General features: G+C 41.2%; 2 protein-coding genes across 5 annotated transcripts; both read right to left on the reverse strand.

Moving 5' to 3' along the window:
* Positions 1–4,496: 4,496 nt before the first annotated feature.
* CDCA7L (cell division cycle associated 7 like) lies at positions 4,497–22,785 on the reverse strand. Its single transcript, XM_030444625.1, has 10 exons — positions 22,702–22,785; positions 15,848–15,994; positions 11,956–12,072; positions 11,120–11,473; positions 10,104–10,178; positions 8,578–8,763; positions 6,997–7,131; positions 6,037–6,186; positions 5,790–5,926; positions 4,497–5,449 (listed from the first exon to the last, which is right to left on the reverse strand). Exons 1-10 carry the CDS (start codon positions 22,783–22,785, stop codon positions 5,419–5,421), a joined length of 1,416 nt encoding a protein of 471 aa, XP_030300485.1. The 3' UTR covers positions 4,497–5,418.
* Positions 22,786–79,324: 56,539 nt separating this feature from the next.
* RAPGEF5 (Rap guanine nucleotide exchange factor 5) lies at positions 79,325–237,309 on the reverse strand. Of its 4 annotated transcripts, none has more exons than XM_030444187.1 (26): positions 236,693–237,309; positions 209,282–209,332; positions 208,084–208,190; positions 206,940–207,061; positions 205,633–205,801; positions 200,072–200,138; positions 192,268–192,316; positions 176,321–176,397; positions 170,286–170,411; positions 143,255–143,358; positions 142,832–142,920; positions 115,682–115,760; positions 113,471–113,615; positions 111,546–111,643; positions 110,780–110,810; positions 109,781–109,838; positions 106,642–106,791; positions 104,094–104,191; positions 102,571–102,693; positions 101,213–101,391; positions 98,621–98,711; positions 95,365–95,415; positions 94,197–94,284; positions 90,969–91,033; positions 86,368–86,422; positions 79,325–83,041 (listed from the first exon to the last, which is right to left on the reverse strand). In XM_030444187.1, exons 1-26 carry the CDS (start codon positions 236,876–236,878, stop codon positions 82,923–82,925), a joined length of 2,577 nt encoding a protein of 858 aa, XP_030300047.1. In that variant the 5' UTR covers positions 236,879–237,309; the 3' UTR covers positions 79,325–82,922. The 4 variants fall into 4 exon arrangements, with proteins under 4 accessions (XP_030300047.1, XP_030300046.1, XP_030300048.1 ...); XM_030444186.1 differs by having other exon boundaries at positions 109,781–109,859; positions 236,693–237,129; XM_030444188.1 differs by lacking the exons at positions 143,255–143,358; positions 192,268–192,316; positions 200,072–200,138; ... (3 more) ...; positions 209,282–209,332; positions 236,693–237,309 and having other exon boundaries at positions 109,781–109,859; positions 176,321–176,396.
* Between the last annotated feature and the right edge of the window lie 51,049 nt (positions 237,310–288,358).

Consider the following 288,358-nt stretch of genomic DNA (forward strand, 5'->3'; position numbering starts at 1 on the left):
CATATCCATCCATGTGCAGCCTTGCCACTGGTAAGTACACCAAATTTTAGCAACTATGCATAGCATGATCTAAACCCAGCAGCTTTGGTCATTTATTTTGTTGTCCAAAATTTGTCTTAATGCAAGTCAGTTTTAATTTTAAGTTAGTTTTGCAGATATGCTAAGCACTTTGCTAAAGCAAAGCTTTGTCACCTCCCTTGTCAGAAGTGCTAGCAGTGTTCAGCATCTTTCAGGATTCCCTTTCCCCTACCCTGCCACCAGCAATATCCACTTGCAGGCAGCTAGATCTGGTTTGGGAAATTCCTCTGATACCTCATGGCCATGTGTGCTACAGAATGTGGTATTCAGAGCCTCTGTCAGACTCTCTTGTGCTGTGTGAGATGGGTACTTTGCTCTGGCTTATTGGAAGTTTACATGCACCACTGAAGCTGGTATCAGACAGTCTGCATTTAAGAAGCCATCAACTGTTGGTACCAATTTTTGGCAGTTTCTGGAAGTGTGTTAATGTGAGTAATGGTGATGTTCAGGTTTCTCCCCAAGACAAGTTTTACAGGATTGAGCATACTCACTTTCTCTGTTGCTAGCAGAGAAAGTGTTACCAGCACAGACACGTTACCTGTCTCATGCTATCACCTTCTGCAATTTATTTCTGACTTACCCACAACAGGGAAAAAACAAATTCCAGTAAACTCATGACCTTATGCTTATGTATGCATATACTTCCTAGTTACTACATCCATGTACCTTCTCTGCAGACAAAAGGATTTTTACACTTAAAGTCTGCAACTTATTTTGACTAAAAATAAATAAAAATTGTGCAAATAAATTAAGGCAGAAGCTACTGCTGGTTATCTCTTAAGTTTACTGATCTTCCCATATGATACAGGGAACTTGAGATCTGAACACAGGACTTTGTGCTGCCTGTGGTAGAGTGGCTTTCTGGTTTGCTCAATTCTCAGTCCTTTCTGACAGGTAAAGCAGTGATGGTTGTAAGGAACCAGGTGTATTTTTTCACTGACAGTCATTTATTTTTCACCTCTAGTTAAATCTAGGGCAACTGTGTGATTTTCTCTGATGAGTTCAGCACAATTTAAATAAAGAGAAAAATCAGCCAAATATCAGAATAACCACCTCGTGAAAGCAGTGGAAACAATCCAACCTTATCTCCAGCCTCCTCAGAATCATGAAGACAAAGCAGCCAAGGAAACAAATGCTGAATTTCATAGTTTAAAAACACTATGAGAGCAAGTTTTCCTGCTGTTATTTTTTAACCAATTCAGTGCATAAGTCATGGTACCACTCTGGCTTATTCCTTAGAATTAACACAACTACCAGGCTAAGCAGAAAAAGGAAATCAGGCTGCCAGTCTTCTTTGAGTAGTTGTTGCCACAGCAGGGGTTGAAAAATCTTCAGCAGTGTATTGATGTCTCACATCTTGCTGTGATCACACTGAAGCTACCTATAACAGGGTGTCTCAAATTATGCATGGTCCTTCTCTAGCCTAGCAGAAGGCTGCCCAGGATATCTTCACAGGACACTTTGGCCAGGCTGCCATCACTCCCTGGAGAAGAGGAGCAGTGGGGGTTCAGAGAGTGTTTTCAGCCCAAAGCATTAATCACATCTTTCTGTGCTGGGAAGCAGAGGGGGGTGGCAGTGTGTGTACCAGCATGCAGCTCCTCCTCTCTGCTGCTCATATTGAGGTTCTCAAATGCTGCTCATTTGGTGCCACAGACATAGAGAACACACCCCAACCCCTCCCTCCGTTTTTCATTCCTCTTACTGCCTCTTTCCAAGATTTCTCTTCTGGGCACTTGTTCTCTGTGAAGAGCTGGGTGGATGAAGGACCATGCAGGCTTGAACAGATGTTCAGGCTTGTTCTGAACATGGACTTGGCTGTTGAGAAACAGTCTCACTCCCTTGCTGGGGAAGGAACTGATTTTTTCTGTACTATGCAGTGCTTTGTTTCTAAAAACTGTGCTCCTGTAGGGTTTTTAACTAATGGCCAAAGTTAATGGCCACTTTTAACTAATGGCCAAAGGAAAAACAAAACAAACCCCAGTCAATCTCAGAGTGTGCTTGACTGTAGATGTTACTAAAAAGACCAAAGAAGATTACAGCCACCTACCAAAGGAAGGAGCCTATACCTGTGAGCTGCTCATGGAAAGTAATAAACTTAAACTGCTTGATCCCAGTAACATCAGGGACCCTAGTTTCCTTTGTTAGGTAGGGTTCCATCAGGAGTTGGACTAGAGTTGTAATCCTATGAACAGCACTTAGGAAGACAAGGAATGGTGGTGGATTGTTGTTGGTCTACTGTGACTTTACATTTCATACAGCTTGGTGTTTTAATCGTTGAGTATACTTCATTTATTTAAATAACTGAGTGCAAATAAGGTCTGTATTGTAGGAAAGCAGCAGGTCTAACCTAGTTGAGGTTCAGAAGCTTAAAGACTGTTCTAGAGACTTTAAATTTCACCTTGATACTGATCACTAAATTTTATGCAGCACTCAGTGGTGTAGAACAGGCACCAGATGCTGGTAACCAGGATCTACACAGATAAAGTAAAACAAACTAATAAAGACCACAAAAAATGTTGTTTTCAAAATAATCTTTCTCCTCTTTTTTGCTTCCACCTTGGCAGAAAGTGTAACTTCTAAATATAAGCAGGTCTAGATAGAGAATGCTGAATTTCTTAGGCTGGTGGGGAGATGTACTAAGAAATGAAGAAATACTTGAGAACCCCTGTATTAGCATGAGGTGAAGTAACCACCTACGTGGGTGACGTGTAACTATGAACATGAGTAGATTTTTCATCTGGGTTTCTAAGCAGTCCACTATTTCAATAACCATAATATGGTTGTAGGCTGTCCCTGAATAGAAATCATGTTCATCTGTGGAGCTGCAAACCCCTCTTTTAACAATTTTCAGAGAATAAACACTGTACCTTGCTCTTTTGGGTTTGTATTTTCCTGAGACTGAAGCATCTATTTTGGCCTGCAGCCAACATGAGATTCTAGTTTTAACTTAGGAAGTCTGTCAAGTAAGGTACACCTAAGTAGAGGAAAGGTGAATGATTCCAACAGGCATTTAGAGAAACATCATTGTTACTCATACTCTTCACCAGAGGTAAATGTAATAAAAGGAAAATAACTCTTTTGGAAGGGAGTTGCCAGTAAGCCCCAAGGGGAAGTTAGGGCAAGGGAGCAATGATGAGAGGATGTCATTTCACTGTTGCTTTTTGAAAAGCTACCCTGAATTTTTCAGAGGACTTTTTAAAAAGCATCTGTCCCCCAAGGGGCAATTCTGTTCATTCCTTTTCTGGGTATAAGGAAGCTATGGAGACACACTGTGAGCTGCAGCTGCTGTGTTTCTCTGTTTGTATTTGCAAATATAAACTTTCCTGTTGCTACATAAACACTTCTAAAATCCACAGGCACCTGCAACATCTTATATACTGGTTTGTGTTAGAACACTCAACAAACAAAAAATCCAGCAGCTTTGGAAAGTGTGTGGTGCTTGGGTAGTACAGAACTCATCTGTCTTAACTACACTGAAGTATCTGCTTGGAATCTCACTACACAAACATATGCTAAATGTTCCAATGTAGTTTTCCACCTTTTTGCATGCTTGACCATTAAATAATGTAGAATTAGGAGAAAATCTGAGCACATAACAGGCACACTCAGTCACAGGCACATTCAAAGCCCCAGCTGTATGTAAATTCCAGACTCTGCTTTTAATAAAAGGACATGCTGATGAAACGACAGGTCCAGTCCAAGTAGATGCTTCATATTGATCTCCACATTTCTGATAAAGCACAACAAGCCAACAGCAGTCTACACTTAAATCTGTATGTTCAAATGTAGTTTTAAGTATTTAGTAATAAACAAGCATTTAAACCCAAATTATTTCAGTCTTGCACTACTGAACACCTTGTGGACCATGTGCTTGGGTTTATTACAGGTGCCAGGTGGGACATCCAGCTGGGGACCACAGCTGAAGCCCAGCTCAAGGAATTGAGTCCATCAATGCCAGCCATTTTTGTAAAGGCCATTCTAGTGAATCAAAGGAAAACTAAGAATGTTTATGAATGTCCAGTTTATAAAACCAAAAGCAGAAGGGCAACTTACATTTGGACTTTCAATCTGAAAAACACGGAGAAGCCAGATAAATGGGTTCCAGAAGGAGAAGCCTTACTCTTGGCAGTTTAGTACTAAGCTTTCAATACTATGTGCTGCTTTCTCAGCCAGCTTTGTACTTAAAGCAAAAGGAGAAAAATAGTTTTTACAGAAAGACTGAAGATTTGCCTCAAAAAACCTCATTCCTTAGTCTAACACTTATTTGCTCTAATGTGTTATTTCCTCATCTGTCAGCACTGCATTCATGTGTTTCCCCACATAATGATTATTGATCTTCAAGCATTCCTTCGTTAGACCAGCTACAGGAAAGTAAATGGGAAATATCAGCATATGAGTGTAGTATGACTCACAAAATGCTCCTCTGGATTATTCTTTATTCTCTCTACATAAAATGAAACATGTATCTTACAACAATTTTAACATAAGCATACTGCAATACAAACAATGTTGCATTTAAACAAGGTTGTTTGAAAGCATTATTGTATATATGAAAAAACATCTAAACATGAACTCTATTTAAAAAAATAATCCTAAACCTTGTGATCTAAACCAGTTTTGATTGCTGTAAGGTAGCTGGTTCAGGCAGCACGTGCACCACAAAAAACTGTTAGTGAGCAATTCTTTTTCTTTACTGGGACAATGTTTAAATATTTTTTTATTATTATTTTTTTTTACAAAACACTTTTCCACTTTCATGTTTAGTGATTAATTGCACTTTGGAATTTAAAAAAAATATAGCATTCTCCCAGTGTTAGGTTGCATCAGCTTTGGCTGGAATACAATGGCATTCACTTTGCAGGGACAAGTTCCATAAACTACAGGTGGAAGAAAAGGTTCAGAAAGCAAGGGTTAGAAATCTGAATCTTTATGGTCAAGTTGGAACACAACAGGGGTTTTGTTTCTTCAAAGACAAGGTATGCTTTACAGGTAGTTGTTAAACATCCTTTCTGCAAACTTGAACAATCATATAAATAAAAATATTGTACCAACTGACCAAGTTCTCCATCATGTGATTGTGAAGCTCTATTAAACATTAACCAAAGTTCAAGAGTGCCATTTCACTTAACGTATAGGTCTGTGCATGTAGATTTCTCTACAAAAACATTTTCCTGAGAGATCTTTTGCATAAGACCACATCAATTAAAAAAAATTCCCAACACAGAAATGCATATACTATACCCTACAGTTCTATCTCATATAAAACAGAGTAATAACCTTTTGAAGTCAAAATTTCTCAATATATGAACCAGTTGCAGGCACAGCGTGAATGCAATGTTCTCAGTTTCCATCCGCTAGCTGCTTCTGTAAACTGTAAGACATAAGAAAACAGTATTAGTGCTTTTTAGGAAATTTAGGTTCCCTATAATCAGACAACTTCCATGGCTGAAGGTAGTAACTTCTGAAACACCACTTCTATATGCTTACAGCGATCAATACCAATTTCAAACCAGGAAAAACCATTTCAATGTCTTCAGCAACTAAGCTGTTTACACAGATGTAACTCACATCAGTGAAGCTGATTTCAGCCTAGGAGAAATCTGAAGCCCAAGAGATTCCTCTTGCACGGATTCAGTATCTGCCCCAGGCCACAGAAGTCAGATATTATTACAACAGTTTGAAAAGGAAAGACTGCAGGGCGCAGCCCTCACCTTTCCAGGTACTCCTTGACGTTGTTGTAGCCGTAGAACTTTGCCAAGTGGATGAGCATGCCCGTGGCACAGCGCCCGTCCCGCCGCCGGCAGTAGCTGCAGTTGCACACCCCACGACAAGGAGGACAGATCCAGGCCTGCAAGGGGGTGAAAGTGGGAAGGAAGAAAAAGGCAAGCTGTTAAGTAAGGTTACTGAGGAAACCATATTCATCACACTTTCTTTCCAAGCCCAACGAGCTACACTTACTGGATCAAGCAGTGCTGATTTCACATCTTCCCCGTATCGATTTCGGAGACAGGGTCCACAGAACTGCCCCCTTACTCCTCCACAGCCCTGGTTGCGACAGATTGTCTTTGTATCAATTGTCTTTTGTCGACATTGGTGGCAAGTGCTGCCCTAGAGTTGGAAAGGAGAAGAAAGACTTATGGATGAAGGACACCTTAAATACTTGTTGCTGAACTTTTTGAATATATCTGCCAATAGCAAAGAACAAACTTCAAACCAAAGTCCAATTCAGCAATGAAAATCTTAGTAAGAACCACAAGTCCTGTTACTAGGACTTACTGAAGTATTATTAAAGTAATAATAGGTGCAGTGCCCACCCTAAGCTGCAGTGGGAGTCTCAGACTACATGAGCCTGATGTTGCAGTTCTGATCCCTTTCCTCTACTTAGGAAAAAAGCTAAAACTATTCAGAAAATGACCTGACTTATATCTGAAAACACAATGAAGCATGAAGTAAGTAAGCTGATCATCTAGATCTTTATGACAATTCACAATAGTCAAATTCAGTGAAGGAAAGGAGGAGTTCCATCAAGAGCTTTGAAATTACACAACCCATATAGAAATGTAAATTCCTGGGGGTACAAGGAGCAGCAGGGATCACTATTACTTAATGGTACAACCACCACCACAACATTTATATTAAGTAAGAATGAAAGATGAAAGGGATGTCAACTCTTATCAGCGGTGAGTCACAGCTATACCAAATTCCACTTAATAGTTCTATGGCAAGAAATCACTTCTTTGCAGAAGCAAAAAGTTGGTGGGGCATATCAACCAGCATGGGCTTCCAAGTTGTGCTTGTGTAATGTAATAATGCAGAGCTGCACTCTCCAAAGCCTCAGAGAAGGGGCTCACATGAACAGTTAGGAGAGTTTTGATTTTAAACAGATGGACACACTGAAGAAAATAAGCAGTCACTTACCAGAACTTTGTCATAGATTTTGTCTTTAACTGTGACTGCAATGTTGTCCAAGTCCTCCTCAGTAATATCTTCTACTGGGCGGTGAGATGAATACTTTGATGATCTCCTCCTTTTCCGCACTGCACAATCCCCCTGCTAAATAAACTCATCTCAGCACATTTTGTCTGGTGTCATGAAGATCGTGTTACCACATTCAGTGACAGATTCTGTCATTTATAATGCATATGAGGTCTAGACAGGGCATACTACAGGCTTACAGACCACTGAAAGGACAGAGAGCAGCATTTCCAAACCATCACCATCTCTTCCTCTCCTTTTCCTCCCTAATCTTTTCTCTATCTGTTACCTATTACCTATTCTACTGGTATGTTCTTCCTTCCTATCATTGCTACTTTTGTTTCCACAAAGTCCTTATGTGTTTTTCTGCTACCTCCTTTTCTTTGTATTTCCCGCACAGCTTAACTGTATGTAACTCTTCATACTCAAGTTTCTCCCCCCTCAAAATATGGAACAAAATATGGAACACACACCTTCCTATGCTTTGCTCCTTCAGTCACCTAGCATGCTTGCTGATCGCTTTCTTTAATTACAACCTCTAATTGCAAATAAACCTATACTGAAGTTTTAGGTTAGTCCTGCCATACCCAGCCCTTTGTTACTATCCTATTGATTATCTGGAAGAGTCCTCTACTCACTATTAAGTGCTCTTACCATCCAAATATCAGTCCCTTTGACCCCAATCCATGGATCATCATTATGCCCCTCAGGAGATCTTAATGTTCATGTACAAGTTTCAACTGATCCTTAGCCTTTTGCTTACCCCACCTAATTTGTCCTTCATCCTAGATCAGCTTTGTTCTCTCCAAAATAGTCCCCAGTTCTCATTTAGTGTTACTCCACCTTGTTTAATAGGCAAGTTCCCTCTATAATGCTCCAAATATGCCCAGCACTCATTCCTATAAGCAGAGCTGGAATACAACCTCTACCACATACAAATGCAACTTAAGCATCTTCCTAATAAAGGCTATACAGTAAATATAACTACGACAAATGACCACCATCAGCTAAAGAAAGGGAAACTAGATTTAAAAAAAAAAAAAGAATAAAATCTGCAACTTGAGTGGCTAGCCAGTACTTCAGCAGCTTGCTGGTGCAGAATTCCTTTATTTATTCTCAGTTACACTCTATACCTCCTCTCTCTCTCCTCTCTGCTATTACCAGAGAGGGAGTTTTGCTAACTTTTTCTGATCCTGAAGATAGAGATCACCTCCAGCAGCCCTATCACCTTGTCACTCAAACACCTTCTGCACTGTGGACTCTTAATATTTTTTAGATAATAACAGGCCATAAGTAAACTGTCTTGTTATGTTTCCAAGAATACAGATCACAAATAGAGCCTAGTTAACAGGTGAAAAGATGAGGCAGGAAGGCCTGCTGACAATTTCTTCTGTAGGTAATCCCAAACCAAATGTTCTCATTGACTTTCTGTGGAATGGGATGTCTGCTCTAAGTGTTTGCCAACAATTTAAATAAATGTTTCCTAATCTCTGACTACTGGAGATACCAAAGGCTGGCAAATACCACACTGAGTCTCTTCTTCAAGAGGTTTTGTTGTCTATAGTTACGGAATTGTTCTGCAAATTTAACAGCTGACATAGTAAATTTTTCCAAGGCAAAATTCTCTGGTGGACGAGCATTTCTGGTTGGGTTCATACGCCGTGCTATCTGGCCTTCAGAAAATGTCCTCCTTGGGATTTTCTTCTGTTTCTAGAAAGAGAAGACAATTCAGGAAAATGTCCTTTTATGTTTGTAGTGTTAAACACCAGAAATTAATTCAACATGTCTGTACCACATTTGCACTATCATGCATTAATCTGTTTTCCTACTTCTTGTTAAGCCAAACCTCACCAACTTCTGTCATACTGAAGTGTTTTTCCTACATACTACAACTTTTTGATCCTTTTAAAACACCACAGTTTCACAGTCAAATTCTTTTTCAATTAACATCACAGAACTATACCAGAAGTTTCTGCATGGCGTATTAAGGCAGAAGCTAGTTCTGACTGCTCTTAAGCAGCTAAAGTTTCAAGCTTTTCTACAAATTGAATACCTCTTCAAGGAATTCTCTAAAGTCTATTTTATTTTATATTTTTTAAATTAATAGGGTGTTAATAAGTTTCTCCTCTTACTTCCAGATTCCTAGATCTAGAAATTTCTAGGAGGTACAAGATACCCTTTTCATATTGTCATACCTGCCAATTACTGCATGACGAATTCATGCAACAAGTCCTGCATAGACTTCTTCCATAAATTAATCTACTGTATCTGACAAGAAAAACAAGATGTAGGAATCAAGTTTGCTTGCCACTGTACTCTTTATATTCACTTCCAAAGAAGTGAAAAGCACATCATAAGACAACAGGCTAGAAGTCAAAAACCAAGCAGAAGAGATAACTGATGCGCTCCATATCCTCAAGTAAAGATACTAAATATAAGTAGTAGACCAATGTATGTATTCAAAGGATGTTTAAGTTTCTATAGCATTTAAGTAGAGCTAGCAAGTTTGTAGCTTTTTGAAGACTCTATAATCTGGCTTCACATTTTCACCTGACAACCAACACACCACTATTCTACATGGGCTTCCCTTCAATTTTTATTCATATTTCTTCAGTTTATACTTATCTATGTGGAAAAATATTACTCTATAAAGAACCTAAAGGGATTGATGCTTCTCTGATTCTAGCCAAGGAAAGTCAGCTTGAAATAACTCCAGCCTTACTGCAGCTTCAGGTTAAAGTGGTTGAAGAGGATCTAAACCCAGAAGAAAGCAACTGTTCTTCCTTATTCCCACATGCTCAGATATCTGTCTAGAATCTTAACAGTATTTCTGGGGCAAAAATTATAAAGTCTCTGTATTTCTTCATTATCTTATAACATCCCATTTCCTCACATAACCTCTAGTACTTAAATACTGACCAACAGTAAATCTGTACAAATAGCCACCAAAACTGAGGAAAACCAGAACAAATTCAGTCGAAGTGTTTCATCAGGAAACACATTAAGCCCTCAGGCCATCAATTCTAGCCAGAACTGGAGGAGATACTTACTGAAGGAGTCACAGTGGGTGTTTTCACTGGGAACAGGTCAGGTATGGAATTCAATTCTGCCAGCAACTGGGCAAGCTGAAATCAACAGAGATGAGCATTGAAAACTCACTGCAAACTTGCAAATAAGCAACACCTTTCATCCACTCACCACAGACACTTGAATTGTAACCAAACACATGAAGTGTCACAAAGAAGAGTGGATGGTGAGAAAGGTGGAAGAGCAGCAAGACCAACACAATGGCAACAAGGACACAAGACAGATTAGAAACATACATACAATAACTAAAGCAAGTTTTTATGTGGGAGCTGCAAGTCCTCACAGCTACGAGGTGTACTTCAGCCCCAAGAATGCTTGAAGATGCAACTTTTCCTGGAACACAGTAAAATTGAAGGGCCCAGCATCAACTTGGATTTGCATGGCACCATGATAATTAAAGAGTTCTGGTGGCATTCTGGACAATAGAGGACAAAGCATGAGGAAATAACCAGTGTCTCCCTTTTCCACACCTACACACACACACACACACACACACTTTTAGTTACATAGCAATGCGTAACTGTAAACATCACACCCCACAAAACTGACAAACTGTATCATCCTTATCAGCTTTTAGCTGCCTTTGCAATCAGGAACTGCAGCAGACCTGTCAGACACAAATGAAAAGTAGAAACCCTGTTTACAAATGACACCACAAACCACCTGAAGGGATCTGCTGAAGGGATTTTCTGACATACTCCAAAATTAAGACTGCTGTGTAGCTTTGTTCACATCCACATATGAACAATGATTGGTTCAACTCTGGACTAGTCTTACTTGAGACTATTTTAGGAGTAAATGTCTGAGTGCTGATGGCTCTCTAGGGTTTTCCCAGGTAGAAAAATTCAAACACAATTCAAACACAAATTCTCCCACAGTCCCAGGACTGCACCATCGAGGTCCCTGAAATTCGAGTGTGTTGAAGCCAAGTACTTGGATGCAAATGTCAGAAAACAAAACACTGCTTGGCAAGTCTTACCATGGCCTTGTTTTCTTTAATATTCATGGCTCTCTTAAGCAGAGCACTGGAATTTTCCTCCTGTGTTTCTTTAATGTCTTCCTCAGACTCTGAAGCAGAGCCCTCTCGTTTGTCCCACCGCTTACAGCTTATTTCTTTTGAAAGAGGTGTGAGGGATTCACTGTCCTTTAGAGGTAAGTTAGAAAAAGACTGTTCAGGCACTTTTTTTTCAGATGACTTTCTGGTGGGAAACTGCAAGGCAACACGAAGTCCAAAGCTTTTTCTCTTGGGGGAAACCTTCTTCATCTCTTCCTCTTCTTCCTCATTACCCAGGAAATTATCATGTTCTTGATCACTCAAGTTTGACTCCAATGCCTGAGGGAAGGAAGACTCCCACATTACATTACTGACTATGACACAAGAAAGGTAATTTCTAAATAACTAATTTTAGGTAGCAGTCTTACCAACCAAAGGAACAGTTATAAATTCACTTAATTTTCAGAAGTTCACAACATGACTTGTCCCAGAGCCCAACACAAAATGTACATATTAATGTATGGGATACAGACATGCCTATCTTCAGAGGAAAAACCTTTCCCAGCACAGTCAGTCTACAAGCAGGGGAAGAAGTTTTCATTACTAATGATAATTTCTAATTCTAATTAGATTCGAATATAACTTCTATTATGTGATGTTACATTAAATAAAGCATTTTTTCTTATTTAAGTTAACACATGTTTTTCTTCAGCACGAAAAAAGAAGACCACTGTGCAGCAGAAACACTAGAACAAGAGGTTTACACAAGAGGCAGAATAAAAGAAGTCAACATAAATCCATGCATAGGTGACTGCCTTTACCAGAACTCTTTTCTTGTTCACGTCCACCTCACTTGAAGCAAAGCCTTCAAATGCTTCTGTTTCAGAGTCAGTGTCTTCAGTGAAAATCCTCCGCAGTTCTTCAGTGAGGTACCTGGACTGAAATCAAATGTCCAGTTGTGAAAGACAGTCAGATACAGAGTAGCCACAACAAACAGTTTTTGAGTTTCAAGCAGGGACCAACTGGCATATAGAGTGAAAGCACTTTTCAAGAAAAGCCTGTAAAAATTCAGAGTTTCAGCATGTATATGAAGTCATAGAATCATAGAATCATAGAATTAGCCGGGTTGGAAGGGACCTCAGAGATCATCTAGTCCAACCCTTGACCCACCGGAGCAGTTGCTAGACCATGGCACTGAGTGCCACATCCAGTCTTTTTTTAAATATCTCCAGGGATGGAGAATCTACCACCTCACCGGGCAGTCCATTCCATAGCCTAATCACCCTCTCCGTGAAGAAATTCTTTCTAATATCTAACCTAAACCTCCCCTGGCACAACTTAAAACTGTGTCCTCTTGTCTTGTTGAAGGTCGTCTGTGAAAAGAGTCCAGTTCCCACCTCGCTACAGCCTCCTTTCAGGTAGTTGTAGGCAGCAATGAGGTCTCCCCTGAGCCTCCTCTTCTTCAGGCTGAACAGCCCCAGCTCTCTCAGCCTCTCCTCATAGGGCCTGTGCTCGAGTCCCTTCACCAGCCTGGTTGCTCTCCTTTGGACCTGTTCCAGGACCTCTACATCCTTCTTAAACTGAGGGGCCCAGAACTGGACACAGTACTCGTCTTTTTTTATCTCATTTGAAGCACAGAGTTTTATCTGAGCTCCTTCTTGTGGGGGGGAATGTTCTTCGCCTCTTCCTCTTCTTCACTACTACCCAATAAAAACAAACTCAGTTTTCTTAAGACATAACTTACCATTTTGGTTTGTATGCTTTCTTCTGGATGTAAAATAACAGGCCTTGAATGGAAGAAAATACAAACCACAACCACACTAAGAAAGAGCCCTCCTTTTTTTTACTTAGCAATAGAAACACTTCACTTTCTTTCACTTTCTACACTTGCTGCAGCAGTACTCAAGGCTCCTGGAGACAGTCTGCTCATGCTGTTAGGCCATCACTAAAGTAACAGCTACCAACAGGAAACCAGAGCTTTTGAACAGCCTGACGAACATCCCTCCACCTTCCAACTGCAGGTGCAGTTATCTTTCAAACATGTTGTAGGGTAGTCAGATCCCACGTTTCTGCCTACAAACTAGGAAGTAAAAAGTCAGCCCATGAAAAATAAATTACCATTTCTCATCAAAACACTCTTCAGGACGTGCACATTACATCCAATTACAAACAATGCATTTACTAAATCAGAAATGTATTCCATACTTCTGATCATAATTAGTAGAAGACCATCTGTCAGTGTGTTCCTGGTTAGTCTCCTAAGTCATTCACAGTGGGAACAGAACCCATGTTCACAGCTGCCTCTTGAAAGTCAGCAACACTCATCTTCTTAAGTTTGTTTCCCCAATTTTCTTCTGCTGTTTCTTCCTCCCACACAAGATGCAAAAATGACCTTCCATACAATGCACTTGCTAAATAACTTTATTCTTCCTTCCATTTCCCTCCCTTCCCTCTCTTTAATTACATACTTCTTTACGTTAAGATAATTTCTGGTGAAAAACAGATACAATAGATGAGTGGAAAAACTTACAGAGGAATGGGGGGGAGCTACCGCATATGCTGGTCTTTTACACTTAAACATCTACAAATTATTACGGGTAATTGGAATGAGTTTTCTCTAAGCAAAATTACTTTATTCTTTTGTTGATAGCTGCAGTGCAGCTGCTTGAGAAAGGAACAAACACAATAGGGAAGTTACTTTAAAGTGAAATTACATTTCTTGGAGGGAAACTCAAGTTTTTATGCATTCTGCGTTTTCATGAAATTCCACAATAAAGGGGGGGGGAGGAACAAGCTGTTTCTTATAGTGACAAAAAATAACACATCTAGACCTAAGTTGCTACACCTACGAAGAATGGTTTACATAAGGTAAAACATGTATGAAGAAGACCTTTAGGACAAACAACTGGAACTCAAAAGAAACACAGAGATTAAGGGAGAAGGACTGCAGAAAGCCCTGAGGAAAAGCAGACATGCAGAGGTGAATACTTATTTATGCACTTGCACATCAGCATCCAAGGGAACATCTGATGCATTAGCATCCCATTCACCACCCCAGCAGAATGGCTGCCTTGCCTCCTCTCCCAGCTACTGCAGCATTTTTCTGAACTTCCCATTAGTCTACTCTTCACACCAAAATCTTTTTGTTTCCTGCACAACTACCTATGGTCTTTCTCAGCAACAGAGGTGTTTGGCATCATAAATGGATGGAAATTAAGATTTAAAAAATCATGGCATCATTGTACCATTTAGTGGTAAAGGAGTTAAGATCAACAGCAACTGATATGTACATTAATTCTCAGCCCAAAGGAAACAGGAATGGTGAGGAACGATGCAGTGCCAGCTTTAAGTCTGCAGAAAGTCTCAGAGGGATTCGCAGCAGCACGTGCAAAATTACCAGTACTTAGCTCTTCCACAGCATTTTTCAACAGAGGACTTTAAAATGCTTTGTAACGTAGATGGTTAGCGTCATCTCAACCTCACAAGTTGGGAAACCAAGACAGAGAGACAAGAGCCTTTCCTGGGTGCCCACAATCCCCAGGCAGGCAGCAGAAGCTCACTCAGGCTCTTGTGCATGGCTCCCTCTCCTCATTGATGCTTCTTCATGGTCCACACAAAGCCACAGACATGAAAGCAACCCACCTTCTGGGCTTCTAATGTTACCAATACCACTGTCCAGAACCAAAATGACAAAACAATTTAGAGCCAAGTGTATGTTATAACTTTAAAGATGCTGTCTTTATAGTACAAACTTGAGGCCCTGCTCTCAAACAGCTTCTGCACTTTGTACAAGCCTCTCTGGGGCCATTCACCTATGAAGGCTCAGAAAATAGCATATATTCATACGAGGCTCATTCTCTCTGTATCCTGTGCAAACACTACTCAGATTAACTGTCTTTAGAAACTCTGACTCTGACCTGATGGACTCTGACCTGATGGACAGAAAAAAGAGAGAAAGAGACCTATTCAGGTTTTTTTAAGTAATGGAATGGCAGAACCCTTTTGAGAACACAACTGACAAGGTATTTTTTAGTACATTAGCCTACATCTATCAAGTTGTTTACAAGTTCTAAAAGACTAAAAAGTAGCTTTACTGGCAGCCAAAACAATACACCAGTTCTCTTCCTTTCCTATGAAGTTAGCTCATACCTTTAGCTACTAAGTCAGAAAATAAAAAACATCAAGTCATTATGCTGATTCAAGCTACTTCACCATTAAGAGCACAGAGTACCAGCAAATCTCACAACTGAAGAAGGAGATGATGGTTTCTGTGGGTCACCACCACTACAACAGCAATTTTAGTGCAGAAAAAGCACTAATATCCATCAGTGCAGAAGTAGCACTGATCAAAATTTCTGAAATAAGCATCTTAAAGTATGCATACTCACAAAACCCATCTATTACCATGCTTTTGCACTGTCTTATGTTTCTAGAGAACACCAGTCAAGGATGGTAATTATCCCTCTCCTGTAGGCTCCACTTATCTACTTCGCTGAAACTCATCTAATGAAACCCATTTTCCTTATCTTATGAAAGAGTTTTTAAAAAACCTAAGAAGGGCAGCAAGTTTCTTTACATTTATTTTTAATATGAAGACTGCAGATCTTGGCTTTTGCTGTGAGTTGAGGCTCACTACTCTTGAGCCTTGACACAAGCTCAGAATACTACAGCACTGAAAGAGCATAACTGGGCCATGGGAATCTTAATTCCTACCTTTTTTCCTGACTCCAGGGAATCAACACCAGCATAGCTGTCCTGTGACAACAACCTCTGTCTGGAAGCATCATCCTGGAAACCCAAACAATCTTCATTGTCACTGGGGGCATTAAAAATGTCAGCCACTTCCTTGGCTCTCTGTTTCTGATTCAAAACGAGACAGAAGATAAAAATCAGACATGCCAACTTAATAGGAAAACTCATATTGGCAATGGTACAATTATTTTTATTCACAAGTGCAAACTGTGACACCAAATATGCTATGCATAGCAAAACTGTACCTCATCTAGCTAGATTCCTACAAATTCTGTACAGGTAGTTTTATTATGTAAACAGAGATTCTAGATTTGGGGCTAGAGAGAGGATGTAATATGCAGGGGTCTGAAGTCCACACACTGCTGCTTTACAGATATATAAAAATACCTGTGTGCCTCACAGTTGCAAGCACATGGTCAGAGCACCCTTTGTCACAAAACTCATAACCATTCCTCCTCTTACAGAGCAACCATGGCTTAGAGGTGAGGAACAAACACGCCTTCAAATATAATCCAATGCTAAACAAGAACACAGAAACCTTAGCATTAGATCCAGTAACAGTACTAGTAATACTTTATTAGACACTTACCTTACTCCAAGAAAAAAACAATGCAACCTCTTATCTTCCATCAATACTCCCACAGAGCTTTTTATTCAACACACTTGGTAAGAAAGTGAAAACTCATTTTAACCAAGAACCTTTCTCATTTGCCAGAAGCCCACAGCGTAGCTCATCAGGAGGAAGCACTGCCAAGGGATGGCAGCATCACCTTCTGAGATGACCAAGGTCACAACTTCAGTGTTTGAGAAATCCAGTTCCAGCACAGGAGACTGGTATCACATCATGCAACCATTCCCCCTGGACAGGTACTTCCCCAAGCACTTCCCCTTCCATGTAACAACCCAGTGAGGAAGCCTTCAAGCAGCTCCCACCTAGGCTGCTTTAGGATTTGGAGTGCAGAAGGACAGGATGAACAAATCCAGTCTTAAAAATGGAGGCAGAAGGCATTTTTTCAGGTTTCAAAACATGCTTTTACACATTCTGTATCACTACTCTGCTGTTCACCGAAATGCTCAGGAAGGAAAGTGACTGCATGTCTCACCAGCACCCAGACATTTATCTTCTACATCTCCAGGACCACAGGTACATATCATGCACACCATCCTTACTTGAATCAAGCTCCTCTGCTGCTTGCTGTGTGCCAAAGCCACACATAGTTCCTCCTCTCTTTAAAGAACACAAGAACAGCTGCCTGGTGACAGGGGCCAGTTCACTGTCCAGTGGAGGAGGTCTCCAGTCCTGAACATTCAAGATAACACCCCCAAAATGAACTGCATAGCGAAGAGCAGGCTTGTCTGTGTCAGAGGCAACAAAGGTTGCTCATAAAGGACCCTATATAATTTTTTTTTTTGTTATTCTTCTTTTTTTATTTATTTGTGCCAAGGCAAGTGGCCCAAAGAAGGATCATTCTACAAAAATAATATTGCTGAAAACATTCCACTTCCATTAGAAAAGCAAGCAGTATCTTGACCAAACCTTCCCTCACTGAAACAAGCTTCAGTAATGGGCAGTCATGGGCTTAAATTCAGTCTTGCTCTGTTTTTACAAAACTGATGTAAAGTGATGCAAAACTTTTGATTTATTGTTGCTTGAACAACAGGAGAATTCACCTCTGAAAAACTGACCTGGGCACACAGCAGCATAACCCAATGCATTGCTGCTGAAGTCGTGCTGTCTGCCTTTGAACCCCTTGGGATATTCCCTCACTGCCACCTCTTCCAGACAACAGCCTCTTCCATGCCCCTGTCATGGAATTGCTGAAGATGGATTTTAATGGAAGAATATCCAAGGAGCTGTGAAGCTTGCTGCTAAGAATAAATTGCTTCCAGGAACTGCTGCTGCACTACAGTCAAGTTAGCCACTGCTCTGTCTACTGTATGCCTAATTAATATCATCTTCTTCATCCATTACTTCTGCATCTGCACCAGAGGAGCTGTTATGGGGGTGATTACTGATGTTGAAAAGGAAGAAAATAATTCTTTCCCAGTAAAAAGCTTTTTCTATGATCTCTCTGCATTCCCAAACACTAAGGTATTGATTTAAATAACTTACTGTAGAATTTCAAAGATTGTGTTTGGGACTTGCTCCCCACAGTTTGACTACGAAGAATCCCATTCAGTCACTGATGAGTCCCCATTGCACCTAAAGGGCTTAGCAGAGAACACCAAACAAATACAAGGTGGACATACTGCAGGAGCTTAAAAAGATCACCCTCATGACCAAGTTTGATCGCTTCTGGTATTTATATACCTGAAATCCAGTATTTCTACAAGTGAAATCACAAGTCAAGTTTATTCCAAGCAGAAGTCCACTGTCATCAGCAGACAGACATCAAAGATAAGCCTACACCAAACACCTCTGCCACAAGGCTTAGCTCTTTGCTACTTGTTGTGTATGCCTGGAAGTCACAGACCTTCTTATCTTTCAGTTAAAATACACTCAGAAACTCATTTATAATCAGCATCAGAGCCTAGCATTTTAACTTTGTCAACAAAGTAGAATATACCAAGAAAGAAAATACATATTAGCTTAAACACAAATGTAAAAATTTCATCTATTCTAAGCACTTGAAAGATGCAGGCACTTCAAGAGAAGACCTTTTTATCACTAAGCCCCTAGAAAAGAAATGCAGGGAGGTGCTGAACATTTCAAGATTGCTCAGGGAAAATATTGCAACGTGAAAAGACCACAGGTACAGACACAATGGTCTGCTGAAATGCTGCAAAGATGTGAGAAATACTGTCTTTTGAATATACCAGTTACAAGAAGTCAAGTACTGAGAATCTAGCAAAAGTTCAAAATAATTCGTAGCTGCTGAAAAATTCAAAGTCTCATTTCTAGTAGGAAATTTTGTATGTATTGAGCTCAGTTGTTTTTGCACATAGAATACACTTCCTTCTTTAAAACACCCACAGGTTACTTTTCTAAAGCAGCAAAAACATTCCACATACAATTAAACACATCCCAATATCACAACAGCCAACCCTAACTATGTTTTCTCAACAGAAGATCAATGTTCAAGACATCCCCATCTCTCAGTTCCCCCTTCTCTAAAATTGACAAAACTCTTCCAAGTACACTCAGAATCCAAATTTGTCAGATTGTGTGAAGGAGAATTACTGTTTCTGCAGAACTGGAGGCAGGCAGCTCAAGTGTGCCCATGAGGGCTGCAGACCTGTCACCAGGGTCCAAGGGTTACAGTCAGAAAATGAGGTCGGGAGGGGCATCAGACCTGTTCTGGTGATGCCACCACACTCACCACGTGAGTGATGGGAAAACACAGTATTTCTAAGTGCCATCTTCACTAATTCCACCTGCCACTTCAGCAAGGAGAGAAAGAAAAGCCTGAAGCAAGATGTTTTACTTTCCACAGCAACAGGAAGAACTCTTGGGTCTTAGGAGAAAAAAACAGCTTTCCTGATACCAAAGCCAAAACAGATTTAACTTGCCCACCTGCAAGGCACTGCCCTGACAGGCTGTGAGGAGAGACCTGCAGCTTCAGAGGGAAGCATCAAAGTTATTTCTACACCACTGTCAAACATTTTAATTTTTTTTCTAAAAAATTTATCTGTATATATCGTTTTCACTGCCAACTGCCACACCAGTGCATTCTTCTCTGACAATGATGTATCAGGAGAATATAGTATGAGAAATCCAGTCTAGATGTAATTCTTTTTGCTCCTACCATGAAAAAAAAGGATGCTGTTTCCCCTTCATCCAAGTTTTCACAATGTATGGATGTTTCTATTTGAAGCTGAGGACAGACTATTTTGGTAACGTTCAAACTTGCTGCTTTTTCATTTCAGTCCCACTGAAATAACTCCAGTTTAAGCTCCAACCTCTACTCCCACAAACCAAACGAATGAAAAACACATCTGTGACACAAGCTGGAAAACCTCTTGGCTCAGTACACAGGCAAGCCCCAGCTATACCACCCAAGGGTTACAGGCACTGGATTTGACTTACAGCCCCTGAAAAAACAATTGAACGCTCCAAAAGTGCTCCAAAACTGACAATTACAGGCAGCACTACAAGAATTGAGGGCCCCAAGCAGAATGCCAGTAGGTGCCAAACCAAAAAGCCAAAACTATTTAGAAGTTGACAAAGTGGGTCTTTCCACTGGAATCATAAAAGGCAACCAGCATTGTATGAAAGCTTAATTTGAAACATCTTACAAGCATGTAAAAGATGCAGAAGACAGAGGGAGGCACAGGCATAGAGTATGGTGCAGAAGAATCACACAGCCAGATGCATCATCAACTGGACTGTTCATGCCATCCAACCAGTCTGAGACCCAAGGTCAACAATGAAACCTATGAAGGCAAAGAAGACTCCAGATGACCATGGCAATTTCTCAACAGCATCAGAGCACAAAAGCCTGAAGTTTCCTGGACAGTAAAGTCTATTTCTGGCAAAAATGGCACCAGGGTAAAAGGTAAATGAGTGTTCAGAGAAAAAAAGGAACAAGTGATAAACAGTCACTACAGTTTCATGATCTTCACAGGGATACTTTGACTCCACTGAAGGTAAAGATGGATTATGTTTGAGCCTGTAAATCTGTCACAGCCACAACTGGCACTTTCATGGTGGTCTCGTCTGCCCCTGCAAAAAGTTACCTTTTTTCATTCTGAGCCCAGTCAACCTATTGCTAAACCCAAGTAAACCATGAAATTTGTGGTTTCTACATTCACTACATTCTACATTCTACTACATTTCTACATTCACTTTATTTTAAGTGATCGTTAAATAAGTTAAAACCCATCAAGCTACTTTGTCTTAAAATAAAGAATGCCCAACTATCACAATCACATGGTAAGTTATTGAAAATGTTACCTTCTATAGGCAACATCTACCTGGAAACTATCCCCTACTTTTCAAAAACACTGCTAATAAATGTGAATATTAACATGCTGGCATATGAACACAGTTCAAACCCTTGGTCAGCTGCTACTTTCTCTTTTTTTGCACTCTCTAATCTCTCACTGATATAAGCAGTAAAGCAGTGGCAACAGCTTAATTCTGAATAATTCAAGAGCATTTATTTCACCTTTGGAGGTGCCCAACTGATTTCCAAACCCTGACATTCCAAGCAAAACACTCTGGTACAATGCCACAATGCACAGGCCCATTGATGGGCCCCCTCTTCACACCTGGAATGCCAGTATCCATGTTTTTTCAGAGAGAAAGCTCTGCCAGGAGCACCCCTTAACAGGCTCTGTGTACTGAAAGTGCTGTACAAGGACCTGTTAAATTAGACCACAGGATGATAAATGGAACAGCAGGTCTGGTGATTCAAAACAATTTGGTACTGCTGACTTCCATGGCCATTGGGTCCATGCACTTAACAAATTAATTCACCCATCAGATGACACATGACTTCAAAAGTCAAGGAAACATTCACTGATACATTCTTCTAGCTCAACCAGGACTGAACCCACTGTTTGCCAGCATCACACAAGGAGGAGCAAGACCCAGCACAAGGCCTTGCCCAGCCAAAACCAACCTCCCACAAGAAACAGGAAAGCACTGGTAAGACTGCGTCCTTCTCCCCTTTGCTTACACCCTTGTAGCTGTGCAGCAAAAAGTTGAGTAGCAGACAGTGGGAGCCTTATAGCAATAGAGGCAGTGCCATTTACTTCTATTGCACCACATCAAACAGGGTTCTCCCAGACTGTTTTTACAGTGCCTTTATCTCCATTCTACTGTTGGAGAGCCTGGCACCACACGGAGGTGGAAGATTAACAAAATCCCAGAGAGGACAGAGGTCCTAACAGCCGTCTCAGTGTTTCTACAACCCTCCTGTCCCACAAAAACCCATGTAAAGCCTATGAGAAAGAGTTGACTGAGATGCTGACTTTCTCCTCCCTTTCTTCCACCACCTGGGAGACTCACCATACCACCTTCTCAAGAGCTGAACCATGAAAGCAGCCTGGTGCATCCAAGCGCACACAAGGTTTGGACCAGATTGCAGTTGGGTGCACTGATCCAAACACGTTTTTCCCTAAGACTACAGCTTTAAACTGGAAGAGGACAGATTTAGATTAGACATTAGAAAAGCATTCTTTACTGTGAGGGTGGTGAAACACTGGCACAGGCTACCCAGGGAGCTGCCCCCTCCCTGGAAGCATTCCAGGCCAGGCTGGATGGGGCTTGGAGCAACCTGGTCTAGTGGGAGGTGTCCTTTTTCGTGGCAGGGAGGTTGGAAATAGGTGATCTTGAAGGTCCCTTCCAAGCTAAACCATTCAACGATTCCATGCTATTTCAAAAGTGACATCCCCAGGCTTACACAGGGCAATTGATCAACAAAGCCCCTCCCCAGGAAGCCGCTCTCAGTCCATCGGCCTTTATCAGGGGGACCGTCGCAGAACCCGGAACCTCTGGGCTTTCCCCACACCGAAGCCAAACACCCTGGGGCGTCCCCATCACCGCCTTCCACCCGCCCCCCTCCCCGTCCCAGGCGCTTTGCAACCCCGGGGCCCCCGCGCCACGTGGAGGGCGCTCGGCGGGACCACGGGCCGCCGCGATCACCGGGACCGTGTGGAGCAGCGCGGGGTCGGAAACCGGAGGGGATCGGAAATGCCGCCCGCTGCTGTCGGCGGCACCGGGACCCGACAGCGGTGGGCACCTCTTCTGACCACCCCCGCAGCGGCCCCGTCGCGGACAAAGGCCGCCGCTACCCCGGGAAGTCGGAAAACAACCGGATCGGCGCCCTTCCCCCGCGGCCCGGTCCGCGCAGCCGGCGGGCTCGCCTCACCTCGCCGCGGGGCTCCGCCGGGCCTACCGCCACTGCCACTGCCGCCGCCCGCCGCCGGCGCCGCCGCCTCCCGCGCCGCACCATGGCGCACGGAGCCGCCCGCGCTGCCGCGGGAGGAGGAGGAGGAGGGAGGAAGAGGAAGGAGGGAGGAGCAGGGGACGGCGGGAAGGTGGAGCCGGGCGGTGGCGGCGGGAACGGCAATAGGGGGACCGGGCACCCTGTATGGGCCGGCTAAGTGTGGGGAAGAGTTGAGCAGAAGCTCTGCGGAGCTCAGAGCGAGTTCAGAGATGGGCAGGGGTGTTGGTGAAGGGTCGGGAGAGCAAGTCTGAGAAGGAGAGGCTGAGGGAAGTGGGGTAGTTCGGGCTGGGGAAAAGGGGGCTGAGAGGAGACCTTAACAGTCTCTACAGACTACCTGAAAGGAGGTTGTAATGAGGTGGTAATCGGTGTCTTCTCCCAAGTGACAAGTGATAGGGCAAGGGGAAATGGCCTCAAGTTGTGCCAAGGGAGATTTCAATGGGATATTAGAAAATCATTCCAAATCAAAATGGTTCTCAAGCATTGCAACAGGCTGCCCAGGGAAGTGGTTGAGTCCCCATCCGCGGAGGTATTTGTAAAGCATGTACATGTGGTGCTTAGGGGCATGGGTTAGTGCTGGATTGACAGTGCTCGGTTAAGAGTTGGACTTGATGATCTCAAAGGTCTTTTCCAACCAAAATGATTCTATGAACGTTATATATGTCCCTTTATTAATCAAGGGAAGTGGTACCAGATTAGTCCCTTTATTTTAGGATTACTCAATAATTCAGTAAGAAAAGCAGCCCTTTGAGCAGTGACATGCTCCTGGAGATGGCTGATCGCATTGGGTGGAGGTCCACAAATAGCTGCCCTTGGTCCTGCTGGCACTGACCTTTCACTTCACCAGTGCAATGAGAAGGAGGTCCAGCAAGAACCTGTTCAGCTGGTATTTTCCTGCTGCAGCACTGGTAGTGGAAGGGTGCACTTCCCAATATGGTTGTAATGAAGTTAACTCTCATGATCAGAGCATATTTTGCAAAGTTGCCTTCCCTTTTCCTGTTCTTGCACCTGAGCATTTCTCCCTTGATGGGCCCGAGAAACATCCCGCATCTTGGCAATGTTGCAGGTACACACCTCCTCTGATGGGGCTGTTGCCAACTTCTCATCATCCATCTCAGCAGGATGGCCTCCACAGGTGGCTGACGGGTAGAGCACTCTTGCTATCCACAGTGAAGTACCTACAGTGTTTGCAGTGTCCTAAAATAAGTATGTGCTTTTACCATACTCTCACTGGGATTTAAGTGAATAGAATACTCGATGGCTGTGTCTGAACCAGTGGTATCAGGATAAGTCTGGAGGTGTGTTGTACACCCAGATTCCTCTCTAGCAGTATACAAGGGAGCTTCCACTTGCCCTATTCACTTGCCCATGGAATCTGAATGAGCCCATGCTAACTGCATTTCCAGTTTTTGGACTGATAAACGCAAATCAGATTAACCAACTGCATTCCTCTGGAGCTTTCCTTAAAACCCATTTGTGAATTGACAAACTAAAAATAAATTCAGATTGTTTTGACTGTTTCAATAGTTGGATGCCACTGAATGAAGTGTGATATGTATGTTTTAATTTAGGGGAGAGTTCCAAAACGCACTGTGCTGTCTGCCTACTATAGTGAGTTCCCAGGCCTGTCCTGTAAATATGGAGTTAAAATAAAAGTCAGAGAAAAGTATTGTTTTTGTGAAGGGCAGATGAGAAAGGGTCATCTTCTACCCCTCTCTGAACAGCTACCCCAAAATGTGGAGGAAGAGCCTTTCCGTGTACTGTGGTATCTGATCCTCAGTGTAACACGTGTTATGTACTACCCACTAAATACTTCCAAGTCTTTATGTTCCAGCCATATGGAGAGTACTTGTTATAACAGTATGCAGGGAAAGTAGTTCCATGCAAACGAAGAACCATTTAGCCTAAGTAGGCTGTTGAAATGCAGGTTTCCATTGCAATATCTGCTATAGAGGCACCTGCAGTTGTCACTCAGGCTGCAGAAATAAGAAGCTATGGGGATGAGGTAGGAAAGAATTAAGTAGAAGACAAAATGTGGGAATTATACGTGTATAAAATCAGCAAATTTGAAATGCAGACTTCTTAAAATATAAAATCTCTTGTGTGATATATTCCTGAAAGACATGCATTTGATGTGTTCCACTGCTGACTGTAGGTTTGGTTATTTCACTCATCCCCAACAGTCTAGGTTATGAAGTACTTCGTTTTTCAAAAGCTGTCAAGATTTTATCTTGGACTGCAAACAACAGATTGAAATAACTTGACTGTCCTGTGCTAAATTAGAGTGAATATAATTGCATTCCCTTACAATAGAGATGTCCAGCCATTATGCTGTTACAAACACATTATGAACTGCCTGGTATCTTCTGCTATTTTATGCAATTTGTTGCTTAGTTTCTCTTCTTTTTTCCTGTTAACTTCACACTTCATTTTGTGCTTTCACGATCATTCTCTTTCCTAGCGTTTTCAAGCCCTTCATGTCAGCTATTGCTCTTTATGTTGCTCTATTAGAAGTATTTGTAGTAATATTTTTTTTTTAATTTCATTAGTTTAATTTGTCTACAGCTGTACCTCAAATACTTCTCAGTGTGGATTTTCTATCACTCAATTCCTGTGCCTTTTCTTACCATATGTTTCATAGTACTTCAGAGTTTGTTTTTCTAGCCCCCAATACCTTTTGTAATACTGCCTTGTCAGTAGGATCTCATCAGCTGCCCAGATGATGTTAAGCTGGATTCTGGGTACTTTGAACATATTTTGTGAAGACTGGGCTCAGAATAGTTTCTGATCACACTCATCATCCTGTGAGAGCGTTGCTGATAATGGCTCTGTCCAGATCTTCAGACTCAAACTACAAAATGAAACACACAACAGTAAGTTCCATCTTGGGCTCAGTGTGACCATTATAATCAGACTATAAATTTCTGACCAGAACAATGAGCTGCTCAGAATACATATCAGGAACAGTAGATCCATCATTTTATGGGGATCACCTCACTAACATGCTCATGGACAGTTATATTATAGGAAGGGGCCACCAGCCCTCTGAATGACCTTATAAATGTGAAATTTGTTTGCCATTTGCTTCAAATGAAGAAATGTCACTCTAGGTTATAATTTTAGACTTTACTGCTGCAAATTTACTAGATGGATAAACATTAATATCAGTCCTCACTCCTGAGCTCTATTTTCACTGCTCTCTGCAGCAGTCTCTAATTTTGGGGCCATTGTGATCACAACTGGAGGCTTTGCTTCCATCTTCCCACCACCATGTTTCTCTGAGACCTGTCAAGCATTTTAAGGAGCACACATTTTCCCACACTTCTCAATGAATTCTGACATATCTAACTTAAAAGGATTACTTTCTGCTGAGAGGAATTGTAATCCTCTTTTCCTGCTCTGCAAATCCTCTAGTAAATGAAAAAGAAAGGCTAAGTTCTGTTCTGCTGTGCAGGGCAGATCACCATCTCAGAAGGTATAGAAGAAAAAAACAAATCTAAGATTTACTTGTGGTCACGCTTGTCCAGAAGCTGTGTCCTTGACTATTAACTCATTGGCATCTTCCATCAATATTTTTGATGCTTTCATATTTTCTAATAGCTGTATGAAAACATGCACAATTGCTACATGAATGATGCTCAAGACAAAACACTTCTCAAAGGTATGTCCAAAGAGCTACAGATACTGAATTGCCTTAAATTGAACTCAGTTTTCAATGTTATGTATTCTATTAACAGACCACAGAAACATACTTTTAACTAATGTATAAAACCTTGTGGTTTTGCAGACTTCCCGAGGTCAATTTGGAGAGTATTTTTCAAAAGCCAGGGCCACAGATGGTGGTGGTTGTGAGGATTTGCACTCCAAGGGTGGGGTGTCAGTAGTCAGTAGTACCTGAGATGATAACACAGGCTACCTGTTCCTGCTACCACAATTTCCACTCACCCACCTCAAACCCTTTCCTCACACTTGGTGGTTGCAACAAATTGCCTTGTGGGTGGGTGAGGCTGAGGGCAAAGTTTTGGTGGCCTTACACTACCAACTGAAAATGAAGCTTAATGTTATTCTCTTGCAATGGTAGCCTGAAGGCTGTCTAAGAGAGCCTTCCCCATGTTCTCTTATAGTTCCCTTTAAAAGACCTGCAAGATGGGGCTGGGGGAATGGTACCAGTCAAGGTTGCATTCCTGAAAATTTCATTTTTTCTTTCATATTGCAAACCACTTTTTTTGTTTCTTTTTTTTTTTTTTTTTTTTTTTTTTTTTTTTTTTTTTTTTTTTTTTTTTTTTTTTTTTTGTGTCCAGTCATTCATAAAGTAGATGAATCAGGACTAGTGTCCCCTCCCCATTTCCATTACACTTATTAGACATCAAGCTGTATTTACAAGGTGGATGAACACCAGCTTCCTCAAAGGAGGTGTTTTCCTTTCCAGCACACTACTGCTGCAGCAAAAAATCCACACTCCAAATTTATGAGAGGTCCCTTGGCTTTTTATCATGATCAGTTCTCCAAGTCTCGGGTCAAGGTGAACAGCCATGTCTTTTGCTCATTAATCCTAGAATTTTTGGTTGATATTTGGAATCTTCATGTGTTTTTATTAATTCTTTACTTTATTATAGCCAGCTCTGATGGATGCCTGGTCCCAGACTGCTCACAAGGGGCCCATGCTAGTTTTAGCTAATTCCTCCTTGGGTAAATTCTGCAGCACCAGTAGAGCTGGACCATTTCAGCTGAATATGGGAAATGCCCTTCTCTCCCCTACCTTCCCAGCCATTTATTGAGAACAAGTGTGTTTTATTGTTTCAAAGAAATGAGCTATGGATTTCCCTTCAGATGAACTGGGTTTTGTGTCCAATGAACTATGATCACATAACCTTTCTCCTCCTGCTTTCTTTCCATGGGTTAAAAAGAGGCTAGGAATATATGGCAAGGTCCCATTTCATCCACATTCTCTAAGTGGTTCACTTCCCAATTTTTTTTTCCTATATCATTCCTTTAATTGTTTCTGGAACTGATTTGTCAGTCTGTAAATCCTGAAGAAGATCATCATTCTGTGCAAACTCCAAATACACAAAAGTTTTCCTGGCATAAATTTTCTCAATAATTCTGCCACATCCCTACCAATTGTCAGTCTACTTTGACATCTGGCAACGTAGAGCAATCTTCTCTGACTTTTCATACTCAACCAAGTCTTTGCATCCATTTTCCTCTTGTATGAAGAGTCACCATTCATTACTTCTTGGTATGCCTTAAGCTGCTATTTTCATTGTTTTTGGCAAATTCAGTTTCTGTTTCAGTTATTAGTCAAATATAGTCAATCTTTGAGTTTTCTAAGTACTTCTGCCCCCTGACACAAGAATTTCTTCAGTTCAATTACATCTTGACTCAATGGGGTTTTCTTCTGGGATTCTGGATCGGCCTTAGAGATCACCTGCATTATTTTAGCAATGAGTTGAAAGCACAGGGAATCATAGCTTGTTTCACTTATAAGTAGAAAATAAAGGTATGTGCTTGGTGTTTCTTCCATGCATTCCAGTTTACTTACAGTGTGCTTAAAGATCCATTTCTCCGACAAAACAGGAAAAATAAAAATAAAAATGAGATGATTTTGTTCTTTGCAGTTCCAGTCCATTCATCCTATCTAGTTTCCTACTCAAAACTAGAGTTCTCTTTCTATATTTTATCTTGCATTCAGGCCACGTGTCCTCAGTGCTTCCTGCTTCTGAAACCACTTGATGCCTCAGTCCTGTATTCCAGTTCCTGGGAAAGCCTCCCTTCTTCCCCCTGAGATAATTTTTGCACTGGTGTTTCATTTGGCCAACACAATTTGGCAGGTGGCCTCTATTGTGTTAGCTCATTTAGTCCATAAAAGGCTTAATCACTCCTTTTTACATATATGCCCAGAATCCGGCTGGTGGACCCATCAGCTTCGATCCGTATTAGACACACTTATTAGCAGCTAACAGTACATTTCAGCATCACATATGGCATCACTTGCCAGGTGGATTTGCCTGTGAATATCCCATCTCCACACTGGTGCTGAGAATATAGTGAAGGGAGAAAGGAAGAGGTTTTTTTGCTGCCTGTGTAGTTTAAAATTCAGGCGCAGGATGTGGTGTCTCACTTCCACAATCTGTCCCTTTCCTTATCCTCATCCCCTATGGAAGCTCACAAGGGAAAAAATAAATCTAAATTATTCAAACAGTAAGGTAATATTATGAATGACACTGAATATTAAATAGCATATAAGAAACAGGTATAGCATCAACATCCAGAACCACAAAGGTAGAGGAAAGGAAGACAAAATATAATGCACAATGAGGCAGAAGTGTCAAGTTTTGCCTTCCTGTGACCCGAAGTGTTGTGCCACCTGGATTTTCCTAAAAATTCAAATAATAGAATATCTTACTGCTTTCCACAGCTACTAAGCTGAAAGTGGAATTAACTTATTACCAGGAGCTGCAAACAGTGTGCCATTTACCAGATCTTTGCAGCAGGAGGAAAAGGAGCCAAAACAACATGCCAGAGTGGATTGGACAAAGTGCAAGCTGAAAATGGAAATTCAGGCCACAGCAGCACAGATCTGGAGGTGAAGACAACTGGGAGACGGAAACACAGAAGCAGAGAACAAGCTCTTGCAGCTTTGCCTCTCCTCCTCTCTGGCAGCCAAATCAACACATCCCTTGGGATATCTAAAGATGATTTAAGCCTAGTCCTGACCATGCCACCACCTTTCTTCCTTGCGATGGCAGCCAGATGGAAAATCAAGCTAGAGGCTGCACTTACCTGTCTCAGAGGCAATGGTATGAGGAGCTCCCAGCTTCCCATACCAGCAGGAGGGAAGGGTTACCATTATACTGACACTCTGAAATACTACTCCACAGGCCACAGCACACAACCGTCCTACGTCCCACGTGGCTTAGGTAATGCACTGCTTTTGCCCATTCGCCTGTGCTTTATTTTTTGGGAGCTGGGCTATGCCTCAATAAATACATCTGTGTGTGGGAGACAGTCTCTTAGAGCAGTTGTTTAGTAATGGCTCACATTTACTTCTAGCAAGTAGCAGTCAGGTGACTATACTAAACAGGAAGAAACTCTGTCCCTCATCCAACTTTTCTTATACCTCCTAAATCAATTTACAGAGCACAGAAGTGGTACTTATGCTAAGGCACCTTCTCCTCATAGCCCAGTCTTGTGGGAAGAGCCTTGCTTCCCCAATTCTCCTGGATGTAGTCTAAATTCTGGAGGTGCATTCACAGCCTGCCACTGTCTAGAAAAACAGCATCTCTAACACCTTCCCCTTTTCCTCCCATAGTCTGGGCAGGATCATCAAGTGACATTCTGCCAGCACCACGCAGCTGCTCAGTGCACCGTAACACCTTCAGCTGGAAGTCTGCAGTTCCAGCTGATCATCACACCCCAAACAATTAGATGGTAGAAGAGTACCAGCATGCAAAGAAGGTGTGTCTCAGGTATTATTTCCTGGCTCTTCAAAGCTGCTGATGGGTACATGTCCATAGATTTCTCTCAGTCCTCTGCCAATATCTGTACAGTATCTGAGAGCTCTTTCCTGCTGGCATAACAGGCTCCTGTGTGCTCTCAGTGGTCTACTGCAGCTCACAGAAATCCTGTAATTATTTTGGGAGCACTGCCCTTCTTTTGCCACCTGAAAATGAACCGAAGTGCTATCTCCCCACAGCAAGCATCTGCAATTATGGGTTTAGCTGATGACTTTCCACATCTAAACTGCTGAGCCACAGACCTGTAACAATCTGGCCAAACCTCTTTTACTTCTGTCCCTTTCCACCCAAGCTCCTCATGTAGCTCCAGAAGTACCATCTACCAATACAAAATGTCCAGGCTCTTTGCCAGGCATCCTGGATCTTGCTAAGGGTGCAGTTTGTGACTGCTATGTATGGGCTTTTCCATCAGCGAGGACTGTTGCCTAAATCTCCAGCCCAACAAGGAACCATATACCCTCTCTCAGGAAATTAACTGGACCATAACACTGAAAAAGTGTTTGACAGCATCTCTTGTGCCTTACCACTGAAGAGAATGAGAATCATACTAGCACTTTGTGTGTGGTAGACATGACTGCCTGTGCTGGGTCTGTTTATGTTTTGTCACTGGCTAGAGCACTGCTTGCAAACACAGAGCTGGAGAGTGCCAAAATGGAATTAACTTATTTGAATTAACTTTTGTCCTGGGCTTTATCTGCCCTTCAGAAGTAGTACATTTCAGTAGAAATGCAGGGTTGGGGAAGTATGCATGCTGTTATTGCTAACTATGTCACATTCCTTCTTTTAATATGGTCTTTGAGCCCCAACATAACAGAGTTTCTTCTCTTGTCCAGAGAAAATGCAATAAGGGATGCAATCTGCAAGATCTTCATATTCAAGAGGGATCATGGTATCTTTTATGCTCCCAAATAATGACGTTTTCCTCCAAAGGATGGATGGACAGAATGAGGGAAGCCTTTTGATCCCACCCATCTTTTTCTGATATTACTAATGTTCAGTTGTCCCCAGTGACCCCCCTCCTGTATACACACACGTTACACTGAATGTATTGGTGAGCAGTTCATAAGGCATCAGGTAGTAGCAGAAGCTTATACAGAGGGGAACAGACAGGAAGGAAACCAATTTAAGAGAAATTAAAGCACAAGCACAATTCCAAAGAGAACGGTTGGTTGGTTCATATTTTGCCTACATGTTATAGTATTACTTAGGTCATGTTAGATGATCCTCACAGCAGTGACAATATCTTCTACATGTTTAAACAGAGCCTAATAAGATGAGACCGAGGCAGCTGGCAACACAGTTGAAAACCTTATAACCAGGTTGATTGACAGAATGTGGAGGGACGTATCACTCTGCCTACTTCAGAAGGCTTCTGTTACAGAAGTGGCAAATCAGTCTCTAAATCTACTAAATCCCTCAGGACAGAAGATGAGCCCTTTGCTAACATGCCACAGCAAATAGCAACAAGTGTCTGAAATTTTTCCATGGGGAAGCACGCCATGAAAAGGGTGGTAAAGCCTGACTTGGCTGATCTCCAGGGCAGGCTCTGCACCTACTTTGCTCAACTAAAGCGAGGACCTAGGTGATGGCTGAGGAACAAACAATTCTACCATCTGTGTTGAACAGAAACACTTGGCTGACATAAATTATTCATTCTCAAATATTACCTTGCTCAGAAACAGGCAAGAACACAAAAACAAGACAGACTGACTATTTCCCAGTAGTCACAGGGAGACAATGCAAGAGAAGGGCAAGTTTGCATGAGTGCTAGCTCTCTGCTTTTCCCTCCTTTCCTTATGCAGCTTTGGTCCAATTCCAGCTTGGCTTACCCTCCTCTGTGCAGCTGGCAGGGCACTAGTTTTCTCCCTTGGTAAGATGTGAAGGATGTTGGGGGCTGGTTTGCCCTCACTGTTTTTTCCTTCCTTTCTCCACTGATCACCTCCCCACCTGCAGTAATGTATCAGCCCTGTGCCCCTTTTCTCTCATGAGTTCTTGGTGGTAATTTACTTTCCATCATCAGGAGGATAACAGCTGGACTGGGAAAGTGGAACCAAGAAGAAGCTGAATTCTCACATTCCCAGCAAAGAGAAGGTGGTGACAGCCACACCAGAAGTATCACATCTCCCTAGGATGACTTGTCACGAGCAAAACTGTGATTTGAGAAAATTTGAGAAAACTCAGATTTGTCTGCTGGGGTTGTTATTGCTCAAAAGAGAGCCTGTCAGGAAGGAAGATTCCTTCAGAATAACTGGGTGATGGACAACCCTCACTAGTGCATTCATTTTCCCTCTGGGTCTTTGCAAATGCTAAGGTGCATTTTGTAAATCAAATGCTATGGAGCAGTGAGGACACAAGGTGGTTTGCAATGGCAAAGCATGTCATGGCTGCCTAAGACATTTGGCACAGTCCAAAGCAGCATGAGTTTCCGCTCTGGGTTGTGTGTGTGCAATCTGCCAAATGTATGGAAGGAAAAGATTTTTTTAGCAGGATATTGAATAGATTAGAAGGCATGAAGATTTGTATTGGCAGCATCAGCACATTGCTAAAAGTAAAACTTCACTACCATTTTGACAGAGGCCTTCAAGAATTTATCTGGCTGGCCATGTCTTGGGCTCACATACTCAACCACCATCTCCATCCTATGCCTCCTTCCTCTTTCTGGCTAAGTTTGTTGAAGGGTCCCACCTCTTTTCAGGAAGCATCATATTTTATGTGCTTTTTGATACCCAGAAGAAGGGATGGCAACATCTCAATTGCTACCACCAGCTGTTGCATCTCCCAAAGATGGCCATCTGGAGCTAGGTAAAAAGAATCTCTCCAAGGCCCTTATTAGCTTGCTCTCTTTCCAGCGTTATTACCACATAAATCTTTCACTGTTAAAAACCAGACAATCGCCTGGAGCCAGTTCTGTACCTGTACTTTAATGCCTGTAACTTTCCACTGGAACATGGGTTACAGAGAAATGTGAGCAAAATGTATTTGCTTGTTCGGTCTAGCAGGCAACTACTTTGAGCCAAACAAATAAAACACATCTTTTAAAAAGCCTTTTGCTTCCTGTAGAATACTGCTTTGTTTGCCATCATTGTTTGGCAAATAGGAAAGGGCTTATCTTTCCTTCCCAGAACTATTGCAGCTATAGAAGAGCTCCAGAAACTTGTCAGTCTTTGCTGAGAAAAAATTATTGGTTTAACAGCCCTTGCCAGAAAATTATCTGAACCTTCAGAAAGAGAGAAGGTGTAAAAATTAGCTCACTGGGCTATGCCATTCTTTCTGGATTTTCAGTATTCTGTTCCAATTCAAGGATCTTATCAGGTGTATTTTCAAAGGCAAGCTACAATAACCTTTAGCACTAGAGCATTCCCAAATTAGATATTTCTTGGTGAGCTGCAAAATTAACAATGTACAAATGTTCCATATTTTTATTATTTTGTAATTAAAATTTAAGCAAGTACGTCTGGTTTCTAGCAGATGGAGGCAAAGGCATAGCTTTGACCCAAGTTACAGTTTTGTTTAACCCCTCCAGAGAAACATAGTTACTGTGAATTAATGTACAGCCTTTCACCACCAGACCTGTTAGTGTACATTATGGACTAATAATAATAATTATATTGTCAAAACAATTCAACTGTGTAACAATACAAGTTCCTCTGAAATGTGCAGCACTATAGGTAATGAAACCTATTTTTCTTTATACAGGCAGCTCAAACCTCTTTTTGGAGCCATCTGGTGTTAATAAATAATGGGCCTGGTTGCCCCCTTCTCCAGGATAAACCATAGGAGGGAGCAGAGTGGGAGGAAACCTCCAGGAAGGTTTTGCCTTTGTTGAGACTGTGAGTAATAGTTTTTCAGTATGGTGGATTGCTTGTTCCCTGTGATGACCTCTCCTCCCATCATTGTGAAGGGGGGGTATAAAAAGACACCCCACCTGAAGGAGCCAGAAAGAGGATGGCGTTGGACTCTTCTTGGCACAGTCATTGTACCTTGTGGTTCACTTGCCACACAAAGGACACAGAGCATGACTACTACAGCAATGGCTGTACTTCTTTATTGGTACCACAAGGTTTGACAGCAGAGTGTTTCATTCCTCTTGGCTCTGGGTTTTTTGGCCCACCCTCTGTGATAGGACAGGAACCCTGATTTTGACTTGAGTCCTATTACCTTCTAGAGAATAGTGTTGCCTGTTCCCTCTGCCACCAAATCAACACAGTATAGCTACATAGCTTGTTCACACCAGGACTTGCTGTTAATTTGGTCTTCATTGAAAACTAAAGCTGTGAAAGGAGGTGAAGCTCAAGATCTCCTGCAGTTTCGGAACAGTAGCAGCTGAAGAAATCTGGTAGATGTTTTCTCTGACTCTGAGCACATATTCATGCAGCATTAGTGCCAACAAGCAGACACAGGAATGTGAGGCACAGATAAGCTGCAGTGCATGGGGTGACTCTGCATGGACGTGGGCAGGAGCACAGACAGGACTTGTGATGGGGGCTGGCGTAGGACAAACAACCAAAAGCAGCAATGCAAGTAACAAGTAGGCAAAAGACAATATTGTCTTACACTGGCTTCCTGCTGTCTCAGACACTTGCCCACGTGATTAAGGACACTATGGAAAGCAGACACATGCAGACAATGGTGGGCGGTGTTTGGAGGTATCATGAGGCAGGAGATAATCCATTCATCCTCCCAATTCTTGAAGAGGTGAACTATGTCAACATGAAACCTGCTCTACGAGGTCAAAGCCTAGTGGGCTTTGTAGCTAGAAGATGTACACATGTGGGAGGTGTTATACAAAACCACAGGATTCAACTACTTTTTCCACAGAAATTCCTTAGCCTTTTCCCCATTAAGCCTCCTGCTCAGGTACACCCATCTACCACATTTTGATTCACCACCTCAGTCTTCAGGTTTGTCTGAAAAAACTTCCCAGGGAGGAGGAAAAGAATCATAGAATTGTTTTAGTTGGAAAAGACATTTAGAAACATCAAGTCCAACCATTAACCTAACACTGCCAAGTGAACTGCTTAAACTATGACCCCAAGCCCCACATATACATATCTTTAAATACCTGCAGGGACAGTGATAAAACCACTTCCCTGGGCAGCCTGTTCCAGTGCTTGACAACCCTTCAGTAAAGTAACATCTCCTAATATTCAATCTAAACCTCCCCTGGTGCAACTTGAGGCCGTTTCTTCTTGTCCTATCACTTTGTTACTGTAGAAAAGAGACCAACACTCACCTGGCTACAGCCTCCTTTCAGGTAGTTGTAGAGAGCCTCCTCTTCTTCAGATTACACAATCCCAATTCCCTCAGCTGCTCCTCATAAGACATGTTCTCCAGACCCTTCACCAGCTTTGTTGACTTCTGGACTCTCTCCGTCACCTCAATGTCCTTGTAGTGAGGGGCCCAGAGCTTGAACACAGTGCTCGAGGTGCAGCCTCACAGTGCTGAGTACAGGGGACAATCACTGTCCTGGTCCCTCTGGCCATACCATTTCTGATACAAGCCAGGATGCTGTTGGCCTTCTTGGCCACCTGGCACACTGCTGGCTCATATTCATCCTGGTGACCAGCACGCCCAGGCTTTTCCTCTGGCAGCTCCCCAGCCACTCTAACACAAGCCTGTGGCATGGCATTTGAGTATTTTTGTGACCCAATGCGGGACTCGGCACTTGGCCTCTTTGAACCTCACACAATCGGCCTCACTGACCGCAGATCTCCCTCTTTCTGCTTGGCAGCGAGGGGAGCCCCGGACCCCGTGCCCCATCTCCGTCGTCTTTCCTCCCCTCCCGTGGCGGTCGGCAGCGGTTGGGTGCTGCAATGGTGCCATCTCCTGGAACGAAACCGAAGAGCAGGTTCTGGCACGGCTTTCGGGAGGTGAGAATCAGAGGTCGTCCTCGCTGCTGCCGCAGCATTTAGTGCTCAGAGAACCCGCCTGCGAGAGCCCCGAGTGGGTGGGTCAATGGGTGCCGGGCACAAACCGGCCCAGGGTCACATCCTGGGACTTGGGGATGCTGGAAACGGCGCTGTGAAGGACCAGAGAGGCACACAGAAAATGTTGCCAAGGCAGATACCCGGGTGATAAGCAGGGTTCTCCAGCCTGGAACTTACTGAAATTCCAGTGAGGAAGCCTGCGATGTGAGATGCTCTGTTGAAAACCTGACAGCTGAACCACTCTGCCATGCAGTGGTGCCACTCTCTGGGTTAGGGCAGAAAGGATCCTGTGAAAAGCAAGAAAGACCAGACTGCTGGAGTCTAATTTATCACACTGACAATCTGGCTAAGCCATCCCAGCTGAGCCTGGGAGGTTTGGTTACGGAGAGAAGAGGTCGCTAGCACCTGGCCTCTGGTCCCTGAACTACTGCTCACCTCCTCTTTGAGCTACCTGTTGCCATAGCAATGCTGCTTCAGGAAAGGATGGAAAGCCTTCAAGTAACGGTCAAAGTAGGCAAACTTTTATTTGTTCTTCCCAGTATAAAGCAGACAGAACTGTGATTAGTTCTAAGGCAAGAAAATAACAGGGATCTAAAACATTCCTAAGGAAAAAAAATTTTAAAAAAGAATGAAGAGACCTATTAGTTCATTCTGTCTGCCTTCCAGCAGGCAGAGAAACAGTGAGCAACAATTTGTCCTACAGCACACTGTACCCTACTCTATGGGTCCAGATTCTCCTCCTACTTGTACTGATGTAAATCAAGAAGCCAGGTACAAAACTGGCATTATCAGTTCCTGGGTCTCTTTAATTTACTGAACCCTACTGCTGAATTCTTCTTGTTTGGCTGTTAGAAATGATTGTTAAAAAGGCACATGCATTTATCCATAGCCCACTGTATCATGCAAGGAGTTCTTTTATTGGCTTTGATCTTTCTTTTTACTTTTATTATTTCTTTGAAAAAATGCAGGATTATTGCCTCAATCTAGCCAGCTGGCCTGCTGGGGCTCCCTTTGCTACATCAAGGTTTCTCTTTTTTCTAATCCTCTCTTTGTAGATAATCCTTCTCTACCTTTTAATGACTCTTGGCTAAAGAGAGTATTTTGTTTACTACCTGTTGTTTAGAAATTCACTTTATTTGGCGTAGGTGTTGATAATTTTTTGCTAATGAAAACCTTACTACGATCAATGTGGTCAGGATTATGCTGGTCTTTGTGGCAATTAACACTTTCTTCCATCTGTCGTGATTTAGATTTCCTATGTTCTTTTCAGTATTTAAATATCAAGCCTAGTTCTGTTTCGGAGGGCCCAAGGTAGAGGTTTCTCTGCACTTCCAGGTAGCATAGGGAACCTTTACTTCCCACAAGAATTTTTTAAAAAGGAAGAAGTTGGCATTTTGCAATCTGCAAAATGCTTGGATGTGCAAATGCAGTGATGTCTAAGATAAGCCCTGGAGCAAAATGTGCAGGACTAATCTACAGCTAGGACAAGGAATGGAGATCATTCTGTTTGACAGAAATGTGGATAAACTCAAGGCAAGGAGGACTGTATACTCTTTAGAACTCTTTGTATTCCTCTGTGTCACATGCTATTTAGATGCAATATGTATCCCTTACATACAGAGAATGAAGAATAAGCCCTGCTTTGAAGAATTTGTGGTTTAAAAAGACAAAGGCAGATCAACAGCATTAGGAAGACAAAGAGCAACAGCTGCACAATGTAATAAAAATACAAAGCTTGTTTTTACCATTCTCTCCTCCCCCTTCATGCCATTGCCTCAGCCTGACCTTACATCTCACATGTTGCCTACACCCACCTTATCAGGAGGAATAAGGGATTCGGGCAGGTGATGCCCTAGCCCACACACCACCTAAATTACAGGATCTCTAAATATCGAAGTGTGTACCAAGACTGGGGCCTTCAAGAGAAAAGTGCAATGTAGGACCAATCCTCAGGCAAAGATGCCCAAGACAGCACCCACCCATACTTTGGAGAGTGGATTTTTGCCTCCATTTTCAACAGTTTCCAGACTGTTGGAAAAAAGAATGGGCTCCAGTCACAAAGAGAAGCTCACCTCTGCCACCCCTCTCCCTCAGAAGAGGAGGAAAGGAGCCAATAGCTAACATGGCCAAGTGCATGGCAGTGCCATGTGGGGGAAAGCAGTAAGCTGAAGCCTGCCCTCATCCTTGGAAAACCCCAGGGACTCTTGCTGATCAAATAGGACTTCTCAATCTGCATGGCAATCACAGTTCATCTGGGCTACACATCGTTCCACACGAGGAGCTTTATGGCCTTTTTGAATAAATTTTACCTTAGACAATATTTGTTTTTAAAAACCTGAGTCTATGTCTTTGTGGTCTGAAGTACTCTCCAGTTGAATACCATGGCATAACTGTCCTTAATTCATGCTTTGTAGTTATCACTGTGATAGGTATTGGATGTGATGAAGAATCAATATGTAAGTGACCAAAGTAAGGTCCGGGAGTGCCCTGTTATTGCTACAATAATCACTGGCAAGCAAGGAAGAAATCTACATGAAAAAGGAAAGGGTGTGAAGGCTCATATTTTAAAATCTAAATAATTTTTGTTTGTTTGCTTCACTATTCATGCTGGTTGCTGAATACTAGTGTGCTAACCTTTTTCATGAGAGCCAACCTTTCTGAGTTCCCTGAAGCCAAGGCATTATGTACCACAGATGTTACTCAGCTCACTCTCCATAATAAAAAATAAATGTCTTTATTATTTTTCCAGTCCCACTGCAATTGTTGCAGGGTGCAGACAACCCTTCTTGTGTGTGACTGATGGCATCCAGCCATCTTGTTAACTGATTATCATTGCTCATTAGCTCAAAACAAAACAGATTGGCACTAGCTTCAAAGCTGCTTCAGGAAATACTCTTCTCTTTGAGCAACAAAGAGACAGAAGGAGAAAAAAAGAAGGGTAAGAACTGAAGCATAAAGACCAGGAATAAAACTGAGCACCCAGAGAGCATATCTCAGGTTATTTTTCTGCTACCTCACTAGAGATGAGGGATGGAAAAATCAGGTAACCTGAATAATAACAACAACCAGAGGCGCCTTTGAGCTGGGTGAGCCCTCATCCTCTCCATACAGCTCATGTTTTTTGGCTCAAGGTAGGCACAATATCAGCACAGATCACCAAGATTGTGCTCGCAGTGACCTCAGAGCAAAGACCTTCACAGAAGCAGGACTGCAAATGGCAGCAGCCATGTCTCCAGCCCAGACAATCTAGGCTGTGCTAGCTCCTTGCCCATCTCCAGCACGTCAAACCTCCCGGCTCATCCACACAAGCAGGATGCTGGTTAGCAAGTAGACATGGTTTTGCATCCAAGATCTAAAATAATAGCTCGTTAGACCCAGGCGCTCTCCTAGAGTCATCATGACAGCTCTGCACCCATGAATAAGCAAGCCATCCTGACTAAAAGGGTTAAAAGCATGGAATGGGACACACTTGTTAACATGGATTTGGAGTCAAAGGGTTTTAAAAATGGGTGGAAGTTTTCTTTCATCTTTCTCTCCTTTACCCACCATGCTCAAATCATCTTTCTCACTCTTCTGCCTATTCAGCTTTTCAATACTGGGGGCAGAATCTTCTCCTGCCCTCAACCCTGTTTATCTCTGCAGCTTTGAAAACCAGACTGCAATCACTATGCCAGCGTGCCTTGAGACTAGACAAACATCCTGTTTCAGTCTAACTGCTCCTAAGAGCAGAAGGCTTCAAAGGACTTGTGGGGCTTTTTTTTCTTACGGCTTGGGCCTCTTCATTGAGCTCAGCTGCAGCCAGAGCATGGCTGAGAGACACCTGCAGCTGTGAAAGCTCAGTGAAGGGTAACCAGAATCTTTTTTTGATGCAGACTGGTGTTGGAGGACAAGGGAAAGGCAAGTTGTGTAATGGCAGGGAGAAAATAGTAATGCAGACAGCCAGAGGCAAAAGACCTGCCTAACGTTTGGGGTTGGTTTTGTCTTTAGAGATAACTGAAGCAGTGAAATCTGTAAGTAGGAGGTTAGTTCAAGCCTAGCTTGCACACACTTCCTATTATTGAAGCTCTGTTTCCTTGGTAATTTTGGCACATGAAACTTGTCTCCTTACTTGAACCAGAAAAGCTGCAGTTACATTTGTGTACCTTATCTCACCACTTGTACATCTTAGGTACATCCACCACTATTATTGCAGTAGAATTGGGTTGTTCATTTTCACTGAGGCAGATCTTGCTGGCAGGATGCTGGATTTGGTTTGGTTATAGTTTCTTTTTAAAAAAAAAAAAAGCAACTTAACTTAAAGCCATGATATACACTGTGAGGTATAATATACGCTCACATCACATTTTCTTCTAGCTTGAGACAGTCCTGTGGTGTACCTTAGCATAGCAAAAGTTCCTGCTTTAGCAGAAGTTGGTCTGATATGCTTCTATCTTAAAGAAGACCAAAATAATTTTCTTTGAATGCTCTCACAGTGCATTTATCTGGATTTAACTTGAGTTCTTCTTTTTCATGATACATGGAACAGAACATATTGTGTCATACTCTTGCTAAATGTCCAAATTTCTTTGAGTATGAGTTAGACCTAAGACACAAGACCAGTGAAATCTATGAAGCCCATGCACAGTGCCTGAAGTCTATGCTTTAGAGGTTCTTATTAAGATCCCTTACCCAAGCACATTTCTATGAATTCTGAAGACTGAACATGATAGATAATTGTCATATGCATTTACTTGGATATTTTTTCATCCTCACTCAAGATCTTTGCAGTGCAACATTTTGGATAGTCCTTGGGAAGTTCTTTTGTGGTTTTACCCTTAAAGCTGAGAATATTTGTCTCACTCCATACTGCAGACTTCACCCTTACAAAAAAAATGCCATTTGGATCTCAGGAGTGGCATTTGAGCTTGCAGGTGCCTTGGAGATGAAATCCCATGACTTTGCATTTGACTTAGAACACTTCAGAATGGGATGGGGGCATTTATGATGTTGGAAAGGAGGTGGTGGTAGCCTTTTGTGTTAGGTCAGCATATCTTATGGATTAGTTCACTGCTCCAGCAACTTCCAGGTTATCATAAAATTGTCTTCCTTGGTCATCACCAAGTGTCTTGAAGAAGTGAAGAAGAAAAGTGTCTTTTCTTAACTTTTTGCTCACGTCGTAACACTGTGGGCAGAGGGCTGGCTGTGTTTCAAGATCTGTTGCAGTGATCTTGATGTAGATCATGATTTATTGAAAGTCAAGAAACTTCTAAATCATGAAACACTGCATTTTCCCATAAGGTCATCTGGCTTCAATCTTGCAGTGTTGTCTCTATTTATTTGTTCTCATGAAGATCAGGCCTCCCTTGAAATCAAGTGTCAGTGAAAGTCCACTGACTTTCAGTATGCCTCATATTTTTTTTCAATACAAGTTCCTTGAATATAATGGAGCTCAAGATGCACTGAGAAATACAAATTCACCCCAATGTCACCTGTGATTCCTTCTTTTATCACAAATAGGTAAAATGTATAATGAAGTAAGCCCAGACCCTAAAAAGCTAGTACTAGAATAAGTCCTTTTCATCGTGCCATTCCCTAAGCTGTGCTGCTCTCTTGGGTCTCTTTTGATTTGCCTTGAAAACCTCAACCTCACAATAGGGTTGATAAAGTTGATCTTTTATGACCCAAAGTGCTTTTCATCCTGCATTGAGTTTTTTAGAGTTCTAGTCAGCACAAAAATCAGGGCTTGTATATGCATATACCACATAAAGCTGAAATTCAGTGTGGATCTCTATGGGATTTTTACCTGGGGTGCAAAAATCAAGTATTCACAGAATGAAGCTGAAGGCACATTCATGAAATGTGGTTTCCAGCACCCTTGGCTAGACATATGGAGACAGAAAGCCTAATGGCAAAGGTGCAGGAAATTAATATAGCTAATTTTAAATATCTTTTTAATCACATAGCTGGCTTTCCTACATGAACACAAAGGCTTATGAATGGGGAGATGGAGTTTCCCTTAATAGTAATTGGTTTTGATACATATATTTTTGTTGCTGCTGCTCTTCTCCACTTCTGGGCTTAATGAATGATGTGGAGACACATGAGTGGCTTGGTGAAATCAGCCACTTAGCAACACTAGGACCAGATGCCCATGCAATAGAGTGCCAAAGCAGAGTGCTGGCATCTTCCACAGCCTGGACGAATGTCTGGCTGTAATGACTCCGTGGCAGCCCAGTCTGCAGAATCTTCAGGGGCACAATTGCAGCCCAAAGGGAGCTGCACCCAGCAGCAAAGCCTGGGGTGGCAAATTTGGGTGGCTACTGTAAAGCATCAAATTGTTATTCTGGCAAAAGTACTGGGACAATTTTTTGCAAGTATCCTGGCAAAAACCACAGGTTTTGTGTTCTCGCCCCATGTCACTAACTAATCACAGCTGATTGTGAGCAATCAGCTCACAAAAAAAAAAAAAAAAAAATCAAAAAGAAGCCTACAGTCATACCAGTGACAGTGAAGAGGCTGTCTTGTGTTATTTGTGCCTATTCCATTAATTCTTATCTCATCTTTGTGGGAATCTCAGTGTTTACTCCATAACAGAAATCTTCTTCATGTAGCAGCTCAGCAGCTTAATGTGATTGCACTGCAAACCACTAATTTAGACAGAAAAAGTAAGCTTCCAGCCTTCCTTTCTGGGGAGTAAAGATTGAAGCTGTGAGTAAATTAAACTCACATTTTCCATGCAGAAAGGAAATACAAAAACTCAAAAAGATATTTTGTTTCTACATTTATGCCTTTTAAGCCAAGGTTATGATTTTTGTTGGCTGAGAAATGTTTTTGAACATTTGATAGCAAAACATATTCCGAACTACTTTTAGTGTTGAGAAAAAATTGTCATAATGCTCAGAGTAATTCATCCAGTCTAGCAAACTCTGCACAGATGCTCTGGTTGTCTCTTAACATTCACAAGCCCATCTATTCTATATGGACTTATTCAGAGCCCCTTGAGGTTCTGAATAAACAACCATTTGACAACAGATCTTTGCCAGTGATGCCCTGGGCTGATTTTAGTCATAATACACAATGGGCACAGCCCATGTAGTTGGAAATTTTACATCGGTTGAAGTTTCACATACATGTTGGTTAACAGGTCAAAGCAGCAACATGACTTTCATCTTCCATTCCTGCTAGGTGAGAGGAAGAAAATGGGCTGCATGATCTGAGCAGCTGGCTGAAACTAAGGAGATAAGGGTTGAAGCTCCAAAATCTGCTTCAGTTTTCCCTACCTGTCGGTTAACAAATTCCTGAAGGGGTGTCTTTGTAGGAAATTCTTCCCTACATCTCAACAACATGTTCAGTACCTCTGGCACTTTGTCTCCATAAAGATGTAGCGTGGCTAAACTGTAATGTGGTAACACCATGGGGGGCCAAGGACAAGCTTGACAGGGGTGCCAGCAGGGAAGGGATCAGAACTGGAAAAGAGATTTAAGCAACAGCTGTAACCCAGGGCTAACCTACCATCTGGAAAAGACAAAGGTCAGCGCTTGGACATGTGGGAAAGCTGTGAAATGAACATGGTTGCAAACTCCTGTTGCCCAAATGCTCATCTGTCCCTTACTAAACTGTGAAAGAAACTTAAATTGCAGCTGAGTGGAGTTTACAATGGCTGATTATAGTACAGAGCAAAGTATTTCTAGCAACAAAGCCCTAAAGCATATTAATTCATTCAGCTCGTTGCATTGTTGAATTCTTGCTTACACTTGCTGTCATGCAATAAAGTTAAAATTTACAATCTTATTGATGTAAGAAGATATTTTTATATATACTACTTTGTTAGCCATTTTGCTCCTAATAATTAATCAAACCACAAAGAAGTAAATCATGTTGGGCGGTGTGTGGATTATTTGTGTTATTAAGCTATTCTGGTGGTTCATTTCTGTGTGGTAACAGCTCTGTTACAGTATGGCCCACTTGTTTTATGACAAGTTACAATTGTTCTTGTAACGTTAGCTTGCAATTCATCTCAATAATTAGCTAATTAAATACTCATTGCACATTATAGAAATAAACATAAATACATTAAAATAACAGTGAGAAACATAATTTAATCTCTCTTCTCATTAAATAGAGCAAGGGATTGCTTAGAGTCCAGACCTCACCTCATCTGAAGCTGGATAAAGAGCCCCAGGGCTTTCAGGTTTCTGGAACAGTGAGGGCACACCATGGGTCTGGGAAGGACTTAGGGGGTCACTGGTTTCCATCAACTTCTAGCAAACCTATAGCCCTTCCTGCTCTTGGTGGGCTTAAGCCCTGCCCTTATCCAGACCTGGCCTGTGTCACACAAGAGCTGTCCCAATGAGCTTTGCTGCTCACACAGCTGGAGGACTCCTTGACCTTCAAATCCAGAAGCTGAGAGATGTTATGGTCACAACTCTGTCTGGGGAGGCTGCCAGGTCTGGGGGGAGCCCATGCTGCAGCCCAGGGTTGCTGCAACCCCAGTCCTGCTCAGCCAAGCCAGGCTGAGTATTTGGACTGGGACTGGTGAAAACTCATGAGAAAAGCAGTGCTAGGACTGACCTCAGCTTCTCGGTAGACCCCACATCCTCAGCTACAGATTTATACTCAGCTACTGTTCCCATTCAGTAGTACAAGCTCCTGGGGAAAACTACTGGTACTCCATGGGTGGGAGGGAATATTAAGAATATTAAGAAGAATATTATGTGTTTTCCTCAGTAAATGTCCTGGTACAGAAAGACGAGTGCAGAGGAAGACATCTCTCTGCTTACTTTTAGCAATCAGAGTTTTGGATGGAATCCTGTAGCCTTGACTGGCTAGAAAAAAACAAAATATTGCATCCCATCAAAGAGTATGGGTTTGCTCAATCGTGTCTATAGGCTGAAAGCAAAGATGTTTCGTGCTCACTACGCAACAACCTGCACACTCCACAGGAGTGGGGTCTTGCAAGCCATGCAAGCATGAACCTGGCGTGGAGCTTCAACTAGAAATTACTACTATTAGGATGGCACCAAAGACTACTAAGGCCAGTGGCCCACTATGATAAGACTGTCTGCAGAGGCAACAGCATGAAAGAATATCTCATTGAGTCTATCATAACTGGCACGACCTCACAGCTGAGAACATTGGGCATATCCAGGAGCACACTCACAAGCAACAGCTGTGTGTCCAAGTCCTAGGACACTTGTGCATTGAGCACCCCCCACCCTCTTTGTGCCTCCCTTGTGGACACAGCAATAAGAAAGGAACTGGGAAGGAAGCAGAATGGATGAGTGCTATTATATTACTTTGGAAAGTTGCTTTAGCCATCCAAACAGGAAATAATAAAATAACCAAAAACAAACAAACCCCAACTGTTTTTTTTCTGAATCCACTGTCATGATCTTTTTGTCAACTGAGTGTATGGTGCTGTTTTTTCTCTTTTTTCTTTTTCATACTCTGTTGAAAAGACTGTATTCAAAAAAATTTTTTCAAGAGGTTGATTATGTTCAGAATGGCACCTCTTCAAACCTCCATCACAAAGCACACCTCTGCTAACGGGTTAGACCTTTGGAACCATGCACAGCCTTTGAAAAGGCTCCATCAATGCACAAGGAAACTCATCATCCATCCCCCTCTCCCTCTAGACCAGAGAAGGAAGGTGTAAGGGAAATAACAGGAAGACCCTCACCTGAGGCAGGTCTGCTGTGAGCCATTCTAATGAACAGCATGGGTTTTTTGTCTCTCTTTTGAACAGAGAAGAGGTTTCCCTAGAAACCACTTTTTCCTGGTAAATAAAGCTACTGTTTGTAGGGTAGATTTGCCTAATACTGCTGAAAATGCTTTAATAGCTCAAAATCTAATGACCAGTTATGTGCCTTCTGACTGTCTTGTAGAAAGGAAACAGTGACGTGAAGGAAATAAGACAAAGACCACTGGAAAAGCATAATGCTTGGAGATTGAGATTTTCCAAGGTCTCTCAGTCCATGCAGGTTTCCAGTGTCTGTATCACCCAGCTGGCCAACACTACCCCTGTCCTCAGCATTAGTGAGTCACAAAGCCATGTGCAGAGTGGCTACATGGTCACCAGTGACAGCAAAGCTGCATTGTCCTGGGACTACACTGTCATCCCAAGAGCTGCAGAAAGAAGTGGGGAAGTGATGCTCTTTCCATAACATAAGGCTTTCTTCTACCCTTTATTACAGGTTGACACATCATTATTATTTTTCCAAATAAAGTAGGGACTCTGGAAAAAGAAAATATTTTCTAGTCATTCACTTTTCCAGAAAAAAAATCTAGACAAATGTCTCTCTGAAACAACTCTTCCTCATTGTCCCACCCAGCTGGAATGAGTATTAGTTTACTTTATTTGCTTGTTTGGAAGCCAAATCACTCCTCAGATCCCACCAAAAACCCCAAAAACTCTATGCTACACAATGAGTTATACAGACACTATTTGCATGAACACATACTGGGTGTTTTCCTTGGTCGTGTTTATTTTTTCTTCCTTTAAATTAAAAGTCATTGATGTGGCTAAGAAAGTACTATCCTCTTTTTTTTTTTTTTTATCTTTTAAGCAGTTATATGATTTTGATATATTTTGACAACTAAAACAGAAACACCATCACCAAAGTAATATGACTTCAGGGCCATAAATGGAAATAGTGTTTGAGATTGCTCCAGCTGTGAGTCTGAGTCTGGGCTTCTTTAACTGATTTATTCATTGTCATCTACCAGAAAGAGAATAGCAGGGTGTTTCAGCATCTGAGAATTCCCTATTTGCTACCTGATTTTTGCTGTTAATCCATTTTCTACATGATCTAAACCAAAAACCAGCATCTTTAAGAAACAGTCAATTCCTTGGAGCCGAGGCTTGGACATAAAGCTCTAAAACGTCTGCGTGCACACACACCTTTGCCGACCTATGCCCTGTTGCTATGAACATTATTTTAATCAGGTTGAGGGTCAGACTGTTTCAACACCATACCCAGAGAAAATTTTATTAAATTTGATTTTCCTTCCGCCATTCAGAAGTTTTGGATGAGGAGTTTGACTGTAACCAGTTGAGGAAGTGCCTTAATGTACAGTGCTATTTATTTATTCCACCCACCCTTCTCAACTTTTTTGGCTGTTTACCCAAGTAAAGGCATAATCTTAATTAAGATTGAATTAAGGGCAGAATGGATTCCTGCAGGCTATTACAGTGCGTGCAATATAAAGCAGCAAATAAATAACCATGCTTCATGCCGTGGCTGTACTAACTGTGATCAGCTGTATAGTGTAGGTGAGTTGGCTTTGCCTTCCCCACATCTGTTCCCGGAGAATCCCCACTTTCTCTGCTGCACTAAAGGATCTGGAAAATTTTCCCAAGGTGGGTGACTCGTTTCAGGGGATTCAGTGAAGATAGCTCCAGATGAAAAGATCTTTCTGCTTGATAACTGTACTGGGTGGGAGCTGGGTGATGGCTGGTGCAACCCACCAGACAGCTGGGAGGACAACCCAGCCTGGCCAACCTGGATAGAGCAATGTGGCAGGAGAACATATGGCACTTGTCCACCCCATAAAACACATGTCCTCTGCTCAAGGTGTCCCTTAGGAGTGCATTTTCCACCTACAGATACTGCTGGTAGTACTGGGTTTTCCTCCTGACAAATGGCAATTGTTTTGCTCTTGCATTTTATGCATTTATCCAGAGATACTGTAAGACCAACACTCCTCCCTGGCTGACAGTATTTTTCCCATTTCACATTTCTGTGGCAAGCACAATAATCGCCAGTTTATCTTGACTGTTTTCAGCTCAGCATATACCACGCACATTTTAGTTGAAAAAGTTTCTTGTGTCAAACCCACTCTATACTTCCTAAATGCAGGTTGGGTATTGTAAAGTATAGCAGGTCCCAGAAATCCATACAACCTTGAGAAGTTTTTGAATGTGCTTTCAATGCAAATCAAAAGAAAAAAACCACTAAGGTCATGAGCCTTTGCTGAAGAGACAGTTGGGGATTATTCTGGTCTTTGGAGACCACGCACAACCTCTCCTCTCCAAACATAAATGCATATAATGCTGCACACCAGTAGCAAAACCACCATAGACTGTTATGCTTTGCCAACCTGGAATACAATAAATTGATTATTTCCAATGTATTTGGAAAATGGTGATTACACAGTGCACTTAAGATACTGAAGTTTACTATTTCTGTTGCAGTTTCTCATTCTTCAAGTTTGCTCAATTATTGTTCATCCCCAGTGCTTGTTGATGCCCATTGTAATGCTAAAAATGGATGTCCAAATGCCTTTGCAAATACTGTAATTAACCTACATTGACATCAAATACACTTGGTGTGCCCATCTGTTACAACACATATAGTGTTCAGTTTCAGTGCAATGTTTAGATATTTTTCAGCTAGTCAAATGAAAAACAACCTCACTTTAAAATTATTTCATATGTAATTTTTAATTAATCATGTGTCATTCTTTAGATTCCTGCTGCATTACATATTGACACATATCTAATTATACTTTTTTTAATTTTTTTTTTTTTTTTGTAATCAAAGTCTCCATGTAAGGACTTTGCACAAACCACATTCTTTCTTTCTGTAATTGCTATCAGATATCGTTTCCATGGAGAAGCTGTGGAAGTGGTGCCCGTTCATTACATCTCCTGATAACAATAATGTTGCTACTTGCAGACCTCCACCGCTGAGGCATGTCATAGTAGATCTGTAACATGATGCATGTTAACTACATGAGTAGACAGGTACATAGATAGATAGACAGATCTATATGTGGCAATATGTATTTATGTGAATTAAATACATAGGTAAACTAAATTTAGGTTATTGTAAGATTAGTTCTTTGCTCTTCTTCCATTTGGCATTTGAACATGAAGTAAAAACAGTGAAAGCACTACCATTTGCACTGAGTTCTCACTAATAAAATTCAAATTAATCCACCTAACTTCACATACTTTAGCAACACCTGCAAGCAACTATCTTGCTTGTAGACCTCAAAACTTCTCAAAGAAGAGATGAATGTTTGTTGTCATTTCCACAAGTGGTGCCACATTGAGAGCACAGTAACCAGACCCCTTGGGAAGGCCGCTGGCAGAGCTGTGTGCAGAAGTGAAGTTTTTTGAGCCCAGACAAATACTCATTACAAACACTTTGTGCTCCACAACATCTACAGCTCACTCCTTAGGATGTGCAGCAGGGAATAAAAGATCTCTAATTATGGTCCTCTCTAATAAGACCTTACTTCAAACCTAGAGTAGCTTTCACAGATGTAAAAAGCAACTTGAATTTATGTTTCTGCGAGTGCAGGTAGAATCAAACTGTACTGACATTTAGGCTCAAAGCAGGGGAATGAAGACACTGCCATAAAAAACAATATTGACACTGTCAAAGGCAACTCCATTAGAACAGATGAGAACAGGCTTTGTCCTTTGAAATTTGGTGACCTTGGGCCCCTCAGTAATGACACTGAGTTGCTGGAGCAAGTCCCAGAAAGGCCAACAAAGCTGGTGAAGGGTCTGGAGAACAAGCCCTACAAGGAGGAGCTGGGGTCGTTTAGTCTGGATTAAAGGAGACTGAGGTGAGACCTTATTGCTCACAACAACTACCTGAAAGGAGGTTGTAGTGGGGTGGTTGTTTATCTCTTCTCCCAAGTAACAAGTGGGAAGACAAGAGGAAATGGCCGTCATGTTGCCCAGAGGAGGTTTAGATTGGGTGTTAGGAGACATATCTTCACCCAAAAGGATTGTGAGACACTGGAAACAGGCTGCCCAGGGAAGTGGTTTGTGTCACCATCCCTGGAGGGTATTTGGGAGATGTGTAGATGTGGTGCTTAGGGCCATGGTTTAGTGGAGGACGTGGCAGTGTGCTAGGTGAGGCAATTAGACCTCGATGGTATTAAAGGTGTTTCCTAAACCAAAATGATTCTATGACTTTAAATCTCTCTTAAGGAGGAGGTGGAGTTTTGTTTACACACATCTTAAAGTAAGAATTTAGAAAGGTACAGAAAAGGCCTTGTTAAATCAGCATAGCTCTGACTAATGAGTGAGAGTTAAGGAGTTTATGACTGCTTTAGCTCCTTGCAAGGATCACTCTCCTGCTAGGCTGACTTACAACAGCAACCCCACCAGAAGGGTGCTGCTCAGACACCATTAAAATGAAACCACGGGGATTCCTACAAACAATTTACTCTGTGGGGAAAATTCTCTCTGTGGAACAACTAGTCTTTCCCAGGGCCTTTCATTGCCACAGCAGGCGCAACCTTTTTCCTCTCAGTTCCTTCACTGAAACTCTGCTTGTGAACAATGGAGAGAATGTGGTTGCTGAGGAGGCCATGGGACTGTTCTTGCCTTGAAGCACAGAAAGGGTTCCTGTGCTGACTGAGCTTTCTTTTCTGCCCTGCACAAATTTAGTCTTCACCACGGTGGGGTATATAGGCTGACTCCTGGATCATTGAAGAGAGAAGAGCATTAACTACTTCAGCTGAACAAATGCAGGATTGGGACGGTGCAAATAGATTATTTCTGCTTGGAGCAATCTTTCTTATTTCCTCTCACTGAAATAAGCAAACCAAAATTCACGCTGGCTGCAAACATTCCTTTTCAGCACTGAGACTCCTTGGGTTTTTCTGAAAGAAAAGAAGGGTTGAATTCACAAAAGAGGGAGAAACAGTATCTCCTGTTTTCTCACGAGCTGAATCATTGCTGCGCTAACTGCAGAATAAAGGAAATTTTAGTTTAATCTCATGGATTTTCTCTCTCATCCTCATGCATTGACCAGTATGCTGCAAGGTATTTCTGAGAGTGTGCAAACTTCATCACATGTTGCATCCACTTTGTAAAAATACATTTGTAATTTTATTTTTAAAAAACTAATTTTAAAATGTAAGTGTAAATGAATGACAACTTGATTTGTTTTCCATCTCCATTACTTATTTGTAGAAGCAGGGGTTTTGTGGTTTGGGGTTCCTGGTGGTTGCTCCTTGTTACTACCAGGAACACTGATGCCTGTGTAATGTGATCTGCTACAGAAGTTTACTCAGTCTTTCTTGTCACTTACCTGCTGGAGTGCAGGTGCTTAAATACAGTTGTCCCAGGTAAGGATACTGGGGTAGAGCACCACATGCCACTGTTTTTGTGACTGCTTTGTGCAAAGCACAGCAGCTTGAGGAGGGAGAGAGTGTGTGGCTCTTACCCACTGGTAAGGACAAACCTGGGAAATGAATGAGTGGCTTCAGCCTTTACATTGGTGAGGAAAAGGAAGATCAGTAAGGAGTGTCCTAGTGGAAGGTGTCTCTGCCCATGCAGTGGGGCTGGAACCAGATGATCTTTAAGGTCCCTTCCAACCCTAGCCATTCTGTGATTCTGTTTTATCAGACTGAGGAATCTTCTTCAGATATCTAAAAGAGTAAGCCAGTTTTCCAGAGAAATCTAACATTTCTTCTTGCTCTGGTTCCAGTTGAATGGATGGACAATCACACTCTGCTAGACAGTCCCTCATCTTGTAATATGTTCTTTTGTTCATTATGATTTCTAAACTAATAAGAGGCATAACTCATGACCACTACAGCTGGTGCTGACCAACTCAGTCCTCCAGATGGTACTGAATGGACATCTCGGGCTCCAAGAGCAGGATGGCTCAGTTACTTCCTGACATCTTGGGCATAAATAGTTTGTACCTCACAGGCTCTCTTGTGGACTGCTTGCTGACCAGAATGCATGGTTATCAAGGACTCTCCTGTTTACAGAGTAAATAGATTCAGTGATCATGGCATCTGATCCAGTGTCTGCTGGACTCCGTCTTCCCTGAGCTACCCAGGAGGATGGATCCAATGTAGCTATGGAATTGAACTGGGTATAGAAATAATGTGTGTAATGACTTCATATGGGTATAGCACTTGCAGTGTTAAAGAGTTTCATTCAAATACCTAATTTTTTCTTTTTCCTAAACATTTCAATTACAAGGGTACAGAACACAGAATAGATGCAAAATATACTAATGCTGAAGACAAAAGTGGCTTATAATAAACAAAATGTGGCAGGAAGCACTGACAACCATGCAATTTGAGCATTGTACAGGAGTGCCAGCAGCAGCAGTACAATTGTTTTTTCCAGTTTTTGTTTGGTGCCCATGCTGGCTCACAATGCTAATCTCCATGTGAGGTTTTTTTTTTAATTCAAGTAAGTAAAAGAAAAGCAAGGCTTTGGATGTACACACTGGGTTTACTTGTTTCTTTGTCTAAAGGCAAGAGAAAGATGGGTTATGGAGGGATATGTAATATACTGAAAGTTGATCTGAAGCTATTTTGTTTGCTGCTAGAGAAAAAGTATGTAACTCACAGTTCCTTGGTTAGGAAAGTAAAAAGTTAAAAGCCATATTAAATGGAAACATTCTTTCCCAACAGATAGTCCAAATTTTGCTGAATGCTAATATCACTTTCATTTTGATAAACAGAGTGTAGCATTTCACTGGTTTAGTCACAGCAATTGAAATTAAGAGAAATTATGTTTCACTATTTAGTTTGTTACCAGGGTAAGTGTATTTTTTTCTTTACACATCTCTCGCTTTCTGTTTCTTCATCCCACCATCTTTTTTTTCTGAAAGCCCCTTGTTTCTGTCCTTGTTTCCATGAACTGCAAACCCTAATTAGTTAATTTGAATCAGTTTAATGCTCACACTGACAGTTTTTCTTTTCATTATCATTTCTGAGAACTGAACTGAAAACCAATCAAGTAGTTCCAGTGTGGCTGTGTCTACATTATTATGCCTTGATTCCAGAGATCAGGCTCCAGAAATACAGTTTACACAGCCTACCTAAGCAGTAGCAGCCAGATTATTTCTAACAGCCACAATTTCCCACTCTGAACACTAAATTATTGATAAGTCTTAATGACTTCCTTTTAGAAGCAGAAGAATTAAGGATAATTAAAGCAGCAAGCCCCTAGAGAAAAATGGTGACTGCAACATTTCTAGAACATCAGTGTTAAAATCCTGTATGTGGCCACTTTCTTTTGCTTATTGCCCTAGTGTGACAGTCATGAGGATGGAGACAGGGATCAGGGAAAAGATGGATAAACAAGTGCTCTAGCTTATAAGAAACAAAACAGTGGTGGCTATTTGCCTGACTGTCATATGAACAAAACTTGATCAAGAAATGTTCATCATTAGGACTTGACTTCTGCCTTTTTCTGGTGTCCACGTGGCACTGTATGGCATACCAAGTGTTTGATTTTGAGTCTGCTATTCCCAGAAAGCCAGGGCTTGAGCACTGGAAGTAAGAAAATATGTTCTTCACATAGTGGTCAAAACCAATTTTAACTATGATACAGATACAGACTTTGAAGGCTGAGCCAGAGACTAAAACAGAAATATTTAGAGAAAGTTCCTGACTGGAGCAGTGAACAGTTCCAACTAAACAGAGAGAAAACCAGAAATATTTTGTCCTTTGTACCCTTAGACCATGGGGATGGTGCACTGTCTTATTTTGAATTAAATTGAGATTAATTTATGGATAGAGTTTGAAACAGGAATATAAATTCTTTTTTTACTTTAATTTTTTTTTTCTGTCTTTAACTACATATCACTTTTGGTAAGGAGTTTGCAGATAGCTTTGGTTGATTCCTAACCTGAATATTATTGACCATAAAAAGTGGTGGAGGAACTCAGAAAGGCCTCTCATGAGGATATTGAACATGTCCCCAAGTCCTGCAATGTTTCTTTTGTTTAGTCCACTGCTTTTTTAAAAAAATTGGGTTTTTAGAGGGAACTCTGCCACTGGAGATATTCTCAGTTCAGCGAGTAAATAAATCAACTGTAAAAACGTGTCTTAAATGTGAGTCATTATACACAGGCAGCTGTCAGTGTGAATTTGTTGCCGTCAATTAGGATGCAGAGACTGCACCTCTCCATCTGAACACGTGAAATTCTCAAGCTCAACAGGAGAGCCAGCTTCTATTAAATATTTTACAACTTTTACAATTATAACATTCGGGTAAAACAACTGTTCCGTTAGCCAGATTTTGTGGAATTCACCTTGCAGTACCTCTGAATGCCAGTTTCTAAGGTAGACTTTCAAAATTGTTTGAATTTTTCTGTTAAATTTGGATAACTGAACAGTTTTAGGAGCAGTTTCTGAATGCAGCACTACATTTCTTGTCCTGCCTCAACTCCCTGCTGGTGAGAACCTGCTCCATTGCCTGGCAGAGACACAAGCACATGCAAAGGGTTATGTGAAACTTTAAAATGAGAGCCCAAGTTTCACCAAGGTGGCAGTGATTGCACACATTCCACAGGTCTTACAAATAAAAAATGAGCATACAAGAGTGAAGACTCTCCTTCTTCATTAAGAACCCTGCTTTGTCTTCCACAGCAACGACTGGAGAACACCTCTGTGTGCCCGATGAATATGTGCTGCCTTTTATTTGTTTCAAAGGACCTGTCTGAGACTGCTCCTGTATGGTGAGAAAGCCAGAGTAACCCGCTTATGATCATACAGGTCCCTTGTTTTCCACCTTGGAGTCTCCTCTCCCAGATGAGAATCCTGGTCTCAAGACTGAGATTCCTACTGCCCTTCTCTGCACCTTATGTTGCCCTACCTGATGTGAACCAACCAGGGAGCAAAACAATGGTCAAGGTACAAGCACATCTGTAGCGTGCAAGGCAGCAAAATGACGGCTTCTGCCTTGTTCTCTGTTCCTTTCCTCCTGCTCGCTAACTTTTCCTCTGCCTTTTGAGTACCCAGCTGTTGAAAGACATGAGCAAGTCCCTCTAAATACCTTCCACATGCCACCACTTTTCTTAAATGTTGCAGCAACTTCACCCTGGAGAACAAATTGGTAGATTGCCAGAAAACAAAGCAGTTTGGTGTACATAGGCCTGAAGAATTTCCACTGAGCAGAGCAGAGACACCCTGCCTGTCTTTGAGTGAAGATCTATGGTACCTACTGAAAGAAACTGACTCAGAGTTCATTACACTGTTATCAAATGCATGTGAAATTAACTTCCTCAGATATAAAGGTTTCCATCCTGGGCTGAGCAAACAGCAATCCAGAAGCTCAGCGTGGTCTCCTCCTCAGCAGCTCTCACTTGGCACATCCTGGAGGTCTGGCATCTACTGCACTGCAAGGGGCAAAAGGTCTGTGGACTAAGAATCCTGCATTGCTGATAAACCAGGGGACATGTTTAATGAAGTAGAGGCCTCAAGCTGACAGGAGGGTTTGAAACGGGTGGAGAGGAGCCGGCGGATGGCAGGCGGAGTTGGCAGGCGAGGCGGCTGCCCATTAGCTGCAGGAAATAGAGTGGAGCTGAGCCTTGGCTGCAACCAGCTGGTCAGAGCAGAAAGGGAGCACAAGGAGGTAGTAAAATCACAAGCTCGGGCAGAACAGAGTTTGTTGTGGAAACCCAAGTTAGTCTTGAAGCAGTAGACCTTAAAAAAAAAAAAATAAAGAAGAACTAACCCTGCCAAAGTCGTGTGTTATGGTAAAATGGTGAGACACTGAAACTCCCTTGGTCTGCAAGTCCTATAGGTAGGCACAGAGAAGTGAAATCTTGTCTAGGAAAAAAAGATCAGATGGGAAAAAGGCAAGGAAAACCAAAATACTTTTACAGAAGGACTCTGGGCCTGATTTTTCTCTGCTTCGCATTTTATCGATGGTTACAAAAAGCAAATTCTAAGTTCTGCTGAACAAATAACTAATTTTTTCCTAAAGCTTCAATTACAATAGAGGGTACAGAGTAGATGCAAAATATACTTATGCTGAAGACATTGCATGAAGAGCCACACATTTAAGAAATTAGTGTGTTTTCCTTTTTAATGCAAAGTTCCAGTTCCTTCTTCCAACATGTTTTTTCTCAGTAAACTGCTACCAAAATAACTAAAAAATACATAATTAAAAACTTCATAAATTCCAGTATTTTTGCACAATGTGAAGCTCTGCCGAGGTTGGCAGAAGCCTTGCCTGACTGAGAATGAGGATACTTCAGATCTGTGAATTCTTCCAGGTTTTTGGTAGAGAAAACTAACTCTTCTTTGGGAATAATTTTATCTCAATTTGGGAGATTTCATTATTTAACTTTATAAAAAGACACCTCTGGTTGATTCCTGTTATTTGATTGAAGCAATCCTCGTGGCCTAATCTTGATTTTTTATGAGTTTGAAGAGATGGGGTGCCAGGGTGTGTGTGTGTGTGTGTGTGTGAGGATGCATGAAATAAAATGGATTATGAATTTGAAAATTGCCAATTATGTTGCATCACACAGCTCAGAGCACTGGCACAATGATGAACCACAATCCAGATTTTTCAGCTTAAATGGCTTTACATTCAAGCAAGCAAATTAACCATAAAATAAAGGAGGGGGGATTTACAAAATATCCCAAGAAAGAATAAACTGCAGATAATAAGCACCAATCTGGTGTTGAATGCAGCCCAAGATACCAATTGTTTTAAGTCACGACAAAGACAGCTGAATGCTCATCTTGTGGATATAGAGCATGGATGATTGCTTGCCATGAGTATCTTCTCTCACAAATAACAGTTTTTTCGCTCTTAATTTTCTGCTAAATTGGAAGCTAACTGCTTCCCACATTGTCGTCAGAGCACCTGCAGCTGTGCTGGATTTCTGCGCACCATTTCTTTTAGGTAAAACAGCACTCCACTTCCTTGAGCTCATCATTATGTTTATGTCTTCCTTTCATTGCACTGCCGCACTAATGATTCAGGCAGGCTGGTCAGTCATTAAGTGACAAGCAAATGATACCATATGCAACGTGTGACTAATCGGTCTGAACAAATGAAATCACAGACTTGCTTTTCCCATCATTCATTTCCCAAACAGTAGCAATGTGGTGCACAGCAGGTAGCTCGGTTAAAACCAGCCTTGTAAAACAAATTTCCTGCAGCCCTTTCAGTGCGCGGTGAGAGATTCGATGCTTTAGAAGGTGCCCAAGGGAACTGAGGATGGTTTGGGTGAAGGGAAGCACGGAGGAGGAGAAATGCCCAGTACATACATTATGGTAATTAAAGGTTTAGTTACCTTATTGGTTTGGGTATTTGGTTTGTATGGATCCCAGAAGTGACTACGGGATTACCAAGCCCAAAACATACATAACATACATGGTGCTTATCAAGACAGAATACACAGATCTTTAAAGTTCCCCAAAGATGCATATTTTATGCAGATCTGAGCAAAATTATCTCTGATAGCTATAGTGGGAAGACATACATATGCAGAAGTAGAACTTAAATCTTTCTTTTTCACTGATTTATTTAAATTAGATATTTTTCTCAGCAATATTAGCATTAAGATATTTCATGTTTTAAGTATTTCATACTTGCATTTAAAAATAATATAAAAATTAGCTGCTTAACCCCAGTAACGTCAAAGGTACAAAAATAATTTAATCTGCTATCATTAAAATTTTGGTAATATTAAATAAAGGCTCTAAGTAGCTAAAAACCATTTCCTAAGTGGCTGGTTGAACTGTTTTACATTTGTCGTGATTATATATTAGCTCATAGCTACATGCTGTGAGTACCTCATTGGAAAAAAGTAAATAAAAAGACTTCTGAGTTTTTTGTATTAACTTCTTCAGCATGTACAAGAAGGCCTCTCTGTCCTAAAAGAAGGTGATATTTCAGTCCTTTACTCTAAACTCATTGTTGGAACTGGAAAAAATGCAAGAATAAAAAGATCTCAAACCAATCTCTTGTTTTGTTTTTCTGTAAATCAATAAAGAAAATTTTAAGATGTGGCAAAAGGCAGACCACAGATGCATTCACTTAACCCAAACTGAGATTAAGAAGTTACAATCATAGTTAATGAGGAGTTAATGAAGAACTTCTTCAGTTGCACCTGTATCAGTGTTAGGAGCCTAGGTAAGAAAGAGCTGGACTCCTTCATTGCCCAGCATAAATGTCACCCCACAGGTTTTTCTCAAACCTTGTAGAAACATTTGCATAATTAGTACACAAAAAACAATCCTTAAAGTGGATCAAACAGTCTAAGGGGATCCTCTTTTGACCTTCTGTGTAGCTTTATGGGTTTCCAAGTCATTGACAGCTCAGAGGATCATGAACGCTCATGAATCACCTAACATAAAACCACACAGCAGTAGCAGGAGGTACTTTTTGTATCCTAGGGGATTACCACCTTCCACATCGCCCTTCTGTGACAACAGGAGTACAAGGTTGTGTTCAGGGAGACAGCACTTGGAGTGGTTTTTGAAAGAGGCACAAGCATCAGATATGTACTTGCATTTGTAAATCTGGAAGCAAAATATGCAGTATATCTGTACTGAATTGGAATCAGCTCCAGAAAGACGCTTAGGATAAAAGCTTGGAATCCTGGTGGACAGTGAAAACGTACATGTCTTCTCAGCATACTGCCATTGGCAAAATGCTAATGAGACCTGTGTGTATGCCAAGAAAGGGCTGTAACATAGCTTTAGGGAAGTTCTGTTCTGTTTGTCTTACCGAACACTACCTACAGTTCTTGAACAATTCAAGACCTGCATTGCTGCGTTCATATTGGTCAAACAGGTGCCACACAGTGAAAGAACCATCATCATATTCAGAAAGAACCATCTTCATATTCAAAGAACAAGACAGGTAAAAATCTAATGTGTTACTTAAGAAAACTTATCAGTACCTATAGAAGAACTAAAAGAACATCCAGAATCATCAAACCAAGCATCAGTTCAGCTAAATATCACCTGTCCAGCAGCACCAGATGTGAATGCCTGGAAGAGAGGGTGTGAGGACAGAGCAAATGTATGATATTTCTCTTTAAAGTCTCCTACCAGCAAAACCTTTTTCTTTCAGGGACTTTTCTGGGGCTCATGTTGTTTCTATGCATTTCAACGTTATATAGATTTCTCTTTCACAAACATGTTCAATGACCTGTAGACCAGTGGCAATAAACTAGCAATCAAAGATAATAATATAATCTAAAAGCTGGAAATGGAAGCTGAGAACATTTAGAGAAGAGATTCTGAAACTGGGATAACTAAAGATTATATATATGTATATTATATATATATTACATACATTATACATTATATATTATATATATATCATTAGGATTGTGGACCACTAACAAATCTTAATCAAATTTGACTAATTAATTTCTGCAAAAACTTACTCTTGTTCAAAGGACTGTTTAGGCAACCAATACACAATGTACTGATCCATATGTCAGATAAAATCAACACAAAATCCAGAAAATAATCTTTTAAACCATTAATTGTACAGCTGTTTAGGAAGGATATTGAGGTCCTGGAGCAGGTCCAAAGGAGGGCAACCAGGCTGGTGAAGGGACTCAAGCACAGATCCTATGAGGAGAGGCTGAGGGAGCTGGGGCTGTTCAGCCTGGAGAAGAGGAGGCTCAGGGGAGACCTCATCGCTCTCTACAACTCCCTGAAAGGAGGGTGTAGCCAGGTGGGGGTTGGTCTCTTTTCCCAGGCAACTCTCAGCAAGACAAGAGGGCACGGTCTTAAGTTGTGCTGGGGAAAGTTTAGGTTGGAGATTAGAAAGAATTTCTTTACCGAGAGGGTGATCAGGCATTGGAATGGGCTGCCCAGGGAAGTAGTGGATTCTCCATCCCTGGAGATATTTAAAAAGAGACTGGATGTGGCACTCAGTGCCATGGTCTGGTAACTGCAGCAGTAGTGGATCAAGGGTTGGACTTGATGATCTCTGAGGTACCTTCCAACCCAGCCAATTCTATGATTCTATTCTACAGAAATAGAAAGTAGAAATACAGAAGTAGAAATTCTACTGCACCTTCAGTGGTGTAAATTGTTGCATTCCCAAGAGTAGTGTCACGGTTTAACACTGGCCCGGCAATTAAACCGAATAACAGACGCTCTCTATTAATCTGTCTCTCTCCTTGATAGAGAAAGGAGAGAGAATAAGGGAGAGAGACTTATGGGTTGGAAACAAAACTACACAACTTTAATGAAACAGTAGTGATAAATAGGTAAAATTACTAAATATATACAAATATACAGGAAAATGGAAACCACATTCCTCCCTCCTTTCCCCCAATAACTCTCACGTCACCACCGAGGCTGTAGGGCAGCCCTGGGAAAGTCCAGGCTGGACTCCTGGAGTCGGCAGCAGTCGGGAACTGGAGGCAGGAACACACAGATATGGGCTGGCACGGATCAGGACCACAGGCAGATGAACAGACAGGATCCTTCCAGGATGCCGGGTGAAGGAAGGGAAGCAGGAAAAGATCTGGCTCGGCCCACGTGATGCCTCAAATTTATACTGAGTGTGACGTATATGGGATGGAATACTCTGTTTGGTCAATTCTGGCATCTATCTTGTCCGTTCCTCCCTAAAGGAGGGTTCAGGTGGGGCCTCTGTGTCCTTGGCTCTGCATACCAGTCTCTAGCAGTAACTATAAACATCAAGTGTTATCAATCCTAGAAACAGACACTGAGAAGCTTGCTGTTAGTTTCAGCAAGTGCAGCTACTTACAAGGGACTTAGCTAAAAGCAAAAGTACAGAAACAGAAAACCACCTTTATCCTGGCCCAAACCAGGACAAGTAGGCAAGGATTTCTTTGTTTATATCATATATATGTATTTATATCATATTGCAGTTTACTTATCATATTGCATTATTATAACCTCAGTAGTCTCCACTTGAGCTAAAGAAAGACATAGTGATTTACTCCTATTAGTAATGTCATTTATCAGACATTATTATCATAAGGTTATTATTATTATTATTATGAGGTCCTGGAGCAGGTTCAAAGGAGGGCAACCAGGCTGGTGAAGGGACTCGAGCACAGATCCTATGAGGAGAGGCTGAGAGAGCTGGGGTTGTTCAGCCTAAAGAAGCAGCGGCTCAGGGGAGACCTCATCACTCTCTACAACTCCCTGAAAGGAGGGGGTAGCCAGGTGGGGGTTGGGCTCTTTTGCCAAACGACTTTCAACAAGACAAGAGGGCATGGTCTTAAGTTGTGCCAGGGGAAGTTTAGGTTGGAGATTAGAAAGAATTTCTTTACGGAGAGAGTGATCAGGCATTGGAATGGGCTGCCCAGGGAAGTAGTGGATTCTCCATCCCTGGAGATATTTAAAAAGAGACTGGATGTGGCACTCAGTGCCATGGTCTAGCAACCGCAATGGTGGTTCAAGGGTTGGACTCGATGATCTCCAAGGTCCCTTCCAACCCAGCCAATTCTATGATTCTATGATTTTAATATTAACATTTTCCCATGATGTCTAGATAGTGCTACAGTTTGCAAAGATCCCATTCAGGAATCAAACATTTCTGCAGCAAGTTTTTGTTTGGGTTTTGTTAGTTTGTTTTTTCCCCGGGGTTCCTGGTCATTAATGATTTGCAGTGGCAGAGGGGGAAATGTATTGCTTGGTTCTACTGTATTTTTTCTTTACCATGCCATGACCCAGAAGTTTCTGGCTTCAGGCTGTCTCACCCAGGGTCCTTCTCTTCAAGGAAAATAGAGGCATGAATATCCAAACTGCAACAAATATTGGATTTTATTGAGGGCCACATGCTATTCAATATAATTTAGTGCTTATCTGGGTGCATATTTATCCAGGCATTTCTAAATACTTAATAAAGATGTAGAGAGCATGCCAGAAAGTTGCAGGATGCATTAATGATTCTCTTTCTCCATATATTGCAGCACTAAAGAATCTTGTATGGAGTAGAGCTAAAGAAAAGACACTGGTAAAATGGGACAATGTAACATAAAAATTAAAAACAAACAAACAAACCATTTCCTAGCTTTTGCAAACTAAAAATCAATGCTCAAATATTTCCTATTGACTTCTGTTTCTTTCTCTTTCTTCTTTTAAATACTGCCAGTAGAAAAAGAATCACAAAGGAAGATGCCCCCCATGGCTTTCTGTCAGATACTATCTTATTTGTATATACTTTTTGTGGTTTAATTACTCCCTTTGTTGTTTTTCTCCCCTTGGTTAAATAACAAGTCAGCAGATTGCTCTGTGATCTTTGTATCTATGCAGATTAGATTTGGAAATTAAGGAAACTTGCATCAGCCACATAATTAAGCACATAAAGAGGACTGCCACACTTTCTTGGTTAGTTATTTTTTTCATTTTTTTGGTTTTTTAATTACTAACAGACACATATAATGCAAAACCTTTAGGGGTTTTAGGGTTTAAAGAAATATTTTCTGGGAAAGCCCTACTGACATTAAGTTGTGCAAATAATAAATTACCATTTTAGAAGAAAAGCTTTTAGTTTTTACAGTCCCATGGGTCTTGTCCATTTGGAGCTACAAATTCAGCTGTTCCACCTACTTTAATGAAACATATAGCTAATCTTTACTTATGGCCTGTTTTGTACAAGCATCCCTGGAGCGTGCTGTACAAAACTGAGGTTATAAGAGAGCAGCTTGAAAAAGGAACAAAGCAGACTATACATCTGGGATTGGGAATGTCACAGCACTTGTTCAGTCCCTGCAGAGGTTTTTAGGATGGTCTGAATCACAGAGCTGCTAATGCACTAATCCTGTAAACAGTTAAGAGAGGTGATTACAGTTTATTTGATTTGCCTCTCTTCATATATGCTGTCTATCTATGCAAGGAGGTTCAGGGATGAAAGTTAGCCTGGTCAACAGAGAAGGCATCCTTATTTTACAGTGAGTTCAACAGGGAACTTGCCATGTGTCTCCTCTAGCCAGCCCAAATGTGCTTGGATGAAAAGGTGTCCTCCCTAAAATCATTGTAAACAAGACTTTTTAGCAACCCTTGGAAGGATTTTACAAAAATGTGGCCAAATTACCAGTGGAAACGGAGAAGGAAACCTAAGTTATTTCTATCAGATTGCCCCATTTGATCACAAGCTGTGTAGGAGACAACCAGGCTCCCTGCAAAGGAAAGGGGTTTTGAGACCAGTGGTACTTGGATGTGAGTCTGGCACTAATCAACACAGCCCATCTTTCACTTTTTCCACCACGAAAGCACATGCATTTTACTTTCCACACTCTGATTTGGGACTATATCACCAAAAAGATACAAAAAAGCTGCAGTATTTTTATACAGGAACTGAGAAGGGCTGGCTGTTTGTCTGAATAAACTCAGCCAGCTCCCACAGCCCAAATTCCCACCCTAAGATTCCCCTGAGCCCAGGTACCTCACTGTAGCAAGACGAACCTCTCTTAGGGAACGGCGCTTCAAGGTCCAACTAGGTGTTTCTATCCAGGTGTTCCAGCAGAGACTCACGAGCAATGCTCCAAGCCTACGGCTCTCAGAGTTGACTAGTCCAGATCGGTGCTGCTACTCCAAGAGCAACTGGCCTCTCTGCTGGCTAGCTTGGGATCGAACTCTCTCTGTGTCTTAGGCCTCACCTTTTATTGGCCCCCTGGTCCTGCTCATGTGCAGTGGGGGCCCACCCTAATTAGGCACAGGTGGGCTTAACACAAGCTCATGCCCACTCCCTGGCAATTAGTGGCACCTGGTTGCCTCATTACACTACACCTCACTGGGGAAGCAACCAAAGGGAAAAGCAGAAATATTTTAGCACAGACTACAGTCCCAGGAAGACCCTGTCCCCATCTGACATGCAGATCACATTTCTTCCACTCCCACCAGCATGCCAGGTGTCTTGCTGTCATATTTCTAAACCACTAATAAAAAGCCCAGTGCTGTACCCAAGAGAGACACTTTCACCAGGGCTGTCACTTGAGGAGAGAAAAAGGATAGCTCCACAAATGCATCTCCATGAAGGTTACGTAGAGTTTTATCATTTCACGGTGTGGTTGTGCAGCACTACGTGAAATTTGAAAGGCTTCAAATTTAGAAATTAGTTTTAAAAATCAGTAAATACTTGTGTATTTATTATCTCTCCTAGAACCTGCCTCCTGATTTGCACTCCTGTTGGGAGTACTGAGACTTAAAGTGCACGTGGGGTCATTTCAGTCTTAAATACAACTTCAAATGCATACATACAAAAAAGGAAACTTCCATATAGCTGTTTGGAGGAAGACTGACTTCTTCTCCCATCCCTAAGGCCACCACTTTTCATTCTCATCAGGCTTTTTGGGGGACACTTGTTTCCCTTAAGATTTCCTTATGTTACCAACATCTCGCTTTGTCAACCCCCAAATTTACTCATCTTTTTTCTTCAGTCAGCATACCACCAGCAATTCACCTCCAAATGCTCTTAAAACTTAGGTATTCAAAGGGCTTCCCAAGCCACTTTAGCCTGTTTTTCTAAAGAAATGAGATGGATGCAATAATATAATTCATTTACTGCTCAGTCCCCCTATTTTTACTCATTAATTCTTCAGCCAACTGCAATTGAAATTGATGTATAAATTTATTATACATTTTCTGAAAAGCTGCAATTGAGAGACCCAGGTTAACATCTTCCTTTTTCCCTTGAAAAACTGCTCAGTGAGGTCCACCCCATTGTCCATTGGGTTTGTTGTAGCCAGAGTCCAGCCAGGCAGCCTGGACAGCATGTGTCCACCTAAGGATGATTTGTGATGGGTGCAGCCTCATGGCCAGCAGCAAAGAATTAAGGGTGCTGAGCTCTTGGGGAGGATGGCAAAGGAGGAGAACTGGGGCTGAGGACAGAGGGAAGAGGTTGAAAATAAAATGAGACATGAGGGAAAGAAACAGGCTGCATTGTAGTGAATGTGAAGAGACTGAAAGTGCAGACATTAGCATAGAAATTGTCAATTTAATTAACTGAAAAACAGGTTTCATTAATTTCACTGTTCACAGAACAGTGTGTTTAACAAAGAAATTAGTATTCAGCATCTCAGTTTTGTAATAGTGGATTGAGGGGAAATGGGAATGAGTGTATTTTACTCAAAAAATAATATTTTGCTAATGCAAATCTGACCTCAGCCTTGATGGCAGCACTGACATTTGCAGCCACCTTTATTGGAAACTATGCCCTCAAGCAGAAACTGCAGGTAAAAGGTAGCACTGCTGCCGAGCTCTAAACCCAGTAGCCAGTACTGGGGGTATGTTGTTGAAGTCAAACTCTTGGAAGGAGGAACAAGAAAATAATCTCAAAAGTCCTGAAAACAAATGCAGATCTGTTTGCAATCCTGATGTATCCCCATGGAATATCCTGGAGCCACTTTTTGGGGGGAGCAGGAGAGGCACCGCCACACAGATGGGGAAGGAAAAGAAGAAACAGTGAGAGGAAACCAAACATTCTCGCCCTGTTACCCTCCTTATGCCTAGGCCAGGGAAGAGCATCCAGAGGGCTGCTAAAAAGCTGGGTTGGATCAGATGAGCTCAGCCTCAGTGAGTAATTTGGTGAAGAGAGCACTCATATTTGTCACCAGTGGAAGGTGTAGATAGACCCAGGAATTTTGCCTTTCTGGTTTATTATTCAATAAACTCATGTGTAGAGCTGACTCTGGTCTTTAGCTGCTGTTCTGTGCAGTAAACCAGTTCCTGGCACTTAAGGAAAATAATTAAAAAAAAAGCAAGTGCTTGTTTAATTTGATTTTTTTCTTATACATGTGCATAAATTGTATAAATATATGTGCATAAATATGAAATTCAAGTTTTCGTATCATAGCATCTCATTAACAAAAATCAACTAGGCAATATCTGAAAAGTCATAATTTTACCTAATTTACCTGCATCATCCTACTGCCAGTGTGTGCTGTTTGTAGCAAGCAGCAGGTCTGATCTCAAAGCACGGAACAGGGTTTGTGGTGTAGTAAGTATGGAAAATAAACTAGAAGCAGCAGTTTGATTTTCTGCATTGTCTGCAAACATTGCCCTGCCAAATCTCTTGGAAATGCACAGAAGGTTTGGCAACCAATTTTAAAAGGAAAATTCCTTCCAAAAAATTAGAGGTGGCAGCAAAATAGCTTTTATTTCCTCCTCCTTAAAAAAAAAAAAAGTGTATTCTCTTTGCATTCCCCCTCCCATAAAAAACCCACAAAACCTAACCTCTTTTTTTTTTTTTCCTCTCCTGACACCCTTTAATTAATGTTCTTTTTCTGGTGACACTGCACACCACTGGTTTAGTGGCTGAATGGGTGCCTACCCCCACAGAGCAATGAGGCACCCCACTGAGAACCAACAAAAAGCCCCAGACCCTGACCCGGCTTTGCTCCTATGAATAGCTCACCCTTTCTTTACTGAGATGGGAGATGTGCAAGGGCCTGTGCCTGCCAGATTAGGAGAGGGAGGAGATAAACATCTAGGTGTAAATATAGTCTGTCTCAAGGAGATCTCAGAATGTGATAGAAGTTGCTTAGCCCCAAACACCATTTCATTCTTGCCTGCACAATGCCACCAGTGTTTCTCAGCAATGGGCCACAACTGCTGAGAAACAAAAGGAACAGAAGATGCTTGGAAAAACCTTCAGGCTGCTGCCTAAACGCCAAACAAACGTGGGACCTGCTGTCCAAGACCTTGCCTGCCTTCAGGTCTGGCCCGGAATCCACCACCAGCCCTGGGAAACCAAGAACTTCAGAGGCAATGGGCCAGGGCATAGGCTGCCTAACCAAGGGGTGGCAAGACACTAAGTTTCAGAAACTAAATTTCTGCCATCAAAATGTAAAATTCAAAAACCACCAAAATACAAACCTGTCACTAATGTCAACAGAGACTTGGGTGGCAATTTCACTTATCTACACAAAGTTATATGAAATAGTATTTAAAGCTAACATCATATTGAATTTCAGATAGCAGCCACGGCATTAACTTTCTCCTGACATTACATCTGATATGCCAAGCATGACAAACCATTAAAATAATGCTTTCTTCTCAGTTTTCTTTCAGCTTAATCCTCATTGTACCTGGTACACTCAAGAGAGGACAAGGCACAGAGACAGAGGTAAAATCCAAATAACGTAACCTGATGTGTGAAGTGACACTGGTTTGCCTGGGGCATGATGGAGCAAAGACTAAGAATTCTAATGTACATGAATAAAATAATTAAATAATATACAGTTTAACTGTGTAAGCCTATCAGCTGCAGGAGGATTATCTGGAAAGTACACAGAAAAAAAATTCTGGACAATCATTATTGTAAGTTAATCAAGTTACACCAAAAAAAATTCCTGATGCAATATGATAAGGAGCAGAGCTGGAGTTTGCTCTCTAAAAATAAGGAAGCATTGACAACCTTACAAGAAGATTTATTTAGAAACTGTGGTCTAAACTTTCTGTCAAGTTCCAGATGAAAAAATGGCACTATCAGAGCAGAGCTGCATGGAAAGGGCTGTATACACAGAATTTACACTCTTATACAGCCACACAGCAGTACACTCTGGGGTGTATTCACCTTTTAGGTAGCTGTGAAAGTATTAAACCCTCGATTTAAACTCATGATATTTGATAATTACTGCACCAAACATGGAGAAATCTGGTTGATTTTCCATCCTCAGAGCTCTTCATGCACTTCTCAGTACCCCAGCTAAGTGACAGATAAAGCCTTATATGATGCCCCACCAGAAAGCAGAGGCAGCACTGCAGCCAAAGGAGTGACCTGGTCTGAGGCTCAGGGTGCAGAAGTTCAACTCCCAATTCTATTATAACCTGCAAGAGTCTTTTGAGGCACATCAGCTAAAACTAGTGCCACTAAAAATTCCCAATGCTTAAAAATTCGGGCTCACCTCCCCAATCAGTGTGCCTGTCACCCTGGCTGCCTACATGAGGTGTTGGGAGATCCTGGTTCCAGGAAGGGCAGCTCCAGAGCAATGCTGATGCTGGCCACAAGCAGATGAAGAGGCAGATGGCTCAGCCACAAGTCTCCTGTGCCCACACACCACCAGCTCTCAGATACCCCGTTGAAGAGCACCACGGCCACCCCCACTCTCCACAGCACCTGTATCCCTTTTTCAAATTAATAAACCTGATCCAGCAGTGCCAGCACTCTCCACCTTGCAACTGCACTGTGAGAATATACTGGCCAGGGGGACCAAAGAGATTTGGGTTGTGTTTCCTCCTCAGAGGGGAAGGAGAGCAAAGCCCTATTTCCCACCTCCTTGCAGCTTGCCTGGCCTGAGTGTAATGCTCCTCTGCCACTACCCCTGATATCAGAGGGAAAGACACATGGTTTGACTTGGCTGCCCAAGTACCTGGGAAGCATCATGGGCTGAAGGGTTGACCTGCCATCCACAGGACTTTGTACACCTCAGGCTGGAGTCACTGAACAAATAGGAAAAGAGCATGGAGCACAGGGACTAAGACCCAGCCTCTCCTTTTCCCCTCCCACATACAGCCAAGAGCCAAACCACGATGCAGAGTCTGGCTCCCTCTTGTGCTCTCCCCTTTAAACAAATTAATTTAGGAAACGTGTTGCAGTAGCATATTTTTAACAGGTAGTCTAAAAGCACCTTTAACATAAGGTTAGGGCCTTCACACGTGCTGCTGTGAACTTGAAGCCATTCGGGTAAGGAACCCCACTTCCCACATTTGTGTATGCATGCTTTAGGACAGAAAAAAGAAAGTGGAATAGGCTTGCCAAAAGGGTTACCACATGTCTAATCTTTTTGTAGAAGACTTCCCATTACTGTCAAGCTGTAGCTTGTGACCTGTCAGTCTGGGATGCATTTATACAGCCTGAGAGGGCAGCTGCTCCTCTGTAGAGATATGTGCTTTGGAAGCTGCATCAGCAGCTCTCTGCCAGCAGAGAGGTTACACATTTCCAAGGGCAGAAACTGAAATGATAAGACATGACATTTCCAGTGTTTTACAGAAGGTGTCATTGTTGTGCTATTCTGCTTGACAAATTCCCCAGCAGCTTTCAGCACACTGCTTGTCACTTCAGAAAATTAATTTTTTTCAATTCTCATTTAATTACAGTCTATCCCACATTAAGCTCAAGATTAAATATTTCTTCTCACAGAATTCATCTATGCATATACACAAATACCACGGGCTACTTCTCCACTTCATTTCCTTGTAAAGAAAATTTCTCAATCTGTGTAACCTTGCAGAATCTACCCCTTAAATTTCTGGCCATAAAAGGGACTCTCCTTTAACCAGGTGCCAAGAAAAAGCAAGATGGAAAGACTGCAACCCTCATTATATCACATTATCTTCACACTTTCACCGTGTCCAGCATGTCTGTGCTCAGGAATACTTTGATCATGACACATACACAGAGAGTACAGAGGCTCTTGAGAACAAATGTGGTCCTAGAAACATATCCAGCAGGCATCAGGAACCTGCTGGCTGACTCTGTTCAGAGATGTTACACAGATCTATCACAAATATCCCAAATATCCTGTGTCTCTGAAGAATGCCCTACTTTCTGCTCACAGAACTAGAGCAGGGGAAAATGTTAATGTATAAAAATAATAAGAGCCTAGAATAGCTTCTGCAGTGGTTCCTGAGGAGTGGCCCAGGGTGCCAAGTGGCCATGTCTCACTGTGATGTTATACACTTCTAGTTTAATCAGCGTGACCCAGACTCATCCCTGACACGAGTGCAGCTGTAGGTATGTTTGGGAGGATACCCTTGTTCCAGCATTTCTGCTTCAAATGAGACAAGATTATGCAGATGTCATTTCCCCCAGTCCAAGTCTGCCATAGGCACTCGCCTCACCCAAAAATGACTTTTGACTCTCTACATGCTTTCAGGAAAGCAAATGTGGAGCCAGGCCAGAGAAGCAAGAGTAGAATAAGCTGAGGACCACCTTTCCTGGGCAGAAATAGGCTGTTCAATAGCAAGACCTTGCTATTGAGTGGAGAAAGAAAAAAGTCTGATCCAGTTCACTGTCAGAACCAAGATTACTCTTTCCTTGTTTGCAGCCCAATTAAGGAAATTAAGTAGACACTGATCAACATGGTTTTCAGATGTGTAACTGAACCTGAGATCTCCCAGGGACCAAACACATGCATCTTTACCTTTTGACAGCCTGTCTCTATAATACAGTATAACTCTCATATTATACAGAGCCAAGTGCTGAACAGGTATCATCCGTTCTGGGGCATGGTCATGCCAAGGTGAGAGCAATTGAAATGTATTGCCAGCTCCCAGCTAGTGGGAACTCCAGCGTTTGTAGCCCTGTCTCAAGGACAGGAGCCCCTAGATGGCACTATGAGACTCCTAGTGCAGCCTGAGAAGGCATTTTCTTCTGCCTGGTTCCCTTTTGTTCTGAAAAAAAGATCCTTACTACACAAACCTCAGTTTCAATTACTTGAGCTCACTTCCATGTTATGTATTTGAAATCAAGACAGGAAGCTTGATTTGATTTCTTCCCAGCCTGCTCTAGCTAGAAATCCTTTTTTCGACTAAAAGCCAAGCCAATACATCTTTGTTGTAAAGTACACCTGTACTATTACATGCCTCATGTAACAGCATTTCTGATTCAAGTTGGTGCCATCCCTATACAGTCAAATTATCTTGGTTAGCCAAACAAGAATTATGACCTCCACAGCTCCATAGTCTTGTGAGTCCTAGAGCACTTTGCTTACTCTCTTTAAGTGGGCTTCAGAAAAGATGCCATAAAGCAGTGGGCTTTTTACAATGTAAAATATCCAGGATAAGAATAAGGCTGATGTTCAGCATCCTTTACCCTGAGCTGCTCTCTTCTCCAGAGAAGAACTGAAGCCCTAAAAAGCAAGGAAGCAAAGAACTCCCACATTAAATATATAAAATCGCACTGCTGTTTTACTGGTAGTTGCTGATTAGGAATCAGGCAGCAGGAACATTAGGATATCAGTGTCATGTACAGAGCTCACAAATGATCAGGTCTTCTGCTTGAGACACTAAGAGACAATTCATCCTCTTTGCAGGGTGTACAAAAAGGCAGGACTGGAAAAAGGCAGAAGGAAAGGACTATGATGTGGAACAAAGGAACTTCAGCAGAAATTACTTGCCTAGGGCGCTAAAAGCAGGAACTAGATTATGATTACTGCTATCATGGGCAGACATGGAACCACCAGGATGAAAAGCAAGGTGTAACAATGGCATTTTGTTCAAACAGGGTCACACACTGCCTCATGTGACCTGCAAAATTTCCCCTGCATCAAGCAAGAGCTGGCCTTTCTGCTAGCACGATGGGGTTGAGGAGCAGTGCAGCACCCTCCAGTTTGAGTCCCCATCATCTCTTCCATGAGTTCCTTCATGGAGTTATAATTATTTCTGAGCCTTTTATTACTCTTACAGATTTGGTCAGCAGAGTCTCAAGTACCTAGAAAGCTAACACGGGATAAGACACGACAAGCAAACAAGACATTTTTCTTTAGAAACTGGCTTAAACATGTTTCTTTTCTTGTCTCAATCATACAAGTAGTGAATTCTTGTTCCCAGAAGCACTACTTGTTACTCTAGATGTGACTGCTGGCATAAAGGAAACTAAAGCTCAAGTTTCATCATTTATCAGTTAACTGATGATGTAATCCTGTGAACAAGGCAGGACATTTTCTTGGTTATCTGGTTTTTTAGTCACAAAAAACCCTGAGTACCTCAGCCTGAGGTACTGCAAACAAGAAATATAAGAGTAAACACCCTTCCTTCAATGAAGGGAGTCACAGAAAAAAAGAAAACTAATAAATTAAATACTGATAAAGCCCAAACCATTAAGAGATGGTTGCTATTTTGGCAGAATAAGAAACCCAGGGAGTGAACTATTGCTGCAACAGGCCATTAAGAAAGATTTAGAAGGCAGACTGTAGGCTTGCCTACCTACAGAGAGCAAGAGGCTCCTGCAGCAGAAACAGCCCCAGAAGAAGTTGCTCCAAGGATCCTGAGAAAGATTGTGAACAATTCTCCAACTTGCAGCTGCTATCTCCATGCCTGTGATTGCTGACTGCATCCTCTACCTCTGTGTACATCACCTTCCTTCCTCAGAAGCCAACCTTGGTTTCCCAGCCAGCTGCAGGAGGTGGAAGGGGCTGCAGAGGAGGAACAGCTGTGGGAAGTTCACCCACTAGGATGGACACTCTGCTGGAGAAGGAGATCTCTAATCCTTAGAATATTTTCCAAGTCATGCCCCTTTCCTCCAAAGAAAGCATGAAAAGCCACAAAGTTCACTGAGTACATAGGCCATGAGAGCAGCAACCACTGCTGCTGCTGTACCAGGCAGAAAACTGGGTGACTGTCTGGAGACAGGGAGGCCACATGCTGCCAGCCAGTAGTGGTGACAAGCTCTCCTTGCCTGTGCCCTGCCATACACTAGCTCCCAGATGTCCCCTGATGGGCTCTCACTTCTTTGGTATTAAATGAGTTTTGCTCAGTGTATAAGCGGTTCAGTAAGCGAGTGTGGGAGAAGCACCAATGGTCTGGAAGTACTTGAAGATGAGTGAAAAGCAATCTGGATGGTGTCCTAACTCCACATGACCTTAATCCACATCTCTCTGACTCTTTCTGAAGTTTCTGTGAAGCAAGGACAGCATGTCCTCTCCTCCTCCTCCTCCTTCTTCAAGCAGCTGATATTTTGTATGTACCTTCAGATCCCTCCGAATGGCATGAAATGAATGAGTTTTATTGACATTTTTTTATCTGCTGCTAAAGAAGCACTCTTCTTCTGAAATCTAGGAAAGAGCAAATCCTAACAGCTTGTGTAATGGCCCCAGGGTTATCACTGATTACCACTGTGACCATAATCACATTATCACAGGAATTATTGTCTAGGGACACCCATAATGAACTGCATGTGTTAGGCCCAGTGTAAAGATAAAGTATAATTAACAAGTTGTGTGTGTGTGTTTCAAATATGAGATTTATTATGTAGAGGAACTTTGCCTGGGATGTGAGTATTTCCCAGGTTCATGATCTGCCTTAGTATGTGGACTCAGCAGCAGGTGCAGCAACACAGGGGAGGGAATGGGTGATTTGGGCTCTTCCTAGCCCCAGCTTGCAGCTGAAGTCAGACTATCATGAAGGTATTTCCTGAAGTATACTTCTGTGTTACTCATTTGGAGTCTTTTGCTGAATATGCACAGTTTATCAACCAGCTAAAACTAAACTCTTCTGGATACTTTTCCACAACTACACGATCCATATGTCACAAATCCGCAGTTCTTCTACTAGTCGGCTTACACCAAAATCTGATTAGTTTTGACTTTCCACACAGCTGAGACATTCAGCCTTTCTGATTTTTGCTTCTTTAGCAGTCACTGGTTTATCAACCAGCAACTTCTAACATAACTGACTCCCAGATGCCCCTCAGTCCTATCTGTTTGCAGTTTCCATGTGTGAGAGCACATGGCAGCTTCAGGTGGTTGCCCAGGGGGGGCTCTGCAGATAATACTGCAGCTGGGGGTGGTCAGCCCAGAGTACAGAGGATGTGATCCATGATGGCACAAGGAGAATCATAGAATCATAGAATCATAGAATTAGCCGGGTTGGAAGGGACCTCAAAGATCATCTAGTCCAACCCTTGACCCACCGGAGCAGTTGCTAGACCATGGCACTGAGTGCCACATCCAGTCTCTTTTTAAATGTCTCCAGGGACGGAGAATCCACCACCTCACCGGGCAGTCCATTCCATAGCCTAATCACCCTCTCCGTGAAGAAATTCTTTCTAATATCTAACCTAAACCTCCCCTGGCACAACTTAAGACTGTGTCCTCTTGTCTTGTTGAAGGTCGTCTGTGAAAAGAGTCCAGTTCCCACCTCGCTACAGCCTCCTTTCAGGGAGTTGTAGACAGCAATGAGGTCTCCCCTGAGCCTCCTCTTCTTCAGGCTGAACAGCCCCAGCTCTCTCAGCCTCTCCTCATAGGGCCTGTGCTCGAGTCCCTTCACCAGCCTGGTTGCCCTCCTTTGGACCTGCTCCAGGACCTCTACATCCTTCTTAAACTGAGGGGCCCAGAACTGGACACAGTACTCGAGGTGTGGCCTAACCAGCGCTGAGTACAGGGGAAGAATCACCTCCCTGGACCTGCTGGTGACGCTGTTTTTGATACAGGCCAGGATGCCATTGGCCTTCTTGGCCACCTGGGCACACTGCTGGCTCATGTTCAGTTTCTTGTCGATGCAGACTCCCAGGTCCCTTTCTGCCTGGCTGCTCTCCAGCCACTCTGTCCCCAGCCTGTAGCGGGAGCAGCCCCAAAAACCCCTTCCCCAGTGGCAGCACAGTGTCCTGTGCCCGCTCCAGGGTACACCAGCCAGCACATCAGCACAGCCTCACCTTGTGCCCTGGTGACAGCGATGCTTTAGAGCTCTCATCTCAGGAGCAACTTTTCCTTTCATAGTGTAGTTCATTTCGAACACGCAATATTTGGGATCAAAGCCTGACACAAAGCAGTTTAAGCTGCTCAGGTCTCCTTTTTAAATATTGGGTGAATATGGGCGCAAACTAACACCAAGATTGCTAGGGGTTCAAGTACAACAGAACTTTCTCCACAAAACCAGTTCCTTGGGCTCACTGAACCACTCCTTGGATTAAGCAGTGAATTCAGCCTTATGCTATCAACCCAACAGGCAGGGGATTTGCTTGCTTTTGTGAAAAACACCTAGCTAACTGCAGCGAGTTTCGAGAAGCTGCCCCAGACCAAATGCTCACACTGCAGCTAAAAGCTGTGGATGAGACACTGACTCCAGGGACTACTGACATATGAGAAGGCAGCAGTCTTTATTCCCATTAGCATCCATCCTAAGTTAAAGTGCCCTCTCCTTATAAAGCCTGAAAACTAAATCCACGGGGAAATGTGCACAAAAAGGCTGAACAGATAATCCCATCAGTCCACTTAAATATGAATCTGAGTCAACAAATCTAATAAACTGGGGTCAGTGGGCCACACAGATGACAGAGGAGCCTCTCACTGCTGCATTATGCCTCCCAGTCCCTTGAGCTCACACAGGCAGTTTTGATGCAATAAGCTGGTTCTCCAGACAGAGATTTTCACCACTAGATGTCAATGGTATCTGAGCTTTTGAAAGGGAAGATATTGCTAAGAGCTGCTGGAAAAGTTTTATTCGATCTGATAGCAGCTTTTGCAGCAACCAACCATAGCCAACCAAGCCCTTTACTGGGTCATAAAAGTGACATTCTCTTTGCCAAGATGCTTCCCATAAGGATTCTGTCTGTCTCTCAGTAACACATGTCTGTGTCAATTCTTTTACTAGTTATTTCTGGAAAAGTATATCTACCTTTGCCACATTACTATCTCTCAATATCCTCTGAAGATCATTTGCATTTGTATAAAGCCAGACCAAGTTCCTTGGAGTAGCTCAAATTGCTCTGAGAAATAAACCAAGTTAGCAAAAAGAAGGAAATTAAATATGATTGGCTAAACTGTGTTAGAGTCCTCAGCAGATGCTCTTATTTAAAAGTAAAGTGAATTACCTTGCCTAAAATGAAATCAACATCACCAAATAAGCTCTAAACAAGGGTGTCTAAATGCATTTAAGAAACACGTGACTTTTCTTCAGGTTTGCCTGATACTTTCCCCTAACTGTCCTCCCCTGGTATTTTAAATTTCTTAAAAACCTTGCTAGTCATGCCTTGTGCCTCTCTGCGAGCTCCATCTATTTGGCCTTAAAAAGTGGCCTCCAACCAAAAACGTGCTCTGAAGCTGGACCATGTAGCTGTACCCTTTGCATGCAGTCATTGCATGCAGTCCAGCACTGGACCCATGTGGCCTCAGAAACAGCTTCATTGCTTATGAAGCAACATAAACCTTGGCATAGCAAAGGTTACAGAGAGCTCTCACCAGCATTTGTCAAAAGCCTGTATAACTTACCGGGAAAGCCCTTGGTCTGGGTTTGAGCCTCACTGTCCTTTGTCATGTCCAGGTCTGAATCATCCCTGTTTACATTTGCTGGTAAATTCCCCTCCAGGAAAGCCCAGCTCTGTGCTTTCAAGCCATCTGTCACAGCTGACATTACCTCTGTCTCAAGGGACACTTCCCCACTTAGGTTAAATGAGTTCTGCACTCAGCAGGGTCAATGGCAGGACTTTTCCTTTCCTTTGTGGTGTGGTTTTTTGGGGTGGGTTTTTTTGTTTCTTTGTTTTGGGGGGGGTTTTGGCTTGGTTTTTTTTTTTTTTTTGGAGGGCGGGAGGTTTTTTTCAGTTTTGTTTGTTTGTTTGTTTGGGGTTTTTTTTATTTGGTTGTGGGTTTTTGTTTTGTTTTGGGGTTTCTTTGGTATGTTGGGATTTTTGTTAGCTTTGGGTTTTGGTTTCCTTGTTGTTCCAGTTCCATTTACTTCATGCCTAATTCTTGCTGTTTGCCACCACTAACCATTCTCTTCAAACCTCACCTGGAGCACTAGCAGTCACTCTCAACCACCTCTTCCTCAGGCTGTGAACAAGCAAGGACTTGCACTGTTGACAGCAGAAGATGAAGACAAAACCCCAAACTGCTCACATTTTAGAAGCCCTCATAACTTTCTGCCAAAAAACCTGTTCCAAAGACCTCATGTTCTATAACCCCTCCCCTTGCACACACCATCATTGAAGACTCAACTATTCAAGGCAAGCTACTCCAGTGCCTGTCCTTCAGCAGGGTTTAGCTCATCTGATTCTTCTTCAAAACATCTTCATTTCTTGCTCACACGTTTCTGTAACAGTATGTTACTAAATCCAAATTTTCATGCTAGAAAGAGTAAAGTAAGCTTGATTTTCCATTCAAATTTCATTCTAGACTTGCTGTTTCTTGGCATCTCCAGCTCGGCTCTGACTCTTTGCTACAGGGAGAAGAGCTGAAATCTTAGAGAGGAAGTAATATCATGAAGACCACACAGAGCACTATGGCCAGCCCACTAACAGTGCTACTTACACACAAACCCAGCACTATCCACCTCTCCCTGCAAAAAAACAAACAGGCATCTATCCAGGTGCAGTCAGATTCACAGAGAGAACACAAGAAAGAGCTTCCCCCTCACCTGCTGGGTTTACGTCACCTCCTAAATGGCTCTCCTCTCTCTTGACCCTAAAATGAGGTTCTTTAAGAGTTTTAACTGCATGGTTTCCTGAGGATTGTTGTTTTTCTCAATGGGGAGATAGGGAAAATAATTGCCTCCATCCTGAGGAGAGGGTCAGCAGAAGACTATAGAGCAAAAGGAGCTTTCCAAAGCTTTCAAAGTGATGCCCCTTTCCCTCCTTCCATAGTCTGCCTGGGATAGGAGAGGGGCAAAAAAACCACGCTAAACTCCAGCCAGTTCTGTAAAGACATGGATTTCAAGCAGTATGAGATTATTTGTACAAAGATCCTGGTGTCTTCACAAATAAGTGGCAATACAGACCTTTTGGAGGAAGAAACAGTTGCAGCAGCTTAGCAGAAACACCCTTGAATGGTGTTCACTGCAACGGGCAAGGGAAGTGTAAAGAAAGAGTGTAGACTGTATCTTTGCAATTCCTTGACATCTGAAAGGTTCTGAGGCTCAAGTTCACAAGGGTCTTATGAAATCCACTGACCTTCCTCTATACAAGAGGGAATGCACAGAAGAACACTTCTGTCCTTGCTTCCAAACTTGTTCATTTGGCCCACCTTTTCAGGACTCCTCATTTCTCCAGATTTTATATTTACTGCATTGCACAATTCTTCAAACTCTGATACCATTACAGCTATTTCGCAGTATTACAGTAGCCACACACATAGGGCGCCATCACACAACTCTCTAGAGTGAAACAGTGATCACTGCAGATGTTCAGGTAGGCAGAAGATGACTTACCTTCTTCAAGTTTTGCTGTGTGTCTAACTCAGCTCCTATCCCCTTGGTAGAAGAGAGCAGGACTCCAGGGCAGATGCTCTGCATGCCATGAAAACCCACTGGAGAGTGAAACACAGGAAGTATTTGGGAGGTTTGCTTTTCCAGTTCAGTAGGCTTTTTTCCCCCCTGAGAAGAAGAAATCACCTGCACATAGAATATAACATTTGTTTCCATGCAGGTCAGTCCCTCCCTGCACAGAAGGCTGCGCTGCCCCCAAAGCAAACTACCCCCACCTGATGCCTCTCATATCCCCACAGCTCCTCCTAGGCCTCTCTCAACCTTTTTAAATTCAGTGAGAATGGATTGAGTGAATTGAGCAGCTTAAAGTGTGGGGCTTGGCTATTCAAGCTCTCTCAGGCTGTTAGTGAGAGAGTCTGAAGGGACAGCATCTGGAGATCAGCCTCTTCTTGCAGCTCTTGTAGTGCAGCTCGAGCTGTAAGGCAGCTGTCCTCAGCCCTACACCTTCTCATTTGCAAATCATCTTAATGGTATCATATCTCTAGTTTCCTGCTACAACCTCCTAGCAACCCTTAAGTGCTTGCATGGAGGCACACGTGGCTTACCAACTGCAAGGTTAGGAGATACTCCCCCAGGTCTCCTTCTGGGCTACACATTGGGGAGCAATGATTTCTAATGAAGGAATAATGATCAACAGCTGGGAACATCAATTCTTCAGCTTGCACAGCTGGATCTGAAAAAGCATGTCTGGTAAATACTGTAAAGTATCTTTACTGTAAAGTATCTTTAAGCATCATTTTAGAACTGTATCAACAAGTGTTTTACTTATTCCAGTAAAAATTCTCCCTACTTGCATATTAACATTGACATAAACCCTTTGTAGGTCAGACTTAAGACCACCCAAAGTGCAGGCACTTAGAAGTTGAAGTGCTGCTGCTTTGTAAAGCACTTTGAACAGACATCACACTGTTAGTACCAAGTGTCAGTGCTGTGTGAAATAGCCATGTTTGACTTTGTGGTATCCAGGGCTTGCAAGCGGGAAGTGTGGAAGGACAGGACAAACCTCAGCTGCATTACAGCACACTCAGAGCCCTCCATGGGCTCTGCCTTCCCCGCTGCAGACCAGTTGAGAGGGGAGGGGAAAGAAACTGCCTTGGCATGATGCCTGATGAAAGGGGAAAGCATTGGTTATCCTCAGCAAGAGGACCAAGTGCTGATAAGTAGACTCCAGAGGATATGATGATAGATTTACTTGTCCTCTCTCCCACAGGGATTTCTCACGGAGGCTCCAGGCCCCTCTTAGATTGCGCTGTGATCATGCAGCACAGCTGAGATCCCATTAACAAAACCTCTGCTTCTGAAACTGCCCAGAATAACTCAGAAACAGCAGATCCCACCAACCATAGATGAAGAAGCAGCTCTGAGGGAGTCAGGCTCCTGCACCTCTAACCAGGCACATGCTGGTCCATGTCCACCCTGCAGACACAGCAAGGCTTTGCAGAACTAATTACTGGAAGTACAAGAGTAAAATATTCCAGTTAAAAACAATAAATACATGTGATAAGCATGAAGGCACAGAGCCCAGACTTCATTAAGGTAGTTTTTATATTTTGAAAAGCAATATTAAAAAACACTGGAAAATGCAAGATAAATGTTTAACAGTTGCTTCTACAAGTTTTAACCTTGTATTGCTTGGCCATTTAGACATATAAATTATTGCTTACTAGCTCTCATAAATACACAACACAATAATATGTACAGAGGCAGACAAGCATAAAATATGAAAAGGAAAACATTGGCAACGTTGATTCTGGTAAATCAGATTATTTCATACATACCAGGTCTCATAAAGGTGGATAACTGCAAGCTGTAGTCCCTGAGAAGTTAGGTAAATACCTTGATTTGGGGTTTTCTATTTTATTACTTTTAATGCAAGCTGACAGCATTATGGCACTCAGAGAGAATGGAACAGGCAGGTGTTCTTACCTCAGCTCATTGACTTCATCCTAGTATATCTTAATAGTGTAAGATGAAAATAAATAGGCTATGCAAATAAATATTTATCTGCTAAAATGCTTAGTATTTACACCTTTCTTTGTAATTTTACAGCAGCTCACTATTTCTGATAACTTTTTTTTTTTTTTTTGCCACTGTCATGCAAATGCAATTTATTTCTATCTGAAATTGGGCTAGAATCAAAAAGATGTGTCATAGAAGCATCTACATACAACAAAACCCCACATTAAAGAAGAATAAAGTGACCCAGCTTTTTTCTTTGTTCTGCCTAATTACTCCTCCTAGCTACTAAGGAAAATATCCAGAGTATTTAACCCCAGGTGTGACTGTGAAAAACATGAACCTATAAAATTAATGGATTTTATCCTCTGCAACAAAATTGCTCTGTTGAAAGATTTTAAAATCACAAAATATCACCGCTGCTGGACCCTGGTAGAGGCTCTGCAGTGTTCCCCTCTCTTTCATAGGGTTTATTCCCTATGTTCTCCTCCCAACCACTACACCTTCAAACCGCTTGACAGTTTGTAGCCCAGTTCTGCAATGCTTTACCTGCTGAAAAAACTCTGGCAAGCCTTTTTTATTAGGCATTTTAGCTGCAGATTTGTACTATTTGCCTTTTTTTTAAAGTTACACAATCTCTATTTTCAATGTGAAATTGATGCATCCAAAGTGGCCCCTCAGACCAGAAAGTTACATCCTAATTATACAGGTCACTGTGAAAATGAGCTTGTAAAGTTTTAACAGTAGTTTGATTAGCCACAGTACAGTTAAAGAGGTTAATGCTGGCTGCTTATGCCAGCTGCAAGGGGCAGAAATCTCTTGATTGAGGATAAAGTTACAGCAGTGGAGACAGCCAATACCTCAGCTGGCTTGAATCCTAATGGTAAGATGTCAAATCCATCCATCTACTGCAACTGGTTTGAACTGGCAAATTGAGGAGCCTTCAAGGTGGCTCTGGCATGCTTTCAAATCGCAGCCTGAGTTGAGACTCATCTTTTGCCTTCTGTTTTCTTTTTTCTTTCTTTTCTTCCTCCTCCTCTGATCTCGCCTTTTATTCTTCCCTGGCACTGCTGCTGCTTCATCAGTGGTAACACCCACAACAGAGACAGACACAGTGAACTAAGAAACAGGCCCACTCTGTCACCCTCACTGCTTTCTCATGGTCCCTCTCCCATAGATTTTAAGAGAACAACCTGTGGACTAGAGTGATACAGCACATGCAATAAAGCATTCAGGCTGGTCTGCATATAGGGTGATAAAAATAATGCCACGATAAAAAGATTTCACAAGGGGGAGCTGAAAAACCAGCAAACCACCAAGGTAATGCACCTAGGGTGGGGATTTGGAGGGTGCTGTAGCCAGAGGAAGAACTGCAATAACACAAGCAGCAAATTGTATCTAGTTTGTGTTCTTATACTGCAAAAAGGAGCCCAACACAGCCAGAAAATTCTCATCTGAACAGTTTTGGTCTGTTTGCACAAAAAAGAGTTATTTACAATATGTGCAGTCACATCTACAGAAAAACATAGGAAATTTTACTCCATGGCCAGCAAGAGTTTATTTTTTTTCTTTTTACTGGGTAAAAAGAGGATTTTTTTTCTAAAAAAAAAAAATCATATAGTATTTGATAATAACAAAGTACAAGCAAATACATTTCTGAAACATCTGTTTCCTTTACAATAGATCTATACAATATTTCACAGATGGGAAAACCGAAAGCATTCTACAGATTCCCCCACAGACTACTTATTAAAGCTGCTTTAAACCAGAGATAACACAATGATGAAGAGCATGCTGCTTCCGTATTCCCACATTTCAACAAGGGAGCATCTTCTTGGAAGTGTTTTTCCTCATGTGGAAAACATACAACAAAGATGGGAATGCAATGCAATGTCCTCCCTGCTCTGCAAAGGGACAGTTCCCATCACTGAGTGTACAAACATGTGCCAGGCTGTGTAGCACACACTGCACAGCACCTGTGGAATTCACTGCATTATTTTGGGGCAAATTCTTAGTGCTGGAAAACAGAGGTGTGGTGATGGTGGTGCTTCAATGTAGGTCAGCTGTAGATAAGACTTTAGAAATGTTGTCTCTCTATAAACCCAGAAGTAGGACTTCTAAGTACATGAGAATTGGTGTGGAGAGGGGTGTGAGAGGGACAGAAGCAGTAATGGGACCCTGATGCTGAGGGGCTGGTGTGTATGCAGGTAATTACACTGGTACCCTGTAAGGTGTGCCCTCTTTTTCCTTAAAAACCAGAGGTGTGTGCAAGTTGGGTGAAGTTTTACCTGCTGAAAAAAAAATTCCAGGAATTGAGTTAGGTATGTAAGTTGACCTAGGCATTGCCTCTGAACAGACACCATGGAGAATGTAATCCACGAAGAAAACAAAGCTCCTGCTATAATAATAATTTATAGCACGCTAACTGCAAGAGCTGGTGCCAAATCTGAGAAAACTGAAAAGGAAGAAAATAATATGTTTTCAGTGTACAAACAATTGTGTCCATAGATTGTTACAAAAGTGGGCTGCCTCTTACACTGTCTTTTATAAAGCAAGTTCCAAAGGAGCTGTAACAGTGTGAACTGTTTACTGCTGACCTCCACATCACTACACGCCCTTGAGTTTCATCTGAGGCACTGTCTGTCTTTTTATGTTCCCATTCCTGGTTGTCTGCTCTTATCTTAAATAAGATGCTCCAGTTGACTCAGGGGAGCTGCACAGATTGCACAGTATTTTTGGCAACAATACTTTGGCAGCCTTGAATTAGTGAGGTACATACTGTGGTGAACTGAGAATCCTTGCGGCATGTTGCTTGCTGAAATGTTTTGCTGCTGTGACAAGACGTCTCCTTTCATTCTAATACTGGCAGAATCTGCATTGAAAGCTACACTGGACCAAACAATACTTTCACAGAAATCAAGCTCCTGAGCTCAAAGGATGCTGCTCTGCTCCCTCCTGTCCTGGTGACCAGCAGGGATGGCATCAATCTTGCCTTGCAATTCTGTGAGCAGCTCCTTTGCTGGCTCTTGCCTGATTTTCCTGTGCATGTTGTGTGAGCTACTGATAAAACTCAGTAAACTGTTCTCATTTAGGGAAGCAACATGCTTGGCATAAACATTCACTTAATTCAAAGTGCTGCAGTTACAAGGTTATACGAAGCTGTGTACGCTCACACTCGCGGCTCTATCCTGTGAGAAAGCTCAAACAGAGCTTGCTGGTTGTCAATGACATGCAGGTGATGGACGTATGGCTTCAGCTCGTGATGATCTTTTGAAGGAACTTCATTGCCTGCAAGACAGTAGAAAGGGGATGAATCAGAAAGCCATGTATTGCCTGCCTCTCTGTCCTGTGTGCTAAAAAGTCCCTGGCGTGCCAACCTGCCAGGTGCTAGACAGTCATCAAAAAAAATGGCCAGTGATCCAAAGGACCTGCTGTTTCAGTGCAATGCATGAAATAGCTAGAGACTGGAAAGGGAAGAAGAAAGAAAGAAGCAGACAATCCTGGGAAGCCAGCATGCATGAAGGAGGGACAAGGGGATGGCAAGAAACTGAGTCTGAGTGGGAGATTTTCTCCCACTGTCAGTACAGACAGTCTGTTTCCCATAAGGGTGGTTCAAAGTTTCCTTTGTGACTTTCTGGCAGCACAATGGGACCCTGAGCAGGGGTGGGCAACCCAGCTGGTAACTTTTAAACAACCTTAGCACAAGTACACAAGACACCAGGCTCCCAAATCATTGCCTCCAGAGCAGGTGAAAGGTGACAGCACAGCAGATGGATACAAAAGCTCTTCAAAGCTTCTCTGACAGGCCCCTGCGTTTTGATCTGTTATGCTTTTGATTTCTGATCTAGTAACAGAGACAAGAGTCATGCTGTCATTTCATGGGATTTTACACGGCAAGAGGAATTAGCCGTGTAACAGAAAAATTGAAGGGTGGCTTGAATAGCAGATGTTTTCAGTTCCAAGCTTTGCTCCCGACACTGGGTTGTGGGAACTTGCTTGTCTGTGAAACTCTCCAGCATGGCTGGGGGCCAGGAGCAGTGGAAAAGGAAAAGCTAAGCCTGTGGCCACAAGACTCATATCAAGACAGGCAGAGAAGGCAATGATACATTTCCCACGTGTTGCTGACTGCTGAAAAATGAGTGAAGACTGTAGAGCTCTGTTCTAGTCTATGTCCTCAAGGAAGTTTTAATGACATTAGTATAAATTAAAAAAGAAAACCTCTCAAAATTCCCTGAACCAATCAGCTTAACTCACACTCCCTCCCTCTCCCTTGTTTCATCATCATCATCATCCTGTTCTCCATGCTTTCCACCTACATGAGAAGCTTTCCAGGAACCAACCATCTACTTGTTCCTGAAGAACATGGTTTGATGCTGTGTAGGTAATGTGGGATGTTCTCTGTGTGGCTGCTAATGCCCTGGGCAGCTAATTTTAGGAGCTAGTTCTGAGCAACCACCTGACTTGAAAAATGTGGGAGAGAACAGGAGAACGTGATAAATTTGTGTCAGGATACAGAGAGGACCTTTCTGTTCTGTGGGAATAGGATCCCAGGAGCTGCACTGAACGTACTGAAAAAACATTTGTATTTCTCATTAACACCTGAAATGACAAAAGCTTGAATTATGTTATTTGTTCAGGCTGCTCTGCCGGGTTTTGGAAATGCTATTATTTGGGTTTGGGATTTAGGATATAAAAGTATTATTTCCATTAAAAAGGCATTTCAGTCTTGCTTGGAACCTAGCCAGTTTCTAACCCAGAAAGAGGTTGACCTGCAAGTTTAATACACAACATGCTGTTTAATAAACAATAATAATATTCCTTGCTCAGTTGTTTGGGTTTTTTTTAATTCTTCCCTACAGTAAGATGCCTGCTGCTCTTAAGTCAATCTGGGAATTGATGCAGCAGACAGATTCACATTCCTGAGAGTAAAATAAGCCCACTAGAAAAGGAAATTCTCCATAAAGTCTCAATAAATATTCAGTGAATTCATTTCACGCCTAAATGCATTTAAGAAAAAAAAGTGCCTAGAGGGATGTCTGTATAAACTGCTTTTTAAATGTCAGCTTCACAATAAATCAAGTCTGTGATAAAATAAAATAACAATCATATACTTCAAACTACTAGATTATATGATAAATCTCAGGTATTAACCTTGGATTTATGTTGTAACACTTAAAAATCAGAGAGAAAAAAAAGGGCACAAATGAGAAGAAAGATTTGCAAAGAAAAGAAGCTGAAAAAAACCAAATCACATCGTGCAAAGGAACCAATGCTACTTTTTTATGCCAAAGAAGAGACACTAACTTACAGAGCCAGGGTTTAGCTTAACTGGTATTTCCTTCAGTATCTGCTTTAACAGAATACAAGCAAATGGCATGTCCTTCTCTCCCCCTGATATATATGTGTATATGTATATAAATATATCATAGATATAAAATAATACATATCATAGATACAAATATATAGAGATCATATATAAAAAAATAACACAGGAACCATAATACTAAGCAGCCTTTGTTCAAAAAAAAAGACTGCACATACACAAGGTAGTTCTACAGAACAAATGCTGAGCAAAAACCTATCATTGTCCAAGGTACGTGCATTTATAGACAAAATTATAATTAATTTCCTTTTTGTTGGATGCCATGCTGACAGCTGCTGAAAATTCAACTGGCAAAAAAACCCAATTCAAGCTCTGTTCTGAACTTTTCTTTGGAAAAGAGGTTTTAGTGGTGCCAATAAATTATGTTTAGTTGCTTTGGATTAAAAACTCTAACCACTTCCTAGAGTAGTGTTGTGCTTTTCCTCTTCCCTCTCAATGTTTAGCCTTTCTGCAGAGGATGAGCAATGCTGAGAAGGAGAAAAGCAAGGTTTGCCCTCTCTGACCTGTGTCTTCTGGCATGCTCCCATAGGGTGGATTCCCTGATGGCTAATAAGGTGGAAACGTCAGAAAAAAACCCAAACACTTTTGTGCAGTTGAAGCACTTGTAACTGTGCCCATCAGCATGGATCCTGGTCTAAAGCAGGCAGAGCTCTATTTGCAGGCTTTTTCTAGCAGAGGTACTAACACAACCCCGGTTGCTACCTAGTCAACTACTTTCATGAAACCCACAGGATCTTACTATCTTCAAGACTTTTTGTGAAATGTCCTTTAAGAAACGAAACTAAGTAAACAATTGCTCTTGGTGAAAGGCTGTGATGATTAATTCCATCTTTTAGCTACTGGAAGCCAAGACAGCTGTGATTCCATTACGAAAATACACAGACTAGTGGGAGACTGAGGTAACTCAGTTGTGGCTGGGAAAGTGAGAAACAGCAGCACACATCAGAGACCTCTATTACTAAGTACAGCTGTAACAGACCTTACACATTATTCTGAAGTGGTGACATCTTTTGCAGGAAAATAATTTCTAAAAAATTTGGATGCTGCTTCTACAAATATATGGTAAAGTACAACATCAAGCTGTGGTTTCTGCTATACTGACCTTTCAATCATGATGCCCCCTTTTGCCAGTAGGTTAAATTCTCGGCAGTCAACTCAGTAATAAACCTGAACCCCAAGCACCCTCAAGGCTTTACAAAGGCAAAATAAGCAGTGAATTTTGGCTACTCACCAAACTGGTTATTTCTGCAATGTCTCAATGATCGAACAGTATCTGCTATCATGTGCTGCAAAGGAAAGATATAAAACATCAGTGCAAAAATATGAGATGGATTCTCGCATTAGAAATGCCTGAAAAAGATCTCCTTGTCCTATATTGTACAGCAAAATGCAGCTGTATTAAGGTAAAAAATTAAGACAGTAGCAGACAGACTTTGCTCCTAGTGATAATACATGATGAAACAGGGTCAGTCTATAAGGTCCTTAGTGATATCACACAGATAAAATGAGAACAACTCCCTAAGAGTCCATGGAAAGTGGTAATGAAAAATAACTACACACCTGCTTGTTTTTGCTCCTGTGACTTTTATTAAACTGAAAACCTACAGCAGGAAAAACCTGTGGACTCAGTGGGTGCTCTTGGGTTCCTCCCCTGATTTTAGTGCATTGTCCAGGGTATTCAGTAGTCTGTAATCTCTCCTTCCATCTCCACAGTGTGTGTAATCAGATTATAAACCCTCTGTGGCATAGAATACACCTAAATGTGTACTTGTAGAACGCCTATCACTATCAGGCAGTTTTCTGCAGTAAAACCAACACCAAAATAAACCCCAAACAAACTAGCCCACAGCCTAAACATAGTAGAGGAAGCATCCTGACACCTCCACAGACATGTGCCAAAGAAGACTCTACTGTAGGAATGCTATTGTAGGAAAAGCTGGTGCTAACAGAGATACTCGATGTAGGCAGAGATAATGAAAGGTTCAAGTTTGTTTTCTCCCTCAGGCTCAGGTCTTCAGCTTATAAAACCTGATTTTTCTCTATAAATCAGTGTATTCTGCTCATTTTCACTAGGTGTCACCCATCAAGTTCTTAAGGTATTAGTTATTTTGCTTTATTTGTCTGCTTTTGTGGTATAAAGGTGAAACTGGCAACCCTTCCCCCAGTTTTGTAACTTGAGGAAATTGCAGTTAGCAAGAATTACATAATAGCTCATGCAAACAGCTGATGCTCATTTTCCATCTTCTTCAAAAATAATCAGAGGCAGCAAGGATTAACTGCCTTGAACAGAGTACATTTAAGCCCAGAATGACGTAGAAGAGCTCATCTCTCAACAGCCAGAGAGTGGCTTACACGGCTCCTCCACACACAAGAGCACGTTTAATGGAAACTTCAGATTCCTTTCATCAATGAATAGAAATATTTTTTCTTGTTACCAGCTGTGCTTCATTTGCTGTGAAATTATGCAATGTCTTGCACTGATCATAATGAAGTTCTAATGAGATGATCTAGACTTCATGGTCAATCCTGTGAGCACTGGGAGAGCTACAACTTCAACCAGTGCTGCTCTTGCGATGTTTTCCAGCTGATACCCTTTGCATTTGGCTTTTAGAAGTAAGAAAGACACCACTATCATACACATTGTCATTCTTTGCTGTTTCTTCTTTGTAGTCAGTGTGGGACACCATCCCAAGAGTTGCTTCTGAAAGTGATGCCCTGCTGGGGGAAGAATCTCTTTGTATAACACCCTCTTAAATCAGAATCACAAATCTCTCTTCTTTAGAAACTTAGTTAGGCATTTCTTTCTGACTGTTTGCAACTCTCTGGAATTCAGCTGAAATACAGAAAAACAGCCAATTCATCTGCAAAGCAAATGCTATTTCCTGACTGTTTCAACAGCTGCTTGCATACCATTAGTGTGATGAGTAACACATTTCTTGTGGCCTTTCACCCCACCGGCTACCTAGGATCATTAGCAATCCTTTAACTGAGGCTACCAAAAGCTCAGGCTCAGGAGTTATGCAGATGGCTGTGGGGGTTGAGAACCTTCAGCTGCATGTACACAGACCTCAGAGCTGAAGGCATTGGGTAAGAAGGTGTTATCTAAAATGGTAATGGCCATTGACCTGTATTAGAGTTTGCTGGAGTGTGGCTAAGACATGTCATTGCTAAGATGTGAGTGATGGATGATTGAAGGAAAAAACTGCAGAAACATTTCTGTGAAGCAGCCCAGTAGCTACCACGGTATTTACCTTAAGATACAACATTGTAAGACCATGTTTTCATTTATTCCTTCAGACTCAGTTAAGGAAGTGGATATGGTAATAAAAATTGATCTAACGCTATTCTAGATTAGTTTGCCCAACAAGGAGTTAAATAAACCACTGCAATCCCTTCAACTTTTGCTAAAACTAGGAAATAGTACTGAGAACAGAGTCTGTTTCATTTTCTTTTCTTTGCAAATTCTCTTCTTTATATTCTGAGTTAACTTTGCCTTCACTGCAATCATGTCATGTCAAATCAAGTTCAGTCACGGTAGGATTGTTGAGGCCATGATGGTCTAAGAATATATAAGGCAGGGATTGCACATAGAGAGAGAGTATCTTTTATTAAACCAACTGACACAGTTGGAAAAAACAGTTGTTCAGACTGGCAATTCCTCCTTCAGATGAGGTGTTTAATGCAGAAATTAATATTTCAAAAGACTGATCAAAATGGAGACACGAGAAACCATCTTTGCTTTGAAATGTATAAGTAGAAATTCTATGCATTTATGAGAGTGAGTAAGTTACTTCTCCAAAGCAGTAATCTGCTATGGTAGAGTAATTCTTTTTTTTATTTTTCTGCAACAGCAAATTTGCAGGTGAGGTTCAGTGGCTTGATCCAAACGAAGCAGGAGTCAATGTCAACACTAATTCTTCTCAGCAGAGGTCAGAATGTGTTCAGCATAGTACAGAACACCGAGGAAAGTGTTCTTCCATGGGACAAAGCCCTTATAATTAGAACAGAAAATTGAACCAATGTATTGGTGATCACGTGTGATGCATCTCAATAGCAAGTTCATGCACGTTGACTAAATTCCTTATCATCAAAATAAACCAGTGAGATATGTCCTGCCTGAGTTTCCACTACACTCATATTTAAATCTCTCCTAAGCCCCCACTTCCCAAGCTTGCACTATTCCCTGCATTCATATGTACACAGGGATCCCTTGAGACAGCAGGCTCCAGAGGGCATGATCTGATTAATCATTTGGAGGAAGTGTCAGTTTGAACAACCCTTACTCCACCAACCATCACCTCAGTCTCTCCCCCCCCCTGCTATTTAAAACTCCCATTATCCATTTGCATGGAAAAGGTGAAATCTGAAGTCAATTAGCAAAGCTTCCACTGCCTCTGGAGACACAATGGTGACAGCAAGGATAGGAAATCTTAGCAGGCAAGCCCAGCATACATTAAATGTATACATGACTAAACAACAAAATAACAAACTAGCAAGGTCTGGTTAAGAGTGGAACAAGAATTGGATCTTACATATTCACTAAATAAATATATGGGCCAGTGGGGAGATTTCAGTAACCATTATTGTGCATCAAGGGCTAGTTTAATTTACATGTTAATTGGATGCACTTCATGGAGGCAATGAAGAAGAACATGCTAATGAGTTTTATGCAGACACCTAAAGGTCAAACAGTTAATGGACTTGGGACAAGAAAACCTTTCATTAAATGCAAACCAGTGTTCTCAAACTCTACCGAGAAAAGGTACAGAAATCAAATACAAAACACAGAAAGAGGAGCTCAGGTTCAAAAGTCAAAGTCTACATCTGCTTGCAAGTTGAAAGACATGTATATTACAAGAGGATGTGAAAATAAGTTCAACATCTGGTTCATTAATAACTCCATGGTTGCACGTTTATTCCCAAACAAGTGTAAACACATGGATAAAATAGTTGGGAATACTGCACCAGGCACAACCATCTGGACTAACAGTCCCATGATACATCTAGAGCACCTGGGAAGAACATTTTGGTGTCTTGATCAAATACTTCAGGCAAAAAAAAAAATACAATCAAAGCTTCTCCATTCCACCATTGTTCAGATTTACAAACTGTGGCTTTCAGTGCTACAAAGATGTTATCGACAAAGAAATGGAAGATGTAAATTAGAGAAATCAAACCTCTATCAGTAGTATCATGACAGAGTAGATGTCATATGACGTGGCCAAATATACAATGCCAGTAAGTGCCCTTCTACATAAAAGTTAGCATAGGAGTATTTACAGTCAGTTTAAGTCATATTTGAGGCATTAGTTTCAACGTCTAACATAGATCAAAAATTTTTCTTTCATTTAAGTTCCCTGGAATTAGCATACCACTGGCACATGTTAAAGTAGAGCAACCTTTTCTTTAGTTCCTTGAAGGAAAAAAAAAAAAACAAAAACCAGCAAACCAAACAAAAAAACCCCAAAAAACCCCGTAATTCAAAGAAAGACAAAGCAGGAGAATAGGAGAATTTAAATGAGGAGAAATAGGCCACGAGGTGGTGAAAACGAGAGAAAACTGAGTGGACCATGTGGTACCAATGCTGATCCTCACTGACTTTGTCATTTTACACAGATCTCAGGGAGGAAGGATGAAAAGAGGGAGGATCACAGGAGAGGGACAATGGAGTTGAACTACTCGGTGTTTTATCCTGTTGTCTTTTTTTTACTCCTGTTTACTTTTTCATGACTCAGCCAGAAGAAAATGGTTTAGTCGTACAAGATAAGGAGGGGAAAGGGAAGAAAAGAATGTGAATCTCTTTCAAAAACAGGAAAGATAAAATTAGCTTACCAGCTTTTCAAAGTTAACCAGGTTATCCAGAAAAGTTTTATTTCCTTCATGGATGAATGTTACGTCTGACAAAAAACAAAGGAAAAATAATTATTTTTTCATGTAAAGAAGTTAAATGACAAAATAGCAACAAAAGACAGGGGGGGAAAAAAAGCGAAAAATATCTCATTAAGGACTGACATGATATCTTACAGAAAGGAATGAAAGTTTGGTATAGTGACATGCAGAGATAAACAAATAATACTGTGTACATGTCAAAACAAGAGGGTTTTCAAGTGGGAGCAAGGACTTCTTATTCAACCTGGTCTGTGTTATTTCTGGGGTGCATATCTTACAGAGGATGGCTGGGAGCAGCTGGAGCAATCCAGAGGGATGCCTGGGTTCTACAGCTACCTGTGGCACTGATCCAGCCATGCTGCCCATGATTGTGTCTCGGCTGGGGCTGGTGGGTCCCTGAGCCCCAGGCTCCATGGAGGAAGAGCTGCCAGATGCTGGAGTCAGCTTTGACACCCTTTTGTCTCTCTGGGGGACATGATGACCCTGAAGTCCCTCACAGAGATGCAGGCTGTGGCAGTGGCCAGCCAGGGAGGTTAAGCACATGCCACCAAACTGAAAAGTTCAAAGCCTTGAAACAAGCAATACAGGGAAAAACACTTTTACGCACTGTTGTGGATGAAACTTTGTAAAGGCAACACAAAGGTCAGTGAGAGGAAAAGGAAAAGGTTTATAATTGGCTCCAGGAAAGGAACTGAACACAGTGTAATCAACGAGGGGAAGAGGGAATATCAGGCCAAACAAACGTTTCTTAATTTAGATTACAATTAAAACATTAACTCGAGGTAATTTTCTTCATTTTCCTAATACATATTAGGACACAAAGTGAGACCTATCTTGGACATGAAGCACCAAGGACATGGACAGATTCCCTGTGGGCACTGAAGTTCTGCCTCCACGAGTATATTCTCAGGGTCACTGAAAACACTATCAGAGCACAACCACATAATACAGGTACATGGGAGTACCAGGAGAAGAAAGGACTGTTTTAATATGAAAGCACTCCAATAGCATTACTTCTTAACAGTCACAGCTGTGTCTGCCAGCAGGGAAATGGCACACAGTAAATGAGATACATCCCCCTCTCAGCAGAGGTGTTAACCTCCAACCCATTGGTCTAGCTGTTTATTTCTCCTGTGCCCACTGCTGCTGCTTTGTCACTCCTTCCACTACCCCCCCCCCAACCCCTGCCTTCATCCTCCCCTGAAACAGCCAACCTGATTTATTTCCTTTTGTTTCAAAGACTTGCTGTGTGTCCAAAGGGCATTTTATAATTGCTCAGAGTGAAAATGTTAATGGCTTCATATGCCAGTGGAAACCCAGGGCTGGGAATCATTAGGCAGAGCTCTGTGTGAGGGGTGATGGAGAGTTCCTGTGTCCCCAGGGTGGCTGAGTTGGGATCTGCCTGAAGCCGGCAGGATGCCAGCCTGGACAGGCAGGATGCCAGCTCAGCCTTGCCGGGTCCAGCAGGCACTCCTGAGTCATTGGGCAAGCATGGAATATGCTGGGGATGCCACCAGCACCTCTTTGCCCCTGAGAAGCATCCTAAAAGTCAGGGGGAAAGGAGGGAGCGAGACCCTCTGCCCTCCTCAGTGCAGTTAAAAACCACATGACTTCTAATGAAGAACTTACACTGGAAGCAGAAAATTTCACACATCTTTTTAAGTCAGTGACATCTCAGAGGGTGGAAGGAACAGGAATTTGCTTTGCAGCCAACAACTAAGAGTCTAGATAAATGCAGTGGAGCAGAAAATTGCATCTGAGCTATGTTGTAAGGTTATATATTTTATTACATATTTGAAAAATCTGCCTGATTTTCACAAGCTGTGTCTGTGTGCTGTAAGAAAGCTCTACATTTAAATTTAATTAACTTTAAAAGGACACTATAAAGTTATTTTTCATAATTAAATAAAGGTTCTTAATGATTTTCATTTATTTCCGTGAAATAACTATTGTTCTTCTTGTGTTGAAATACAGCAATGTACAGTAATATAAGTACAGTAATGACTTCTATGCTATCAGCGTTTACTTTACTACTCTTGGAAATAACATTAATACAAACATGCCTGACATGGAATAAAGTCCTATGTACTGTGCAACACCTTGGGAATTACCAGCCGTGGCAACCTCTCCTTAGGGAACACTGTACTGTAGAAATTGACTGGTTTACTATGCAAAATCTTCTTGCTATCTCCTGTGCATTTTAGAGACACGAATGCTGCCGACGTGCACATCATTATGCTCCGTACTGGAGAGCTGCACAAACATCATTGCTACAAGTTTCTTGTTTATGTTTGCTGCCTTTGTTTGCAGGCAAGACATACTTGAGAAAGTTAAAAAATATTGATTTTTGAAGCCCTGATAATTGTATCCATCTGAATAATGAAAACTCCTTTGATGTGTGCAAAGAGGGGAAATGCCTGATGGCTCCTGAGCTGTCACTGACTGATCTGGAGAACTGTCTTCAAACATTTTAAACTCGCAGCAGTAGCAGGTTGAAATAAACAGCCTAAAGAGAACACTTTCAGCATACAGGCATAATCAAATGAATTTGCCATGTTCAAAGACGAGGCAATTAATAATTAATGACTCCAAGACAATGGAATATTTTAAATACCTGCCATTTAATTCTGCCCAGCTCACTGCATTAAGGATGCAGTTGTGTTTTATTTTAATAGATTTTAAAAAATCTTTCTTAATAACTAAGATTTTATTTAACTCTTTCAGACCTGTAAGAAACTGGAAAATCCCCTTCTGTTTGGACAGGCAGACAGGGCAGGCTCTGCCTTTAGGGTGACACCAGGTAGTTTCATGCTGGTGAGGCAGGGCGAGCATCTCAGCCCAGGAGAGTGGCTGAGGCTCCTTGTGTGGGTGCACCCAATGCATCTGGGCAGCCTTGTTCAGGGATTTTTCAAGGTCTTACTTCTTCACTGAAGAGGATGTGGCCAAAGCAGTGACACATTGCTGTATCTGCACTTGATGGGAAGGCACTGAAGTTTGAAAACATGGGTGAAAACTGGCATCTTCCCTCTTAAAAGGCAGCTGCTTATTATCCAGACCAAGTGCTATCTTGTAGATGCCACATACTTATCATAAGGCTATCTGAAGGAAAAAACACCTTACACTTATTTTAATTAATCACAATGAAGAAGAGCAGCCAAGTTTTAACATTACCTTTCAGAAGTAAGGGCATGAAAGGGATTTTTGGAGATTTCATTTTCTTGAATGCATCTCTGTAGGCTTTGTGATTCAGAGAAGGGTCCTGTAAAACCATTTGGGTAATAGAGAGAAAAATCAATAGGCTATAAAAAGAGCAATTTTAAATCCATTACCGGCTTATGATCTGAACATAATTTAGATATAAAAGGTTTCTTTGGGAAACGAGGTAAATAAAGGTTTTCTAAGCTAGGTGACTTACTAAAGTGAACAGGAAATGTAAACAGTGAAAGGAACAAAAGCAATTACACCCCTCTAGATGAAGCAGGGCTAAAATGGGAGTAAGCTGCAGAAGAGATTCACTTGGTCTGTTCTTTAATTTCCCCACAAATTTCTACTAGCAAAAATCTCTTCAGCTTAATATCTACTACAAAATGTATCCCATTAATATCCCATATTAACTTTTTCTTAAAAACCAACACCAAACAACAACAAAAAAATCCCAACAAAACCTGCTCTCAGAACAAAAGGAACACATTGGAGATTTTCAAATAAAATAATATAATATGTCGCATAAGTAATTTTAAAAGTTATCTCAATTTCCCATATAAATTAACATTTTTCTACACCAGCTCATACACTATCTTGAAAACACATTAATTTATAAAGGACTAGAAGGACAGAAGTATGACAGCCACTAAAGGCTTGGTGTCTAATTCCTTGCACCAGGCAGCAATCTCACCACACACACCCACTTCTATGACAGCAAAAAGAAACTCTTGTTTATTCAGCTTTGATAACAGTGACAAAGACCCTTAGCCTCAGATTTTTTTTTTTCTTTTATATTACAGATGTCCTCTTTTTCTCCTGCTCTGCAGCACGTTGCTTTGGATAAAGGCTGATTAACCAACTCAGCAAAGGAACAGCTTCCAAAGTGATGCTGGGGAATCAAAACCACATTCGCCTCTCTCTGCCCTTCCTCCAGCTGTCAGGAATACAGCCTTTTTCCTTTTTGTGTTTGGAGACCACCTCTGAGCTCTCAGGGGCTGCATGGCCTTCGGCAAATCACAGATCTGACATTACAAGTTCCAGCTCAAGACAATGACAGGCAGCCTTCAAAGAAATTAGGAGGAGGGAAGGCAGGTAAAGACAAGCTATGCTGTTCTGCTGTCAACACTGCACTTACCGTCAGGCTTTCAAGTTCAGTAAAAAGTTTCTTGAACTTCCCAGGAATTTTCTGAAGTGGGGAAAACAGAGAAAAAAAAAAGAAAAAGAAAGTTTATTTAAAAAAAAAAAAGCAACATAGGCAGAAAAAGGTTTGAGGCATTTTTTCTCCATGAGACTGCCGTGTGTGAAGCACCTGCTGGAAGCACCAACAGCCAGTTAACCTCTGCTCCTCAGCTTCAAGAGCCCTAATTACAGACCATGTTCAGTGCAATGCCAGTGAAGCAGCAGACCCTGCAGCCTCTCTTCAGGGACCTGCATCAGTTTTTTATGGAAACTGCTTGTTAGCAGGTGCTTTTATTTCCTAGCTTCTGTGTCTGCTGCATTTACCTTAATAACTGTATCAAGTTAGAAATGGAGCCATAGAATCACAGACTGGTTTGGGTTGGAAGGGACCTTAAAGATCACCTAATTTCAACACCCCTGCCACAAACAGGGACACCTCCCATTAGATCAGGTCACTCAAGGCCCTGTCCAACCTGGCCTTGAACACTTCCAGGGAGGGGGCAGCCACAGCTTCCCTGGGTAACCTGTACCAGTGCCTCAGCATTCTCACAGGAAAGATTTTTTTCCTAATATCTAACCTAAATCTACCCTCTTCCAGTTTGGAAGTGTTGCCTCTTTTCTTATCATTACTGTGAAAAGTCCCTCCCCAGCTTTTCTGAAGGTCCCTTCAGGTACTGGAAGGCCACTACAACGTATACCCAGACCCTTCTCTTCTCCAGGCTGAACAACCCCAACTCTCGCAGCCTGTCCTCATAGGAGAGGCTCCAGCAGCCTCAGTATCTTGGTGGCCCTCCTCTGGAGTCAGTCCAACAGTTCCATGTCCTTCTTATGTTGGGGACCCCAGTGCTGGACACAGTACTCCAGGTGAGGTCAAATAGGAACACAGGCTGAGATTTCAGACATTGTAATCACATCCATCTTAACTATTTGTTGTAATCACTCTTTCCCTATACTATGTGTCTAGAAATAAACTTGCATCATGCTGAGTGGTGTTTGAAACAACACCCCCAGTGCTGACTAGTGTTGCTACTGGTGCCAGCAAAAGATCTTTCCGTAACAGCTACACCATCTCTGGTATCTCATCCTAATTCCACAGGGAGCTGCACATTCCAAAGGGAGCCCAAGCACAAACTACCTTCTTCTCTCACATGCTAACACCTGCTCTGCTCCACAAGCATCCGCTGCCTTTCATTTCTAAGATGCTTTAATAGATTCAGCTCATTATACTCAAAGCAATTGTTCTACAGTTTGAATTTTGCTGCTGGTATTTCAGACTCAAATTGTAGGGACCGTAAAAGCCTGTCTTTTTTCTCCAACAATTCTAGTTAGTCTAGTAGAAGACATCCCCTTTTAGTACAAATCCTATCTTGTCTTTGTCCTTAGATCCTGACAGCCACAACGACACTACCAAGAGAAAAGTGTCAATTTACAATTAAGTGGATGTGCTGTATGATCAAAATGCTCAAGTAACTGAACATGGTATTGCAATTGCACAGTTTTAATATCTTCAATCAGGGAAAGTTAAGCTCATTAAAACACTGCGTACGGTAGAAAAAGCAGAAGAATATGCTTGGGAGAATAAAACTTGTTTAAGAATTCAAGTGCAGAGCCAATATAATGTAGCATCTAAATGGTTGCTTAAATTTAGGTGGTTTCATTTACATCTGTAAGTAATTATAATTAATTTATAAACATTGCTCTACTTTCTAGAAGTCACATTACTAATGTAATGTAAAGTACTTCCGCTTTTGAAATTTCTAGTGCAGCAAAGTTTTTTTAAAAAACAAACAAACAAACGTGATTTCATAAATATTTTAACCACAGAAACATGACACATTTGAACAACAATACATATGCAGATGCACTCCTTGTTCCCACAGGCAATACATTCTGCTCTTCTTAAGAATACCAGCAGCACGCTATCCTCAGAGGTCTCACCACACAGCAGAGTTGTGCATGTTTCCATTCAGGAGATTTACACCATTGCCACTGGGTGCTTTTGATACAATATTTAGTTCCTTCCACTCCCCTACCAAAGCCCAGAGAGATGGGATGAAGGCATCCCATAGGAGTAGGCAATGGCAAATGTTCTATGGAGGAACATGTTAGAAATAGGAGAGGCAAAAGGTTGCTGCTATATCATCCTTCTGTGGTTTCCCCTAAATTTTTTGCTTTACTTGTTATTTAAAGTTTGCTCCCCTTTGCCTATCTGAGTCGCTCTCAGATCCTCACCACAGATGCAGTCACTGCCCTCGTTTCTCGCTGTGCTTCTGAAGCAACTGACAGACAGTGATATTTCCATGATTTCAGCTAATGGAGACACTTTGCTCTGGACAGTATCATATAGTTTTGTAAGTCTCTGATGGCTCTTTGGTTTCAGCTGTTGGTGTTCAAGAGTATCTCCAAGGCAGCAGATCACAGCATTTTCTTCTGCTCTGTATTACCAAACGGTATTTTTTGAGAACTGCTCACTTGTGGTGTTGGGGGCGTGAGGGGGGGATAAGGCTTTACCCCATTACACTATTTTTGGTTCATCAGCACATGCAATAAAGTTGCAGATAATGCCTCTCATAAAATTATTTTTTACTTGGGTGAAAGAAAAGCAAATAGCAAACCCACAATATAAACACAGACCCCAGTAGTGAGAGCCTCCTCTAAACATCCCGTGCTCTGTCCAGCAACCCGTAGCTTCTTCAGTAGATGTTCTCCAGTGTGCTCCTTATTCATGGCCTGTTTCCTAACTCTGTTTTTCAAGATGAGCAGCTACAAAATAGCTGATCAAGGACAATTAAAGAGGGTTTATTCCTACTTCATTTTTTGGGTTTTTAAAATTGAATTATTCTATAATAAGGTATTTATTGTTTTGGAGCCACCTTTACTAGATTTTCTGTTCTGACAACTACTTAAAATGCTAGAATAATTTACCTGAATTTTGTTGTTGTTTTGGGGGGATTTTTGTGCTGGGTTTTTTTTTTTTTTTTAAGGGTAAGATCTCTTGGCTTTGTAATTATTTTCAAAGCTCCGTAACACATTTAGTTTTATTTGAATGGCTATGTATCTAAGATTTCGGGTCACAGAGAAGTTTCTCTACCAACACTCACCCCATGTTTGATTTCAACATGAAAATACAATAAGAAGTGGTAATTCACAGTATATAAAGTCTGCAAGAAGTATTTTGGATGGGGTGTAAAAGATACAAAGATATGTCTTACCTCCCAGGTCTGAGACAGCCGGCTGACAGATGCAGTGTTGAGACCCATAACAATAGCAAAGAATGAATTCAGATTTCTTTGGGCTTTACAGCTGTGGAATAAAAATATGAAAATATGTCTTCTGATTTTTTGTACTCAGAATCAAGAGCAAAAAGGAATGTGCAAGTACGCAAGGTTATTGAGTCCCATTTCAACCCTCAGCACTAACATACAATCATTTTCCACATAATGAACTCATAAATGTCCTGTCATGACCACCTGCAGTCTAGGTGATGTGGTCTCCAAGAAGTTTTTGAGCAAACATTCCACTGTCTCATCAATGCTGTTGTTGGCAGGTTATTTTTTATCCTTTGCTGTCAAAAGTAATTTTCCCTTTTCAATGTTGAAGCTATTCTCAGCTGTCCTTTACCATACAGAATAATTCCTTGACCTCGATTCTATTATAAATATTTTCATCTCCTTTTTTCATCTTTTCTGTAAACTGTACATCATTGGATACTTCAATTTCTTATTGTGGTCACAGTTTGTAGTCTACTTTTCTATATTGTAATTATGCTTCATTGAATTCTTTGTATTTTCTTTTTACTTTTCTCTCAAATTTTTTCTTCTGACTAAGGAGAAGTAGTGAGAGGAAAGGAGAAACATAATTACTGTTTTGCATCTGAGCTCTTACACCTTTCTCCAGCGCAAGTATAAAACAAATATCATATTATTTATTTGGAACAGCATCACATTTTGTCCTTGCCTTTAATTTGTCATCTATTATCACACAAGGACCTCTGTCACAGTACTGTTCTTTACAATCATGCGTTTATTTCTTCATCCCAGTATTAGCATTCCCTAGGTGAATTACTTCGCATCTATCTAAATTAAATCTTATCCTATTTTGTTGTTTGCACATGCCACTAGACTCCTTAGGTTTTTTTTTTTAATATTCTCCAATGCATTTACAATCCCTCATCATTTTTATTGTCTTGAAAATCTGGTTAACGTTCAGTTTACATATGCCTATAAATTAGTTATAGTTAGCACTGGTTCCAATACAGGTCCCTACAGAATTTGGTTTTGATACCTTGATTCTTTGACATTTTACTACATATGATCAGACCTTGCTCATTTCTAGTCCGTTAGGAAATCTGAAATCCTGAAATAGACTCCTTTTCAAACAAAAGGATTTGCCTTTCTTTTGCAGATTCTTGAAGGCAACTATAAACATGCATATGTGTAAGAGAGTGAGAATCTTCTTTTGAGATAATTTTAAGTACAAATGAACCCGCTGCCTTCACTGGGATTTATTATCAGGAAAACGTATGTGCCAAGGCCTAAGACTGGGAACTCAACAGCCCCTGTAATTACACATTTTCTAAAGGCTGCCCACATCACTTTGTACTGTCTTGAAACGGTGTACTTCCCACTTTAATTCAAGAGGTTTAAAGTTAATCCTAATTTTGTTATTTAGACTTTTCCTGCCATTAAACTCAGGCAGCTCCCAAAAGTTATTCACTGCAAAACAAGGAAGGTCTGGTGACAAGAAAGACTGGTGACATCGATATCCCTATTTATGTGGGACAGACATGAAGTTCTTCCAGGAAAGCCAACTAATGTTACTGTTGTGCAAGCAAGGCATATGGAACCAGCCATTTTTGACAAAACTGGACCACACTTGGCCACTGATGAGGCAGGAATTTAACATATTACTGGATACCACAAAACTTGCTAACTAAATGAAATCATATTTCTGAGTTACACTGGATTATATTAGAAGAATTCATTTCACCAAAGGCACTGCTTCAGCAGAGAACAGTCCTTTTTATTTAAGTGCCTTGCAAATTAAATCAGCTCAGTTTATGAAGAAACAAATTACACTTTTTCCACGAACATGCATATTGAAATACTGCAGAAGACAAACAAGTGGAGAGAGAGGTGAGGAGAGTGGTTGCACATATTTAAATTTCTCCTTTTCTTGGTTACTAAAATAAGACTGATAACAGAGAAAAGAACTCTCTGTCTACAGTGTATATAAATATACACATATATATATATATATATATTCTTTTCCAAGGCATAGGATAAATACCAGCACTATTTAGTAATAGTGCAAGAATAGATGGTCAAATCTAACTAAAGCAGAAACACTCCCTCCAACAAGTAAAATAATACTCCAGAGAGAATTACATGAGGCAACAGCTTCCTGAAGCTAGTTTCCTCCCTGGGTGTAGGACTTTCAATATTATAACAGAGGTTTTCTTGTTTCCATGTAGAACTTTAGTGAATAACTCAAGCAGTTCTGTAATACAGTCCCTAGATTACCTCTGCTAAGAAATGAGATAGCTCTGCACCAGCAGGGGGGTTGCAGTTGATGCTGCAGATAAGCAGCTCAGGTGTTGGGGAAGATTTGGGCAGCACTTAACTCTACCACATCTAGTTTGGGCCTGTGTTTGCTTTTTTTATTTATGGACTGTTAGCTAGGTGTGCTTACTACACTATTAAAACACTGGATGGCAAACTAGTTTTCTTTCTTTGCTTTTATCTGCTTCTCACCAAATAAAGCCTGTGAATGCAAAGATTTTTGTTGCAACTTTAGTAACTTACTGGGCAGCAATCTTGATGAACTTCTTGACCAGCTGTACACGTTTGCAGAGCTGGCTGCAGAGGAGGATCTCAGTGGCAACCCAAAGCTGGACCTCATTGCACCTTTGAAGAAGAAGACTGAGATTCTCAGTGTTTTCAGCACTGCCTTGTCTGCTGAACGTGAAGTATATCAGCTCTTGCTGGAAGACATTGACAACATTATTAGGGATATAAAAAACAATTTAATTGTAAATGAATTATAAATTATTTAGAAGTATGTTTTTGAAACAAGACTTAATTAAAAACTATTAGTTTTTCATTATCCATGAGCCAACCACAAATGATGCAGGGTCCAGGTTTGCCTTAGCAAAGTCTAGAGTCTTATTACAGCAGAGAAGTGGACTGGAAGTCCTCCAGGACACATTTTTCTTGTGAGATATCCTGCAATTCCACTTCTGGCTACAGCCAGGTATAGAACACAAATGATCTGCCTCTTTCTATATTTGATCACTCTGTTCCAGTATGAAAAAGCAACCATATCTGAACATTGCAGAATCTGAAAAATTCCCATTCAATTTTCTTCCTAAAATAGCCAAGTTTTCATCAGCAGAGGTGGGGGTATTAATTTCTGTGCAACAAAAACCTCCAAACTTGACAAGGCCTAGTTTTAAAGTGTCTAGCCTGAATAAAAGAACCTGAAATGATAGATAAAGGAAAGCATCTGATGAAAACCAAGGGACTTTCCCATTCATTTTGTCAGAAAGTCAACATGTTTTTCAGTGAATGACATTTTCAAATGACATTTCATACTGATGAGAGTGTATTTTACTTAGCAGCTCACAGAAGAAACAATTAAAGTCACTGAAACAACCCAATGGGCACTGAAGTACAACATTATCCCATTTTATAAATCCTGCCCAGTATTTTTATCTCACTGAAGCCTAATGGAAGAGTAATGTAAACACCTAAATTGCTGAAATTGTGAATTCTTTTGTGGTTGTAGTGGTACCAAGGACACCTATTAGTGGTGTCCAGTGTTTATTGGAATATTATTGAGTGTAAAGGAAAATTTGCATATATAACATATTCACACAGACAATTTTTAGAGAATAATCATGCTCTTGAGGCAAATCTTAATAGCTCCCAACAGGCATACAGGGAACAGATGAGGTATCCCAGCACAGGGAAGTTGCAAACCTTTAGCACATTTTTTCAGTATCAAGGATTGCAATACATCTCTTAAACCTGATTCAATGCCACCACTACTGAAAACTGCCAAATCATGCTGTCATGTTGGTGAACTAAGCATCAAGGATCACTGATGTTCCAAAACGCATCAGGATGTCACAGTACCTGGAAGTGGATGAGCTGCTCCTTACCTCATGAATTGCATTGAAGAGGCTCCAGTCAAAGTTTGTTAGTTCCAAAGCAAGATCCCAGGTGTTGATTCCCAAAATTCTCACAGATCTTTGCTGCAATTCCTCATTTTCACCAAATGGATTCTAAATCAACAGCCAAGAGCAAAAAAAAATCCTCAGCAAATGCCAGAAGTTCTGCAATGCAACAATTACTAGACCAAGGGCCAAAACAGAGCTGAGTAAGCAATCTCCTCTAAGTGCATTCTGAGGATTTTTTTCCTCCCACTAATTAAAGTAACAGAGTTATAGCCTATTTAATAAATATCTTGAAACAGGAAATGGGTCAATAGGATCAATGATTTCCTATTGGATTAGGCTTTCTCCCCTCTCTCTCTCTCTTTCTCTAAAACCTGCATATAAAACACTGACCAAGCAGACAGCATAATGAAAATAAAATCCCCAAAGCCATCAGAAAATAAAATCTGACTTACAGCATTGGGAATTTTTTGTATTATAAGATAAAGGAATCATTCTGCAAACACACTGGCTTTAAACTTGCCCACCAATCTACCTTTACAAATAACATAAATCCATACATTTTGTGATTAATCTACTTCCAATGTAATCACAAACAGTCAAATGCTGTCAGTCCTGCTTCATGAAAGTTACTTAGCGTATTACTGTGGAGTGCACTGGAATTGTTGGTGGAAAAGGTCACTTGACATTTTCATTATTAGCTTGGATTTTCAAAGGTTTCTCTTGGCTGAAACCTGGGACATGAACCATCTGCCAAGATAAAAGATTCTTCTTATCAGTTAAGCCATTACTTTGGTGCTGTATTCCTGACAGTTACAGCAAGTTTTGCAATTTGTATTATGTCACTAATGAAACTAAATAGGCTGTCACCTGTCTGCACTGGAAACCTTGCCTTAATATTTGCTCTTTTCACAGGTGATTGGAACACCAGAGACAACAGGGATGACAGATTACGATGACTGCAGTGTCAGCTGTTTGAGGCACTTGATCAAAAAAAAATGTAGATAGGTATTTCTCATCCCTGGGATGAACAAACAGATCCTAATGGTACTGACAAACTCTATAAGTAGGTATTGCCCCTGTGCCTGTCTCAGAACAGCTTTTAATTAGCAGAAAACTATTGGAAGAGTAATTCTTCAAGCGCCTGACTGAGGCTTTGGGAAATGATGGGCAGGGGATAGGGGAAAGTGTTTACAACCCCAGTTTCTGAGGACATGGGCCCTCAATAATCCTCATCCCATACAGTCTTGTGCAAGCACAAGTCAGCTTTTCCTGATGAAGATTGAAAGACTTAAGCTGTACAGAAGCTTTGATCTATTTTAAATTGATGAACAAATTCCATTACTGGTCAGTCAAATAACTGTTGCTAATACAAGATTTTTTTTCAGCTACAGTGCAGCTCAATAAGCTTTACTAAGTAAGCAGAAAATAAATTTGGTATTAAAAAAAGACCTCAGTGCTTGATCTGGAGTCAGACAAAATGGGAAGCATGCAATACAGATCCTTACCAAAGAATCAGTCAGATCTTTACGGTAGACAAACATACGACTGGATGACTCAAAAGATTTTGAGATAGCCAAGTCATTTGGTTGTAGTACATGTTTTTCTGCAAAGACAGAAAACAAACCATAAAAACTTCAGTAAAGGAATAAAATCTAAATGTAAATGTGAGAAAAAACATTACAAATGTATTTGTAAAGGCACACCAGCTTCTTAGAATGTAGCTAAGCATCAAATCCAATCCCTATTGCGTCCATCATCTTCACAATTTCAGGCATAATAATGGTGAGATGTCTCTGATGTTGTACTAGAAAGCAAAACCTCCAGCACCTGCTTTCAACTTGGACTTGAAATGAGACAGAACAGAAACACTTAAATCATCTAGACTGACCTCTCATGCATTATAGAAAAATTCATTTCAACCTATTGTATCAACTGTAGATGTTGGTGACTTTTGTTAGAGCAAAGGGTCTTGGCCTCCAGAGAACACCAAACTGGTAGCAAAGAGAAAAGATTTTTTTTTTGTCTACTCCAGAGTACTGGTTCATCTCTGGAAAATCTTGGATGCATCAGAGAAAGGTGTGGGGAAAAATAAAGCAAACCAAAACATTGCTAAAAAATTGCCCTGAGAAAACTGCCTCTTCCTCTGGGTTTCAAATATTATTCTAGAGAGCTGAGTAAAGAGATCTGATACAGTGACTGTATTAATGTAGAACCAAAAGCACTAGAAGCATGTTGACATCTACCTTGGACTTTCATTGCCCATAAGGGAGTAGCAGGACCAGGAGGAGTCTGAGAGTCTAACATAATTTCAGATTCTTTCCCTCTTATCCATGCTCATACTGAGAGCAGATACCTTTATGTAGAACTACCAGTACGCTTTTCAAGGTAATTTTGAATAAAAAGAGCTTGCTTGTTCATTTCAGGAGTACAACAAAAATATCACTTCAACAGTGATATTGCTGCCCTCCAAATGGGCAGCAGGTGATAGTTTCAAGTCATGCAAATACTAAAACAGAAACCAAAGGAAAAGAAAGTGTGGCAGGCTGGTCTTTACTGCTCAGAGCACAGGAATGACAATGCATAAGAACAAAGAATTTGTGGTATCTCAAATTAATTCAGGTAACTTGATTAAATAACATTTATGGGGTTACAGCGGTCATGTACAAATGACAGTCCTATTGTATCTGCAGTTTTATTATTGTTCCTTATCACACAGCCAAGTGGCAACCACTTCTTTTCTGTGGCTTTCTTGGGAACCAGTGTGGTCCAGTGATAATGATGTGTTTCATTATTCATGAATTGTTGGGTTTCTTTGGCTTAGTAAACAGCACCAGACTCATTACCATTTTCATTCTTTTTGTTACCAGAACAGACCTTGCCCTGCTCTTGCACAAGACCTAGAACACAACAGCATCCCAGTGATTTTGCAGTGCTACAAAATGAACTGGAGGCAAGTCTGGGTAAAATAACTTTGCCTTCAAGTGAAGTAACCTTCAGCTGGCCAGGACACCTACATGCAATGCTCCCACGTGGTTGCTCAATGCCCAGGCTCTCAATATCTCCCTGCCACCCACATCGGTGGGTGCTTTGCAAAAAAGTGGTTATTTAACCAAGTTTGGAGTGGGGGAGAAAAATGTGACCTTCCACTTCTGAATCATATAAATAGACAGAACAAGCCACCATTTGTCCATATTACATTTGACTAGACTAACAAAGAAGGAAGAATGAGTGCCATATCTTCAAGGGTGCATACTTTATCTCAGCAGATTGACACCAACTAATGTTATCTGAGAATGCAGCCAAGATATTCTAAATTCTTTGACCAATTTTTGTAGATTCAGCTTGGCATTTATATGCACCTAGTTAAATTTATTCCTTTATATTCCCTAGGAGCCAAAAGGCACCACAATAAGTAAAGCAATCTAATGAATGTCCTTGAGACCTGAGAGACATCAAAGCAAATCGTGGGGGGTTTGGCTGGTCCCTAGGATCAGTCTGTACTTCCTCAGAAAAACAATAAGCCTTTCTGTTCAATGTGGAACACTAAATAATAAGCAAAAAATGTCAGTTGTAAGCAAGATTGCTTACAAAATATTGCTTAGATCACTCCCAGTATCTCAACTGTGTAAGTACATATCTCCCTCCTTTCTGCTGGAGATTATTCATTACCCATGCCATAAATGAGGAAACAGCCACGCATGCAGTATTTGTTATCTCCTTTTATAATTTTAAAGCAAATCATGCCTCATTGCCTTCCAAATTAATTTAAATGTGAAAGTAGGAGACTTATCTGTGGAGAAAACATAAAATCTTGCAGTACTGCTGGAGACTGAAAGTCCTTTGCACTCACTTCCCAGGGATGCAGTATCTGACAGTACCCAGGAATGAGCTGTTGCCATGGAAACGACTCTCTGGGAAGCAGCTCCTCATTGTTCCATGGTCATCCAGCTGTGGGCCCGCATAGGAACAGCTGTATCCTTGCACCAGAAAATGTCTCTCTCCTTTACCTGATGCACTAAGAGCTAAGTAATCAGCTGAAGGGAAGCTATTTACCGCCAGAGAACGTGACTGTCACCAGCGCCAACTCCTCCTCTGGATACTGGATCTTTTCTGCTACAATCTTCAGTATCTCCTGAGCTGAAGTAGATACTTGAGCTTTCACACTGACGTAGGAGTGCTCTGTTATATACACACGGCAGAACACTGCACAAAGGAAGAAAGACACGTTCAGCAGTAGGCAGAGACAGCTGAAAAAAGCAGAGAATCTCACAGACCCGACTGTGGCAATGCCCTGAGCTGCAGCAGCCTGACCTAAAGGGACATGGAACCAAGCACAAATGTAGCACTTTCCCCTTTTCCACCTCCTCTCCCGAGGAAATGAGGGGTCCAAGCAAATAGAAACAGAGATCCCCCTGGCTGCATTTGAGCAATACCTTATTTGACTTCCTATCATGAGGATTTGTATGGCCAACTGCTTCTACTGCTTATTTTCTTTGCAAACTCAGCTGTTGCCATCTTTTCTCCCTTCCTTTTAGGTTCAGGCAAATCACCACCCTTTCAGTATATTTCATATCCACTGCAGAAATTATTTTGGACCACCGCTTCCACCTAGAACAGGAGGCTTCACAAGAAAAACACTCCCTGGTCTTCACCCACTCCTAGCAGTTTATCTGTCTAGACATCTAAACTACCTGCATTGCCAAAGATGTTCAGCACAAGCAGAGGCTGCCCAAACAGCAGTGCAATTAGTTCTGGCAACTCTTTTCCCTGAACCACTTGCAGCACACATAAGAGGGATTGGCTGGGAGGAATTCCATGGACTCATTGCTGCTACTGAAATCCATGAGTTGGTCAGGCTCTGGGAGGGAAATTCCCAGCAGTAATACTGTGGTCAGCTCAGGTAGTTACTTTGTTTCTGTAACAAAAAGGGACGCACAATCCAACCCTTCTGCTTGACAGAATTTTAGGTTTCCATCTTTTGTTGAGTTTGCTGTCAACAGTTATTTGAAATACAGCTGCCACACTTAGAAGGGAAGAAAACAAGTTTCAGAGTTGCATAAATATTTCAAAAACTAGGAATCACCAGAGTTCTTGGTTTCATACTCATTTCAGTGCTTAATTAAACTTTGTTTCCATCTATTTCAGCATTTCTTATTGCAGACAAGCTGCTACCTTGTCAGAATAAGACAAAACTTTTCTTTTCCAGAAATTTATTCTTTCAATTCTTTTTATTGGCAGATATATGTAGCAATGACTTGCTGCTGCTTCTACAAACCATCATGGTTTCAGGGCACTGAGACCATGCCAGAAGCAGTTAAAAACTCTATTCTCAAGATTATTTTTTTTTCTGTTGTAGTAAAGAAAAAATGACAGTGAGAAGGAAGGAGGAACTTAACATTTAACCTTGAGGTAGAAAAGTGATTTGATTTTATAATTTTTTTCTTATCCTGTCTCTGCTGACAGACAGTAAATCAGATGCTGATCCTATGGCAGAATCTCCCTTCAGAATAAATATAACTCATGAAAAGATAGAGCCATCAAATTGCACTATAAACTACAAGGGAGAAATATAAATTTTAAAGAATACGACCAAAATATTTACCCTGATTTGCAGCATGAAACACAACTTGCCTACAGTGAATTTGTTTGACATCTCCACATCTCTGTCATTTGTGAAGGGAAGATGACAGCAATATGTTAACTTATAACTGGAGTACTGACATATCCTTTGTTTAACATTGAACTAAACCAACCCAGAGGTCAGGTCCTCGAGCACTACCATCATATTGATTCTCACACAGTTTACTCCACCATGCACCTTGCAAATGTCCTGTCTGCAGTATCTATTGGCATGGACCATACCAGCTCTTCTAGGAGCCTGTGTTGGTCTCTCTTTGAGATGCATAAGGGAATGTCACTAAGAGAAAGCAGCCATAGACTGCAGGTCACCTTGGTAATATTTACATGAGGACATAAGATGCTTCCAGCCAAGTGGGTTCTGTGTCTTGGACAGACCCATCCTCCACAGGCACCATCAGTGGGCAGCACTCCAACATAATGACTTAGATGCCCACCCTCAGCATCTGTCTCTCCACTCCCCAAACTCACTTTTGCTATTTCATTCCCTCAATCCCATCATTTTCCATGGCTCATGCTCTGAAGAAGTGAAATAAAAGCAATTTAACCAAGTTGGGGCAGACCTTCCTGGGTCCTGCCTTTCCTGACCCCACAGCCATGCAGTCTGTCCCTTCCCTGATGCCAGCACACTTCCTTCCCCATTGACTCACAAGCTGTGTTCAACCTTTTAAGAAGAAGAAGAATGACTGCAGAGGTTCTCATCCAGCAGTGACATTTTTAGAAGCAGCCTTGACAATACAAACTTCAAATAAACTTATATTGGAAGCACGGAAAGAGGATATCTATCAGCAGCACATATTGTGCGTCAGTACTTGGCACTGAAGGAGCTCAGAGCTCAGTTTGTATTCTGTCACAAATGAGCACTAAAAATATCCTGAATCTAAGTGAACTTCCGGAGATTTGTGCCCAGTGAAGAGCAAAGATATATCATCCAAGGGGGAGACTTCCAGGTAGCAGACCCTTCTGCTTGGTTCTCCACTTGTGTACGTGATGTTATCCTCCTCTTTGCCTCCTTCTTCAGGTAGTCAGGATGGGAGGTGACAGCCTCACCATGTCACTGCACTACTAGCAAGGAAGGGAAATTGCATTTTGAAATGGTTAGCATTAAAGCCGAGTGGCATCGTGCACTCCACATAGAGATGTTACTGAGGACAGAAGGAACTAAAGTGGGTTTTCAGAGTTAGCAGATCCTGGCCCATTTCACATGGCAGGCTTATTCGTTCACCTTTTGCATCCAAGATCTGGGTCAAGAGACCTAGAGCATGAAATAGGGCAGGAATAAGGCCTGGCAAGGCTGCCAGCACTCCTGAGAGGCACAGCTAAGGGCTGCTGGAGGAATCCAATGGGAACAAAAAGCCCTCAAACCTCATTTCACTTTTGAACCCCTGCAGAATAGAAAGTGGGAGGGTAACCTTACACAGCCAGATCTTCTTTTGTGGCCCTAAGGTGCTGTTTGGAATTTATGTCAGTTTAAAAATATGTATATTATGGGCAGCCCTTGAGGTACAATTTCACAGTTTTTGAGCTTTTCCTCTAATCTTTCAATCATACTTACTTTCTTCTGTTTCATTCACGGATCCTCTGTGCTGCAGCCAGTTCTCCTTTAGACTGAACTGGTGGAAAAAGGTTTTATTCTGTGAGGGAGTGTGGGAGAAAATTAAAAAGATACAACAGTGACTTTCTGCATCCTTGCCCTTTACAAAGCAGTAATTCACACAACACATCATTCAGCCCATACGTCTGGCTAAAAAGGTTTCTTTATAGGAAATCCACCCACCCTTTCTTGGATCAGTGAACTGGGAGTTGCCTCACTAAATAATGACTGAGGTGGGAATTTTGGAGGAAGCAGGACATGCCTAGGCTAAGCAGCCTGCACAATAGAAGGTTCTCTGTAGCCATGTCTTATGCACTTATTCTTACATACATTTCCTATGTACTGATAGGCCTTTTTAGCAGTTTTACTACAATCTCATGTTCAGTCTTCTACATTTCTGCAGAAATATTTTAAGCTTATTACACACTTCAGCTTCAGCCCAGTAAATTTGACAAGCACAGCAATTCACCTCTGTGCAGTCTGTTTAACAGCTTGCTCTGACTGCATCTTCTCCCTCCAGTTTAATAGACAGACTCATGTTCCTCTCTTTCTTTCTCCATCCCTGTCACAACAAATCCCCCTTTTGCTCTGCCTACTTGACAGCCACAGTCAATGCCTGGTTTACCCTTGTTGCTGCATCTATTCAGCCTGGTGGGGACATGCTCCCAGGCCTCTCCTGAACTGTGACATCTCAGAGCATCTTATTAAGATGCTAATAATGTCACAGCCACTGCATGGTAGTTCACGCAGCAGATATCCAGGCTGCACCAGCAGGGAAGGAAAAAACAAATAAACCTTTAAGAAACATTGCAGGTCTAACCTCACTGATTTATTCTGTCATGTTTTTGGCCATCAGTCGCTTTCAATTGAGAAGGCAAGAACAGAGAATAAAGTGGGCAGAGGGCAAGAAAGTGAGATTATGAGCTATCTAGCAACCAGCAACAATCATTTTTGCATTACCTTTCTGTGTGGTGAATACTCATCTACAGTGCTGAAACAAAAGTGAAAATCCAAATTATTCTCCCCAAAGAAGAGAAAGTGTTAGCTATTAAAAAGTTTACAACATCAGAAAGCTTTTAACATTAAATGGTCACTACAGAATGGCTGCAGAGCTCTTTCAGGGAAAGCTAAGGCCTCTTGACTCCCCCAGGAAACTTTTCTGCACAACTGATGTAAAGAAAAGAAAGGTTTTGTCCCTGTGAGCCGCTGGAAAACTCAGACACAGCTTGGGCCCCCAGGGTAAGCAGTCAGGGTCACAGCTCTTACTATTTCCTCAACAGCCAAACCACAGAAATAAACTCAATTTGTTGGAAAAACATGCCAAAAAATATCCTTTAAAAATACCATAATTATTATTAAAATAATAATCCTGAGATGACACTTGCAAAAGAAACTTGCTCCAAAATACTGCAGAACAAGAATGAAGGAACAATCTGAAGTGACATCCAAAGGGAAGCTTTGCCAGGTTTTCCACAAAGTATCACTCTACATCCCAACAAAAAATGATGGGAGTGACTGTTGAACCACACACACCACCCAACAAATATCAGAGAAGATTGAATAATCTAGCTTTAATTTAAAGAAAGATGATTTGTAAAAAGAAATACAGTAGTTGTATCACTCATCACTTCATATTCGATGAGTTGCAGCAAGCAAGATGACAGCAACAAAAAAAATTACACTCTAAATAAAAGGAGACTTGATCACAAACACAATCAATACTTACTGGCGACGATGCATCCCAAGTATCTTCTGAAATTCTTTCAGTTCCTTCTCAAGAATGGGATATTCATACACATCATCTAATACATTCCTGTATATTGTCTGGAAAATAAAACAGTATCTGCAAACATCCGATAACTCAAACATAAATCTACCACATTAGTGGTCTAAATTAATTCAAGCACTAGCCTACAAATGTCATCATTATATTTATGCAATGAGGATACCATGAGGAGGGAAGGTTTCTGTTTAAATTTCCAGACTGGTCAATATTCAGCTTCCCTTTGGCAAAACACGCTGCATCATCATCAGGCAAGAGGGCAAAATGTTGACAGCCAGTAGCCCACAACAGGAAGACTTAAAATTACACTTTTGGCTGTTATATTAGATCTGGGTTAGGTCAGAAGAACACATTCTGAAGCATGAGACCTTACCACATCATCATCACTTATCCAAAACAGTAACGAAAAAATTGACTCTAATTCAGACCTTTAAAATGGAGAATGTACTCTTTCCCTTTTCCTTACATTTGCATGCATTTTAAATTGAGTTGATGTCTCTCAGAAATGAATAATAATATACTCCTAGTTTTTAAACAAATGAATAAACCCTACTTTTTTTGAAGGTAGGAGTTGTGTGAATATCATCAACCAGGAACCTCAGTTACATGTAAAATACACTACTTTGGATAAGGAGTAAATAAACTGAATCATCTTTCATGACCGAAAGTGTAGGAAATATTTTCTCTACTCTTTCTCAGAATCTTCACATAGATGCTTCTCTCTTCCTTCCAAGAAAATGGGAATTATATATGAGCTGAGCCATCAGGTTTGCTTCAGCCCAGTTAACACTCCTGCACTCACAAACTTCAGCATGAATTCTTGTGGCCTACAATCCCATATATTGTTTTTGCATGTAAAACTTCAACCAAGAGTAACACTACAGCTGTTAAACATTGCACAGAAGCATCAAGCAGAGAATTTGTGTGATAATACACAGTCACCCACCTCCATGGTGAGGAAGAAAAGTCCTGTGTCAAGATGCATTCAAAGCAGTGGAACCTGATGGCTGCAATGATGCCCCCTTTCCCAGACAGCACTGTACATCTACTACCAAACAGCAAAAATCTGAAGGCTGTGGTCTGCTTCTGCATACAGTGTGGTCTATTCCAAAACCAAACCAAACAAAAAGGAAGCCAAAAAGACTTTTGCCAAATTTAGTTCAATGCTTTATGCCCTTGTCTTGAGCGAACGACTGAAGAGAGCAAAAAGGCCCTTAAGAAGATCTCCAGTTGCAGACAAGGAGTCTCATCAGGAAAGGTGTAGATCTTGCAAAAGTCTTGTGAATATTTTCATCTTTCAACCAGCAGGGGAAAAAAATATTTTAAACATTCAGCAATCAGATGGATCTTGGGTCAGCAATGACATGGCTCTATGCAATTTTACAGGGACTTATAAAAGTGTTTGGAACCCTCAGAAAGATCAGAAGATCCTATCTAATAAGCACATAATTTTATTTACTAAAAATACTTAAAGCTGTGCTGTTCTCCATGTGCACCTGACAACTACTGTTGGCATCCAGAGTATAGACACTGTTCTGGCAGAGACAATCAGTGTCTCCAAGGAACCTCCACATCTTTGTAGTTTTCTTACCTTCCTAATTTTCCCATTTTCTACAGAGCATGGAGTGCTATAAGTTTTAGGTCGGAAAGTACTGTTTTTAACATTGAACATATTAACATTACAGGTTTTCTGTTTAAATTGACTAAGGCATTCAAGGGAGACACTTGTAAATAATTTTCTACTACATTTTTTCATGGAGAAAATTTATGTATGAAAAACTATGCTTCATCAATTCTGCTGCTGGGGCTTTTTAGGCACAGTATGTTAATAAAACAGTGCTGAAATGCATCAAAAAGTATCTTAGTACCTTTAAAAATTGCTTTAAATGCTCATCTTCATGTAACCAGTCTTTGTAGAGAGAAGTCCACTGAGACACCAAATGCAAAACTTTTCGCTTCCTACAGGACACATCAGAGTCGTCTTCTTTCCCTTGGTGGTTCTTAGCACAATAGGTACAGTAGGTTAAGGAACAAACACTCGTGTCTGACTGAAATGTGAAAATTAAGTGGTGAAAAAGACTTTAAAATCATCATGTTTACTAATGGAAAATTTTGTCATGGCTCAGGTTTAAATGTTTTATGCTGTCTGGAGCATTAGGAGTTTCATGAAGTTTTTGGAATTAAATTCTCAGTAATAGAAATGTCAGTTCATCCTCTGTGCCAACAGGATTTTTCTCTATTATAGATTAGAGAGGCAAGTCTATAAAAGTAGAATCAATTCAAATTATACAATGTTAAGTCATATCTTTCCCGCAGAACTGGGAATGAACCTTTGTCCTGCACACCAATGCCAATGTGAATGTCTGTGGGAAGGAGGACAATGCATCATTAACAACAACAAAAGACCCAGGCAGAGGAAATCAGTTTCTTTTTCCCTGCAAAATTACACTATCTGCAGAAATACCCCTATTAAATTTTTTTAAAAGGTGAAAAAAATCTATTTCCACCATTGTTCGGAATACACAAAGCAGAACATCAAATGAAACAAGATACCCACTTTGTACATTGTTCCCACCCTCCAGTATTTTTTTTTTATTAGCTTACAACATTATGTTTTCACTACAAAATGTAAAGAGGAAAAAAGAAAAGGAAAAAAAAAAAGAAAAGCAAGTTTATTTGATAGCTACAAGTTCATTCAACCAATACTCCATAGCTAATTGAAGTAATTAGAAATAATTAAAAAAAATTCTTTTATCTCAGAATGTTAAACTTAAAAACTATCACACAAGAAAAGTAGCAGAGATCGTACATACTTATAGTTCTTTTTTTCTCTTCTAAAATGTATTACATCGATATGGTTACTCTAAGAACTATCATAGGGGTCTGGATAGGCTTTAATCCTATTTTAAGTGTTATTTTTTAATAGAAATAACAAATAATAAAAACAGAAGTTCGAATTGCTGCTACGAGTTACACATACGTTTCAAGCATTCTTGTGAAGTACATGTGCACACACACAGATGTGAATGTTTTGGGTTAAGGGCTTATTCAGAGACAGCTTTAGCTTTGTATATTCAACTTCAGGGCAGGAATTTTCTGTTCATTGATTTCTCAGCTATGCAAATCCTAAACATTTTAATATGTGACGTGTGTGTGTGTGTGTGTGTGTTTACAGATATATGCCAATTAGGGGAACTCATATCCAAATCTTAATTAAATGTTTCTAGTTTGAATCTTTTCCTCCACAACCTATTTGAGTTAAGAAACCAGTATAACTTGAACTTTGATAAGCTCCACTTTTTAATTTAATACCAAGGAAAAAATTAAAAACCTTTTGATAACTGGACTGTAGAAAAAGAAACCTTGAAAGATCAGCTGGACTAGTTCATCCAAGTCTACCTTAACTCTTCAGCCCTGAGAGGCTCAAGTATACACTATGCTGTCCTTGGAATAGATTTTCCAGTTTCTTCTTCTCAGTATTCTCCAATAGTGTCTCACACATATTCTACTCCAGTGTTTCTTTTCTTAGTGTAAAAAAAAAATATATATTTCCTAATATCTAACATGAAACGGTTCTACAGCAATTTAATCTCACTGCCTCTTGTCCCATCTGGCACTGATATGGGAACAGATTATTCCCTTCCTCTGGGTAGCTGAAGGGTTGCCCCATTTAAAGTTTTCTTTTTTCAGGAAAATAATCCCAATTCTTTCATTCATTCTTTGGGGGGTTTTTGTTTGTTTGGGGTTTTTTTGTCTGTTTGTTTGTTTGTTTTTTTCTAGAATAACGGCAATTCCCATTTCTCTCATCTGAAGTGTCTCCTATTCAAGCATTTCTTGGGGTATGATGCCAAAACCCTAGATGTGGCCAATCTTATAAGCATGCAACAGTAAATATCAGGCAATTTTTCTCTTTTATCCCCATCTTTATATGCAACTTCAAAATTATCACGCAGGTGTTTTATTTCAGTAATATCAATATTCAAAGAGCAAAACTAAATATCCCAGGCTTACCATTTGCTACTTTTGATATAAGGCTTGACAACATACATAAATCAGTGTAACACACATTGAAAGGATATTGCCTCAGAAGTGCCTGGCACAAGTCATCAGTCGTCATGAAGACTGTGTACGTGAGAAGGAAGTCATCCAGTAGAGTTTCTGCAGAGGAAGACAAAAAAGCCCAAGGAACAATACATTAGTGAGAGGAGGAAGAAAGGATCTGTTCCTGTTAATGTGAATGTCAGGAATAGGACCTCCTCCCAAAAACAAAAGGTCCAAAGCCCACAAGTTACAGTAAACTAATGACAGTAACCAACAATATGTTGCCTCCGCAAAGATCAGATCCTTTATTTAGCAAGCACATCCTCAGCTCTCAAAGAACCAACAAACACAAATATGTACAAAAGAAGCCACATTCAGCAGCCAGTAAGAAAGAGTCCTTATCACACACACCACCATCCTGGCTGACTCTGCTGCATGCAAACCAGGTTACACTTTCCACCTGCTAAGTTGTTCTGGAAATTCAGAAGAACAGCTTTTAGTAATAGGAGAGAAAACTGTGATTGCCATGTACTGTGATTAAGATCTATTCAAAGCAGCTGAGAACCATGAAATAAATATATTCAAATAAATATATTCAAATCTTCAGCTGGCCACTCGTGGGCATTACCATAAGTACTGAGAAGTTTTCCCTAAGGTTTCTCTAATTACATTATGGAAGTTTTGGTTTACTTCACACAGGTTTTATCAGTGTTAAAACGAAAAGGGCTGAAGGTGGTTGTGGACAGACCATCTCTGCCCATTGCAGTTTTGTCACCTCAGGCTGTAAGGACAAACAGCACTACCAGTTCAGAACCTACTGTAACTTTGTCACTTCTCATTCCTGTACCACAGCAGTTTTAAGATTGTTTTGAAACTTTGCCACACATATCAGAATGAAATGATTGGGTTTGCCCTTGAATGAAAGGGCAAAAGAGAGGCTTGTCTGGTCAAAGCATTGGGCATCATGATCCTAGGATCAGCTTCGAGCAGGTGTTGGCCTTCACAGATCCCTTCTTTGAATTTCTTTGAATTCCAGCAGGTATAATGTGTTCCCTTTAACAAGAGAAAAAGTTTACACCACTTGCTTTACCAGAGAAGAACAGGAACATGGACAGAGACAGAGTAATAATAGAAGTCATTCCAGTCCTATTGCTGAGGAAAAATATTTTGCCAGCATAACTAGTTGTTACTATTCAGTACCAGTTACTCAGCTGTCATTTAAACAGTGGATTTACAACTGCAAAGACTGAGAGCCAAATAGTACCTGACATGAGAAAGGCTGAGCCCTGACTTCTATACCCCAATATTCTCACCATTTGTTCATAATCTGTTCCAGTCCACGCTACTGCTTGTGTACATGCATGCAGCCGAGAGCATTCCAGTCGCTTTTCATGCCAAGGCTGCAATTTCACAATAATTTAGACCAATTTCAATTACAGCTGCCTTGGACCTCCTTGTCAGTAAATTATTGACCCCATATCCATGGTGCAGAATGGCAATAAGAATTCAGCCATATATCATTCAATGCCAGACGGATAGAATATCCATGGATATCCTATAGATGGATAGCTAATTACATCCCACCCTGTGAGTGTGGGTTTCAAAATACCTCCATTGTCATTGGAAAAAAAAATAATAAATCAAACTAGATCAATGCATTTAACACAGCTTGTCTAGATCTGTTCAGTCCTGATCTGAAGACATAAAGCTGAAACCCCTTGCATTCAGAAACAAAACAATTACATTCTTTATATTTCCCCAATATTGTTAAAAATAGTGGAAAGTATTACCTCTGTACAGAAAGAATATTTTGTCTCAGTAAATGAAAAGACATTGTGAACAGCTTGTTCTCTAACTGAAAGGTCATCTATTCATTTTGCTGCACATCTTCTGGATGGTACAATGCCTCTATTAAAGCTGGAGATTTCACAAACACTTATTTGGAAACTGCTGTGCTTGGAGTCAACAACTACATTTTAGTTCTTGCCTAAACTGTGTGACTGCACAGTGATCCTCAAGAAATCAAAGATAAATTATTTTCCCAGCTTTCTACTCAATCACATTCAGTCTCTGGCTTCTAATAACCTCCTCCAAACAAGGTGTATCACTATGCTGACCTTAAGTCACATATATTTACAAGGGGTGATTTCTTTTTTCCTCTAAATGCAGAGGAAATGCTAAGAAAATGAAAAAAACTCCACAAATTTTTATTCCCATTGCTTGCACATAGCGTCTCTTCAAATTGTCTTTGATCTTGTTCAGAAATTTAACCCTATAGAAATGTTTTGAACAAAAAGTCTGGATTCCACACATGATCCATTAATAGCATCACTCACCCACTAAGTTATTTCAACAAGTAAGCAATGAAATTGCTTTTGCTAGATTAAAAATCTATTGCCAGGTATTACCTAGTGACATTATAATTTTTTTTATTATTACTTCACTAGTTTCTAGGTATTTCCCTGAAATCCTACTGTTCGCTGTAAGTATCTTCTGTGTTTCCTTCCTAAATGCACTGTAATAAAAATCATTCCATTGTTTTTTTCATGCCATAGCAAGGACACAAAACCTGAGGGTGAACTGATTCTTCAAAAATAATTTGTTCAAAACAAACAACTGAACACTTCTTGGATAATTTTGGGTGTTAGTACATGTTCACAAATAATTACTTGCTAGTCTCGACCTGCAAACACAGAGAAAGCAAATTTGTTCAAATTTTTCATTCTGTGTTACTAATGGCCACTAAGAGCAGTGAATTTGAGTGAGGAAGGGCTAAGTTGGGCTAGTAATTATGAACAAGAATCTTTCTGGGGATTTTCTGTTTAGGCACAGTTGATTTAAAGTTGGGAAAAAGAAAAAAAAAAGGCAATCCCAGTCAAATAATTAATTATTTACAGTGCACCCTACCTCCATCCAGAATGACAACAAAAGACATATCTCTGCTTTTTAGATTTACCCAGTTTTAGGTTTGTCCCAGTTTCTGCATAGATTTGTGACCATCTTCCCCATGGTTCCCACAGAAAAAGTTTTCCTAGCATTTGTGGCAAACAGGGAGAATAAAATGCAAGTAACATTTGGAAAAGAAAAACTCCCATTGGAAAGGAAGTCTTTGTGTAAAAGCCTCTGATGCTATGCTATTTTTTTAATTTCTCTTCTTCATGAATTTTTTATTTAATCATTTTCTTCTAGCCATCAATCTAATTTCTCTTTGTTCTTCACAGTTTTTCTTTATTTGGCTAGGCAATTATTACAAAGTATGCAGTTAGCTTGCAGCTATGGAATACTTCATTTCGAAGGCAATTTCAAGCATTTTAAAGCTTCATTAAAACATGCAACAGAACCAGCACGAGTTCAATGGCCTCCTACTCTTGTGGTTCTTTGGGGGCAGCCTTAGGCAGCAATCTCACCACACTGAATGTGAGTTCTGTAGGCATCAAAATAATGAAAAAAAGCAGACACTCTGCTTGCTTGTTATTAAATAAGTCACAGCAGCTTCTCCTGAGACCGGTTGTCATGGGCTGTGTTCCCCCCACCTCCCCAGGTGAAAGGTGAAATAAGGCAGCAAAGACACCAACGTAGCAGTTACTGCTGCTTTTTCCATCTTTCTGTGTTATACAGGTCCCTGGGAAATCCACATGTATATAGAGATGGGATGTTCTGATACCTGTGGATTTCCCAGGGAGTATTTGCTTTCAGTTGGCAACCAAAGGACCAAGCAATATCTGTAGAAGAGAAGTGGTAACTGTAATACACGTATGAGGTGATGACAGCCAAGAGTAATAGTGGTGTATCTGGTAGGAAAGGGGAATCTTGAGTCCCAGAGATAATAAATGGTTATATATTTGAACAAACAACACATCGTATATTCCCACAAACTTCAACAGAGTTGCCTGCTTCTTTCCACGTGCCCACTTACCTCTCTAACCAGATCAGACCCTTTCTCTCTGAGAGGGCAACTCTACAAATATTAACTCAGTGTGAGCAAAGGTCTTTAAATGCCAGGTGGGTAGAAAGAGTTTCTCAGATGGGTATAGACAGGAAACTCAATATTTCAATGGTTTCTTTTCTCCATTCTCTACCCCCTAGGTAGGTTATCAACTACTAAGCCTTAGGACAGAAACAAACACACATCTGTAGCCAGAAATCGTCCATGACACACACTTAACAAATTGGGACAGGGAGTACACTTCACGGTGTTGTCTTGTCTATCACCTGTAAATTCTTCTTAAACTTGAGCATTTTCTCAAGCTACCACAGTGGAACAAGGCATCAGCAGAACAGTCTCACATTAATAACTTGTCACATGAGCACGAAAAGAGACTTAATCTAAAGGAAATGCCTTTTCAAATGGAGTAAAAGGTGGGTTTTAAAAATTAAATTAAATTAAATGAATTTGAGGACAGCTTCAGCAAGCATTTTAGTTTAGCCATCACACAGAATGAATAAAGAAGGAAAAATAGGGAAATATTCCAGAGTTAGATAGATACACCTCTCTGACATATTATTTGATAGCTTGCAGGTGCACAAATCAGTGTCTTTAGCCCATCACAGGTAAAGCACAATGTAAACATACACACATTTATAACACAAGCATGTTCAGTAACTCAAACCCTATTCAAGACCATACCTATTGAGCTATTCCCAACATTAGACACCCTGTCCAGCTAAGCCAGACATAAACATTTCTAATGCCAGTACTGAGGCATTAATCCCTTTACACCCACAAGAAGAGAGAACTTGAAGACAAATTTCAGTTTGGCCTGATTTTCTAATCACCTTGTTATATTCCCAATAGTTTTTGGTTTGCTACTTCTCAGTGGCTACCAATAATAACAAAACAAAAGATAAAACTAAGGAAAAATAAGCCAAACAAGGCCTCCTACTTTAGGTGACAAATAGATTTCCTCAGTGACAAGAACCCTTCTCTTTCCATATCAGACTTTACAAGTATTCACACACTACTCTCCTCATTCAGTAGTATTTAGGTTTCCATGTTCTGTTTCCATGTTCTGTTCCATGTAGGTTTCATGTTTCTGTCTTTGCCAATACATTCTTACTTCAATATTAAGAAAAAACAAAGCTATGCAAACCAAGAAGGTTTATTAAATATCCAACACATAAACCTTTTTTCTTACATTTCAATGGAAGCTTACGAAACTTCCTTTACACAAAAGAGTATAAACATATAGACATTGTTCATATAGATTCTACTTTCCTTTATCTGTCCATGTCACATACTGTTAGTTAAGGAGAAGGTACGAACAGTGAAATCTGTCAAATTACAAAGAAAAACAACTTATCTGTGTCGCTTTTTTTTCTGAACTTATCATCATCCTAAACACAAATCTCTTCCACTTTGCACTGTACAAATCCATTGTGAATGGCTATGCAAGAATTACAGAAAGATTTAAGGATTTTTCAGACTTGTATTCTGCACTAAACCGGATAATAAAAAAATATAGATAAAGTACTGGAATGCAAGTCTTTTTCTACTTTATGCAAAGTAGCTGTTCAGCTTTCTCCAATGATTTGCTAGAGGAAGCCAAACCTGTAAGGAGACTGAAAAGAAAAAAAAAAAAAAAAAAAAAAAAAAAAAAAAAAAAAAAAAGAAGAAGAAAAAATGAACAAGCCACAGGAATTCACAGTTAACTAGTAGGTTAAAACTACACTTACAACAATTTTGTAGTGTGAGTTCATTAATCCTTAGTGTGTTACACAGCAGTTGTGGTTTTCACTACCAATAAGAGGGAATCAAACCGAGTAACAGGATTAAAACTCATGTCCTGATAAAAAATATTACTCTGTAAACTATCTGCTTTCAAAGCCGAGGAAATTGCTACATGTCCTGACTGTTCAATTTATCTTTCAGAAACATACAAAGTAGATCATAAGATCCTCTTCATCCAGAAGCATGTTAGAGCCTAAGTGCAATGCATCAGTGGGCAGCACATAGGAACTCCAGCAATATTAAATGTGAATGGGGTTTACACACACAGTCTTCAAACATCTGTGCAAACTCTGAGTTTTGTACAGTAATGATACCTCGCTGGGGTTTGGGGGGGGATTTTTTGAGAAAGACAAGATGGAAGGAGAAATAAACGTATTTTAGACAATATACAAATTCTAGAACTTTTTAGCTATGCCATTTCACATTGTGATTATGGCAAAAATTATGAGATGACCAATATAGGCAGCTCCTGACATCCCTTTATGTTAGTCCACTGACCAGTATTAGCCAGAATTCTGAACTTTAAAATCACCAACCACCTCAAAATTTGCTCTCATTTACATTCACTGTGTGATCCCTTCCTTGCAGGACCTGCCACTTCTCTTTAACATTTAGTGAGGTTCATTCTCCAGTGTGTATATGGGGGGAACAAAGCTAAAGCCAAATGAATCCTTTGTGGTTTTTATCTTCCTCTGTATGACTAAAAACCTGGTTTGCTAATGCTAACGTACCTGATGACTTCAAAGCACACACTGGAAATAATTTTAAGAAAATATTCACTGATGGGGTTAGCAATACCCGCTCAGAAATAGTTAAAACTTGCATTTCACACCATCATGAAGAAAAGCAGCCCTATGAGATGAGGTTACAGCTGGGCACAGACAGATGAGCTCCCAGTGCCTGAGTAGAATGGATGCTGATTACTTACTATTCCATAGGGAACAGACTTTTTTTGCTATTTTAAATATTCACTCACTGAGTTCAAATTAAACTAAATGAGGGCAACAGCACAGCATTTTTAAGTTTTTCAGCCTTCCAGTGCTGAGAACTCTTAATACTAAAAACACTCCTCTTGCTCCTTTCTATAAAATGAGAAAAAATTATAATCACGCCAGAAGGCAGACACAGCTACATGGAGAATTTTTCCATGTTTTGGTTCACTTAATACTATGCAATACTCTGAAACCTTTCAGCAATGCAAATGCATGTCCAGCCAGTGGTAGCTGTCATTGGAAAATAACTTGTTCTGTAGAAATGGAAAAATAAGTTGAAGGCAACTCTTTCCAAAGAAAGGAGTTTTGCAATAATCTGTAATTCCACAGCAATTTACTAAAAATGTCAGCATGTATCCAAGTACAAACAGTGCATGCAAACTGCTATCATTAATATCTGATCTAGCAAGATATTGCTCCCAGTCTGAGAAGGTGCTGAGAGGTCTCAGATATCCCTTGCATTCAGCAGATGGCAATGGTACTCAGGACTTTGCAGGATGAGCCCTTAATCCAAAATCAAATCCTCTGAAAATGCTATGCCACCATGGACACAGCACAAAAAAAAATGAAAATGATGTTGAGAAAGAAAGGTCAGTGGAAAAAAGAACATCGATATATAATTTGCTGCTAATGTATTAAAACAATTATGGTAGTTATGAATCTAACCACCGAAGCACCAAGAAATCAATGCACAAAGGAATACAGAGCAAGCCATTTATTTCTGGCACTAGGTTAGGAAAAAAAATACAGAAGGGCAAGATATTTAACCTGTACAACCAGAATTTTTATTAGAGGACAAAAATCAGAACTAGGAATAATTTCTAAGGTCATCTCCCAGAGATTGCTGGCAGTAGTTTAACATCTGCAGAATGAATCAAATGCATTCTGTCTGGTAAGGTCAAAGATCCTCCTAAAGTTGCATTCCAGTTGCTGTTATCACATGTATTGGAGCCGTCTCATATTTTGTTTGAGGGACAAAAGGCCCTGAAACCACAGGCAGAGAGCAAATGTCAAACTTGTCTAACTTTAATGAGGCACTAATTTTTCCACATAGAAATCTGAAGCTCTTTTTTTCCCCCTAGGTAGGAGGAAGCCTTGGTGATTTATATGCAGCTATAATGGTTGGAGTTATTTGAAATTATTAGATAAATCCACTTGGCCTTATCTATTTTGAAGTGTAAGAAAAATTGCCTATAGAAGTCCCTCTAAAATATTGATACTTTTTGTTTTGAAAAAGCTCTTGACTACTGCAACTAAAACACCCATCCTTTCCTTACAGTGAAACTTGACAGTAGACTGAGGTGTTTTAAGGCACATGTGAAGCCCTCACACAAACCTCACTGCAGAAGGCAGCTATTCCTTCTTTGCACCAAGGCATCTCCCAGAGTGCTTTAGGAGAAAAACCCATCCTCTCTTTCCATCCATTGTTTAAAATAAACCAGCCAGGCCAGCATTTACTGGAGCAGCAGGAAGGAAGATAAAAGATTTAAAGGTTTTCTTTCATCTTTCTGCCCGAGCTCAGCTGCCTTGTGGGACAGTAGAGAAGAGCAGGCACAGTACCAGCCTCGAGTGTTGCTGTTTTCCCTCACCAGTTTTCCCCTGCAGCAGGCACACCTCTCACCACAGTCACCATCATGTCTCAAGGAACATCATATGAGCAAGGCAAGTTTCTACGTTTTTGTTCCCATCTTGCACCTGGACTTTTTTTGCACCCCACCCACGACCATCTTGTCCGGGCACCTAAAGAGATGCAATGCTCTTCAGCCTTGCACCCCTTTATGACACAACTTCCAGGTGTGACTGAGAGCTGTCACTGCTTCCTTGAGGCCACTTGGCCATTTTGCTGCCTGGTGGCAGCACAGTCATGGCACAGAGCCATCCTCAGCACACCAAGGGGCTGCATCACCTGTCCCCTCTGCCACTGTCAGATGGGTCCTACCAAGCAGGTGCTTAAATGTGCTCATGGCTGCTCAAGCCTTTCCCCATGTCCACCAGCTCAGCACACATTTGAGTCTAAAGGGAACTTCAAAATTAGACTAGACATTCGAATTTCAGAAATATAAAATAAAGGAAGATGTAATTAATCTTCATTCTTCTCATCTTTGCTGTCCAGCACTTGCACAGCATTGAAGAAGAGCCAGGTTTCAAGTTTGGCATGTCTTCCTCATCAGTGAATTGAAAAATCTACTCCTAGGAAACAGTAACCTTCACATCTAATGTTATATATAAGTATAAAAATATCTTCAAAAAAGATTGTGAGTTCTTAACTTTCGGATCTTCAGCTTGATGTACTTCAACATTTCAGTGACTTTTCTGATAATATGAGCCAAAAATTTTTGTTTACAACCAAAACCCATAATATTTGTATGTATATTAAAAAAAAATCTTAATTGGAAGTATTTTAAAATACATAATAAATTAAGACCTTAAGACTATTAGCCCCAAAGGTTTTAATTTCACTACCTAAAGACAGGCTCCAAAATCCTCTTTATTTGGACAATATGCAGGCCAACAGATGATGACAACTATTTTATAGTGACCCAGAATACATTCCATACTGGTCCATAGTATGGATAAAAGGCAGGTTGAACCACACGTGGCAATACCACAACAAAAGTCCTGCAGAATGCCCAGACTTCTGCATGCAGTCTTAGTCCCATCACCTGCTGCTGCCTTCTATACCAACGAGAGGATAGGTCCCTTCAGAGAACAGAAAAGTGCCAATCTGCACTATGTATTTTTAAAAGTGCTTAGCAAAAGAAGCTTTGATCTGTTATTTTCCCTCTACAAAGCACCAAGGGGGAATTTCTTTGTGCTTCAGCCCAGGGAAGGAGGTATAAGAAGAATCTTGTTTGCCCCTGGGAGCCATATTACCATAAATATGCTAAGCACTGCAAGCTCCCCAACATGTGGCACTAGAGCATGTGCAATAAACATCAGAGCATTTCCTCAGGGAAGCCCAGCACGACAAAGCTTCCACTGGCAAAATGCTCCTGGCTTCTGTAGATTTGGCAGAACTGCCCGTAGAGGGAATGATGGCATTTTCATCTGAGCAAAAACTGTTGGATTTGGTCCAAACTATTTCACAAGGCATCAATAACATGCACTAGATTAACATGCAGACCACTGACTTCTTCCAGCATGCAAAACAGCAAAGCATTGGGTCAAGCTGTGGGACAGTTTTGGTGCATGGGGTCACAGTCTAGGTCAGGGTCTTGCAGCTGTAGTCTACTGTCATGTAACCTTCAAAAGCAGCATCTCACTCACCAACATCTTCTGACATATGGAGGTCAAAGGCCCAGCAAAGGTGCTTACAGGCTCTGCTGGGCAGGGGGCAAAGAGGAAGAGAGAACACAAGATGCAGACCCCACAGAAGACCTGTCAGGCTTTAGCATGTTGCAATCTCACTGCAGGGCTGAAGAACGCACTTCCAGCACACTGCCCCAAGGTATATAATAGTTCAGGTTGATGTCCACACACTGCTTAGATACCTCTGAAATAACTTACACAAAACCTAAACACCTACAAGGCAAAGCAATGACCTCCTTCTACTGGGAGAGGGGGACAGCAGGGAGGACATGACACCCAAAAAAACCCTGAAAACCAAACAGGGTCGTATTTCACATGTGCACCTGCCTTGCTCCCTGCTCCTTGGGGAAGTGAAGCACAGCATAAAACCAGAGTGTCAAAATGCTCATAAGGCAGCTGCATTTTGCTTCCCCATGTGGTGAATGGGTTTCAAGAAAACCCCAATGAGTTCCATGATGGTGGTGTTAAAACACAGTGCTACATTAATTGTAGAATTATTTGCCTGATATATGTGCTTAAATTATGAAGCTGAAATTGTACTTGCTATACTGAGACACCCAAATCATTCCAATGCAAGTAATTAAAGACAATTTTTCTCATTATTGCAATGCTATGGAAGACAGCAATAAAAAATGTCTTGTATATAGTCTGTGTATGTATTAAGAATGCCCAACAACTTTAAACCATCAGGTTTGTTGGTACAATTCCGTACTGACAGCAAAATGAAAGAAATAACAGAAATTCTTGTTTGCACAGTTTAAGGATCATACAGGAGTAAGATAGCAAGAAAAAGCAGGAGTAAGACACCAAGAACAAGCAGGAGTTCATTTGCTTTTGAGTATTAGAATACCTGCATGGGCATATTTCTCTGTGGCAGCAGAACTTTTCTTGTGCAAGGACCTTTGGCTGATTGCAATACACTGTAGTTTAATATTATGCTTTTGAGAAAGAGCACCTTTATTTTGATAAATTTCAAACTATTTTCACTCATTGGAGAGCTCAGCATCAGAACCTTGACTCAGCTGTACCATAATTACACAGGGATTATATTCGATGGCCTTCCTTATTTCAGTTAAATAAAGCAGAGGTATTAAGCAATTACTGGATGAAAACCCAGTGGGATAATTTTCTAAAGGTGTATATTAACTTTTGACATTATCCTGGATTTTTAGTGATGTGTATTGATCTAGTCACAAAAAAAATTCATGCAGAATACAACTCTCAGATAGGCATAACTTTGAACAGGTATAGTCCAGCTGTTTTCTTTTTTACCTTTCTTTTCCAAGTCCTGTGACATACTGTATCTTTCATGCACACACTGGAAAGCATCTAATGCAAGAGATGCATTCCATATATTGTAGAAACTTTTCAGTTTTCACCCCTTCATCCACACTGCCATCTGTTCCTTGGACTTCCATGGGTCACGGAGGAATCTCCTTGACAAAGACATAAACCCTGCCTTTCTGCACAAGCATACATGAAACTGATGCAGTGTTTAGGATAAAGGTAAGAATTATGAACTGAAGTAACAAACAGGATACTGTATTAAACTGAGCTTCATCTGCTCCATAACCATGTCTCACTTACACATAAAATTGGCTGCAACTAATGCTTGCTGCCATCTTTCATTTCCATAGCTCTTTTGGACCAAAAGTGCCAGCACAGTTTGTATAAAATGTGCTTTATTTTTTCCAGTGTACAGAGGACAGGGGGCAGACACAGGCTCAGCAAAGGTGAAAGGTACCTGCCAAGGCTTACAGTGCAAACCTGGTGTCCTCACTCTCATTTTGCTCACTTCTCCACAGTCCCATGCACACAATTCCAGTGCATTTGGACACCCGTCAGCGAGGCCAACACCACCAGATGTTAAGATTCAGATGGTGGTCCCACTGCAACTCACCTTTCCCTATCAAATTTCCAAACCTCTTCAAAATAAATCAGCCAACACCATAATTTCTACTTTCCTTCAGCATTTCTTCTTTCTCATTGCCCAGAAGAAAATGGCCTTTGCAACTGAACTGTGTGTCCCACTGTCAGTCATGCACTCCAATACCCCTGTACCCTTTGAATCTGTTAAAGAATTTCAACCCAATTTGAAACAGGGCAACAAATTCTCGAAGACATTATGCCCCTGTAAGTAATGGGATTAAGTGCATCTTTGGAAGAAAGAGAGATACAAATTATTATCTTGCTGAAGGAAAGGCTGCCATTAAGCACATCTATGTGTGCAGACAAAATAATTCAGCCAAGGAGAGTACCTCAAGCTGCTGCTGGTAGGACTGAGGTTTTTTGATTAAAAGATAGAATCTCAGCCACTAAGATTACTGTCATCACTGAGATATCCTCCTCATTTAAAATTCTGTTAACTGTGTTCATACCCAGTTTCTCTAACAAGGCTTCCTACCACTGTTCCCAGCACTCTGCTGCATCAGATTGCTGGGTCTTCTCTTAGTGGACCCTATAAATTTCCAGGACAGAGCACTGTCTCTTACTCTTTGTTTGCATAGCACCAGTCACAAACACTGTGGGTGTTGAATGCCTGTATCTTATGTTATTGCAAATAAGGTTGGTTTGTTTTTTTGTTTGGTTGGGGATTTTTGGGGTTTTTTTTGTTTTTCATTAAACCTCTTTGCTTATTTAGTTAGTCACTAATGCCAATTACAAAAATCCATTTTTAATTTCTTTTCTTACTAAGCAGCAGGATCTTTTCTGTATCATTCCAGGGCAGTCTATGGAAAATCATCAATTATGTGATGACAGTCTCAGACTGCAATCACTCGTCCATGGCTGCAGCCTGGTAGTCACTTCTGCTTCTTATATCTTCTTTCAGGTTACAAATTTGTGAGCATGTACCTATTTTTGCTAAAGAGTGCTTGTCAGAAAAGCACCAGCATCTTAAAGATTCTAAGGACTGTGTACACCTCTTCAGCTAGCTGAATACTTCCGTTATAAGAATACATATTTAAAAGCAATTTTCCAAATCAGTTTTTAGAAACACATCACCAGTTATAGTAAATATATAGGAGCTGGAATCAATTCCACTAGGAGCTGCTGTTTTAAAGATAAAGCAGCCAACATCCCAGAAGGACAATGAAGTATAATATGCAAGTTCATTTAATCACTGTATCCAATTACAAGGAGAAATAAATCATCACACACATGCCTATGTCTACATTTTAAAATGCAAATAAATCATGAATAGGCAAATCAAACACTGTGAATCTCTGAATTTGCAGATTACCAGGGGAAGTGATGCATTCACTTCCCATTTGAAATGAAAGCATCCAAAATATATTTAAATATCTAAATATCTTAAGATAAGTATAAAAGCTGTTTCTTCTTGTTGTTCAGTTTGGAGATTAACCGTACAGAACTGCCATTCTCTGTAGTAGGGAACACAAAATCCTGATGAACATTGACATTAATGGAGGTTGTATATGGCCTAATGACAGACTGTTGTCTTCATTCTAGATCCTGCCCTGGTCTCTCTACCCTGATTCACACCCAGGGCTCCCCTAAGTTACAGAGGTTTAAAGAGGGGCTCACTGCCTTCCTAATATTTGAATAGTAGAACTTGAGACAAATGCTCAAATTTTGCTGCAAATTCCCATATCCCATATATAAATGACTGTACACTCTAAGGGGAATCTTTGTTTTGCCAACAACACCCAATACAGCACTTCCTTGCAAAGATCATGGCATTTTCATGTTTTTCAGACACTTACAGAACATTGTTATTAAAGACATACTGTTCTTTGTAGAAACTGTTCAGTTTTCACCCCTTCATCCACCCTGCCATCTGTTCCTTGGACTTCCATGGGGCACAAGAACATATTTGTGACAAGACTGCTTCTTACTAACCTTGATTCCCTGAAAAATTTCCAGTTCTTTAAAATGAGGTGCTCAATCAAACTACCTATGGCCCATCTGCATGTCAAAACCCTCACTCAGCATGGAGATTAATACTTACCAATACTAACACAATCTGTATGCACACACCAAAGAAAAAAAAATACCTTTCAAAATATTTACATAAGCTGCACATGCCACCCATAAGATGTGCTGAAACTTTTGTCTAGAGGTAGGCCTTCAGCACTAGAGACTGCAACAAAATTTTCCTTGGACAGACCTCAGGAAAATGCTTGCTTGTTGCTTTGCAAGAGAAAAGAAACATTTGAGAGAGTACTAAAGGTCTGGGGAACACCTGGGAGAAGCCCAGCTTCAGCTGCAAGAGACCCTCCCCTGCCTACACGTTTAGACTTAGTTTTCCCAAAATGCCCAAGTTTCACAATTGACCATATCCCAAAATCTCCACATGTGTGTGCTTCGGGGCTTCTGCCCACAGCAAATCTCGAGGGTTTGGGGTGGGGTTTTGATGGTAGTAGCTTCCCAACATCTTCCTGCCCATTCAACAGCTCCACTGGTCAGAGCATGCAGTCCCTGCACAGTTTCCATCTTCCGAGCATTTGCAAGCTGTGTGTGGCCCAAGACCCTGCCCTACAGTCAGAAGGAGAGCAAGGTGGGAGCAGATGGCATCCCTTTGCCTCCCAGCCCTGCTTGGGGGGACATCCCTTCTCTGGATCAGGGGGACAGAGAGGACAGCAAGAAGCTGATAGCACCACCAGGTCCAGGGCTACTCCCTCATGGTCAGGCTGGGCTCCAGCAGGCAAGAGGTCTGGATCTGTTTGCCCACCCTAAAAATTGCTCAGTTCCCTAAGCAGCCCTTTTGTTCATGCCCGGGCAGCTGAAGGTAAGGTCAGGAGGTGTTTTATCTGCCAGAAAGTTGGGTGAGTGTCTGAGTGGGCTGAACTTCTAAGTCCTACACTTACTGCCTCCTTCCTGCTGCTTGCTACAAGGAGGAGGACTGAAATTTTCCACCTGCCCATTACAGAGGTAACAGTAAGAGGAGAAGCTGTAGGTCGCAGGAACAGGCAACATGTTTGCATTTGCCTGTTGGTGGTGGTTTTCATGCTTCGGGACAACCATGGGCACTCACTGCTGCTGCTTTAAGACTTTGAATGAGAACGCCTTGACAACAGGGATCTGACAAATGCTGTTTGTCTGTGGTTGTTTCTCTGCTGTTGTTTGCTTCCAGCTTGTGGCTTTGCATCCCCCGTGATACACTAACAGTAACAACAAACAAAATCAATGGACAAGGCTCCTATGGGGCAAGGAGCAAAACCCAACAAGGGCTTCATTATTGTATTGATGCCAGGGCTCTGAACTCATGATAGGGTTAGAACAAAACCAGTCTCTTGGGTTTCTGTTTTACACTGCAATGTTTCCTGGAGAGAGGCAAACAAGCCCTAAATCCTATGAAACAGGGGTGGGAGAGGGTCAAAAAAAGGTTTCTGCGGGAATCTAGAGCCTTGTGGGAAGAAGGAGGAGGAGGAAGGACAATGGCAGGAGGGGGATGCAAGTTGCAGAAAAAAAAAGAAAGAAATTGAAAAGCAGTAGAGGGTGAGGTATAAAGGCATCTCTAGCAGTCCCAGGTCAGACAGCATGATTTCTCCATGATTACATCCCTGATTGTAGCGATTTATATCTCCATCAAAACTCAAGTTCAAGCAAAGGAATAAAATCACAATTCATCCCAAATGCTGTCACACAAAAGCCTAAGTTTTTTATTATTAGCTTCCATCAAAATTAGATCCATCAACACTGCCACATTATTTACATTGATTTATTTCCCCCATCCTCACAACCCCCCCCCATTTTTTTTTGCCCTCAGTGTCCTTGAAAATGAGCCATCACATTTTCACTTCAGAGAGTACTGATTTAGTTTCAGAAGGATCTCACAAGCTTTTCAGAGGCAAGGTCATCTCATGATCGCAGCCTGGCTGACAGTAATGTGAGCTGCTCTCACAGCTACAACTCACATCAGTATTTTTCACCTTATCTAAAAGATGGAACAGGCAATTTACCTTATTGCCATAACTGACGTTATTTCGAAAAGCTCTTTCTGCCAGAACCAGCTATACTCCATGTGGGTAACTGACGTGTCACAAGAAACCTTTAGCTTTCGAAGTGGTGTAATACTATTCCTGTTTCAGTCCCTGAGAGGATGAAAATTTACTTTAAAAAAAAATATTGTCTCCAATGTCAACCACATAGACTCAATCAAAAGGTGCTATATACCCCAACTGATACCAAATGGGATCAAACTTTTCCTTCTAAACAAAGTGATAGCAATTTAAAGCCTATGTTATCAGCTTACCAACTGCAGTTAATGCACAAAGCTTCTGAATTTATGCCAAGTGCATTCTGCTCCACTATCTCCTTTTTAGACGGGCATCTCTGCTCTGACAAAAGTATTCCACATACTACTACCATCTATTCCTACATCTGACTGCCAGTCATCTGGCAAAACTCAGCAAGATAACATAAGCCACAGCAGAATCCCCTGCCAACCTTGAGCACACAGCACATCTGGCCTTCAGTAGCTGCTGCCACAGCTGCTCTTCCCCTTTTTCCCTTGGACATGATAGACAAGGCAGCAGCCAGCTTAGGGCAAGGCAGAGCTCTGCTGTGGGAGTATGTTGGCACCAGTTTGCCAATGCCATAGAACAGGCTTTCTCAAGAAATGGCATTTATTCTACTACACAGCAAGCAGAGGCATTTGGTGGTGTAATGCAGCTCAGGGTTGGCAGCTATTAAGGGAAGTCTTAAGAGCCCTCAGAAAGCCTCATCAGGAGGCTTTGCATCAGGAAGTAGGTGGAAATCTACTCCAGCTAATGGTTCAAAAATAGGTCTTTGTGGTGTCTTTTTCTTCATTTCTCTGGGTGTCCTCTGAGCACAGGGATTTACAGAAAATGGGAAGGTGGGAAAGAAAGTTACTGCATCAGCACACTACACAATGAAGTATCACCCAATGGGAGAAGCAGGCAGCATGATAGGAATCTTAGTAAAGCAGTGATAATTGTAGTTTGGCTTCAGTTGAAACCAGCCCTGCTCCTTCTAACAAAAAGACTGAAGCTGCTACTTCCATAATACCATGAAACTGTTTGAACTTTGGGTCCGTTAAGAAGGATTGCGGGGGAAGGAGGAATTAACAGCATGAGAGTAAATTTAGTTCACAAGGGGAAAAAAAGCAGCTTTGAAGAACAGATTTCTTTTAGTTTCTTAATATATAACCTCAAAGTACAGGTCTTCAGTGAATCCATCTTTCCACCCTGTAGGCAGGGAACAAACATGATCTTTATAGTCCCACAAAAATGTTAATCTCACAAAAAGAAAAAAAAAAATCACTGTATTATGGCAACTCTGAGCAGAAACACTGGAACTCAAAACTGAAGACAGTGCATGAAATGTGTTCTTGGACTCAAAGGTGTGGCAAGTACATCAAGATACAGTTTTTCAGCATTCTTACATAAAAATTTCTCTACCTCCTGAAAGTATCTTTCAAAAAGAAATAATTTTTCAGAGCACCATCTCTGAGAGTACTGAAAATACTGTCCAGTTTTTCAACAGTCTGCAGAGCAGAGGTTCACTGTAAAAAGCCTTAAGAAGGAAGGAAAGGAGAACAGTGCTAAGTGGTGAGGATAAGTAAAAACCCAGAAAAGATGGGAGACATCTGGTGATGGAAGATGTGGTTGGGGTTCCTGAAGGACCTCGTGGTCTGTGGCTCTCACTGAAGGAACAGAAGATGCAAACACATCATAAGAAGCAGCAATACTGGTATTTCAGTTCTGCCTTTCCAATTCCAACTCACAGTTGCCAACCCACACAACATCTGCTGCTACTTGGCTTGTGCTACTCTTACAAATTACGTCTCTTCCCCTACTAGAAACAGCAGCTTTGGGATAACTGTATGTTTTATAATTAGCTGGTCAGTCAATGAGACTCATTCCAGGAAAACATGAAGATAGAGCTCTATCTGGGGAGCAAGAGGGTCTAGACAGCTGTGTCACTTTCACTGTATGGTTTGTCCTCTCCCTTCACACTTGGTGGTTTGATCCCACTGCTGCAGGGGTCTGGATCTCCAGTAGACAGAATCCTTACGGAGCTACCAGAGCTTAGATTCATTTCATAATATGGCTATGACTTTTTGCCAAGTCCCAGTGAATGGTGACTTTGTCTCTGATGTTCTTAGGGCTCACCAGAAGCAGTATGACTTTAGGTACAACATAAAGGGTCTGGTCTGCTTCATCTCCAGACCCTCAACTGAGAACTGACCCATCCTCCAGTGTAGCATTTAAACCAGACAAGGAGCTGACCTACTTTCAAGATGACATCTCCCTTGTCAAGAGATCTCTTTGGCATCATCACTGTGCAGTCATTAAGTTTTCCTTTTTGCCTTCATAGCCCTCAGCCCCAGCCTTCTGACCTGGGGACAGCAGTCATTTCTGCTAGATTTGATTCTGACCAGACATACTCAAATAGAAATGATTCAGACTAAAGTAGAAACTAAGAGGCAAACTCTACTAGTCTTTTAATGACTAAAATACAAGCATTTTTATAAAAGAAAACCTTGCAGGTATTTTATCCCAGTATTAAATTAACACATTCTGCCTTTCACAGTTCTTTTCTTTTTTTATTTAAAGGGCCTTTTTTGCTGTCAAAGGAAAATTATTGATCTTCACCCCTGAGAAAGTTCTCTGCTAGACCTGCACTTCCCAGTTCCTTTCTGTTTAAACCACTAAAATCATCAAAACCCCTTGTATTATCTACATTGCAAAACTTCATTATAAATGGTTTCACACTAGGCTTTTATGACAGCCCCTTCTGACGTTCTTGCATAGCAGAAGGTGACATCTAGCTATAATGAACAACAGAATGACAGAGAAAACATTGAAGAACTAAGAATACTAAGATCTAATTGACTATCACACATAGTGGGTAGCTTTTTCTTCAGTAAATTTGACTAGTACACAAAACAAATTAAACCTTTGGGGTTCTGCCATCACCCACCAAAGCTCTTCTTGCACAAGAGACAAAAGAATTTATTTAGGTGCCTAAGTGCTCCTGGACATGCTGAAAGAGTGTGTTTGCCTCATGGCTACCTCAGATATTTTCCCTCCTTGAAAAGGTCTACTTTGCTAAGTGTGCTTAGACCAAAAAAAGTATTTGTGCCAATGAACTGAAAAAATACCATCCCTATCTAAAGAGCAGGTGCTGATCATGAAAACAGACTCCTGACCCTGATCACTAAGGATGTTCATCATTCCCCATGCTGCCTCTAGTTTCCCAATTGTTTGCTATAATGGTGAGACAATCCAGGAGCATTCCTGGATTCTGCCTTCCCAAATGTTTTTCCTAAACAATCTCTAGTGCCCAGGTGCAAAAAAACTCCCAACTTTTTAAGCCTCCAAGTCCTCATTCCCCATAAATAACTATCTGAGCTCCTGCCAGGAGGCAGAATCATATACATATTCCCCTCGCTGGCATTTCCTATTAGCTTAGGCACTGCTGCGTGTGACACACTCTCTGTAGTGAATCCCAAACATGGTGCTCTTTCTATGAGCTGATTCAATTCAGTAATGTGACAGAAAATAATTCTACCAAAATAAAATAAAATAAATGTGTTTCCTACTCAGATACTTAGGTCTACTTGGCTCATAATCAAACCAAGTACGGCAGAGGAGAAAGGGCTACATGGCAGTCATCAGAACAACTGAAGGATGTCAGATCTTCCAATCCGAACAGAAGCCAGTGTCACTGCCAGCCCAGCAGCCTTGGTCCTAACCTCATGTTAGTCCCAGTGCTCCTGCTTCCTTTGTTCCAGACCCCACCATGCCATTTGCAAAGCCATTCAGCAGAAAACTGTTCACTCTCTGCTGCCAACTGAACTGATAACTCACTCAGTTGTCCTACCAGAAGGAACCAATGTCTGATTTTTAAGCCTAGATTCTGATAAAATAGAACCAGGTCACTAACACAGGCAAACAGAGAATGCCCTTGGGAAGTAAAAAACTAAGAAAAAGACAAATAAAGAGTTATCTTTTTCTGATACACTCTTAGTAGCTTCCAGCAACAGGCAGTGTAGACTTTCCAAACAGGAAGTTACATTGACATGGATGCAATTATCAAGTTTTTGCCAGGATTTTACCTAATTTGTTTTTTAAACCCTTTCAATCTTTTGACTTCTACAAAATCCTCACAGCAATAAGTTTCACAGTTTAGCTGTGCATCATATCAGAAAAGAGATTGAATTGAATTGAACCAATGAATTTCACTGTTACTGAACACTTGTATGAGGAACAATTAACAATCTTTCCATAGTCACCTTCCCCACATAATTCATAGTCTGTAGATCACCATACACCTCCTTTACAAAAATTGCTTTCCTACCATGACTGGACCTAGTCTATTTATTCTTAGACTTATTTAGTATAGACTTCTCATGACCCTGGCTGACTTTTTTAAGCTTTTTTTTTGTTCACTTACAACCTTTTTGACTTGCAGAAGAAAGAACTATATTCTCCATACCATATTACACAATGGTAACCCTACAGTTCCCGCTTGTCTTCTTTCCTAATTGTCCCAAATACCATTTGCCTTTTTCATCTATGCTGATCAAAAATATCCAAGAACTATCCCTCTATCTCCAAAGACCTGCTTTCTGCATGATATTACCCAATTCAGAATCTCTGCTGAATACGTATAATAAGGATTCATTTTTCTCCATGTTAGAAAATGCATTACTTTGCAGTTTTCAAAGTTGGATCTCATCTGCAATTTTTTCAAGCAGATTTTTATTCCTTTCATCTTTCTTCAGCCACAGGGCTGGACTGAGGGGGCCTTCTCTCAACTTATTTTCTCAGTCCTATACTGCCCCATTCTTACTGCTTTCATAAGGATATTTTTTGAGTTGGATGAGCTTCCTGATCTACCTCAATTGCAGAGGCACCAAAGCAAAGTTTGTCATTCGATGACAGGACAACACAAGAGCTCAAACAGGCAGTCAGAGGTGGGGATAACAAGGTGCACAAGAATGTAATCTTGCATAGCCAAATGTAAAACCATTAATTAATCAAGAGACCCTTAACAATTTACAATTATCTCCACATGCTGTTAGCCCAGTTTTCACCCCACACTCATAGTACCTGGTCTTTAATTATGATTTCTCTCCATTTTGATCACTAGCAATTTAGTCTTACCTTTAATTTTCTGTCTTTTAAGTCATTATCAGCACTGAAAAGCATCTTCTTCCTTATCAACAGGATCTTTAAATTTCTTTAAGGATTTTTGGCAAGGGACTTCATCAAAAACATTCTGGAATCACAAATATCAGATACAGGCAGGCCAGATCATATATACCCTGATAATATACTCCTTTAAATCAGCTCTACAGGATACACAAGATCTCACTTATCTCTGAAAAAAACCCCACATTTCCCTCCTCTCAGTTCTATATTTGTGCATCCATTTCTTCCTTTTACTTTCACTGTACTGCCACTCAATTTCTCAGCACAAGGTCACAACTTTTCTGCTGCAGTTATGCATGTAAATCCTGCAAGCAAGTCCAGCTGCTAACAGCATCAGTCCTTCTCTCCTGCTGTCCTCACTCATGTATCTCCCACTCCCTGAGTCAGGGGCAAACTTTGTGCCACAGACAGATGAAGTGAGGATCAGGAGACTGATCTGCCTTAAAACGAATAATTTAGTATTTCCTAAGATAGTATCAAGAAGGACCAGCTCCCTGCACGAGTCTGCTACAGAATCACACAAGAAGCTGTAGAGCCACAGAGGGACCAGTGCAGAGGCAGGAATGAGTGTTTGGGGAAGGCTGAGCCGCTGCTTTATTCCCACCACTTTATGTGGGAATAATGTATTGGTAAAAATTACAACCTAATAACTTAAATGTTCCCTAAATATAACTATTTCTTTTAACTGGCATTACATTTTCCACCTTTCTCTTTCACTGAAGCTGCTTTATATGATAGCTTACACACCACTGTTAGGAGTTCAGCAGTTTAATATATGAGTTCCGTTAGAAGTCTTTGGAGAGTAACATCTGATCCTAGTGATTTGTTACTAATAATTTTATTGATTTACTCTAAACCTACTTCTACTGACACTCCAGTCTGAGACAGCCTAACTTGTGCTGCATGAAGCAACAGCCCTGTACAGGAACCTCCCCAGGTTCTCTCACACTGAACACTGAGACAAATTATTCTTTTAGGTTTCCTGCTCTTCTTACACTGATGCTGCTCCATGCACTCTGTGAAATGCTTATTCCTCTCCTATGGTCATAGCAGTAATATATCTTTATATATCTTTAATATATCTTTGATATATGAGCCCACTCAGCTCATCAAGTTTTCCTAAGACTTTGGGAAAAGTTTACAGAAAGTCCCTCAAAATTATGACAGACAACAAGGACTGGTTAAGAGGAAGGGCAAGCAGGAATTAATTCTTTACATCCTGAAAGCTGAAGGATAGGATGACAAAGTGTCAGGCAAATATTTATTCTCCTGGCATCAGTCCACGTGCATCAGATATGGTTATGCTGACTGCGTGGCAGTCACACAAGTGTTTTTTAATACCTTTTACTCATCAGTAATAAATCACAGTGAGCAAAAGTTCTAACTACATCCTTTATAGCTAAGAAAAAAACAAACAAAAAATCAATAAGCAAATTTTTTTGTTGGATTAATTAACAAAAGACAACACCTAGAAAAGGTAGAGCTGTACCCTTTTTTTTTTTTTTTTTGATCCTTTAACAACTGACTTCATGCAAGACAGCACCATTCTCCCAAAGGTCACTTACAGTTCTGCAGAGGGTGCCACCACCAAACAGCAAAGCAGTGTCATTGGTGCAAGTGTAGAAAAAGAATGGATTAAACAAAAGTAACCCTTACCACACCACACTTCAAGGACAAACAGACATGGACTGAAGTCATCTCCTAGGTGCTGTGTTGTGATCTTAAAGCTCAAACTGCTTCTGTGTAATGGGGGGAAGCTCTCAATAATCCAAAGATCACATGCAGCCCTCGATAAGGTGACACAGCATGGTACAAAGCTCATTACTCCTTTCTTTTCCTATTCCTAAGAAATCCAGACCATATTTGCACCTTTATGTATCCATTTTAGCTGCATCATAAGGACTCATTCTCTTTTTCTGTCCGGTTAACCCTCCTCCAGGCTTTTCATCATTTGCCACCCTAACTTCCCTGATGGGCTGTCTAACAAAATACCAGTCCTATCACTTGCTATAATCCCTTTCACTTAGTCCACTAAATATATAAATCAGTTGAGACCAACTCCATCATGTTGCTCCAGTCATACGATTTCTCATTCACATCCTTTCTCCGAATTTCCACTGCCACTGCTTCTTGCTCTCCAAAACCTTCACAAGCCAATCCTTTTTTCTGCTTATTCTCTAAAATGAATCCCACAGTAGGGAGGTAAAAGATAGGTAGTACCATCAGATGTGATGACAGTGACTGTGTTCTGCTTCAGCAGTAGTGTTCTGTTTAAGCCAAGAGAGATGACCCAGTGGCTTGAAGTAAATGGTCTGATGGATCCAGGCAGGCCTGGAGAAGAAGCAATGGATGTAATGATCACTGTGTCATTCCACAGACTGCCAAACATTGAATGCAACCACTGTGTCTGGATAGACTCCAGTCAGAGGATACTCCAAAGACTAGATCAGGATAATATCCAGAGAAGGAAATGCTGCTAATGCTCAAAAAATAAAAGCTTCTTCCAGAGCAGGACAATTCTGAAAGAACTGTTGAAGTTAATGGGAAGGGATTAGAGATCCTGAGATACTACGATTTTGCCTCTTGGTGATTAATTGTTTAAATCTTCATCCTTCATGAGGATTAGCCCACAAGGTGTGCCTGCATTTTCTGCCTGGATATTCATGTGTTTGGAGTGCCTAACTGTTCAATTCTTAAAACTTCAAACTGCCCTCTAAAGTACACACTCACCAGATATCAGCCAGCAATTCAATCAGGGAGACAGGGTGACTCAGGAAAGTTTTTTGTTACAGGAATTTTCAATTTCTATCCACCTTTTAGTAGAAAACAAAACCAATCTTCTTGGGGGTTAGCACATTACAGGTTACAATAACCCAGCAAGATGAAAACATTCTCCCTTTCATCTGGAAGGCTGGCAAGCCTTGGTTACTGGCAAGCCCAAATGTAATATGATGCCACAAGAAATCACATATACTTCCTGACATACTCATTCCAAAAAAAAAAAAAAAAACCAAACAAAAAACAAACAAACCAAAAAAACCAAAGCCCTTAGTCATTAAACAGTTATTAAGTACATTAAGCTTAAAGAGTCTTGCAAACCTCAGGCTTCCCTGTCTACAGAATTCATATAAGCAATAGTCTAGCTTAGCTGTGCACACTGCAGTGTCCTCTTTAGTATCTTCAGCTGCTGTAACAGTGTTCAGCTGTGTCACAGACAATGGGACCACTCTTCAGGTTGGGTCCCCACCTGTTTATTAAAGCAGAAGATGCTGCAGCAGAGTGCTTGCTACAGGTTTGGCAGCAGCTGTTCAAGGGAGCCTCGAGGCCTGGGCTGGACCCTAGTTAAGTTCATTCCAGACCAGCACCCAAAGCTTCCCTTTACTCTCCCAACTGCAAATGATACCTGGTGACTTGGCCTAGAAAACAGATGTCTGGGAGCAAGACACGGCACATCATTCACCCATGTCAGTGTTTACAAAAAGCAGTGCTCCATGACCATGCTGGCTCCAGGATATAGGGTGTTTCTTTTGTAATCACCACAGAGGGCTGCAGTTAGGATTTGTTATACAAAGAGTACAAATGAAAACATACAGAGCATCCCTCCTTGGGAAGCAGTGCAAAGGGTCAAAACAGAACAACAGCCCCCTGCCCACCAGTGTATGTAAGAACAGCTCTTTCTCATGGTCTTTACAGACACAAATAAGCAAACCAGCTTGGGGGCTGCAGAGAAAGCAGGAGGCCAAGGAAGTCATTCTGGAACTGGCAAACAGATAGCAGGAGCAGCAGCTGACTACAACAACATTGTCCTTTTATGTTCCACAAAACTATGCCTGCTAAAACACAAGCAACTCTGCAACCCAACCACCCTTTGAGATGGGCCAGACTGGAACTACAAAAAGATACAATGAACAGCAAGTCCAAGAGCGCAGACAGTAGAAGGATGCCTTCAGGTGCATACATAAAGATGTGCAGTTGATATCCCATACATTTCCCCATACCAAATGCCACCGAGTCTGCAAAACAGACTGATAAAAAACATTACAGAGGCATCTGTTAAATAAAACATTGGGAAACGTAACTCCCAGAGTCTTTCATTTTAGTGAAGTTCTATATACCCAGATTAATAAACTCAGGGAATAAAAAAACAGTATATGATGAATTACCCTGGAGAAAGTGGAGGGCTGCTGGGCAAGGTTTCACAGACTTCTTTGTGATGGCAAAACCCTGAAGCCACAGCTACTTTATTCTGTCCCCGGGATGCAGTTAACCCTGGCTACAGGGCAGACCTAATTGTTTCTTTCTAAAAGGAGTTAGGATAAGGCAGAAGAGGTGAAGGCAAGCCAATCAGCCTTTAAACACATTACCATCTGCTAACAACCAGGCAAGTAGTGATTTAGCATTTGTTTTGAGGACAGTTTACCAGCCCCTCCCTGTGACAATAAGAACAGGCTTATGAACAGCCCCCCCGGTGATGAGCGGGAAAGAGGGCTAAGAGGAAAGAAAGAAAAGGTAGTACAAGTAAGGATTTACTAAACATCTAATCCTTTATGTAAGGAGTGCTTTTGTATTTACAAAAAAATACAGTGCACATCACTAGTGCAAATCTTGTTTTCCAGAAAGATTTTGAGCTTATAAAAAAGATGAAGCAGACTATATAGACGGGCAGCTAATGCCTCTCAATCTGCATATTATAAACATTAATGGGAAAACTTATTCTGGATCCAACATTTGACCTTAAAGGGCTAAGGATGGACCCTCAGTACACTGCCTAAGAGCTGGCTCAAGTAAATTACACGAAGAACTTGTCTGAGGGCATCTTTGGAAGGAAAACAATCACAGTCCTCTGTACTAAATATTAATGTCTAGGCAGACAAAAGCAGCACTAGGAATACCATAATAATATCGCCAGCAGACACTCTATATGGTTCTTCGGGGCATTCACACATCAGCATTAGGAATATGCCTATTGTCCCACATTTAACTAATGACTTGTTCCAAAAACCCAATCCTGATATTCCTTTGGGAATCGCAGATGTTATTTATATTTTCAGTCACTTAAAAGGATTAAAGTGTGTTTATTCTCCGTAATCTCATTTGTAGAGACAGATATATAGAGGCAGCAGGAGCAGCGTTTTAACCCTACTGGGAACGATCAAACGCGCAGCTCCGTTTGCAGCCAGCTGCCTTCCTCAGCTCTTGAGTATATGGGACCTCTGAAAAGTCCCACCAGTCTGTCCGCTTTCACTCAAACTATCTATGAATCGCAGGCACTTCTGATAAACTACCCCAGGAGCTCTCGGTGACAGTAAGATGAGCATACAGCCAAGAGATCCAGCTGAAAATTAAACTTCATGTCAAGTAGCCCGATCAATATAATAATTGCTCTAGGCTGGAACAAACTACAATCTCTGAAGACACACGAGTACAGCATCAGGCTCTGCGCTGTGCCCTAGGTTATGAGTAAATTTATAAGCCGTACTCAGGAAACAGAAGATTTGCCGAAGTACTGGGGTGGCGGCAAAATGAGTAGTTAGCCAGGAGGCTGAGGCGCTCGGCAAGTGTTCTGATCAATATAATAATAGCTGCAGGCTATGAGAAATGGCAGCCTCTGCCTGAAGAGCCACGGGTGCTGTACAAAGCACGTCGCAGCCTGCGCTTCCCCAGCAGCCGCCAAAGCCGAATATTAAAAAGACTCATGATGCTGCGAAGTATGTGCTGCTCCGGAGCGGCTCCGCTAATTGCCGGCATTCCAGCCCCGAGGCCAGGCGCCCCGCCTTGCCACCTCCCGGCTGCCGCACGCTCACGGTTCGCTCCCCGCGATGCCCCGGCGGGGTGAACCATCAGGCTGGCAGCCCGCTTTCGGAGGGGAGTGCCCAGGAGCGATGCCCCGGGCTGACCCGCTCGGCCGGCACCGGGAACAACACCGGCACCGGGACCTCTCCCCCACTCCCACCCGGGGCCGGGGATAGATGCTTCCCCCGCCCCCGCCTCCCCACCGGTCTCGCCCCTTACCCGTCTCTTTGTCCTGGGCGGTCTCCAGGTGCAGGTCGCTGAGGAGATGCTCCAAAATCTTCTCCGGCGTCCCCGACACCACCACGTATCTGTCGGAAAGCAGAGAGTCCCCGGAGTCATCCTCGGTGGAGGACTGCGAGCGGCTGCTCCACTCGTCCTCCTCATCCTCCTCATCGATGTACTTGAAGTAAGGCACGTCGAAGGTGGGCAACTGCCGCGACCCGCCGCGACCCGCCAGCGCCTCGGGCACCCGCACCCTGCCGCTCCCCATGGCTCCCTCCGCTCCGCACCACCCCTCCTCCTAGGCGACCCCCCCGGGGGCCATCGCCCTCCTAAGGCCGCCTCCGCCTCCCCACCCGCCTCCGCGGAGCCCGGCCCGGCCGGCGCAGCCCCACGCTGCCGCCGGAGCCGCGGAAGCCTTACCTCCCGCGCCGCTCGGGGGCCGGGCTGCGTGACCACACCTTCCGCAGCACCAGCGCTGCGCCGGCCTCCTCCCGCCACCGCTCGCCGCCGCCTCCATCGGCCGCCTTCCGTGCGCAGGGAAGCGGGGAGGGGGGAGAGACAGAGAGAGGTCGGTCAGTGCCCGCCGCCGGACGGGGATGCTGCCCCGCCGCCCGCTCTGCCCGGGCCAGGTCTGGCTGCCGGAGCTGTAAATCTAAGAGATAATAGAGAGGAACGGGCTGCCCTTTGGGAGCCGCGCTCGGAATCGTCTGCTGGATTTTAATTTGCAAGAGCCGAGGTGGGGAGCGGGAGGATGCGGGTTTCGTGTCCCCGAGGTGATGGCTTGTTTAATGTCCCCTCCTCAGCAGGGGACAGGTAACAATGGCCAGAAAGCGGCAAGCTCTACAGAAGCAGCGTAACACCTTCTGTAAAGCTTCTCTCCTGTACTTCGACAAAGGCAATAAAACCAGCGGGACAGGCTTGCCTCTGAGCATCTCTTAAAATACTCTGTGTACAAACATACCTCCTTTTCAACTTTTTTAACTTATGGAACAAACACCCCCACAGAAAGTTAAGCCTAGTAACCACCCCGTGCGTGAATCTCGGCTAGGCTGCGATGTGGACACTGACTTTCTCCCTTCCGGCTCCCTGGAACGGGAGGGAGCTGAAAAATCATCCATTTCTGCACATGCAGCCCGTGTGCTGCTAAAGGCAGCTGAGAGAGCAGCGCAGGAGAGGAGGCTTTTGCTGCTGACTGAGAGGTCCCTGCACTGAAACGCGGTGATTGCCGAAGAGCACAAGACCCTCCTGGCAGCTTCTGTCACTAGAGGGGTGAGAGACACAAAAGAGGCAGCTGTTTCAATGCCAGTACATCCAGTGGCTGCTGTTCCTCTAATTCTGACCTGGTTTAGTTACATCGTTCAGTATGTCAAACACACGTATGAAAGCAATACTAGGAGAAAAAAATATTACTTGTGCATCAAGTGTACAGTACCCAGCAGTAACAAAGACCTCAAGTGGGCTTCTGAGGAACAGATCTTGGCAAAAGAAGGGAGAGAAACCACTTTGTGATCCCCTTTTCTATTCTTTTATACCTTACTCCAAGACCTAGTGAGTCTGATTGCTGCTTCTGGTTGTCAGTGTGGTGAGGGCATGTCCAAAGATGCAGCCCCTGCCCCAAAGAAGTTTTCTTTATTAGTAAACAACATGTAGAATTGATCTATTAAATTTCTGCAAGGTCAGACATACAGGTACTGAGCCAATTAATGTCAGATATTCATTGTAACACCCAGGGGACATTACTGAGCAGCCATGTTACAGGAATACTGATGCCTAATTGTAATCTTCCATTTCACTGGCCATGGGTTTTTTTGTTGCTTACCTATGTGAAAAGCTACAATGAAAGAAGTGGCAAAAGAGAGAGATGGAACAGGAAACAGATGCATCATTAAAGCAATTCAGTAACAGGGAGGTTTATTTTAAAAATACACCTCTCCTTTTCTCTATCTTTTCTCTGGCAGCCTCTAAGAGAACCCCAATCCACATTTTTCTGTGCTCACTGACATTCCGTGCTGCAGCACATATGGGACATATATGTGATCTATGGTGCTGTATCTGTACAAACCATCTATTTCCACAGATATGGGAATGGATTTTAAGCCTGCTCATATACATTACATCCATGAGCAGCTGCCAGCAAGTCAACAGGGAGCACTGGGAGGGCAAAAGCTCTCTCATACTGAAAGGACATTAACAATGGTCTGTTCTGGAAGACAGTGTTCCTGCTTCAGCATCTCACCAAGGAGAAACAGTTTCAAAAAAACCTTTTGAATGATTGTAGGCAAATTAACTGCATAAAGTGCCCTAATGGTAAGATTTTCATGACGCTCTTCCTCTTGTCTTTGTTTTATAAGTTTCAAGGAAAAGAAAAATCAATCTGTTTTATCAAGAAGGGCAAAAATTATGTACAAACAAGGCCAATCAGGTTGTTCGGATTTTCGTTCCTAAATTATGTCCAGAAAAAGGGGAGGAGATTCAGAATTTCTTTATTTTGTTCTCTTCTTTCAAAAATAATGTCACTTTAAGGGAAGAATTACTACTTCACTAAAATCCCACTTATGCACAGCTTAATTTTGTGTTCAGTCAGACCCTTTATCGATACCACAAGAAACAACAATTCACCTGAACAAAGCAAAACACAAAGACAAATCCTATGTATTTTCCCAATTTTCACGAGTTCTGACTTCGCTACAGATATTACTCTAAAATGGCATCAAGGCATGCTTCATTTATCAGCATCTTGAATGGTCTGTGAAATAATTAATTTTCACTGGGAGGAAACCTAGCTTCTCTCAGCATTCTCCATCTAAATCCAGCAGCAGATGAGGCTACAAGGGGCCCCCAAGTGACAGCAGTGTGTACTGAAGAGCAAGGCAAGATCCTGAGTCCTGAAAAGTAAGGACTGACTCAAGGGACGTTCTCATCATACTGCCAGCTAACAACAAGCCCTCCTTGCATTTTATTTTATTTTGTTTTGTTTTATTTTATTTTATTTTAATTCTTTTCTTTTATTTTGTTTTGTTTTGTTTTTCCACACAGCCCTTGCCTAAGCAACCTGCAGAGATGGGACGGGACAGGAGGGTGTAGAGCCCCAGAGATGCAGCAGAGGTGAGTCCTTGTTGCACTTTGCATGTGGCCTTGAGGAGGTCACTTGTGCAGACCCTCCCTTCCTCAGTTGTCCCCTCAAATGCATCATTCACATCCTGCTTGGATGTTTTAATCAGTCCATGGTGCACGTTACCCATCACTAGGAAGTTTAACTTGTGTCCAAGAAGTGCTGTGTGTGTGTGTCAACCATTACATTTTATGTTAATTACAGCTTTAACTTAATTATCTCTTGATAGAGAAACTCAGCACTATCAACCTCAGCCAGAAGGAGTTTTAAGTAAACAGTAAGGTCCTCTGGACTTGCTGGATATTCTGACCAATATTATGTTCAGTTTTCCTCTCCTCTCCTCTCATCCATCTTAATACTGACGTAAGTCATTTATCTCCTGGGTAATATATTTTAACAGCAGATAAGTGCTACCTTTATTTTCAGCATGAAAGGAACCCTGGGGTAGTATAAATATTTATGTGCTTATAGGAATGAAACAGCTGGAAGTCCTTGCTTAGTGGGCCTTAACTCGTGCAGGTTATGCTTTGTATAATGACCCTCTGAATTACCACTGGGGCAGAAGAAAGCAGAGGTACATATGGTAGTGTTGAAAAGAGCCACAGCATGCTGGCTTCCTTATGGAAGACATTAGATTTCTGGGTTATTTACAATTGGCAGGGAAGAATCCAATTTCTAGCCAAAGCAATGAATAACTTGATATCAGTCAGGGACATTTCAGTCTCCCTCGAAATCCTGAGTTGGGCCTTTTAATTAATTAAAACAGGAACCAACACCTGGAATGTGCTGCCTCTCCTCTTCCTATGAGAAGCATCCATGGCTAGAAATAGCTCTGAGAAGATGCTCTACTTTCTAACAGCTTTCTAACAGAAAAAAATAGTAGGTTCTGGACATGGTATATTCAGAAGAGTGCTTCACTGAAAAGAAAATTATTTTACACATCATCCCTCCATGGGACAGGACAGCTGTGCAATGATTTCTTTATGTTAGCCATTACTGAAGTGCCTGTAAGGCTGAAACACCCCTAACTAGCAATGCAAACTTTGTGCTTCCCAATGACAAAACTTTTCTTCAACTTCTCTTCATCTGCTTTTTAATAAAAAGAGACCAGATCCAGAGCTACCCTGGCAAACCCAAGATCCAGAGACACTCTCTCATTGCTGGTTTCAATAGGTAAAGAAGTAATACAGCAATTAAGAGATAATCTGAATAAAGGCACCTATAAACTTAATGTACCATGAAAAATCCAGTCTGCAGACAGATCTTCCTGCTGCCAAACAACCAAGCAAATGGAAAAAGAATCTTCTTCAGGCAACATGCAACAAATAAAACTTTACACAGGCTATCTGCCTCCAAATCATATTAAATAACAACAAAACTGCCTCTTCTAGGAGTTATGGAGGGCAGGAACATTTTCTTTTCATTGCATAATTTGGTAAAACTGAGTCAATGCAATCAGATAATGGTGATCACTTCTGCTTCTTTGTCTTTTGATGCTGGTGCCAGGGCATGCCCTTGAGAAGTAAAGGAAAAGGCATATACAAATGTTTCCCCAGGGCTGTTTGCCCTCTGAAGGGAGATCACTCCCTCCAACAATGACTCCACAAAACTTCCCTGCACTCACAGGAGTATTTCTATGTAAGAGGTGTGAAGAATGGAGGCTGGAAGAGGTCTCAGAAGTGCAAGTGCAGAGATGGCACTCTAGAGGGAAGGCACTCAAACAGGTGACAGAGCAATACAAGAGCCACAAAATAACAAGATCCTTATTTCAGAACACTGATTATTCTCCTGGGCAGATATCTTTTTGCCTGGACATTACAATCAATCCCTGGCACATATTAGTCACGCAAAAGAAGATTTACAAGACTAAGATAGAGAAGTGAAGATCGAAATACTGACTGGTACGCTTTTAAATTTGCTCCTTTGAACCAAACACTTTTTTTTTTTTTTTTCCTCAGTATGCCCTGCTCTATCCCTACAGCTCTGCCTTGTTCAGCAGATGATTGAGTCCAAAGCCTCCTTGCCTGCTGGGACCCTGGTGTACCTGCTGCAAAGTCTGGAAGCACCTGACTCAACAGTGTGACACTGAGGTCCCCAAACCTGCCCACCAAGAAGTAGCTTGGACACAGCAGAAGTTACAGAGTTACAGCTGATTTAGCTCAGAGCTCCATCATGGCTCATTACACCCTACAAGCCTACACAGCTGTAACAGCCATGAACTACAGCTGTAACAGCCAAACCTTCACAGCTCAGGCTGAAGCATGCTTAGAGCTTACCAAGCCTTCAAATATTAACCTGCAAAGCCCTAGAAACTCTTTACAGAGCATGTACAAACTGCATTTTTTGGCCTCTAACTTGGGTCAGATTTGGGCGGATATTTATGAAGATGGCAAAAAAACAAAGGCTCTTCCCCAAAGGAATTTTAGATCCCACTTCAGAAGTCTAAGGGCATTAAGAGCTTTCCAGAGAAGTGCTGCCAGAATTTTTTTTTTACATAGCAAAACAGTATTTACCCATAACCTTACATTTAGCAGCTTCTGAATTATGCTGGCTGCATTTTTCATTAAAAAAATTAAATAGGCTGAGGCAGACACCTTCCAGAATAAGCAGATAAAATGCACTAACTCCTAGAAGCAATAGAAAATGGAAGTCTTCCAATGTGAGGTATTTGCCAATGCTAGTAGCAGACAATGAAATGAATCTTGACTATAAAATACAAACATATTTATATTACAATCATGAAATAAAGTTTAAAAAAAAAAATCCATAACACTCTATTAACAGTTTCTCCTGCAAGAGACACTCTTTCAGACAGCATCCATCAAAGACTAAAGATGACTGCCTGCTTACACTTCACTATGTTTTTCCTTGGAATCTGTTATTGTGGAAACTGCAGAAATAAAGTCACCAAAGTACAAACAGATGTACAAAAATTATTCTATTCTTTGTAGGCTATTCCTCTTTATTTGACAAGGAAATGGAAATGAACACATCACAACTGAAGTGGAGATGGACGACAATATCTCTGATTTCTGTGGATAATCCATCTCAGAATATGTTTCTGCATTTCACAGAGTTTCAGAAGAGCCCAAATCTGCATTAAGAGGTTTGATTCACTTTCAGCTACATCGGAGAAAAGCATCTCAAAGCCACCAGCACAGCTTAACCCAGCTATATAAGGCAGAGATGGGTGATTTTCTGCAACAGTTTTCCTCTCTTTATTCTAGAAAGACAAAAATAAAAAATAGCTACTAGCCTACCTCTAGTTATAATTTCAGGGCACAAAATGTTTTCAATGGGACTGCCTATTTTTCAGTCAGTTGCATGATCACCACTTTTTCCAGATTTCAAGGGGAAAATTATCTCACAGCACTGCAGGAACATAGCAGCTTTTCCAATGACAATTTTTAAGAACAAAAAAAATTATTAACTAAGGTTTTGTTATTTTATTTCACAGTAAAATACAGCTCAAAGTGTAAGCATATTACTTTTTATGATTTTTCTCCTCTCATGAACTTTTCTCCATTTCGTCTCTGCACTTCAGTATTTGTTTCCCACTGCAGTTACTAAATCTGCTTTCATAAACAGGTGCTAATTCACAGTATACTGGGAGAAACATTAAAATATCTTAACACAGTGATTTTGTTTTGGCTCTCAGCAACTTCTGACCAGTCTATAAAACTATAAAACACTTTAATCAATTTGACCATCACCTCCACACAGCAAAGGACACTCAAGGAACATGCCAAAACTTCTTGGTGGTCTCAGACTGACCTATCTGCCTCAGGGATGCACTAAAAAGAGTAGACAATTGGCTCAACACAACCTGCTCTAAATTTATCAGCTTCACAAATGGCAGCAATATGAGCACAAGCCACATCATTGAAAAAAAAAAAATCAAAATCCTTTGCTGCTGAAACCAATTTTGAATATCACATCAGATAATGCACAGAATAAGCCCTTTTAGAAAAACTGTTGGTGCTGTCATCTGCATACTGAGTATCTGCAGCAAAGGCAACATTAATAACAAGTTACCCTTGTAGAGGGGTCAAAAGGACAGTGCTGGTAAGACAAAGATGACAGACAACAGGCATCAGGGAAAAGATTAATATCCCTACACAGTCATACATCAAGGAACTCAATTTTTGCCTGTAATCCCAAAACTGCTGAGAGTAGGATTATTTCTGCTTTCCCTATTACTAAGAAGAAAGAAACTGCTCATGGGAATAGGGCACAGCTAAATGCTAGTCCTTATATGAGCAGAAAGGCTGTGGGTAGGTCCTAAGGGGGAAAAAAAGCCCTCAGTCGTGTGATGTTCCTAAGAGGTGGTCCCACCACTATTGAGGTTGGGGTTTCATTGTGCAGGTCACTTAAAACCCATGAAATATTAGTTTAGTTCAAGAGAGACAAAAGGAGTGAGAGACAAGGAGCTTAACACAGCATTTCATTGCAGGTTAGTAGCAAGAAATGCCCTAAACTGAGAATGAATTGTCCATACTGATCTCCAGTTACCTTGAAATAGAATTATTTAAGGTGAGAGCAGTCTTATGGAGGGGGCTTTAATGAAAGAAAGCAAGATGTCTAACTCAAGGAAAAGGGCTCACTTCCTAAAATAACATAAAAAAAGCATTAGTAATGATAGCATAACCTTAACACTTTAGAACTTTGTCAGATAATGAAAACTGTGTTTTTAAGACAGCTGAATGCTACGCGTTTCGATTTCCCCTTTCTTGGAGCACAAGCTCTTCATAGCTATTAGTAGCTAAATCTGACAGCCTGACAGAGAGCTACCACCTTGGCAAGGACAACCTAGGAGACCTTCTCTCTGAAACCATACAAAAGTAAAGGGCAAAAGGAAAGGGGGAGGGAGTGGGGACAGAGAAAGAAAAGACTTGAGGATGGTATTAATATTGTTATCATTCTCTCACAGCTGGCAGGGCAGCACTTACTTCAAAAATACCGGGATATGGAAGAATTGTAGGCCCATGGAATGTGTATTTGTATAAAAAACCTGGATCACATCAGGGCAAATTAAGGTGACCGTAGAACAAAAGAGGCAGGTGCCAACCATCCCCTTCCATTGGCCTTGCTGTTAATGTGGTGGGGTATGGAACTGGTTGGAATTTTTCCAATGCAAGGTTTTTTTTCCTTTTTTCTTTTTTCTTTTTTTTTTTAACTGAAAAAATGTGGATTCAGTACAGCTGAAACAGTGCCAGAACATACCGGTTTGAAGAGAAAGAAGCCTGCTGGGCTCCCTCCCCACTGCTTCCACATCCTGCCCATCCGGGCTGGCAGGGCTTCTGCACCCCCTCTCCTCCAGGAGTCAACTGGACTGAAGGTTCAGGTCCCAAAGTAAGTAGCAGGGAAGTTAAATTCGTGATTCTGCCCTCAGGGAGCTTTGCAATTGTATTATTGTCACCAGAATCAAATTGGAAATGCTGTTTCCCCCTAGAATGTAAAGTCTCCTGTAGGGCAAACAGTCAAACACCAGCTTCCAAGGGTTTCCTGTGCATATAGGAGAAAGGAGAGGGGAAGGGAAGAGATAGATGAAGCAACAGTTCAATCCCCCAGCTATTGACCAGTGTCTCCCAGTGATGTCAGGGATCAAGCCTTAACTGCAGAGAAAATCTTGAGGGAAATTATGTAAACACTGTAGAACTCCTATCTTAGCTGTGGAGGGGAAGGAATGCTGAGAATTTGGGGAGAACTGCAGATTCAACCCAGATAGTCCAGGACTGATAACACACACTGCTGTTGCTATATGCCTTAGGAAAAGAAAAGTAGAAGACGATGGACTAGATAAATAGAGGTTGTACTTGAGAAGAATTTTAACATCAGAAGGGTGAAAATCAAGAAATTACTGGGATATGAGGGGAACTAGATAACAATTTGATTAACATCTAACAGGGCTGGAACTTAACAGCAGCCCCATACAGCTTCCACACATGATTAAAAACCCTGGAGAAGATAGCTCGCTAACATTAGTGGATTTAATTTATTAATCTAGACTAATATTCACCTTAGCAAGGACACTTGTACAAAGACCTTGCAACCTTTACAATGAATGTAGAGCTAAATGAGGTGTCCCAAAGGAAAGGAAGAGAGATGGCAGTAAATATATGGCACCGCCAGCCTTATATTGCTCTAATTATGAGCACTAGACACATACAATTCCTGAGTCAGACAAGATTTCAGATCCCTTTTTTTGCCTTTCACTCCAATTTATGCTTGTTGTGAAGTAAAATATAACTTTTTTTAAAATTACTTATCCACTTACTGTCAGAGAAATCTTTGCCTCTCGCCTTATGACGATAGCACCTCGCAATGCTGCCAATGCTACTACTCCAATAAAAACAAAATAAAATTAAATATATACACTGCCCACATTATAAGGCACAATTCCAAACCAGGAAGACTAAAATTTGTCCATTAAACCGAGGTGCTGCTCATTACATTTATCACTGTAAGGCATATAACAAGATGAGGTTCAACACGGCCAAGTGCTGGGTCCTGCACTTTGGCCACAACAACCCCATGCAGCGCTATAGGCTGGGGACAGAGTGGTTGGAGAGCAGCCAGACAGAGAGGGACCTGGGGGTCTGGATTGACAGGAAGCTGAACATGAGCCAGCAGTGTGCCCAGGTGGCCAAGAAGGCCAATGGCATCCTGGCCTGTATCAGGAACAGTGTGGCCAGCAGGTCCAGGGAGGTGATTCTGCCCCTGTACTCAGCCCTGGTGAGGCCACACCTCGAGTACTGTGTCCTGTACGAGCAGTTCTGGGCCCCTCAGTTCAGGAAGGAGATTGAGGTGCTGGAGCAGGTCCAAAGGAGGGCAACTAGGCTGGTGAAGAGATCCAGCACAAGTCCTATGAGGAGAGGCTGAGGGATCTGGGGCTGTTCAGCCTCGAGAAGAGGAGGCTAAGAGGAGACCTCATCACTCTCTACAACTCCCTGAAAGGAGAGTGTAGCCAGGGGGGGGTTGGTCTCTTTTCCCAGGCAACTCTCAGCAAGACAAGAGGGCACGGTCTTAAGTTGTGCCAGGGGAGGTTTAGGTTGGACATTAGAAAGAATTTCTTTACCGAGAGGGTGATCAGACATTGGAATGGGCTGCCCAGGGAAGTAGTGGATTCTCCGTCCCTGGAGATATTTAAAAAGAGACTGGATGTGGCACTCAGTGCCATGGGCTGGTAACCGTGGCGGTAGTGGATCAAGGGTTGGACTTGATGATCTCTGAGGTCCCTTCCAACCCAGCCAATTCTATGATTCTATGATATACTTTTTTGTTGAAGCATTACTCTCTCAGAAGGATGAAGGTGATTTTTGTCAGAGAGTACTCAGCGAAGCCCAGGTGTTGGTTCTGGCCTCACAAAAGGCTTATGATGAACTCTAAAACCAATAATACTTTATCAAGCTCAGGATCATTTTCAAGAACTCCAGAATCAAACTCTCTCAAATGTACTGACATTTAACCCTGTCTTCAAAGAGCAAGTGTGAAAAACGACTGAGTAAAGAAGTTTTTAAAAAAATAAAGAAAAATCCAAAGCTCATTTTTTAAAATAAACCAAATTTATTTAACCTCTCTCCCAACAGTAGAGGTCACAAGTTTATATCCTGTGTTTTAGTGGGTTTTTTAAAACCAATTTAGATACAATGCAGTGATTTCTTTTTGAGAAAAGCATGAATCACTGCAACTAAAGGGTTTTTTGGTTTCGATGATGGGTTTAAGTCTCTCCAAAACAGCCTGAAATGGTGAGTCTTTTTACTAATGCTTTCTAATGGGTCTTTTCTGGATAATTAATTCATGCATCTAAATCATTCAAAAATAGATAAGACACTAATCATTCTCAGACTTGATAACATATACTAAGTAGACAGCAATGTGCAGAGAATGCAATAAGGCTGCCAAAAAGAAAGGGAAGAGCAATTAGAAAGAAAAATTGAAGTCAGTCCTTCCATCTAACAGCAGGAGATTTGATTCTGTATTTATTATGTGGGATAAAATGCTCATTGATGTCAATGAATAGTCTACTATAGAAAAGAGAAAAATCAGATTGCTTCTCTACAGGATGCTTTTTTTCTAACATTAAATGCACAGGCACAAATTAAAGGCTCCTATTTTATCTTTTTATTGTTTTGGTGTTTTTGTTTTGTTTTGCTTGGGTACAAGGTTTGTTGTCCACATTTAGCAAAAGTAAAAAAGAAATAATGAGAGGTGGGAAAGAACAGATTAACAATTAACCAGCTGTTGTCAGCAATAATTAATTCAAAATTGGAGGTTATAGCACATAAGAAATAAAGGAATTTTATGGCATGAAAAGAGAAAAAGTGCTTCCTAGCATGCTGATGTAAAGAGTAATATTATAAAATAATTTCTTTTATTAATTTTCATGTATTGAATAGAATAAAAAATGTCACAAACAATAAAAATTACATTAAAATATACAATGCCAGTCACCACATTTTGAAATAATACTTTATATTTCTGGAATTTATGATTTTAAATAATCACATATGAATATACATTTATGTTGTTCCAGATGGAATAATGTATCTGCTTCTTAACTAGCTACATGCTCTGAAAACTGATTTCTCTTTAAATGTTGTGAATTTCCTCTCTTCTTTCTTTAGATAATACAATCACGCCCAACTTTATGAGGGTGGTTAAGTTAGTTATACCAAGAGCAATCTCAACATTTATTCAAGATATGGAATGAAAAATACATTGTTACCATGGCAACTGGTAAATCACATGGTATATGCAATGAGATGCAAGGCATCTTGAGTAAACACTCATTCATGCTCTTGTGTGTCCTCCTCCGCACAGACTGGTTCCTTTGTGGAGGAACATGCACAATGTCACACCCTTCAACAAAAAAATTGATAGAAATAATCCAAAATGTTATTTTTGCATGGGGTAATTTACCCGGATCTATCATGAGAATAGGAACAAATACTGAATAAAAAAATAAAAAAAATTTGAATGTTTTGCTAGGATTTGCCTCAATCAAGACTATGAAACCTTACAAATGACAGTGTAGCTCTCAATGTCAGTGTACCCTGGCATCAGAAGACCATTCATAACAGCACTAGTCTTAAAAAAAAAAAAAAAAAGTCTTCCTGACAGCATGCCAGATGTGCAGCAGCACATTGCAGTGGGGCAGCTGGAGCTGCTACCACCTCCAGCCACCTGCCCTACCCCTCTGATGGATGTTACAGCCCACAAAACAAGGACAACTGATCTACCCTTGAATCAGCCCTGAACCAAGCTGCTACGCATCTTGCCAGGCTCTGATATTACCAGCAGCTAACATACAGCCTCTCCCTGAGAGGGCATCCTTTCCTCCCTCAAAGTATCTCCTCTTCCTTGACCTCCTGAGACACCTGAAGCAGTGTTAATGTATAGGAAGAGACTGAAAGCCACACTGTGATGCCACTTGCCACCTTCCAGTATCACAGTGTTTCACAGTGGTTTCTTTGGCCAGCTAGAGTTACACTTGAGGATGCAAATTTCCACAGACAGACATCTTCTCATGATTCCATTAGCATCCTCTCACTACATCCAATCACCATCAGACAGCAGAACACAGACCACCCAGACCCTGCCAACACCTATGATGTTACCAAAAACTCTCATTTATATCCAATCCTGATCTCCCTTCTCCCATTTCCAGCATCAATTCCCTTCTGACCTTCATAGCTTTCTAAAGGTTTATATACTCTTTTTGTGTCTAAGCTTGAGATCTCACCTGACCAAGTTCTTTTGCCTTACTTAGGAAATTATTTTTATGTCACATGCTTTTAGAAAGAAGCCACATCACAGAAGTCCTCCCAGTAATGACTTCTTAAAACTGTTTACTTCATCATAGTTTGTTGTTTGCTATTTGACCTGGACTTCAAAAGGTAAAGAGATGTCATGGGTGAAGAGGAGACATTCCAGCATTCATCAGCTGTTATAGAGCATTTGAGTAAAAGAAAGATAAAATGAGATATGTGAACAAATGACCAGGTCTTAACTCCCTAATAGAACCCTGTGGAGAGGGTTACAATATCCAAGTACTCCTGGGAAATAACTAATGATCCTTTCTTCAGTTCAGTCATGTTTCAAGAAGCAATTGCCTGAGTTACTAAGTGCTTGAGACTGCCTCAGTAATTGCAATGATTTATTTTATGCATCATCATAACTACAGCACTAGGTCAGGAGGACTTGTGCCTTATGGATGCTTTGAATTTTAACACAGGCACTGGAGGATTAAGAGACTGCAGTCAGAAACGCTGAGACCACAATGATTTGTCTTGGGGGAAAAAAAAACGGCAAAATCTTTACAATCCTAGGTATATAAACATTAGGTTTCAGCTAGGTTTTAGGTGATCCTAAGAAGAAGTTGCTTATCTTTTCCTCTGCTCCCTTAAAATTCAAGCGATCACAATCCAACTTTGCGATTTCCACCAGGATTTTTTTTCCCAGTAAAAATAATGAACATGCAGTTTGCACTGTAACTACCAGCTTAGCAAAGACAAAAAAACCATTATCTCTGTCTGATATCTCCGTCTATTCCAGAGGAAACTCATCCTGTGCAAAGCATGTTGCTTCATCTACCCTTAGTCTGTACTGGTGCAGTGGCTGCCTCTTAATCACCAGCAAAGAGGTGGATGACACCTTAGGCTCAGGAGCATTTATTTGACATAAGAAGTTTAAACTTTACAGATAGTTACTCATCTGACCTACCAAAACAATGATGTGCCCAAGGATGTTTTGTGAGGACACACGTCCCTCGTGCAGGAGGCTGTTTGCACAGCAACAAAAGGGTTTCACTAACAGCTTCTCAGGCATCCCCTCACTCCTGAGATGACCTAAACCCTGTTCCCCTATCACCTTCTTTGTAGCTCTGTGAGGCTTTGCTGGCACAGAGGGACATTTATAGGATAATAACAGTTTAAAGTGCTGTCATCACCAGAACTTTCAGGCTATTTGAAATCTTGAAGACAGTTCCCTTCCACCCCTTTAAACCTCAAACTGATCCCCCAGGACAACTGAAATAAAAACACTGCTAATCCTTAGTACTGTTTTGCTTTGTTTTTTTTTTCTAATCACTGTGTTTCAAAGATAGCAATACTAAGGGAAAATACTAACATAATCTGGTTTGCAAGGTCTAAATAAAAAAAGGCAGCAATGATAGTCCACAGTAACTTCCATTTGTTTGGTATTCAGGATACATTAATTCTGAATATCAAATCACAAAATCACTGCCAATTCATCACATTTTAAGCTTTAGCTCATTAAAAATTAGACTGTTTTTATTAGATCTGATTAAAATGTTTCTGTACAGCATGATCTAAGCCTCTAATTATCTATATCTCTGTATTATCTCAAATGTTATTTCCATATAAGCAAATTTATAAGACTGCATTTTAATGGAAAATATTCATATACTTAAAAAGTGGTAAAGCAATGGAAATCAAAAAGCTGAATGTCAAGATGCTAAAAATAAAAATATTTCTCTATATTGGGTGTGCCAGGAAAGCAAGAGCACACATGACATTTGGCAGTGTTTTCCCATGATGAAGCAACTCTTTGGGGCTTTCATTTTCGTAAAAGCCTGAGTCTATTTTGAGCTACCTCCTAATTCCTTGCCATTAACAGTGCAATACAGGTAAAATTCATTAAATATATTGTCTCAGGTAGGAAAGAGAAGAAGTTTTGCTGTAGCAAGCACTTAATGTGTGCATGGCAAACCAGACGGGAAAATTAAAAAAAGTATAAAGGATTGGAACAAGTTATTTGTTACAGAAGTCACTCTGTATATTGGTATTACATGTTGTGCTGCATTAGCAGAATTGCCCAAATGAAGAACCCCCAGAATAGGAAGTACTATTGGATCTTCATCAATAGGATTTTTTTCAAAAAGGCTGGGCACCCAACCATTTGAAGCAGATCTTTTCCATGTTTGAGAACACTGGAATACCGGACACTGCAGCATTAATGAATTACAAGGAAAACTGCAAATGCCTTTGAGATTATAGCTACTTTTCACATGACAAGGGTCAAGTAACTTTTAGAGCTTGTTGCTGTTTCTGCTGGAATGCGAAGCCTTTACTTCTTGTAGCAGGTAAGACATGAACTTCTACCATAATTACATGAGTAAATCATTGTTTCTTTTACTGTTACTATTCTTAGAGGATCCTTAATGCATACTGAACATCAAACAAATTAAAAACTAATAGCATTTTAAAACAACAGCTATATGCATGATTTACTGTATAGCTTTTGTCTAATACAAATATTTGCTATTTACATGTCACTGCAGTGAAATCTGTGTGTGTCAACTGATTAACCAGCAAATGTTAGAAAGAGTTTAAGTGCATTGCAACTGCAGCTGAAAAATAAAATGTTGTAGTGGAATTGTAGTCTTTTTCGCTGCATTGTACAAAACTAAGTTTTTGCACTAGGGAAGAAATAGTCATAACTGTATGTTCACTCTTGTATGTGTGTCTGGGTAACAGCTGAGGGTGGGAGAGTGAGAACAGATGAATTACAGGGAGCATATGGCCACCAAGAGCAAGAACAGAGCAACTCTGTTTTATGGATGGCTGTAGATCCCACACAAATTAGCACAGATACCCACAGCTCTGTTGTAAAATTGGAGACATGTTCTTTCAGTTCATGTACAATGCAATGTCTAAAATGAAACGAGAGGAAATCAAATGAGAAGCAGATTTCTAGGCATCTCCTGAAATGAAGGCTATAGCTGTTCCTCTGGGGAAAGAAAAACAAACAAACAAAAAAAAACAAAACAAAACAAAAAAAAAATCCCACCACACATAAATAAGGGTCACCTTTAAGAAAGTACCTGATTTGGAGGTCCCACATTAAAAATCTGTCATCTGAAGCATTCTGTTCAGACTCCAAAGGAGAAGCTGCTTCAGCCTACAAATGTCAATTTATAGAGATAGTACTTAGTTAATATATATATAGATATATCTTAGTTAAGGTCTTGTCAGTGCCAGGTTAATGGTTGAACTTGATGATCTTGAAGATCTTTTCCAATCAAGTTAATTCTGTGATTCTGTGAACCTATCTATGGCATCCTTGAGCCAGACTACTACAGCCTTACTACACAAACACCACATCAGTGCGGGAGAGCATCCTGTGTTCCCTGTGTTCCTGAAAGCAGAAAGCAGCATTTCCATGGACATCCAAGGATCTGAGGCACAGAGACAGTCAGTCATTAGCTCAAGGTCTCAGAGGAATCCTACTCAGGACAGGGATGCCATGATAAAGCAGGTAGGATGATCCTCTACCCGGGTTTAATTTTCTTCTTCTGCCTTTGTGGGATGTAGGACTAAAGAACTCACTGCAAAGGAAGTTTTGTTTAGAAGCCACATGCTCCTTTTACACAAGTTCATCAAATCCAGGAAACAAAAAAGAAACCAATGTAGCCCAGTGATTAGCTTGCTATAGGTACTGTGTACAGACAGATTATTTAGACAGACTGAATCAATGTGTTGATTCCACTGTAAAGATTCAGGTTTCACACATGAGGATACAAAGCCAGACTGTCAGTACAGTTTCCAGCCATATTCTATCTACACAAAGGAATCCAGACCTGAAAATGTCTGGTTTTTAGCTTGAAACCTGAACAATCAGGCTTTGCATGTCAGAGCTGAAATTCTGACTGCTCCACTCCAGCCAGCTCTGATTAGTGTCTTCTCCACTGACCCTGACCACATTGATTCTCTCTATTAACCTGCTAAATATGGCCAAACAGCATATTTTGCAAACACTAAATCAATGCAACTGCTGTAGTTGTATCCACATACATGTTTTAAAGGTTCTTGTGGTGAATAATCTCCTACTTGCAATATTGAAAATATTTAGCAAAAAGGCCTAAACTGATACTGTATCGACGTGATAAATATTAGTGCCTCTAAAAAAGGGAAGAGGCATTCTGATATTGCAACCAAGATGAAAATGTGATGCATACTTTCAGTCTGTGTTTGTCCCCTACTCTACCAAAAGAGCAGTTTCTCCTTTGTTGCTCCCAGCACTGATCTAAGCAGAAATGCTGCTCCTGATAGAGGACACACAAGTCTACTCCCTTCACCTCCCAGACAAAAAGGAGACTAATTCAGGAGTGGAGATCTCAGTCCAGCCACTCCAGGTGAGACAAGAGTGACAGCCAGGCTGGCAGGGGACAGAGCTGACAGCACAGCCAAAGAAGGGATGAAAGCTGTGTGCCTTTCCCCTGCTCAGACAGGGCTATGCGGTTCAGCATCACCCCCTGATTGGGTCTTACCCGAGTTCAGAGCTTGGAAATCCATGTGAGGTGTGATCACCAGCAAGCTGTTCAAGGAAATACCAGCTGCTATTCATGCTCTTCCTGAGTTAGGTCATTCTATTATTTTCCAAGTCACCAAGTGAGACTAAAGTGCCTTTTCCTGCGACCAGCAACTGCTGCCATTCCCACACGTCAGAGCCTTCTCTGCTCAGATGTGCACGTTCCAGCCTGTGACAAAAAAAGCTGGGAACTGCCTGCCTCACAGTATCAGAAAATGTATTTGAGGAAGGCCGCAAGGTCATTGCTAATTTCAAGCCCTGTTTCATGTTTCCACATGAAACGTCTAATTAAAACTTTTCACTGGGTAGTTAAAACGAAATCCATCCCTTTACACTCGAGACCTCATTTTCGCTTGCTGTGAATTAGAATATAGGAGGTGCCACACACAGCAGTAGTAACACTGATTGAGGAAGGAGAGGGGAATACCTGCTTTGATTTAGAGGAAGACAGTCAGCAAAAATACCACTAATCGCCTGGGTTTTCATCCCTTTGCTCTTTAAGCTGCCACATGCAACCTGAAAAAATGAATGCAAGTGGTGTTTTAACTGCTACCAAATCAGCATTCTCCACAGGTGACCGTGTGTCAAGCACATCTTGCAAAATGCAGCCACCTTCCAAGGCATGGCAGAAGCATTAGACCCTAAGGGCTATCCCCTGCTCTCACCAAAAAATATCTATTAACATCAGCAGGAGCTGAATTAAGCTTTAAAATGCAGGCATGGTGAGTGACAGAGCAGCCACAGCAAAAGGACAACATCTGGAGATTTAAGAGATGCAGAGATGTGTCCTGATAAAAATAAATAAATCCTGGAAAAAGAGAAGCCTGCCAAAAAAAAAAAAAAATTGTCCTTCCTTTCTTGCTGTGGAGGAGGTTTCAGCACTGTAGGCAGACAGATACTTTACAGATGCCCTTTTTCCAAAAAGCCCTCAGTGCAACTAGATTGACTCTGGTACAGAAGAGGCAGCTGAATGTAAGGGGAAGGCTGAATCTTCACCCCAGCATGCTCCAGTTAGTCCCCAGAAGCTGCTTAGCAGGCACAAATCTTGACAAATGCTGGTGGCATTTATTCCTGTGAAGTCCTGACACAGGCTGTCAGATCTCTGCAGAAAGTTGGGTTGCTCTGGAAGCTGGGGGGCATTGTGGTGCCAGCCCAGCAGCACTTGATACCAAAGGAAGCCTCAGTGACTCCACAGCATCCTGCCACAGGAACCAGACTGACCTCAGCATAGAGTGCAGACCTTACTACAGAATTGGCTCTGGTGCAATTCTACTCCAAAGAACAGCAAGGCTTGACATGTAGAAACATGTCTACCTCTTTAATGAAGACAGCTATTTAACTTCTGTATTACTGTCCCAAATCCCCACTTCAGTGAAACTGAAGATTCTTCCTGAACTTATTTGGGAGAATAGGAGAAAAAAAAGGAGACCTGAAGCACTGAATTCTTCTTATATGACTCTGATCTCTGGGCAGGCTACCAAATCTCAGACAGCTTCCAAAGAGGATGATGTAGTGAACAGCCATCAACTTCTGGCTTATCAATGCTTCCCAGTTAGAGTTTCCTGGCTGTTTCTTCTCAGCCAGGCCCACACTGTGAGCTGAAGCCAGATATCCTTGACTGGTGTAAATTCCAAGCAAAAAGTCTAGTAAAATAATGAATTACTTGAAAAGATGTGCCCCACTGAGATGGGAAAGACAAAATCACCTCTCCTGGATTTCAGGAACTACTTGGCATTTCCCACTTAAGTTTGCATGGTACCTATTCAAAGCATTATCAACTTCTCTTTTAATTTTTTCAAATTTAGATAACAATTTCCCTAGCTTGACAGCGGGATCCAGGCACTTCTGTTATTCAGAATTCCCTGGACCAAGTGCAGAAGTACCTGTACAGAGGTAGACAGCAGGATATCAATCACTGTATCATCAGCATAACTGTAAGTTTATCAATGTCACAAATCAGAAAAAGCAGAAAAGAACATTTGGAACATCACCAAATGTATTGATCACACAGAGGGACAGAACAGTAAATTTAAGACAGAAAAACATTAGAGCAGGTGCTATGAATTCTTAAGATGGCAATCTCTACTTCTTTAAAGGGAGAAAGCGATATATGAATTTTATGTAAGCCTCTGGACAGCCTAGAAACATAAGGAGGTGCATCTGGAGAGAAACTCAGAAGCAGTGGACAGTGGTAGCCTGCAGGTGAAAGCTTTATGAGAGTTTCTCTGTTTTTTCACACTGACATTTGCAGCAGAAGGCAGAACCAGGGACTGTGTAGTCCCACTTCTCACAGCAAAGAGCTCTCCTGTCCTCTCCCTGCTCCTGGCTGCTGACCCCAGCTCATCATTCACCCTCTCATTTGTGCATGCAAGCCTTCACAAAGCCACATGGTGAAAAACAGGATCTAGACTAAAACTACACCACAAAAAAAAAAGGTGTAAGGACATTTAATCTGACCCAGATCGGTTTCTGGTTTTGGTAAATCACAAATGAAGAAGGCTGTGTTATACTGTCAGCTGCAGAAAAGCTCTCACCAGAGAGGGCCAGCCCTAACACCACATCTTGTTCCAACCCCATACCTGCATCCCCATATGGGAAAACTAACACAGCTGGAAGACAACCCCACAAGAAAAGTGGATTTATTTTATTTTCCAGGTGAATTATTCTCTGTGTGTCTTCACTAAGCAGCACAACATGGGGCAGCCCAAGGATGGGGGACAAGCAGTTGGGTCAGGGATGCTGCCAAAGACCCAGAGACTGAGAAGTGACTGCTACTGCTTGTTTTTGCCTGAGCTATGTTCAGCTTTTAAAATAATATCCCCCTAGCCATCAGCAGTTCAAAGCCCAACAAACACCCAGCTTGCTGAGATCCCCAAACCACCTCTCAAGGATCTCAAAGCAAATTATCAACATTCATTAACCACTGCAGATTTTATAGCACCTCTTCAAGGCCCTACATGTTTGAGACCCCATTTTATATCTGGGTAAACAAAGGTGCAGAGAAGTGACACGATTTCAAGAAGGTTACATATTAAATAACCAATGGAGTCAAAAATTAAAATTCAGTGTTCTGACTCCCAGGTTTTGTCCTGCTAAATACCACACGCCCTTTTTACCCCTTTCAGCCCAGTAGCTGAGGTATTGTCCCATACAAGAATGAGTCACTGTTCCATACCAAAGAAAGCCCAGAGTGAAAAATGTGTACATGGAATTTCCTTCTATACAAAGGAGTTTAATGTTACAGAATAAATCAAAGGAAAGCGAATTTGTCTTTCTTTTCTTTCAAGCACTAGGCCAAGAATACGGAGGAAAGAAAGTATTATGGAACTGTGTAACTTGACTCAAAGGGAAAGAGTTAGCTTCTCACTTGGCATGTTCCTACACAGTGCTTAAAACACTTCATGTGAGCACAAGCATGACTGTTCTCAAGTTCTTTATTTTTACAGTAAGAAGGACCATAACATCTCACTGCTACGTTGCACTACTGGCAAGAGGGTATCCTCCTCCAAAACTCTGGCCACATTAAATAGACTCAACAGAAGGAATAGTAAGTCCTCTGAAAAGTATACAGTAAATAAAAATATCTGGTTTTATAATTTGAATAAATGTGTTGCAAGAGACTGAAGCGAATCTTTTCCTAGCAGCCAAATGATCCCAGTCCTACACTTGAGCAGGAGGATGCTTGTATCAGGTAAGCTTTTTTTATTTCAAAAAGATGCCTGTACTTGTTCTGCAGAGAAAAAAAAATCCTAGGACCTGCAGAAGTTTTTTCTTCTGAGAAGATAGAGGTTGGCTTATGAAGAACAGGTGATCACCTGGGGGTATGCATTCATTCCAGCAGATGAAAGATCAGTGGTCTGGAATAGGACACTCTCTAGAACATGACAGAACTAGATTTAAATCTCCACTCCTCCTGATTCAGACCAGAGACTTGAACTTCAGGGTACCTTCACAGCAAGCATTCACCTCTTAACTAATTACTCTTGCTCAACATGTAACTATAAGCTGACAAGCTTAGTGATAGACTGGGTTTTTTGTGACTTCTAGTTAAACACTAAGTCAAGGATATAAACCATCATCTCACTCTGGTATAGATCTTCTAATGCTGGCAGATCTAAGGGGTAAGAAGGAGAAAGAGCAAATTCCTGCTGACACGCTAAAAATGTTCTGCTTCGGTGACTTCAGATATCCATATCATTTCATGGCTACTCAAGCCATGAAAGTTTCTGCAAAAACATTCACCATGCTGTAGTTTTTAATCTCCTTCTGATCCACATTTTTTCAAGAGATGCAGAAAAGCCTCCAAAAGCAATAAATCTGCACTCAAGCTATCCAACAAATCTAACCTAGCCAGAACAGATAACCAACAAGAGTCGTGATAACTTCTTAAGAACAAAAGGCACAGATTTTGGTCAATGATTTATTCAGATGTCACTTGAAGTAATTATTTTAAAGCATATTTTTCCACCAGAGCCCTGATTGCTGACCATCAGTTCAGCAGCACACCAGTGCAACACCACAGCACTGGACATGTCTTCACCTTCATTCTTGTCTCCTTGCAGGTGTCCAGCATCTCCAGATGCACCCTTAAATAACCTTGATGTGTCATGGCTGGAATTTCCTCAAGAAATTCCTCAGTCATGAGTAATCTGTACTACCTGAGGCTCTGAATCATTAATCTTCTTTTGTAAGCCTTCTAACAGCCCAACCACTAACCTGCTTCGATGAGCAAATCATCTGTCTTCTTAATGAGACCACTGATTACAGAAGGTAGTACCCAGTAAATTAACAAAATTGCTCTGCAGGACCTGTTGTCCTTCTGAAAATACACCTGCCGCCCTATAATATAACTCTTTCATCTTGAAATAAGTCACAGAATCAATGTATTCAAGCTGTTTGTACTTAAATACTTGTCAACAATATGGAACTCTAACTGATATATAGATTAATCTGTAAAGGAATTAGAAGGTGGATTTAGGAAATATTTCCCTCCCCACTGATGCACAGAAATACTGGAAGAGGCACAGCCCAGAATATAATTTAGATCATTGAATAAAGGAATTAATATTCTTTAGTACTTTACTGAACACATTAGAGAATCTTAAATTTCCTTTGAACATTACTGTAAATTTGTAGAAAGCTTATTCAGTTGATCTGACTATGAAAATGGTACTATAATCTAAATAATATTTCCCCCATGTTGCTGAGGTAAAAAACACTTCTACAGTTTTGCTAAGACAATAATACTATAAACAGATGTGCAATGCTTCACTGAAATAATAACTAGAAAGACTGTAAAGTTAATGCATTTATTACAAAGGCGTTACTTACACGTGTTGCTTAAAAGGAGTTAAAATCATATGGTTTAGTGCAACTGTGCCTCAAATACATCTCAAATGTATGTTTAGGCAAAAAAATCTATAGCAAATTACTTCAAATGCCTTTCTGTATAGAACTTGCTTTCTACATTATAGCAATGCTAACAGCAAATAAACTTCTCAAAAAAAAAAAACCCACACACAAAAAAACCCAAACTCATTCTTCTATACTTAAATATTTCAGCAAAATTTTTTCATGTGCTTTCTGTGAATTTCAAGCAATTGTTTTAAGAGAGTGAAATATTTAAATACTATCAAAATATCCAGTTTTACAGTACCCTGGGATTATGAGTGTGATTTGCATATAATGATAATATTAGAACTGCAAGCTTGCATATTTATTTTTTTCTATCCCACATTTGATATTTTAATAATTTCTATGCATTTTAGACAACCATTTCATTTTATCTGTTTTTCAAATACAGTAAATCTCATTGTAGGAATAAAACAGCACAGAGAAAAAGCTTATCTGCCTGTTTAGAAGCTTATTTACTACTGTTTGCTTTCCATTCATTAGGAAACTCAAAGTTTGGGAAACATAACATGTAGGGTAGGTTCAGTGCTTTAATAAAAAACCTTATTCTAACACACAAGCAAGTGTGAAAGGGGAAAAAAAATCACTGTACTTTAGTTATTCTTCTCTACAGGTCTGTGAGCACCACTACACTAAGAGCACTTTGCAAATGTTATACTCACTAGAGAGGAACCTGGCACAGTGTACTACAGAAAAACAATCTCAGTTCCAACAAACCAGTTTAACCTGGTCACAGCAAGCTTGCAATGCCAGAAACAAATAACTAGCTCACATATAATAAAGCTTGTGCACCAAATTTTTAAAATTATAGGACTTTTTTCAGAAAAATTTCTTATCTAGACTGTACACCTTAAAAGAAATACCAGAAACCTGGAAAAAAAAGCAATATGGACATTCTGATTTGGGTGCTGAAGTTATGAATAAAATGTATGTATGTACAAGATCATCACATATATATATATATATATATCCCAATTTACACCCTCCAGAACACAGCCAAATTGGAGGAATCCCTTCTTTCTGCCACCACAGCTCCAAACTGAGCAGTTTCCTCCAGTGAACCACCTAGCTGTCATGTATTTTCCCTCTTCCAGACTTTTTTTTTTTTTCTGAGAAAAAATAATTAAATTTAATATCTTTCTGAACCAGTGACTCAAACTAATCCATGCTTCACCTGCCTACTGCAGGCCACCAGGCACAGCCTGCACCACCACACCTTGAACCATCCGATTAGGCATTTATCTGCCAAAAAAGCTCTTGAAAAACAGACTTTTGTGTATCCATGTCATCTGCCTTTCCTACAGGGCTCACAAAGTTCTGTCCTCAAACTCAGATGAAGATGGTTACTAGGTGTTTGAATGATTAGGAGGGCTTACCAGTCCTCCTCACAGCCTGACTCCCCATCACATTCAGAATGCTACAAACACAAAGAGAATTATTTCTCCAGACAGCTCCACACCTCATTCACTGCACAGGAAAAAAAATATTTGGAGTCTTTGGGTACCAAATTGTTCAGTTAGGCTGACAGATTTCCTTTCTTCAAAGAAAAGCACAAGTATTAGCAAAGCCAAATCATACTACATTTTTATTTGTTGTTCATGCTGGAAAACAGTGTGAGGTTGTACTATCTGAAGAGACCTGCTTTAGAAACACCATGAGCAGCACCAGAGGAGCCCTGCCTCCATTTCCCATTACCTGCATGGGACATAAGGTACATACACATAAGATGTGTAGACAGGAATTATGTGTACAGACAATTCTAACCCTGCATTCAGGTTGGGAATTTTTAAATTTATATAATTTAATTTTACTTTATTATTTTTTGCATATGCCTACAGGAAAACCAACCAGAACTCTGCCTTGGGCAAAAGTTCCCCCTTGGCAATCTGGGAAAGAACAGCTTTACCTCAAGGGGGGTTACAAAGCCCCCAGCCTCAGACAGCAACATTGTCCTGGGCTGACTGAAGCCCACAGCCCTGCAAACCAGCAGCATTCCTGTTCTCAGATGGGCTACCAGGCGCCCAGCCCAGCAAGCCGACTTCGAAACTAGGGAGAGGACCTTCCATAGTGTTCGGGCATTTCACTTACAGACCAAATGCCATCCCTTTGAGGAAGCCAGATCATCTGTAAAAGCACAGTTTGAGCTCCCCAGGAGGGAAAGCTGGTGAAAGGCAGAGCGTGGGGATATTTGCAGAAAAATGAGGGCCCTACAGAGAATGTGCAGAGCAGCTCTGTTTTCCTGCCTACATTGAGTGCCCATCACCCTGTGTTTCTCAGAAACTAATTTAAGGGTAAGTTATGTTTTTAAAAATAAAAAAATAAAAATAATAATAATAAAAAAAGAAAGATAGGCACGCTACACATAATTTTGTGAGGACGCCACACCCTGAACATGTTGTTCTTCTAACACTGAGTGAGCACAAGGGACTGGGCAGTAAGCCGATGCCAGTGAATCTGCCATCACTTCTGGAGCAGCAGGATGAGAATGGAAAGCCTGAAAGCTTACATCCAAGCAGCCCACTGCTTTTCTCCTTGGAGAAAAAAGGGAACAGATGCCCAGAGCCGTGAACTCTGCCCAGCCAGCCAAATCCTGCCACCTGCACCTGGGCCAGAGAAGCTCTCGGACCACAAGGGAGGAAGGGCGGGAGAGGAAGGGATGGAAGCTTACAGCTTCCTGAACGTATGCAACCCACTACCCCCACCGCAGCAAAGTGTGGGATTTTTCCAGTGAAAGTAAATCGTCTGAGTCAGCTAAACTCAGAATCATAAGACAGACCTCATCCCTGTTCAGTAATGCCTTTTTGGTGACTATCCCTATTGAAATCAACAGACGGGTTGGGGACTTAGCAAAGACATCCACACCGAGGACACTAAAGGTCTCTCCTACATCTGGGCATGGGATGCCTGAATCGTAGGGAAAAGCCAAGTCATCCCCCTGGTACAACAACCAGCAAGGTGCAGAACAGGGTAAGGGGAAGCACATCATAACTTCTTGATACCAGCACTACTTGTAAGATATTCCCCACCCAGAAATAAAGGGCAAACAAGCAATGACCTGGGCTTCTGCAGTCTCTCAGGTGACATTTTCCTGTCATCTCCTATGTCTAAAGGCACATCTTTCCCCAAGAGCAGTGACTTCTGCGTTATACTGCTCAGCAGTTTGCTTTAGCTCCTGCAAAACTGAAGTCACTCATCTCCTAAATAGAAGCAATGGCTAAGTACCATACTTTTCAAAGGAGAAGAAAAGCTGAGCACTTCTTTCCTTTCCATTTTTGGAACTGTACTGTAATCTGTGCAGCTAGAGAGCTGCAGCTGACACCACAGCACCCTTTGCTATGATGGGAGTAAGCAGCAAAAATATCCACTGAATTTCTGGAGTTTAAGTCCCCAACACTCCTCTCTCCCCTACACCCACACCATCTGCAATCTTGCTTCCAAATCCTGAAACACAATTAGAAACCTTCCCTGACTTCAAATCTTCTTTACTTAAGCACCTAAACTTTTAATTGCACTTTGCCGATAAGGTTTCAAGATGTATCGAAATGCTGTCAGATGTCTATGGCCATGGATCAGCTGAGGAACAATTCAATCTCTGGGGTCTGAGCCTGGCTAATTACCCTCCTCACTCATGCACACCTACTGATACAGTTACATATTTAACTACACCAGACAAGACCTTATATGCTGTCAAACAGAACAGCATGAAGCTCTGCAAAAAGATTTCATCTTTCTCTTTTCCTTTGTGCAGCCTTACTTCAATAGGAATGAGCTTGCAGATGAGCTGAAAAGTATTTCTTTGCTAAAGCACATGCCTGTTTTTCTACTGTCCAGTGATCAGAAAATGGAATAAATTATATACACATTAAAGCAAGCCACATGAGGACTGGCTGGGATTTTTGTTTTTTCTTGCAGTTATTATCCTGGGCACCTTTAGATGAATATGCAATCAGAATAGAAATTTTTACCAGGGAGAACAAAATTAGGATACATTGTGCTATAAGCATAGCAGTCAAGTTTCAGTGCATTTTCAGTCTGCTTATTAACATCTCAATAAGTGCTTTCAGAAGCATTAAATATAATGCTGGTTTCTTTGGTGTAACTTTTGGTTGAAAACACTTTTTTTTTTTTTAAAGAAACTTCTAAATCCAAACCATTCTTTTTAATTCACACTGAAAAGCTCCAGACAGTATCTGCACCCAAATATACGAGAAGCAAAGTAATTTTAAGTCAATTTAAAGTAAGCACTTGAAGCACCCATATACCTTATACATTATTTAAGTATACCCTAAACCCCACATATTTCATAATCACTAACAATTTGGTAGAAAACATCCTGAAATCATCTGCTATTTCTTATGAGTGTAAGATACTAGTAACAGTAAGTGACAGCTAATGACAACATAATAATTTGACAATTACTGAACTGAATGCACTTCAGAGAGATATAAATGCCAGAGGAGAGCAGCTACGGCTCCATGACTAACTAATGTGTGCCCTGGATTCTGACCCTCAGCTTTGTTATTTCAGTTTTCTGACCTAAATCTCCCTCCCCTACCAAAAAGAAACAGCAAACCCAAACAAGAAATGTCTTACTTGTTCTGCCTTCTCCGATGGCTTTCTATCCGCCTGCAAAAACTGGCAGTTCTCTCTCGCCAGCTTCTGGACCAGCTCGATCCGTCCGATGTCATCTCTTCCCTGAAGCTTGCACAAAACTCCTGCCTTTAGGGTGGGAGAAAGAGCAAACAGATACTTAAATCCACAGTCCCAGGACATGGCACCTCCACAGATTTCAGCCTTAAAAGAAATGCATCTGTTTTCTCATATTTGCGGTACTTGGGTGCTGTTTGCTGGCCACGGACAAGTCGCTGCTTCCTGGCAAACAACTAGAGAGGGGCTGAGGCGCATCTGAGTCTCCAACTGTATCTGCTCTGGAGGAACGAAGGCAGAGCTAACCAACACAGCCAGCTCCTCTGAGTGTGACTATCAGATACGCTGTGTTTTATTTGTTCCTGTCAGCCTGTTTCCTGTTACATAAGAGAACAAGAGCAAGAGGTTAAAAACTCATGGGAAAGTTAGCCAGGAACAGCCCTGGAAAAAGAATGAAGCGCCACACAAGGCACTGCTAAAAATAACAGGCTGCAGCTCCCTCCCCTCCTGCTCCAGCCATTTTTCATGTATGCAAGCCTCAAGAGTTAAAAGGCAGTTGTGCCATGTTTGTTTATTTATTCTGTAAGTAACAAATCAGTATCTCCTCATTCTGTTTAGGGAAGAAAATGAGATTTGCTTTGAAAATTGTGTTGAAACTATTTTGGGGCTGATATTCTGCCAGTTATTCAAGCTATGCCAACAGAGTTTCATCAAAATATTCAGGACCGGTTGGCTTCATAAAACTGACATACAATGTAATATGTATATGTATATGTATATGTATATGTATATGTATATGTATATGTATATGTATATGTATATGTATATGTATATGTTTGCACACAGGCATACCAGACCCACCACAAAGCTAGCTGATCAGGGCTAAGTTGCTTCCTTCAAAGTCAGTGGCTAATATCAGTGTCCATCACTTGTCATGGATATGATCACTTGGTTTGCGTAACTGAGACCTGGCTCAAAGATACCACCTGGCTTTTATTAGCACAGATGTTTCCTGATGAAAAAGCATATGCTTTGGGAGGGCCAAGCATGTGTCATGGCTGTGGTGTTACTGTACAGCTTTAAAGGCAACCTGCAAAAAAACCTTTTCCCCTGCTTCTGCCAGCCTTTTCTTTCTGGTGTTCATTCCTCCTGAGTTTTTCTGAACCAGTATGCACTCCAAAGCTCGTAAAACAGGACCAAAAGACAGGGATGCCCTGACCACTGACCTGTAGTGCCATGCAGGGTCCATTCCTTTGGCTTTGAGAACTCCTGCTCTTGGCAGCCAAAGGTGTGAGAGTGCCCACCCAAACCACCCTACAGTCTGCTGGCTTCTTCAAAGAAGAAGGAAATGTGGGTCAAGCTTTCTTCAGCCAAAAGGGTAAAAAACCCACATTCTGAATAAGTGCTTTAATGCTGATGAAAAAATATAGGTTCCATGACTGTCTAAACAGTCTTCAATTCTGAATTAATTGAAATAAATTTTTACATGCCTATGTTCCTCCAGGCTGGATGAAGGCATCTTCTCACAAACCTGTATCAGGTACTTGTGGTCTGGAGGAGGGGAGAATTTCAATACAGCTTGTGCTTTGCATGTCCTAAGCTTAGACCCCAGCCTCCTCAGGAACCCAGCTTCGCCATCTAAGGAACCTAAACACTGGTTTGAAGGTCAAAAATCCACCAAGAAAATAAGGAATTGCAGTGCCTAACCTGCAGGTCCTTACATTTTCTGAAGACTATCTTCTAAACCAAGGACACAGATTTATAAACCAGTTCTGACACACTGTTATTACCTGCACATCAGAAGTGAGACTGATTTTATCAGCTGTGGAAGAATATATTGAAATAGTTGTCCAGAGTCATTTAATCAACAGCAAAAAAAGAGGTATTAAAGAAGGTAATTCTTTTTCACTCTTCATTTTAAAAATAGTCAGAAGAATTATTTCCCAAAAGTCTCCTTTTTCTCCAGTAATTTATACAGGGAATGGAGGCAATCATCACAGGCTTGGCTGAGGTCTAATGACTGCACTTCACACCACCTTGATGGCTCAGGGACACCTGACAAAGCCAAACCTACTTATTTCATGGCTTTGGGATGCTTTGAAAAGAGTACAATATCCGTGTTCTGCAATCATCCCAGGCTAGTAGGCTAAAGGCAACTCAAGCATTATGGCATATTAGGGCCTTGGGACTATAACGATTTAGAGTCTCCCCAGATCTGGGATTTTACTACTGTGGAGGCACTTTTTTCACCATCATGCTGTCCCCAGACAAGTCAGCCCCTGACGTACAAGTGACGCAGATGGATCCGAGTCCTCGCGCTTCAAATGTCAGATGGACATCGACAGAAAAGCAGTGTTCACTCTACTGAACAAAGACTTATTGATCTTTAGTGCATGAAGCAAAGCTTAATGGTCAAAACCATTTATGTTCAGATGAGGAAGGGGGAATTCAGTTTTGAGGTAACAGTTGGAATCAGTATGTTGAAGTGGAAGCAACATCTCAGAGACAACATCTGGGACACACGGATCTCCTGTTCTTTCCCCCCTTGTGTTCAGACAGGGCATAATATTGCATTCTGCATCAATGAGTACCACTTCTATATCTAGAAGTAACTCTAGATATAAGCCCATTAGGCCTGCCAGGAATATAGACTGTATTCAAACTTGAAATTTCATTAAGGAATCATATTGTCATCTTTCAAATAAACACCAAGAAGAAATCTTACATTTTAACACATCCCCTCCTCTCCCAAGGATTCTTTATTTTAAAGAATTCCAAAGATCTTGAAAAATAAATTCATTTTATTTGGTTTACAGAGGGTAAAAGGTCAGATAATTTGGGGGGGGGAGGGCTAAAGTATTCCAGGATCATGGAATCACAGAATTATCAGAGTTGGAAGGGACTTCTAGAGATCATCTAGTCCAACTCTTTCACTAAAGCAGGATCATCTAGAGCACACTACAAGGACTGCATCCAGGAAGGTTTTGAATATCTCCAATGAAGGGGACTCTACAACCTACTTGAGCAGCTTGTAATTACTATTAAGTGAATTGTATAGGCTTGGCTCTGGGAGTAAAGAATGCACCAAAATATAGAAGGCTAAAGATGTTTTCTCATAATTATGAAGACAATTATGAACACCTCACTTTTAATTCTTATTTCTTCAATTATGCAGACTTTCCACTATAAATCCTTCTGCCAAATATTCATAAGAACTCATCCAGATCAACTAATAAATTAACTGATGACAGCCTGGTGGGGAAGATATTGATAGAGTCTTCTATTACTCGTTATTTTCACTTGTCAATATAAATTTAATTTTCAAGAAGTGCCTTTGAATCTGTTTGTTGAATGAAAGGGTAAAGGCAAGCCACCCAACTTGCAATGTGCAATTTCTGTTCGTATTTTGTGTAGGGACACAGTCTTCAAAATCCAAAAACATGCCTAGATGTTGGTGCTTAGTCCTCTAATTCATGTAGGCCAACTGAGATCCAAGTCCTAACTTACACAAAGGTGAAAATCACAAAGTTGCATATTTTAACTGTCTTTAATTTAATGAATGATGAAAGACTGTAGGAGCTTTATAGCAAGGCTTTACTACCATTCATGGCACAAAATTACTATAATTAAAGGTGTTCATGCAATTTTGAAATGAAGTAAAAACATTTAATGGGAAGGAAAGCAAATTAGTCACTACTGAGGTTGGAAAAGTAAAGATGCTGACAAAACACATTTTCTGTGTCAGCATATCCATTGGAAAATACTCCCTCTGCAAAGGTCATAAATGCATATGGTAGCAGTGTTGAAGGTGAATTAAGACAGCTCTAGGCAGACAGGATGGGATTTTATATTTACATTATTTACATTGTTTACAGCATGCTGGCTTTTAAGAAATCCCTGTAGTGACTTTTTTTTCTCAATTCTACTAGTTTTGTTAAAAATCTCTAATGTAAACTCAGCTGACATCCAGCAGAGCAGCATTTAGGGCAGGCACCACACCTCAACTCTGCTAACAGAAAAGGTTTGTGGTGGTTTGTTTTTTTTCCACTGCACCTCTGTCTCCTTCTGTGTTGGCTGCAAACCAGAGAATTATTACAGGCTTCACCTCTGATTAACCTGAAAATTTAAAGCATTTGTCAGTGCCTCAAAAGATCACTTGTTTTGCTCCAGTCACATGCACAGTCTCATTAAAGTGAAATATACATATGTATATATATATGATTCCCTCCCTTAAATCAAACCGTATTCACTGTTCTCAGGATGGTATTTTTTTTGGCACTGATGAACAAATTGGAGCAACAGGTGCTTTAATAACACTTCTGCTCTTCTCCCAGCTGGGCATTTGAACCCTTGTTAACTGCTCACCTAATAATTGCTTGATTTTAAGTGAGTTTCAAAATGCTTTCAAATTTTAGAGGCTGGTTTCCAGCCAAATAAACACTAAGCAAATCAATATCCCAATAATAACTTCTTACAGGTTTTTATAATCTGCCCATGTAATCTGATTATGTGGCTACTGAAGAGCTTTGAGCAGACAGGTCATAGTCAATATGTTTCTGACATACCATAGCAGACATGTCAACGACAGCAACCAAGTAGAACTGAGAATATGTGGAAAACCCAAAAAGGAAAACAGGAAGCCAGATTTTTGGGGGCAGCAAGGCCAGTATTTCCCTCTGGGTCTTTTTTGTAGCTCTCTAATGCACACCTGAGCTCTAGAAGACTGATCCTCAACCCCGCACTGATGTCAACTATCAAAGTCAAGTGGCAAAATTTTCACATATTGGGGCTCCTACTGTTTTTTTTTAATAGATTTGAAACTGTGTGCAGTCAAGAAAAGAGTAGACCATTTGAGAACATCTTGTTTGAGCATGGCTCTGAGGACAGTGCTAGAAAAGCCCAGCTACACACCGATGCATTAGATGCATCAGCACCATCCCCATCTCTTCCGCCTACACTCTCCTGCCATGGCCCAGGTTTGCTGCTGGAGCTGCCTACAGCCTCTTCCTGTGCCTGAGACAATCCATATCTTTATCACAATATAGCTACTGCTAAGTTGACTACATGACTTGTACCCCTTCAGCGAGGCTTGCTCAAAGACATCAGTGAAAATCCTGTCCTTCTTACACACAGTTTTTTAGAGGGCAAGTTGTTAGGAGATAAATCAGAGGCAGGAACTACAAGTTCCAATACTACTTCCAATATGTAGGAAGGAGTAAAGGTGGCAGCCAGTGGGGAACATACTAGCAAGAGGAACAGAACAACAAAAAAAAAAAAACAAAAAAAACAAAAAAACAAACAAAAACAAACAAAAAAAAAGTCAAGACTTGGAGAATTAAATTCTAAACGAAAAGAAATTATCAGTATTGATACAATGAGCAATGTAATTACACTTGCACAGTTTGAATGTGTGAACAGAATGATTGAATGAACCAGAGAATAATCAGAAGAGATTCACAGGTTTAAATAGGGTAAGCAATTCCACAATAAAATACTTTAAAAAGCAGTTGAATTTGTTCTAAGCAAGAGAAGGATGCTTTGGTTGTAAATGAGGGCAGTTGGGGAGGGAAAGAAAAAGTGTTGCTTACACTGGAGTGACTAATAAGTGTGCTCACTTCACTGCATGCCTATGAGTAGCTCACTATAAGTGATTAAAATTCAATCAAAATGTCACATGCTCTTGCTTCCTAAAACACCTCTCATTTTCACATCTGGTATATGCAATGCGTATTATCTTAAAAGGGCAGAGAGATATTTGAAGAATGCTGTCTGATTGCAACACCATGGGATTAATTCACAGAGTAATCATCAATCTTATTCTAAATAGCCACATAAGACAAGATCCAGAAGACTTTCTCTTTCTTATGGGCTCCCTGACCAGAACATCAAGGAAAAAACATTTCCCAGAACTACTGAAAGCAGATCCTTCAACTTGTAGATCTGGAAAAGTTCCCAAAACACCATTAATCTTACACATTTACCTGAGCATCAGAGGTATCCTTGAGCTCTTCTAGTCCTCTTGTTTCTTGTCTGCTATTTTCTTCATTTTGATGAATTGCTAAAGTAAGAAAGAGGCAATATATTGGAAGCAGGCAAGTTTTAATCAAAAGAAGCAGTAAAGCAGCATGGCCCGGTTTAGATCAAGTAGGATGACCATTCAAGAAACTTCATTCCAATTTAGCTACAAGGTATACCTTATTGGTTTGGGAAAAATCCTAAATAAAGTATATCTTATTATTCCCAAGAAGTAAAAAGCAGTAGTAAATAATTACATTCCTGTTATAGTTACACCTCATAAAATTACGCCATTAATGGAAACTCCACTTTACCAAGCATTATAACATGACCTGGTGACTCATAAAGAAAAAAATCAGACCTCTGTTTACTTTCATTATACTGCAGAAGGTAAACTCAGGCTAAACAAAATAAGGTTTATCCCTCATTTCAAAGTTGGAAAATTCACTGTAACCAAAGTGATCTCAATCTCAACACCACTGTCCATGAAAGCCTTCTCCAGAAGTTGGTAGCATAAGATGTTCTATTAAGATTATTTGCTACTGGCACAATAAGAGAAACCAGCAACTTAGCTCAATTAACATTGCTTAATATCAGCAATGTTTAAATGTCTTTAGCCAGACTTTAAAGAAAAAAGTTTTGGATCAAACTTGCAATCTCTAGAGGGGATGAAACCAGAATTATCATTTTACCTAGCCAAAAAAGTAAGGATCACTTCTGAACCAAAACATCAGCCTTCTGTATTGCTAACAACTCTCTCTGTAGGTAGTTTTACTAGCTATAGCCCAAGATAACCTTCCCATCAACTGCAGGGTTCAACTTCTGTGCTTCCTCCTGTCCATCTTCTCTCTCCTTCACACCTGGACACCTGAGCTGGTCCTCAGGTTGCATCCAAACAGCCACAGCCCACAGCACAGTGTTTTCAAACAAGGATCACCAGCCCTGTTTTGCCTTAAAACTATGACTGTGAGCTGAGGAAGCCTGGGATCTGACTGAGTAACAAACTAGCTGTCAGGGAGCAGAGGGGCTGGCAGGCAGCAGTACAACCTTCACCAGACACCCTCACCTAAACCCTCCTCAACCCCCAACCTGACTCTCTGGATTGGGTGCTCTGGGTCTGCTGAAGACAAAATGCAGCCTAACCTTTAGACAGCATCCAGCAATTTAAAAGAAAAGTGACTTTAGGTCAAGAACTCAACTGTTCTTGACCCCTAAAATAAAGCATATGGATTTGTTTTCTTTTTTTACAGCAGGATTTCTGATGCTACTGCTATACAATACAGGATATAATTCTTCTTTCTCCCCCTACAGTTTTGTTATTAAAAAAAAAAAAAAGGTAATAAAAACGTAATTATAAAAAGGGGGGAAAGTAATTTTGTCAACACAGTTTATTCGATGCAGGGATATTTTTTAATCCTTAATCAAAGGAAAACAGAGGTTTACTATAAATCTTCACTAGTGGATTTGCTAGCATCGCTTTACCAGCCAACCTCTGAAATTCAAGGTGAATGCTGAAAACTCAGGGTCAATCTGTAGCTATAACAGGAAGCATGAATAACGGGGGTTATACCCCAGCCAGTTAGACAAAACCAAAACATGCTCGGGATGTTGTGGTGTATCTCTGCTCTCGGTTGCAAAAGCAGCAGCCCAATGAAGCAGGAAGCTGTCCCTCAACACCCCTGTACAGCCCCTGCTTTTCTAGCACAGCTCAGGGCTTCCCACGTCAACCTACTCCATCTGACCAGGCTGGGGGCTCTGTAACCTGCATCCCAGCCTTCCTCCCAACAGCTGCCTCATCCTCCTGCACATGCCCACAAGTGTGATGCTGATCTGCCCACTGGGGGAGACTCAGAGCACTCAGGACATCCATTTGCTGAGTGCTATTCAGAACAACCAGCATGAGGCAGGAACGGTGCAATGCCTGAGGGCATTAATGAATGTTAAAAACTTGTTGTTGAAGCAATTTCAAATCGCTTCAAGTCTGCGGCTGCATTAGCAGAAACACAGCATTTCCCCAACTCTTCTTTTCAGGTTTTTGATTTCTCCTAAATGAATTTTGCTGGAGCCACTGATGGGCAAAACATCCACAGACACTGGCTATTAATCACAATATTAAAGGAGTGGAACATTGCGAGTAACAAAACCAAGGGCCCAGGTTTAAGTGATTCACATTGATCCAGCCAGCTTTTCAGACAAGCCTGAGCAGATGGGTGCTCCACAAACAGCTGTGACAGCAGAAAAGGTTAGTGGCTGCCAACAGGCTTCTTGTCACCTGTCTTGGTTACAAGTGTCCCCTTCCCTGCCCAGTGCCAGGCCAAGGACCCCAGAGCATCTTCAGCCAAAGCAAACAGGCAGACCTTAGAGCAGCAGCACCCTGTTGCTAATCTTGCTGGTCTGGCAGATTAGCAAGAGGGTGGAATCTGGCTGGGGAGCTAAGGGCAAGCAGCAAACACCCGTGGCTCGAAGCAGTAATATCTTTTACCTGGCAAAAAGACAAAGAGAAAGAAGGTACATGTCCACAAGCCCAAAGGACACAGGTATCCTTGGATGCTGAACAGTTTTAGCATGAACAAAATTTTAAAGATGTGAAAATCAGTGTTGGTTTAGACATAGCCTAAGTGAACAGCTTAAAAAATAAAAAGAAAAAAGAAAAAAGCTAGAATTGCTAGCAATTTCATAGCTCAACTTTAAAAAAGCTGGAAAAATTCATAAACCAAACCCAGCTCTCCTTGGCTTCAGTGTTATTTAGATTGTGTAAGGAACATAGAAAATAACCAGTAAATATTTTCTGAAAGGAAAAAAAAAATATAAATCCCAGACCTTGCACTGACGTCTTCGCAGCTCTCTTGGGAAAGAGGGAGCAGTTGGCCTCTTTTTCATGAAATTTCCATCACAAACTTGAGTTTTATGTTGTCTCTGGCTCTTATCTGAACCCATAAGAAACAGCCACAACTGAACCATTTAACTACACCCAGGGAGCAATATTTAAGGAATCATACCATCTCATACATTTTTTTTCCATCACAAGAATGTGGTCCTTTGAAGGCTTCAATGGTCGGACAGAGGAGTAACAACACTTAATTATATTTACTTGGTTTCTGTGTGAAAAGGTTACTACATGTTTTCTCTATACAACTGAGAAAAAACCACTAACTGCTTAAGAAATTCCAGTGTATTCAAGAATTTATGCTACTGGGAATCATCATACACATGTAAGAAAATAATTGCTGCATTTCTATACACAGTGTGTGTCTTCTAGCTCCATAACAGCTCACAGACAACCCTTAAATTGGCCCAGGGGCTGCCCTTGCATGCTCTTGTGCATGCAATACAACTTCTGTCATAGAAATATAAGAATTCAAGGATGATTTCCCACTGACTGTCAGCTGCCCCTTTATTTCTTTTAATAAAAAGGCATGCCATGCAAATTCAACTACAGGAAAGTGAGCAGGAGGTTAGGGTGGGATGGAAAAGTGTTTCCCAGCTGAGTGTTGATTCTAGGACAGTTCCCTAGAACTGTAACGTGCACATACAAAAAATCTGTGAACTTTAGAGCTGGGACGAATCTTTCTCTGCCACCATAAACCCAGCTTTGCTCCTTGATACAAATATTCCAGCACAATAAAGCAGCAACACCAGGGATAGACAACGGTGGTTTACCCTGACCTATATGTATCTATTTATTTTATATTTGGGTTCAGGCTTGAGATCAGACATAGGAAAAAAAAGGCAAACAAAAATAGTGACCAGTTCCCTTCTCTACCTTCAGCATTTCTCCTCCTTCGGAAGCCAGCATGCATGAAAGAAAAGATGGTAAATGAGCATTAGCTTGCTAATGTGCAGTTCAGATGTATCCATTTGCGTATCAGCCTAGGGAATTCAGGATGTTGATTTTTTTAATGGTTGCTTAAGGATCAGAAGGGCCATCATCTTATCTGAGTTCCTTGTGCCCCCAAGGACCAGAGCTGAGGTTTTGCTAGCAGATTCTTCCATAAACTGATGTTGGAACAGAGAATTCTTGCGGGGGAGAGCCTCGTCCTTTAGTAAACTCATTTCAGCTAATTAAATCAGCAGAAAAAATAACGAAGAAGTAATAAACAAAAGTGCATCATGTTGTACTAGCTACCTCAGCAGAATAAGCCATTACATGGGGGTGTGAAGGGAAAGGGAACATAACTATTGCTCGCACTGGAACTGAGCACATCCTTTGTATCACCACTGCCATGCTATACAGTCTAATGTCAATTTAAGATCTTGGATAAGATTTGTTTTCCTTGGCAGCAAGAAGTGCTACAGGTATGCAAAAGAGCTCACCTTAGCTAGACAGACTGGGATGCAGGGAACTTCACAAACAGCCCCCCTTGCAGCACTGTGTAAGAATCTTGCCAAGGGTGCCAGGGTTACCCACAGAGCAGTGACTCTACAATATCCTCTTCAGTATTCCCCAAACTTGTAGTTTAATTAATTATATTTTATGAGTAATATTTTTAAAGTCATACAATACAATGCACTTTATTTATTTTAACACTTCATCGTACTCAGCATAGCAGAATCTTTCACCCAAGGGAAAGTAGAAAGGACAGTTAAAAAAAAAAAAAAAAAAAAAAATCACACATAAAGCAAGGCCTGGAACCCAGAGCATTGCAATCTTCCCAGAGGCTTTGCTGTATTGTGCTTTCTTTCTTTTCTATAAATGAAGTTTCTTCTTTCTACCACTTCTGGCTGCAAAGATAACCTTCACAACACAAACCAAGGCATAGCGTCATTCTGCTGCTGCAGCCAGCCAGACTGGAACAATAACACCAGGAGAGGTGTGAACTTCCTCCCTTTGGCTTAATAGGGTGTTAGCTTTGCAAGGTAATTATTTAAATGCCTAAGAGAGAACTGCCACCACAGTTAACCATTTTCCTGCTCAACAGCAGGCAGGGACATCTGCCCATCTCACTCTTGGTGGCCCCAGGCCCCTCAGGACAGAAAGCCAGCTTAGCTCCCCATTGCTGCTGGCTGTCCCAAACCTCTCCTGCTTACTATTACCTCTCTTTATACCTTCAAGCAGCTGGGGCTTGTGAGTTGGCAAAGGATTACTTTTAACCTCGCTGGATTTGATGCCCTGGTTGGTACCAGGGACTGCAGGCAGGGCAGGGAACAGGCACCCTGCAACCCCGCGTTGCTGCCAGACCTCTGGGTGCCACACAGCTCCCCAAAGCTCTGGCCTTTGACCTTCCTGTGAAGTCCAGCTGCAGGAGCTGGGCTGCCTGACTTTTAAAGGTGAAGAGCCCAGAAACGTTGCCCTTGGCAGATGTGTAGTTTTACCTCTGCCCCGCCCTAGGTTGGTCCCAAAGCTGAACCTCCTCAGGACGTTGGGAACCCTGAGGCAGAGGCTGGGGAGCAGCCCAAACTGCAGGCACACTGCCAGACACCCCTCCACAGCCTGGCCTCCAGCAGGATGAGGGCTTCCCTGTCCCCACAGCTGTTCCAGGGGTTGCTCTGTTCCTCACACAAAGCTCAGTCACCCCTTAGGCTGTGTCCCTCATGTTTGCAGTGATGCTCCTTCGTTTCAAATGAGGATGTTCATTTATTATTTAGTGTTGTTCTTTAACCTGCTATCATCCTAGAACATCAAACCACTTTGCCCTTTGTAAGATTTCAACCCCTTCAGAGCTGTGTGATTAAAATTCATATACACATCTTTTTTTTTTCTAGCCAGTAAGCAAAAGGCACCTGTGTGCCTTCTATAGATAGGAGAGACGCACCACCTTGGAAGTGGTAAAGAGGCTGCTTCTTGAAAAGGAGAACTTTGTTTATGTGAAAAGCCAACAGATTTTCACTGTCCCATCCCTTCTGGATAGCTACAGCATGTTTTTCTGTCCCTGTCAAACCATCACTGTTGGAAAGTCCTCAGGAATCTGCAAGAATGTTCCCTTGGGAAGGCTGCAGTGCTCTGGACTGCCAGCAAGCCTGCACCAGTTGATTTATTTATTGTCAGCTGCTGGGAAGCTCACAACTTCTAGCATTCTTCATATATCCCTGATTTTCTGAGAGGCATGTTTATTTTCTGTTTTTCTGTATTTTTCTGGTTTTTCCAAAGGAAGTTGCTAGCATGAATCTATTCAGAAACAACCAGCAAACCCCAGGTTTGTTAAAAATCACATCATTCAAATCTAATTTCAAGATTTTTGAAAACTTTACTATTATTTTGAAAAACGGAGCTTGTGGTGTTCTTTGTTATTCTTTGTGGAGGGTATGCAGTGAGCTCTAGAGAGGCTGGTTACTATGGCAGCTCTGAGCTGTGTGAAAGTGTTATAATGTTTGCTGATGCTTATTAATTTATCAGAGTGGAAAAAAATGAATAGCTCATACTGATGCCACTGGGGAAACTAAAAGCCAGATCCTCCAGCTTAGGCAAGGCACTAACACTGAGTGGTGGAAAGGATGATGAGCAGCAAGTAAATACTTTACAAACCTCAGGTTTGGGGACCATTTTAAACCAGACTAGGTCCTTGTGCATACTCCTGTATTTTCCTGTTCTTATTTCCAAATTTATGGGGGAAAAGCAACAAGCACTGAATAGCTCAAAAATCCCCAAAAGCTGCACATACAACACAGCAATAATCCCAGGAACAACACCCCTCAACTGAGAATTGCTTCCTTACTTACCATGAAACTGTAATCTTTTCCCAGAAATTACTGAAAAGAGAGAGCTTTTTGAGCTCATCCTTAACATGTTTCCTTTCCTTAGCGATACAAAAATTGCCTTTAAGCTTTCTTATTCCTTCCCACTATTTCTGCACATATATATACACATATATATGCAAATTATTGTAGAGATTTCCCTTCACTGAGTATACTCCATATCTCTGAAACAGTTGGCAGGCCCCTGGGGGGGTGTTGCCCAGACAGCTGTGCAATCAGCTGAGTAAATCAGCTAATTAAAGAAACAAAGAAAATGCAAAAAAATAAAGACAGACTCCTGCTCACAGCATTGTTCAGCACCTCTGTATCTAAAAAAGCACAGCAAGCATGGGATGGAGTAAAGGTGCTTGTAAATCGGGGAATGAACGATTTCACTGGCAACAATGATGCCCTTTTCTCTCAAACACTAATCTGTCATTCATTATATTTATGCCTTATAGTTTAAATCAATTTAATATAAATTACTCCACAATTTATTTCATTTTAAAATGACAAAAGCGTGAGATGTAATGTTGGTTTTGTAACTGATTTCTGTATGCAAAAAATGGTCATTAACTTCTTCTTGACCTTAGGTATAGGACTAATATTGAATTTACACAGAGGGTACTCATTATGCTGGTCTAGTTTCCACACAGAAAAATAAATTCCCAAGGGTCTTAGTGCTACAAGCCATTGCTCAGATCTCACATAGGAAACAGAACTCCCACAAATGATGCAAGAACATTTCCTCTCATTGCAGAGTTTATCAAAAGGAACAGATAACAGAAAGGGTAGGAATCTGCAATCTAAACAGAGCAAAGCCAGTGTGGTAAGAAAGGAGGCTGATAGATGTAGATTTGGTCTTGCTGATCCACACACCATTAAGGTTCTGTTCCTTTCCACTGCATCTGAATGACCACAGAAAGGACAAACCTCAGTTTAAACAAAACTCCATCCTTCCTACATTATATAGCCATTATAAATTAAAAAATGAGAGTACCAAGTAAAGCCAAAGTATTTCCCAACTCAGACAGATTATGGTCAGAAGCCTTTGCTGCTATTCTTTTCACATTATTGTACATGTATTGTACATGTATTGTTTTGTTAGGAAGTTCTGCTAATTGTATTTATCAGAACTGCAGCCTTTCATCTGTGTTTGAGAGACCATATTTCATCTGAGGTGGTAATGCATTAGAAGAACATAAAGTGTAAAAAACTTCTGGCTAAACAAGGGAGGCATTTTTTAGGAGATAATCAACTACTGTTGATTCAAGTGGCCAGGGGAGGTTTGATTTCAGTACCTGGCACTTTGTGATACATTTAAAGGAAAAGCCACATTTTACATTTTTTGAACATATGAACTCATGTTATGTTTTATCTAGTAGGAAAAATAAAGTGGAAAATGAGTTGCAAACACTGTAGGATTACTACAGGAACAGACAAAAGCAATGTTCTTTGTAGCAATAGCAGTTCAAGAAAAAACATTTGATGGTTCAGTGCAGAAAACTTTATCTTTTACCCAGTACTTTTAGACGTTCATTCTTATGTACATGAAATTTAAAAGTAAAAGAAAAAAAAAACAAGAGAGACTTAATCTATCTATAGTAGTGTTGCCAGAAATGAGATGTTGGAAGGATGGAGAAGACCCCATTACATGATGGGCAGGCATGAGGAAAATGATTGCTGGGAACTGATCAGACAAGGAGGTACTGGCAGTCGCTGAGCAGGCTGGTGCAAAAGCAAAACACTGCTCTCTATCCCATGGAAACATCCTCCAGGCATGGCCAGGAAAGGAGCAGGAAACAAAGAGGACTCTGAATAAATAAATTCTGTTAACTCCCTGTCAATGCCTCTCCCAAATATTTTGGAAACAAAACATTCACCTGGGAATTGTTTTTTTCCACAATTGCTGTCTGTCCCACCTCACCATGCACTTTTGCTTTTTTGCAAATCACCCATCACCTGCACAGCTATTCTGCATTGCTCATTTCTTCTGTGCAATTGCCTTAGACATCACACAGAAAGAACCATGTCTGAAATTCTGCATCAACTGCAAACACCAGATCATAAGCTGCCAAAACCTTCCTCAGCATAATTCCCACCAGAGAGCTCTTCAGAGCCCTCTTCCATCTTTTCCAAGGCTCAGAGTCCATTGTACTTTCCATCAGCTGTTGAACAGAGAAAGGCTGATGAGCACAACTGTGCAGTCTATTCACTGGTAGTGTCCAGGGCATCTCCCAAACCCAGCATTGCCCAGGGTGGGCACAGAGCAGGTGGGCACTGATTGAGGACATTACAGCAGAGTTCTGTGTGTGTCACACCCATGGTGTTCCTGATCAGTCAACATAATGAGCACAATTCCCCATGGCTAGAAGGTGTCTGATCCTACCCTTCTGAAGCACTGATGGTGTCTTGGTATGCCTGATCTGAGGACTAATGGGAAAATCCCATGGGATGCAACAAGACGGGATTCAATAAATCCTATGGGATGCAATTGGTCCCTAGGGGTGGGCATTCCCTTCAATAAGGCATTTTAAAAGGATGGATTACTTCAAGGCATGATATCCTTAAAGCACAACATAAATTTGAAAATATTCGCAGCTGCATCTTCAGGTGTAACTTTTATTTTGAACCACATTTCAGTGGGCAGAGGAAAAGTAAAGTTATCAAGATCCAGTGGAAACATGACACTCTGGCACCTTTACTTTGAGGGGCTATTTCTCCAAAATGGATGCTGCTGTTAAGAAAACTCTTATTCCACATATTTTGCTAAGTTTGACCTTTGTTTTAAAGAAATGGATGCTTGGAGGAATTGAATGGTCTAATGAAATAAGGTCTTCCATAAGTCAAGTAAATATGCCCACTGAAAAGAAATATAAGGTGACACAAAAATGTGGTAAGATCCTACTGATACTAACTTCTTCCCAGCCTTCAAACTTTCTGAGCATTTCCGCAGGGGAAATGACCTCTGACAAATGACCACCACTTCAACTGGTAAACAGGAGCAAGTTTTTTCATTCCTCTTTATGCCATTTCTCAGTGGTATAAAATAAGTGATAATAAACTGGCACATTTTACACCAGAGACATTGTATATCTGCTTGTTTACAAAACCTGTAAATTCAAAGGGTACTTAATAGGTTTGGGATTTAAACACAACACTGATCTGCTCCATTCTGGAATGCCCTTTGATCATGTATTTTTAAACTCATGTTTAAAGTGTGTGTACAAATCTAATTCAAACCTGTAATGATTTCCCCACTGCCTATGCAATAACTGTTCTAAAAGTAACTAAAACTAATGACGTAATGAAGGACATTCATATAGCAACAAATGACAAAGTTTTTGCTAATTATTGTGGAGTAAAGTTACCAAGAAGCCTCAAAAGGACTTGTGTTGCTTGGGAAAAAGGGCTGAATTGTAACGATGCTGTTTCCTGAGTTAAGTAAACTGATAAAACAGCTTAATGCTGCCAAAAGGGACTTACTGTGCTCCTTCCCACATCCCTTCACCTCCCCACACTGATAAGAAGATGCCACCCTCGTTTTGTGCCAACTCCAGCACATGCTGCTGCAGTACCACATGCTGCTCTGGCTGCCCTGTCTCAGATCCAATGTAACAGATGTGGCAAAGAGGATCAGATTTAATGGGATAGAGTCGGTACAAGAAATGAGTAATGATTTAGCCTGGAAATTAGACAACTCCCAGGAGTATTACAGAAGTGCACAATTATTAGTATGATGATGAATTAGGAATGGGTTATTCACCACTTTCCATCACCAAAGAGCTACCACAACTCAGGAGGGTGGTGGGGAATGTATTTAAAACAAACAAAAAAATTCACATACCACCCATGTGAACTGTGGGACTTTGCTGCCATAAGGGATGATGAAGGTCTGGAGTATAAACAGGCTCAAAAAGCAATTTGATAAATGAATGAGGTACAGGTCCAACAAGGGCTACCTAACACAACAGTGTAGGTAGAGCAAAATCCCTCTTAGCACAGATGGGTAGATGCTGAGTATGCACATCAGAAGAAGGGCTGTTTGTACTTGCTCTATTTCTCTAACTCTTAGCATCCTCTACTCATTTCTCACAGTAGGATTGGAGCTGGATGGACTTTTAACCTGACCTAGCCTGGCTATTCTCGTTTTTAACCAGGTTGACATTGCCTGGAGTGTGTTCAAGCTGAATCAGACAATCAGATCTGACAGCAGTGCTGTAGAGGTGGTGCAGTGGCTAGGAAAAGGAATAGCTATTCACAGCTTGCTTTTCATTCATGATGGCAAAGCTCAAGCCCTAGTGACTGCTTCTTATTGAATTGCCTGTCCTAAAATAAAAACACTAAGCAAATCACATAGGCAGTTAAGTCCTGACAGAAAGCAATACAAAAGAAAAAGAAAGGTGGATATGCGTATATATGTGCAAGAATTGGGTGGAGGTAACCCAGAAGATCCCAAACATAAAGGTAACATGTCGAAAAAGTCATGTTATTATAAGTAAAATGTAAATTGCCCATTTTAACAAAAATCAATAGAGCTCATGAATTTAAGAATGGCATGAGTAAAAAGTATCTAACTATATGGTAGAAACCTGGATATCATTCTTAACAGGCAGAAAAAACCACCAAACACACACAAATGCTAGGGCTTTTGTGCCTGCCCTGTCCTTCACAGTGCAAAGCAGAAGCACCCACTGCCCTGCTGCTGCTCCCACAATGCCTGGGTAGAGGCTGCAGTCACCCTGTTCCTACCACATCCATCCTCTGTCAACTATATTGTAGTAAGTCCCTGTATTCAGAAGCATAAGGACCAGAGCCATATTCTTACTAATAGCCCTTTGCGGGAATAAAGCTACAGAAATTCCTCTGGACATAAAATTAAAGGAATTTGCTGGGTGATGCCAGGAGGTGCAGCTAGGCACATGAACAGAAATGCAAGGTGTCTTGTTTGTGGATGGGATTAACAGCAGAGCATCTGGTTCAGAGCATCTACCTGATGGATTTTGATCGGTGCAGATGTACCTATGTAGCTGCCCCACCAGCTAAAGCCTCCAGCCTTAGGCTATTTGCTGCTTTTTATCCTTGTTTTAGCTACCATCTCTAATGCACTGGAAACATGTCATGAGCCATGACAAGCAATTGAGATAAATGCCAACCCTTGTAAACCTTCAGATGAGAGGCTGCATTTCTGTTATGTTTTAGCACATCTGTGGAAGCCATCAGCAAGGTATAAATAAACACAATTCTAGTGCCAAGTACCCACAATTAAAACCAAAGTTCTCTTCTGCTCCAGCTATGTCATTTTCCAAGACCTTTTACCCAACCAAGGAAGACAGCATTTAATCTATTTAATTCTAGGGTTAAGAGAGAACAATTTTAATGCAATTTCATAAGCCACAGAGAAATACACAAGCTCATTTCCCCCTCTTAAGCCATCTTTATCATGAGTGCTTTATTCTAATGGAATACAAATGTGCTGTCTAGTCAACACTGTTACTGAGGTCCATCAAAGCTTCAGGATTACAGATATTAATTTTACTCTTTTTTTGTTGTTGTGTTTTGTTATTGCTTTGTTTTGTCATTCTTTTTGTTTTGTTTTTGTTAAAAATGCTGAGCTCCCTCTGCATGAGGGCTCACAAGTACCTCTCTATCAGCTTATGCTTTGATGCTTTGCAACAAGAATGGTACACTTGCAGTACACATCTGAAATATGAAAACAGAGCTTTTTTTCCACAGCAGAGAAGTTTTTCATTCTTCAGCTTTTGTATTTTTTCTTCAGCCTTCTGTCAGTGTTATGCATTTCTCCTGTTCGTCCACCCAATAAAAAACCAAAAAAACAAAAAAAACAGAAAACCTCTTGGGGAGAGGCATTCTCCCACACACCCTACTGACTTTTTATTTTCTGGTAGTTGACATTCTCCATCAAGTCAGATCCTGTACCAGCAAGAATTTGATAGTCTGCCCTACCCCACAGCAGGCTCCGTTTTCTACCTTGGTTTTCAAAACATTCTGACAGTTGATACAGTGTCTAAATCTCTGAAAAAGCCCTTTTGGCCCAAGACCTGAAATAATTTTAATTACTATGTCTCATATACACATACTAGGTAGCAATCCCAAGCTTCATTAAAACAAAAATAAACTGTTTCACAAGGGTAACCAAAGGCAATGTTTCCCCTCCTCCAAACATAGCAAACCTTCCTAGTTGGACCCTCTTCACCTCTGGCAGAGCTGTGGTGGTTGTGATCTTGAATATCACTTCCCATGAAATGAAACCCAGTGATTACTACAACTGTCCTAGACAAGAAATATGAAAGCTTTAATCAGCCAATTCTTCTGGTACAATTAAATCAGTGTCAAGTGCCTCTCTGAGGGCAGAGGTATACCCAGAAATTAAAGCAATTCAGGAACAAATTACATAGTCTTTGCATTAAGCAAAAAAAAAAAAAAAAAAAAAAAAAAATCTTTTTTCCTTGTTTGTTTTTCTCTTCTCTTACTGGTAGCACTAACCAGCTATAGAGAGGAAATATTTCGAAACACCATAATTTAAAAACCACCAAACCATCAAAACGAGTACAAGAATTTTTGCACAACAGCTTTTGGTTTGGGGCTGCAAACCTCCAGGAAAGATTTCAGTTACTGAACTGCTTACCCACTGCAGGCAGGTTCCAGCCAGCAGGTTAGGAATGTGCCTATTCCCTGCACTCCCCACCTACAATTCCCAGGGCAGAGGAGCCAGGTGCCCACTCTGTTCACACCAGGCTGGAAAACACCCAGGGCAGCTGGCCCAATAACCATGTTCCACTCTTTTCATGCCAAAAAAACCCAAAAAAACCCCAACAACTCCTTGCCTGATCTTTGCTGGTTTATTTCCTGGAATTATCTGGAGTCTCGGAGAAGGTTAGAAGAACAATATCTTCAAAAGATACTGTGGCTTTTAGTTTCAGAAGTACTTTATCTGAAATATGCTTCACTTCACCAGGCACAGCATACTGGATCCTGATGGCTAACAATAAATGCTATGCTGTGAATGTAACCATCAGCAATAAAATAAAATTTTAAAAAGCATAATCAACCACCCTAATTTACTCTGCTCCTACTTTAGTAAAGGCATTAACCTAAATTAAACCTTACAGTTATGCCTGATCATGTAGCCATTTTTTATAGTAGTCCAAGATGAGGCATAAAGAAATGCAAATTTCCACAGCAAGCATGCACTAGTTAAACTGACTGAGGAGATATCTTTTGTTCAGATCTAAATTGATATTTTAAGTGTTTACAGTAATGTGTTAGGAAAGGCCAGTCAGCACTTCAAAAGCTCTACAGGGAGCTTGGTTTATTTAAGGTTGTGATTTTTAACTAAAATATTTCTACCTGTATTATGTGGGTTGCAATTATGTCAGTGTGAAGGAGACTCCAAGAGCTATCCTCCTTTCCCATTTTCATCTCCTGCAGCATGAGCTAATCCAATTGTAATCCACCCTCCGTCCTATTTTCTCCTGACACAATTGTTTATGTAGACATCCACCAAAAGGAAATGAGAGGCTAATTCAGGTAAAAATCACCTATTTCAGGGAATGAAGTTTTTATTTATTGCCAGTAGCAGAAGGCATATTTGCCAACAGAACTGCTGAGGGAAGCAGGGAAAGGGATTTCTTAGAACCATATAAGGACCAAGTAAAGAAGTTCACAGCACCATACTCTTAGCCTGTTTACAGCAAAACAAAAGGTTACCTTGAGCCCTTCCTTAAAATAGTCTAATTATCTCTGCACCAAACCAGAACAGAAGCATTTCCATGTTCAGACAGTATAATTCAGGTGGGACTGGGGTGATACCAGATAGAGGCAAGCAGCTATGGGGTATTAGCATTGTAAACTCCTACAGAAGTTTCAGAAGCAAAGCTATCACACAGAAGCAATTTAGGTCTGAATTCACACTAAATGTGTGTTTACTCTATGCAGGCTTACATTTACAGATGACTATGTGTATAACCTAATGATATTTGTATTTCCAGACAAAAATGCATTAAGCTGTGTCTATAATATTTTAGTAATACTTACATTATCATTTCAATACTTACAAAGAAACATTTGCAGATATACCAGCCACATCTTGATATTTCCAGTTTAAGATACCACATTGTGTATACTGCAAGTGTTGTATGTAATAACTTTTGTGATGGACTTGTTGGTTGCAGGTGGACAGATACAGTTATTATGATGCAATATTATTAACTGGTCAGAAAATAGCTTGAAAAGTGCAAAATCACTGAAGATTTCAAGAGGTACCTGAAGATTTAATTGGCTTTGGGAACACACTAATAATGTAAGGCAACTCCACTTCTGTTTTACTGTAGAAATACATTCAACTCTTTCTTTGCCATGTGCAGTTTGCCCTTCCTGCAGATTCACTGCATCAGAGATGAAGACACCAAAGTTAACCCTGCATAGGGTCAGGCCTGACCAAGTAGGTTTTGTTGGTTCCTGTGCTGTGCCCAGAAAACACAGCTCCCTTGCTACTACTCCAGCTCAGTAATGCAGATGCCTTCTGAATGTGGCTGTGCTACCACCTTAGTGGCTGACAAAGCTGAGGTGACCACATATTTCAGTGGTCATTGCACTGCATGGCAACTTACAGCATTTGCTGTAAGTGCTTACAGTGTCAGAGACTTCCAATTATCCATCTGCCTTTCCCCTTCTACGTGCCCTGCTAACAGACACTTGCCTCTACAGCCATGTGGATGTAAAGACAAGTCTTAGGAAAGAACACCTTCATGCATGAAGTTGTCCTTTTGCTTTAACACACACACAAAAAAAATCACACCTGGCTGGCTGGGCAGGTAAAATACAGTGAAAATGGCATGAGATAGTGAGCCATATGAGAAAACATGGGAAAATTATCAACTTATTTGTCTTGAATGTAAGTCAAAAAAAGGCATTAACTTCTTCTATAAAGTGTAAGCCCAGAGAAAACAGTTATTTTAGCCAGAAAGAGACCCAAGTTCACCTTTAACTCTAACACATATTTTATCAGCAAGGTCATTAGCTGTGACGAGCTAGGGGAAGCAAAGCTTGACAGTAATTGCATTGTGCTATATACAAAAAGCTCTCCAACAAGAGAGGAACAAGGTCCACTATCTTTCCTTCCCTATGTTAATAAGACAGCAATGACAGTTCAAATACTTCAATAAATGACAAAAGGGAACAGTGTTCCAAACCCCCTCTGAAGCCCAGCCTAACTCACCTGACTTCCTTGCTTTCAAGGCAATGACAGCAGCCAGTTCTCTCTGTACCTAAAACACCAGGAAAGGAAAGGATGGTTGTGGTTACTCACACAGTATAACAAAACAAAATGCAACACTGGTTAGATACCAGCTATCAATTTGGAGCAGTCAAGTGCACATGGTATTATCCAGGTACTTGGTTTTGAAACTATAATCACTTTTCCTAGCAAAGCAATTTCCTTTTCATCTGGTAATTCCGTGACAATTATTCAATTTGGTTTTTACTTTATTTTCTTGTAAATACCTGCACATTCCTTAGGGAGAGGGTAATTCAGTAGATGGAACTGCAATTTATTTGCACAGCATCTTCTTCACAAGCACACACTTAAAGCTTCTTCTTTTCCTTGTTAGATGTCTGTCTGGCCTCTGTTGAGCACACTGTAATGCTGGATTTATTGTGTGACTCCAGGATAAGGAAATTCTCCATGTTGAGGTCCATGTACATAATTGACGTTTGCTCTTTGGAGCTTTCAGGAGGAAACAGCCTCTCCTTATATTACGGCTGAGCATTTCAGGATGAAAATTTACCTTGAGAAGAATGTGCCAAAGTAAGAGCTATCTGATTTCCAGATTTACAGGCTGTCTCACCGTATTGTGATGAAACATCCCTGCCATGTTACCCAGCACCCTTCCTTAGCCTCTTGTCTCTGCATTCTTCATATTTTCCCTATAATCTCTCTACAACCAGCTACTTTTTCATTAACCATCTCAACTCCATATCCACTTCTCTCCATAGGTCTCTTCCTTTTTCTATCAGGAAAATTTTGTGTTAGTCATTATTTTAATGCTTCATACTCACTGCCATCACCTGTTCCATTACAGCTGCTTGAAGTGCTCTGCACTTGACCTACAGCACTCTCTACTGTGTTCTTCCCCATCCACATTCTCAAACTCTTCCATACACCTCCATCTTCTTCCAGTTTTCCTCATTTTCCCAAGACAGACTCTCTTTAGTATTGAAAAAAAAAAGTGGGCCAATCCTCCTATTTTTCTAGGGATTGTGTTGCCTCTCTGTAGAAAGTCCTGCAGTGCATAGCAGTCATCTTGTCTGATAGATCTGTGAAAAGCTCAAGGCTATTCTTCGGTGGGAGTTTTGACATCCAGTTTCTAAGAGCATACAAAATTTAAAACATCATTCACAAGACACGTGGTATGATCAGAACAAGGCACAAAGCCCATGAAGCGTCCCTGAAGTAATATGATTTCTAACAATTGTCAACATCCCACTCTCACAGCTCATTTGAAAATGTGAAACAAGAGTAGCTAACATTATAAGCATTATAAGTCTGTCTAAGCATGAAGACACACAAAATCACCCAGGACATCTCAGTACAATGGAACTCCTGCATCCACTGATCAGATACCACCCAGCAGGACACTCTACATATGGCAGAAGGCAGTCATACCAGAGGTCACATCCTTCCCCTGTTTGCATCCTTCCTTTCTTTGTGGCAAAGGGCCGAGGAGATTTTTTTTGCTGTTCTTGCAAGGTACAAGGGTATTTTCTACTCCTTGATGCTGCCCCACTGAAAGGGACAGAGATTTCTGCCACTCCAAGCAGGAAAGTATGAAGGCAGTGCCACAGTGTTCTTACATGTCATCCTGTTTCCAGCACAATTGTGCAAGCTGGCAGTATTACCTTCCCTTCCTTCCTTCCTGTACACTCATTCCCATGTCTGGAGAGCTGCTAATCATGGTTAATGTAAGCATAAACTTGCAAGTGAGATGGGAAAGAACAGTTCTTCTGTGGAAAAACAACTTGTGTGCTTGCTCGCTTCAAGCAATTGATATACACTGGTAAAAATACACACAAACTATCCAGAGTTAGAAAAGGATTTGCAAAAAATGCCTAAGTGGCATTTGTGTGGATGACTTTGTGTGGATAAACTGCTTAGACCTTTCATTAAACTCAGCAGAAGGTACCAACTTCAATGCCTTGGTCCTGGGCTATTCTTGCAGTTTATGAATAGTAAGAAACAGTGCACTGATGTCTCATCTTTATCTTTTAGCATGTAATAGATACATTATCTCAAGATTAGCCTTAGGAGACATTACAATCTGCAACAGCTGTAAATATACCAATTAACAATCAGCAACTGAAAAATGCAAATCTCTCTGAGAGTGTAAAAAAAACCCCATCTTCTCAGAAGAAAAAGCAGGATCATGGCATCCCACAGTTAGAAGAGCAGTATTACTTTTCCACATAATGTGGCATTTTTCAAATTTGAAAGACAGTGCTAACATCAGAGGCAATAAAAAGGCTCTTTTTCTGTATTTTGTCTATGTTATGCAAAATACCTCATCGTTTGCTCTGTGTCAGGAATGCAACTGGCATATTACTTCATCTGAGCAGAATACTTCAGGAAAAGCAGGTTCCTCTAGTCTTAATATTAAGTAAATATTCCTTCATCAAAGTGTTTCACTTTGGCAGTCTGAGCTCCCTCTCATAGCAGATACTCAAATCACAAAGATGAGATTCACAAAAATTCACAAAGAATTGGTACTGCTGAGCATCTTTCTGGATTTGCCTGGTGTCCCTAGATTTCATAATCTATGTGCTTTTCCAATTTTAGAATAAATGCACTTGACAACTCAGCTGAACATGCAATTCCTATGCACCATTACACCAATGGAAATCCATGTACAATATCCATTCCTCACTGCACACATGCTACACATTATCATACTTCTTCCTAATGGGATTTCAGTTACTGCCTCTTTGACAAAATCGATAGCTGCACATCACATTGAAGATAATAATGTGGACTCAAAGTAAAATACACTTTCAAGCAAGAGCTATGCCTACACAAATAAATTGAGATATTAAGCTAAATAAAAAGGTTTATACATATTGCTTGTTGCTAAAAAGCTAATACTATCTAAACAGTATCTCATTTTTTAGTAGCGTTGCAGATTTCAACACTGATTCAGCTTAAAGGCCAGCTTACTACACAGTATTTACAGAGTCTGAAAGAGAACATTTTGAGTGTGTTGTTGGCATGTTACCACACCTTAATCAGGATTTTTTTAAAATATGAAACAGCAAGGGTGTGCTTACAGAGTGGTACCTGGTATACTTCTGCCTTATTAAGTACAAATGGCACGTTTATATGGATAACCTTCTTATCTTCAAAGCACAGAGGCAGACATTTTTCAAAAGCAGACAACAACTACTGTTCTTTTTTTTATCCATGAACCTGGTTATTTCATCACAGAAGGCATAATTGTGCACCTAGTAGACAATGCAGACCACCTCTACTTTTTTCTGCCCGTGGTAGTCTTTTGTGAAATAGTATTCTAAATCTAAATGGGCCAAATAGGATTTCAGATCTTGAGACAAAGTGGGAACCTCAAAATTAAATCCTCCAACAGAAACTTCTAAACAGCAGGGTTTTGAAAAAGAAAAGAAACCAGCTCACATTTTCATATCTCAAGTAATGATAGTTTGATGGACTCTAAATAAACGTTGTATTGACTGACATCCTAAAGTCCCAGAAAACTATTCCCAGATACACTTCATTAACATCCTGATATTCTTTTCTATCCCATCAAAAGTGAAGGTAAGAGCTTTGGAGAGGAAACTCATATAGCATCCATCTCTATGTGAGCTATCCCACTGTGCCACAGTTTTAGCAGACAAGACACTGAATATGAAGATGCTCTCTGGGACATGACATAGGATGCATGACAGCTCTGGAATGCTGTTTTAAAAAGCCAGAAGTAATGACTGCGTTTTCATGACCAGAAAAGACTATCTGATGCAAACATATTTCAAATGACACTTTGCACTGCTTGCATGTCAGCTGCCTTTATAATTTAAGTTTGATGGTCTTGTCAGTGCCTCATCGTAATGGAGCATATAATTTGGTAGGCTCGTTTCAGTTATCTTGACTGACTCTGCTTCTTCCATCATAAAGAAAAAGTAAGACCCCTGACAAGTTAGGTTTTTAATCTTTTGTATCCAATTCTGCTTTTAAAAGAAGCGTATTCCATACACTATGCACAAATTAAGATGATAAAGAAACATCTGCAGCTTTTTCCCTGCTGCCCTTCTGACTCAGCATCATTCATTGTTATTATCTTCTACAATCTCTGTAACTGTTGTTATAACTAATCAATTCTCAACTGGCCAAACCACAAAAAAAACCCCAAAAAACCCAAGAAAAACACAACCCAATACCTAAACCCACTAACAAATTGTGCAGTGAATATGAAAAGTAGAACTCTACTGGAGAGAAATAACACCTGGTAAGAAATAGCAGTAGGGAATAAGTTCTAAAACAGAGGTCAACAAAGTCAGATTACAGTAAAGAAAAGGGGGGGAGAGAGGAATTCACCAGATATGTGCAGATGTTTATGTCTGTGCCAATCACTCTATAATCTTACGATAGCAGCCTAAGGTATGATTGCTTTTCCCTAAAGCAGACTTCTAAAATTAATCATACATTTAGCATCCTAAAAGTCCCTATTTCTGCACCCTGGATGTAAGGAGTGCCTGGGGCAGCTAGCTCAGATGTAGATGCCTGCCATAAGGCCACTGAAATTTAGGGGAGGCAAGTTCCACACTGCAACAGCAATGGCTTTTACAGAGCTACAGAAATATATAATTAGACCTTACATTCATGCATCCTTACATTTTCCCCTGCACTTTCAAATGCTAAAACAGAGATTTATATTTTAGGCACACAGATTTCTCCAGTGTTGCCTGGGCTGGATCTTCACAACCAGTTCAGGTTAGAAAATTTGAGAATTTAATCCACCCCAAAAGAAAAGCTGACATAGAAGTATCCTTCTGACCCAACAGAGAATGTTTTATTCAATTTAAAAAAACCCAAAAGAAAAGCAGCAGAGGTGGTACTACTATGGTCACGTAAGGGATTTGAATTTCAAAACGTGGAAATGTACAAAAAAAGTCAACTCCAATTTCTGGATGCTTTAGTGCTTAAGCTGGAAGTAAGGTTTTTGTGGGGTTTTTTTCCACATCTGAAACATTGGGCTGAAGAGTATTGTGAACAGGACTCTGATTAATGAATTCTTCAAGAAAGACTGGCTTGACTCTGTAGAAAACCTGTAAACATTCAGTGAGCCAAAAAGCAAGAAAGTGTGAACACATTTCCAGTCATGGCTAATACCTTCACTTTTGCTTTCCAGCTCCTACTCACAGGTCTCTTTCCATACAGTTTCTGAGGCTGGCAGCAAAAATCAAATTGCATCCTGGTAAGCCCAGTCCTCTGCTGAGTGGTGCAAACTGAAGGTTCAGATTGCCTTGGAGCACATAACAGCTCTCCATAAACTCACAGTGTGTACTTTAGATCCCAAGAAAAGCAATATTCTGGAGGGCCAGGAGGAGAAGTTCATATAGAGATGTTAATATCTGGAGTATCCTGCTCTGGTCTTAACTCTTTTCTCCAGCATTAGACTAGAAAATTGTTATAGAGAGCCTGCCCAGTTTTGTGGGAAAACAGAAAATGCAGGAGAAAGGATTGGTCTTTTCAGCACCAGCATGGCAATAGATGAATCCCAGGCCATCTGGAAATGAAACTGCCGGATTTTTCTTTAGCTAGCTAGCTACAGCAATAAAATGGTTCATTGAATAAAAGATAGAATATAAAAGATAAAAAATTAAAAATAAAAATTAACAATCAATAATAATAATACATGAAAAGAAAACCTGTCTACGTGCCCTGCTGCTGGAACCACTCAGGATGCAATTCAAACATTTGACCTTGTAAGCTAAATGTGAAGCACTCTAAACTCCCTGTCAAATGCTCACACATGTAAGGATATGCCTTTTATCCAAGTGTATCCAGCAACAGTTAGATCCAGTCCTTAAACTCAGAAAGTTTGTCTTACTGAGTGCTTCCATTTTTTTAACTGATGAAAAGCCATTACTCATCTGTTTTTTAAAGGCAAAGTTTCTGGTGATGTTTTATAGAGTTGGTGGTTTTGTGGATTTTTAAGACATAACTTTGCAAAAACTGTTCCATGTTTTTCTATTTTTTCTCTCTAGAGAATTGAAAATGGAGGATACTGAGGTTCTGAGTTCTTTCAACTTCAATTAGCAAAAGAAGGTAGAGAAAGCAAGGAATTTTACTATATAGAGAAAATTAAAAAAAAATTAAACCAAAATTTATAGCATCTTAAAATTTAAATTATTTTTGCATCAGGCTGAGAATACAAAACAACTGGCTTTCAAAAAAATTTACAAAATACCATTTGTAAAGCCATTTGGCATTAGAAAATGTAGCACAAATTCTCCTTCCCCTCAATTTTTTAGCAATTTCAAGATAGTACTTTATTCATTTTACTTAAAATAGCTCTTATCCTCATGCCTTTTTTATGACAACTTCATCCTGCTTGGTTCCCTCTCATGTCTGTATTTTCTCACATACCCAAAACAGAACTAGCAATAATTCCATGTTCTACTGATACCATGTGATGTTCACAAAACTGTGCAATTACAGAATGGTTGTGGTAGAAAGGGGCCTCTGGAGGTCATCTAATCCATGTTCTGAACATCTCCAAGGATGGAGACTCAGTTGTTCTACTGTCACACTCACAGTAAGTTGTTTTTTTTTTCTTGAATTTCTTGATTTCAGTTTGTGCCACTGCTTCTTGTCCTGTCACAAGACATCACCTAGAAGAGCTTGGCCCCATCCTCTTTATTCTCTCCCATCATGTATTAATACACATTGAAAAGATCCTCAACCTTCTGCTCTCCAAGCTCAACTCCCAGTTCTCTCAGCCCCTCTTTGTAAATCAGATGCTCGACCTCTCTAATCTTCATGGCCATTTACATACACCCCAGTACATCCACATATCTCCTGTACTGGGAGTTCAGAACTGCACTCAAAACTCCAGATATGTCACAGCAGTGCTGAGGGAAATGATTTCTCCTTTTAACATGAAGGTAACACACTGATTAACGCAGCCCAGCAGCTGGCTCAGGTCTTCTTCTGCAAAGCTGTTTTCCAGTCAGCCCCACGACTGTACAGGAGCATGAGGCTGCTTCCCATAGATGCAGGACACTGCATTGCCCTTTGTTCAACTTCTGGAGAGTGCTGTTGGTCCTTATCTCCAGCCTGTCCAGGTCTCTTTGAATGACAGCACATCCCTCTGGTGTATCAACCATTTATCCCAGTTTTGCAACACCCACAAACATAGTGAGGGTGCTCTCAGTACCACCGTGGAGATTACACCTTCTGAGGTCCTGTCTGTCTGCTTTTTAGAAAAATCTTGCAAAATAAACAAGATGCACCAAATTCTCGCACAGACAGGATAAGCTGTTGTTTATTATGATAGAGCTTATTGAAGCTAAACACAGTTGGGAAGCCAGATATTCAGGTTTCCCAGGTGGAACCCTTCAGAATCTTAGGATAATCAACCAGGGCTGCTGAGGACCTTTCTTTCCCTTTGTCCCCTATCCCATCATTGTCAGCACACCGATGTCCACTTGATCAAGAGGATCTGAGTGTCTGCTCCATGGCAGAAAAATCACCATGCTCCTCCAGATTAATTTCTCCTGGGCCTTGAACAGCATGGATTATAAGAAGAATAGGCTACAGCAGTCCTTGCTTTGACTGATTTTAATAGCTTTGGAACTGTACACTAAGACCTCAGTAAAGCTTCCTCCTTTCAGAGACAAAAGAAGCAGTTTGCATTACAAACACCTGCTCACTAAGACTAAGCCTTTAATTTGAAAGAATCCAAAACATGACAATATTTCAAACATGATCAGTGCAAACTTTGATGCAGTGACCTTACCGCAGAAGTGAGACGAGCAAGAATTTCAGCATCAGTTTCTGCCGTATCTTCTATTTTTTGATCAGGCCTTAAAAAAATAGAAATGGGATTTTATTATTTCTTTAATTCTGCTTCAACATCTTTTGATTCCTGAAAAGCAAGGAACTGTGTAGCCACAGGCAGTAATGTCAAAGGGCTTCTGAGATTCCACATCAAAATGATGACTGCAACATGACAATAATTAATTGTGTCAGCAATGACAGAGTACACCCTTTGTCCCTCACTGTCAAGAACTCTTTTGATAGGACTAATGTAAAACAGTGAGAGAATTCTCCCAGTACAAAAATATGATGAAAAACTGAAGAATTCAGGACCCTCTTAGCTGAGAGTTGCTTATTTGAATGCATATTTTGCTCTGCTAAAAAGTTACTCCACCTGCTCACCATTCAGCTCTGCTGAGCAACACCTATGGAATAGAAGCTCACATAGATAAAAGCAGACAACATCAAAATCATTATGTGACACGTGATGTCTGATAGATTAAAAAAAATACATCAAAATGAAAAGAATACATGTAAGAGGCCATAAGTTAGTAAACTAAAGCAATGTCTGAGATCACTGCTAGGTTGTCTTGACTGTTATTTGCAAGACAGAGACCTAATGTGTCTCCACAAAGGTGGGACAGTGCAGAGAGAACTCTTCCAGAGACTGTCACAGAAGTCTGGCTCACATGGAAAAAGCCAAACAAAAGCTGCTCTGGACAGCATGGGACAGAACTGTGGGTTTCTTTAAAACAATCTGATTTCCATCACTAAAATACCTGCAAGCCTTTCAGAACGAGTACTGACAATCAGAAGAAAAGTACCAATATGAGAGTTATTACTATGGGAAGAAGAAAAAGAAAATGCCCTTGACATCTTTACTTTGCATGGTATTCAAGAAGCATGGCATGCCAGCAAACTGAGCTGATATGCAAAACTGCAACTGCTGTAATAACTGCAAATCCCAGGTATTATCAGAAGCTTCTATCTTTGACTAAATTATTTAATTCCTTATGTGCCTTGATGTGTTCAGGGTAAGAGATGACAACTTGTCTGGAACATGCAGTTGGTATAGTATTGTTCTTATGTCTCATGTCCAAAACTTTCTTTTTCTGGTTAAAAAATGAAGGTCAGAAAGATCAGAATGTCATATGCATTCATTCTGGGGCAAGCATATTCAGAACAAAACAGTAATTCAGATTAGAAACCACAATTATTTTCACAACATCCTTTCCTATTCAAAGAAACATGTGATTTACCATTTTCATTGTTAAAACAGCCCCCCAAAATTTAATGCAGTTTTATTTACAAAGACTGATTCATTAAATCTCTTTATAATTTGGAATGAGATTACAATAACCAACCTCTTCAGATACCTATGTTTCCTTGCACAAGCTATGACCTGATTGTTCTAAATTGGAGGCAAAAGATAGCAGCTCATTAGACACAGCCACAGATGCCATCTGTAAGCCCAGAAAAGTATATAGCATAGCTATTTCCATCTTGGCCATTTATCACTTCATCTTCAAAAATGCCCCTAGTATTCATCTGAATATGGACATCAAATACTTTTAAAATCATAAATATACCACAAATTATAGTCAGATCTCCAGAATCAGAGAGGGAAAATGTATTATGATACCCAAGCAAATGGAAAAAAACCAAGACAGAATGGATACCAAGGAACAGAATCAGGACAGACACCACCTTACTTTCTTCAAAAGGGGCCAGCTAAGACCTAGTAGGGCTGCTACCAAACAGGAGCCACAAACCTCATGCTTACACAGCTCAGTGATCTGTGGGCTCAGTACTCTGTGTTAAGTAGAATAAAATATAGAGGTGCTTGCCCTGGATTCACATGCAGTCAAGACAGGTCCCACATAATTATTTCTCTACACCACATAAAAGCCACTACAGTGTTTCCTGACCCACTGAACCACTATGGATACACCCATGGTCCTGTTCTAAATTGGAGGATCAACTAAAAATCATAAATCAATATTACATTATGAATCAATAGATAAATCAACCAGTCCAGTATGGAGCCACTACACATATCTATATTTTGTTTTACCTATAGTGCCAATGAGAGACCTATGCATTCAGCAAAAGCTCTCCAGGAATTCCATAAGGCAGTAACTAAATCAATATCCCAGTCTGGCTATTTGCTTGAAAACCAAATTACTTCTAAGAATGGTTACTTTTTTGAAATTAAAAAAATGTAAATTGTTTCAGAATAGGAGATACAGAATACAGTGTAACACTTCTGGAAAGAAAATAACAAGCAGTAAGGGATAAAAAAAAATTCCCTGTTAACATCTCTTCACATAATTAAAAAAAAGAAAGGGGGGATATATTTCAATAGTCTAAGATACACAAAGCATTCTTGAAATGTTCACTGAGTCTACCAGTGGTTCTGGGAATTAGGTGTTTTTATAAATATAAACACCCCCATTTACAAAGAAGGAAATAGAAACACACAAAGATTAAACACCTGATACAAAGACATTGCAGTCACTGGAAAAGAATTTAGGAGGCACTGGATGAGAACCTAAGCAATTGTTCAGGTTTGTAAAGAAGTCCATGGCACAGCTTTTAATAAAGGTCTTTTGTTCCCATGTTATTACAATATTCACTTCTTTTCTGTTCCAGTAGAATTGGCTGTGATTAACACAGAGTGTTTAATGACCCCAGGAGGCTTCTGCATCAGTCCCATGTCATTTGACAACATTTAGAGGTGCTCAGTACTGTGACATGTAACATTATCAGCTATCAGTTTAGTGTGAGCTGCTAAAAATCTGCTCTGCTCCATCGTGTCTTCCATGGTAAATTCCCATCAAAATGTTATGTTTAAAGTAGGGAATTTGCCAAGGTCAAAAGGCAACATGGAACATTTATTCTGTAACCCTAAGCCCATCTCAGGCTTCAGAATGCTATTTTCATTGTCAAACTTCCTGAAGTATTCTCTGGTAACACTGCTAATACTGACCAGAAACAAATAGACATCCATCAAAAATCTGTACAGCAAGTCGAGCCCCCAACATATTTATTTAATAGGGTTTCCTGAAGAGCTACTGATGGAAATCTCCAGACCTTCTACTGCCCACTCAGGCCTACAGACTCCTTCTGGTAGAAGAGGTCCATGGTGCTCCACAGAGACCCACTGACACACACAGCAGAACAAGCAAGTCCAAGGTTGCTGCCCACCAGCTGGGGAGGAGACAGAAAGTGCCTGGCTCCCGGGACCACCAGGAGATGCCCAACATTGCCTTCTGGTGTACAAGCAGGCAGTCACTTCTGATTTCATCAAAAGCAAGGAAACTAACTAATAAGGTAAGAATTTTTCTGTGCATGCGGAATTAATTCCATCAGTGCTATACATAGACTACAAGAAAAACTAAGGCAGAAAAATTAGTAAAAAAAATTAAATTACACGAAAGATTATGCTACTATAGTATGCAAAACCATATATATTTTCTCATATATTTGAGAAAAGACAAACACTCAGTGCAAGGAAAAGCTTTTATAATTGCCCTCTTCTGTCATTAAAAAGTATACATGGGTTTATTTAACCCAGTCAGATAACTTTAACAAACACCTCATCAAATCTATTCCCTTTCAGATTGAGTTTTAGAGGTGTGTTATTTGCATCAAGCATGGAGAATTTTGAACCTGGAAAAGCCTCCTTTCCCTTTAATATCACACTCCCTCGAGAGTATACCATTATTTAAAATTCTGTTCCTTCAACATATATATATTTCTTCTAAAAGCACCTTCACAATCTGACAGGTAAAACCTCCAGAAAATAGTACTTTAGTGACAGTGCTCCCAAAAGGAAACTAGCTTCAACTAAAATTTAAATAATGTGAGAAGGAAGGAGATGGAAATGTACATTAACGAGTAATTGTTCAATTCACATGACAGGGATCATCCTCCACTCAACCTGACAGTTGCACTGGAATGATAAGACTGCAAAGCAGACTTTAAAGTGCTACTCTCCAGCCAAGGTCAGCATGCAGGAGATATTCTTAAATAAAACCTTAAAAAGTCTTCAATCCCTTTACCTACCCAGCATCCTTCAGGTAACCCATCAATGTGACTTATCTGTGCTGTCTTTTTGATCCAAAGCTTTTGTACACATAGTCAGGAACCAGGAAAAGTGGCCTGATTTGCAGTGATAATGAGAAAAACCCCAAATCCCCTGAAATGAAGATGAAATTGCCCTGATATTTAGGGACATCCAAACAGCCTAGCAGAAGAGAAGACAAGAATTTTTACTTGCAGAATCATTCAAAGGTTTTCTCCCACAGGAGTTATCTGCTTAGATGATCAGTCCACTGCTCTAGCCAATTTGAGGTCCCTGTCACTTGACTGCACTGACTCAAGCTGACCAATAAATGCGTTTTCAAGGGAATCCCCACTCCAGAACTGCACATCTCTGGTTGGTGAGGGCAGTCAATAACAAGGGAGGGAATCAAGCTTTCACCCTGAACCACACAGAGAAGTTACTGAGACTTTTTTCCTATCAGCTCAAAATGTCTGAATTTAAGACTCAAGATGGGCTTACAAGGACTTTGGGCTTTGCACTCTTTTAAGATATTCCCACTGGACATTTATTTGAGCAAATGTGTTTATTTAAAGTCTAATACGTAGAGAAAGAAAGTACTTATAAAAGAAAGTTCTGTCTTTGACATGAAAGAGAATAAATCCCAGTACTGGGAGAGTAATAGTTCTAGTTCTCCACAGCATAAGAGTCAGGTTTGAGGATTCACCATGCTAGGGAGAATTAAAGAATTTAACCCAATGTGTCTATCCAGGCCAGCTCCTGCAGATTTGCTAAGGCAGGAGGGGTCTCAGGCCTCCAGATCTCTCACTGCCACCTTTTTCCTTTGTATTGCCCTCTTGCTGTGACACAAATAATTATGTTTTTCATCCAGCTGTTCTAAATAGGCAACATTTAGAGCACAGCTGTATCAACACAGAGAGCATGATAACATCCAGTAGTCAGGTGAGAGAATCATAGAATCATAGAACTGGCTGGGTTGGAAGGGATCTCAGAGATCATCAAGTCCAACTCTTGATCCACTACTGCTGCAGTTACCAGACCATGGCACTGAGTGCCACATCCAGTCTCTTTTTAAATATCTCCAGGGATGGAGAATCCACTACTTCCCTGGGCAGCCCATTCCAATGCCTGATCACCCTCTCGGTAAAGAAATTCTTTCTCATGTCCAACCTCAACCTCCCCCAGCACAACTTAAGACCGAGCAGACATGGAAAGAGAAACTCTTAAAAGGGATATTCTGTAAAAGGAATGATAAATGAGAGATTACAGAGCTCTGGCAAACTCACAGTAGCAAACTAACATCAGGCAGCTGTGGATATCACATTTCTACCCATCCCATCTCTACAAAGCTTGTCAACCCTGAAAAGAGAGCTGACTCCTTTGCCTGGTGTTTTGGGGGTAAACAGTGTCATTATGAGCCAGCCACTTGCAAAATAGTCAGCAAAAGTTACAAATAGCTGTATACACACACTTACAGAGTACACATGTCAATCCTGGGAGGAGACAATGGCAGCAGTTGAAGTAGGAGCTTTACTCCATTCTTCCATTCTTCCTCTTTCTCAAATTCACAGAAAAGGTAGGTACATTCATCCGCTGAGAACTGATAGAAAGCATGAGTGTCTTGAAAATAGAGTTGTCTGTCCACTGTTAGAAAAAAAAAAATTAGATAGCCTTTGAGCTTCTACCATGTAAAGGTTGTATGTCCCCACTACCTTATGTGTTGCACTTCACTTAAATTCCAAGTTGTACCACCACGGAGGAAAAAGGATTGCAAACTCAGCATAAACATAATTCTGCCCTCTCATGTTAACCCAATGCATCCAAACAGGACAACCTCAAAACCTCAGTTTAAAGATCTCCAAGCTCCTGAAAGAGAAGCATTAAGACTGCTAGGTATTTAATCACTTTTGGAATTAGTTCAGAATTATTGGATTAAAAAAACCTTTCACTTGTCAGAGTTCTAAGCCTCAATTTCCACAGGCTTCTAATCTATTCTCACTAATGGTCAGGCACTAAACAAATTTCAATAATGGAGATGAAGCCCATCATTATCCCAGCTTCTCCTCAAATTCAGGATTACTGCATTTGTAGGCTAGACCTGGGTAAGATATGTGCTATTAGAGCTGATGCAATCTTTCCTGGCATAACCAAAAATTAACTGGGTTCAAAGGATGGGGTCCAAAGCCCAAAGCACATGGTCCTTCTAGGAGAGTCACTCAGCCATTGTTGAGGCTGCATGATCAGACATCTGCCAGAGTAGTTGGAGCAGAAGAAAACCCTGAAGTATACTGTCTGCATACATAAGCAGAAATCTCCCATAACACCTCATCTCTTTGGATGAAAGTTAAGTGCCTAAGCATAGACACAGGGCTGGCTATGCTCCAAGTTGAGCTACCCAAGTACTCCTGGTAACAAACTAAACTCCACCAGATTTCCAGAGGTTGGTTACCAGTGTAACCACAACCACCAAAAACATTAGCTGGACCAAACCCCTGTATTTGGTGAGGAAGGTGAGGACAGCCAGATAGAACCTGACATCATCACTGTCTTGAGATGAATCTTCTCTCAATCCATTGCAAAAAAGAAAGGTGGTCTTTATGAAATGAAAGGTCACAGAGGTGAGCCTACCAAAGAGATAATAGAATAAACAACTGCCAATAACAATGGATCCATCTGCATTTTCTTTCTTTCCCTCTTTCCCCTCCCATCAAAACCAGAAGCTTTACCCTATGCAGCAGACACTGATAGCCTTCCTCATTCTAGAAATACTATGAAGACTGACCTGATAAGATAATGCCCATATCCAGGAGGAGCTGCCACACTCCAGCTGCTGTAGACCTGCACTTAACAAAAGGGCACTGCTCCAAAAGCCAGTCTACCAGTTCTGATCCAACACAGCTTCTCCTGAAAATAAGGAAAACATCACCTCTTACACTACAGAAATGTTAAAACGCTCTTTTATAATAAAAAGCTATTTTTTAAAGCTATTAAAAGTGAATGCTTTTGTTCAGCAGAGCAAACTCTTCCTCTCTATTACTGATTTCTATAACCTTATTCATTTCAAAGAAAGAAATTACTCTGGCAAGTCTCAGGGGATGCCCCTAGTTACAACAAGGGAACTCATGTTAGATGAGTAAGATCCCTTGCATACTTAATTCACGTGGTTCACCTTACAACATGTAATATTTTTATCAATTTGTGCTGCATACAGACAGTCATCCGAAGATATATAAGAAGTGTACAAAATCCAGCTTTTAGGCTTGGGATTTTATTTCCTTTCTGAGCATGGGCATAAGTAAGACAGCTACAAACTGTATGTATAAGACCTTGACTGCTGCTCTAGGAGGTATTTAATCCTTCACATTATTGGTAAACTTATCTCCTTAGACCATTTTAAAGAGAAAAAAGAAAAGAAGTTGAGAAAATGTGGCTTTTTAAATACACAGATATGAATAAATGGTGCTATAACAGAGACCTGCATTTTCAGCATAAATGAAAATAGGAGGAAGCATCTATGCTGTAATGCAACACAAATGGAAAATCAATTCATTACAGAAATATTCCATAAAATACATGCAAAAATCACTGGGTAACTAAATTTAGGAATCCAATTAATCTCTTTTATAACTTCAGACTAGGACTGAATTAAATACTCTTTCAAGAAAATAACAGGCAAATATAACTGCATACGGAGTCATAAGCAATTAAATTAATGCACATAATATCAGGACACTGCTGCTTTCTGACAACTACATGAGAAAAGCCATTAAAATACACAACTTAAAAGAATTTTTTAGAAATATATTCAATTCTTAGCAAAACACACAAAATCTCACACTCAGAATTTAGGGCTAGGGTTAAATTAAGGCATAGACAAATGCAAATCAAATGCATCAAGTTGATTAAAACAAATCATCTTGGGTTACCTGCAAATGCCAGTTAGGTACACCCTGTCTTTAATCAGGTCAGATGCTTGTAGAGTGAAAATATTTCTGAGAGCTCTCCCAGCACAAGAGGAACTTTCTCCATAAATCTGAATGAAAAGAGAAATTGAAAATTGCAACAAACAGACTTATTCCTGGTGTAGGCTCTGTCCCCTCCCTCCCTCTGAGCAATGCCTTCTCTCCAACTAAACAGTCAAAACCTCATAGGAAATGAACCCCAACTTCTGCCATACCCAATTCTATCATGGGATGCAGATGGCCCCACAAGCTGGGCTGCTTTTTCCTTTTCCACCTTAGAAAAGCAGAGGTTTCACTCTATCTGTCAGTGTTACCCTTGAACAACAGACAAGTTCAAATGAAAATAAGTGTTATTCCAGCAAAGCAGAAAGACATTAACCATTGCAAAACCACACAAATACAGTGGAAATTAAACATTATTCCATATGTACTTGAGTTAAATAATTTCATACGAACCTAATGCATATCAAAACACCATTTCATAAGTTTATTCTTTTTGTTCAAACCTTGAGGGTATCTCATGATAGCTACAGGTCACCTCATCCACACCTTGCCAGGAGGATGTGGTCTTTCAGAATGGATAAACCTCTGACTTCCCCCACACCTGATTTCTACCTATCTGCAAGGCTGCAGATATTCTACCAAAACAGGACTCAACTCCATCTTCCATAAAATTTTATTCCCCCTGGCCTCTGTTTACCATTCCTCACTGATGTATTTAACTCAGGCTTCCTTTAGGATGCTTCCTCAGCATTCCAGCAAAATACATCAGTAGCACAAGTAACTAAAAAGAAAAACAGCCCTGCCACTTCACCTTTTGTTAGCTTGTTTCCTGTGTTTAGGAATCCTTGAAGAAATATAAAATCATCCTGAGACGGTAGAGTCTTGTAAGATGCAAAACCAGAGATCTCAAATAGTGCAAAAGTAAGCTAAACAGTGGCAATCCTTTAAATGTCTGGGAAGTGAGTGCATGTTGGATTTCACAACAAATTCAGTCATAGAAGTAGACAATTTCTAACACACACAAACCTGTTAACTGGATCTAACCACAGGGCATGTTCAGAAGTGTCTTCAAAGCTATGATTAAGAGGTTGAATCAAAGCAAAAAGATTCCAAATACGTTTTTTGATGAAACAGAATAAAAAAGAGGCTTGACAAGTACCTTGTTTGAAGAAGTTTCCAAATAGGGATTTGAAATTCTTCTGGACAGGGTCTGTAAGACAATTTGGTAGGTTTAGTTTTGTTCTGCTTTTTGTAGGGGGGAAAAAAAAAAAAGTAGCAGCAATCTAGATCTTTTAGCTATTGAAATCTAAATAAAAAGATTTTATCAAAGCATCTGAGTAGTCTAACTGAAGTCTCCAAATATTTTTTTCTTCACATTAGGGAAAAATGTCTGGTAAACCCAGTTCTGCTTTGTTTTTTACATTTATTTTTGATCTGGAAACGAAGGTAAGTGAAGAGGTGGCAAAGGCTGTAGACACAGAACTATTTGGCTCAGGTATGACCGGAAACAACAGTGGAGAATTTCAAGATAAAACTAAAAAAATTTTAAGAAGCCACATTGGCATCAAATAACACTTTTCAAGGAAGACCACTCTTTAAAATGTAATTCTTAAGGGTAGAAAAAATATATATATATAAACAAGGAATAAAATGGTGACCAGCAAGGTAATCTACATTATACCAGCTCTAATGTGGATCAGCATCATCTCTGCCATGCTGCACTGGTTGCAGTATCTCAAAAAATGGATGCTGCAATTAAAAGGGATACAGACAATAGCAGTAGTGGAAATAAAGGATTTGGATAGATTTTAACACAAGATGAGAGTGAAAAGACTGTGACTATTTACCTTTCAAAGAAAAGATTACAGGAAACATAATGCAATTACAGAATATAATGAAATGGCACAGAGAAAAGCCTTTCCGTGCTCTGTTTTATGTTATAGGAGAATAACTGACCACTCAATGAAATTAGAGAGTTTTTGTATTTGAAGAGATAGAAAGAAAAGTTACGCATAACTCTTCAGGGAAATACAAATGCCAAAACCTTACTGCTGATAAATAAGGATTAGAGATTTAAAGTTACAAAATTAGCAGTGAACCAAAACTCTGGAAGGCAAACAGACAGGATGCGTATCTCTATGAGAGTCAAGTTACCCAGCTTTTATTCACCATGATATTATGTGTTAAAAGATAAGATACTGTATCTTACTGATGCTTACTGGCATACTCTATCTTACTACAAGCCACACAAGACACAAATAAACATTGCCTAAAAGAAGTCTGGAAATGGAACAGAAGATGTTGTGCAGGTGCACTGGCAGCGCAGTGGGAGGCTTGTATTGTGCTCCCTCAAATTATTCCAACTTGTAGGCAGTGTAATTAATTTCTTGCTTTGAGAAGGATCCAATTCACACTTGGTATATTGCAACAATTAAAAAAAAATTTGTCCTCCACACCCTTTAAGAATTATGGAATCTATATTTCAGTAACATCACCTGCTTTCCCACCCCTCCTATATTCTAGTTACTGTATTTTCAGGCAGGAATGGGAAGTAACAAGTAACCACAGAAGCATCTAAGGATGTTTACCCTTCCCACACTCATCACAAATGCTACTGTAGTTCCATGCATACCAGTAGCTCCATATGGAAATACTGTAACATAAAAGCTTAATTCCCATCTCCAGTACCCAACAAAGATGCTGTAAGAGTGCAACTGTGCCTCAGATCTCACCTACTCTTCCTAGCCAGTACCTCATTAGCACCTACGTTCTGCAACAGCCTTACATAGAATCATAGAATCATAGAATCATAGAATCCTTGGGGTTGGAAGGGACCTCGAAAGATCATCTAGTCCAACCCCCCCTGCCAGAGCAGGGCCACCTAGAGTACATCGTGCAGGAACGTGTCCAAGCGGGTTTTGAATCTCTCCAGTGAAGGAGACTCCACGACCCCCCTGGGCAGCCTGTTCCAGGGCTCTGTCACCCTTACAGTAAAAAAATTTTTTCGAATATTCAACTTGAACCTCCTGTGCTCCAATTTACACCCATTACCCCTTGTCCTATCACTGGTCATCACTGAGAAAAGCCTAACTCCATCTCCCTGACACTCACCCCTTACATATTTGAAAACATTGATGAGGTCACCCCTCAGTCTCCTTTTCTCCAAACTAAAGAGACCCAGCTCCCTCAGCCTTTCCTCATAAGGGAGATGTTCCACTCCCTTAATCATCTTAGTAGCTCTGCGCTGGACTCTTTCAAGCACTTCCCTGTCCTTCTTGAACTGAGGGGCCCAGAACTGGACACAATACTCCAGGTGCGGCCTCACCAATGCAGAATAGAGGGGGAGGAGAACCTCTCTTGACCTACTAACCACACCCTTTCTAATGCACCCCAGGATGCCATTGGCCTTCTTGGCCACAAGGGCACATTGCTGGCTCATGGTCATCCTCTTGTCTACCAGGACCCCCAGGTCTCTTTCACCTACACTGCTCTCCAGCAGGTCAGCCCCCAACCTATACTGGGACATCGTGTTGTTCTTCCCCAAATGCAAAACTCTATACTTCACAGAAGTATTCACATACTTCTACATACCACCACTTCACTTGGTTTCTCTACAAGTCTTTCATTCAACAAACTTCACTCACTGCAGCACCATGGTCAAAGCTTATACATCAATTCCCCCTCTTCTCATTCCCTTTTCAGGTTCCTGCTAATGACATTATCTTCAGCAGGCTAATTCCAGTGGGAATTACAGCTCCTGGCATTGCACTCACCCAGGCCCCAGCATTCCAAGGACAGTTAAGCATCAGCCAGGGAAAATCCTGCTACAATGAGGTGCACTTACATGACAGCATAAGAAGAAACTAAGCCAAAAGGACCAATTTAGAAACATGCCTCTAAAATGGAGAGATATGGACTGGACTGGTGGACCACCCAGTGAATAAGAATTGGCTGGATGGTGACACTCAGTGTTGCAGTCAGTGGCTTGATGTCTCATTGAAGACCAGTGATGAGTTTTATCCAGGTGTTATTTACATTTTATTTGGTGACAGTCTGTGGATTTAAGTGTACTCTCAGCAAGTTTGCAGATAACACCAAGCTGTGTGGTGTGATTGATACTCTAGAAAGAAGGGATGTCAACCAGCAGGACATTGACAGGCGTGAAAGTTGGGCCTGTATAAATCTCTTTTCATTAAAAAAAAAACCCAACAACAACAACAACAATAACCAAAAAAACCCCAAACATACAAAAAAAACCCCACTTGTCTCAAGTTTTAGCCATCACAAAATCCCTTCATTTTCTGCTGCTGAGCACACTTCTGTTCATCAAACTCTAATTCTGGTGTTCAGGACAAAATGGAGAGGGAGTGGATTGGGAACCAGGCTTCATTTGAAAACCTCAACCTCCAGGATACCGTGTAGGGGAAGCATCACTCCTCCCTGAAGGTATTTGGTAACTATAAGCTGCTCCTCCCAAATTATTTTGACACACACACCCCCAATTCAAAATACATTTGCAAGTAACTATTAGAATGAGTCAAAATGTGCTTTTAAAGCAAAATCATTAGTCACCAAGCCAACAACTCATCTCTTGTGAAAACTCCCTTGGAACTGCTGCCCACAACAAGTGGTGCTTTCCAAGCACTGCCACCCAGGCATGCCCCTGTACCTCTTCACCAGCTTGAGGAGAAGCTTTGCCAAATCATTTGATAGGGAGGAGCAGGGGACATGGCAGCAGATATGGTCAGGAAACCATATGTGGAGCAGATCTGGACACTGAGTGTCCTCCATGAGGGTTCTCCCATGGGTTCTCCCATTGTACTCAAGTAGATGAACATAGGTGGCTTCAGCTTCCATGCTGGGGATGCAGGAAAATAGAGGCAGAGAACTGGTGCCTTGATCTGTGCCACCAGAAACATGAGGTATGAGTTAGGCAATGGTGTTAAAAGAACAGGAGGGCTACAATAAAGGGACCAGTAAGTAACTTACAAAAAAACCCAGAAAGAAATACTTCTTTACAATCCATATGACCAGCTCAAGGAATTAATAGCCAAAGAATCAAAACTCCAGACAGATTTTTAAAAGCAGTAGCTTAGTGACTGATACTACTACACAAAGTCTACATCTATATTTAAATTAGTATTGGTTCAACGGGACAATTATTTTAAAATAAGCTGGGAAACTCTGCCATTATTTAAAGCTAAGCATAGAGAGATATTGATGATAACAATTTAACATACAAGCACAAACTTATTTTTGAAAGGTTTGGAAAGAAATTCCTCCACAGCATACAACACAGCAAGCAAATTCTGTTAATGAAGGCATACTTCAAAACTCTATCTTCCTGTGAGATGCCAACTTAGTTCTTTAATCAGTACTGAACTTGCTCCACTATAGCAACTCCCCATGCATTTACTACAACCTGGTCAGTGATCTAATCAAGGGATATAGACACTATAGAGCATGTTTTCAGCCATAACTTTTGGAGATATATTTGAATTTTCTCCGTTTTTTTACGTTTTTTTACAGATCATCTCATCTCAGCTTCAGAGGATGACTTGCCCACAAATTGCTTTTTCTTTGCCTCCTGCCCAAGCTGTTCCAACAACTGCTATTTCTGCCATTGCCAGTACTGCAGTCACAGTAGCATCAGCAACACTCCATGCATCTGCTAGCAATTTAATCACCATCATGTTCAGAAAGAAAAAAAGCAAGAGGGCTTGGAGCTCCAGTTCAAGTGCTACCTTCAGCTGGGATTTAGTATAGTGATAGCAACCAGCAGCCTGACTACACAAGAAGTCACACTGCAACACTACAGAAAAGGCCACAAAAATTTTAAGAAAACAATAATTTCAAACATGGGATGCAAATGGTTTGCCTCTCTAAGAGCTTCTGATATTCCTGAGCAGTTAGCAAAAAAAAACCCCAACTTTGGCAAAAATAAGGATGTAAGAAATTTTTTTTATTAACCAAAATTATTCCTTTTTCTAAATCTTTTTTCTTAACTCCACAGGAGGATTTATATTAAAACTAACAGAAATGAGAAAGGCAGAACTAGGACTCTTCTCCCCCAGCAAGTTATTTAAGCTTCCACCCCAAGTTTTTCAAATAAATAGCTTTTTAACTAGTTGCATTACCAAAAACTGATCATAGGGTTCGCAATGCTCAACTAAACTTTACCTGTTTTCGGTTTACAACACACTTCAAGATTTGTTTGTTTGGTCAGGGCTTAATTTGCAAACTGCTACACAGTTCTACGAATATTTTTTTGCACAAATATAATTAAACAATTGTTCATAGTTCCAGGACACTATCACTATGTCCTGAAAGAATTCTATATAAGCCCATCTGCATTCCAAATTGGATTGCTCAGTATATTTAAAATTAAGCAAATGCTTCAGTGTTGTGCTGTATCGGGGCTTACTCCCTAAGTATAAACATCCTGGAAAAAAAAAATAATCTCATTTTGAAATGCACATGGTGTAGCACAGATTCTACCTGGTAATGAGATCATTTCTATTCCCTGACAGGGGGATTTCTGCAACTATTCAACACCTGAATCCTAAATTGGCTAATGAGATTACAAAGAAAACTATATATTCAGATATTTCCAACAAGCACTTAAGCATCCAGGCCTAAAAAATGCTTTCACAAGTATTCATGCTGAAGACTTTTCCCATTCCAGCCATGAGAAACAACATCCAGAAAAGGACCACAAGCAAAGTTGAATTCAAATTCAGTCCCCAAAATATCACCTGTTTTTGCTTTTCTCTCTTTACAAATCATTCCGCTCTCTCAATACAGTGGATCAGGAAACATTAAGAAAAATCCACCAATGTATTTACTTAATTTTCCTCAGGCTTCTTTCCCACTCCATTCACAAATCAAAAAGTAATTATTTTTTGCCTAGACAGATTTCTTTCTCTCTAGCAACCATGACAATGATAATGCCATAACAGTGATACAGACTACTGCAACTGTTACAACTGATGGAGCCTTGTGGGGTTTTATCTTCAAAAAGATGTGCTGGGTTGCTAACAGCAAACAGCTATAATAATTAGAGAGCTTCCACTCCAGCTCTGATCTGAACATGAATCCTGGTACAAAGCTGGGCTGTACCTGTCCAACACACCCTCCTCAGCCTGCAACATAAGAAGGCAGCAATTGCTGCAGGAGTAAATGCTCATTTATTCCTAGTTCTTACTTGTGCCAGGCAAGGAGTGGGGGAAGGGAGAGAAAATTACAGAACAGTTGCACTTATCATTTCCCCCCACTTCAAACTCTTGCATTTGACATCACTGGCTGTGTTATAGGGGGAATAGGCCATAGGTGCCATGGTTAGCAGATGAAATGGTACTGCTGTTTGAAGGTGGCTGGATGCAGGGAGTGTTGTCATGAATCCCAATCCGTTTCCATGTGGCAGCAGATTTTTCCTCATGGTTGCTAAGGCACAGCAAGCGGAGTTGGTTGGGAAGCTGACTTTCAGCAGATACCAGTTATATGAAAGCATATAATCTGCCTGCATATAATTTCTGCCAAATAATATTCCTAACAACCTTCCCCCACTGCTCCTCTTGAAACCCCCTGTCAGGATTCATGGATAGAACAACCAGTGGAACAGTTCTCTGCATTATTATTTATTCAAGATTAAATATAAAACCTTTTATAAAAAAACCTTCTTTATAAAGGAACTTCCCCTGCTCTTTTTAAAACTTCAGACACCTAGGTGAAGCATAAAATAGTCAAAAAGCTGTAAAAAAGAAATCTGTACTCAGCAGAGTTTGCAGTGTAGGGTTTCCAGGTGAGCTTGCAAAGCTCTCTCAAAACCTAAATGGATCATGAGTGAAAGGAAACCACAGAGTGTATTGTCATCTGTTTTCTGTATGAAAAGGAGCTGCAATTAATCTGAGTACGTTATTTCACAAAAGGGAAATCCACAGCTCATGGTTTGGCCTCACCTCCCCTAAAGCAGAAAGGAGCCTGCAAAGTAAATGTCGGCTCTTTGGAAAGACAGGTAGTGATTTTGGGGGTTTAAAGATCTATTTCTGAGAGGACTACAGTCAGGAAAGAAATGCACTTAGAAGCATTGCTGTATTTCCCAATGCCTACCAAAGTAAATACGGCTGAATGACTTTATGTTCAAAGAAAACTTTTTTTTTAATTAATCTGGCATAAAGCCAGCCACTTCTGAAGTCTCCATAGCCTAGCAAGGAGTGCAATTCAGTTCACAAGTGTGAATTCTGTTTGCAATGCTTTTTTTTTTCCCCCTAGAAGAACAAGTGAAGAATAGACAAGAATACCACAGAATACAGTACACCAGGCCTGTCTGGTTTCTCACCTCCCTCTTCCCCAGTCCTACCATGGGAGAAAAGCTCCAGGTAAATCCAGCTTCAGAAAGGCACTGACAGAGGCCTGAATCTCCTCTGTCCCCATCCTGTACCTCAGACAAACTCTCAGCATCTTCACATGAAAGCCAGCTCGATTTGAGAGAAAGTATGGAATAGTGAGCTGGCAGAGGAGGGTGCCTGGATTAGAGAAACACTATGTTCCTTAAAAAAAAAGGAGACTTACTCTCCTGCTAATGATGCATTTCCACAACCAGATTAAAGTACCATAAAATGAGGCTGCTGACAAGGAGGTCGTGTGCTTCTTCCATCTCCTGTTTCGCTTTCCTATCCCTACTGCTCTTGAGCTTTGTCCTTCCACCCGTGTCAGCCAAGCCGTGTCCTGACCCAAGCCAAAGGACCAACAGCTCCAGATTGGCTCCTTAAATAACGGTTCCTTTTAACCCAGATTATTTCCCTCCACCAGGTCACTGGGAAGCCACACAGACACGATCGCTAGCAAGGCAGGGGCACGGGCAAAAGCCGTGGGACACGGAGGGAGGCAGGAAGGGACAGCTGTGTTCAGAGGAAGCACTTGTTTATGCTGAATTAAAACTATCCAAGGAATGATGGCAAAAAACACGCCTAATAAATCCTTGGTGTCTCTGCTCCTTCAACATAAAAAGGAAGTTAACTATGCCCACAAAAAGTTAAAACAAAATTCAAAGGTGTCAGTAATGAGGAACTTCACCTTCTGCCTTCATGTTCACATAAGTGCATCAGTTTAAGTAAAATAGAAATCATATCTCATTTAACTCATAGACCAATTGTAGATGGAGGGGGCCTACAAGCTGGGATAGGGCTTTTTAAATGGATGTGTAACGAGAGGACAAGGGGAAATAGTTTCAAGCTTGAAGAGGGGAGATTTAGCTTAGACACTAGGAAAAAATTCTTTCCTGTGAGGGTGGCGAGATCCTGGAACAGATTGCCCAGGGAATCTGGTTGCTCCCTCCCTGGAAGTGTCCAAGGCCAGGTTGGATGGGGCCTTGAACAACCTCATTTAGTGGGAGGTGTCTCTGCCCATACAGGCGGGTGGAGTTGGACCTAGATGATCTTTGATGTTCCTTCCAACCCAAACCATTCTATGATTCTATGAAGTCTTCTCTTCCCTACAAAACTTTTGCAAATCATCTGCTAATACAATGTTTGCAATGAGAGTTTATTAAACAGGAAAAGAAGAAACAGAATTTTATTGCTTTTTGTCATGATTTATACAACATTAAGACATGCAGAGCACACTTACTTGACTACTCGTGTTGCTTCATTAATCTAACTTTATTACAGCATTTGTGCTCTAATTTGCCATTTCAGCCATTTCTTTTCCAAATGCTGCCTTAAAAGCTTCCCAGAGCATTTCACTCTTCCTGGCTGTCAGCAACATTTCACAGGAAAGCAGCATCCTCCCTTTTTCAGTACAAAATAGGCACTGTACAGACTGTCACTGTAAAAGATTAGCAACATTGCTGCATTTCTTTTGCTTTTAAAACTCAGTACACAATAAATACAGTAGATGGTCTTTGTAATCCACCATCGTGTTTCCAACCATCAGCATCTGGTTTGGTTTTGATGTGGAGGGCAGCATGCAAGAGCAGGCAGGAGGGATGGTTTCTAGTGATTATTAAAACTTTATGCCATAATTAATATTCCTAATGAGACAAATTATAATTTAATAATATATTATTTTGAATTTTCAGAAGAGTGAGCACTGGATATTTCACACTATAATAAAAAAAATATTCCCAGTGACAGGTTACCATTTCTTCTCTGACTGATCTAAACAAAGACATTGACAAAATGGTCAAGAGAGAGATCAAGAGTAGGAAAATGCAGATTGCATGCATACTTAAAAGCTTTTTAAAGTGCCTCTGTTAGCACATTTCTTGTGTTGGCAGCAAAATACCTTTTCATGACACATTTCTGAATGAAAAAAGAAAGCAGGATCATCATCTTGGCAAAGACATTTCTGCCAGCCAGCCAGCCTGACTCAAAACCATGCATTAGTGAAAATAAATTTCACAGGAAAATTGTGTGTCAAACACAAGAATGAATGCCCAGGATGTAAAATCTCCTTCTTGAAGTTTTCATAACTTGACCAGACAAGGCCCTGCATGACTGCTCTGGCTTCAAAGTCAGCCCTGCTCAGGCCAGGGGCTGGATCAGACAACCCCCAGGAGGCCCCTTCAAGCCGAAATTATTCTGTAATTCTCTCCTGCTTCATCACTGCCATACACAACTTAATTCTGCTCCTCTAACCAGCTGCATCAGGCATGGGAAAGAAAGTCTGTAGATCTACAGAGCAACCAGAAACACTTCTGTAGTTGCACCCTGTGTTTTAGAAAGGCTCTTAAAACCCACATATTTTCATGTTAGCCTTTGACCAAAACTTCTTCCTATCACATTACCCAAGGTGCCAGACCTCAGCTGCTGACAGGCTGAGCTGATGTACTTCTGCTGTCATCACTACTGCACGTAACACTGGTGCAAGACCTTGGCCCTCAGCAACTCATACTTGCCAGAGATTAGCTACAATAAAGTTTTTAAAACAGACAATCAATTAAAGAATTGATTCATCTGACCTGTTACTACCAACCACTCATCATATAGATGTAAGTTTAAATGCTCCCTTCTCTGGTGGTAGGCAAAGTCAGCATGGTTAGGTACTTGATTTTCCCCCGTGCAGGCCCAGGAGCTTTCTTGTGAACTGTCCCTATGACCCTGCTGCAAGGATACTCACCTCTGCCACAAGATTTGTGACAAGCAGAAGAAGGGAAAAATATCCAATGTTGCTGCAACTATTTCAGCTAATGTAGAGGCAGGAACAAAACTTCAACTACTAGTAAATATTCATCAAATCAGCTGTGAATGATGTTGACAATAAATAGCTAAAATGTCAATTGAAAGTATATATATTATTAAGTATATATATAAAAATCTTAATTTATTCAGAAAAAAATGCCAAATAACTAGTTTTATATATTTCAATAACCACAGTATATTTAATGTTTCAAGTAAAAAAAGACAAAGTTAAAATTCAGCGCTTTGATTATGATTTATGATAATACTTCACAATTAATTGCACCAGTCTAGTTTACTGTTTGAAACATATCTATATATATATAGAAAACTTTTTTTCCCAGTGAGCTGCACACATAGTCCACTAGTTGCTTTACAAGTGTGAGAAGACATGTTTTTAATGCCTCTGTTCTTGAATATCCCTTATCTCAAAGAAGAGGACACCTTTACCATTGCCTGCACAAAAGGAAGGTCACCTAGTAATTTCCCAAACCTTATTCCTAGAAGTAGAGCATAGTTATTCCTTTCAGGTACAAGAGATTGAAATTCTTTACTGTTTGTTTCCAAGAAACTGGTTTTCTGATTTTGCAGATACTGTGATTTCCCTGCCCGTGCACTGGAACAGAGCACCCTGAGAGCTCTGGAGCCCTCAGCCCTTTGAGACTCCCTGGCTCAGATCTGCTACCACCTCAGGGCTTGAAGCTCTCTGCCATTTAGCCAGGGTAGCCCCACTTAAGTTCAGCTACCTATGGGACATTTATAACACCACAAAACATGTATAAAACTGCTGATTTTTGCTTTTCTTGCTTCTGAGATTTTCAGAGTATGGAAAACAGCCTCCGAGCTGGGTGGACAAACTCTGGTTGAAGAAATTGCATTAAAGCCTTAAGAGTTTGAGAATCTGCAGTACCGGTGTTTGTGTTGGCATCACTCTGTAATGTGACCTCTTGGGAACAATATTAATTTCACTGACAGTAGCTCTTGGCACAAGTCGGTGCCAACTTACTATGGACTGGATAGTGGGAGTTCTTAACCACTTCCAGAAGAACAGCTGTAATTTACATTTTTGCAGAAAAACCATTAAAGTTTAACTATTTTAGTTTCATGATAGTCACAGCCTCACTGCACAGACAGCTTAAATTGGTATGCAAAGAAAGAAAAAAAATTGTTCTCTTGGATCACACAAGCAATTCCTTGGCAAAGGAAATCCTTGGAACTCCTCACTTGCTCACAGCAGAGCCTCAGTACTATTTGGAGCCCTGCTACCGGCACCTTCAAACAGAATGGCATCACACTAACCCTGATAACATCTTTTTTGTGCTTGAATACCTTTGGTCTTGCTGTTGAAGCAGGAACAAATGAAAACTCAAGTGCACTCCATTTCTAAAGGGAGGTTTGCTACCTCTGAAATGGGGAGGGACTTGAAAAACAAGGCAGTTCAAAAGTCTGCCTGTGTGCCAGAAACCACCCTGGGCCAGTGATTCCTTCCTGACTGCTTAGCACATGGAGTAACATGGGAAGCAGTGTGCAGCAACTGCTACATGTGAAATAGGATTAGAACATGAACTGGAGTCTAGCATATACAAACAGCCACTAAAAGCAGCTCAGGTAATTTTATATTTCACTAGACTGAACAGCTACAGAACCAGGAAGTATCATAGGTGCAAAACACAGGTGAGTCTTGTAAATTTTTGTCCCAAGTACCCAACAGATACAAGTTTTACTTAATATATAAGATCATAACCAAGTAATCTAAGTTACTTATCTTACACAGATTAAGCTGTTAAGAAAGTAAAAGATGTGCTTAGCACGTCCATAAAGTCAGAGAAACAGTTCAAGCATCTTTAGATAGGAACCTTCTTCATGAAGATAGACTCAAGAAAAGAATAGTCTTGGAAATTAGGTTAGACCTCTACTCTAAAGAGGCAGATTTGACATGCCAGAGGGATGGGATGTCATACAGGGGAATCCAGACAAGCTGGAGAAGTGCAAGGTCCTAGACCTGGCTTGAGGCAAGCCCTGGTATTACTGCCTTTCCTATGATGTATACCTTTATTTTAATTCTTTATTCATTGTCCACACACATTTGATATTACTTAAGTACATGGAAATGTTGCATCATGCCTGTGCTGAATTACTTTGAATGTGCTCACTCGAAACGAAGTTAAGTCTCCAAGTCCTTCTTCCCACTGCTGTAGAAGTTTGACCCCTCTGTGTGGGGCTGGGGCTTTCTTATCTCTTGAGATTTTCCAGCTGGTAACAAAGAGTATTTTAATTTTGATCTACAGTTTTGAAGGGTAGGACCTTGCTCCAACAAGACACATTTGAAAATGTCATGAGCAGAACTTGTCCTCCTAAGGGTTCTCTGCATTCATAACTTATTTTCAAGCCAGCACAGGCAAGATAAGACAAGGCCTGCACAGGTAATACCTGCAGTGGTGCCCAGGCTTAGAATAGAAATGTTCAATAGATGCGCAGTCTAAGTGAAAAAGCCAATTTGACAATGAGATTAATCCCCTCAGGTAAGATACACCGCTCAAATTAATAGAAAAATGAAGTATTAAACTATGTTGCACTAAGCTTTTTGTGGAGAAGCTATAGATGAAAAAACTATCCTAGGCAGCCTCACTTACTAAGTAAACAAATACGTCTTCCCACATGTTTAATTGCTGCTGTCCCACACCAGTTTCTTAATTCCTCATATGCATTAGATTGCCTTTAAAGTATTAAAAAGGCACATTTTTTTCTTTGGTATGAAACATTCTTCCTTAAACAGAAAAAGCCCTTCACATTATGAGAATCAAAAGATTAGAAGATTTTTCTACATTTACACCTCATTAAATTATCTGAATTAATTAACCTTTGATTACATTTGGAACTATTATCTAGTTTTGCATCCCAACAGAAGTCCTACCATATGATGTCTATATCTGAGTCAATCTTACTCTCATATTTAACGGGATATGCCAAAAAAAAAAAAAAAAAAAAAAAAAAAGTGCTAGAGTCTACAGTAGCAGGAAAAAATAATAATTCATATATTGGAAAAAAGAAGTCCATAGTATCACAGTCATGCAGGAATCTGAGGTGAATTGTTTGTTATGAAGTTAAAAGTTAAACATACATGCCTGTGTAAAATGATGTGTCTCTTGACAAAGAGTTTAAGTTCTCTATGCTTTCAACAAGATCTCTGTACATCAGGTACTGTAAGGAAGGTTACTCCTCCAGAGGAACTGTTTGGGTGTTACATAGCTCACCACAGAACAGGCCAGACCTCTAACCAGATAGTCCAAAAAATATGTATCAGAAAATCATGCTAAGACTTTAACTGTACCTGCCACAGTTCAGTGAAACTCTATTAAGCAGCTTTCCTACTCAATGGATTTAAAGTTTTTATTTTAAAACAGAAGCATTTTGGCTTGAAAGTTGTGGACGATTTTTCTAAGGCCATTTCAAAGCATATATGAAGCAGTAAGCACCTGCAGAATCTGAAATGAAAACCCAGAAAATACCTCATCCCTCACTGAAGACAGCAGTGGTAGCACTATAACTATTTTTAAAGAAATACTCATGAGACCACGTAAGAGAGAAGCAGAAGGACACAATGGGAACATGAGCATGCTTATCAGTTGTGTGAACCAGGGCATATGAAAGAAAAGTAGAATAGCCTCTGCATTACTCACAGCCAAAGTATAGCTGAGTGCATCCTGAACAAAGCAACCTCAAAGAGCCAGCAGAACAGTCTGCTGATGCCATAGTACAATCAGAGGAAAGGACTCACACATCACTGCCTTTCCACAAGGTCACATTTCCAGCACCTGAGGACAGACAGGCCAGGCAGCCAGCTCTAGGAAAAAAGTATATTTGAAGAGCTTCTGAGCACTAGATTAGGCAGCAGCTCACACATTCCCTGTGCGACTTACTTGGCCCACCAAGCACACACCACTGTCCAGGGCTCCACATTCATGTTAAACAACAATGCAAAACTAAACCACCTTCGTCTGCCTCACCAAATTGGGTCTTCATCCCAAGTTCCATGAAATGGTCTTTGTCCCATGGAAATAGAAGGACCAGTGGTAAAGACTGACCACATTTATTTAGATCCAGGGGCAGAAAGACTGAACTTTACTCCTCTAATGTTCTGCATCATAGGTAATGCTTGCATCAATCACTTCAAAACAGTTAACCTCCTTTCACTTGCTCACTGTATCCTGGTTACCAGCCCACTCAGATTTAAAAGTGAGTGATAAATATCACTTTCAGTCAGCAAATGTTTTCTGACCTACGCAAAGCAGGAGGCGGGAGAGAGAGAGATTTGAGGGGAGAGAAGGGGAAGTGTTGTTGTAAAAGGATGGTCAAAGCAATATGTCCATTAGAGGTACTAAATTGTTGGAGAATTTAGACCAAAATCAAGGTAGCAAAATGATCCAAAATATTAACATATTGCAACATTCCCCACCAATGGGTCAGACAGTACCAGAGATGCTCTACTTGTGTTTCTATAAACACTAACGAAAAGCAAGGTGCCAGTGACATTCCAACAGCCCACCCTCATCAATTCACCAAGGAAACCTAGGTCAGCGTGGATGCCCTATCCAAGTAGTTAATACCTGTTCAGACTCTACCAGCCCCTTTGCCATGACAATCCTAAAAGCCTATCCAGCTCAATAGATCCTTCTGCAGCAAGGACACTCAAAGCCACTGGTTAAACTCTGGTACCAGAGCAGACTGATGGCAAAGAGACCTTCATTTTGAGATAGACTCTCTTCAAGAAATGGTTGATTCTCACCTTGATCAACTTGCTTACTGCCCCATCCTTTTGCACAACCAGACTTGTTTAGATAGGACTTCAAGCCAGTCCTTGTCTCAGTGGAACTACCACCACGAGCTTCATGGTCTTCACAAATTTCACCTAAGCCAGTCTAGCCCTATGGGATAGCATACCTATTTTGTCACCTCTCACATGTCAAAAATAACTGTAGCAAAGCTGAACAGAGTTTCAGCACCTTCTTGGTATGTAGATACATATAGAGAGACTTCAAAAATCAAAGTTTGCAAAAAAATTTTTCACCTCTAACCCATTTGCTGCCTTTTTGCTATGCAGTGCCACAATGTGGGCACTGAACAAACACATCAGCAGAAGTTAACCAAAGAGGGTTAACTCCGGTCCTGGTCAGTAAACACTTGCATTGGACTTCACCCTCTCTGCTCCCTCCACCAGGATTCTATCCACCAGGATATAATCAAAAGATCATAAGGGTTCATGAACAACAAAGTAACGGGAACAGGAATGCTCTGGGGTTCAGAAGATCACACGGGGAGGTTTGTTTGCATGTTTTCAGCGTGCCTCAAGCTTGTTGATGTTTTTAACTTCTCCACTTGTGCCAAGAGATAACAATGACTCACTTAGGAGGGGAAAAGTCCCAGTATAAAGAAGCAAGAATACACATTCTGAAACCGGAGTTGGCTCAGGCTGCAAAGAAGATGACTCACAGATCCTCAGTATTTAGGTTTGTTTCTAAAAGTTGGATAACGTCAAGAACTGCTAAAGCAAGGGATGAAGATTCAGTCTGGTTTATTGTTTAACTCAAAAAAAAAAAAAAATTAAAAAAAAAATAATTAGGTTTCCAGATTGTGAAGTTATACCATTAGCTCTTCAGTAACAAGGGACAATTTCTAACTGAGGTTTATAAAAAGAAATTATTATTATTATTTAGAATGATCTATACATAAAAGATGGAAGAAAGTGATGTTTCCTTATCTACTCCCACCATAAATTTTCCTGTAATGTGTTTTACTATTAATAAGCAACTGAAGTAAGGCCTTCTCTATAATCCAAATAAATGGATTCTTGAAGAGTATAAGTTTACATTGGTTTTAATAAGACCACAACTTTGACTGAATACCAAGTGTTTCTTTGAGAGCTACATTTTGTGTTTAAATGCAAAAGTCTACAACAGAGATATTTTCCATCCCTGTTTTTAATAAAAAGCTTTCCAAGCTTTTGTCTGTAATGTGACATTCTTTGAAAATGTTTGGTAAGTGCTATGCCTGTTAGCTAGTTTTGCTCCTAGCAGCAGTTTTGCCATCAGGCTGCATAAGCAGAAAAATATTAAAAGAAATAAAATAACAAACCACTCTTTCACCTTCCCTGCTTTCTTTTTTGATGTATCAGACAGATAGCTACTTCTTAACAAGTATATTATCTACTCATGATATGAGCTGGTTTTTTTGTATGTTCAGAGACATTACACACAGCAACACTCTGCCATTGTACCTTCAACTTCAGCATAGTCCAGACTCACCCTAACACACAAAATTCCTCCAAAGAAGCTAAAGCAGGGTTTCTTGGAGAGACAAAATACTGTAAATGATCAAGTGACAGCAAGGTAATGAAGGACAAGAATGGGATTAAACAGGCTGCTTCCACTGAGATAAGAAAAACATGAGGACACCTCAATGTTATATTCTAGGCTGAAAGCTGTTTAATAAAAAAGACTTCTGATGACAGGATCCAGATAAGCAAATTTTGCTTTTATAATTTTGATTAGTCTCAACCAGAAGTCAACAAACAACTTCAGATGGACCTAGGCAAGGTAGGTGAGTGAACAACTCCATGTTAAATTACATTTATCCACATCAAATGCAAGGTAACACCCACTGGAAGGAAAACCGCTAACCACTTGCATGGTTTTACATTAGCTACAGCAACTTCAAGAAAGCAGCCTGAATGGCTGTGAAGGCATTTCAGTGAAGAACTAATCTGTGCCACCAGGAATTCTAAAAAGATAGCAAATTGCTAGGATGAAAAGCCTACATGATGGAGAGAGAGAGAGAATTGCATGATTTATATAAATCAGCAGTACAGTCTCATCAAGAATATTACATTCAGCACAAGCCATCACAAGTTCAAAGGGACACTGCAAAACCAGATAGAGTTCAAAATAAGGTAACAAAAATGATTACAGCTTGGAAAGAGCAATCTAGGGAGACTCAGATTGCTTGCTTTGAAAAACAGCTGCATAAAAGAATCCATAAAAATTAATAGTACAGCAGTTGGAACTTCCTATCTCTTAAGAACAACAGAAAGGTCACTGAAATTAAAGGTGGAATATTGCAATTTGGTAAAAAAAAAATGCTTTCATGAAGAACAGAAAAAAACAAAACATTTTCCTTTCCTCTGTCATGTCATTATCACCAAACCCCACACGCAAGGTCTGTAAATGGGAGCTCTAAGATTAGAGACATCTCAATGGAAAAAAAACAAGAGACATTAACCCTGCTATTTGGCTTGGAGACTCACCAGTTTTAATGCATGTCCTGGCAACCTAAGAGACCTATTGATTTGCAGCCATTCATTAAAGTGCAGTGAAAGCCATAATTAGATAAATAGGCTTAGTAAAACTAACCTGAAACTCATTTGTTTGGGGACTGTCTGTTTAATGAGATAAAACAATAAATTAAATATCTGCTGAATGTTCCTCCCTGTATCTTTCAACACAATAATAAAAATATAAATAAAGAGGTATTAATTTATTCTTCATTTAACTACCTTTTTTTTTTAATGTATTTTATTCCAGCAATTGCTGTCGGAGTCAATTACAAAGACGGTATGTATGAATAACTATGTCCTAACAGGCTGACCAGTTTTATCAATCTCTTTCATACATGTCAATACTGGAGAAGAAAGAGAATAGGTCTTTTAATCCTTTGAAAACACTCTTTGAGCTGTCAGGGAACAGCGTTATAGTGGCTTGTATGGTGTAATTTTTTAAGTAGCCAAGTTCTATTTTTGGACATGATTATGTCTTTTCCTTGTGAACAGAAGTTAAATTTTTGTTAATTTTTTCAAGTGTTTATAACAATTAATCTAGCAGAATTATTGTATTTTAACTATATTCTTCCAACAAAATGTCAAGGAAGACTACTTTAAAGAATACTAATAAGTGAGTGTTAGGAAGGACAGACATTACACTTATTAACCCAAAACAACCTTAAGGTTGGGATCACGGTGTCCTCACCTTTGTTCTCTGGCAGTTCACTACTAGATCCTGATTTTGTTCCATTAGGACTTGCATCTCCCATGAGTTTGTCCTTCCTTAACAAACATCACAAACCTTGGTTCTTCCTGCAGCACAGATTCAGCAGCAGACTTGCAGCCCACACCCCCAAATTTGCTTTTGTTGCCAAGAGGCTTCAGGCACTGCAGAAATTACAAACTACAACAAATCAGGGGATTGTACACGAGCTGGGACACAGACCAGATCTAAGGGATTCTTTTAGCTCATTCCTTCAGCCACCCAGTAAACAACAGCATTGTGACTTTGAAAGCAAATCATGCATGTGCATTGTTTCCCTCCCCTTCTTTCCATATTTTAAAAGTCAATTTATGCATCACTGAAGTGCATTCACCTATGGGATGAAATGGAGCATCTGCTTAGCAGTGTGCAGTAGCAGTCTATGGCAGCGAATGATTACCACATCCATCTGAAATTACAAAGTGTTTTAGGATCACTGAGTCTAACTCTGTCAGCCAGAACTTGGTAAGAAAACCACAATAAAATAAAATATGCCACACACAACAAATAAACAAAACCCAAACATCTGCTCTCTGCCCTACTCCCTACCCCAAACAGCATCATAAATTATTGATGAAATGGTCTGGACTTCAATTTTCTGTTGCCTTCTTGATGTGCTGGTGTTTGGTTTCATTTGGTGGGTTTTGATGAGGCTTTTTGGAGGAGGGGCGTGGGCTCATCCAAAATGCAGACCTGCAAACTGCATACCACCTACTGCATCATGAAAGGCATGGTTTGCCATAAATTGATTTGACCAGGGGTATCACTGCAAGCAGTCACAGCCCCTTGCTTGGTACTGCTTGTTCCAGAGTCCCAGGGGTGATATTGACACAAGACCTGCAGAGATGCTCAGAAGAGCCAGCAGCAGCAGCTACCAGCTGGTTACAGTAAAGCATACTCATATAAAACCCACTCCATAATAAAGCAACAGGACTGCTGGAGAACCTCAGAACTGTTTCCTTCTTTCCTTACTGCTCTATTCATGTAGCCCATGTGTGTCTCAGCCACATAAATACTGTGTGATGTTCAGAGAACAAGGAAAAAAAAGCACCCCCTTATCCCAAATGAAGAAAGAAAAAGAAAGTTGCATGCCTCATAATCAATCATTTTAAAAAGGAAAACTAAAAATCACCCATCCTTTTAAGTTTAATGGGTTAATTCCATTCTAAAACTCAAGGCAAAAAAATTATTACGGATGCTATGAATACAGTTCTGCTGGTATTTATATAGGCTGAAGGGACTGTTTCTCTGTAATCAGCAGAATATTTTCTTTTTTGCACTATAAAAAGTATAGTGACTTTTAATCAGTTAGCCTGCTGTGTCCTCTCTGGGAAAACATCTTATGGAAAAGGAATTCATCAGAATAAACTGTATACTATAGCATTTACATATAAACAATTGACCCTAGCTTAATATAACAGCCACAAGGAGAACATTTTACAAGGTCAGACTAACCCAAGTCAAACTATAAGTCAACCAAGATAAAAGACACCATGACAGTCATGAATAGCTACTACTTTTTACATCTGTCAGTTGAAAATACTCAGATCCTGCTTCCATGGCTTTTAACTTTACAGCTCAGATGACATTTTTTATCCTTAAACTTTTGCCAAAAGCACACACATAATGAAAAATGTTTAAATCAAAAGATGTCATATAGATAAAGTTTATAGCGCAAATGCAAAAAAGGCAACCTAAAAAATTCCAGAGAAATGGATGCATGCACATGGACTATATCTTCAAGACAACCTGATGTGGAGAAAAAGAGATTTTGGAGTTTGTGCACAAAGACCAGAGTAACATACGGATGGCCCAGCCAAGCCAGCCCTGAGAGATCACAGAAGAACACGACACTCTTGCTCTGTCACAAGTTAAAAGGTGTGCCATTTTATTTTTCAGTCCCACAGCACCATGCTGACCTCCAACCAGTGCCAAAGCTCTCCTTCTAAGCAATATTATGAGCCCCTAATAGAGGATGGTTCACATCCCAAGGAGATGACTGTGTGACCAGACCTACAGCACCTGGCTGGCTGGGATCAGGCATGGGAACATGGCAAGAACCATCTACAGTCCTGAGTAGTTCAGCAGAGCCAGCCCAAAAGTCTGTGTGCAAAACCCCATTGCTTCATTCATTGGCTTTTTTTTTTATGGGGCCAGGTCAGAAACTGTGGATAGACAGAAGCACTTCAGCTTTAACTGAATAAGCAAATTTTATAGTATAAAGATATATAATTTAGATATACATATATAGCGTGTGTATGTGTATATATATATACATATGTAGATATATCTATGCTTAAGTTATGTAAGTATAAAGTTACATAGTGAAGTATAAAGAACAAGGACATTCCTTTCCCATATATGAAATATTACTTTAATTGTTATGTATTGTTTTATTACCACGGTTTTCTGTGAGTTAGGTTGAAGAAATGTCATTTTCTGCTTTTCCTGGGTTTTTTCCCCTTTAAAAAGCTATCGCCATCTATTTTCAGCATTTTCATCAGCATAAAAATGCACAGCTTGTTTTGCAATTTCCTCAAGGAGCAAATGGAATTCAAACCACTGGGGCCATATGAGTAACAACAACTGAATAGAAACCTTAACAGGGTTTGTCATAATTGTACAATGTGGCCTTATTCACTCATCCTGGCAGCTGGGAAATCTAGCGTGAATTAAACAATAATGCAGGTTTGCAACCAAGCAAATTAAAGTATACACTTCCACAAAGTGAATTTTATTCCTCTTTAAATATATAACTAAGGGGACAATTAACTCACATTTAAAGTGAGCCTTTCATCAAGATGCAACACGAGCAGAAATTTTTGCAAATACACAGGCATTCCTTTTAATTCCAGTAGTAATCTTATTTCCTACATAAATTTCCTTGATAGGTTTCCAAGCCACAAGTGGCAGTACCACATCTGAGAATCTGCAGGTTTTGTCTCTTAGAAATAGAGGCAAAACCAAAAGTGAAAGTAGTGAGATCATTGTTTTACCAGAGTTACATGTGCAGGGTTGACCAGTATTTTTTTCAGAGTCCCTTACTGAGGGTATTAGTTATACAAGAAAAGTAGCACTTTAAGACAGTATGGGCAAAATTAACTAAAACTTGAATTCAAGCTTGCCCATTCGAAACATGGGCAAGGTGTTAAAGACAAGACCAGTGCTTTATGGCAGCCAGCTGTGGGTCAAAGAGGGAGTTACCAGGTTACACTCTGGCCAGAAGAGCAAAGGGAAACAGAATCTGTACCATAGCTTAGAGCAAGCTGCTGCATTTTTTCTGTATCAAGGGGTGGGTGTCAATTTTATGCACCTTCCATGAGCCACATGATGGCACCTCTCCCCATGCACTGACAGTGGCAACAGCTACTGCTGCACCTGGCCCTTGCCAGGGATGCTAGAAAGCACCTGAGATGTCAGTCCAGCCTCACACCCTGTGCCAGTGTAAAACCACAGGCAGTGGGCGTCATCCTGGCAATCAGATTAACCCCCAGCCTCAGGGAGAAAAATCACTTTGCATTCTACAAAACTTACTAGGTTACCTCCTAGGGCAGAAGAGTGGGTTTGCCTTACATTTAATTCAACTGTACTTAATCAAACCATGGCATCATTTCTCAGATGTCATAACACATGGGCTAATTAAGAAGTGCTCTCAATTCGGTAATTCACTGACTATGAAACAAGTTATTATGCAAATAAACACAAGAGACACTGCAATTCCCCATCAGCTACCGTGGTCACTGTCGCTCAGCTATTTTACTCATTACTCAACATTTCATGTGTCAGCAGTCACAGACCTGACAAGTTAAAGGATACTGTGAAAGACAATTATCTTAATCAAGTACATTTAGCGGGAATACATTAATAAGCCTGATTACAATAGGAAAAATTCAAGACTACTTAGCAAGGCTATTTTTAGTAGCATAACAATTGCCAAAGTGATGAAGGTATTAAGTTACTGAGGTATTAAGTTACTGCCTCCATGGCAGGCTTTAAAGCAAAATGTCACCAATATCAACCAGCCTACTTTGAGAATACTTCTGACAGTGAAACTTTTGATGCACAGAGCAAATCCAGTATTTTGTGTGCTAATTTCATCCAGTACAGCACACACCATAAGACCTCATCTTTTTAATGCATGAGAAACTCCAAAATTAAAGCCTTTGTAGTATATATAAACATAGGTATTGGAGCAGTCATTCTGAATTTTTTTTCTCCTCTTAAGCAACACTGGTCAAATCAGCATAAAGGTGCTAAGGAAATGTGTTGATGGCACAAAACTGGAGGCATTGTCAAAAAAATGGAATGGTGTACAGGAAGATTAGATTTCAAAGGCTGGAATTTCAGGCAAAGAGTGTAGTCTAGCCACATGAAAAATAAGGTCACTCAGACACTACTAAGATGAGAAACTGCCAACAAGAATATGGACTGCTATAAAAGTCAGTGATGGAAAGATCACCTGAGTACAAGATTAATCTTTATGCTTGGCTCAAGCAAAATGTAACTATCAACCACCAACACAATGTAGCCACAGAAGGAAGTACTGGAAATTCTGAGTATTTCCAGAACGGAATTTCTACTGTCCAGGCAAAACCTCATCTATGACACTACGGTTTCCTCAATCTCAAAATTAATTGATTATAGAGGAAAGTAACTCAAATTACATAATCAACTGGAAGCTTCTTAAGACAGATGAATAGCTTAGCAAAATGTAGGCTGAGAGGTTCAAATACTCCATTTAATTAAAACAGATTGCATATAATTTAGTGTTTTTCCTCTGCCAAAGAAGAGTTGTCTCCAACAGCATGACAGCTGCCAGTGCCAGAATATATGATGGATATCTCTAATACATGCCAACCCTCCAGCTATTTTCAGCTTGGGAACCTTCTGTGCCTGATGGGGATTCTGTAAGTTATGTATTTCCCTTCCATGAACTCATTCAGTCTCACCCTCAACCTGTATAAACTTTCAGCACCCCTACGCTAACTCTTGTGGTTTGTTTTCAACAAGAAACCCTACAGTAAGTTTATATCCTGACATACACATACAGCAAAGTTGTCACTCAAAACACAGCTAAGATGAAGAACTTAGCCTGAGAACGTTTGTCTGGCTGAAGACCTCTTGGAAGGCCACAAAAGTCATTACAGAAAAGACCAATGGCATCTCTTAAACTTCCAGCAAGCCAGAAGGAATGGCCCATAGTGAAGGTTGGTACAGGCGAGCAAGTTCTTTTACAATATCCAAGCAATGGGGTTTCACACCATGACATCCAAAAGGTTTTCCATCTCCACTACTGTCACAAGGAGTAACATTCGTGCTTATGTATAACTGTATTTTGTGTGCAAATCTGGGTAAACCTAGAGAGCAGAAGTCATAAAAAAGTGTGTGTGTGTGTGTGTGTGTGTGCGCGCGCATGTCTCTGTGCAAGAAATTCCTCCTCCAACTTCTGAGCATTCCCTGCTCTCCCAGGAGGCACTCGGGAGCAGCACTATCTCCATTAAGAGTTCAACTGAGTGCTTTGAAAAGGAGTTTTGGTATGATGGAGTGACTTCTGCACTGATGTGCCTGCAGGACTTCACTACTGAATTTCCTGGCGTTTCCAGGGGCCAGGACCCGTATTTCATGACTAACTACAAGAAAAAGGGAAGGAGAGGAAGACATCTTCAGCAAGCACCAGGAAGAACAGCAAAGACAGTTCGTAAACAAAATACTCATGCTCTGCTACATGTACACCTACCACATACCTCAAGGAGACAAAGTAGGAAACAGAAGGGTCTCACTTTCCAAAGATCTTGAGAAATATGTCAGAGGGGAACAGTTCCACAGAGCACAGTGACTCACTACAACAGATCCCTTCTCTGCCTCTGCACAAGCTCTGACACAAACACAACTACCCCAACAAGAGAGTCCATCATCTTCTGCAGTTTTATGCAGCACAAAGCAGAGGAGGAGGGGTAAAATCCAAGCCCCTCACTGTGCAACTACACACTAATCTCCAGTGCTGTCTTGGATGGCTGTGCAGCACCTGCACTGAATTTAAGAGAATCAGGGACAAGGCCAATGTCCAGTTCAAAGTTCAGGAGCTTTAGTAAAAACAATGGGCTTCACTAGCAGAGGAAGTGGAGGTTAGTTTTACCTGTTATCAAACAGTCTGGTGCCAAGGGCCAAGGATTGAGAAGCTCAAAAGATTTTTTTTAAAAATGAATCCACCCCATACTAGTTTGTAAAATTTATTCCATTTTTTGTACACTACCCTCTACTGTGCAATGCTTGCCTCCCCCACACACCATGGGAAGTGTTTGAACAGCATGCAATGAAGTATATCCTTAAAACAATTATAGCACCCTTAACACTTCCATTATATTTTATTATCTATAGTCCCCGAGCATGCACACATGCAAATTATCTCTGCTTTATAGATGAGGAAGCAAACTGCACTGCAGGCGGTCCCTCAGCAAGTCAGCATCAGAGGCAGACCTCCTGCTCAGGGGGCATAATATTTTTCTAGGAAATTAAGCAAACCAGAATTTCAGCTGGTCAGCATTTACTTGAAAACAGCTCACCTAAGTGAGCAACATTCCTGATGAAACCAGCTGGACAAATAAGACTCTCAGCTTGCTGTTTGAACAAACAAAAAAGCACAAAGAAAAAGTCACTGGAGAGGAAGATCAGACTAAAATTTATTTTTTTTTTCAAAGGGATCCAGGGAATGCAGATTTCATAAGCAAACAAAGCCCTCCAAAAGTTAACTTTGGATTAACCTGCAACATTTTGTTGAGGTGAAAAAAAAAAAAAAAAAAAAAAAAGAAAAGGAAATATTTGTTTCATATTTTTTCCATATTAACCTTCCTTGAAGCTTATTTTAAGGCTTTTTAAGAGTCATGTTAAAAAGGGAAAGCATAAAAAATGCTGCACTTTAATAATCTAACATACCTCTTCCCTCTCCAAAATACTGTCATTTTCAGGGTTGAAACAATTCTTCACATTATACAGAAATGTGTCATGCCCCTAAAATTCCATTTCTGGGAGGAAAAGGCACATGCACAGAGTGGAAAGGAATCAAGCCAGGGCACTGCTAATGAAACCAGGCTGCTCCCTGGGGTATGGCACATATGGGAGTGACGCTCCATGCACCCCAAGTGTCCACTTTGTTTCCAAAGGGAGTAAGTAACATTAACATTACTATTGGACTCCTAGCACTACTGCACCTCAGAATAATTCCACCTGCAGGAGAATCCCTGCAAACCCAGAGACAGCAGATCACAGCAGTCCTGTTCTCCACACAGGTCCAAGCCACTGACCAGAAGGTCCTGCTGGAACCATAGAGCATCTCCACACAGCATTGCTCACTGATCCAAGATCTGCTGGGCTTGGCTCCAGACTGACTTACAAAGTTACCATCCTCCCCCCATTCTTCCGATCAGGATAGACAGCTCAAGAAAAACTTTGCAAGTTGACCCACAGAGTACAGGGAGGCAAAGTCACAGATGAATGCTACCACTATATCTGTCAGACCGTGTTTGCTGGTCCATAACACAGCCCATCAGCAAAGACAGGCAGAGTCTCAGCTGGGACTGTATGAAGCAAGATGGGACCAAGGCTTCAGCAAGCACAACTGAGGAATTGCATGACCCAGGAGGTACCCAGGCACCTCACTGGGATATTAACTCACCCACTGCAAATATTTACTAACTCTTTGTACCATTCACTTGACAAATGTTTTCAGTAGCAGTGAGTAATAACCACGAGGATAAAACTCAGCCTGCTCTGCATAGCATGTCCCTGACGCCTCATGAATTTGTTGTGCTAACATAGTATTGTAGGACTGACTACAAATCAATGCTCCCAGAAGCTGGTTCTGCACTGCTTCTTATCTCCTCACTGCACACTTACTCCACTCCTTAGATAGTATGCTTTTAATGTTGAACAAATAAAACTCCATTCAGAAAAGGTCTCATCTTCACTGGAAGATGGGTATCTGTTGTAAACATCCTGCTAGGGCAAAGCAAGACTTGGCTATTTATACGAATTCCCTTAGGTCTGTGTTCAAATGGACACTTGTCAAGTGGGTTACAATTTCACCAGAGCAATCAAGATCACTACGCATCTCCATACAAACTACTCTTTATTCTGTGGGTTAAACTCACTTGCTGAAAAAAATTAATGTAGAACAGAAATATGAATCAAAACATTACTCAGAAATAGCTGTTCCAGTGCCACTTATGTACTACCTTAATCCTATTTAACTTCTTCGCATGTATGTTTTCTTATAACAAAATATTCACCCAGGAAGTTTTGTTTAAAATTCGCACCCTACTATATTTCACAACAATTTGCCCATGCAGAGAAAGCTTTGTTTACATGGGCGAAGCACTGCAAGGTTGAGGAGGGTACAAATACACACACCATGCTGACTTCTCCCCACTAACTCCCTGTTCTGCCATTTACCACTGAACCAAAACCACATGGCAGATTGCTCCATTCCTCATGTAGACAAACCCAACCCCAAGTAGGTAAACTCAACCCCTTCATTTCATCTCATCAGATGGTGGTTTTCATTCCAGTTTTGGCCTGCAAGTAAAGTTTGCAGCAACCTGATGGCAATCTCACCCCTGGGATACAGCTGCAGCCACAACTGGGAGACAGCAGAGCTGTCACACTGCTTCCTACCAAACCATTCCAGTGCTATCAGCTTTTCTAAAAACAAGTGAACTGGAGTGAAATTTGGCAAGTGATTTTCACAATGCCTACCTCTCCCCACAGCCTCAGTCTCTAGAGGCACAGGAGATCGGCGACGGAGCATGGCTGTAAAGCCATCCTAGCCTCAGGAACCCGAGTGCCGCTTGAAGCTGCTTTAACACAAGTGTCCGTGCACACCTGCACAGCAGCTCCCGACACACCACTGCACGCTTTGGCCCACGCAAGTTCTGCCACATGGGAGGGAAAAAGAATGAAGAGCAGAGCCACAGGAGGAACAAGGCGACCAGGGCAGGGGCACACGCTCATCCTTACTGATATTTCATTTTTACCTGAGCTGGCAGAGGCGGGCCGAGCCCCAGGCCACCTGCTGGCACCCCCTCTGAGGGGCCGCCCGATCGCCCTCCCTCCGCTTCTCCCTCCCCGCCGCCCGCTCGGCACTCCCCGCCGAGGGCCAACACCGGGACCCCGCGGCGTTCCCCCCCCACCCCCGCCGCCCGACCCACCCCGTGTACGGCCGCCCGGCGGGCAGGGCGGGGGCGGCCCCGGCGGGCAGGGCAGGGCCGGGCCGGGCCGGGCCGGGGGGGTTGCCCGGGGCCGCCCGCTGGCTCGCTCACTCACCCGGCCGGCGGCGGCAGCGCTCTTCCTCCGCAGCGTCAGCCCGCTCCGCAGCAGCGCTGGCAGCTCCCGCAGCTTCTGCCGCAGCTGCACCGGCGGCGGCTCATGGGTTCCGCCGCCGGGGTTCCAGCTGCGGGCCAGCTCCGCGCCTTCACACGGCGACGGCATCTTCACGGAGCCCACGGCCATGCCGCATCCCTGCCGGGCTGCGGCGCGCAGAGCCACTCACTCACTCTCTCGTTCGCCCGCCCGCTCTGCCTGCCCGCCTTCCCCTCGCGTTGCCCCAGCCCCGCTCCCACCCACAGGCGGGCAGGAGGCTCGCAGGCAGGAGGCTCGCAGGCAGGAGGCTGGCACACCTTCCCCCGCACTCCGCGGCCCCGCCGGGCGGGCGGGCGGGCAGCCCCGGGCGCAGAAAGGCCTGGCGGCCCTCCGCCTCTCTCGCTCCTTGCCGCGGCCCCGGCGGTGATAAAGGGCAGGTAATGAGGCGGGTGGAGGAGGTGCAGGCGGGAAGAGGCAGAAGGTCCTGTTAACTCCTTTGCTCTCGGGGACCGCCGCCCCGGCCGTGCCCCCCACCCTGCCGGTGTCCTGTGCCCAGCACAGACGCCCTATCCACGGAGGAGGGGGGTACACGAGGAAGGGGCGGTGGATCCGAGCTGAGGTCAGAGGGCTTCAGGCTCCCCCAAGGACTGGGCGGTCTCTGCTCCTTCCTGGAGGTTGTCGAGGCCAGGCTGGAGAAAGCCCCGAGCTGAGCTTGCCTGGGCTGGAAGCCCCCCAGGGTCCCCACCTGCCCGAATCACCTTATGATCCCCAGGGCTTATTTATGGCTGTAAGAGGTGAAGCTCCTCCAGTGGATTCGTGACTCAGGGAGGTGCTTTGTCCTCCATGTCAGCACTGCTCATACTGGAAAAACTGAGCAGTTCGCCCCTGGTGAATGACTTGCTGCCAGTCACTCATGTAATCCCTGGAAGGGAACTCTCCATGCCAGAAACCAGTTCCTTTGCTCTTTGTATGAGGAATAAAGATACACTCAAGGCGCTTGTCTACAATTAAGTAGCTTGAATTATGAGGCCTTATTTAATCTGTGGAATCTGCCTTTTCTACCTCGGTGGTATCAGTGTTGCTTTCCTTCTGCCAGAATCATCTCTGTGAGACTGCCTTACCTCCTAAGGTCATTTACCAAGACATTCAGGCACTAGTGATTTCAATGTGAAAGCTGTCACCCTGTCCTATCCAAGAGATCCTGTGGACTCTTTCCGGGACCGATCCTAGTATTCATCCAGCCCTGCAGGGAACAGACTTAACCATAAAATAAACCTTGGGGAAAAAAAAAAAAAAAAAAAAAAAAAAAAAAAAAAAAAAAAGGAATCATTTTTTTCCTCACTGTTGTACTCCCTAAACCAACACCTCCAGAATCACAGAGGTACCCATAGTGGAAAGGAGATGGCAGATGTACTTGACCTGTGTCAGAGTGCCAGGACACAGAGTGGCCCCTTCCAGCATCAGTGTGACATTGGATTATCCATCACCTGAATGCAGCAGCAGTAGCCTGGCCTTTGGGCTGCACTGACCTGAGAGCTGGAGGCTGCAAAAATGTGATCCTGCCTGTGACCCATGGCTATGCACTCTCCTTGCATCCCTTATGCAGGATCTGGTAACCATCTGACTCCAGTCTGATGATCGATCTGGTGGAAAAATAATGCCTCAGAAAAGAAATGTTTTCCATCTGAATTGATCCACCTTGTGACCACACATCTGCAGGATCAAGGAAGGCAGAAACCTGGAAGTAAGGAAAAGTGCCTTTCAACTGCTGTCCATCATGAAATTAGTTTAACTGCATTCTATGTGCATCATTTTGTGACCAGCACAAGCCAGGTCAACCCAGATACCTGTGAAAAGGATGGGGTTTGCTCCAGTCACATTCTGCCACTACCTTCTTCCTGCTGATACCAACGATCACTGCCTATTACATGAGCCAAATCTGAAGGCTTAAGGGTAAAAAAAACATCAGCTATTTTAGCAGAGTAATATGGCGTTTCACATGATGCCTATATGATACAAAAAGATTGAAAAGGGACAGGAATGTGACATGTGACAGTTGTAACTTAGATGAAAAGTGAGATGCTGAGACCTCAACTCCAAAATGCCAGGGAGACCTGTGAGCCCCAGATGGCAACATCAATGCCAACTCTTGCAAGGGCAGGTGGGCTCGTGCCATAAAGGTACTTTAGCTAAGGCATAAGGAACATGAAGAGCTCTGGCTGTTCCATGCAGTACCTCATGTCCCAAACATTTCCATTATTTCACTTGGTTTGTGCTCTCCAGCTGCCCTGCAGTGTGGCTATGACAGTTGTGTTGCCTGGCAGCCACTTTGTCACATCTCAGGATGTAATTATGAGAAGAGGTATATCTGCACCCAAAAGAATAATGGATCCTTAGCATATGGGCTTCACAAAAGGACCATATTCTTTGTCTGAGTCTTTAGGCACTGCTACAATATAAACAGCAGCAAGACAACTCAATAAAGTGTGACTGTATGTAACAGACTAAGGTATAACCAGAAGTAATGTGATTATGTTAAGAAAGGGTAAAATTATTGTAGTGCTCGGAATGTCTAGTTTGTTTTTTAACTGAGCAAGATAAGTATAACTTGTGAACAGTGTCAAAAGAGAAATAATTATACTCTGCAGTACATTTAAAATAATCAACTTCTGGATAACATAATTTGGACTAACAATTGTCAGGAAAATGGATTAGATAGCTGCTAGGTTCTTCTAGTTGGGATCGCTCCAGTTTTGGGGAAGACTGTGATAGGAATTGTTTAAAGTCAAATCTTACGTTGCTTTTTTTGTTAAGTTAGCTTGGTGAATGGGTCTGATACCTGTTCTTTTTCCTCACTGGAAGGCAGGAAGGGAGGGATGAGCAAAACTAGACCTGGCCAGGAAGCATTCAGCAAAACAGTTCTGCTAATAAAAAGTAATTTTTAAAAAAAGTCTTGCACCTAAAATGTTGTGTTCAGAGCATCTTGCTTGCAGTCCATCATCACTGAAGGGAGAGCAGGGCTCTGCAGGAACAGTCTGTATTCTGGGCAGTTTTGACCCTGGCTGACAGTGATTTCCTGCCCCTCACAGGCACCAGCAGTAACACAGAAAGATATCAGATCCACTGGCCATGTGCAGGCACTGGAGAACTTCCAGTGCCAGAATTTCCAGTTTACACACTTAACTTGGTCCAGTGTAAAAGCTAACCCAAGGGAATAATTCTCTGGTGCTTCTATCAAGAACTCTAGGTTTGTGTATACTACCCAGAGTGAAGTCTGGACAAAGTTTTGTTCTCTTGCTTGCAAGGGACTTGATATAAATATAGGAACATTTATGTTTAAATGGATAGAGGATGGAGTCTGGAGACCTAAGGATGTTTACTGCAACTTTATAGATGTAGGGCCTGGGATGGGAGTGTCTGCTTTTTTTGTTGGCTTTTTTTTTTTTTTAATGTGTTTGTTTTTCTTTTATGTTGTAGCATAATCAAAAGAAATGCAGTAAAAACAATACAAGTTCTTTCATGCCTGGATGTGTTTCACATCAGTGCTTAAGTAGATCATTGAAGAAAAAAAATTATCTGCAATCAGACATTTCCTGATGAAGCATAATGAGCATTTACTTTGGACTTAAAGTTTAGGAGTTTTGACTCTGTTGGAACAGCCACAAGATGCCACTTTGGTTTTCCCTGCATGAAGTGAAGACAGGTAGCGCAGGGATACAATTGTGAGGGAGTGGGATGCAGGAGCCAATGTGAGAAACCCATTAACAGGCAGTGATGCTGAGTCCTTTTGGAATATTTGCTCTCCCTGACCAGGCAGGAGGCATTCAAAAGAAAGCAAGTTTTTTCCAAAACAACACCACCCTGCTGTACATCAGCCAAACATCACTTCCCCTTCCCCGGGTGGTTCTTCTGGAGTGGGGACAGCAGAGTGATGCTTTTCTTACCCTTTCAGAAACTAAGTTGATCTTTCCATCTCTTCAGAAAGCAAGCAAGCAGGTTTTTTGTCATAATGCCTCTTCACCCATGCAGGAGGTGAGCTGTGTGCTGCCCACTTCTCTGTATCACATCTGGATGAATCTCAAAGAAGGTCCCTTTCTGCAGGACTTGTCCCATGCTCCCACAGGAATCATATCCTACAAACTTTACCTTGCCAAATGTTGCTCCAGGCCCAATACATCCGAACCACAAAATGCTTCTATCATGCTCTCCTGCCAGCTCCCAGGCTCCTGACACGTGGTAGCCTGGCCTGGCAAGATTTTTGTCTTCAAACACACTGTGCAATAATGCTGTAAAAGAGAAGGGCTGAGCAAGGCTTTTCACCATCCTGTTGTGCCTCACAGGACTTTAAGGATGCTTTCCCCAGTCCCAAGAAGGGATGTGCGTGCCCCACATCACTTCACCCACAGCACCAGTGTGGCAGGTGACCATTCAGGAACCCCACTGTAGGCTGGAGGTACACTGCTGAAGCCTGGGCCCCTCACCTTCTGTTTTGTCAATTCTTTATTCATCAAAGTTCTAAATAAAACCAACCTGTTGATCCTCAGACCTGCAAGAAATCTGCTTTTTGGATGAATAACTTGCATTAGGCTTTTGAGTTGTCAATTAGCTTCCACCTGATCACAGAGTGGGATCTCAGTTGCATTTTGAATGTTGAGTATCACCAATTTACTTTGGATGTAAATATATTATCAGAGCCACGTACATCAAAGCTATGTACAAGGTCACAGGCATAATTTTTTTTTTAAATCTTTGATTTAGTTTCTCAAGTAATTGGTTTTTAAAGAAAAATTTCCAGGTAGTTTATCATGATATCATCACATAGACCAAATATTCAGTGACTGAAGCTAAGAACTGCTTGCAGCATTTCTGCAAAGTGATAAGCCTGCAAAATGTAACATATGCTCAGCAGCAGAAAGATACCAAAATGGGAACGTGGGACTAGGATGCAGGCGATCAGTGCAGGGTGTGACTTGAAAGACAGCAGAACAGGAGAATAACCACAAAAAAGAGGGAAGAGGTGAAAGATAAAGGACATGTATGAGTGGGTGAAATATTTCAAGTAGTTTCATGACTCATAGCTGGAAAAGCTTCAGCTGCTTCTTTATTAATTCATTCCCCTTTTTCTCCTGGTGATCTGTGAACTTCTCCACTTCAGCGTCCAACCCTTTCCCCTCTACCATGCACTAACAGCTGCCTGCCTGCCTGCCACCAGGGCCTCTTCCAAGCTTTTAAACTGGAGGCCTCTTCAAATGACTGTTCAGCCCATGTCCTGCCCATGATTCATCCAAGAAACTGAAACATGGTCTCTGCTATTGACTCTTCAGCACTCAAATATGAGAGAGCTCAGAAGCATCCTGCGTTGCTGTGTTTGTTGCTGCCGTTGTTTAAACCAGAACTGAGGCACTCATCAGAGGACAGGTGGAAGGGTGTACACAGGAGGGTGTTTGTAATTCTAAATAGATCGCTTTTTTGCATTTCTTCTACTCATTTGGCCCTTTTTAAGAATCACTGGGCCATGATGACGAGAGCAAACCTAATGTAAAGACAGCCAAAAGCGTTTTTTGGTGCATAGGAAAACTTTTGCTTGAACATAAACCCAAGGAAGAGCGCATTTGCTGTGCTAAGTGTGATTTGTCAGAGCTAATGAACCTGTCTCGACTCTTCAGTTTGATTTGTCTTTTTAACATACTTGGAAGCAGGAGGCCTTATGACCCCTCAGGGAAATTAAACGTCTTAAAGCTGTCCTTTCTGGCCTTTTCTGTCAAAACAATGCTGTCATTGAGCTATTGCTTTTTCTCTTACAGACCAAAATTGAACTCCAAAGCCAGTAAGATCCTTGGTGGAATTTGTTCAGAATTTTCAAAATGACAAATCATTATTTTTTATGATGATAAATCAATATATTTTAATTAAAAATTTTAAAACAAATACATAAATGTACCTTTGGAATCAAGAAGTTTTTCCGACAGCTGAAACCAAAATTCAAGTTCATTTACCCTAAGGCACATGGGCATATGCACGATTTTTTTAAAAAAATGCCCACTGTGAGAAGGTCTGCATCCATTTACAGAAGAAATTGTGTGGGAGATTTTGAGAGACAAACTGCTATTAGGTGTTAAATTCTCAATGAGAGTCAATAAAAAGTCTTCCATCTGTGATTGATTGTTTATCTACATATTTATCTTTCCTTCCTTAGCTGTTACATTCAATCTTTATGTTTAAATTCATGTTTTCTGTTTTAACACATATTTTATGTTTCTTCTCCCTATCTGTTTGAGGATGTGTTATCCTACTTTTGTAGAAACTGAGTTTTAAGACACTGCACTCCCTCTCTGTAAATCTTCAAATGCCTCAGCTGTCAACCACATTTGACAGAGGCATCAAAATCCAAAAAAAATTAAGTCCTTAAAAGTATTCTGAAAGTAGGCAGTCAGTTAAAAGTGGTGGCTAATGCTTCACTAAGGTTAAAAGTGCAGCATTTCATATGAGACCTTAGAAAATCCAGATAGGGTCTCAACCTCAAGACACAAATCCATAGAACATCAGGCTTCATTGATCGGTCTGCTCACAGAACCACTACAGAACTGAGAGATAAGGATGGACGGATGGATGGATGGATGGATAGATAGATAGATAGATAGATAGATAGATAGAAAGAAAGACAGATGAGAGAGAGACACATATTTCTATAGTGTATATGTCCCTGCAGTGTCCACTCAGCTTTCAGCAAGATACCATAATTTAACAGCAATTACTTTCTCATATGATTATATTATCATTTGCAAAAAGAGATATTTGCATATATGTGCATGCACTTATACAAGGTTGCCTTTTGGTGTAAGTACAGGGTCAGTATCTCTTGCTGCCTCTATGTGAACAGACCTTAGCCCCACATAGTCTCTGGTGAAGGGAAAATACAAAACCACGTACACATGCCAAATATTTGGAGTTTTCAGCATAAACCTGGATCCATGTTGACAAGTTTTTCCCAGGGATAGTAGCATGAGTAAAATGTTTTCATTCCAGTTTCTTGAGAGGTTGGAAAAATCAACAAAAGAATAGCATGAAACCCATTGCCAGAAATAATATTGCCATTTTAAACATACAACCATCTCACAACATCTTGTGAGCAATGAAATGCTTCTGGGTTTTGTTTTTATGTGCCTGATTTTTCCTGCTGAATAAGAGCACCATGGCTGTTGAACAGACACAGCAAAGCAGATTATTGCAAGAGAAAGTTGTGTCCAGTCAGGGGCTCAGAAGAGAGTCTCTGCTGTACAAGGGATGGTACAAGTTTGCTTGGTGATTAGATGGGTTCCTCCTGAGAGAGGTACCACCAGACCAGCACCAGCAGCGCTAATAAGGCTGGAGAAGAATCCGGATGGCTTTGTGCTTTCCATCTTAGCAACGGTAGAGCAGAAAGGGCTCGCTCCAGCAAGTCTGCAGGCATAAGCCAGAGGCCAGGGAGAGATACTGCCTTCCACATCTTCCAGCATGGGAAGACCAAGTGCTGTTGCAGAGTACATTCCTATGGTCTAGGCTTTTGAATGGAGCCACACAAGGGATTCCTAATGTTCAGCTGTCCTGTGGGACAGCTGTTCAAAGGGGCTGTGAGAAAACATGATCAGAGCAATCTTGTCATTTTTTTTAATGGCCTGTTCAGAGAAGTCTGAGCAGGAGCAGGGGTGAGGACAGAGAGGTGGCTGACCAGAACAGCTCTCCCTGTGCTGAGATATCCAGCACACCTGGAGAAAAGAAGAAATTGGTTGTGTCCTGCCTACCCCAATCTCTTCCCCCTTCAGCCTCCTCTAACTGCTTACAGACACCTCTGGAGACCTCCAAAAGGCAGCAGGAGTTGGGAAGTAAAAGAAATTGGGAGGGCAAAACAATATGCCCTGGGTCATAAACTGGTGGGTCCAGTTGTGACCATCTGTGGAAAATTATGGATGTTGGCTTGCAAAGAGGGGTGAGTTTCAGTGAAAATCTTGGCTACAAAGGCTGAAAGCCCTTAGGATTTTTGATCTTGCCAGGTGTATTTCTATGTGAGATCAGTACTAGCTCTGGGGTGAGCATGCATTTAGCTGTCTGAAATCTCTTTATGCTACCTGAGAGTGCCCAGAACTGTAAAACAAGACACCTGAGGTCCAGTCCCCTGTCAAGCTGCATCAGCAGCCATGTAAAACTTGCCAGAGGAGAGTCACAGTAAATGCATGGCATTTTTCTAGACCCATGAGAAAGTCGTAAGATAAGATTCTTTGTCCATGAAAAAAAATTGTTCCCTCTTACTGAAGCCCTAGAAAAAGGCCTTTCCTGTACTCTGCCTGCAAGATGTTCAGTGTTTTCTGAGACTTGAGTACACTACTATTGTAAATATCTATTACTCTACTGAAAACATTTATAAAGCCATATAAAGGTTAAGCTATTTCTAACAAAATACCAAACCAAATTAATCTAATTAACAAGCTGGTACTGAACATATTAACTCACAGACAAGCAATTCCTAAACGATCTAATGATGTATTGAGATAACAGCCCAAACAACAGCATGTATGAAAGGAAATTTTAGACAGACATTCTGCCAACTAGAGGACTTGGCTAAACTAAGATATTTGTAGCTGAGACTAATTTTTTAATTAGAACTTAAATAATATTCTTATGGCAGCCAGCCTAAAGTTTTGTCTTTAGACAATAGCAATTCCTCCCTTTTCTTCCAGTACTTTTATTCATTTGCAACACAATTTGTGAAGAATATAATTTGAATACCAGCCCAGCATCCCACATCACAATTAACAGTCAAACCTTTAAGATGATTAAGACATAAGTTGTTACCCCAACCTTGTTTGTGACTACCTCCACTCAGTCAAGATGTTTACAGCTAGACACTTTTTTCTAAACGTTGTACTCAGCAGCAATTCTAAAAAAAAAACCCTGACAGACACTGAAGAAGGAAACAGAAACATAGTTGATTGTATACTTGAACTTCTGATTCTTGCCAAACTGCAGTTGTTTCAGGGAGATTGACTTGCTGTTTAATTAAGACCTTGATAAATTTCTGGTAATAATAAACTAATAGACTGGTAAGCTACACTTACTGGCTTGCAGTGACTCAATTTCTGCATATTGGTTGGTTATTCTAACTTGTTAGAAGAGGACAGAGTAAATACCTGCTGCAAATCTTTCAAAGGTTCAAGTGTCTCGCTTCCCACAGATTTTCAATGAGGTAATAAAAGGCACTTGGGAAAAAAGGAATGTAAATGGTTTGAGAAGGCTGATAAAAATAGGATGAAATATAGTGAGTCCCTCTAAGCTTATATTAGGCCTTTATTACAAACCAAGAATATGTTTGTGTCAGCCTTCACTGAATCTGCCAGTCAGTAAATACTGATTACTGATTAAGTAATTCATGAAAAATTCTATTTTGGCAAGCAAGAATGCTGTCTGTAAGGGAAGTTATTAAAACTAAATGGGTCATGTAAAATAAGACAATGTGTCCTGTAAGCTCCACTAACAAAGCAGAGCCAACTTGGAGAATGGCTGAGAACTTCTTATTCTTTTTGAGAACTTCAAAGCACATCAGATCTCATTAAAGACCAAATAACTACATTTCAAAATGGAAAAAAAAATTATATGGAACCAGTTCCTCACGTTGATTCTGCTTTTGTTTATCCACAGTGAATCTACACCTGAACCAATCAACCAGACCCCCTTCTCTGTCAATGGAGAGAAACAGGAGTGAACATTTACATTATCCTTGGCAATGCAGATTGATCATATAACAGTATTTTAAAAGTAGACTTTATAGGCCTGCTCCACAGTCATTTGGTTCTTACCAAAACTGCACAGATTTTTGCTAAGACCAGAACCCATCTATATTGCTGATTTATTTACTTTTTTAAAAATTTTTATTTTTATTTTCTTTGCAAAGTCCAAAATCTGCTGTCACTAATTCCTTGTCCCTGAGTGCTCCATAATACAAATCCATGTGACAACTTTGTTATATCTGACCGGAGTTGTACTGATTTTGCACTCATTGTATAGTACCTGTGATTGCCTGTTTATCAGTATATCAGTTGTTGGCTTGTTTATGCCAAAAAAAAGAAAGTGTTTGAATCACTTCAGCCAGAGTTAACAAATCTCTCAGGTAGGCATGTAACATACTTGCCCAACACATTCATTGTCTTGGATATCAACTAGATGCCTTGATTAAATAAACAGTTTATCTTTTGTTACATTACAAGACAATTATATATACTTGGTAGGATCTGTGAGGTGGCCTTCAGGTCTGAAACCTTTGTCATACCTAAGTTATAGGGTAAACACTAACTTTAAGGTAAGCCATATACAGACAGGGCACTTGTTTCCCTGTTCTCTGGAGGCGGTGTTGCTACAGACGAATAAGCAGCACTTGGTCTGAGGACATCATTCAGACTCCCTGTGTTTTCCAGGTGGTAGGCACTATGAAGGAGAGGAGCGGTGAAGGAAGGAAGAGTAAAATCATCCATTTGAACACTGCCACAGTCCAGAGCTTTTGACTTGGCCACGAAGACCTCATTCAACAACCACCAGGGTTTGCTAAAATGCAAATATCTACTTCATTGGAGGAAAACGTGAGGAGCTTGTGAGGCATTATCACTGACACTGCTGACAGTCAGCACACTGGCTACCAGCTCTGTCTTTCTACCATCTACATATGCCTCCCTAGCTTTCTGGCACTTCATGTGCTCCCCTGTCAGAGACATGAAATATCAGTGCCAAGTGGAAGAAAATAAATGCTGAAGCTGTCCCACATTCCCACAAAACCTTCCTGCCCACCTTCCTTCAATTATGCTGTCAACCCGAGCCTTCCTGTGATTCACAGATTATTTAATCAGTGCTGAACAGATAGATAAAACAAGCATCAGAGATGCAAGAGACTGTAAAAGAACACTATCATACCCAGCAGTCCATCAAGGATCCCCGTCCCCATTACCTTCAACCAACACAGTTTTTTATGCAGAGATGGAACAGCTGCTTTTCCTCCATCCTGGTAAGCAGGTGCCACTTGACAGAAATAACTGATATGGTACTCACAAAAAAAGGTTCTCTGCTTCAAAGACAAAATTTGACATGGAAAGTGTCCTGAGTGTATGGGTAACAGCCTGCTATTGATTATGAGTGACCCTTCTCCACTCTATAGCTAAGCAAGCTCACAAATAAAATAACCAAAGATGAAGAGTGGCCTTGTATAACTGAAACTTAATGTCCATATTCATATCCAGGACTTGGATGTGAAACCATTTAAGGAGATGCAAAATCTCCTCTAGCCAGTGGGTAGGCAGTGAACAACATTTCTAACTACTGGAATTGCCTAAAGTGCATGATGCTGTCTCAGAGACACAAGCTCTTTTCCTGAGGAAAAAAAAAAAAAAATCAAGGTCCAGGGTAACAATATGAAGTGGTCTGAGCTCTTTCTGCAGCAGGGCACTTAAAAAGTAATGAGATAAAACTGCAGCTTTATCATAAACTTTCACACAGCTCTTATTCAATATCACTAAGCAATCCCTAAATACAGCAGTTGGAAAACCGGGTCATAAATTCCTGCAAGACTTGTTACTTGGGAAGTCACTTGTATTATCTTTCTGACACCAAGACCTTGCACAGCATTGTCTAACAGTCATTCCTAGCTGGCTGGGAAACTTGTCCCTGTTAGATTATTATCTGGTTTTAGTAAATCATGCCTTGATCATCCATCATCTGACTATAGCAAGGTAGGAAACCACAATTACTTTAAAACGCTGCCAGGTATCTTCTCAGAAACTCAGGTTGTTACAAGTATGCCAAACTTTGCTACCACAAGAAGTGACTCTTGTTGTACACAGTTCTCCCCTCAAAGGAACACATGGCACAGCAGACCACGGACCTGACTCAGTTTGCTCTGCACATTGTGAGAATGTGCAATCGAGTTGCAGCATGAGAACCCCACACAGGCGGAGGGGAACATGTGTATTTATGCACATCTATGCTCTCAGCTGAAAGACTGCAAGTGATGACAAATTGAAATTACTTTTGAAATTGATTCCAATACTTAATTACTCTCATGGTTGAAACTTTGCTTTTTAGAAAGATATTTATAACAAGCATTTTAGTCATCTAATTAAACTGTGATTCAGAATATGTAAGCCTGAGAGCCCAACTTTCCTGGATATCCAAAGGGGAAAAATATAGATGCTAGCACATGGCTCAGAGCACCTGAATTGATGAGTAGAATCAGACAGTGTGAATATCACTTTGCCTTCATTATTTTACAATAACCTAAAGCCATGTTCCAGTTCAGGTTTGCCACCTTCACGTAATTACTTTTGATATAGCAGAGAGACATTGAAGCAGAGAAAATCTGTTTATGAGAATCATAAAACCACAACACGCAATCAGCAGCACAGCTGGATCTTCAGCCCACACTTCTGCTCCTTGCTGGCTTGGGATAGGCTTATGTAGGTACTTATGCTCTGCTCAGTGTGGCCTGTAGAAACAGATTTCAGCTGTTGTAACAATGCTTTTGTCTCTGGCACACGTCCGTGCAAGGGATTCCAGCTTCTCTGATTTCCTGAGTATTGCTTGTTTCCTGGAACACTTGGAAGTATCACAACCATCTTCCCCGTTTCGCTGCCAACCTGTCTCCCAGGGCAAAGGGTGTTCAACAGGCTTAATATGATTCACTTTTACCGAAGTTTCTCTTTTATTTCTAATAAAGCGTGAAGAAGTAACTAGGAGTGCTGGATGGAAACAAACAATCCCCTCCTATGCTTCATTTCTTGTCTACTGTCTCATGGCAAAATTAAGTGTTACGAAAGATTTGTCTCATGTTCACCATCTAGTGACTTCAGTGGTTACTCCTTTAGTCATAAAATTCAGTCTGCATTTTCCTTAGTAGCCATTTTCGAGTATATCCAATTCTGTACAACTTTGGGGCAACTCTACAGGCTGCTCTCTTCTCATAGAAGTGCAACACTCTCTTGTGCTGGTGTAGGCAGGGGGCCAGGAGGCATTTGAAAGCTGCTGAGACTCCCACACTGCTGGCAACGGCTGCATCCCTCATCCCCCACCCTTATAATTCTCTTGTTTTATTCCAGCTTGAGGCACAGGAGAAGAAACAATGGGACTATCTTAGGAGCAGAGCAGTCCCTCAAGGTCACTACTTGATTTTCCTCTGTATCAACGACAACGTGACTGTTTCAGTTTCACATCTCAGTGGCAAAATCAGGAGCAGAACAATGCGAGGCTGCCTTGGCTTTCTGAATGATTGAGCATGTGTTGTCTCTCTGCTCCCAGGTGGCGTAAAGCATAATCACTGTCTTTTGTTGATGGTGTTTTGCTTTCTGAAAGATTGAATTCTACATCCTGGTTTTCAAAAAGCCAGTTCACAGTGTTCTGTGTTTGCCTGCTCTAGTGAATATAGGAGCAGTAGTAAAACACCAGCGGGGGAGTCATTGTGGGGTGACTGCAGCAGTTTTTATGCTCAGCCATGCAGAAGGCTTTGGTCAATATAGGAAACAGTTTTCTAACCCCTTCATATATGCATTCCTTCTGGAAATTCTTTACAGGTTGTTGTTTCTCTCACCTGAAGTTTTACAGATTTATCAAAAATGAAGCTGACTCTCCTTATGCATCTTTTAAACAGCCCAGCCAGATGCCATTTGGTATTGAGAGTCTCAATAGGGAGAAGAGTTGAAATCTAACCCCATTGACAGGCATTTAGAAAAGCATTTTGTGCTACAATGTCACCTTGCCTTTGCTCTTGAGACTGAAGTTTCTGAGAAAAATGTGCCATGAATAATACACTGATAATGCACAGATGTACTCACATGACATAGGCACTTTGAAAGTGTTTTCAATTTTATTTACTGTTACTTGACTTTTTTTGTCATGTTCCTTTATGTAAACTCACCATGTGCATCTCTGCACGTTTGCAATCATAATAAATTATCTTTTGCAGTGTATTCTCTAAACATTGAGCAATATACCTGTTACTGCCCCTAAGAACTCTCTACAAAACGTATCAGCACCCTGCCTTTTATGTATACATCAGCCTGGTTTATATCACTGCCATCAATTAATCTCTATTATAAGTGTTTTTTTTAAGGCAGTGCAGTGCAACACTTTACATAAAAGATTGTATGGAAAGAGGCACTAGGTTAACAACAACAGGCACAGGCAGCCCATCAGCTGTTAACACAATAATTGATCAAGCAAATGTTCATAGCATGCCCCACTTGCAAAGTATAATGTGTTAGTTTAAACCACCATGAAGGTGCCCGCACCCTCAGACAGTCAATAGGGTACAGTGTGGCTGTTACAACTTACACTTATCACCATATCTTAGGACAGGCTTAACTGTGACCTTGGTAGAGCTTGGAAGGTTCCTCTGTTAAATGCCAGGCAAAAAAGATCCATAAGAGCTGTTCATTGTTATCAGATGACTACCCATTAATGGTGCTTTGAGCAATGGGACTAAGCCATCACCACCTTGGGCTGGTCAAAACACTGCAATCTCATCATGTCATGAATTGTGACTCTTGGAAGCATGGTCCACCTCATCTCTCAGCAGTTTCAGAGAGTTATAAAGATACCTGAAACATAAAACCAACATTTCAAAAGCTCCCGTGAAAAAGTGTTTTTTAAATTGTGAGTTCACAATTTAAGTGTTTCATTTTTGTTACATTACCCAAATATCAAACTTTGTGATTTTCTGTTACAATAATGCTCCTACTGTTCCTAGCCTCTCCTTTAATACAATCCAAAACAATGCTTACTTACTCCTTTAGTGATGAAGGGTACTTGATAGTATTGAAAAATCTGCCTAATAATGATAAAACAAGCACAATCAGGTGAATCTTTTCAACCTGATCAAAAGTTTTAGCAAAATCCAAAAGATTCTGTGATAACACTTGATTTGAAAAAAGAAAAAAAAAAAGTACTGCTGCAGGGGAAGCCTCTTCACGTAATCAAACAGTGAAATTATACAGAGTGAGTGGTAGGAGTGCTTATAGTGTCTGCTAGCTAAAAATACATTTGTGACAATTCAGGTCTCATCCCTGTACAAATCTATATTTCTCTGATCTTGGCTTCAGTCCCTTCACTTTAGGCCTTAGCCTTTCCCACATTTCACTTCCCCAAAGATTTCTGGAAACCCAAAGGAGACTTAAACAACAAAAATAAACTCCTATTTGACTTTGAGAAACACAGCTACTTTCTAAAGAGTCTCAAAATGGAAAGCAGGCTGAATAATCAGAGTTTGTTTTCATTCAGACAGCTGGTTTAATTCTGCAAGTCCTGAATATGCTGCTCCAAGTTATTTGCATTACCAGAGAGGGAAGCAGGAGCAGAATTCATGTATAGTTCTCAACTAATTCATACAAGATGGATGAGAAGATAGAGCAGAAGGTGGACCATTGGGTTCAAAAGATGTTCATTGATGCTGGAGCACTTGCCCAGTGAGGCAAGGATGAGGGCCTGGAAGAGAGATGGCTTCAGGGGGACCTAAAAAGCAGCCTGGCAGGGCCATGGGGGGATTGCAGAGAAGATGCAGTCAGACACTTTGCAGAGGTGCATAGTGAAGGGACAAGAAGAAACAGGCACAAGCTGCATCCAGGGAAGTTCTGACTGGATGTAAGGAAATAATTGTACTGTGAAGGTGGTTAAACAGAAAAGGCTGCAAAAAATGTGTGGGCCCCATAGAGATACTGAAAATTAGCTAGACAAGGCTCTGAGCAACCTGATGTAACTTTGAACCTGGTCCTGTTCTAAGGACCAGATGACCTGCACTAGTCCCTTTCAATCTGATTTTTTTTATTCTGGGGCCCTTCAGTTTCTACTTTAAAATGTTTTATATGGATTTATAAAGAAAGCGGATCCCTTAAAATGTAGCCTGTTAATTCATACAATCAGTTAAAATGAAATTATTTATGATTTAATGTACAAGTACTACACAAGCCTTTAATCATGCAAATGACAACTACTGCTTTCCTCCTCTACAGGTTCATAAGCTGCACTCATCAACATAATATCTGATCAACTTCTGGTAGTGCTCTAAGCAGCATGACTAACATCTGGCATGTAGTTTGTTTCATGGTTACTGGCATTCTCTTCTATCTGTTTAGATCTCAACTCCTTTTGTTAGGGACATTCACATAAACAGGATGTTTCTCTTTCTGCCTGTACTGATATCATGTTGATGTGAGTTCTCCTGCAATAACCATTTTTAGCAAGGTAACATTAAAGGCTGTGATTACCAGCAAGCAAAATCAAACCTGCATTCAAAATGACAAAATAAAATGGAATCTTGTCCAGATCCTGATAGAAAAGCTGCTCTCTGTCTCCACTTTATCTGATAGCAGCAAATGTAATTTGCACAGCTGTTCTTTAGGGACTTACACAAAAGCTTCAGGCTTTGGGAAGACCTAACCTTTGTTTCTTTCTGGGCTGATTCTATCTCATTTTATAAGGTCATAAATCAAGGCTGGAGAGAGAGAAAATATATCTGGGCTTTTGAATGCAAAATGAATGAGAAAAAAAGCTGTCACGTGAAGGAAAAGCCTCCCCCCCACCCTGTTTTTTCCCCCAAGTGCAACCTTCCTGCTGTACAAACCTTAAGTATGCACCGAGATGGTGCCTAAATTTTTCATGAATTGGGCCCTTCACTTGCACTTCAATGTAGCTTGCTGTGCATTAATATTTCTTTTAATGGCAGAAGGAAATAATTCTGCTGTTAAGGCAGTGGGCTCCCTGCTGCACTTGGTATTTGGGCTGGATGCAGGACAGATAACTACAGAAGGAAAAGAGAATTGATGTTCGTGCCTTTATGTGGTCACCTTAAGGACCACAACATCTGAACACTCGTACAGTCATGTAAGCATAGAAAACATGTAGCTCATGAGGTCTGTAAGACCCACGTATATAGACCCTGCATAGTTCTTATGCCCGTGCTATGTCACCTGTCCTGAAGCAGGCATGAGGCAGCATGGGGATGGTTAAGCATACAAATTGCAAGCCAAGGAGGGAAGTAAGCCAGCAAGGGTGGCCAGGATCAGCATGGCTGGGTTTCCCAAGGACCCAGCTGCATGCCAGCATTCTCAGCAGGGAGCACATGGAAGTCTCCCTAGGAAACCACAACTCTCTTCCTCAGATGAATGCTTCCTGGCGTTCCCTCAGTGCTCCAGCAAACTCATCTCATGGTTTAGGATTTTGACATGAGATAGTTCATGGGCATGCACCAATTTTCCCAGCTACAGACAAGTGGATTCTCTGATGTTGGGCACATTCTTTTCTTACTCAGCTCTCCTGCTTTGCCTCAGTCACTTGCCACTTGCACCAGTGCTCTCCACTAGCCCCAAGGCAGAAAATATACAAGCACTACCTTGTTTCCGCAAACCCCTCCTCTTGCACAATATCCTCTATAACACAAGAATCATCTCCCCGGTTCCTCACCCCTGTGCAGGAATTTGAGGGAATGAAAGAATTCACTCTTTTCTCAAGTTGTTGACATTCATATAGCCCAGGCAAGATGAACTCAGATCAATGAAGCTCACAAGGGTGCATGCTCACAGAGGTATTAGCACCAGCCTTCAAAGAAAACCCCTCAAGCCCAAAAACAACAAAAAAGGAGGCTTCAAAGGATACACCTACCCCCACCACAACATAACATCCCATGCTCCCTGCAAACAATAGTAACAGAAAAATTTGCCCTAACGAGATTCAAGGAAGACATTGAAGTAAACTCAGCTGGATTCCCCAGGAAGAACAGACTCCTCCAGCATGGAACAGAGACTTTTTTTTTCTAAATGTTAGGTATGTTTAATAATACAAGAGCTGCAGTACCATTGCCCAAATATTTGTTTTTATCACTGTGCAGGCAAGCCTGGCTCTGTTCAGTCAGATCTTGCTTTACTACACACTTGCAATGTGGAATCCTTCCCTATATGTTTTTGAGTTTTATAAATACCCATGGTAGCCCTAGTGCCCCCTTAATTGTATTATTTTTGTATGAACCCAAATTATAGACTGTAGCAGGGAAAAGCCCTCATTTCCTTATACTTTAACCTAGCATATTTTAGTGTCTCAGTTGTTGTTTTGTTTTCACCTGGCATCAGATATGAGATGTAAATTGCACTTAGCATAATTTTTCATCATTGCTTCTTGCAGCTGCCAGTGAGTTTATTAAAACACTGAAAAGGTAATGCCCCTTCTTCTTCTGTGTATGCTGGATTTCCTTTTCCATTTCCTTTTGTCTGAACCAGAAATAATTGAATCTAATCAGGTTTTTTTTAAATAAAAATTCAAGAAAAAAAATGTACTAGTGGGTTTGGTTGGGTTTTTTTTTTGAGAAGTAGATTCACAGTTACGATAAAAATATCTTCAGCCTCATGTCACAGTATGATACATTTCTGCCTGTTCTGTCTTTGTACTTTCTATATCTTATTTCAGTCTGTTTCTCTGTGTTCAGAAGCAAATGGTAAGGAGTATCAGTACTGGATGTTCTTGTGAAGACTTGCTCTGAAAAATAGAGCTAAGATCAAAGTTCATTCATGCTTTTTAGGTGCTACTGAAATGAAGTATTTAGTTTGCTACTGGTAACTTTAGGAGACATTTGCAATGAGCAAACATATGTTTTCATTCTCTTTCTCAGTCTTTGCTTATTTGGAATATTACAATAAGACACACACACACACACCCCAAAAGAAAAAAAAACAAAAACAAAAAAACCCAAAAAACCCTACAAAACCAAATCTGTTAGAAATGGCACTGAATATCTTGAATTACAATTTGTTCTAATTTTGTCTACATAGTTTCTGCCCAATCACAGAAATCTCTGAAAATTAACAGCAAAGAACTGCAACATAATTTTGGGAAGCCAGAGGTCATAACTGCTTCCCGTGGTCATCCTCCAGTCTCTGCTTCTCATGCTAATTTTCACCAAACTCCAACTGCACAGCTGGGTACTGACTACCATACGGGCAGATAGATGGGTACTATCCCCCCAATATCTTTTGATTCCCATATCTACAAGGTTAAAAGCTCACTATCTGAAATGTCCTTTCCTATAAGCTTGTTCCATAAAACATCTTTTTTTCTGTACCAACTTCAAAAGACAACAAAAAGGTGTCTTTTAATTTACAGTGACTGGAAGGTGGTTATTACTTAGTATTTTACCTTCCTTGAGTGTATTTTTCAATGCTGCATCGATGCCATTCTCTCTTTGACATTAGTAGACTTGAGTTTGCACAGCAGGGTATTTTTTCCAGAAATCACATTTCATTGTCTCTGCAATCATTCTCTATTCTCATTTTCACATAATTGTCGCTTTATTAAGCAAAGTATTTAGAAAGTTCCTCCCAAAACCTTTACACTAAGTGCTCTTCAAAAAATGAAATGCTAACAGAACAATTTTTCTCCCTTTTCTCCCTTCCATCACTAGAGAAATGTTAATTAGCAGAGCTGATTTTCACCTTTTTTTTCAATCTTCTTCCCTCAAATCTTTATGTGATAGTTAGACACCATACTTATGTGGGTGAGACAAGAAACAGAAGAGAATAAAGAAATATTAGCACAGCACAATATGGGAGAGTACATTGTTGTCTTAGCGAAGGTGCACATGAAAAGAAGCCATGGTGGGAAATACAGGTGAAAGAAGAAGTGAATAAATGGAGGACACAACAACCCCATGCAGCACTACAGGCTGGGGACGGAGTGGCTGAGAGCAGCCAGGCAGAGAGGGACCTGGGAGTCTGCATTGACAGGAAGCTGAACATGAGCCAGCAGTGTGCCCAGGTAGCCAAGCAGGCCAATGGCATCCTGGCCTGGATCAGGAAGAGTGTGGCCAGCAGGTCCAGGGAAAGGATTCTGCCCCTGTACTCAGCACTGGTGAGGCCACACCTCGAGTACTGTGTCCAGTTCTGGGCCCCTCAGCTCAGGAAGGAGATTGAGGTCCTGGAGCAGGTCCAAAGGAGGGCAACGAGGCTGGTGAAGGGACTCGAGCACAGATCCTATGAGGAGAGGCTGAGGGAGCTGGGGCTGTTCAGTCTGGAGAAGAGGAGGCTCAGGGGAGACCTCATCACTCTCTACAAGTCCCTGAAAGGAGGTGGGAGCCAGGGGGAGGTCGGTCTCTTCTCCCAGGCAGCTACCAGTAGGATAAAAGGGCATGGACTTAAGATCTGCCAGGGGAAGTTTAGGTGGGATATTAGGAAGAAATTCTTTGCAGAGAGAGGTGATCAGGCATTGGAATGGGCTGCCCAGGGAGGTGGTGGATTCTCTGTCCCTGGAGGTTTTTAAGAAGAGACTAAATGTGACACTCAGTGCCATGGTCTGGTAACCACGGTGGTAATGGAGTAAGGGTTGGGCTTGGTGATCTCAGAGGTCCCTTCCAACCCAGCCAATTCTATGATTCTATGAGGAAAATTATTTTGGTTTAGTATGGACCCAGTCTTGCAAATATCTGCTGCTGAGGCCATATTCTGTGGACCAGAATGCATAGTTTCACATGACAGAATCATGACAGAAGGCAGCAACAGCAGAACCCAGCCAATACTGTCAAGTAAATGGTGGGAGAAGGTCCACTTATTCAAAATTATTGCTGTATTTCATGCAGACAATTGAATAGTGCAATACTGACTTTCACAGACTTTTGCTGATCTTCTAACTGGCTTCTCAGTTTTGCTTATAGGCAGACATGGCAGAAACACATATGAAAAGGAAACCTTGGTTGCAGGGGTGCTTGGAGAGCAGCTTCCAGCAGCTGGAGATTGCTTCTGGCAGCAATCACTAGCAAATGACAGCCACCACTAGAAAGATAACACCTTTCCCAAGAAGCTGGAGCCAAGAAGCCAGTAGGGTACTTTGAAATGAGAACATGGGCATAGAGAAATGTGCATTTTCTTTACACAACTCGTTCAGGGTGAAGAGTCAAACACAGCTCTGGGAGGAATGTGTTTGAGAAGGAGACCAAATAGCTCAGATCTGAAGGTCCACTGGGCCAAAATTTACCTATCATCAAATCTTGCTGTGTAAGAATCTGTATACTGACTTGCACAACAGCCTCCTCATTTTGTGTGCGTGGCTTTTACTATCTCCCTTTGCATGCTACCCAGTAAATAGGCACTGTGATGTTTAGTTTTTAACTACAGGTTTTCACAAATTGAATTCTGCCAAACACAGACAATTCTTCTGAAAATATACAACTTTGTGCATTGAGAAAATTCCTTTGTCATTTCTGTGGCACCCTGCATACTCTGCTGAAGGGATGGGTAAAGGGAGAGCCACAGTGTCACAGTTTGTCACATCAAGATGAGTTCAGAAAGTGCCTTAAGGAACATTATTCTATTAAGAGTATGCTTTATGCATACATACTGTGTAGGTGTACTGCAATGTTCACATGTGTACACTGTGTACTCATAGTAGATAATAGAGTAGGGTATCTTTGACAGAAGTACAGAACTGCCACAAAACAGCTCCTCCCAGCATGGTGTGGCGTTTGCCAGTAAATATCCTGTCTCACCTCCAGCATTTAACATACTGCCAAACTTGAGTAGGCATTGTTATCCCCAATGCTGCATTTTTAAAACAGTTTTTTTTTTTAAAGCATGTTACCATCACATTGCCAAGTTTCACAGCTGGTACAATCACAGAACCACTGAGGCTGGATGGGACCTTGGGAGGCACTGAGACATCCTCCTGCTGAGGTTTCTTATGCCTTTGCCCAGTCAGGCCCTGTAAACTTCCAAGAACAGAGATTCCACAGTTTCTCTTGGCAAGCTCTTCAGCTATAACCATTTTCAGTTTTCTTTAAAAACAAGCAAAACAAAACAAAAAAATGCAGACACACACACAAAAACCCCCCTCAAAAACAAGCAAAAAACAAAAACAAAACCCCACACCCACAAACGACCCACAAATGGCTTTTCCACTCTATGCAACAGAAAACATGTATTCTCCTGACTTGCTGAAATGGTTTCAACAGATCTGACAAGTGTCAACCAGTCAAGAGGAAATTCCAGCAGCAGTTATATAAATGCCTGAAAACAGGCATGTTTACAGAGGGAATACTGATGATAAGCCACATCTGTGCCACTGCAGGTATTGCTAGACTTAAGAGACAGCACTACACTAGTAACCCTGGTCTGAATGACCCCAGCTCAGTCCTTGTTGGATGAGCTGTACATTTAAATATCTTCACATCAAAGAAAAGGGGAAAATAATTACACATGTATCCACCACTTTGATTTTTAAACCAATTAATCCTTTGTGATTGTCTCTAATCAAAATTCTAGCTCCAAAAAAACTTTGCACTATATATATATTTTTTTTTTCTTTCTTTTTTTTTTGCAGCAGGCATAGCAATTCCTTCCTCCTGTTTTGAAGGAACAGATCGTTCAGGAGAGGAGCCTGGGCTGAGCTGAAAGCACTTGTAATTGCAGCCAGTTCCCAAAATAGATGTCAAAACCCAGCAGGCTTCTTTTCCTTTCATGGCTGCCCACGTCGTGGGAACTGTTCCATCATCATTATGCTCGTTAGACAGCTCTTCACCCACCTCCCCATGCCCAAGAAGGAGATCCTGTCTTCTGCCCCCATGCTTAGTCCTGCCCACACTTTCCCTGGTCCCCCAAACTTGCTGAGTTCAGATCAAGAATTTAGCCCTGGAGAATGTCCACAAATTTGTGTAGTTAATTTGTATCGAAGGAACGAATTAAATTGGTGTCTGGCTGCTTTCTTATTTCCAGACTCTACATGCTGAGGAGAAACCCCTACACAGGGAAGCAGATTTTAAGCCACTGGCATGACAGCACAGAGCTTATAGAGATTCCCACATTCAGCAGATGGCAGGTGAAAAAAAACCCCACATGAACTCATCCAGGATGGCAATAAACAGGGAAGCTTTCTTCATCCTTCAGCAGGCACTACTTGGGTTGGCACAGTCTGCAGGCCCCACAAACCCATTCTCTCTCCCCACCTGCAGTATTTCAGCAAGGCTTCAGCCATGCATCTCGTGTGTCTCGCACCCTTTTTCCTGGGGAATGGGGACCCTTTGGTCTCCAGAGATATTTTGCAGCACCCAAGGGCTCAGTAGCACTGAACATCTCCAGGCTGAAGCACCATGCAGGTGACTGCAACATGGACCTTCAGCTGTGGTCTCCTCAGTGATAATGCCATGCCCAGAGTCACCCACCTGTCACATATCCACACAGATGGGGTTAGTCAGAGAGCACAGACCTTCTGCCTTAAGCTTCCTCCAAGCTTAACACTAGCATCACACAGCTTGGTCTGAGGACAGAGATGGAAGCAAGCTCTGGCCTCCTGGGCTCAAGTACCCCTCAGGTGCTGTAGATTTGTCTTCAGTGATAGTTTGTTGCCAGGGGAACTGCCCAATTCCTATCACACTGCAAGAACATTCCTCCCTCTTTCCATTACCTTTTCCACTGTGTTTAGATCTAGAGTGCCAGTTCTGAGGCTACCAGTACCCAGGTGTCCTCTCCCAGTTCTCTCCCAAACACCAGTAATGAAGTAATGAAGAAGACAGTTCAGCAATCAACATCTTGTTATAATCCTTCCTCTTTGGCAGCAGTAGGAAATAAATCATTTGCTGGAGCCTGCTACACATACACAACCCAGGCACAGATAACATCCCTAGGAAAGGATGTGAAAGACAAAGACTAATCACATATTTTGCAGCTATCAGAGGAAGGTATTTTCTGTGGCAGAGAAAATGCCTCCTATTCCTGAGTATTTCCCTTGCAATTTTACCCTCATGCAAACTGCAAGCGTACGGCCTGGAACCCAAGAGATCTCTAGAGGTTCTCTGAATTTTCAACATCATTAGGCACAGGATTAAATTAAATTAGAAGCAAAATTCAAGCTTTCTGGTGCCCAGTATATCTATTCTTACATGAAGGTTAGGTGAGGTGAAGAGAGACATGGCCAGGGGAAAGGCTATATAAAATGTCATCTTTTGACATAGTTTAAATAGAAAAGCTAGAATGGAAAACAAAATAGTGAAACAGCAGCCTCAAAGCACTTACTGATAGCAGTAGGCTTAGCAAATAAAATAATTGTTATACTCCAAATATTTTCATAGGTACTTTTCTGTTGTATGAATTCATTACCATACTTGTTTGAACCAAGTCTCCAACACCTCTTAGGACAGGATGAAGCCTCCCTTGATGATGGATCAAATCACACAGAGTGTCCAGATCAGTATCTGGGAAAATACTGATTTTTTTTTTTCTGGTGGTGTTTGAGGAAGAGCATTACCAATTCCTTTTTAAATATTAGGGACAGCTACTGGAGCTTGATACATGCATATTCACATTTAAATTCCAGTTCAGTAGGTTTAGAATTCTATCAAGCAGAGTGCTCAGTCCAAAGCACACTGCCTGTTGCTGGATGTTCCTGAAACACATATTGATTTCAGAAAAGTAATAAATGTATTTTTACTCCAACTTTTAACTGCTTCACTCTGCAATTTATCTAATCACTCCTCTAAAAAAACCTGATGAGACTGACAGCTCATTATTATTTTTATTGCCTTTTTAGTGATGATAGCATTAGAATAGCATTAGAATTCATCACCTTGAGAAAACAGAAATATTCAAGATGCAGGAACTTTATCTTTAAGGTTATAATTTTTCTTTGAAGCACCATGTCCTAAGACTTCAAAAAGAATTTTCCTCTGCAGAAAGGAAAGGATGGAAGAGGGGGGAAAAAAAAAAAAAAAAAAAAAAAAGCTGTAACATTGAGAGTTATGGTAGCTGATTACAGTATAAAGTACCCTGAAAGCTTTACCTGAATTTATCTTAATATTTACTGAAGCCAAAACCTCTACCACCAAAGATTCAGCAGTAACTGCAGTATGCAAGTGACTGCTGAGTCTTACATCACTGACCATACTTCATCATACCTCTGCTGCCATACATTTTTAGACACTACCTGTTAAAAACAAGCCAACTGATATATTATAAAAGAATTCAATAAATTTTTCTGGTCCCTGGGCTCTCTACTCTTATTTCCATCAGATGACTAGTGCACAAGCAGGACAAACCTAAACCAATCTCTAATTATCTAAGCTAATTAGTTCCAGTAAAATAAGACCCAAACCTTTCAGCTATTGTAGAAAAAAAAGTACTAATTTAACTTTCCACCCCTGGTTTCCCCAGGTAAAACTGATCTCACCTTGTGGTATTTACACACCTGATAGCCTGCCAGCACTCACATACCCTAGAAGATCAGCTGAATCCAGGAACCAGGAAAATCCATAGGCATAAAACAGACGACAAATATCCAAAGGAATGCTCACCTTCATAAATAAATCATGTACATATCTTTAGCTCATCTGTTAGCTGTTTCTAATTTCTTTAAGTGTAAAATATATTATTCTGGTTCTATTTTTGCCAAAACCCAGCCTTTTTTTTCTTTTTTCCTTTTTTTTCCCCCCTCTATCATGAAAGGAGATTGGAAGTTCTCAAAAAGTAAATGTTTTAAGCCTATATTTCATTCATCTCTTAGGCAGTCAATAAAAGAAAAAAAAAGTATGGAACATCTGCATTCCTTGGGAGTTATCTAACTTCCAGAAATGTATGTGTGATACAGACTGTGTAACACCAGCCCTTCCCCAAGACAGCTTCCACCTTCCAATAGAAAACAAGTGGAGGGTTTCATGACTTATGGCTCATAGCCAAGGCTCAGTCACACCCAAGACTGCTACCCAAAGCCTGATCCTAAACTGTCCTAGGCAGAACACCAACAGGTACAGCAAAGGCTGCTGTGTGGGGGAAGGCAGCAAAGGTGGCTGGTGTCAGAACACACAAGAGGCATCCTGGAAAATATGTCCCAGGTTTGGGTGCTCCCAAGAAGGGTTGTCAGGCTGCCCCAGAAGGGTTGTGCTGGGAGCCCAGGAGCTGGGTCAGAGTGGGACAGGAGGAGTCAGATGCAAGGCTGCCCGGTTGGTTGGAGATACTGATGATGCCAAAGAAGGGAAGTTCCCAGAGCAGATGAGCTTGTCTCCAACAATTTTGTCCCCTTTGTGCTCTCTCCTCTGTGGCTGGGTGAGATCATTCCCCCTTCCTCTTCCTCTCTGCTTTTGTGGTGAAGTGACATCTTTGGCTTCAAACCGGATGAAGGTAGAACAAACTGTGTGATTGTTTCCTTCCCAAGGTCCCTGTCAGGGCTGTCGTAAGACTTTTTAAAATCACTGACAAGGAGATGACGAAGGACCTGCAGCCCCGGGTGGAACAGAAGCTGCTGTGTTTCTGCTGAGCAGGGTAGGAAACCTTTGCACCCAACACACCATTCTGCAAAAGAGGATGGGGGAAAGGTGTGTCAAGAGGGAAATACTGCCCTGCAGCCAGGGGCTGTCCCCATGGTTTGAAGAAACATGAGGCACAGGTGTCCCATACACACAAGAAACCAGCCCAAAGTTTCCTCTACTTCCTCTTCACATGTTCAGTTGGAAATCCCACATTCCTAACACATGTGATTCACACTCAACAGAGCAGTTTTATGAGAAGGAAAATGGCAGCCCAGCTAGCTGGGAGACATGGTTAGTCCAGCAGAAATGGGCTATTGATTTCAGGCCAGATTTCTCTTCTGCCTGACAAAATCTTTTGCTTGTATTTAGCATAAACTCAATATCCTTTAGGCTGCCTTGGCTGGATCTGCACATCTGTGTTTCAGGCTGTGGGTATTGAACAGGGCAGCCTGAAACAGCTCAGGGCAGCCACGCTCATCCTCACAGTGACCATTTTGGTGGTATTTGGGCGGGGGGGGTGTGCTTTGGTGGGCAAGGACTAGGTTGCTTTCAGAGAATGTGGTGCTGCTTGTATCCGGAAACATATTTTTAAGCAATCTTCCCCATATTACACATTTATAAAGCTTTTAAAAAATCTGAGCAGTGTCAGCCAGTGGCACTGCAATATCATAAACCAAACCTTGGCTGTTAAATGAGCAGAATCCCAGTTGATCTGACACACGATTTAACTTGTCTGGTGAAAGTCTCCAACCTGTCTTGTTCCCAACTTATCTGGAAGCGATGGTCAAAAACTTCAGCTCTGTGTGCAGATAAAAGGTGACTCTGAGCAGTCTAAAAACAGATGTCAGCCTTTCCTGCTGCCCGCAGGGTGTTGCTTCCCTCACCCGGCTGAAACCATCACCTGGAGCAGGATGTGAAGCCAGCCCCAACATCAGGAAGACTCAGGCAAGCACCCCACCATGGTCTGCAGCTATTTCACACCACAAGACAGCTGCATCCTTCTCACCAGGGCCAAGGAGTGATGAGATGCTGGCCATCAGCAGGGCAGTCAGGTTGCTGAGCCCCCAAAGCACCACAGGCAGCCTCCGGGGGGGTTGTTCTGGGTATCAGGTGAGGGCTGGTGTGCCAGGGAGGGAAACAAACCTCTAGTGGGTCTAGGCAGCACACAGGAAGGACAAAAGGTTCAGCTTGATAGCAAAGCTCATCTGAATCTCACTGTATGCCAAGCACCTGAACCACTGTGCTAAAATACCTGATGCTGCAGCAAACTGAGCCAAGATGAGAGGGAAGAGAGGATAACTTTTCCTAGGACTGATGGTTTTACTTATTCTTTTTTTTCCATTTCAGTGAGAATTCATGGAGTTTAAAATACCATTTAAATAGAAATGTCAAGTACTAGCAAACAGTGTCACAGCACCTAACAATGCAGGGTAAAGCTGGTTCTCTCCCATGTTGCTACATGAAAATCCTACAGCACTGTAGGAGAAAAACAGTAATCAGTAAAATAGTGTTGTGTGTGGCACTTAAAAGGCAGTATTCTTCAGAGAGCAGTGCTTATTGAATAGACTTCTTCCTTGAGTGTGTTGGTGCTCAGACCTCATTAAATAAAAGCACTGTCAGATTAATTAGTTAATGTCTGTAAAGCTCTTTGAAGAAATACAGTATTGTATATATATTGTATATACCAGCTGTTTTTATCTCAGGGGTAGCAGGGCATATTTTGCATTTGACTGTGCCAGTGCCCTTTAGCTTCAACCATGAGATCTGAAATAAAGACAGGGTGTAAGAATAAGGCATAATTTGTCCTTTAAACTTTAAAAATGCTGCTTTTACCATCTGCTATATCCTCCTGACTAGAAATTCTACCCTAAAGCAGAGAAAAATATTTCTTATACAAACAAGAGGTATGTTACACCCACAGAAAGCAGTTCTCCACTGCCTACAATTTTCACACAAGCCATAAAGCAGTACAAGATAACACTGAGGGGCAAACAAGCTCAGGCAGCTCAGAGATACACAAAACATGAAAACGGCAGAAATAGTACAGAAGTATGGACAACAGGGGAGTTATTATGCTATGAAAGACACATATCCAGACTGTGCTGGCTCCTGACAAAAATTGGATGTAGACACCTCTGTGCTAATGTCAAAAGATAAGATGGATAAACACCCTAAAATACAGCCCATGCAGTCCCATAAGTGTACTTGAGAGGGTTGTGTTGAGACAGGAAAATACTGGCTGGAAACCTATCAATAAATATAAATCCTCCTAGAAAGATAGTCTAGTCCACTTAGTATTTACACCCTTCTTTAAGTTAGCCTTCACATGTTTCTTAAGGGAAAAAAAAATAAAATACTGCTCTCCAATATACCTATACAGCAGGATGCCTGAAGTCAAAAATAAGTGAGGCATCCCCTGAGGAGTGGCAGACTTTGGGCTTGGTTTTGTCCTACAAAGAGGTGCTGTAAGGGTGGGAACAGATACCTCCTGCAAGAAAACATCCTGTCAACAGCAGCAGTCCCTGGCCACACAATGATACCACTGCATTGTAGTGAGACCAGCTGTGTGCTTTATCTAAGGACACTACCTAAGCCATCCATTTAACATCTGCACACAGGCAATATTTGGGAAGCTTAGCCTTCCCCTGACATTTCTGTTCAGACAATGCACAGCAGGCATCTTTCTGTGCTTGAAGTCAGTACAGATCTCAGTTCTCCAGAGATGACACAAAAAAACTACATATATGATTGTATATATATATTACACCATAGTTACAGCTGATACCTTTATATACTGAAGGTTATGTCAACTGTTTACTGCTTAGAGGTTGCCTTTTTTAAAAAGGCCAATTGAGAAAACTAAATTAAGTAGTATATGGTGCTAATTTTAATTTATATTCTTTAATAACCCCAAGAATGAACTATCTGATATCAGAGAAAGAGGAATTTATTTCAAGATAAACAAATATTGCTGACTGTAGAATAGAATATTGTCCCAGTATGGTGTTAAACCTGAACATCCCTGGATTATTAAACCTGAAGACTCCACCTGCATGTAAATAAACCTCTCTGTCCATCCAGCTGCATAATCACTCTGAAAAACCTCAAATAAAGCAGTTTTTTTTTCTGCCTGAACAAATGCAAAGTGTGAAATCAATCAGATAAAAAGGCCAAACTATGAAAAATAGATTTCATTACTGAGCCAAAAGGCAGGATCATTCAGGAAATTGAAAGCATGGATTATTACCTCAGGATACTCAAAGAGTCTTTCTTTCACTTTGTTATCTCTCCCCCTTCATTATTCATCACAGATGCCAAATTAGAGTTTTCAGGTTGGATCCCTCCTAGGCAAGCCACAGCAGAGGTGTGTGCTGGGGAGGAGGGGCTGCATCACCCCATCACCACCATTCTGGAACAGGAGCTGTTTTCCCAGGAGAGCAGGCTCTGGGACACAGCCACATGAGATTTTCTGTCTGGGAGCAGGGACAAGTTTTGCTTCTCCCTGAAAAATGAGCTGTGTCATTTCAGGTCCCAATACTTGCCTGCAATTAAAAAGAGCAGCTCCTTGTAGGATTTTATCCTAAGATGCTTCGTATTCTTGCACCACACTAAGGCATTTGGAGGAAACTTAGGAAGGGAGAAGAGCAAATAAAAGAAGATGGATTAAAAGGCTCCAAAGATACTTTACTAATCTATCAGATAAAGGTGCATACATGCATTCCACATGCCCCATCATCTTGACTCTGCCCTTATAGCCTTGGGTGCTACTTGTCCTGTATTTCTGCTGGTGCTCACATCCACTTTCCCCTTCTCCTGGAAGTGACTGCTCCTTTTCTGCTCTGCAAAGGACTTGCAATTCTCCCCTTTCATTATCATTCTCTTTCTTCTTTTCTTCCTCTTCCAGAGAATTTTTTAAAGATTGCGCTGGGAGGCAAGTAAGAGATAAGGCTGTATCTGTGTGTACACTCATATATGTGTGTACAAATGTGTAGCATTCTCCATTCTCAGGAGCAGCAGAAACTCCTCATCCCTCACTGCAGTTAGAGAGGGTAAGAAGTGGAAGATGGAACACTCCTGGGGATGTGCAAGGTCCCACAACTGAGGCAGGAGAGCAGTAGTGGTCAGGGACGGAAGACCTTGGTGAATCCACCCCAGCATTCCAACAAGTCCCACAATTCACTCTGTCATTTCACAGCCCAGATCCCTGGGTGGCACCAGCTTGGCAAATAAGCTGATTAGGACACACATATGCCAGCCCATTTCTTTTCCACTGATATTTCAGAACCACCATTTCCCAAATAATTTTAGTTTGCTTTAGCAGTTGATCCTGAGAGCGGGGGAAAATTCTGGTTTTTCTCCTCATGCTGTTACACAATATTGTGTTGAACTGGATACAGACAGCCAGAGGGAAAACTGGGCTGAACAAGTACTTTTTTCTTGGCAAACAGTTTTTAAACAGATGTTCAGCTGTCGTAAGATGCATTGTGGTAGTGGGCTGGGCCCTAAAACAATGTGCAGCCAAGGATATAGTGACAATTGTACAGGATTAATTAAACTTCCTGAATGACCTCACTAAAAGGCTCTGCAGAGACCAGATAAGAACCACACAGCTTGGCCAAGAGCCTTAAAAGGGAAAGGAAAGGGAGGGAAAACGACTTTCCGTAAATGTGCACTTCTTTCTCTGGTTTAGCTTGTGGAGCAGCACCTGAGGGACTTGGCAGAGAGAGGGGCACCACTGCTGCTCTTTCAGTTCAGACAAAGAGAAATGAATGGGTCAGATGTGCACGCAGATGGCCATGGCAGCCCCGAGACCTTACAGCCACATGCAGAGCAAAATCCCACTCCTGCTTCCCCAGTGGTCCTGGGGCTGGCACATCTTGTTGCCTTCTGGTTACATCATGCTTGCTTTCTGCCAGCTCCAGCATCCCAGAGCACAGAAAGGCTCACCAACACAAAGGTGGGGGCACCTATGCTGCAAATTTGGGAAAATTTCTTTGCCAAAACAGTTGTCAGTTGTTGGAACAGGCTGCCCAAGGAAGTGGTCAAGTCACCATCTCCAGAGGCATTTCAAAGATGTGTAGATGTGGTGATAAGGGATATGGTTTAGTGGTGGACTTGGATGCTATGTTAAAAGTTGGACATGATGATCTTCGAGTCTTTTCCAACCAAACCAATTCTGTGATTCCAAGTAATGCCATTTTCTAGCTCACTCTCTCCATCTCCTGATCACCCACACTGCATAAATGCATCAAAAGCTGGCTCAGTTCAGCTGAGAGCAATCATCCCACACTCTAAAAACATGAGAGAAATCTGAAAATTTCACTCCTTCCTTCTATATTACCTTCCAACATCACCATAACTAGGTTTGCAACCAGGAAATATCCCACTGATGCCCACTTGACACATCCCAGGACACACAAACCATACATTCTAGTGGCATGCGACCTAACCAGAATCTAGTAGGCTGTGATGCAGCACACACTCAGGCACTCTGAACTGCGAAAGTATCACAGAACAATACGACATCTTGAGTCATGAAGTAAACACACGTACTGGGGAGCTGAATAGGGAGAGGCAGGACACAAACATGAGCACTTGCCCATATTGCTGAATTTCCAACAGGCTCCCTGGCCCAGTTACATCTCCCAGGCAATGATCAGGGACTCTTCAGGGGACACCACTACATAGTGATTGTTGTTGAGAGAAGATGGCCAAAACTACCATGGAGAGAAAGAGCTTCTCTATCAGCTGTGCTGATGGCCATCCTCCTGGGGATGGCCAGAGCCAGCACATAGCACATTAGAGCGACCATACAAGGCCCAAAGATGTCCCCTGGTACCATTCTGTGAAAATGAAACACTTCACATGCCTTCACTTAGGAATGAGGGATTGATTGCTTGTGGGGGCAGATGCCTCAAGCAGCACAGATGTAGCCCAAAGTATTCAAGCACTCAGCTTCCTTTGATTTCAGACACACAAGTACCTTAAAAAATACAGGCTGAATTTGACCATAATGCTGAAAGCATGATTTCTTGTCACAGTTAATGTCACTCTCCACTAGGATCGCCCTGCTCTGCAACCATTTCTCATCAGTTTTGGTGGCACCATTTTCCATCATGGCAATCAACATCCTAAGCAAAGGTGTGATCACAAGGTAAAACAGTGTGGCATGCAGTCAAAGTTGGTGAGAAGAAGGAAGGGGATGCTCCTTTCCCCAGCAGACAGATTGCCTTAGATGTAAGAAGTAAGCTAAGGAACTAAGTGATATTTGAAGTTTTTAGAGAATAACATGGCTCCTGCTCTTCTGTGCACTAGCTTTGTTTGCTGTACCCTACAATGCTGGAGAAAACAGCGTCGCCAGCAGGTCCAAGGAAGTGATTCTGCCCCTGTACTCAGCACTGGTGAGGCCACACCTCGAGTACTGTGTCCAGTTCTGGGCCCCCCAGTTCAGGAAGGATATTGCGGTCCTGGAGCAGGTCCAGAGGAGGGCAGCCAGGCTGGTGAAGGGACTCGAGCACAGACCCTATGAGGAGAGGCGGAAAGAGCTGGGGCTTGTAACCGGAATGGAGTCTCTAGTCCGAGATCGAGGTGTCAATATGGTAGTATAGACTCGGAGGATGTGGTTTGAGTCTATTGCCCACAGTGAGGAACTAGCAAGATGGTCTGCTGCTATGGAAGCAACCAGCCACTCTCTCAACTAGCTCCAGAATGAGCTGCCTCAGTGGGTGTGAGCCTCACTATTTATTGGCCCCATGGTCTTGCACATGCTCCATAGGGGCCCTGCCCTGACTGGGCACAGGTGGAGTTGATAGCGGCTCACACCCACTTCCTGATGATCAGAGGCACCTGGTCGCTCTGTTCCACTACAGGGGCTGTTCAGTCTGGAGAAGAGGAGGCTCAGGGGAGACCTCATCGCTGTCTACAACTCCCTGAAAGGAGGTTGTAACCGGGTGGACATTGGTCTCTTTTGCCAGACGACTTTCAACAAGACAAGAGGGCATGGTCTTAAGTTGTGCCAGGGGAAATTTAGGTTAGATATTAGAAAGAATTTCTTTAGGGAAAGAGTGATCCGGCATTGGAATGGGCTGCCCAGGGAAGTAGTGGATTCTCCGTCCCTGGAGCTATTTAAAAAGAGACTGGATGTGGCACTCAGTGCCATAGTCTAGCAACCTCAACGGTGGTAAAAGGGTTGGACTCGATGATCTCTGAGGTCCCTTCCAACCCAGCCAATTCTATGATTCTATGAAACATCCTGCTATATATAGATCTTAGTCTGTACACACCTCTTCCATCATCCTGCTGTGTGCCCCAGGTGCCAAAGGAAGCGCTTAGGCTCTACTGACACAGTCCTGTTGCTGACCTCGAAAGAAAAGTTACCTACAGAACCTATGGAAAGAGAGATCAGAAAATTACCCACAGAATGAAAATCATTCTCCTACACATATTATATTTCTCAGTGTAGGAAACAAACTCCTTCGGTTATTCCTAAACAGGAAATCAGCATGTCAGAAGAAAGATTTCAGAGGCATATTTAGTCATCTTCAAGTTTTTTATCTTATGTATTTATCTAATGTATTTATATGTTGTTCTTACTGTGTAATATATATAATACAAAGAGTTATAAAATACTACTGGAGAAGGTAAAAGACTAGAAGAGTTAAATAACTTGCTGAAGTCCCACAGCCAGTGGCTGATAAAAATCAAGAACAGAATCCATGTGAAAACAGAGCAGAATCTGAAGTGATTGGCAAGATGCCTATCGATTTCAAAGGGACCTCAATTTAATCCCTGGAGTCTTGACTTCTAACCTGCCCTTCTTGTGACACAACAGATTATCAGCTGAGAAACTGTTCTGTTTCAGCTTGATGGCCATGACTATGCTCATGGTGTGCATCTTAATAAGCAAGGTATTACAACTGTATTTTTAAATTCAGTTTAACAAAATATGTCTTTTGATGGTTCTAATATCACTAATGTGGTGAAACTGTTTTACTTGCTTTATCTGACCTAGCATCCAAGTCCCCATTATTCTCAAATGGCCCAAAAGTCCATAAAATTGATCATTTGCTTCAGCAAAACACAATAAGTTTCCCTCCCAAACAAGTTCACTCCATGAAATTTAGAATAGCACATTCAAATAGGGTTAAACACTTTCACTTATTGATTAACAAGGATTTAATTACTGTGTGACTTGATGTCCCGAAGTTTTGTCTTAACAATTAGGCACCACAAGGTGATAAAGAAGAAAGGAAAAGTTGAGGATGTCACCATGATCATTATGAGGCATCCCTCATTTGTAAAATAATGAAGAAAATAGATAAAAATTCATGCTGCATCTGTGGCAAAATGCTGTGAAGAGGAGAGCCATCTCTATTTGGCAGCACACACCTTGTAGGAAGGTTGTAACTGAGGTACCAAAATACCCCAGCCCTTGGGCAGCTCTTATGCATGGGTAGAAAAGCTGCTCCCCCAGATCAACCCTTCCTGAAGCAAGAGACAGGTGCAGAACTGATTCCTGGGGAAAGAAAGGGGATAAAAGGGGGAGAAGGAAGGAGGAAGGGGGGAAAAGGAGGGGGAAAAAGGTCGGGGATGGAAGGGCAGGAGGGAAAAGAAAGAACGAGGGTGGGGTGAATAAAAAAAGTGGAAGGAAGAAGCGGGAAAAGGGCTGGGGGGGGAAGGGGAAAAAAGATCTATTCATTCTTTCCACTAAAAAAAAAAAAAGGCTAATTTGCTCATAAAAACAAACAAAACCCCAACAAAAAAACCAACCAAACAAACAAAACAAACAAAAAAACCCAAACCTCAACAAAACCCACCAGTTTTGCTAAGAGAATTCCACCCTAATTTTGACCAAGCAATGTCGATGCCGGTTTGGATAAGTCCCTGTGCAAAGTGAGTGCTTTCCTGCCCTCCACCTCTTGGACTTTCCATCCCCGTCCTGTTGCACACCAACCTCTGTCCCTGCACCAGCAAACACGGGCACTGGGCTGAAGCCTTCCCTGTGCTGCCCCAGTTCCAACCCCCTCCCCGGGCACATTGATTTCCAGGCATTGCTGGCAAGCCTTGGAGATTGCCTGTCTGCATGCCACCATTCTCCTCTTGGCAGATGCTCCTCCAGCCACCCCAGATAGTGTTTTTTCAGTGTTATGTTCACATAGAAAGGCAGATAAACTCTGGCAATTGACATTGACACCTACTGAGCAGCAGCCTCCCCAGGGCATCCCATGGATTTAATCTATCATTAGATAAGACTGGATCCATTCCCGTATTAAATTCACAGCATGAGATAAATGAAATATTTCCAGGTTTTCTTCTGGCTGAAGTAGTCAGGATTCTATTATTCCAACACTTTGGGGTTTTGTAACCTAGAAAACTTATTTTACTATCAAAGCCCAGCATTAAACGTATAATCTCTAACATAGAAAGCAAATTACTGTGAATGGGTAAGGCAGTGACGGAACAGATACTCTCTACAGGCAGATTGTGATGCTACACAGAGTAGTGATGTCCCCCCGCCCCAATTCCAGTCCCAGTCTTCCCCCCCTCCCATAAACTGTATTAACTGCTCTAACACATCCTCATGGCAGATAATAAATGCACTAACAAGCACCTGACTCTGCCTAAGAACCTGTTAAAAGTGTCACTGTCACTCCAGCAAGAGCTCTGCTTAATGTTCCTCTCTAGGTGAGGTGAAGCAGCTCAGCACAGAGCTCTCTCCTCTGCTGCAAACTTATTGCAAAGACTCACATACTCCTGCTTTTCCAGGGTCCTACAGTGGGCTTGGTGTTTCTGCCAACCTCCCTCGGGGATAACAGTCCTAGTCCTGAAAAAACTGGGAAGCCCTCTCAACATTTGCCAACAGAAATTGTGGAATAGGGCATCAAAGAATTTAAATTGACAGGGCATAAGAATTCCCAAATGCTTCCAATGATCAAGTAAAAGACAAGAGAAGGATAGTGATATACTTCAGATGCACTTCAAGAAGAAGTAGAAAGAGCATTCAGCTGCAGTTTTCCCAGTGTCTTCCCTCCCTTTAGCAGCATGTTCTACTCTGAAGGACTTCTGATAGCAGCACTCCCCAGCTCATGAAAAGTAAGTGCAGTGCACCTGTGAAAAGCTGTAATAAAAACAGTACAGGGTGGGTCAGCAGAAGGTAGGAATCAATTGGATTTTTTTTACATAAATATTGATTCCACCAGCTAGCATAAACTTAAAGAAGAAACAAAACAGCAGTCAGTCAGAGCAAAGCACCTACAGCTCTTTGAGAGTCCCTCAGTTTTGAATGTGAACCTCTTTGTCTCACCAGTTTAAATTAAGCAATTAGTCAGTAACTTGCTGGCAGTTTTTCTTTAAATGCTTCCCAAAGAAATGCTACCTGTGAGCCTTTCATAGGACCATGGCACAGAAAGGGCACAAAGGAGATGGCTCCCAAATTTGTTATTGTCGTATCTGAGGGATAAAAAGCTTTTTCTCTGCTGCAGGGGTGGAGAAAAGCGGAGTACTTGAATCAAATCAGCCAGCTGGATACCGAAGAAAGATGAGTGCATGCAGAGTGTATTGACCCCATACTGTTCATGCAGGGGGTTGATAGGGAACATATGTGAAGACTTGATGGTGCTGGAAGGATCTGAAGACTCCTTCCTCTCTGCCAGCAAGCTCTCTTTCGGCTGCACAGTTTGAATGTGGTGCAGTCCCTCTGCTCCTGTGATCTGCACCACAACGCCTCTGCAACCAGTGCTAGATTTCCCTCATGAAAGTAAAAAGTTATACTTTATTTGTCTCCTGGAAACATGAATCTCAGCAGTCCTTCTCCTCCCGTGGGTGTCTTCTCTATATCCTGCTGCTCCCTCTGCGTAAATTAATCCCCCAGATAATTCTGCATGTGCTTTACTGATGCCTGGGAAAAGGAAACTTTCTTGGGTAGGAAAAGGGAGAGAGAGCAGGAGTTAAAGCTTGTTTAAAAATGTTGGGGTTGTTTTGTTTTTTTTTTAATGGATGGGTGACAGAGTCCACTGAGACAGCTCTAAAACATCTATATCTTTGGCAGTAGCTAGCACCAAAGCCTCAGCTCTGTTCCCCTTAGACAAGGCAGCTTTGCTTTGTGAAGCAGAAGGCTTTTCCTGAGAGACTCTATTTCTCAGGAAGGTTTATTTCCCCAGAGTCTGAGATCTGAGACCACATGCCTGGAAGAGAAGAAGGAACCCCTCCCCTTTGTACCATGCACAACACTAACCTACAAACGTTGCTGACCTGGAGTGTTTGCCCCAGCTGCACATCACACTTTCCAGGACACTAGAAAGGCCATGGGAATGTTTCATGAACATTTCCAGAGCATGTGTTGTGCTGTCATGTTTATGGATTTGAACATCCTCAATATCTCACATCAAGAGGAGGCTGGAACAGGCCTCATTTGCAGCATAAGCTGCACCTTACCTCATCACATCTCAAAAATCTCCTGAAAATGTAAACTTTTGGCAAGGAGAGAAATAAAGCTACGTGACAAATTCATTTTTATAAAATTCTAGATTGCTATAAATTTGCAGGCAAAAAGTATTCCAGTTTGTACATGAAAATTAGGCTATCAATAGGAGCCACTGATAAACAGATTGTATCAGCCCACCCTGAATACAGTCCAGTCAGCATTAAAGAAAAAAAATTGCTAGTGAGGTGAAACAGAAGCACCTCAGCATGACAACATGCAAAGTCACAACTAATGAAGCACCAAAATTGCATCTCAGGTGATCAATCTCTGTAACTTATCAAACATTTTGTTATACATTTTAATATTTTAATATTCATTTATTCTAGTGTCGTCTCAAATGAATAATGAATTATATCAGAACTGTGGTTTAAAAAACATCCAACAACAAAAAATTACCAGAGTATTCTAGATCAGCCTGTCCTGTGTATTAAAACACAGAACACCAATTTTAAGTACAAAACTTGTGTATAATGGTCTCCCCAAAGGCTCTACAGCCAACTGCAAAAATTTTGTTTAACCTAAAAGCAGTCATTAGTGTAGGCTAATGATGTCCAAAAACATCCCTAAAATCTCTGGTTATGGAATAAGTAACTTCTACAGTCTAGAATGAATTAGTAGGAAATGCTGTAATGAGAACAAGAGCACAATAAGCAACAATTAATAGATGGGGAAATTGCACTAAAAGTACAGATAGGGTAGACTATTCCAGGGGGTTTCTGCATAATTTTTTTCTGACTGCAATGTTCCCAGCCCTACAGATCAGAATAATGTATTTTTCTTGCTGTTTCTGCATAAGTCACATCCAAAGCAGACCCAACCAACAAATCCTGAATTGCTGTTTAGGATTTTCTAAGGCAGAAAGAGAGACTCAGTTCTTACATTTGACCTCCAAATGCCATTTCCATTTCAATTAGCCTACCAAAGCACAGGGTGAAAAATAGTATTTTCTTTTTTCAGCCCTTCTCAGGCAAATTTACTCCTGTAAAAAACCAGTACCAGACTAAAGTGATTTCCTTCTCTGCATAGAAGGTCAAAAAGAATCATAGAAAATAAATACAAAACGTTTTCATGTCCTACTTCAATCCCTGTTTTACAGAAATGTCCTGGTTTGAGCCAGGACAAAACCAATTTTCTTTTAGTAATTTTAACTTTTAGTTAAGTCCCTTCTAAAAAACTGCATTTTCTGAAATTAACAGCACATTTTTCAGTAAGTGTCTGTTTCTAGGACTGGTAAAGCTCAGTGTTTACAGTTATTCCTGGAAAATGGTATGCAGAAAAGCTCTTGCTAATACTTATTCTAACAGAATAGGAATAGTTTATGCTTGGTTCTGCTAAATTTTTTTGCTGGAAACAAAAGGTAGGAAAAGGGATCAAACCTGCAACCCTCCTATGGGGAGGAGCAGACCAGACAAGCAACAAAAATTGACCAAAAAAAGCATTTCAAAATCAAAGGATCACAAGGGTCAAGTTTTCTTCATCCATTGCCAGCAGTCCAGGAGAACTCTGTCTGTTCTTCTGCATTTGATCCTGATCCATGCTTTCCAAAACACAGTTCCCATCTTCCCTTGAGTCCAGACCAGGACTTTCCCAGAGCTGCCCTGCAGCCTCATTATTGAGGGCAGAGTAATAGTGGGTTTGTGTATATTTGCACATTTTTCATTACTTTGTTTGAGGTTTGAATTAGATATTAGGAAAAATTTCTTTACTGAAAGAGTTGAGGCATTGGAAGAGATGGTGGAGTCATCATCCCTGAAGGTATTAAAAAAAATAATAAAAAAAAAAAGGTAGATGTGGCATTTGGGGAGATGATTTAGTGGTAATGGTAGTGTAGGACTGATGGCTGGACACCATGATCTTGAAGGTCCTTTCCAGTCATGATGTTTTTATGATTTTATGTTTTTCACCATTATTGCTTCATTAAATCTATGTAGTTTAGTTTCCCGCCAGTAAATCCTTCTCCCCGATTTCCATTCCTTGCCCTTTCTGTGCTTGTTTCCTGAGTGTCAGTTCAGTGCATGAAGTTCCCATTAATATTTTTTATTTTGAGTTCACATCATCCTGACATCAGTATTTCCAGTATTGCATTGATACTGAGACTACTAATCTCATCCACAAACCTGTGACAGCTCTTTCCAATAAGCATTGCATTTGGTGGAGAGGAGGCAACCTTGTCCAGGAAATCAACTTAATTTATGAACTGCTACCTGCCTAAGGGAAGTGTTGTTCCAGTTTTACCCTTCATTGGAGCTGTGATGGAAGATGTTGCATAGTCCTTCTGTACCAACCTGCTTGCCCAACTATAATCACAAATTTTGGATGAGACCATGGGAACTACTGGATTGCACTGTGGCTATTGCTGCTGACTGGAATGTTAGAGGTTTTGGCAAAGCAACTGCTCAGGTCCTCTAAGAAACACATAATAAAGAAAGGTTTCAAATACGTGTCATTCAGCCAAAGCATCAATGCTTTACTCTGATGAAAGATGAAGAGAAGCAATGAAGGAAACTGAACCAAGAGAAAAAAGGCTACATCCTGGCTCTCTTTTCCTAGATCCAGCAGAAACAGCAACATCCCTAAGAAATCAGTATTCAGTAGTGCAACCAGAACTACCCAATGCAACAGAACATCATGAATATCCAATGCATAGCTGGCTGAGGCCTTACTACTGCAACTCTACTTCTGCAAGGATCAAAGCACTCTGAAATGAATCAAATGAATAATTAATAACCATTGCCTATACCTCAACAGCATGAAATTGCTCATTTAATTCTAATCAAAATCAAGTCTAAGTTTTCCAAGACCAGAATTTTTATAAACTTTACTGCAAAATCCCCATGCTCTAAAGATTTTTTTCCAGTGCTATTTACAGTTTGGTTTTCATTATATCCTGAAAGAATTTGTTCTCTTCTTTGCTTGCCTCACACAGGTGAATTACACAGCAGTAGCAACCTGCACTATGCACAACCATAAACACAAGAGTCAGAAACGGAAAAGCTGCTGAGCAAATTGACAGAACAGCACCTACATCCTGAGACTGGAAATAGTCATCAGAAGCTATAGGAAAACATATATGAGACCAGAAAACAAGACAACAATATATAGTTTAGACATAGATTTCCTTCAGAAATTTTGTTAGTTTTTATCTCTTCATACAGTCTTTTCTATTCATCTAAGTGCATTCCCTCTGTAGAGGCAGAGTTAACAAGGATCTTTTACAATTTGACCTTTTCACCTCCTGGCACTCCACCAGGGTCCCTAACTTTCTCCACCCCCTGCCAAACAAGGATGGATGTGACTCTCCAGAACCTGTCAAAGAAACATCAAAACTCATCTAGAAGAAATCAAACAAGCCAGGAATCAGGTAGTTATTCCAAAGGCATTCTCTATTAGGGTACCTGGCTTATCTTATTTGTTGCCTTGCACACAGTTCAGGGAGTCTGGCAGTTCCGAGTTCTGCCTCCCTAGAGGAGGACCACAGTGATCTTGTTCTCAGATTTTAATCTCTTTCTTACTTTGATCCAAGGACAGAAGCATCTAGATGGTAGGAAATACTAGTTTCACAGAACTTGTAGCTTTTAAGTTTTCTGAGCACAGTTCTTGGATTTTCTGTCCTGGGAACATGGCAACTTCCTATCATATCACAGTGACCATCACTAAGACAGCTGACCTAAATCTTATGCTATTCTTAATATTATTATCTCAACATCAGAATGCATTCTAGTGCTAATCAGACGTTCTTGGAGCTGCTAATCTTTTTGAATTAAATTATCTGAAAGAACATCAAAACCATGGAGAAAACAGAAATACCTTCATTCCCAACTGTCACAATCTCCAGGTAATTTCTTACATGGGGGGGCAGATCAAAACTTCAGTAAGAAAGAAATTTTAAGAACTGGAACACTTCCCTGAAATATCACAGAATCACAGAATCTGCCAGGTTGGAAAGGGACCTCCGAGATCAAGTCCAATCCTGGATCCACTGCCAGTGACTGAGTGCCACATCCAGTCTCTTTTTAAAAACCTCCAGGGATGGAGAATCCACCACCTCACTGGGCAGCCCATTCCAATGCCTGATCACCCTCTCTGCGAAGAATTTCTTCCTCATATCTAACCTAAACTTCCCCTGGCAGAGCTTAAGTCCATGCCCTTTTGTCTTGCTGAGAGCAAGAAGAAGAAGAAGAGACTGACCACCCCCCTGGCCACCCCTTCCTTTCAGGGAGTTGTAGAGAGTGATGAGGTCTCCCCTGAGCCTCCTCTTCTCCAGACTGAACACCCCCAGCTCCCTCAGCCCTTCCTCACAGGACTTGTGCTGGATCCCCTCACAGCCTCCTTGCTCTTCTCTGGACCCACTCCAGCACCTCAATCTCCTTCCTGAACTGAGGGGCCCAGAACTGTACACAGTACTCGAGGTGTGGCCTCACCAGGGCTGAGTACAGGGGCAGAATCCTTTCCCTGGACCTGCTGGATCAGACCTGGATCAGGACTGTTCCTGATACAGGCCAGGATGCCATTGGCCTTCTTGGCCACCTGGGCACACTGCTGGCTCATGTTCAGCTTCCTGTCAATCCAGACTCCCAGGTCCCTTTCTGCCTGGCTGCTCTCAGCCACTCTGTCCCCAGTCTGGAGCTCCCCATGGGGTTGTTGTGGCCAAAGTGCAGGACCCAGCACTTGGCCATGTTGAACCTCATTCCATTGGAATCAGCCCAACTCACCAGTCTAACATACTATCTATTCCATTATACAACCTTAAGAGTCCATTACAAGAGGCAAATTAGATCAACAAACACGGAAGGTAAACATTTAGCAGGATCTGATCAAGGGCCTCACCCATCCCACAAAATACTAAAGAAGGATTTTCTGAGGGTTGCAACCTCCCAGCTGCATTTTCTCCAGAAATATGGGTGCCAAGCAGGTGACTGCAGGTGGGAAACTACACTGACTAGAAGTAGAGAACTTAGGACAACAATAACAGTGATATTTTAATGACTTGGCCAACACTACCAAAAATTAAAACAACTGCCTGTATTTGTTTGTATTCTGCTGAAGGCACACAGTACCTTATGTAGCACATTAGTCTTAAAAGCTCCCAGTAGGCCTGCCTACCAGCTTGTGTTCCACCACATTTCTGTCTTGGCACATGTGATATTCAAATCTGGTCCTGGTGGATTATAAACCATTTAAAGTAATGCAGAATTGTTCAAGAATACAATCACAAAAGTACATAAAAACAAAGCTTCACCACTACTTAAGGCCAGGCTTTGTCTTTTCTGCTAATGAGAAAATAATATTATTTTGGAACTATTAGTTTGAGTAATATGCTGTAAATTATCATATCTACATCCTGACTGTTGAGCATATCTGGAACCAACAGATCAGCCACAACAGTCGCCTTACAGCTCTGTAAGTCATGATAGTGATGGAGCCTTGATATGGGATGGATATGGAGCCTTGACCAGGGATCTGCAAATCCCTTTTCAGTTTTGCTGTCCACTTCACACCCCCCTAGCCAGTCTTCAGAGGTAACAATCCCCTTTTTTTTTGTCTATTAAGTTAACAGTGACACCAAACTATTGGGTAGTTGCTCTGCAAATTTAAATCCAAAAGCATCATCTGTACTACGAACAGCTATGGACATGGTTCCAGTTTTACCTACCTTTAAAAATACAGTAATTCCATGGTTCTCAAACATGCTTAGGATTATCCATGTAAATAAGGCAGCGAATCCCAAAGGTAACAAGAAAGTTTGTTAATTTTTCTCTCCTGCATAGTTGAAAGGCTTTACCTTTTTTATTAGAAATTTCTACAATGTCTAGAAAATTGTTATTTTCTCTTTTTTTAAAAGTCAGGCAATTTTCAAAGTCAAATTTGAAGAGGAAAAAAAAAAACGTAAAACAAAAAAAACACCACCACAAAACCCACAAACAGCCTAGATTTTTAATAAAACCCAAACCTTGACGACTAAAAAAAAAAATAAAAATAGAGATTTCCTCCCACACCAAGTAGGATTAGTAGCTTGGGTGGCTGAAGCTCCCCTCTGGATTATAAACTGCCACTAAACTACACTTGTTTGGCTGGGCCAAACAACTAGATGAAGTGATTCCATCCAGTCACAGAAAAAAACAAGGCAGATGCATTTCCTGTAGGCTTTTCAAGGTCTTTGAAGTTCTCAATTTTCTTTTTAAAACAGAAGTAGTATTTTAAATAGCATTTTTAAACACTGTAGCACTTCAATGTCTTTTCCCACCACCAACTCCAGTAACTTTTCCTAGCTGAAGGTATTGGAGGGAGCTCAGAACCTCAGGGAGTGTTCAGCTGAATAAAACACCAGCTCTGGTCATAAATTATTCAGCATTTGACCAAAGGGCATATCTGAAAACAACTAACTTTGAACTTATGTCTACTTAACTTAATTTGCATTCAATGCCTTTCTATTGGTCTCTGTTAATACAGTCTACTTGCCATTTTATGTCAAGTAAATCTTCCTAGGATTTTCCCTGCCCTGTCCCTTATATTGGAAGATATATTGTCACAGCCATTCAAATAGAAACGGACAAAAAATGCTTTTGAATTATTCCAGGAAGTTTGTTTCAACCCTCTTGAGCTCCTCTTTCCTCTATTAGTATAACGTTTCATAAAGTGTGTCCTAGATTTTGTATCCAGATCCCATCTTGGAAGGAAAGGAGCAACCTGGTCTAGTAAACGGTATCCCTACCCCCATGGCAGGGGGGTTGGCACTAGGTGATCTTTCAGATCCCTTCCAACCCAAACCATTCTACAGATCTATGATTTCCAAAGCCCATTTGTGTTTCAGTGTGGGACCAGAGAGCTGCCTTGCTCCCCGTGAGCTACAGAAGCCATGCTCTCAGCTTGCTTATCACCTTGGGTAATCTGCTCTGATGAGACGGGCAATTCTGCTTTCTGACCTTAAGTACATATAGACCACTGAATTATTCTGTCCTACTGAACAGTCATCCTGTGAAAAACTGGACCCTGAGGATATGTTTGAGTAAGACAGTTCATCAGATATTTGGGAAAATTTTGGCTGGAGTATTAAACGGTGATTAGTACTTAAATAATACTGTTTAAAGCATTGTTAACAACTATTTAACATTTGGATTCCTATCTCCTAACCATAACCACACTATCGGCTTTCTTGTAACCTGTTGATTACTCTTGTTTACCCCCAGCAATAGGTGGCACGCTCTGGTTTCAGTTAATCATATCAAAACTTCATTACACCTCCTTCGGCTGCCGGAGAACTAAGCCCCCAGCTCGCAAGGCAGCTCTGGAAGGCCGGGGAAGCTCCCAGGATGTTTAACCTCCCCATCCCGGCCAGCCCTCTCCTTTGCCAAAGGCAGAGCTGAGTGCGGAGCCAGCACCTCCGGCGGGCAGCCCGCCCTGGACGGCGGCGGCACCGGAGCGGCGGGCGGGCTCCATCTAGTGCCGGCTGCTCCCCGCATCGGCACCCCAGGACACAGCCGGGATAGGGCTCGTCCCGGGCAGGGGGAGCTCGGGGTAGCGGATAGGGAGAGGGGATGTAGGGCAGAGCATGAAAAACCTTCGGCCCGGCCACCGTTTGCCCTCGTTCCCAGCGTGAACAGTACGGGAGGAGGGGGACAGAAAGATGCAGCTTCTCAAATACAGGGAAGTTATCTGTAATTATTAACATTATCATTATTAACATTATATCATTATTATTGTAATCATCATTCAGAAACTTAAAATGAGAATGACTTAAAAATTTTTAATACGAAAACTTAAAAGCACCATTTTTTAAACTCAGGCATAAGGAAAGTGGTGTACATTTAGATTCGATATTAGGAATAAATTGGATATTCAGATTAGATATTACTAAGAAATTATTTACTGTGAGGGCACTGATACATAGGAACAGGTTGCCTAGGGGGAAATCCCTGAAATGTTCAAAGCCAGGCTGGATGGGGCTTGGAGCAACCTGATCAACTGGGAGGTGTCCCTGCCCATGGCAGGGGGGGATTGGAAGTAGGTGATTTTTAAGGTCCCTTCCAACCCAGATAATTTTATATGATACTTCAAAAATCAAATTCCAAAATAATTAATTGAAAGACCACTCCTCTGAGAAATGCTGGGGGCCTTTGATTACAATACCACCAAGCTTCAGGGAAAAGGCAGAAAAAAACTGGAGCTCCAGGTATGGTAGGGCTGGAAAGCAGCTGCCACAGACTGTCAGTGCTGACAGTAAGTGGCAGGCTCCATTATCCACCTGCTCCTGGGCTGACAGATGGATCCTCTTACCTGGATGACTCAGGTTAAAAGAGAGCTGACGGCCCCACGAGGAGTGGGGTTGGAAGCATCCTGTCAGAAGGCACTTGAAGGATATAATGTAATATAAAACCTGCTCTCCTCCTTCTCCCTAAGGAGGATTTACTGACTACCATTTTGGGGAAGCTTCAGAGTTCAGCTTTGGGAATTTTTTCCTGCCTTGATAACATGCAGCTATATTTTTACTGCCTCCATTAAATACATATTATCTCTTTTAAGAAAAGAAAAAAGTTCTTGAGGATTTAATAGATTATTAGAATGTTTGGGGGTTTTTATCCTTTAGTTTTTCTTTAACCAGCTGTTACTCAAACAAATTGAGCTAATACCAAATGAAAAATATTTTCATGGAATTCACCACAGGCAAACTAAAACATCTTTTTGACATCTGTGAAATTAGTGCTGTTTTGTCATTATTCCCAGTTGCTTGATCCTCTCTCCTCAAATTTGGCCTGATACAACTCCTCAGAATTCCCAGTTCTACTTACCTGACAGCCAAGACATTGCCCAGCAAACCCTTCCAATATCACTGCAGGGACATGGGAGCCACTAGTGTGACCCATGCCCATAAGCTGGTATTAAGCAAATGTGAAATCAGTCTTTTCCCCAGTCCCCTCCTCTGGATGCAGGTGAGCACATCACTTGCTGCTGTCACTCCCATACCACAAAAGAATTTGTGTTTTCTGTAACCAGTACTTTTCTCCAATATCAAAACACTTGCATTGCAAAGATGTGGTGGCATATATATCGCTGTATAACATCGATTTTTTTTTACCTGAAACAAACACTGGGTCAGTCTCGGCATGTTCAGAACCAGGGGGTTCTCCACTGCAACAGGAGATGGGCAACATCACCTCACATCTTTCCACTAACTGAGGCTCCTTCCATAAAGGTCCATAGAAAATCTTGCTTATGGGTTGGAATTTGTTTAAAGCTACTAAGACCAGCAAGCCAGCTGCTCCACCATTCAGCAGAACAGAGCAAGCTTTTGAAAAGCTGTTGTTAACACTGCACTGCCCCAATCCATAAGCAGGAACAGCAGCTGCTGTGACACTTGAAAGTGAGCTACAGCACCTGCACCAGGTAGCAGGTCCATAGCTAGGGAAAAGGATTTGAAGCCTTCATGCTCTGCAGGGGGTGCTGAAGAGCCTCAGCAGGCACTTGTCACTGGCTGCATCCCAAGCATCCCAGCTGGCCACCAGCACTGGGAGCAGAGGCAGGCAGTGGGAACCCACACAACTCTGCCCACCTTCAGATGTCCTCTGGATAGCTATCCTGCCCCCCCAACAGCAGGATGGCAACCTGCACTATGGCTGGCAGCAGTTTGTTTTTTTGTTAGAAGTTGAGTGAACTGAAACTACTGAAAATCTACAATATTCCCTGCATATAAGAATAGACGTTGCAGCTCTGCTTGTAGGTCAAAAGAGGCAGCACTGGACAGGGATAGCATTTTAACCACAGGATTCACACTGAAAGTACATACTATGAATATGCATTTATATTTCCATCCACCACTACTTTCTTTTACCACCTCATATCTTTTACAGTCTCAAAATGTTCCAGTTTCTGCTTAAGTTAGATATGTTTATAAGAAAGCCTGGAAACCAATTTGGCTTGCACTGGAATGACTCAAAAGCTCCCAGTTAAGCTTGATGAGAGTTGAGGAGAGTTCTGAAGTAAGTGAAACCTGTTCTCATACACAGGAATCAGGTTAGGATCAGGAAGAAGGAGCTATGGAGGAATCAGCTCCCAGCAGAGGGCAAACATAAAAGGAAAGCACCCAGAAGATAGAAAGGAGGTAGGGTATCCTGGAGCAATACAGAAACTTGATTTGAATTTGCAGGAAAGCCAAAGCTCAGCTAGGCTGGAGCATGTAGAAGCTGTGTTGGTCAGCAAGAAGGACTTCCATAAGCACATTGGAAGCAAAATGAAATCTAGGGAAGGCATGTGCCCCTGTAGCAGGGCAGGTAACCACATGATGAAAGACAGACAACTGGCTGAAGTACTCAGTGTTTTTCTTTCTAGCCTTCAGTTAAAACAGAAAGGTCTGCCCTCCGGTCTCACATTTCTCTCATCCTATTAGTTTAGTCTGTGAGAGGATGTCTGTCAAGAGGCAAGAAGGGGAGGGCCAATCCCCCAGGTAGAGTGAGCTGAAGGTAAAGACAGCAGGGATCTTACCATTGGAGTACAGTCCCACAGCCACTGAGCAGGAGCAGGTTCCATCAACCATCCAGTGATCAGCAGGCAAAGGTAAGGTAACAAGTCAGATCCAAGGTCAACCCAGAAAATTCAAATAATGACTCTTGACTGCCAAGAAATGGGACTAGAAATAGGTCCTACAGCTGTAATATAGCTCAGGAAAGGACACATACTCTGAGCCTGGGCTTAAGAGAGCTCCTGGCTCCAAGGTCAGTGGGTGTGTGGGTGGAAGTTCCAGGTGAAGGTGATCAAGACATTTACAGCCTATTAGTGCATTCAGGGCCCTGACAGAATGAAGAATTGCTCAGAGCTGAGGAAGATGCAGTTAAGAACCAGTGGAGCAGGACCAGGTAGGACACTCCTGAAAGTCTTAAAGTATTTACTGTGCAGCTCCTTTCCATTATCTTTGAAAGGTCACTATGACTGTGGGAGACGCCTGATGTTTAGAAAAGACATGTCACAGCTATCTTCAAGAAGGATAACCCAGGGAAATGCAAGCCAATCAGCTGTGTTAGGTTCAGGGAAAATTACAAAGCAAATCCTCCTAGAAATAATTTCCAGCCACATGAAGCTCACAAAAATGACTGTGAGAAGCCAGCACAGATTCTTCAAAGGCAAATCAAAGATCACTAAGCTAATTGCTGAAGAGATGCCTAATTCTGGGTATAAGGGCAGGGCAAGATCTCAAGTTCTGAGTCTCAACAAAGCTTTTCAAGGCACAATGTTTCCCTTACACAACATAAACATGTTGAAAGACTTCATCTAGATCAGCTTCCATAGACCATCCTAAACAATTCCACTTGATATATTGACTCCTAAACCAGATTAGACAAGGACCCTGGTCCTGCAGTGTATCTGTTTCTGTGTTTCCCCTTGAAGGTCTCGTGAGATTTTGTTTCTTGTTTTAAGTAGTAAGCCACTTTTGCCATTTTTCTTTTTATTGCCTTCATCTGAGCAGCAGAGCAGAAAGGGGGGGGTGGGGGCATATTGTTTATTTTGTCCAAGCAGAAAGACTGTGGGAAGTGTTAGTGCTGAGACCTTGTGTTACCCACAGTGAACGTGGCACCAGGAGGGTCTTCTGTCCGTCCAACACAGACCCAAAGAAAGCATAGTCTCCCCTTCAAATAAATGTATGAATCAACCTTAAGTATTTTGTCATCTGAAGACAATCAGTTGTTGCAGGAGTGCTGTTCAGTGGCAATTTGTTTGGAGTAGCAGAGGGAATAGGTGTTTTAGGGTCCACTGCTGAGCAAAGGAATCAGTCATGGGAGAGGGGCGGAACTGAGACTCCCTCAGGGCAGAATTCCTCTTTGTTGTGTACAGCTTTGTGCTAAGTCCTGATGGTTTTTCCAGGTCCATTTCTAAATCTCACCAATGGACCACAGAACTGCAAGAGGTGGAGATAAACAATGCATTAAAACAGTCAGCTTGCTCTTCTAATGCCACTGAAGATCCACAATAGACTCACAGCAGCTTTTGTAGAGCCACTTGTTCAAAAAGGAGGCAAGAAGTGCCTTTGTAACATGCATATCTGGGCACTGAAATTGGATGACCACGTTTCTGGAGAAATGAGATCTTCGTTTATTAAATAAAACACAACAAATTTTGTTAAAGGTTGAGTGTACTGAGAAAAAAAAGGTAATGTCTAGACACTATTTTTCTTACTCATGTACTAATATTTCTCAGCTCTCTAAGTCTGATGAAATATTTTCCTCCACAAGCCACAATGCTTTGCAAACCAGAAAAGCTATAGCTCTTTATGGAAAGGTTTCAATGTCCTCTAAAACAGAGAAAACATAGGTTCCTCTGCATAATATTTCTTTTACATTCAGGTCATAAATACGAAAGGCAAAATATACCAATGTAGCAAGCTATTTAAATTTAAAAAGGGAAATCTAAATGGATTGAAAAGAAAGTCATACCCAGTTTTGTAAATGAGGAACTCTTCTATCAAAAAAATGTTTCCTGCATATAGTACTTTGCAGAACAAAAAGAACTGAACTTTTTCTAAAATTGAAGATGTATACCATTTCCTGCAAAGCTCAAAAATGACTCAAGTGAAGCTCATTACTATGACTGAAGCTCTGATTCCTAGACAGCCCCTTGAAACTACTCATGTGAGCAGCTTTACCATCAAAATGTTCCTCCTTACAAAGCTTGTGGCCTTGCATCCTTCTGAGAACTATGCATGTCCTTAATCTCATGGAACCAGAGCAAAGGGGCACTCCCTGGGGTTTCTGCTATGACCTTGGGCCATGCTCTGTGCTGGCATCAACTCCAACAAAAACTGAAGGTCTCTGTAGCCTGATTGACTCTCACCACATACCACTATTCCCAGGGATATCTGCTAGCCAGGAAGGGTTGCTCCATCTGGCATGAGATCCATCCGTGCCCCTCACCAATGCCACAGCACACCTTACACAAGGATTTTTCTATTGCCACTGTCTGGAGCAGTCATCTGCTCCAGCTCCATGAATATTTCAAAGTAGTATGGTCATAAAGAGGCCCTGGGTGTTTTTTTAATGAATCACAGAAAAAATGAAATGTTGATGATGGAAGTGCCATTGGAGTCATATTTTCTGCACTATACCATTCCTTCCTCTACAACTGTCTGCAATTTCTTCAGTGGGTTTTACTGATAACTGTTGTGGGTTGTCATTCTCGGATGTTTAGAGAAATCCCCTAATTAAAATTCTTCTAGTACCAGTTTCACAATTCCATAAAAAGTTCCTAACAATGGCATTCATGTCATTCCCTGAGATCACCCATGCAATTGTGAGATATGCAGTTACAGTAGGAAGGGGAAATGATTTCTTTAAATATATATATTTATATATATGTAACTTATTGTAACACATGATTTATAATAATATACAACATAATGTTATGTTATATGCTTATATATAGAATACATAAAAATATCTGGTTTTTAGTGTATACATGTATGTACATAGTCGTATATTTATGTATATGCTACAGTTCATAACTGCTCACACAATGCCACAGTACTTGGAGCTATGTTAGGCTAAGACCCAGCACTTACTTTCTGGGGAAAAGAGTAGGAAAAAACCCACTTGAATAAATGTGTGAAAACAGATGCATATAACAGAGAGAGACAGACTCAGCAAGGCTTTTCCTACTTTGTTTCACAAATCTATTGGAGTTATTTGAAGAAACCTACAAGCTGGTAGACTCACCAGGTAGATCCAGTTGACACAGTACACTCAGATCCATCTCCAAAGAGCATTTGACATTGGCTTTCAAAGAAGTGAAGTTATTGGAGGATAGGAGAGAGGGAGTTTTTGTCACCAAGCAGTGATTAAAGACTTTTAAAAAGCACAAATAAGAATAAACAGTCTTTATCACAGTGGAGGAAAATCAC

Source organism: Calypte anna, chromosome 2, assembly GCF_003957555.1.
Source record: "Calypte anna isolate BGI_N300 chromosome 2, bCalAnn1_v1.p, whole genome shotgun sequence".
In the NCBI taxonomy this organism is placed as follows: domain Eukaryota; kingdom Metazoa; phylum Chordata; class Aves; order Apodiformes; family Trochilidae; genus Calypte; species Calypte anna.

Excerpts from the sequence above, each read along its gene's own strand:
- CDCA7L (XM_030444625.1), bottom strand. The coding sequence starts at position 22,785 with ATGGTGCGGCGCGGGAGGCGGCGGCGCCGGCGGCGGGCGGCGGCAGTG. Across the intron at positions 10,179-11,119 it reads TTAAAGAAAACAAGGCCATG|CTTGCCCAGTTGCTGGCAGA; the intron begins GTAAGACTTGCC and ends TGTTGATTTCAG. Across the intron at positions 8,764-10,103 it reads CACCCACTGTGACTCCTTCA|AAACAGAAGAAAATCCCAAG; the intron begins GTAAGTATCTCC and ends TTCTCTTTCTAG.
- RAPGEF5 (XM_030444186.1), bottom strand. The coding sequence starts at position 236,878 with ATGGCCGTGGGCTCCGTGAAGATGCCGTCGCCGTGTGAAGGCGCGGAG. Across the intron at positions 102,694-104,093 it reads AAGATCTGACTGATTCTTTG|AATCCATTTGGTGAAAATGA; the intron begins GTAAGGATCTGT and ends CTGTTGATTTAG. Across the intron at positions 83,042-86,367 it reads TTGCAGAAATAACCAGTTTG|GCAATGAAGTTCCTTCAAAA; the intron begins GTGAGTAGCCAA and ends ACTGTCTTGCAG.